General features: G+C 41.3%; 1 protein-coding gene across 1 annotated transcript; it reads right to left on the bottom strand.

Annotated features, from left to right (window-relative positions):
- Nucleotides 1-42,101: 42,101 nt before the first annotated feature.
- On the bottom strand, nt 42,102-169,819 carry adgrb2 (adhesion G protein-coupled receptor B2). Its single transcript, XM_076075353.1, has 35 exons — nt 168,931-169,819; nt 139,379-139,462; nt 137,216-137,404; nt 128,968-129,129; nt 122,687-122,851; nt 122,125-122,289; nt 120,722-120,823; nt 119,250-119,356; nt 118,103-118,297; nt 117,700-117,768; nt 117,063-117,171; nt 116,493-116,639; nt 111,644-111,749; nt 110,592-110,694; nt 105,841-105,884; nt 92,326-92,452; nt 82,377-82,480; nt 81,884-81,986; nt 81,275-81,425; nt 78,406-78,475; nt 77,088-77,154; nt 74,132-74,217; nt 72,305-72,403; nt 69,549-69,648; nt 68,900-68,971; nt 66,521-66,613; nt 65,049-65,315; nt 62,958-62,997; nt 62,544-62,558; nt 60,497-60,663; nt 59,564-60,277; nt 56,746-56,781; nt 54,552-54,665; nt 44,683-44,736; nt 42,102-42,372 (listed from the first exon to the last, which is right to left on the bottom strand). Exons 1-35 carry the CDS (start codon nt 169,817-169,819, stop codon nt 42,196-42,198), a joined length of 5,292 nt encoding a protein of 1,763 aa, XP_075931468.1. The 3' UTR covers nt 42,102-42,195.
- Nucleotides 169,820-234,195: the final 64,376 nt, after the last annotated feature.

The following is a 234,195-nucleotide window of genomic DNA, read 5'->3' as shown; positions in this document are numbered from 1 at the left end:
ACTGGCTAATAAGAAAGAGGGAGAGAGTGGGGAGAAATACAGAGAGACACACACACAGAGACCAGAGACTACAACACTGTGGAGGATGTACAGTAGCTGCAGTAGTTTTCCATTGGAGGCTGGAAAGAGTTGGTGTACTCCTCTCACTTGGAGCCAGGAAGCATGTGTGGTCACGTGATCACCAGGCCACGTTAGTCAGAAGTTTATGGGAGCTCACTGCTTCCAGGACTTCTTGAAAGAAAAAGTTTTCCTTCCTGCCAGGTTTTCCAAACATGCTGCACATGATTAACTTGAGTATCGCAGCATGCCAAATGTATTTTTCCACATAAAACACAGACAACCTTCTTGTTCGGATTATTCCCAGTCTCTTCTCTCCACTTAATCCGAAATACTATTTGGCCACTATCATTTCCTCCATTTATTAAAATGTAATGCTCTACTTCTATACTGCCTGTTTTACCATGTAAAAGACAGATGTGCGTGTGCGGACATATGTCTTTGTTTCATACCCGCCTGAGTCTTTATATTGTGCTGTCCACCACACCCACTTTATAGGACTGAGCAGGCTCATTGGCTCATTCATATTCCACGAGATGTGACAATTACCACTATAGTTAAAAGAATACAAACCGATATTTCCACTTCCATGACGATAACACACTATTTGAATTTGGTAACAACAGCTACATTCAGAGAGAATTACAGATGTTAACTATCCTAGTTTAGTTTTTTTAGCATGCTGACATTTGCCAACAGCTGAAGTTAATTGGAATTGAATTAGTTCAGCTTGTATAAAAAGAAGCTCATAAAAAATATATCTTTGATATTTCTTTTGGCCAATTCTGATTCAACAGAAACGGAATACTTAATTCCAGGATCATAAACGTTAATACCTCTGCTGGTACCTTGTCACAGGGCTAACCAACTTCCTTCTGATATGCTTTGGCTTCCATTAGTGTTTAAAGTTAATCTATTTATTATTTGGGATGTGCAAGGGTGCCAGGCAAAATAAACCAAAACCCTCTTCACTTTGTTGTCTCTGAGGACTCAGGATGTCTCCAGTTCAAGGGCTGGAGACGGCCAAAGGATCCTTAAAACTTGGCCAAGGTCGTCTGTTGACACTTGCCTCCTAATTGCCCACGGCGTGCAATCTGCTTTCAAATGCAAAACTGCACTTTAAGAGATTACAGAGACACACCTGGAATACATATTACCATTTAGCATCACCCAAGACTTTTCTCTCCGTTTATCAACTGAGATAGTATACCCTGGCTACAGTGTGCGCATTCACGTCCCAAACACCCACTTAGTGCATACTTTAGCATGCAAAAGCACACACTGACTTGCACCAGCAGAAGCAAATCTGCATTAAGACTTTAACCAACCAGTCATAAAGCCCATACGAAACACATACCACAGCAAGTGTTCGACTAAATCAATATCAGCATGATTCATGCTGCGCAATGCTCAAGAACAGGGTGTTTATGATCAAATCAATATGCACAATATCAGTGTTGTGTATCTCAGCTGTAACCTTAGTGCCGTCTGTGTCTGTTATAAATTCACCATATAGGACCCCCCAAAATGCTGATGAAGAGTGTATGCATAGAGTCATCCTCAAGGCAGGTAGAGTTAGAACCACAGTTACCTACTGAACACCTCCGATAGGTTTAATCCTGGTCTACAGCCCCAAAAAACAGACAGTGGAAATGTAAATGAGCTCCGAGTTGGAGGCTTTTAAGCGAATCGAACTGTCCGCCAGGTAAACGAAGCACACCAGGAGTTCAGGATACTTCTGACAGCCAATGGTGGCAGGTTTAATGAAAGCGTTGGCTCATTAACATAGTGCTCAGGCGGTGGCCCCGTGCTATCCCTTCCAGGCTCGTTACCTCAACAGCAATCCACAACATCCACGGCTAATTAGCTTCAGCACATAATACAACTTCTCACATTTTGAGAGATCATTAGAACAGGTTTGCTTTTGGAGCTTGCTAGCATGTTATCATGTTATTTCCGCCAAGGTTTATGAAACGTTGTTGGTGTCTACATGGAGGCAAGCCAAACAATTAACCTATTATCCTATTGCTCATGTAAACTCAGTGGTGACAATATTAGTGCCCACTTTTTCTCAAGCCTACTGCATAGGCCTCGTCAAGAAGCAACAAACAATACAAACACTCCTGAACCACAGTATTTTAGAAACTAAATCTGAAAGTCCCTAATGCATCTTTTAGCTTGCGTTTTCACTGCATCTCAAAAACCTTGATGGTTTGGAGAATGAAACCAAAAAATTGAATCATGCCATTACACCAGCAGCAGCACAACAGTAGAAGCTTTAGTCTCGTCTACACTCCTTGAGTTCACATAGTACCTGTGGGCACAGTTTTCCCAATTCAAAGTCAAGTTACACTCACAAGTTGAAACAAAACAAACTTGAAGCCAAACAGATGCTTCAGGTTGTAGCTGTGGTGAGTAAAGCACAAGTCAAATGTGAGATATTACGTGACCGGTGTGTAGAGATGCATTTGTACATTTTCTTTTCAGTTTAAAACACACTACATCATTCTTCATCTTGTTGAAAAACATTGCGTGTTGCAGAATATGGATTAAAAGTATCTATCTTTCATCAAGGCGTGGACAAGTAGTAGCAGCTGCAGGTCAGTGCCTTTCATTTGGCATTTGTCTGCGTGTATTCTATCTCACATCCTCACTCTCCCTCTCCTTCATATGCATCAGTGGTCCTTGCAATTAGTTTAGATTAGCTAGACCTCCGTGGGGAAACAAGCATCAGCCCAAACCATCGGCGAGGTCAACAGATCTGTGGTAAACAGAAGTGTGTCTTTTTGTGTCTTAAGCGCCCACGTGTGTGTGTGTAGCTTGCTCAAGCAGAATCATTCAGGTTAGACCGCCTGACAGAAAGACCTGTTATTCTCCGCCGCCCTTCTTCACTCACATTGTCCTGGTCATTAAGAGTCTCAGAGGGTTTTAGCGTTGACCTCTTCACCCCCACGGAGAAGATATGCTCGCTATCATTGCGCAAGATCAATGATGGTGCGAGACAGTGAACAGAGAGAGGGCAAACAGAGAAAGAGAGTGGTATAGAGAGAAAGAGACTGTTCCACATCAAGTCCTAAACTGATCGATCCCCTCCTAACAGGGCCTAGTAGTATTGATTGTAGTGTAAGTATCTGCCTCGCTGTGGCTCACACTGAAACCCACGCAGCACTGCTGCAACAGTCCACTGGTACACAATAGAAGTGTTTTTTTTAATAGGTATTCCGTTTCACTGAGGCATTGTCACCATTCTCAAATGTTTTGGTTTGGAAAGAGATTTTACGGCCCTGATATAGCATGCTTGCCATCACATGTACAAATTTAGAGTGTAAATCATTCGCCACATGGGAGTCTGGATGACACGGGGGGCTTATTATCATCCTCAGCCACTCACGCTTGTTTGTTGTTTTCATCTGAGAACTGTGTTTGTGTGCGCACGTCAATGTGTATGTCCTTTGAGCTGTGCACTGAAGGGATTTTCTTGGCTATGATCTTAGTATAAAATCCAAACACGCTAAACAGAAGTGAAGACACGAGAGAGCCAGAGAGAGGAAGATCTGGGATGGAAGCGAAACTGAATGCAGGTCAGGCCTCGAAAGATTACTGCATGAAGGTGGTCTAGGCAGCACAGCTAATTGCGCGTGACATTACTGAATAAGCTGTTCCGCTTGCTACATTTTATTAAAGGGGGTAAGAGGCTGCACGCCTTAATTCATTATTCATTGATTTTAATGGATATTTCACAGTGAAAAGACAAGAAAGAGCAGAGAAACTGTCCACCTGGTTCAAAATGTGGCCTTCAAAAATCTTGTGTTTTCAGGTAATCAATTTATTGCATTCTTTTGGGACAATATATTTGGAATTATACTGCACAACGCAAGCCAGGTGAATGATGTTATTGGGACATCGCACTTTGACAAGATGTAAATGTCTATGGGCTTGAGGGAGGTACAACATTTGAGTTGCGGTGTTTACATGCAGGTGAGATCTCAAGGCAGCTTTGCTCCATTTACCAAACCACTGAGGCAATCCGGTTTTACAAATATCTATAAATGTTGAGCAGAAGACAGTCTCCCGTGCGCGAGCTAGTAGGAATTAGTGAAGAGGGTTTTGTTCAGTACAAGGCATTGACTCAGACCTCCAGCTGAGTGAGTTGTGATTCTAATCCGTTCATTTGTTTTCATCCCTCCCTACAAGGATCTTGCCAAATATGTTAATCTACCCAGATATGCCAATTTATTCTACAGCGCAGAGTGTGATCTTCTCAGAGCAAAGACCTCTGACTTTGTCCTGGATAGGTGTGAAAAGCACTTATATAAACTCTTACACACACACACACACACACACAGTCGATATTATTCACACACATTCCTGCTTCATCTTCGTGCACACATTCTCAGAAAATGTTAAGGCATATATAGTACATCCGTGCACACATTAAGTGAAGCCCCCTATGCAAAGGTGAGCTTTGGGAGCAGCTGTTTTTTGTGCATCTCTGGGTTGCCAGTGTGAATTAGAGAGAAGGCTGCTCTGCCTCCTTCTAAATGTTTCATGATGTTTACCAGGCTGTTTGTTGTGAGAGCAGATCAAGGACGGACCACTCCCACTGGCACCCACCAAAAGGGTGCAGAGGGGGTGAGGGAAGGAAACAGAGGTTGAAGACTGCATTTCTATAAGGCTGGATTGATGGTTGGATGGATGGATTCAGTAATGGACCCTTTGATGGATTGTTACAGACATAACACCATCACACCTCATTTGTAATGCACATGTGTTGCTGCTGTTTGCAGCACCGGCAGAGTGCTTCTTAAAAGATATTGTTGCTTGAGTAAAAAGGGAAAATAAAATGCATTAGATGTCGTTATCGATCACAGGTTTTTTTTATTATGCTAAACCTCACTGGCGGCCGGCCACGTATCGGGAAAAACAATATTCAGCATGCATTATCGGTGCATATGTTAAGAAGAATAATCAGAATGTGCAGCAGTCAATCTAGACTCAGTGCAATCTGTGTAAACACAAACCGTTTGAAGGCAATATCAAGGCTGGCAGGCATGCTGAGTGAAAGCGCCTCGTCAAAAGACAAAGAGAAAACCTTGATGTGTAGAATGAAGGTGAATGGATGTAAATGACTGAAAGAATGGAGACAATTATATATAACAAAAAATAAAAAGGATGAAGGGCAAGATTATAAAATTCAGAATACCGGATTTACAGTTAATGACTGGGGTTGTTATGGCTGGGGCATGCTCGCAGAACTGAATAATACAATGTGTCGTCCAACATGAAGGCAAAAGGGTTTGAGGGAGTTTCGAAAGGCCAAACGTGACAGCAAGGTGAAAATCTGGTATTCAAAGACAGAAGCGAGGTAATTGTAAAGATGTGGCGAAAACAACAGACACTTTCAGATGGTCTCTTCTGGAAGCCATTTATAGTGCCACACTCATTTTCACACGGGAAAAGACAACTACAGCAACAGCTGTGTAATGAGTGAGGAAAGGGAGCTTCAGAGGGAAGTTCAAACTCTGCTTATTTTCTCACCGCCTCACACCCAGCTGCGATTGCTGTGATTCGCAGTTTCAGAAAGTAACTGAAATGTTCCGAGGCAGGCTACACATTTAATGTCAGAAAGTAGGTAGAGAAGGGAGTTTCAGACATTGTCCAGCCAAAGTACAGCAACCGTATCGCCAGGCAATAATGTCAATATGGAGCAACTCATCGTTAAATAGGTTCAAAGACAAAGTTTTCTCCACTGGCCACTACAGTTTGAAATATCATGGGTATGGCAACCAAACTATGGTGAAGATATGATTAACAGGATCAACATTACATTTTTAGGAAATATGCTTTCTTGCCCAGAGTTACAGTAAATATGATGCAGCCAGTAGATTATCATAAATACCAGTAAAGAAATAGAAGGAAATAGTCCTTCAGTCCTTTTCCTTCTGCATGAATTTATGTCCCATTAATGCACATTACTGACTTTGCCTCTTCCTCGGAGTCTTTGTGCTTTCTCTCCTCACAGGTTTCCATGGATCCTCCTGGTCTGGCCTCCTGCATATATATGACAACATATAATGACAGGGAGGGAGTAAGGGGAAAAAGATCCAGTGATTCATCTAACATGGAAGTAATTCCGAGAATACTGGCTTACATGCAGACCACAAGTTGCCCCCTCTACCTTGGCCCTAACTCACCATCCGATGTGACATGTTTGAGACAATAGGTTCAAGATGATGGGACATCATGAGGCACAGGGAATACAGTATACCTTGCCCTCATGCCTTCCATCTCATATTAAACGAAGAAGAACCCATTAGTATTCTAGCCTGTAGCCTTATCTTTCATGCTCTTCCTCCTCTTTCTCTTAAGCTGCGACGTCGGGCAAACATTTCCTCCCTAGAGTACTTGCCATTTTTCATCGTTTTCAGCCCCCTCTATTCCCCCTCCTCCTTCCCCTGCTCCCCAGATGGCGTTTAAGACGATAATTGACATTCTCAGACAAGATCAGTGCTGACCTGGAAGCGAGCATGGGGACGTTTAGGCGGTGGCGAAGCTCACAATGCCTCCGCTGTTCAGCCGGTAATTACACCCAGGGCACGGAGATCGGCCGGCTGCTTATTGAATTCATATCAAATAAAACTTCGGAGGAAGTGCCGTCTGACGGTGTGGTGTAGCAATCCCGCCATCCAACCCCCCTTCCCCACCATCACTCGTCTGTCTTTCCTCCAACCCCCCGCAGCGCCTCTCTCTCTCTCTCTCTCTCTCTCTCTCTCTCTCTCTCTCTCATTCCTTTTCCATCCACTTGGTCAAACCTCTGGAGTTGTGTTTCATTATCGGATTCTGCTTTACACTCCCAACATGTGGGTTAGGGTTACGGCATATTCCCTGTTTTCCCAGCCTCAACTGTGTTTCCACCACCCCTCTGCATTTGTCCTCACCTGGCCTCTCGATCTGCCGCTTGCTATTTTCCTCACATGTTATTCTCAACTTCATTTTGTAATCATCAGTCTGCATCTTTGCAGAGTTGAATTATTCCTCTCAAAAGGTCACGATTGGCACCAAGGACAACACAGATTGTATTGCTCTTCCCACAGATTCCAATATTATTTTAAATTAGTTTGCATTTTTGCTTCACTCTAAATCCAGTACCTGAAGAATGCGTGCTGTTATTTTGTCTGTTGCACTGCCGCAGTTTGTTCCTGCTCCAAGAGTTCTGCTGCCTGCCACTTGGGGGCGACATGACCATGTGCTTCCATGTATTAACTGATCTGCAACCGCAGGTCCACAGCCCCGACTGCGCCTTATACACAATCCACAGTCTATGGGTTGCTGCACCATCCCATGGACTTCATCCTCCTCCTCCTCCTCCTCCTCCTCCTCTCCATCCCTCCTTCCTTTCATCCCTCCATTACCCCCTCATGCACCCCCGCACTTCTTAAATCAGCTGCGATAAAAACAGATGCCGGATTGAAATGTCAGAAGTGTATCTCAAACTGCCAGAACATTAACCTGTTCACCCTTAGGTGCCTTGCTTTTCTCAGAGGGAAGAGGGGGGGGGGGGGGGGGGGGGGCTGAAATAGGGTGGGGGCAGGAGCAGAGGAAGAGGACGTGGCAAAAAGGAGAAAGAGAGGGAGGTACTGCCATTTATGAAAAGCCCTACAGATAGCAGGCAGATATACAGGCAAGCTGTGGGGGGGGGGAACAGACGGCGTAAGCAAAGTAGACAGAAAACACTCCAGTGGCTAGGGGAAGGAGGGAGAGAAAGGAGGGAGGTAGCGAGAGCAAAAAAGCAGAGAGACCAGAATAAGCTAGAGAAAAAGAGTGGCAAGAGGGTCGACTGAACAAGAGACATAAAGTCAAAGAGACGAGGAGGAAGAAGGGGGGGGGGGGGGGGGGAGTATTCTAACGGAGATGTAAAAGAGTGAACGGAAAAGGTAAGGTTGGATAAGTCAGGTTAAGTATGGTAGTGGTGGCGGGGGTGAGCATTGATCTGGAAAGAGAACGAGTGGAGATACAGAACAGAGTGGATATGTGCTGAATCTCAGTGGGGGCGATTTGGTTGATAATAGGCTGATAAAACCGCCGCCTGCTCTCAATGCTCGTCATAAATCTTTCATTGTTACGCTCTCCTCCTCCCCCTTTTTGTCATTTTTTTCCCTCTCGTATAGCCATCTCGTTGGCCTTCAGCCGTACAATACAACTGCCATGGTTGAAACAGGTCTGTGATTCATTTTAAAATGAGCTCCACGGGGGCAAAAAAACAATGGGTGAAGCCACGTGTCCCTGCCAGCAATGGCAAAGCCCACTGTCTCCGAGAGTCAAAATGGAAAGGACTCTGAAATAAGCAGTGTGAAGCCTTGTTCTGTATTCTTTGTAAATACATTGAGAGGGCTATAAATGAAAAAGGTACACTGAAAAAAAAAATAAGTGACATTTACTTGAAAAAAGCTAGGTAACAATTTGCACTCAGAAATTCCGAGTAATTTTCACTCAGGAATTCTCAAGTTAAATTTACTTACTAGTAAGAATTGTTTTTTATCCAGAATTTGCAAGTAACTTTTACTTGCAAATGTCTCCCTTAGACATAAAATGTACTTAGCCTTTTATAGTAATCTTTACTCAGGCTACCTTTACATCTAATTACAAAACCCCAGTAAAACTCAATTAGGTGTTTCATGTATATTTAACTAGCTTTTCTTTACTTTTTTAATTGAAAAATATTAAGTAATATTTACACAATATATCTTTTATCTACTACTACTCTACACAACTATTCAAATATGAATGTTGCATTTTTTAAACTGGGCTAGTTATTTAATAAAATTGTCTTAATATAAGGCTTCTACAAAACATGAAACATCTTATTTTAAACTACAGCAGCTTTACTTGTTAACTGGTGAAAGAGGTCACTGCTGACAGACACACAAATACCAACATATATAATCTGGTTGGCATTGCCAGACAAAACATTTCTAAATCAGTGCTGCCAATAAGAAATTTAAGAACACAAACGTTTAGTCATTTAACAAACTTTTAATTTGAAACAATGGGTATTGCTGGACAACACTTGGATACACATAGATATAGCCCATGAGCAGAAGGCAGGCCTTTGCCACACTTTCACAGTCATCAAGAACCTCTTTTCCCTCGATGACGACGAACACGATTGTCAGGAGTGAAGCCTTTCTGTGTTGCATTTCCATGGATGACAAGGATCTTCATGACATGTTGAGCATAGTCCTCTTCAATGACATCTTTGAAATTCAAATTTACTAATGTTCATTTTTACGTCTTCGAGTCTGATGTGTTCTCAAAAAAGGACAATAGTGGGGGAAACTAACAAAAATATTGAAAGTGTTCAAATGCGTCATTATGTATCTATTCTCAGTGTATATGAGCCCAACACAATTTTATATAATATCAATATATGATATCCAAACTTTACCAGGCTGGGTGAATCCAGCATGGGTCTTGGTTCCTGCAACTCCGCCCTTTGTCCCAAGTATCTCCAGAAAGTTGGTAGTGCAATTCTCCAATTTCGACAAAAAGGTTCGCTCCAGATGAACTGTGGTTATTCTTCTGAACTCCTCATTGATCTGAAACAAAAGACAATAAAAAACAACATGATCAAGATGAGGTACCTAAAACAATTAATGCAGTAGTCCTCCCAGTATAATGTACTATTGAGCAGCAACAAACTACGACTTCAAATGTATATGTCAAGTTAATTAAACTATAACAGTACTAAGTTGATTTTACCTTGTGTCAACTTGCTGAGAGTGAACGTCCTTTAATATTCTGTGAAATATATAAAGAAATTATGTTAAAACATGAACACACAACATTAAATCTGAATTTGGCTTAAATCTTCATATTGATAGCATGTTTTATCCCCACACAAAAAAACAGCACATAACCAAGTCACCATAACGTTAATACTGAGATACACAGCAGGTCTGGTCATGTTGATATGCGACACTAACTCAACACAGTACTGGCACCTTGTTTCATGCCCAAAGCCTTCATCATCAAGGACACCACATTGGATCGAGACATAAGAGACCAGTTTAAAACTAATGACAGAAATATAAGTTACTGTAAAAATATGTCAGAATATGATAGTGACAAAATAATTTTAAGTGTATTAGACTCGCTCTAAAGTCACTAATTCCACCACATATGGGATATTTTTTAGCACATTTCCCTCATTCGACCTCGGCTGCACTTGAGGATGTCCGAGAGAAAGCGCGCTGTGTGCGTGACTCAGCACAGCAAAGCACCTGTGTGGCAGAAGTGGGCTTCACTTAACCGAAGTAATTCAGCCCCCCTCCCCCCCACGTCGACGGAGCGCAGCCGGTCGAGCACCGTGTCCCCAGGCCAACAACTTTTCAAGGGAGAACCCTGTAAAGTCGCGACCAAAACCACCAAAAACAGCCACAAAATGTAGCGCCGTGAGCCATGTCTGTAATGCTGCCCCAAGTTAGCTAGCATGATAGCCTAACTAGCTAGCACGCTAAACTGACCAGTTCGCTACTCTTCAGTGTTCACAACTCAAACACAGACTTGACCGAAGGCTCAACAGCAACGTAGAGCATTAATTAAACATATAACCTACCCCAAAGGCTCCCGTCCATGAAGTTCCTCTCCTCAGGTGAAACGCTGCCGTCCTTGTTTAGGTTCTGCTGTTCCGTCGTCTCGTTGACGAAAGGAGCGCGAAATCTCCTCTGACGTCACCCCGAGTACGCGCTATAGGTTGCCAGGTTTTACTCGTATTACCCAAGTACATTTTACTTTGTTGTGTCAGGTAGTGCATTCAATACAGTAGTTTAGTAGATATTACTTAGTGTGAATGATTACAATTTACTTATACAAATGAGGATACATAATTACAAACAAATACCAAGTAACACATTAAGTAAAAGGTGATATTTTAAAGTAAATGCACTGAAATGATAATTTCTTGTAAAATTTACAAAAATAATCGAGGTAATAATTACAAGGCCAAAAACTCATTTTTTTCAGTGTACCAAGAAGAAATCCTTGACTTTGACATGCAGCACTAGTGTTAATATTGTCTAATCTTACGATTTGTTGAGCCACATCACTACTCGGATGTCTCATACTACTCTGTGCCCGCTGTGCTTCACCTGTCCTCAAAGAAAATCCTCTTCTTCATTTCCACCTACTGCACTAGACTCATCTCTAAACCTCCCTCCCTTCTTCTTCTCTCATCCTCCTCCTCATGCCCATCTCTCCCTTGACACGACAATAAATCACAGGGACTGAGAGGGTCTTGTTTGTGTTGGGGGGGGGGGTAATTATATGTACCGTATGTAAGCTCTCAGGCCATGATGAATTAACTGCCCTAAATAGGCCACTCCTGACTGACACAGATGGCACAAGCATCAGCCACCATGAGACTAGCTGCTACTTATCGAAACAGGTAAACAGGTGAGAATGAAAAATGGTAATGCAGAGAGGAGAGGCAGATGTGGATTGTTGTTAGCTTCTCAAATAAGCAACCAGCTATGCAATCAACAACAACTTTTAGAGTCTGAAAGTATTCAGTACCTCTTCTCCTTCCTCCACCTCAGGCCTTCAAACCATTTCGGTGATTTGGTTTGGTCACACTTCGTGCCCAGAGCACCAAACAGTAGAAAGACACAAGCAGCACTAGCTGGTTAACTTAATGGTAATTTCAGCTGTTTGGTGAAAGCTAAAGCACATGCTGAAAGGTAGACGTAAGATAGAGAGAGTAGATACCAGCATCTTATCTACCTTAGATCTTAACACAGGGGCACGGCAGAGTTGTTGCCTCAGTCCCTTACTCTACAGTCTGTTCAGGTATGTCGGTGTTGCAAAATAACATATTAGATACAACAGCATTGAGAAAATCACAGTAAAGACGCCTGTAGGAAGGGGTTGAGGGACATATCCACATGGTGTCAAGACTACAACCTCTCACTAAATGTTGAGAAAACAAAGCAATTGTTGATTTTAGGAAGTCCAAAAATGTTCAGTTTATGTCAAAAAATGTCCCTGTTGAAGTTGTGAATAACATCAGAGTCTTGGTAATCCGAGCTCCTAATTTAGCCTAAAGAATTCCAACAAGAACTCGTAGCTTATAAGTGATTTCGTAAACTTCTCAGATCAGCTATGAGCAAAGAAGGCACCGAATCTTCTACCTTAGTGAGGAGGTGAGGCACACAGTGCTAATTATGGCGCATTCTTTTAAAGAACTGTGATTGGTTGATCCCAAAAAAAAAAAAATGCACACCGTATTGATAACGGGCAAAGAATAGACAGTGAAATCGATGAGCCAAATCATAGAATGTAGTCTCCATTCAGACATGGCTTAGCAATTAATACTATTAATACTAATTAACATCTCTGTTGAATTAATTGAAAGCCATAGGCTTTCTTCAAAAATAGCCTGAGTTGCGCAGTAGCCTATTCACATGCTTATTGTTATTTACCATTTTGGAAATCTTAATCTGTTTGATAGGGAAATGGCATGCTTTGATCCGTTTCTTTCATTCCTGGACAGTATAAGTAGTTGCCTTGGTTGGCATGTAAATCTATAAACAAGCGAACACTGTTGCATTTCTCCAGTTGCCAAATATCTTAGTGTTCTGATCACATATTTTTGGCGTTCTGGCGTTAGGTGGTAAGTGTATATACAGTATCTCTATTGAGACTGACCACAAACATTATCCCTGCACAAGCTGATCTGTAGCATTTAATTAATTTACAGTGATTCAACATTTGGAGAATATTTCTCCTTCCACTTTGTCTTCCCGCCATTTTCAAAATCGATGCTTAACAAACTCTTAAGCCTCTTAAACGTCCCCCTTCCTACTTCTAACAGCTTTTCACCTTTGGAGCCCTCTGAAGGGTTAAGATGCTCTGTGAATAACTATCATCTCGTCTTAACTTTAAGGGGAAATTCTTTAAAAAAAAAAAAGTCAGACTTTTGTCAAAGAGGAGCAATTCTTTGTACTATCATGAAGCTTTATAAATACAGACAGCCCATGGTCTCGAAACATCAGTTGTGTGGTTAAAAGGGCACAACAGAGACTATACTTTCTGTGATATCAACAAAAACCCTGGTCAATATCTATCAGGCTACCATAGTGAGCATCCCTACTGGTAGCATTCTTGTGTGGTGGGCAACCTGACTGGACAAGATGACAAATAAGTGGGGAGATCAGTAGAAACGGCTTCAAAAAGCATAGGAACGTCACTGCCAGAGATTCAGGACATTCACACCTCCTGCAGCAAATGGAAGGCCCTAAGTAGGTTATAGAGGCACCAGCCACATGGTAGTAGTGCAGGTAGTATAGTCTCATTCCTCCCCTCGGAAAAAAACGCTACAGAGCATCAGCGCTCGGGCCACATCCCTCAAAGACAGTATTTACCCCCAGGAGGTTAAATTAGTGAACAGCAAGCACTTTGAATAACTCACATTGATTTATTTATAATTGTAGATTTCTTCTTATTATATAGATTTAAGGGCTAAGAGAGCCAGGGCAGATGCATTTCATTGCATGTAATTGTACAACTGTAATGTACAACAACATGTCACAGTAGGAACAGCCTGGTCCTGGCAATATGCATGCTGGCTCACTTTCACACTTCATGGACACTTGAATAGAACAGACACATTGTTAGTGTTATTAGAAACAACTGTGGTTTGTCTGTAGAGCAGCCCTGCAACTAGAGCAGTTTAAGGTAGCTGTTTTTATTTCTAAATCAAAACTTTACAAAGCATATTGGTGCAGCAGATCTCTCTCTCTCAAATATATATATATATATATATATATAAATAAATAAATAAATAGGGCTACTCTTGGCCTTCATGTCTTTCAGTCATGAAACTATTTTAATAACCAATGTAAGTGCTAAGGCACAATGTGGTCCTCAGTTATTGGAACGAATCTTTAGATATTAATTTGATCCCAGGTTTCCCAAATAAATGGACGAATCCATTGAAAACATTTTATGTTTAATAACATAACTAAACTTGGCACAGTGCACCCGTATTGAACATTACATTACTTTGTTGAGCTGAACCGAATTTCTGAATTGACTTTGGCACCAAGTAGGCTTTTTAAACTGTGCCACTCATCCAACTATAATGTAAAGAGTCTCTGTATATATGTAAATATGGTTGTATGTATGTATGTATGCATGTCTGTCTGTATGTCTGTCCTTTCATTTTATCAACAACCATTCAGCAGATCGACCTAACAGTTGGCAGGTGTTTTGGGAGCTCTTGAGATCTATGGGGCATATTTATCAATAATGCGTTATGTACACAATGCGTAGTGTATTAACTGTTACACCGCCGAACTGCATGTTGGGTACAGCTCGCTAATCGTTGCTCACTACAATAATATACAAATTTAAGAGTAGTGTTACTACTGCATGAAGTAGTTATTGAACTGCATCGACAATATAACCCACTGGAAAGAAAATGTCTCGTCACTGACTGCTTTGCTTGCCAGAAGAAATAATCAATATAAGTGGATTTTCTAAGAGGCTTCTGGGTGTTTTTAGTGCCAAACAACAGTAGATACATTTGATATTTTGTAATAGCTGAGGCTTTAGGGAATTAGCATCCCTGGCCTCTTGCAAAAAAAAAAAAAAAAAAAAAAAGTTTAACACAAAGTGAGACGCTCATTGACTTCCAGCCAATAAAGGAAGACTCCAGTCTGCCTTTAATGGGATTTAAACAAAGACGGAAGTGGGTTAAGGTGGAATGTCCCGCTTTGCCTACATACCCTCTGCTCCATGCCAGCCATTGTCAAGTGATGTTCAGTGTGTTCCAAACACCATGACAGAATGCTCTATCGTTTCGTGTCAGCCAGCCAGACAGCGGCAGGGAGGAAAGGAAGCAGGAATAATGCGGCTGGACCGGGGAATATGAAATGAGGGAGGAGGGAGAGATGGAATAGGGGCTGCACGTGAGGGCAAGGAACGACGCAAGTAGTGAAAATACATTTATCTTCTGGCGTATGAATAATCTTTTTGCCACCCCCACACCCTCCAAGCCCCCCATCCATCCATGCATAATGTTTTTCTTCATCACTGGCAAAGGTGCCTGTGCATATAGCTGTGTGAGAGTGAGATGCAAAGAAAGAAAGAAACAAAGGGTGAGAGGAAATGCCTTGCAGACATAGATGACAGCCTCAATGTTTCTAGGAGATACACAGCACATGTGCACACACAGCTGGACATTCCCCAATGCATGCAGAGTTTTATTTATGGCCGTTCTGATGGCCACTATAACAATATGACACATGGTGGACATTTTTCTCTTTAGAGGCTGTCCACCTACACACACAATTTGTCACACATGCACGCGTACACCCAATCTGACATTGAGGTCAGGATCATTTATTTGTGAGTTTGCCATACGTGTGTTCTCTTGCGGTGTGTTCTCTTGCGGTGTGTTTAAGGGCTCACGTTGGTGACTTTGTCCGTGTCATTTGTAAGGTGTTAAATCCGTTTCATTTTACCTTGAGGATGAATCTCTCTCGTTCTGTCTCCTTGGCTGTGGCACCTCTGTCCCTCATTGTCTTTCGCCTTATCCTCCCCCCCATTCCCTCTCACTTTCTTTTCGTCTCATTGGCACATTCCTACCCTCTCAGTGGAGGTGTGTGCCGATCCAGCTGGTGTGTGTCATGCTCTGCTGCTTGGTACTGCTCAGTAATGGCTGGCTGCAGTGGCCAATAGAGCAGCTGGACACACACACATACACACACACAGGCAAGAGGAAAGTCTTCCAAGAGACTCACTATTCATTCCCTGCATTACCATATTGTCTGTCTCTCAGAGAGAATGGGAGGGGGGTTTGCAGTGTTGTATCACCCTGGAGTACCATCCAAGGGCCTTGGAATAGCTTTCACTGTGATGACCAATGGCTCGTTTCCATTTCCATCAAACCAGAAAATGCCACGGGACTAAAAGGTTCAAGTCTGAACTTACAATTGCTGGATTAAAGCCTAAACTGGCGTTTGTGACAAAACGGTACCAATCACTAGGGTTCTGTATACAAATCCATCTCAGTTACAAGTATCCCAGATTTTTTTTTTTTCCCTTTCACAAGCCCAGGCTCAGTCAGTCGGGGATGCTCAAAGGAAAGGAGCAATGCAAAACCGGACACCTTTAAGTGCGTAGATCAATAGGTAAACTTGGAATTTTGAATCGCCTGTCAGTCATGTAGGGTTTGGCAGAATAGAGGGCCGAGACAGGACATCTGCTGCTGCCCCACGTCATCCTTAAACACTGTTTTACAGCGAGCGGGGCAATCTAACTGCACGTTTACAGAATGTTAATGAACCGCGTACTTCCTAGTTCCCAAGAAGACGGGAGTTGAGACCCATTTTGGATCCGTCCGGAGTTGCCGCCGGGGCCGCTGCATGTGAGCGGCGCCTGCAAAGGTTAGCTAGCCCCTGCTTGGGTTCCAAGAAGCTCAAGCGGCGCTTCATTACAATTCCTTTCTTGGTTTCCACAACCCCTGTTGAAGGAAATGCCGATGGGACGAGTGACCTCCTTTGTCACAGTGTTTAAGGATGCGCCCCAGGACCTGCCTTTGGAGAAGCCTTCTCTCTTCACACCCCTTGTCTTCTCGAGTTGCATTTAAGGAATCTGAAGATCTTCCATGATGGCAGAGTGAGTGGGGGGGGGGGGGGGGGGGGGGGGGCTGGAGTCTCAATAGAATAATTCACCCCCTAATTTATTTGATAGGCACCCGTCAGTCACTGACAGACACTCATCCACTGTGGTTTCTGCGTGCTTGTCAGAGAACCTATGTTAATAATTTAGCTGTCTTTATTTTAAACCTATTGCCTTCTCAAAAATAATCTAATCATCAAACCAAGAAACTGAACATGGAAAAAAAATGGGGAAAAGGAATAGATTAGAAACAACCAAACTACACGAATAAATAATTAGTGTGCAGCGGAAGTGATCCCGAAATTCCTTCTTTGTTTTTAAAAACTTGAAAAACATCTGACTTTGTAAATGATTGACGAACCCCAGATAAAGATCAGATTTTATAGAGGCAATTTATTTTGCAGTCATAGCAACAGGGTTTCAAAGGATCGAAAGATGGGAAAGGAAATGGAAAGTAAGAGAAACAAACCAGTGATCGCATCCCACAAAAAATAGAAAAGACGACAAGAAATATGCAATGAAACAGATCAAAAGTAAGAAAATGGTTGAATAGATGGAGATGATGTGATGAAAACATGCGTGAAAGTAGAAAGACGGAGGGAGGCAGATGGATTAAATAGGGACATAAGAGCATAACCATGGCTAAGCAACTAAAGTGAAAGCAGTATAGTGTTAAAGATAATAGAGGACAATTACACTGGGAGCATTGAAGGAAAAACTAAGCACGAAAAACTAAAACGACTCTTACTGAGGGATTATTTTAGTTTTCCCAGCCTCTCCACCATGCAACTCACTTTGCAGAAGTCTACCATATCCATTTTCTTTTTTAAGTTCATCTTAACCCAATATTCACATCCCATATGTACCTTGATAAATTTATAACCTGCCTTGGATGTCTGAATCTCATTATTGTGATTTCTAAAATCCCTCTTTCTTAGGTTCTTTACCTCCAGGAGTGCAGATTACTTGGCACAAACTCATGTAAATTGTTCAAAATCAAAGGTTGCTTTTTTTCACAATTTTTGCCAACAAGCGAGCTATTCGCTACCTTGCGAGCGCCCACAGCATTTACTAATAATTTTGTCAATATGGTATGTGGCCTGCACACACACCCAAATCATATACAATAATACAGAGTTTTTGCTCCGTCAATATGATATAAAAATTCTGTTTAGCCAATTTTTAAAGGCACGAAATAAAAAAGTTGATGCAGTAACAGCAGAATCTGTATTGGGTCTCATCAATGGGAGCCGCTTCTGTCATCCACAACTGCATCTAGGATATATGAGGTCCCTCGCTTTCAGCTGATTAAATCTCTGTAGCCATTATACAGCAGCAGGAGTGATGTGTTCCGTCTGCAGCCTCTAATTTGAGCGATGTTCTACACATTACTAATGTGCTGCACAATTATACAAACTTTTAGCCGTGTGGATAACTTTATCACAGTAAATCATTTGAAATGGCTTTAAACTTAAGCAAAAGCAACCCATTCCTATAGAACTATATTATACTGTAAATAACGTTTTGAGGGAAACACATTTTACAAGGTAAACATCCAACGAAAAGGCCGTCACACCTCCACCACCTTTTAAATCAATAAACTATGAGAAACTATTAAATTAAATGATTAATTTCTTATTTTCATTGGTATTTGTGTCATATACAGATATGCCAAGATGATTGCATGGCATCATGTATGCCCGTCGTGACTACCTTACGCCGCTGTCTGAAGGAACAGATGCGCTCCTATTTAAATCAATACAGCCTTACACAGGGCTGTGTAACGGCCTGCGGATGCATATTCATGGTGACAGGTGGTTCAAGTGTGCCGTGAAGCAACTCGGGGACATTATCAGCAAGTCAAATGAACGCCTTTATATGTAGAGAAAAGGAGCAGAAAGTTTGACATCTTGAACACGGATATACATGTATGAAGTAAACCGGCAATGACAAGATAATTATAAAACTTTACATCCAAGGGTTTTCTTTTCTACTGGCTCTTGTGAGATCTTTTTGAATTCAGCATAACCATCACCTCTCATGTCAAACTACCAATTTCTTTTGCAAGACCTCATTTGGATACGGACACCTCATCACAGAACTTCACAATGAAGAACCATGGCTGAATAACCCGGTCATATCCAAGTCAATAAGTGAAATATCTCTTTTCATACAGTCCTGATCATTACGGCGATTTGAAATAAGAAAGTCAGTAAAATAGATTGAGGTTCTTATTATATTGGTGAGGGATAAGAGGCCATTAATTCACAGGAATAAGAAAAAAAAGGTCTCAACTGAGTAGATGGAAGTAACTGCAATTTGTTCCAACCGCCAATTATCTCTTGCTTTTCTATTCCCACAAATCCCAACTGGCTCAATGTCCATCTCAACAGCTTTGCATTTACTAAAAAGTCTCAACTGCTGTCTTTCTATTTCTGCTCTACCTCCAACTCTCCACCAAAAAGTTCACTCTTTAATCGTCGACCATGCATGGGAAATAAATTGACTTGTCAGTGTAGAATCGCTCAGGTCTGGTTTGCCATCTCATCTTGTCCCCCCCCTCTGCTCTTCATTTTTCTTTCTTTTCTAAGACCTCTCATCTCTTCTCTTTCCTTTTACCTTCCGCTTATTTCTTTTCTCCTGCTATGATTTTGGTTATCATTTTCTTTCCCGAGTGTGTTGTTTGCTTCTCTATTACCCTCCCTCCCCTTCTTTCTCTCTCTTCCTCTCTCCCTGGCTGTGGGGTGATGTATGGTCCCTGTCAGCGCTGGAATCAATGGGACGCCGGTTGTTTTAATTTAGCCTGGGAGCCCAGCGGATCCAGATCCTCAGCGTCATGGAAGAGCGATGGCAGTGGCCTTTCTCTCTTCTGTTTTTACTTCCCTCCCTCTGTCCTCCCTCGCTGCTGCATTGATCAACACTTAGCTCCCGTTGGACAATGCTCCGTGGAGGCCCACACCAGTCGCAGGCCTTAGTTAATTGACCAACAAATTCTGATCAGTTCATCCTTGAGTCCAAGTGGGTGTTTGAGCCAAATTTGAGGAAATCCCTCCCCTTTTAACGAGAATGGGACAGTTGGATGAATGGACGGACAACCACAAACATAATGCCTCCGGCCAGCACGAAGGCATAAAAACAAACAGTCTCCATTTCATACTCCAGATTAATTCATAACATATTTGCTGACATGACAGTGCAGCTTTGAGGATCTGCCTCAAGCAGGAGAAAATCATCCTGATGGACTGGTAAACAATCGATAATGGACTGAAAGGTAAAAGGTTGGACGAGCTTTATTTGAGCCATGATCTGGGGCTCATCAGTCAAATTTCTCCTGACAGCTCCTCCTCTCCTTCTGTCTTGTATCATTTTCCTCCCTTTCGTCTTCTCCCCTTCATTGCTACCCACCATTAATACAAATCATCTCTCCCCATATTCCCCAACGCCAGGCATGAGCGAAAGCCGTCATGCAAAGCTCACATTGCACGTTGAAGTAATTAAAGTGGCTGCTTTGAAACAAAAGACTGAATAGAGAGGCTTTGGAGAAAATGAAAGAAATGTGCACAGAAAGAAGGGTAAGCAATCAGAGAAGAGGGTTCCACCACAATGGCTCCGTTGATGAGAAATGTGCTGTACAAACGGGTCATGTATTATTGGGTTTTTAACAGATGTATGCATGATGTGACACAAAAGGTCGGAGGGGTTTGGTCTTAATTTGAGCCGCAGCACATTTATATTCAGGAACTATTGAAATAATTGGACGGGTTGTCTAATAGTGCAGATTATTGTGAGGGCTATAAAATAATAAATTTTAGATATGTTCTGCTAAAATATACCTATCTCCCTTTGTAAAAATAAACTATCGGAAAAAGTGGTGTTGGAGAATGATGGAGAGTCATTTGGCCTCGTAGCTAACAGTTTTCAAGCAGGACGAAGTGCTACAACAGACTTGTTGCAGAGAGTTGCAGTTCAAAGCTATGGCATTTTTCCTGGCTGCAGTTAAACACTTTTCTGTCACGGAGAAACAAGAAGAACAGAGAGGGGGCGCTGCCATTAAAGCATTAAATAAAAGTGAGTGCAGTGCGTGTAATTCACATAGCTGTCCTGTGTGCTGTAGCAAAAGAAAAAAGCTATTTAATATCAGTTGAATTTAAAGTTTCATCACTGTAACTAAGGTTGCAGAACAACTTTTCACCCACATTCCACAACCTGAAAGGTCTTTAAAGATACCAATCAAGTTTACCAGGAGACATGAGGGGGAAAAAAAACGAGAAGTCACGGCAGAAAGATGACAGTAGAGAAGGTGGCAGGTGCCATCGGCTGGAAATTAACATGGTGGAACACGACAAAGTGAAAAGAGGATAGGGCCATTGAGGTGAAGTCGGCGTGGTGTCAGGGAGCACCTGTGACGCTCCCAGGTCTGCAGTACACTCCATTTAACATTACAGCGCTGTGAATTTGTCAGAGGGAAGCAGGCAGAGGAACTGTTAACTGTTATTTCAAGCTGTCAGCTTGGATCTGTGTCACACAATGCCTCATAGGGGTCCTCGGTTTATGACAAGAAAAGAAGAGTATGGGTGGCATACAAGGAGGAGAAATACAGAAAGACAGATCCAGCATGATTATGAACAAGAAAGATGCTTTGTGAGAAAACTAAATGATAATGTTCATGTGCAATTAAAACATTTGCGATTTTGAAAAGAACGCAATCATCACAGTGAGCGTCTCCAAACTTAGTACATAATGATGAAAGAACTCGATACCTGTACTTTCTTTATAAATTAGGTAAAACAGACATGAACACACAAACGCACATCAAGACTCAATTCAGATTTTACAGGATCCTGGTTCTTCCGCCTTCCCTCCTCCCATTTGCAAACACGTGTAGCCTCCTCCCTGCGGCCACCATTTGTGACAGAAATGACACAAAATGTCAGGGGCTGCAGGGGCAAGGATTGAGCCTCATCCACAAACAGTACGTATGCACATTATTTGCTTAAACCATGCGTACCAACATTTTACATACAACCTGCATTAATCAATACTTTCTTACCAATGCAACCCATGGGGTCCCCGGGCCAGAAGGGCTGAGCGCAAGGCTTCAGAGGCTGCAATACGCTCGGACCTCTTGTCAGCTGAATTGGCCATGTTAGGCTCAAATCAAAGTCGTCCTCTTTTGGAAAACACTATTTGTTCAGCTCAGTTTATTTCAAATTAGTCCGTCCACTATATTTAAATTGATAAGGACCTTTGCCGAATAATCCAGAATAAAATCAGCTTCACAGTACTGGAGCTATTCCAGAAAACAAGTAAATAAAAATACGTTAAGTCACGGAAATCTGATGGATGACATCTATGAACAAGTCCTAAATCGATAGTGAGCTGAAGTAGCGAACAATTGTTCGTTTCTAGCAGTTCTCTCGTTATGTTTCGGTACGAGGAGAAAATTATTTGACTCATTTCCCTTTTATTATCCCGCACAGTTAACAGAGAAAATACAATCTCCAGAAACACTTGGAATCAAATGTAAAACTTTAGTTTGACACTTCCTTATCAAACCTGGGTTGATAGACATCAACATTGCCTAAACTGATGCACTACACTGTGTTGAAAAGACAAATCAAACACAGGCTTTGACAAGCTGTCACGAGAATAAAAAAAGAAAAGAAAAACAGCAAAAAATTCTAATCCAAGAGAGAGAGAGAGAGCAGAGTACAGCGATGATACTGGATTTCTGCGATGCTGTTACCTTGGAGACAGGACACAGGAGCCGACAGACTCAACGATATGTGTACACATGCGCACCCATACACATAAGAGACGGTGGACCCATAGTGGAAAGAGAGGGCAGAGGAGGGGGTAGCGGGCAGTCTGACATTTCAAGTTGAGTTGCTTCTACAGCGTGGAAATGTCATATTATTCGGCTAGACACATCTATCAAAGTCAGGGAGAGTTTCCAAACAGTGGACGGTATGATAATCATCACTTCATTACATCCCCCCGCGTGTTTGACTATCTCTGCTACAACCTCCTTTCTTCTTTTCCTGCTCACGCATGTAAGATGCCCTCAAATGTGTAAATAGACCTGCATTTGCACGGCATTTTTAGTTTTGAATCTCTTGACTTTGTTACACTTTCACACGCACTTTGTTTTTCTCACATTTTGCCAGTGTATTTGTTGGATGGAATTCCCCTGTGAAAGATATAAAACCCATTTGAGTGCCCCAAAAGACTCACTAGTGCTTTTGTAAAAACATTGCTTTCTGGGTAGGAGAAGTAGAAAAAGATTGAAAAGCAGTGGGTGCTAGATAGTGTTCAGATGCACACACCTGCACAGATGCACACACAAACACACACACATATATTTGCCCTTTGGGTAGTCAGAAATGTCAAGAAACACATCACGCTGTCACTGACTCAAAATGGAAGTATGCAGTAGAAAACAGGAGCCCACTCCCTGCTATATGTGCCACCACAGGACACAGCTTCCAGAGCACAGCAGTGCCCCTAAGGCTAGCAAACAGTCATCACAAACCGGAGCTGCAGGGCTCGAGCGCTCCTCCAACAGACATCCCCCCCACCCAGAGCCATACACCACCCCGACCCAGACATCATTATGTTCGGGTTAGATGCATAAAGTCCATGTGGGCTGTTTGGAAGATAATGAAATGCTTGCTTGGACACAATGCAGAATCATTGCAGAGGAAATGTTGCGCCTGCTGCTTTGCCCAAAGGCATGGACATGTTTGTCTGCAGTGGAGAGCCAGAGCCAAGAGCAGTGATGTTAGTGGAGCAGAGGAAGAGAAACATGATGTGGGGCTAATGACTAAATTCCACATCCCCCAAATCTAGCTTTAAAAAACAAGAAAAAACGAAAATACAATGAAAAGACAACTTTTTTTCCTTTATTAAATGTTGCAGTAAACCCTTATCCAATGAGTCAGCCATGCTTAATGCTATTTTTGTTCTGCTTCAGAAAGGAAGCCATTATTCAAATGGCCAATAGTTAAAACTCCACAGAGCGATTCAATTTATCCCTGTTAACTGTAACAAAAATGTCTACCATAGTGGTAATGCCACATTGTTAATTTTAACAATTTCTAGCGAGGAAAATTGTTCACATCATTTCCTAGTGCGTGCTGCGGGGGCAGCAACAAATACAGCTTACAAATAGTGCCCCATTATATTGCTGTGTATTATTCTTCAAAAATGGAGGTAAAAATGAAGATGATGGAGCACTGTGGTAGCTGAATGGTTACAGCACAGGCCATGCAATTGTAATGTCTCTGGTCCAAATCCAGCTATTGGACCCATGTTGCATATCATATAACTCACTCTCCAGACTACCTCTACTCGTCCCTCTGTCCAATAAAGGAGAAAAAAAAGCCCATTTATTATTATTATGTTATTATTTTTTTACTTTTGAAAATGATGCAAGGCCACATCAAAATTATTTAGGGAGACAGTATGTGCAAACATCTGGCCCAAAATAAAGCATCGTAGACTCACGAGTACATCTTTCCCAGCACACAATCATCAGATTGATGCAACTTTCGTCCTCCTCCAGGCAAACAAGTGAAAACATTTGATTGCGTTCTCAGTTTGTCATCCTTTCTCAAACAAGATGTACAGTAATAGCAGTGCAGTCCTGTCTTATCCAAACACGTAAGCACTAAAATAAACTCTGCTCACAATGAAAGGATTTTGGCATCAAGGAAATGCAGCTGCAACGGGTGTGATTTGTATTAGGATCTGTCCTCTTGTTGAACATAGTTTTAATGACACTCATACTCGCTAGCAGCTGTAGGAATGGCAGTTTTGCTGGTCATTCCTTCGGTCCAAAATATTGGTCCCCAGTAGATGAAACCTAATAACTATCGTTACCTGCGGACTTTTACTCCACGAGGTTGCCATTTTTGTATTTAATAAAATGTTTAACAATTATTGACTGGATTGCCAGATAAATTTGGTGCAGGCATCCATTGTGCCCAGAAGATGAATCCCATTGACCTGTTTAATCCTTTATCTTTTCCTACAGCACCGCCATCATGTAACTGCAACATGTATGAGATACCGCTAAGCCTCAGCTGTATGCTAAATTAACATGGTAAAACATTATGCCAGCTAAACATCAGCATGCCCCACAGAGCTGTGAGCATGGCAAACTGGAGTGATGTGATCCACTTTCCTGGTCTTAGTGAGGACTCGAGCTGCAGCGTTCTGAATCAGCTGCAGCTTTCTGATTGACTTTTTTGCAGAGACCTGTAACCACACCGTCACATGGAGTTCTTTCTTTCGCTTTGCCAGTGTCATCATTACAGCTCCTCATGCACTCATTTGACAAGCGGTTACAGATGACCCTGGCTGAAGTGAAGAACTGTTAACAGAAGAAGTTCTGAGTGTCTTTATGCCAAAGGATTTTGTATCAGCCTGTCAGAATCAAAGAATCTCTACAGCCATCATTTTAAAGTTCAACAAATATCTGGGGAGAGATTCTTTAAAGAAATAGGTGACATTTGCCTCAGTACCGATCCACGGGACACTGTATTTTAAGATGGACAAAGAAAAGCTTTCTTGGTCTTGCTCTTCTCACATATGGATGCAACAGGTTTAAACCTGTTCCCGTGAGATTGCTGAGAGTAAGACAAATACAAAATCATTAGACTTAACAGGATGAAAGAAAGTGGCTTCATAGTTTAATCAACAGTACACACAATGGGCCTCATTCACAAACAGTGAATACGCACAAATCTGTACGTGTGTACCATAAAAAAAGGCTTTAATAGACAATATTTAAAACTATTTGTTTACTAATGCATTGACCAAATGTGTTAAATTACTATAACATTATTACCTTTCATCCACATCAATTATTGTCATAATTAAATGATGTCATATATTTTTAAGCTTCTATTGAGGTTTTCGAATGCAGCTTAAAATGTCTGCACATATATAAGTGAGTGAGGCCCATTGACCCTCAGCATGCAGTGGAAAAGTATCTGAAGGTGGTTCTTTCCTGCAAGGTGTTGATAAAGGACAGGGGCACAGCCCACCTGCATGTACAGCAGGCTGGAGGTCTAAAATCACAGATAAATTCATAACTTGTGTGGAGATGGCCTCGCCAGTGTAATCCTATTGCCAGCAGCGTGGCACTGTGGCTTCAACATGGTTGAGAGGACTCTCCCCAGCTAGCCATAAATCTGTGACGTTAGCCACGCAGAGACCCACAGGAGGCTCTCTCTACCTCGTTATCTTTAGGTCCCCCAATTGTGAGAGCGCTGATTAAAAAAAAAAAGGTATTTTTCCTCGTCATTTTGCACTTGTTCCAATTCTCTCGCTCACTCTTGTCCACTGCGTAGTGCCTCACATCCTTAAGAGCATCCAAACACGGTCACGCACAGCTGAACTACACTCACACACACAGAGACACGCTAACAACATATAGGACAGAGAGAAGAGGGGGCTGCATGATATTTATATTTAGAGAGGTAGTTTTTTGGGGGAATTCATCTGCCAGTTGCTGCTTGAAAAAAAACAACAATGGATGCGAGAATAGAAGAATGACTTTGATGCAAGATATGTGTACAATAATATAAAATTATTTGAATCCAATTCTTTTTCATTCTGTTCAATTCATTGTCAATCATGATTATGAAGCCATATGGTTAATATCTCATTGTTATGATTTAAATATAGAAAACAGGACAGCATTGGTCATTAGCAGCACAGTGTATTTTCGTTAACTCTTGGGGTCGCGTGGACTACGTTGCCTTTTAGGATCTTAAGGTGAACGTGGGAGAAAGACTCTTCATTACACATTTTTTCGATACTTATACATGGATTTTCCATCATATATTTTTGAAGAGCATATACAAATTAGAATGTGCCAGAATATAAAACAATGCAAAACAAACAAAAAAAAAATTTCTGTTTCACTCCTTTCTAACAAATAGTCTCTCATCTAACAAATGCCTTAATTATTTATATTTTCAAAAGAAAACAATTGAAAAAATATAAAAAACAAAACAAAAAGATTTCGAAATGAAATCAAAACAATGTACTACAAATAATATGTGCATGCACTGGCTCTTGCCTTTAACATTTTGTGCAGTACAAGGACTGGCGCACTACACCACTCTCAATGCCAACTACTAAGAGTAGAGTCAATACATTTTATGGCTTTGGCAAATACAATTCCAGTCACAAATCTTATTAACAGTTGGGTTTGATATGATAGAGAACAATGTAATTGTGCATTTTGAAATGGGCTTTTGTGCACAACCCATATGGCTCCCAGCGCTTCTCTTTTTGTACTGCAGTAGAGGACATTTGTTTGCTAGCTCCATCAACAACCCGACTTCCTTTCTGTCTTCTCTCCATCTCTCTCACTCTCTTCCATGAATCCAGCTTGGCTTCGAGACCATCCTGGCTCGCCCGGCCAAAGATAGTTCCTCTCTTTTTCTGTGTCCGACTGGCCGCTCTGGTCTAGACCCCAGGGGAAACTCCAGTGCAACTGGCTGGGCATTGCTCCACGTGACATGTTCATTTGCAAGACGTGCCTTTCCCCTACTCCCAAAAACAACAGCCCCCTAACCACAGAGCGCACTGGCAGACACCACAAAGACAAAGTGTAGACCGTCTTTTTTCTTTTGGCTGGGAGATGGTGAGGAAAGTCATATTGTGATAGCGAAAGGAAAAATGGAGTGTTGACTGGGTGATTAGGGGGGGGGGGGCTCTTCCTCACTTTCCTACCACCTACTTCCGGCTGCCTTCCCCAGGCTACACCCATCTAAATTCCGTCCCTCATTTTGATCTCAAATACACGCCTGTAATGAAGTTGTGTGTCGGCATCTTGGCCGGTTGTTACGCCATCGCATTGACAAAATCTGTCCACAGACAGAGAGACATATAAACTCCTGGCAAAATACTCAGAACTGTTTCTGTGGTAGTTTCTACGAAAGTAGGCGTCAACATATTGCCATGATGACGCACACTCGCACTCACTGCTGGTAAAATGATTGATATGAAATATATTGTTTGCTTTGAAATTGCTCAAATCCATTGGCCTTTATAGCATTTATGGCGCCTCATAACATTCATGAGTGTTTACAGCTCTCTCACCTGAGGGACAACTTAAGCATTAATATGCCACTGGGGAGGCGTGAGATGTATTTGCCACATATTCCCTCCTCTGCTGGCAAGCAGACCATCCACTATCCCAGTACACCGTGCGAGAGCGTCATGGGGAAGGAGAGGGGAGAATGCGTTGTCAAGGTAACTTACTCGAAGCCAGGCCAATTAACAAACGGGGAGGGAGAAGCCAGACAGAAAGAAGTATTGAATGTGTTGTATGCACTTTTACAGCATTGTGGATTTGGCTAAGAGGCGTATGAACTTGCTGTCATAATGTTGTCCAGCGTTTTCAGTCCCGGGTCCACAATGGACAAATCACTGTGTCATTCATCTGTCATTGGACTGGATATGGCCTTTGATTACGTCTTACGACCTAGATCAGGCACCGCAGAAACCCCATACATCACACGGTACATCATGAGGGTCTGGAGGACAAACAGGCTGTGTGCGCCTGGCTCCGTCATAAATCATAATGGGCAGGATGAGAATTTATTTTTGCACATAACTTGATGACATTATGACGCAATGCTTAAAATGCGATACTTGATTGTGTTATTCTCAAAAACCGAATCATTCTGTTGCTAATGTCAGCACTACTACTATTTACCATGTTAACTATCTTTGCTTAGCATGTTAAAATGCTGATATTTGCATAGGACTTAACAACGTACAGCCTAAACTGATGGAAATGTCATCAGTTTTTGCAGATTATAGCCAAATATAAATTTCAAACTGCTAGATGAAAATTCACCATAGTAATTGAATTCTTGCTTCGGGAAAAATGAATGTCTGCATCAAATGTCAGACTAATCCATCAAATGCTGGTTAGGATGGTGGTTAAGTCGGCACCAGGTGGTAGACCAACCCACTGCCCAACAAACCGACATTGCCAGCCCAGAGCGAGGCTGCCATCTTGGCTTAAAGCGTGAGCCTCTCGCTTTATAGAAAAATGGAATCACTTCTCCTAGCCACATGCATGGATATTACTTGTGGAGTCCTGCAAGGAGTAGGCCTTAACTTGTAATTGTGTACATGAATGGTATATGCAAGTCAGAAATACTGAAATATTTTTGCAGCTGCTCTTTGAGGTGATCACAACAGAAATGAGTAAAACGGTTATTTGCCATCGACAAATAATCATTAAATGTCTAATTTGGGTAAATGATGATGGACAATGTTAACAGAGTATATGAGAATACTTTTCAGGGGGTTGATATTAGACCACAAAATCAGCTGGAAACATCACATAAGATGTGAGAGCAAAGTTGACATGGAGCAATGCAATTCTGGGAAAAACGAGAAACATTATGGATCATAAAGCTGTAGTACAGGTTTATCCCCAAAATATCCAAATGGTTGCCATACAGGAAGTAATCACAATGCTACCCTATTACTTTAAAAAAAATGTTTCTGTAAACCAGTTGGAGAAATAGCCCAAAGAGCCGGCTACTCCAATGGTGGAGAAAGAAGGAGAAGCCTCGAGAGCTGCAGTAGAGGAGACTTATCTTAATGGACCAACGAAGGCAGGGATATCCTCTATTGCATCCAAACAGGTCCAAGTTGTAGATGAACAAGATTCCAACTATCCCACCTGCTTCAGGGATCAGCACACTTCCTGCAGAGCTTTGTTTTCCTTTTGCTTACAAAAAAGCAAAGATGACGAGAAAGTGAATTTACCTTCAAATGATCTCCTCTTTTAGCCACTCTCACTTCCTCTCTCTGCTCGCCTCCATGCTTCTTTGGTAATTTGTTTCCCCCCACTAGCTCACAGGTGTGTCTTATTTAACTCCTCACTTTCCCCACTAACTTTTCCTGTCAGGGTGGTAAAAAGGGCTATTCTGTACTTTTTCATTCTTTTTGCTCTAAATTACTGTGTAGAGTAACATGTACAAAAACACATTGCACTCATTATGCACACTACAAAAACAGAACCACGAGGATAGTAAACAATGTCTTGAACACACCAACAAACTGTTTTTAAAGTCACATTCTGTAGAATTTAAGACTGGACAAATTATATGCAAAGCAATAAATTATTAACTTCCTGGCAATATACAAAAAAATGTTGTCAGACAGAGAGGGGAGATAAAAGCCGAGAGTAAAATGTAATCCAAAAAAAAAAAAAACTCTGTACGGCTAGGTTAGAGCATGTGTGGGATGGATTTGTGGAATGGGTTAGAAGTACAAACAAAGCAATTTAAGAAAACAAATAAAGCAAAATGTTTTTGAGAAGTACAGGGATTAAGAAGGGGCATTCTCTCTCTCTCTCTCTCTCTCTCTCTCTCTCTCTCTCTCTCTCTCTCTCTCTCTCTCTCTCTCTCTCTCTCTCTCTCTCTCTCTCTCTCTCTCTCTCTCTCTAGACTGTGAAGCTTGTTTACCTTCTTGTTGTTGTTGTAGTTATTATTTTTTTGTTTGGTCATGTGTAGCAAAACTGCCGCCACCATGAGTTCATTCAGCACGAACACAGACGCCACAGACTGCCGCTAACAATAACACTTTTATTCTTGCGATTGATCACACACACACTTCAACACAAATATACAACCCTAGGAAACCGTGCGCCTCCGGTTGCCTGGCTTCTCTGGCACACGAGGTCCAGTTGCTTTTAATCTCACAGTTCAGCAAAACGACATCTTCGGTCCTCCATTTAACAATTCCAAATTGCCTTTAAAGGGAGAGAATAATTAGACAACGAGCACCAGCTGTGCCAATCAACTTGTCTGGCACTGCTGTCATGAGCCTCCCCTGCACCTCTCCCTCCTGCATTTTAATGCCAACCACGCCCACCTGCACATTTTGCTTTGTTGTGGTTTGTATATTAAGACGATTATGTGTATATGTGATAAACATTGATGTCATTATCTAAGTAATTAAAGTATTTACAACTCTTCTTAACATATCAGATTTATTCATCTATCTTATTTAGAATATCCTCTCAATGTTTACTGTTCATTTCATTGGTGATTCTTGTTTTGGTTTGTTTCTTCTTTGTAAAGAGCAGTGACATCACAATCCAGTTTAAGCCGCAGTCTTGTTACCGTAGCAGGCCACATAGTACTAGTGCTGCTGTAGTGGTGGTGAAGATTACAACTCCCCTGATCCCACGCCACTTTGCAGAGAGAAATGTGTCAAATAATTTAGTACTAATAATATTTCTTAAGTGTCTTTCTACAATATTTTACTTTATAAATAACTTGTGTCTGTTCTAATACTATTATCCTTAAGAAACATAAAATCAGTTTTTACAATTGACCTGCAATTGTACGTTTTTGAATGACCACTGATTTCTGTAATGTTACATTATCATGAAAAAGAAAAAATCTGTAAAATAATGTAAATGTAAAATTACATTTATAATCCATACAATTACAATATGTTGCCATTAAAAACAGAATAATAATGTAATTTCATGGTTATGTTTAATGACCTGGAATTGTAATGGCAGACTTTTAAATCACTGCAAATACACAGTATGTTAATTCACAGACATTTCATTGTTTCATGGAAAAAAGGAAACAATCTGTAGAAAAATACAACACATTTCCTGAAAAATGATAGCTGTTTTTTTAGAGTGTATTTTCTGCTTGGAAATGCACATACCCCACTGAGATAAGTAAAGAGAAGGGAAAACATAAACATATTAGTGAATGGGCCGACCATTAGATAGCTTTAATGCAAACCTGACTATTAGAAAAGCATCCAATTCTGACAAAAAGTTTCACTTTAAAATTTAATTGGCAAAGTTATTTTTTATTATCCTGCGCAACATAAGCAATTATGCAACGCTATTGTATAAGCAATAAAGTGATGGTTTTCATTAATGTACAGCTCAAGGATGACAGTTAAATCAGCTATGGGACAGCACAGGTTCTCTGGTATGAATAATTTGTAGCATTTCATTTCCTAACATCAGGGTTTTGGCTGGTTAAAACAAACTGTGATGTTTTAAGTGGCCTATTCAATGAGCTAATCTGAGTCCTGTAACAGCCTATTGTACACGCAAACACTACGGACCTGCTGGGAGCCCAAATGTTGCATCGACCCGCTGGGCTCGATCTCATAGAGAAGTGCTTAGTTGATGCCTCTAGTGCCATTTCTGTGCTGAAAAAGTGGGACACTCCTCTTTGGTTTTGCCTTTCAAAAGAACCTGATGATTGTCCTGGTGTGGCCGAGGAAGGACGACGTCGCCCCTGCTGACATTGGCAGTGAAAGCAAGAACAGCTGCCTGGTTGGCAATGCTAAGCATATTTAGTATTTGAATACCAAATATGTACATCCTAATGGTACAATACAACAAGAAAAATTGCATATTATTCTCATGAGTTATATTACAATATTGACTTCCTGCTTGCTAACCTTCTTTAAGTAATTATATTGTGACAGCTTCAACACCGGGTGCTGGCTATAAATATCACACATGTTAGGGATTTAATAATGAAAGACCTGATGGCCTAATGTAGTTGCTGACTGTCCAGTTGAGAAGAAGAAAAATGCATTATATTGTTAAGTTTATAGGTTTCTAAGGTCTGATGATTGACAGTATGCAAATAAATAAAGACTTCCATTATGTATCTCGACTCGTTGGTAACAGTAAGTGAAGCCCTTCAGCACAATAACACTGACATTATATTGCTCTGATGCTCATGATGCCCGGAGGCTCCGTAAGACAGCGAGGCAGGTGCAGCAGCATTAGGCCTGCATAAGAGATCGCATTAATGGCAACTGTAGGGCCCTGAGCTTTTACGCTTCTACAATTTCACATTTAGAGTTTAAAGTGGCTGAGCTTACGCTAACCATTTTAGAATGAACACTTCATTTGCCATGTTATATTTTAAACTGTTGAGGGCCTAAATTACATGACTGAAAGAATTAGCGACGTCTTTGAGAATTTCTAACAATAAATTTACAGTTCTGCAGAATCGATACATGATAGCAAAATGATTGGTGTTCCCATGAAACCTTCGCCCTTGACTGGTTTACACACTATGTTATATTGGTTGAAAAAGAAATATGAAAAAAAGAAAGAAACATGCTATATATATATACTATTTATTATTTGTATATGTACAACCTGTACTTACAACCTCTCCTGTTCTATCCTCTCTGCACAGCATCCTGCAGTTCAGTTGAAGTTTCAGAGTTTTTATCATGTGACTGTTGGTCTCAGGAGAGCCAATCGTAGCTTTGAAGTTGCGCTGAGGAGCGAAGAACATTTGTTTTAGGATCTGGTTAAGGGAACCGGTGTATTTGGGGTCGTAATTTAATTAAATGAGACATTTGGAATGAAGTGTTTCTAATGAAATATCACAATTTTAAGCTCCGATTTGGTTGCTATTTCTGAGGAAAGCAATTCGCTTCTGGCTATGATAAATGGTGTAATTTTGGAGATTTTTTAAAGAAAAAATGCTTTTCAATCCCGCCGGCTGGTTATGGTGTTCAGAGGGTAGCTGTACTGGACTTGTACATGACACTTACTACAGTTGTAACTTATCAACCTTTAAGTCGCTGTGAGCAACATCATGGTCATGATGATAATGTTATTGGCATTGCTCCCAGCAGCTATACTGTAGTATTCAGAAGGAAACTTAGCTTAAACATTTTAGTGTCATTTGGAATACCTTAGAAGACTGAAGTGTAAAACTACTGAAATTCATATTCAACTGTAATGAAGTGGTCGTGCCCAATTATGATTTGACAGCAGCAACAACAAGAATGCTCCTGGATTTGTGTGTTGAAGAAAAAGCTGTTTTGAAAATGGTGACTTTTATTATTAAGCAAGACGTTATAGTATATTATTAACTTGCAAAAGCGATTGATAACTACGTGAACGGAAACAAATATGTTACTCATCTGCAATGTTTCATAATTGCAGTACACAGCAGTGAGAGTGACTGCGGAAGGAATGCTTCCTTTCTCTTATTTTCAGCACTATTATTTGAACCTAAACAGGCTTCGCTTTTCTTAACTCTTTAAAGATTAATGAGGTCCTTGGAAAAAGTTTCTCTCGGTGAGGGAGCAGAATCTAATAAGAACAGACCCTGTGCATTAATCACAACTTTAATCACTTCTGTACAAATGAATGTTAGTACAGGTGCTTTGTTGTACATGTGCTGAAGGCGCCACATTTCCATGAGTTCAATCACTATGTGGAAAAATATATTTTTCTGTTCGTGTTCATTTTTAATAACTTTTTATTTCGCATCCTTTATGTGGTTTAGAGTTTTAAGATGACGTTCAGGGTCACTTTTCAAGTAGAGACTCAGGCAGTGCTAATGCATTTTCTTTCTTTGACAACTCGGGGTGATTCATATACTATAAACTATCTGTCTTTACATCATGCCAAAATGAGATGAAAACATATATTAATCAGGTGTTGTTTTTGGAAGTCAAGTGCTTTAATAGATCAAGACACAGTGTATTGTGACACAGCAAATAAATGGCTCAGGGACTCACATCACACACACACACACACACACACACACACACACACACACGCATTCAGGTTTTACAGAATGGACTGTATAAACGTGTTAATATTTCCATCGTATCCGCTGACAGACGGCATACTTACACCATGGTAAGACATGTGTGTGTCTGCATCGCAAATCAAAAACAATTTTCCCAGTTGGGATGATCAGTGAGGGATGGCAGATAGGGAGCCAGGGAAGGAGATGGAGGGACGTATTCCTGTATTGCTGTAGGTTGGCTTGACCTGGCACAGAGAGGCTCTCTGAGTGGGATCAAATTATATTTCCACTCCCTCGGGGGTTAGACAGGGTCCCTGAACGCACCCGGCTTTTATCTCAAGCCACTCTCCAAGGCTCCGAGCCTTATCTACGAGGGTCGAGGGATGAAAGGGACGCGACGTGAGCTCGAGGCATCCGACGTATGTTGTCTGTATGTTGGTGATAGTAGTTTACGAGGGAATTTGCTTCCCAATAGCTTTGTTTGAAGGTTAGGAAGTGGGCCATGTGTTCATTTATCTATGCACATGAATGCAAAGAGAGAGGGAAAGAGATAATCAAAGAAACGCGGGTAGATATCTTGAGGGTGCATGATTGTGTCATGAAATACATGCATACAGTACACACTCCTGGCACACACACACGCACATCTCTACACATACACACACACACACTTCACTTCAATGATTAGCTGCATATTATCTGAGGTCTTGAGCTACAACGGTGAGATGAAGATATTTTCGTTGGGTTTGTGTTGGAAAATAAATACAATTTTGGAAATAATTGCTCACTTGCTTTTGCCTTTCAGTACTAAATTGATATAGATATACATTGAGTAAGAGATTAGAGGCACCAGTAATGAGAAAACATGGCCAGGACTCTTAAATAGCTTAGCTTAGCATATCTGAAATAGCTCCAAAACTTGAATCCCCCTGAAATCACCAATTTGCGTTCCGTAAATGTTTCTCTAGGTTAAGAAAAACAAGAGACACAATCTAAAAAAAGAGGTTCTAGAGGTGTTGATCGGCACAATTTGGAACTTTAGCCAGGGTCAGGGTATTTCCCCATGCCTCTAGTCTTTATTTAAGGCTAGGCCAAACATATCCTGATTACTCTGTTCTTAATGCATTAGCGTGGGACGATCCTTTCATCTCACCCTCGGAAAGAGTGTTAAACTAAAATGTTAAGCTACTCTCCTTAAAGAATCACTCCTTGGCTCTCAGTCCGGTTCAAATGGATCTCAGGATATCGAGCCAGCAGTGCATCAACCTCCAACACACACACACACACACACACACAACTCTGCACACACAGCTGAAAAGAATGACTAGAGTCCATGTGGGAGTCATGGAGGTGGTCGCCCTCATTTGGACTCCTCACTACTGACCGCAATTGGACAGTTGGAGTTCGAGAGGCCATCTTGGCCGTCTCATTACCCTGCAACCAGACATGTGAGGGAGCGTCACGAGTCCTCACCTCCCTGTCTCTGTCAACGTATCTCCTGCACCCTGTCCTCTCACAAATGGCCCGGAGGTTTAAAGCTCCCTGCACAGCCTCTTCCTGTGGTCTTTGTTAAACATCCAGCAAGTCCCAGGCGCTGCATTGCTCTGCATGTGAAAGAGGCTGTGGTAGATTGCATTTGCCTAAGCCTACCACTAAATTATGCCAGTGTTTAAAGAAGCCCTGGGTAGTGTGGAGAGGCAATTCAGTCTGACTAAATGTAGGTTGCCATGATATGTGAAGATGTGCTTTGTGGAGCCGAAAAAAGATTTAATGAGTCCTTTACCTCGGTTCTGAATAAATCACCCTCAAAGTGTCAAAGACCACTTGTGTTTTATCCCAGGCCTGTATGATGGGGACTTAGACACTCTATGGATTTGCAGGGCCAAATTGTGGATGAGGAACAGCAAGGGCATTTCAAATGGAGAGCCATCTAACGCCATTGGTGAAAGCCTCAAAGGAGCAGTCTGGCTGTACCATCAGCCCCAAAGAACTGGGCCAAAACTAAAATGTTGGCATTGCAAAGCATTCAGGGAGCTGATCCATAACAGCCCAGATGAGAATAATCTGGTTAGTCAAACACCGGAAAAGAGATGTCTATAGCTTTGTCCAAAGGGCCTATTAAGGGCTTTAACTTGGTTTTGACATTTTAGATGACTCAGTTTTCAGTGATCTACTCCTTTGCATTAAAGCCTTTGCATTAGAGCCATTCTTTCTATTTTTTTACTTTTCATCTGCACTCCTGTCCACTTTGGCCTTGTCCACACCATCCTCCCTTGTAATCTGCCAGTCTGCTCCATTCTCAGTGTCCTTACTGAGCAGCATGGCACCAGAGCCTGTGGGACAGAACCATCTGTCAGCTACCAAGAGGGGACAGCTAGACACGCTACAACCATTAGAGCAATGGATTTCCACTGTTCCCCGTCTCAGGATTAAAACTTCATCCTTGCATGCCCTGCGCACTTTCACTTTATTGCATTGTTAAACTGAAATATATCATTCCGCTTGCAGGTTGTTGCATGCTCCCAAGGTAACTCACACAGCCTGTCACTTTGCGCTAATTCATTAATGTTCCAAGGGTGTTCTTCATTTTACCTTATTGTGGTATTTGTTGTGCTTGTTTTATGACTTTGCTTGTCAATCCTAGTCCTTTACACTCTCCATCTCCCCGTGCTCTCACTTGAAATGATCTTACTGCAGCGTTAAAACCGCCTGAGGCCTTTTCCACCGGGCACTTTCTTTGTACTTGGCACTGACCAGCAGTTGAACGGCGAAGGACTTATTGTAATTCTTAGTATTAGCATTATTGTTCTGTCTTTGAGCTAAAAAACAACAACAAAAAAACAGGTGCTTGGGCTCATGAAAGTAGGCACAGACTTGGTGAAAAGAGATATCTGATATGGGTCTCATGCTCGCGTGTGACAAAATAACTCAACAGCGCCCCCTTTGTAAAAGCCTCTGCCATAAAATTTCACGTAGATTTATTAAATAAGATAGGCTTTTGTAATGTCTCCAGATGTAATTACAGTATCCCAAATGTTGCCAACAATGTTCAAACCAAGAGAAATCTGTAGTTTTATTCAAGAGAACGGTGCATTTCATTTGGGACTCTAGTTTCTCTAACTTCTGCGGAAACACCAGAAACACCAGAAAAATCTGATGATGTCAGCGAGTGATGAAGTTGGCTAGCCATTCTATTGGTTATTATTGTTTCAATGTTCTCTTGTGATGTGTTCTTTTCTGCCACACAGCATTATTCTTTCATTATTAGCATGCTATTTTGCAACACTGTAATCCAGTAGATTTAATTTATTGATATATTTTAATATCGATCCAGTTCACTGTGATGTGCTACTATGATAAGGGGCTCATGTCAGATGCCAAGGTATCATTAGTTAATGATGCAGGATGCACCTTAGTTGATTTTATATAAATTCGGCGAATTATCTTAAACCAACTGACACAGACTGCAGAGCAGTCCATTTGTTTCAGCGGTGACGTCACAGTACTGGCGATCGTTTCGTGCAGTGATCCCATAAAGGCAAAAGCACCACAACAATTTGCTTGTTACAGAAGATGTAGCCAAAAATCACACAGATAAAAAAAAAAGTATGCATGAAAAGTCTATTGCTTCATGTTCCTGCTGCGTCACTATTGAAAAGTCACAGTGGAGCTATTTGCATTGCTCTTGATTTCGACTCAGCGATATTAAACTTTCAAGACTCGCGGTTCTGAGCACTAGAACACACTTTTCTCCCAGCGTTGTCAGGAACATGCAATCGTGTGTCCCGTCTTTCTTGTAAATATCAAGCAAAAAGACAGCACTGACAAGAGTTTGCTGGTGGACACAGCCTCAGTCGAGTTGAAATTTGTTATCTCTTCCTTCAACTAATGTCCGACCACTCTTCACTTTGTCTGCCTGCATTTGTCAGCAGGGTCTCTCCTTAGGTCACTGGTGACACACCAGTACCACAACTTAATTACCCACGAACCTCAGCGAAAAATAACCAGCAGGCACTCTAATTGCTGTGACTCAACTGCCAGAAGTAATGTGAAAACCCTCTCCTTGCCTTTGCTCTGTCACCATGCATTTCGTCCTTGGGGCATGGCTTCTCTATTTTCTTCCTCCTCTGACCTCTCTCTCTCTCTCTCTCTCATCCCTCTCACTCCCTTGAGAAAGTTCCAGTTGGTGGCCTTTCTCCAGGGTTAGCGATGGCAGCTCCAAAGGCAGACTCATCCACACTTAATTACCCACAAGCCCATTGGAGGGCAAATGTAGAGAGACTGAGGCATGCGCAGGATCATCTCTTGCCTCTTGTTCTTCCATTCTACCACCGCTGACTGGACTATCAAAGCCTGTCCACTGTGACTATTTTCACCATGTTACATAACAAAACCATTTTGTCGAAATCCACTTTGGAAGAGGATTGTTATTAGCATAAATATCGCTCAAAGTTTATACAATTTTAATGAAATAATCACTTTGAATTGACATTTCCCCCTTGGTTATTTCAGTGCAACATGACTTCAAACCCACAGAACTGTTCCTCTTATATTTTCAGACAGACCAGCGGGGCCTCTGATTGGTCACAGTTAGGCTTCAATGCTTCTGAGTAACAGAGTTTGTCACGCCCAACACCCAGAGTGGTATTATGAAAACATGGGATTGCGAGTACACTGCAAATCAAAAAAAGTTGTTCTCATCCACAGATGCCCTTGAAGAAAGTGTGTATGCAACATATGAGACTCTGAGATCAATTTGAAAATTTATTTTCATATAAAAAGACACTATGAAAACATTAGAGGACTACTTTGTACAATCTTATGTATAAAAAGAACAAAATGAGAGAAAAGGAAAAAGGAGGGGTTTTCAGTAATAAATCAAGTGGAATGTTGGATGGTTGTAGCGGTCGGTTAAAAGCTAAGCATCGAAAGGTTGAAGGGTGGAGGTGAAGGTGAGGAAAGTAGGTTTTGGAGCTGGCATCCACCTGAAGTTGGAAAATTGGGGCTTGCATGTATATCATATTTATTTTATGGGCCGTTTAGTTTGGCATTGAAATACACAAAGGAAAACAATTGACACACTAACATGCTCCCGCATGAACTGCATGTGGTGGCATTCACGTCACACCAGTTTAACAGAGAAAAAACATTGTAAACTGATCCTTAGTTGTGGTGATCAGTCAAACATGTCAATCTCCTGAAGATGACAACTTAAAAGCCGAGCCCTCATTGAGGAGAAACCTGTCGCACTGTTCATATCCAATCAGCAAAATATGGAAAAGCTCACCATTGGAAGAGGTAAATAACCACATCTCATACTGCGCTGAAATCAAACATTTCTTTCTTTCTCATTCTTTTTTTTTTTAAAATCCCATTTATAAGTTACCATGGGAACAAGGCTGTGTAGAGAATTCGTATAGAGCTCTCTCTCTCTAATGTTCAGTTTTATATATCAAAAAATTTTTTTTTCTGTGTAAAGGTCAAATCTGTTTCCCCTGAGACTGATGTTTTCTACTGCTATAGATTAACACCCATTGACTGAGACGTTGCACTGTGACAGGCCGCAAGCTTTTTTTTTTTTTTTCCTGTTTATACACACCGTACATTGGATCTGGATCCCCAGCCTCACTGAAGGTCAGGTGAATGTGACCTTAGCTCTGAAACCTGGGGGCCGAACCTATCTGGCTCCTCTGAGAGGGTGCGGGCTGTAGGTTCTATCAGCTGATTAGCTTGAAAGGTTAGGAGGGCTGCACTCTTGTTTCACCATCTGCGCTGTGCTGCACTACTACCACATTAGGGATCTTTAAACAGATGGTTTGAGGGCTGCATTGGAAAATGTCAGGACAAATAGCCATCCCCGGATAATTACTGTTTTGAGCACTCCCCTTCTTAATCTGCATCTCTGCCTGCCTCTAGCTTACTCGTTTTATATTTTGGGATCTTTTTTCCTTGGCTACCATTCTCTCTTGCACTTTCTTCTCCCTAAATTGTCTCTCATCTCTTTCTCCAGACTGTTAGATTAACGGGCGCCGCTTTGAACATAGACAGAAAAGTTATCGAGCCATCTATTGAATTCATCCGGCACTCTGACACTTTCTCTCTGTCAGTGTGAGGAGGACTGATGTGCTAATGTAGCAACAGCAGGAAACTGGTTGTCCTCTTGTAGCGACCAAAGCACGGCTGTAGAATGTCAAGTAGGAAGCAGCACCACCGGATGTTTTTGTCTTTTTTTTTCTGTTTCCTCTTCAGTCTGCCACCTTGTAGCCTCATAACCTCTGCGACTCCATCTCTGTCTTTCTATTTCAGTCTCTCTTTCTGCAGCTTCCATGCTCACAAATGCAGGTTACAATCACACAGACAGGGATACATGTGAAGGAGGAATTATACACCTGGCATCACTGCTAACATTTCGATTTCTTGCCTCCTGGTAGCATGACGATTGGTGGGCAGCAGGAGAAGGAGAAACGAGAAAGAGGTGATAGACGGAAGCAAAGGAAAGCATGTTTATCTTTAAATCCATAATGGGGTTCTTAGGGAAAGAATAGAATTTGGCTCGGGTGGTATCAACTTTCATAAATATTGGCTTGAAAAACCTCCTCAGGTCACAACAAGCAAACATAATCTCAAAAAACTCAAAAAAAGAGCAATTTAGCCCCTAAAACGGCAGAAGCCTTCGTTTTTGCGGAGCACAGAGCACGGATTTCATTTGGGCTGAAAATGACTGAGATATTCTCCTTTTTTGCTGTGATTGGTGATGGATGAAATGGATTCAGATGCTGCAATCTTTAAAGGCTTTTATCTCCAAGCACTGGGGGAAAAGGAGATGCAAGAATCTGCATGACGATCACTATCCTTCTCCTCCCTCGTGGTTGGATAATATGCGGCACACATTACCTCAAAACGTAAGCTCACATTTATGTGCTGTGTGTGTCCTAAATCTTTTTTTTTTTTTTTTTTTCAAAGTTCCACATGTTAATTCTCACAGGAAATTAAAAGAAAGACAAAAATAATGAAAAAGGCAGCAGAAGCAGAAATCTACCAGTCTGAAAATGAATCAATTCTTCTTGAACAGTTGTTTCATTCATATAATTTTTTCATTAAAAGTTTCAAACCATAGAAGATGACTTTTTTTTTTTTTTTTTTTTTTTTTACTAAACCATAGAAAATACACAAAGAGTTGACACAGAGAATGCAAGAGGAATGGGGTTGTTGAACTGGAACCTGAAAAAAGCAAAGAGGATGGCACTTCCGTTGTCCCCCACCCCCTAAAAACAACTTAAATAAAAAAGGAAAAACAGAATAAGAGATAGAATGCTTCCATCATCCATTAGAAGGGAAAAGGAACTAAATGAAAGCAGGGTGCCTAGGGGGGCTACCAGTGTGAGAAACCTCAGTGAGATGTTTTTTCCCCTTGCTATAAAAAGAACTTAACGGTGCAGAAATATTCTTTTTCTTTTTTCCCCCCAAAATCATCAAACAATTGAAGGAGATTTTCTTTTTTTCTCCAGAATAAAATCAAGACATTTTTCTCAGAAATAAGTTTTTCATAGTTTTCTTAAGTTCATTTAAAAATTTTCCTCAGTCCCAGACGTGCCACGCCCCTGTTCTTTCTTCTCAATAGTCTTTGCGAAAATATAGGGTAGAACAGTCTTCTTTCCATGTCTGTCCGCTTCGTCAGTAAACAAACACAGTATGGGATCCGACAGAGCACATTGCAGGAGACGGGGAGCAGTGTGTTGTGAGATATTTGCGAGAAATCATGTACTTATGTATAGCTTTTCAAATGTTTGTCTCTGCATGAGCATGTGTGTATTCAAGTGAGTGCGTGTACGTGTGTGTGTGTGTGTGTGTGAGTGTGTCTTCACACTTCAGTCTGGAAGTCTCCCTCAGACGAGTCAGGCGTGTTAGCGGAGGAGGAGTCCCAGTTCTTATTGTGCAGCTCTATCTGGTCCTTCTGCTCCCCAGGCACGATGGACAGCTCGGGGGTCATGGTCTTGAAGCTGTCCCACGAGCTCTGGTCCTCCGGGGTTGACTTGTCCTGATGGAGGAGGAGGACAAGGAAAAGGACCATGTATGCAAAAAAAAAATAGCCGGCATATGAAGGCATCGCGGAGATATAACAAAGACAGTGTACAAGTTCTGGTTTAATACAACCTGGGTCTTATTCTGATGGTTTTGGACACGATCTTGATCTGTTCTAATAACAGTGGTGACATCGTTGAAGCGATGTCCGCCAGGGCAAGAAACACGAGAAGTTAGATTCGCCAAATTTATTTGGAAGACAAAATGAAGACGAACAGGCCGACTTCAGGCCAGATTACCAACCGAAGAGAGCAACTTTCCAGGGGCCTAATCAGATTCTGCACATCAACCAGAGATCCAAGTGTGTTATGATAGTAACGGCTAATGTAGGGTTGAGCAGCTAGCGGGGCGACGTAGGTCTGGTAACCTCACCTCTTTCTAACTTCTTGCCTCCAGATTTGTTTTTTCTTCAATCCTGCAGTCTTCATCACTTCCCTCGGGATTCACAAAACACTTTACAAATGCAGCACTAATCCCTGGAAACTAAATTTGATGTGTTAATGTCTGAGTTCACCTTTAAATATGTCCAGTTGGTATTATACTTAGTGCATATTGTAAATTAAATTAACTTTCAATCAAATTATGACCACATTACCTTTGGAACCAGGAGGCGGAGAATATCTGGCCCACACTTTTTTTATCCTGGGGCACCCTGGTAGGTGACTATGTCCCTGACTTCCTACCTCAATCTTGACCTACTGTATTTACCGTAGCTGTGTAAACACAGTTTTTCTGTGCAATGATGGATTAATAGAGGAATTTTGCCTGCACTTACTTTTGGTTTAATCTCCAAATAAAGTGGATTCAATGATCCCACTAAACTGTTTGCTTGTTTCCAAAATGACTGCATGTGTTTCTTGGCATGTCGGACTGCAGCAATGCCATTCCCAAATATCAGCAATTGAGTTTGGTGGGGACAGTGTTAGCAATACGGATGCAAATGATGGCCATTGAAAGGAGACCCAAATTGTAATAAACTGGAATTGTCCTTTAAATGAAGTACTTGGAAACCATTTCCTTGGCCAGTACACAGATTTACAGATGGAGTCATTCAAATATGCATTTACAGAAGCTTAATTTGATCCTTAACCTTTGCAAATATCAACAAACACACACACACAGAGACACACAAAGAGGCAAACCACTCAGGGCCATTTCTTAGAAGAGATTCACCCTCACACACATGAGAAAGCAGGACCATACACACCTGTAGTTTCAGGCACATTTCCATCTTTCTATCATCAAAAACTACTTTTGTGTACAGAAACGATACCTGTCCTCCTTTATCTCCCACCTCTCCCAATCAGTGATTTTTCAGACTGATAAAAGCATGAAACCCTCCGAGGCTGGGGTCTGTGATCTCTGCATGTGGTCCGCAGATGTGCCCACCATGCATGTAAAATGCATGTTGGGGGATTAGTTAAAAACGGAATAAGAGGTATGAATCAGATGAGGGCCATTATTCAAATCAGACTCATTATCTCGCGGAGATAATGATTTCACAGATACGAGCTGGGAAAGACGTGAGGGATCGCTGGCCCAGATGACTCTTGGTGGAAACCTGACAAGGCAGACTACCACAACCTTTGGACTACATGGAGCTGAATATTCACATTAAGAAGAGGAATATTCACAGAGCATATCTTACAGTTTGCACATCTGAAATGGGTGCTCTATGTTGGTACATAGCCTACGTAATCCATTCAAGCAACTCGGCTATCCCCGTCTTTCATTTAGTCTTCTTTTTCCACAATCCCACCTTCCCTTCATCACCTTAACTCTCATGTATTTCACTTTGAGCTATTCACCCCCTCAATCCCTGTCTCTCTCTTCAACATATACACAGACACACACACACACACGCATGCACACATGTCTGTGATCTGCAGTAACACAACACTCCCTTCCTCCCTTGCAGTGTGATGATCGTCGCCGGAGCGCTAGGGGGCAATATCTGCCTGATTATCATCCTCCCTGCGTCACAGCCTTGACAGTTGGTAAAATGAATACAAAAGGCATAATCTGGGAGCCAATTTGCATGCTAAATGCTGGCGAAGGAACATTTTGTAATGCAGGAGTGTGGGTAATTTTGCAGTTAAGCCCAACTTTATCCCTGGGAGACTAGGCTAACGCGATTGTGCTGCTACCGCGTGTCTATCCGTTCCCTTTCGCCATCTCTGCCTGCCTCCACTCCCTCGTTGCCCCAAAGCCCCATCTCATCCCACTCCTTCTCCCCCTTCACTCTGCCAGAAACCCCTCTACTTACACTCGACGAGTTCTTTTCACCTCCGGCAGACGAAATGCTCCATCGCTTTTCCCTCTGTGGCGATGAAATGGGAGGGAGAAGACGAGGGGATGACGAGAGAGACAGAGAAAAAAAGAAATAGAGAGAAGAAGAGGGGGGATCACAGTCACTGACAACTCTGCCTTGAAACAATAGCATTGTTCCCACACCTTCAGCAGGTGAGCAGGCAGTTGTTGCTTTGTGCTTACATCTTACCCTTCTTTCTCTCCATCTCTGAATCCCCCTAACCAGCTCTCTCATGACAAAATATATGAACAGAAACAAGTGCTCCAGCACGCATACGTGAGCCTGGTTATGCACACAAAATCGAACTGTGTTGGAACAGGCAAAGGCATTTTTTAACGTCCTCACCATAGACTGTATGGAACAAAGCAGGGGCTACGCATGCACCACTAATAGCAACTACAACTATCGTAAAAAGGGGTAAAAGAAAGGACAGCATGTGAGCGTATGAGTAATCTGATTCTAAAAGCCGTAAGCTGAGCAGTGCTGGAGGCTTTGGAGCTCATGTTTTCTAAATAATGTTGAACGAGGATAACAAATATGGTTATTAGTGCATGGAAAGGCTATCTACACTATCTGCATTATTGATTTTTTTTAATACTGTATGTGTTAACGCTACACATAAAATAGTTAATGCTAGGCTATAAAGTAGACATTGCTGACTCTATATGTTCTGCCTCTGGCTCAAACACAAACATTACTCGCCCTGCTGTACCCATGCAGTGTTATGAGGGTTTTTTTATGTTCCTGTCAGCAAAGTGGCTGTTTTTGTGGTCTGATGTTTTTTTTTGTCCGACGTGTACAGGTGTTCTGAAGTAACAGGTGTTATCTTAGTTGGCTGGCCAGGGTGTGAAGCTTATGATGGGTCCAACAGCACCAGCGTAAAAAAACAGAAAAGTCCTGCAGTGTTTGGTAAAGCCGCTCGCTCTCTCTGGCCTGCTGCTCTAAACAGTTACGTGTGTTTCATGAGATGTTTGCTTTGAGGGAGCAGGGGTGCCAGTCGTGGCATTTGTACTTTCTATGTCTGTCAGAAGTTTGGGCAGAAATGGATTGCCTTCAGTGGCTCCAACAACTTCACTAATATTGACTTTATTGACTTGTGCTTTTGTCCCCCAGCTGCAAGTATTCCAGTTAGTTGTAAAGTCTCTACCTAAATAATAGACGCAATTGCCAATCATTCTATCTCGGAGAGTTGTTTGTGTGCGTGTAAGGGACTGTCTACAGTAAATGGGTAAGACACAAAGACACACTTTTTGGTGTTGGTGTGTTAGATTGAAGATTCACCCACTTTGAGATTAAAGAAGTTTCTAGGCTTCAACACATTGCCTTAGGGTGTTATGATTTACCGCTCTATGTGACATGCTCATTAGCTGGCTTTATCCTACATGTTGAACATGCATAGGAAATTTGGATTTGCAATTGATATACAACATTTTGATTATTTTTGTTGACATATTGTCAGTGGCATCAGTGGTATATTTTAAGTGCAATACTTGAGGAAATGCATTTACTCAACGGTACTTCAAATTTATGGGACTGGCAATTTTTTACTCGGCTAGATTTATCTGGCAGCTTAAGTTTGTTACTTTACAGATTAAACTGTAGATCCTGAAATAAACTAATGTAGTTTATTCACCAATTGTTTCTCTCTCTCTGTTTTCATTGTCATTAATTGTTTCTTTTAGTTTCTCTCTTTCATTTGCTTCCCATTTCTACACCATGTAACAAGCTTCTGAAAAAGCCAAGTTGTGCCTACTGTATGAACATTATCCGCCATCTGTAATAGGCTGAATTTATAGCTGCCAGACTTTTTCCTGGTCAATTTTAATCACCATAATAAGCACCTTATTATTTCTGCTTTATCAGCATTCAACGCATTTAACGTGATTCAAATAATTAACCCCTAAAAGCACTGCTTGTGCATTATCAGTGTTTCGAATGTAAGTGGGAGTATAGGTTTTCATTCACTGATTCTGTATCTAATCAACGTCAGTTGTTTGATTTTGAACAACTCACCAACAGTACTCCACTGAGGATATACGTTGAGAGGTATCATACGGTTACATTAAAATACTTGCCATTATAGTTTTACTGGCACAGCAGAGCAAACGGAGCTAATGTGGCTGTAAGCGCCACAAGACCCCCAAACACAATGTCCATCACTGGTTAAAGGTGTAACAGTCTCAAATTTTGAAATTTTTGCGTGAACGGCCAACATTTGAAGTTTCAGGCAAGCTGCGCGATTTTCGGAGAGAAAATGCGACAAGCTGCAAGCATGAAACAGCTAAGTGAAGGGGAATTTGTAGGGATAGTTCATGCTAGAAGAATATGCTTTTGCACAAACTTCTAAAGCCAGCTCAAGAAGCCTCTGCTACAGTGCTGGTCGACGAGGCCCACTCACTGCCACTCACAGTTCCCCTTATTTGGACCGTGGAATGGAAATTGTGTCTGGATGTGTGTGAGCAATGTGGCGGGCTGTCTTTGGGAGATGATGGGGGAGGACAGGTGGTTGCGGGTAAGTGGGTTAACTTTACCTTTGTTGACTTGGATGCCCATGGCTCTGCTGACTGTCGGGCTACATTCAAACTGGGACATGACAACAAGCATGCAACACAAGGCCCAGTCAGCCAACAAAGGACATAAAACAGGAAACAAAAACAAAAACATAAATCAATAAAATGTGGCAGTAAGGCAAAGAAAAAACATACACTGAGTGGGAGGCTTACATGAAACAAACTTAAAATCACATTTATACACGAAGAAAATGAAAGCAACATCAAACAACGCACGAGTAGACAGAGTGGATACCAGAACATGACTGTGGTTTGTTGACTGTGGGCTTTGGGTCGTTGAACAAGAACTGGACTATTTCAAGGTTTTTATGCGTGTTTATTTTATCATATTGCCAAAATAATGATGCATATAGCCCCAGCATAATTCATTAGGGGGGCACAAAATAGACTAACTGGGCAGAGTGGTCTTTAGGACCATTTATCTGTAATCTTGGAAGGAATCTGTGTCACAAATAATAAGGCCCTTCAAAGGAGCCAAATCTGGAGAATGTAGGGCAAATAAATTCCATTAGTGCAACACATTGCAAACAAACGAGCAATCAGACACACAGGCTTGGTTCGCTGCTATCCCGGCCTGTGCGAGGCCAGTGCTCCTATAGTGAAAACAGTTCCAGCTAGCAATTGGCCATTTTCACCTCCCTTTAATTGGCCCAAGGGCACTAAATGAGCTAAATCAGTATTGTGCCTCTTGGTGCACAAAGCCAGTGTTAGGCTTGTTCCGCCTGGGCTAACCGTCCCCTCATTAGGGGCCACTGATAGAGCCAGTGTGCCGTAGCTACACTCTGCCAGCCCTCAGTTTTCATGGGCAATTTGTGTGGAAGGATGAAAATAGTTGATGAGTTTATACTCGGCAAGGAGAAGGGGGCAAGGAAATAATTAAAAACAAACTAATGAGAGGAATTAATTATTCAATTAATGCCTCAAACGTGCCACCGAGGGCTGAGTTTAGAGGGGGAAATGGGAAAAACGAGGGAGACGGCAATAGAGAAAATGTCAAGCCGTGAGGATAAATAGAGGGGAGAATGAGATATGAAGTGGAGGAAGAGGGGAGGACTTGCTTTATTGCTGGGATGTAAAATTGAAGCCCCTTAGCTCAATGCCAGTAAATTAACTATCAAGACCTACAGGGTTTGCAAATGCACGCAAATTGCCCTCATTGAATCAACAAAAATGGAGCCTTTGTCATTTAAAATTATACATCTTCATTTTACAAGACACATCCCCAAAGCATTACCTTGCAATTCCCTTTAGTGGACTAAAAACATGCTGGAATATCAATACCAGCCACTGATGTCAAGAATTTAGTGCCACTAACCTCAGGTCTCACCTCTCTTTTATGATGCGGGCTAATGGAGAAACCCTCTTAGACCAATCCAAGAATATACTTCCATATGTAGCCTAATAGACTTGGATTTCATCACGGAATTCAAACACACGCCTCAAGCACAAATGAATCTTTCACAATCAAAAATTTGCTCGCTGTCCCCGCTCTGATCTAGCATGAGTGAAATCACAACAAAGTAGAGCACTTGTTTTCTTTGTCTTTTCCTCCATCCCACTGCGTTCCGCACAACTCCTCGCTGTCTATCTGGAGAGGGAAGCCAAAGCACGCTTCATTTAATCAAGAACACAGCAGACGACGGGATGGAAATATATCCCATTTGAGAGCTAAAAAATGCATCAGCCTGGCTATTACGCAGTGCAAAATCCCTCTCTGTCTCTCGCTCTCTCTCTCTCTCTCACACACACACACACACACAAACTCACACCGTCCATCTAACACACAGTGAGGCACAGCACTGCATCACTGGGCACCACATGCAAATTTGTCTTATGACCTCCTGAACCCTGCGGAGAGGATGGAAAACTACAGGCTAACTCCACAGTGACGGAGGCCAAGAAGCTGTTTTGAATCTAAACATTAGCGCAACAAAGTATTACTGATACATAGTGTGTTACATAAACACGGCAAACACTTTATCTCTCAGTAAACCCCACTGACTCCATTTGTCTCCTGTCTCCATTATGAGAGACACAATGAGAATGGACTTTATCCCCCCGCAAGCCACATTGCCCCTGCCTGAGCATCCACTGCACTTAAAAGAGAGTCGGATTTGGATTTGTTTTTATCATTAGCACGTAATGTGAAGCCCACTTTCTATCCACTTCAACAGAGAAGAATAAAAGTGTATATATGTGTATAGTTTTACACACATACACTTGTATTATATTATTGTTATATATATTCTTACTGGGAGAAGAAGCGATAGTTTATCAGAAAGCCATTTTACAGGGTCGATTATAAAGGTCATGCATGTTTTAAAAAAAACAGAATCTATTTTCAGACAACAGGAATAGCTCGGCTAGCCTCAGCAGCCGAATAGAAAAGACAGACAAGGTGATTTTCAACATGGAGGTTAATGCGGAGTCCTGTAATATGGTGTCTACCTCCCCCTCTTTTCTGGTCACGTCTTTCGCCCTCATTTCCATCTATAAAGAGTAACACTTTAGTCATCACTAACAGCTTCCAGCTATCAGTGTGATATAAGGGATTACCAGTTGCCGGGCAGTATGGCGTTAACAAAAGTGTGAGTGGGTGGTATGGAGAGGCAAGACAAGAACAGCAGAAATCAAGAGATTGAAACTTCTGTAATGACACATGTAATGCCCAAGACCACTTTAAGCCCACTGCACTTGAAAAGAAAGAGAAAACAAAAAGTGTGAAGGGGACATTTTCTGATATCCACTCATCTCCTCAACACAGAGATCCTACCTTTCCAGAGAAGTAAAATTGATCAGGTCTCTTCTGACCGCATAAGTATTTGTGATATTTCTTCCAGTGTCTCATTGGCACACATACAAAGTGCATCATGTTTGGCTCGTTTGAGTGCCAATGAGCTAGTTTATGGATAGAGTATCGTGGTTTATGAGGTGATTATGAATCGTTTTGGATGGGTCATTGTCTTTATGAACTGATTTATCACGTGGTTGTGTTGTTTGGGTCATAAGGTTTAATTCAGGCACTGAAATGGGCACGAGGACTGCATGGATTATCACACCACACACAGTGACGCTACAGGAATGGAAACACAACCCCAAACAGCAAAACCACAGCGACAACAAAAAAACGAGTTTATGTTTTTCGTCTTTCATCATTGAAGACGAAGCCAGTCATCAGACCACCTTACAAATCTATCTGATTATAGTGATTCCAGATTATGTATTTCAATTTGTATAGGAGTTGATGGAGGAAGAGGAATTAGCATTCATTAGATGAATGCAGACGCACAGGGGATACAAGCTGTGATGCACCGCACTACCACACCACTAGGGGACCACCTAATATTTAGGCTCATCAAATACAGTCACTTCACTTGGAGACAACGCTGATGGGTCGTGGATGGTAGGCTACATGGAGTAAGCTCATAGTTTGACAATGTCTGTGTGACTCTAACTACACATATTTATCGCCTTGAAAAAGGCTTTTCAGTGTCTAAAATAGGCTACTTGAGCGGGTGATGCTATAAGTATAAAGTACATTCCTCTAATTGACTGTTCGCTTAACTCCTAACATCTTAATCACTGTTAAGTAGCGCCTGTCAAGCTTTTTTTTTTATCTAGCACTACACACACAAACCTTTTACAAAGGGGGCTGATTTACCTGGTTTCACAGTTTGTTTTCACACAGTATTAGACTATTTATTTCGCCTTCATTGACAAAATAATTGACAGATTAATCATCAATGAAAATAATCATTAGGTGCAGCCTTAGATTGATGCAGGAAATGACAGTAGTAAATGTCAGAGTGGGGTGTAACCAGAACCAATGAACGCATTAATTATCCACAAAGTGCTGCTGAAATCTTGAAACAAGACTGCTGAGCACCACAAGCTGATTTCTAACAGCGTAAACAGGGTTGGCTTCTTTTTCCTTAACAATTTCTAGTCATTCATAAATGACTGGAAAATTTGATGCGTTTGTTGTGGGCATCAGGAGTGGCGTTCCCAACCTGTCCTGAGGTGTGGCGTTCACCCTCTAGCACTGAGAGCATGTTCTTTTTTTAATGGCACAATAGTAAAGGCTTAAAGGATGAAGACCTACTGATGTGGTTTCAAACTTGCCTCTAATGTTGGCTTTAATAAGGAGCAGTACTGAACATAAAACTTAAAGCTTAAAGCTTAAACATAAACATAAAGCTTAAACTCTGATATTTCAGGATCAGCTTCCACACAGTGGGAAAACACTACACAGTGGATGTGCTATAGTGAATGGGGCTTTTTTTTTTTATGTAACTTGTAAAGACACAAACTAAGGATGTGCTCCTTGGCCTTAAGTAATGCTCATTTACTTTATGTGTTACGCTAATTTGCCGTACATGCTAATTATAGCAGCTTGGAGCGGATACACACATTGTTTAATCCATTACTTACATTCCTAAAAGCTTGAAAAAAACCCCTGCAAAACCATGCAAACTCTTTAAATGCTGAGTTCGCTCACCAACTGAACATGTAGAAAAATCCAAAGCTTGACAGGCCTGCCTTGCCTACATACGGTTGCTAAGCTTCGATTGGTTATTGGCTGATTGGTTGAGAGGTTTAGCGAACAACCAATCACGCGTGAAATGTACATTTTTACAGCTCAGAAACACAGTTACAGTATGTACAGTGGCAAACTATGACACATACAGCGACATGTAGCGCATCAACTAACGGCCTTAGAGTGAGTTAAAGGGGCTCTACGGCACACGGTTTATGCGGCGTTTAGTAGGTCTTACTTTGACTTTCTTTGTAAACGAGGGAGGCTCTGCGCACTAGTGATGGCTCGGTGTTGTGCCTTGGTGGTGGGGGAGGGGGGACCTGTTGCCGACCAACACCGCCCGCGGTGGTTAGTAGGGGTTAAAAGTCGTTTAGTGTCTGGGTTAAAATACTGTTTAGGCATTTTAAAGGAGAGAGGCCTGCAAACGTTTGGGGGTTAATGAGTTTTTTAAGCCTCATTGCCTAAGGATGACTCATCATTAAGACAGGTAAGGGGTAGTGGAGGTTTTCCTTCTGGTTTTGCCTGGAACTGGCTAGTCTCCCTCATCATTAAAAGGTGAGATGCTCAATAGTGCCAGTCCTTAAGTGACTAAGTCAATTGGCCATATGAAGTTAAGGGTGAGGATCAACTTCCACAGTACTTTGGGTGTCCATCCATGAGAAGGTATCCCAGTAAAATGCAATTATGTTTGCTATTAGATCACAGCACTCAATGTAGTATGTGTGAAAATCACTGTCAGTGTCAGTGTTATATGGCATTTCATATCATTACTCATGCAGTAATTGTCTCCTAAACAGTGTATGTGCTTCAAACCCAGGCAGTGTAACACACTGATCTCCAACATAAAAAAAGATAAACACACAAAGAAAAAGTAACAAGAGGACACAGAGAGAGAGACACACACACACACACACAGGCATGCAGCCACCCACGTACAGTTGGCACTCTGATATGCAAGTGTATGGACAAGCACACCCCCCCACACGCACCCTTCTCATATCCATAATTACTGTATAGTCAGCATGTCCGTGTCTGGGGGTGACTCTCAAAGTGAGATGTTGACAACAGCAGAGCTGAACTCAAGCTGGGTCCTGTCAAAGGCCCGACGCTGATAGCATTATCCGTGCAATTATTCACAGTTAAGTGAACTGCCTACTTACTTTAAACATAATGGATTTGGATGAGTATGACATATCTATGCTGCCCTTTCATTTCAAAACTTATATGACGTCACTAAACCAGCAGAAATATTTGTTCCAACTCGTCTTAATTAGCTTAAATACGGCCAATCTATTATTTGTGGGTGGGCTTTCATTTCTTTCACATTTGGGCATAATCTCAAAGCACACCTGCGCTCCCTCTGAGGCACATTAGCATTCTGTAGTGCAACTGTTAACAACCACACACTTCTAATATGCGGCTCATGCCTTTCCAAGCAGTCATTTTTCTTCTCTTCCATAAAATATTTGCTCGGTATTAATGGATGGGGAGTTGGCCAGCGCTTCTGAAAATCTTGATCAAGATGTGGAGCAAACGAGGAGTGAAGGCAGAGGCCGCCAGGCTGGCATTAGGTAATGGCAGCGTCTCTGCATAAGTGTGTGTGTGTGTGTGTGTGTGTGTGGCTACATGGCATGTGCAATATGAGAGATGTCAGGCTGGCCTTTGTTCCGTTACTGGCAGTGTAAATTAGATGTGAACCAGCATGGCGCCGATGCCACGGGACAGTTACACCTATCAAGGTCGGCTCTCCGCAGATGAGGGGAGTGCGAGCGTGTGCGCGTGTTTTTAAATCTTAATGAAACTGGCTCTCTGAAGGTCAGCGCAGAGCGAGCAGGGACTCTTTTGTCTACTGCTAATAGGTGTATTAATGATTCAAAGATGCTTTTGTGTCTCATGTGCACAGTTGCCCACCCAAGCACCCCCACTGACGCACACATCCACCTCACCACCCACACAGACACATGAAAAAATACACTGTCACATACAGTACATCGACAATGAATCCAGGTAAACACACACAGTAACCAGTGTGACGCAGGCATAAACAAAGCACTTGTGTGTGGTGGGGTGACTTCATAAGAGTGAGAAATAGTGTCACAGGTCTCTCAAATTGCAGAACTAGGATTTCATTAACCGGCTAAGATCGATTATCCCTCAGCTAACTGTTTTGACAGGTATTTAATAAGGCACCAACCACAAGTGAGAATGAATTAGGTTCAGGCCAATTACAGCAGGTATAAAAAGATATTTACAGTGAGGGAGCTGGAGTAAAGTTATATTGATGAGGTAGTTATTGTTCAATTCTCCAGACGTATACCGCAGTGAATTGATCAAGTCGTATGAAAATACATACACTATTCACATTACATTCAAGTTCCCTTGTTAGGGCAAATAATTAATTTCTAAGGCAGCGATTCGGCTGGAAGAAAGGACACCATAATGGATACAACCGCTTTCAAAAGTTCCTTATCTGGTATATTACCAACTTTTTAGGACTGTAATCTGCATCTAAAAGCTGCATTTACAATGAAATGCAATGTCACTATAGTGCTCATGATATTTAGCCAGCTGACCACTTTCTGTGAAGCATCCTAGTGCAGTTTTGAGCCGTGCAGAAGTCAATTCTGTAGGGTCTTAGGGTTGTGACGAAGTGCGGAAGGGGGTGGAGGTGTATGGGTACAGCGGGTTCCCGTCCCGCGTTTGGGCAATGCTCTTACCTTGAATGTGGACATGGCTGGGTCCCTGCTATACCTGTCTATGGTGTGGAACTTGGACGAGTGGTTGAGCTCATGGTACAGCTCAGAATGTCTTTTGCGAGTGTGCATCACTTTCTGGAAGGGAAGAAAGGAAGGGACAGCAAAAATGAACCAAATCGAAACAAAAAAAAAGAAAAAGAGGGCCAATATAGGGGCAGGCAGGGTAATGGGTAAAAGGCTGAGGGACTGCGGTAACACCAGCCATAAGAGGGGTACGCCGACAGATCGATCGATTGCTGGCTCATGCTCATACATCATCCACTTCCTCAGTCTCTAAGAATTTGGCAACTGGGAATGCTGCAGAGGAGTCATTTAAGTGAAAATTTAGTGACAATGACTGACAGGAGTGCCATTGTTCCAGACTGGTGCCTGCTAGCTGGCGGTCCTGTTAACTCAGGATTTTGTCTAACTCATTAAATGTCCAACAGAAGGGCTGAAATTGAACTCTGGCACTTGTGATATTTGACAAAAACTGCCTTCCCTGCGTTCTGAATATGTCTGTTTAGAATACTGCTAAATCCAGATATTGAATTCTCTGACACCAAACTGCATCTGTCAGTGCCACTGCTGTTGTCTCTCTGTGCTAATGGGCAGTGCTGGAGCTGCACAGCAGTAGCTAATCGTCAAAGCAGCTTGCGAGGTTGAAAGTGACACAGGGGCAAGATGCCAGCACTCACACCGCAGACTTACCAGCCAGGACTGGCGCTTAGTACTGGCTCCAATTACTTCAGAGTGGGCACTCTCATCTCTGCTCAGCTAAGGAGGCACTAACTAGTTACTTGCTTTTTGCTGCCTTGCTTTAGTTTTCCTTGACTGAGTCATGTGGTTTACTGTTTTCAATGAAGTCCAATTAAACCGGTGTAAACTATGGAGTCCTGCAAGTGATCTCCACAACCTTCAAAATAAAGCACTTCAAGGATTTTCCAAGTATGGCTCAGTATATCTATTCAAAGGAGTACTGGCCAGTTATACTGTTGCATAATCATTTTGGAGGAGCTTTGCAAAGTTTGAAAATGAACCCTGATAATATCTGGGTTATTTCTGGACCCTTGACCCATATTGAGAACTAAAACTCAGGACATCTGACATCATTTGACAGTGTCTCTTGCAAATTCACCAGCTTTAAGTGCTACTTTAAGTTTTCAGAATACATATTTCCCCTAAAAAAACCTAAATTCTTAATTAACTTTAAAACTATTAATAATGACAAATGTTGCAGTTTATATAGTATGTGTAAAAAAAAAAAGATTGACAGTCTAGAAGGATGGACAAAAAAAAACCATGGATGGAAATGGGTTTACCCTCCATTAAATCATGGAAGTGCACACTTCGCTATATTAATGGTACTTCTACGTCAACCTCTTTCTCAAAGTCAACAGTCAATTGATGAGAAAAGAGTTGATTACCCGGAGAGGCAATCTTCCTTGTTCTAAATTCATGCAGCGGCCACAAATGACTCTCCAGTAAATTTGCCAGATACGGTAAACATAGTCACTGTTAGTAGCTTGTCACCACACGTACCGTCTATATGAAAAATATATCTCCAATATATCTCCATGGTGGAAGGTGAATGTCCAGTCTTTGCAACAGTCTGAATTAAACTGAATTCTCGCGAAAAGCAGCATTGGAGGTTTGTTATTGCTAAGGGATACTCGCTAGAGACTGGAGATTCACAGAACACCCAAGTCATTCTAAACACGAACATACTCACTCAATGTCAAATCATGTTATTCCAAGAGATATAACCAACCAATCAGCTACAGCCACATACGTTTTTGACCCATAACTGGATTATTTGTATTCATTCAGACACAAGAAGCACTCTACTTTGCTGTTTCTTCAACCATGACCCCCACCATGACATGACAGCATTTTTTGATTTGATTGTACATGTCAGTGGGATGTTTTCATTGATACAAATTATTCAATTAAGACAGATGATGGGTAAGGATGGATTTAAGGCCATTGTTGGAGAAACAGCATACTATGTAAGGTAGGTCTGAAACAGTCCATAGTTCTAAATGCAAGGGAGACAGATGTGCGAAGGGAGGGGTTTAGCAATGCGTTTTGCTCCTCTATGCGTTACTCAAGTCCTGGCAGAAGCACACGAAAGCGGGGACAGGCTGATGACGGGGGATGAGGTCCGAGATCTTACCTCAAAGTCCAGCTCAGAGTACCGTACTCTTTTCCTCTGGAAGAGGAGGGGGGCAGGGGGAGAGAAGAAAGCATCAATAACAAACCCCTCCACCACTATTTAACTTAAGACCTAGCTATCTCAATGATCTGTGGATCTCTCAGTGCCATTGTTTAGTAACAAGAGGAAGGCTAATATGCACTGGCTGCCCAACACAGTAAAGATATTCTTACAAATGTCAGGGCAAAAAGCAAATTATCCAGTCTATTTCAACGCAATGAGATTAGTGAAGTGGAATATCCCAGAATTGGAATGAAACAATAATTTCTCAGCTCACATACTCTCAAATACAATCATTGAAACCCCGGCATAAATCATCTCCTTTGCTATTTTTTGTAGAATGTGTAAGACACATTCCGATTAAAAGAGCTACAACAAACATACGAGGAATGGTTTTCATCCTCTAATCTTGTTTGGACCCCACCACTCTCCTCTTAAGTGCCTGTGCAGCTATAGCGAGTGGCACACAAGCCGCCAATTTAACAGCTGCAGACATTTCCAACTCATCTGGTCCTGACATTGCATCGCATTACATTCAATCTCTGACTTCCTTTTTGGCTCTCGCCATCTGCCAAATTTACATTTGGCAGTGAGAGGAGCTGCTCTTTGTTAGTTAAAAGCTGTATTCATTCTTTGAAAGGGCAGAGTTGCTGATCTGATGCTATGGAAAGCCAAGGTTTTAAAAGGTAAAGGAATGCAAACAGATAGAGAGGCAAGTCTCTCTCTCTTGTGACTTTCACTGCTCATGAAACACAATGCGATCACTGTCCTACAGAAAATCCTTACCTTAAACTGAGGAATTCCGTGATTGAGTTTGCTTTGTAATATGATAGACATGCAACATGCATATACATGGACAGTATATTGCATGTTTTTTTGTGGAAACACATAAAACAGTCATTGACTCACTAATACAACATTCATAAGGAATCCTTGCTGTTATGATGGCATGATGGTCCTATAGCCAACCACAGTCACAGACTACTTTATCATCTTTCGTTTGCATGCACTCAATGCAGTGATTCATACGAAACTTCACCTCTACAGCCAACATTTTGTTGTAACGAGATACTGATTATATTCCAATCTTAGACTCTATATAGGAAGTGGACGGAGTCATCGTGACATCACCTACTGGTTTGTGGACTTCCGTTTTGAAGCCTCGAGTTAGGCGATTTCGCCGTCACCATCTTGGCTTTTTGCAACCAGTGAATGGAAGGGACCGTATTTGGAATGCGGAGGAGTTACAGTACATAGAGACGCCGTATACAGCTCTCCCCTGAAGCAAACTCTGCTTTATGGTCTATTTTATTCTAAATGGGACCATCATTTACTAAATAAACATCATGCTATATGCTGGCTCCAGTCGTCAGAACCTAAGGTTGCCGCCTGATTTCCATACAAACTCTACTGGTTTCTATAGTAGGATGATAGAACAATATGCCCTGTGAACCTTTGTCACACCTTGACTAGATCATTTAGAGTTCAAATTTACAAGAATCTCACTAAAAATCCACAGTGAAATGAACACTGCGAGTACATTTACGTGATCCCACCATTATGCCTCACCATATTTAAATTGGGGAGTAAAACACTGCTGTGATTTAATCTTGAGAGGCACGCACTGATATCCATCTCGAAATCAAGCATATTCAAAGAGGGTGAAATTATGGCAGTAAATTACATCCCCCAGGTTTCTTTTTTTTTTGGTATTCATGAGTGCACTCGTAGCTCTTCTGATTTTTTTATGAGTTTTAATGACTCGTCTTTAATGTCCTCAGCACTAAATGAAGCATCTGCACTTTTCGGTGAAAGTGTCGCTTCCATCTCTTAAATCAACCTTGTGAGTCAGCAAGATGCCATTCGGGGAAGATCCAAAGTGTGTGTTGGTGTATGCGTGTGTTTATGTGTCCATGTTATCGTGTGCTTGCTTTTGTGTGTATGTCAATGTGTTGTTTGTGTAAAATTAAGCTGGGCTGAAAGACATTCACTGTAGGACATTTCCTCTGATCCTGTCTGTCTCAGTCCATCTGCTGTGCCACCTTGCACAGTTAGGAGGGGGTATCACACACACACACACACACACACTTTACACACACATCAAACACAGTATACAAAGAAGAAGCTGTCTGTCATTAAGAGAATAACTCATTTTAAAGCTCATTGTCTCAGTGAGCGGCGATGAATAGCTGCAAATAATAGCAGTTGTCAAAGCAGACTTGTGCTGAAGCACACGGCTGTGCTATTATCGCAGTGTGTTGCACATATTGTTACTGTATATCAGAGACAATGTATTAGACATTGCTGTTTGAAGGCCACAATGGCATCTTCCTTCCCTATATTCTAACTTACCCCACAACAATTCATTTAGTGAGTAAGTAAGTTTAAGTATTGAATCATTTTTCTCAAGTTTAAAATAAATGTTGATTGATTAAACTAGTTGTTCCCAATGCAAATATGTTTGTTTATCAATTACTTTCTTGACCTAAGTGACACTACATTAGAAGCAAATGGGGTCATTCACATTTTTCTTGTTAAAATTATTTTAAAAATGTGTTTAAAATCCTTTAATGTCACATTAAATAGGTGGATTCTTTCTGCAGAGAACTCTTCTCCCCCTTAGTTTCTTTCCTCGCCTCTCTTCCATTCCAGCACCACAACTTCACTTATATAACCACGCACATCAAGTGCATTGAGTGTTTGCTCAAGTGAAAGGTGGACATTGTGAATAAGATGCACCACCACCGGGAAACCCTCCTTCCCTCAACCTCTTACCCACCTCCAGGGATCCTGCTGAGAGGCTGCTGTTGGCATTGGTGCTGCCCAGGTTGCGTGGCAGGGTCCTGGTTCTCTCCACTGTGGTTCCCCCTGTTAGAATCTGTCTGACCGACGGCCTCTGGCCCTGCTTCAGCTGGAGCGAATGCCCGTGGGAGTGCATGTGTCCTCCGTGGGAGTGTACAAGACCACCTTGAGCCATCATGTGGCCGTGCCCGTGGGGCATGGTTTTGATCGTCCCATAGGAGCGGTTGAGGTTCATGGCGATGTTCATGTCGCCCACACTCGACGGCACAAAATCAGCCGGGTACGCCTCACTTTCAGCTGGGTGGAGGGTCAAGGGTGAGGGAGGCGGGGGGAAGGGAGGATCCTCCACTGCGATGTTGAGAGGCTTGTCCTCGCACCCCAGTCCCAGGCCTCCTCCTTGAGAGGAGGGCGCTGGAGGTTTGAGACTGACCGTCCTACGAGGTAAGACCATGTAGTCTCCCTCCCCGCCTCCTCCACTTCCTCCTCCCCCTCCGCTCCCCCCACTTCCGGCACTTCCGTCCTGGGAGGTGTTGGAGGAAGTGGGCGGTCGAGCCCAGCCCAGGCCACTCTCGGTGCACAGGTAGATTGGAGCGCCACTGCGTTGCTGCCCCTGTTGTCTCTGCTGATCTACGTTTAGCTCCTTCTTGAGGGGCGTCTCGCTCAGCTCATTGAGGCCGCCGAGGGTTGGAACCTTGTGGGGGAAAAAAAATAAAAACATTTCAGTTTTACAAGTATTTCCTGAAAGCAAGATGATCTTATTTTAGATAATCTCAACAGATAACTTTCTGTCGCAAGATTAAACATTTTCACTTGTTAGCTGCTCAGCTTTTTAGCTTTTGGACAGAAAAGTTGAGCAGAGCACGACACTGATCATCCAATTGGTCAGTCAATGTCAACATCAATTCCTTGCCTGTAGGTTGGGTGGGGGGATGTTCCCGGGGAGGGAGCTGAAGTTGAGCCCAACTCCCCCCTCCTGATGGGCTACCAGCTTGGGATCGTCCTCATCATCCAGGGAGATGCGGGAAAGGGTCCCAGTGATGGTGGCAGGGTTACAGGCGTTCACCTCTTTGAATATAACTAGAGGGAGATGGGAAGGGAAGCCAAGGAAACAGCAAGACAGCGGAGGATAGGCATGAGATATGGGGGTTTGGGTAGTTGATCAAAGTAAGAAAAGAAGAAGTGAAGAGTTTATGAGTGAGGTAAAGGGATAATACAAATAAGTGGATATTGAATAGTAATGTACTGATATAATTTATGCCAAACAAAAGACAGTTGACAGAGAGATAGGCAAAACATAAACATAAATCAGGTTGTGGTACTGACGTTTGTTTTCAGCTTTGTAGTAGCTGTGAGACAGATTGCATCTCCAAAGAAAAGTTTCACTTCTCAATTTGTGCTGATATGGTTGACAGTAACTAAGATGAGTTCGTCTCCGACACTGTGACCTTAAGTCTTGCTCCATCTCGAGATTTGCCGGTGAGCCAGGATTTTTATTAGCTTGGAGATAGAGCCTGAGTGCAAAATGCTGTGTGCTTCAAATGAAATGGAGCAAAATTCCCTCGCTATCGACTCCTGGCCCATATTTTGCTTACCAGCGTATTATACCCTGTGTGTGAGAGTCTGCGTTCATTTATGTTCCCGAATACATGTGAATATATAAATGTGTATTTCTGTATGAGGGCCTGTTTTTTTTATTCACAACAGTGTAAATAAAAACAGAACATAAAACTACTTACATGGCTTTGGGTTAGCATTCATGCATGTTGTTGCGGGTGGAAACTACAAACAGAATACTATACATTTCTAGAATAGCTACTCCAAAAATGAACTGCGACATGCTGATGAGACGCTAAGTTAGTTCACAACTGACATCAATCTATCTTCAGAATGAAACACAACTCCAAACCATTTGGAAATTCATGCTAGATATCATGCTCCTTCTGTCAGCATCAGAGGAGAAAAGATTCACTCTGTGGCCCCGAAAATCCAATTCTAGAGCAAAGCATGCATCACAGTCCATGTTTATGTTAACAGCATTGATGTGACAAAATGTCAAGCGACGCGTTTTATCCAAAATTTAAGCTGGATCCAGTTTACCAGTCTGCATACCAGCAAGGACAACCGGCTGAGTACAGAACCTAGCTATCTCCTGCTTTACAGTCTGTTTGGTGCAAAGCGATTTTAAAGGACTGGACAAGTTTGAACAAATCTGATCCCTTCACATCTGCATTCAACAGTGGAGACCCAGAGAATGATCTATAGACAAATCTGGCAGTTGTTTTATGTTGTTGCGCTTTCAAGCGCCACAGCCATTACTGCAGTGGCATAGTTCAACGGAACATTTTTACACTGACAGTGAAAGCAGAGACGTTTTGGGTTGATCACCATCAGCATCCACCCCCTATAACAAATAAAGCTAGTCATGTTTGAATGTGAAAGTCACATATTATTAATTATTACACAGCCTTTGGGGCAAAACACTTTTGCATTAACGTACTGCTACTGTCCATCCTCCGCAGAGTGGATATCAAAATGCTGTGCGGAATAACTCTAGCTTAGACCCTGAAGGAATTACTTGCTTGCTTCTGATGTAAATCATCACTCCGTGATTTCTTGCATTGTAATCAGAAGCAATTCAGGGGATACTACTACTGTACAAGTGGAATTTCACCCAGAAAAAGTAAGAAAGTACCAATGAGCTATAGATATGCTGGGTTTATATTTTGTACATTTTATTGAAAAGGTTCTCCAGGATACATTTGGCAGATTTGTTTGCAAAATTGCTGGAGAAGTGAAGTTCTTTACAGACAATATAATTGTGTTTACAAGCCAAGTGCCACTGCAGTTATGGCGGCTTCTTTACTTCCACCTGCAACCCAGATTCGTCTATAGGAATTATTTAAGTCCAGGGACGGACCAGGCAGTGTTTAAAAAGGTCAATTGGGTGCAACACTTACATGGGTGTCCTCTCTCTGCAAGGGTGGAGGGGGAAAGTGACTGTGTTAATATTTCAAAGCACAACACGTTGTGGTACACTTGCAACACATCCAAACGCTCACACACAAGACCACTGTCAGCGGTGAGTGAAACGGGCCCGAACACGCTGAGGAATGTGTTATTATCATGCACAATTAAACACAGCCTCATCAAAACTTATGCTGGCTGAACAGTTATTGGGCAGATTCAGAGTGATTGATAAGGCATAATGATTTGTGCACAACTGTGTCGAGGTGTAGAACGTCATCTGTTCATTTTTATCAACATGTAAAGCAGCGAAGGTAAGTTACAACTCTCCACTGCCTCTTCGGCAATGCTACTCTCCTGTGTTGGACGAAGGGAGAAAGGGAAATCAGGTGAAAGGGAGAGCTCACCTGTTTGACACGCCAAATCCACATCCTTTTCAAAATCCGTCTGAGAGAGGGAGGCGGGGGTAGGAAGAGAGGAAAGGCAATGAGTGTCGTTACATTCACCGCATCGATAAAGGCACAGTTCTTACGAGTGACTGGATCCCGAATGGTTATGCTGCATCCAATGACTATGATGCTCTACTGTAATTTGACACTAAAGACAAGGATATGATATGTTGCCATGGTAACACTTTACAACCCAGTCAATTAGTAATGCCCTCCGCGAACGAGACACAGAAATGTTCAGTTTTCATTTCTTCATAGTGAATTTGTCCAAAAGCCTTTTCAAACCGAAAAAGAACAGACACTTCTGTGTGATGGCACACACTGCTACTTTGTTCATGATGTGCATCAGTTCCCGGCAGCAGACCCAAATACAGTTTTAAAAAGAGAGGAGCAGAACGCTGTGGTGTTTTGCCAGGTATGTAATGCTACTGCATGCCTCATCAGTCACCTCGCTATCGTCTGAATGCAAACGGGCAGACATTTTCACTGCAGCAAAACTATTATCTGCTGTGCCAGTTGAAGCAAAACTTTGGTGTATTCCAGCCTAGCTTTTTATGGACTGGAAAACAAATGAAATACGTAACGTAATAATCCAAATGACTGACGACCAAAACACAAACATCCACACAGAGCTTCACCCCGCAATTAATATTCTGATTTAATGTAGATAAGTTATCAAAATATGATGTTTATTGCTGCTTTGAGCTATAATTCACTTGAGGAAAGCAAGGTGGCACTACTCCGTGGGGTTGAGAATCACTCCCAAACCCAAAGGCTGGTGGGTTGAATGAAGAAGTGGTGTTTCCAAAATGGCCACCACTCAAGTCTCCGAAACTTTAGTGAAAGAGAAGCACATTGCTATGCAGTTGTGGTCCTCCCTTCTCTCACCATACAGCATCCTCCTGTCCTCGGCGGGATTCATTTACAAAGCCTTTGTTTGGATAATAAACTACAGATTTTAGACAGTTTGGGCACGCCACACAGGCAAAGAGAGAAGCAAGGGGGGGAAATGAAAAACTGAAAGAGAGAAGGAGAGAATGTGTAAAGGTCTCAGAGGAGCGGAAAAGCTCTTAGTAGGAAAATCCCCCGCAGCACCATAAATGGGTCTCTACTAAATAGCAGGATGAGGATATGAAAAGTCCTCTCTCTTTTTCTCTCAGTCCCTCCCTGCCATCCAAATTGAGAAAAACAAATCATCCTTATCTTAACTATAATACACTCTCTCTGCAACAGCCTCACAGGTTAAGTAAAGTGAGTCATCCACTGTTAGGTAAAAACACCACAAGGGAACACAGTCCTATTGTTGAGTCCCATTGACTGAGTTGAGTAAACACCCTATAATATACAGCATTCTTGACGAGGCTCCTAAATCAATTATAAATGGCCAAAGACAAGGTTTGCTACCTCGCTATAGTAGAATAACTAGTTTCTATTTATACATCACAGCTATTCAAACTAAGATTTAAAGGTGCAATATGTAATCAAAACAAAACTAAATTTGATGCAATCATTTTTTTTTGGTTAAAGGAATAGTTTGACATTTTGGGTTAATAATTCTGTTCGCTTTCTTGCCCCAGATGGTAAGATTGATACCACTCTCATTTTGGAACAACTGGCCTGGCCTGGAGCAGTGACCTTCTGAAGTCGTGGCAACCACACTTTGACAACAACACAAAAAGTCACTGGGCAAATAACAAATAAGTAGTACGGCATATAACCCCCTTTAAACCATAATCTCCTTTGTTCAGATTAAAAAAACAAGATACAACATGTTAATTACCGATCTAAAGAGCCTTTTCCAGTCTTTGTGCCGAACTAAGCTAACCAGCTGCTGGCTGTAGCTCCAGCGTAAAATAATGAAAGTAGTATCCATCTTCTCATTTAACTCTTTGAAATAAAGCAAATAAGTGTGTCTTTCAAAATATCGAAGCATTCCTTTACTAATTGCTCCCATTTGTTGCAAAAATATTGTTTTACAGATTCCACCTTTCTCCATCTATGGGTTTTACTATTACATACTGACGGATTAATTTACGAGAGGTGACATACTGGTTGGCTGCCGATGTGGTTGTGGGCGTGGTTATGGTTATGAGCATGGTTGTGGGTATTGTTCAGGATGTGGTTATGCTCATGTGCGTGGCTGAGGGCGTGGCTGTGCTCTAGCCCGTGGTTGTGGTTGCTGCGAGGAAGACTGTGGTAACAGGCTTGCTGGCATGCCTGGTGGGCCGTCGGTGGGAACTGCTGTGGGTGGCACGGGGAAGTGCCGCAACGCGGAGAGCCACACTGCTGCCCACAGTAGCTCACATTTGGACACTTCTGATGGTGTAAAACAAATTCATGGAAAACATAAATGTTTCAGGCAGAAATATAACCAGTTTTGTAGAGGACAGTCCTGAGTTTTAATCAGAGATTAGCCATTTAAAGATGGCTTTGATTCAAGAAGGTGTGGCTACAGTTCTACATCTTTATACTGTCTGTACATGTTAGGGGTTCAACATTCTAATGAGATTCCCAGTGAATAAAGCAAGAACACCTGAGTGGAATTATGTTGGCGAAACGGCCCGACTGGTGGCAGCTTCACCAAATAATCCATCACAATTAATATTCTCAAGGGTATTGTTTCGTTAATACGCCAGTCCTCCATGCATATGTGCCGTCTGAGAAGATTTCCTCAAAGTCATACACATTTAGAGAGAACTTCAAGCTGTAGAGCAATAGTTGGCATAGTGTGTACGATAATAATACGTTTAACCGAAACTTAAGCGCAGTTACTGTTCCTCTCGGTTATGAAAACAGAGACAGAGAATGTGTCATTATGGCTTCCCTGAGCAGAATGATGGCTCTAAAGTTTAATCTTGATAACCTCACGGGGCGTTCAGGAAGCCATAACCGTTACCGCAAACAGGTCTGAGGGAGAAATAAAGGGAAGAGCGTTGCCATAGTCGCTCATGCTCTGTAACTGTACTGACGTTGGCGGGGCAGATCAAGTCTATATATTATTTATCACACTATTAGCCACATTTTGGAACAACAATAACGTTACGGGAGCTCTGTGCTCTTCAAAATACAGAGGAAGAAGCTTAGGTTAAAAGTCAATAAAAGTGCTGAAGTGTTTGATTTGCTAATACATGAAACACTGTGGGCAGTATAAACATTTTGTCCCAAAGTCCACACACACCGAGAATGTTAAATGCATCGCTATAAATTCAAGCAAGATATTGCTACAGAGATGGTATTTGTTGTTAACTTTTCATTTCCTGTTATGGCACTATAGGAAGTTAGTCTCAGGCTGGGAGAGATATTGCATTTCTACGGGGAATGAAATCAAACATTTTTGGAAAATAAAATTTGAAGATGCATAATACATGGACAATAATGAAGAGAGCCAGGTATGAGTTTGGGCACTAATAGCAATCATGCTTATTGCTATTGGAGCTGAAGCTTCTAGAAAGCTCCAGCCTGGTTAACTTTAGCCCGAGGCTAATGGTTTGCAATGTGGGATGAAATGGAATGCTATTCACCATGATCTGCACCTGTCCATTCTTGCAGGAGTCTGGCGAGTTTTCGCTGTCGTCTTTACATCCCCCCATCCTACAGCGCACCGCATCCTGCACCTGAAGGACAGAATAAGAGAATGGGGGGGGGGGGGGGGGGGAAGGATTATTATTATAGAGAGGAAAAGTAGGAGGGGGAAAAGAATGATGAAGAAAAGGAAGGCAGGATGCAAAGGAAAGAAGTTAGTGGAGGAACTTTTACTTTAGTTAGTTTGGCAAATGGAGCATGGGGAACTCACTCCCTCAGACATTTTATATTCTTCGTCTTTATTTCTGCAATGACATGTTCAGTGAATACTAAATTACGTAAAAATGAAAATAAACGGAAAAGCTATATTCTTCACAACGTAGCTCAGCTTGTAGCTTATGTAACAGTCAGTGGATTTGGTAAAGAAAGCACACAGCAGCTCTTCAAAGTGGCCTGTGAGATCAGTGGCACTCAGTCCAAATTAAAAGCAACAGCGCAGTGTATATATATTCTAACCTGTGGGCCTTTCCACTGTCACTGGTTTCCTTTTTCCTCCTACATGCGGCATCTATGCAAATACACACCAGCCCACCGTCAAAGGTTGAGATCTTATAACGCAGTTGAAATCGAATGGATCCCTGTGCATTATGTTTCACAACCAACTTCGAGATTCTTTTCCCACATCAGGCGTTGTATTATAGATACCCAGGTAACGTGCCGAGGAGCAACACCATTTCTCAATGTTGCTGCTGTCAAATCCCATAAGAATCTTATGGGACGGAAACAAGAGTGCTCGTGTAAGAAGCATTGCAAGAGCGAATGAGAGCATCTTCAATCTCGCTGGGTGGTCTCATCTGTATGTGTGTGTGTGTGCCGCTAAGGATGTAGTGGATTGGGGAAGAATCCATGTCGGATTAATACTGCATGGGCTGGGGTATTGTCTCCATTGTTTCTTTCCATCCGTCTCTTCTCTTTATGTCCACACTCATCCTCGGCGGCATTTGTTCCCCGCTCTCTGTTGGTGTGAGTGTCTGTTGGCAATGTAGCTCATTCTGACTTCAAAGTGAAGAGCCCCTCTGTGTCCATACCTCTCTCTCCACCTTCATCTTTATTTCTTCCTCCCCTACCATCATCCCCCTGCTTCGCTCTTGAATGATGTTTTTTTTTTATTTATTTATTTTTCCCCAGAGATCTCTACATGCAATTTGTGTTCCACACTCCTTCCTCTCCTCACTTAACTAAGTCCCTTCGTCACCCCTTTCTCACAATATACCTTATCTTTCACATCTCTCCTCTGCTGCTGCCTCCAAATCTCCAGCTCCTGTTAAAACTGCAGATGTTCGTTCGTTCACCTTCTCCTCGACTCAGCAGGCCACCTGTGCCACCGCAGCACCTTCACATACAACGAGCGCTATCAAGGAGCACTGCGCGGCACGTTTTCTGTCTGTACTTTACTTCACATAACATCACCCTTTACGCTGCCTTCCCTCTTGTTTTCCCCCGTAATGCTTCCTAATTCTCCGCCTTGTTCCTCTCCTCCCCCCTCCCCCCCTCCCTTCGATGTGCCGCACCACTCTGCCTGTTGTTCAGCAGCTGCGAAGGATTTATGCAGGGGATTTTCATACATTTACAATACATAATTCCTGGATTTACTGTACCCTGATCCCTGCCGCTTTTGTGATATTGATTTGATGCAGCTAAGCATTCCAAGCATTTCAGAATTCACTTACACTATGCAGTGCATTCAATATCATAATCATCTCTTGGAAATAGGGAAGTCTGTGTGTGGTGTACATGCATCAGCAACACATTCATGGAAAACTGATGACATTGTAAATCTATTAATTGTAGCAAGTGCAATCGTTAGACCATGGAAAAACGTGTGTGTGTGTGTGTGTGTGTGTGTGTGTGTGTGTGTGTGTGTAAATGTCTGTCTCAAGGGCATGACTACATGTATGTGGACAATGAGTTTAAAATTCTGCATCCCCGGGGGCACAGCAAAGCCTGCGGCATAAAAGGCACTAGGGGTATTACTTAGGGACTTAGAGTCTTATTCCATACAGCATCTTGGTAAGCTCCTTAAAGCAGCCTTGGATCAGACGGACAATACTGCACTATCATACTGCATTATGGCGAAGAAGTGCTGCAACATAGGACATAAATACCGTGCTAATCCCTCTCATGTCTGATTGGCCTGTGTACTGCCGTGACTTCAGACTGACCCGGAAACTAACGTGACATTTGCGAACACGAATCCCACCTGTCGAAGGCAGTGAATGTCGGGTGAGGTCACTTAGTGGTGCTGATTTTAAAATGTATGAGCTCAATGTGTCTGGGATCCACACGGCGGCTTAGCAGGAGGAGGAAACCGGACTCACCTCTCGGCGCATTGCACAGTGGACAGTGATGATGACAAAACCTTGGACAGAGTCAAAGACGGCAAAGAGCACCTGGAGGGGACAAGAAATATTTGCTTGTGAATTATTGCCGTAGTGGGTCTCAAACCTAAACTACGGCACCCCCCCTTTAAAGTTATTATGACATTTTTACTGTTTTCCCTACATAAAATATATTCTAATATCGAACAGCTAACCGCAAAAAGCTGTAAGCATACGGCTGCTTACATTATGCAGAACAATTTTAGGAAGAAAGTGTATTGTGTTACCTAGACAACCAGCAACCTTGAGCTTTCATTACAATCCTCAGCTGTGGTAAAACTGCAAAGCAATCTACTTCTAGATCTTCCTGGTTTTATACAGTTAGAAATGGAATATACATTTTTTGTGTTAATGTAAATGTTGCCTTTGATGCGGTGAAAAGTCGAGGTGTGAAAAATGCTCAGAAATAAAGAAATAAATATTGTGGCATCTCTAAGGCACTCCAACCACTGTAATATCATACCCTGTGTTAATACTGTAGTGAAATGACTCAATGATCACTAGAGAAACACTGATCAGCCAAGTCATGCATCACAGGTGTATATTTGTTGGTGTGTGAGCGTCCACTAGTGTTACTGAGATACATCACCTGGAAGAGTGTGGAGCGCCGGTCGGTTATGGCCAGCACTGCTGACATCCAGGTTAATGCTAACAGGGGGAGAACCACGCAGGAGCTCCACAGAGACGCCCTGCCAGAGAAAGAGACAGCGATGCAGACACAGAGAGGGGGGGGGGGGGGGGGGGGGGGGCACAGGAGGGGAAAGAAGGAGAAGTAACAAAGGCTTCAGTCTCAAACCAGACCAGCCGGTTTTGGTAAGTCACATAACTCAATTTCTCACCCACACACACAGACACACACACTCACACAGATCATTCTCAGAGTCAATGGTGGGCAATTTGAAGCCGATTGGCACAAAAAGGGTTTGGATCACAGTTAATACCTCAACTGAAAAGTGAAAGATGATGTGCAATCATGTAGATACATGTAGTTACGAGACTGACAATTGCTCACAATTACATGGTTGATGCGCACGCAAGTGTCATGTTGGTGGACTGTGAGACGATAGGGCCAACACGGACGGGGAAGACAGGCCACTGACAAGTACTGACATGCGGGCTTCTGCGGAGTCAGTGTGTGTGTGTGTGTGTGTGTATACGTGTGCATCTGTAACTCTATGGAGTCAGACACCAATTTAAAATGTTCATGCTGTTTGAGCACATATTGCTGGTTTTATAACCGTCAGTCTGACAGACTGACTACGCGGAGAAATATGCACGCCCCTTCAACAGGTGCATGTCCAAGGCAATGAATAAAAGAGGAAATAGAGCAATAAAGCCAAAGCTGTGCTCGTGTTAATGTGTAAACTTTCCAGCTGTTGTTGACTGTGTTTTTTAACCACACAATATGGTTCAGTACAGCCTATATGTGAAAAATACACTCTCTAATACCGCAAGTGTACCTCGTCATACATAATAAGTGTTTTTTTAATGAGCGGCTGTATTTTAAAGTTCTACAAAGGCATTAGGATGGAAGGAAATATGGGGAGAGCATATTTTGTCACACTTTTAAATGGTGGTTTTCGCTTTCTGGAAATTAATTCCCAAGTTATAGTCTTTAAGAGCTTTATCAAGACACTCTGGTATAAATAGACCAGGCTTACTACTATATTATAATGATACAGAGAATAAGGGAGTGTGTAATACCAGCATTATTTAAGCTGAATTCTTGTGTTTGAATGCTATTTCCGTAAACACAGAAATATTACGATTTCACACTAGGATTTCCGTAAGCAGATTATTTGAGGGACTTCCCAAATAAACAATATACTGCAAACAGATGGTAGAAGTGCAGTAATGTGAACATAAATGATCTATTTAATGATAGACCATATGTATTTGGCAAAGATGTAGGTGGATCTGAGATCAGAAAAGCCGTGTGAAAGAAAGTCAATAATGGCCCTGTGTTTTCTCAGGGACGACAGGTAACTGATGCAAACTTGTTACTGCAAATAGGCAATTTCATCCCATTAGCGTTCAATCGTGAAACAACACAACCAAACACAGAGTTCCTACTTTCAACAGAGCGCTCTTCCAAAGTAAACACAAAGCCATAATGAAAGATTTGCACAAGGACATAGTTACCAAGCAGAGCATTGTTTGCAAGAGTAAAACGGAAGGAGGGTCTTTCATTAACAGATATGCTGCTCTGAACAAGAAACCATGACAACAAGGCTTTTATTACGATTGCAAAAATAACACCTGTCTTTTTCTTGTTACACTATAGTAGCACCTTTGAACATGTCCAGACCCAATAGGAGATGCTGGTAGGGAGACTGCAACATTCTTTAAAAGTGCAAGATCTGGGTTTTGGAGCATTTTTGGCTGACTCTCAACGGGTCTCAATGTGTCGACGGTGAGCATGGCGGCTCATACCAAGCAGTACTAACAGAGCTAGTATAATGTGCACTATTAGATATGGATAAAAGAAAACGTGCAAAAACAAGCCAAGATATTAGGACTTTTAGTGGGACTAAAAGTTCCAAAAACATTGGATTATAGCATGTGTCATTCGACCTTTTCAACTCCACAACCCCCGCAAGTCATCCAGAATACATTTTCAGACTACTACACTCAGAACAATTAGACAATGAATTTCATCATTGGTCTCCCTAAGACGTGTTCACTACACATTCTGAAAGATGCTCTAAGCAGAACAATTTAAATGCATGCAACTCCAGTACACAGTATATGTAATACTGTTGGTAGGCTACACTCCTTAAATGCTTTGCCAGTGTTTCTTCATTCCCTTGCTGAACTGATAAATCTGAAATATGATGTGTTCACTGTGAACACCATCTTAAGGTGGTGAAACCGATATGACAGTTCACCACATTACCTAATATAATGAGAGCCACATTTATAATGCAGCACAGTGCAATGCATTATTCCTGACATTTAACTGCCCTGGTGTGTTAAGCCTCTGCAATACTGCACTAAAAACAAGTTAAAACAAACTCTAAAAATGATTCACAAACACTGTGTGACACAGGTCACGTTTGCTCTGCATGACCTGAGGAGAATCCACTTTGGATCAAAACATGCTCTCATTAAATAGTGATGGCTTGCAGTGAAGGCTTTTTCCCATTTCTTTAGTTTTTTTTTTTCATCCAAGTCTCAATTTCATCCTGCATCACTACCGACAGACCGAGATTAAAAGGATGGAGGAGTAAGAGAGGATGATGGAGAGGAAGAGACACAGAGAGAGAGAGAGACAGAGACAGAGAGAGAGACAGAGAGATAAGAATAAGGAGAGAAAGACAAATAGAAAGATGAAGATGGACTAACATGGCGCTGCTGGCAGTCGAGCTGGACAAAGCGGTGCTCGAGATCACGCCACACTTGGAGCATTTCAGGAGCAGTCGGCTACGCGCCTCCGCTGGGACACTTTAGGACATGTGCACACAGACAGACACACACACACACACACACACACATACATGCAGCCATGTGGGGAGGAGAAGAGGGAGTGTGGAATGTGTGGAAACACAAGTTCCAGTTATGGCAACAGGTGAATGTGAAGGTGTCATAGGTGCAAAAAGAACGAGAGAAAAGAAGAAAAAGTGGACACAACACAGAGAGGGTGGGGAAAAGAAAAAGGGGGGAGGGGAGGGAGAAAAGAAAGAAAGGCAAATTAAAAACAGATCTTAATAAAAAGTAGCAGCAATGAATAACAGTCAGAATACAAAGATTGATTCAGAGCAAGTGGAGAGAAAGTGAGAGACGGACAATGCGATGTTACAGCAGAATAGTGTGGATTAACAGAATACAGTGACACAGAGATGCACTAACTATCTTATTCCAACAGGGCTGTGCACAATATATCTTTATCTGGGCGAAAAGGAAGAAAAATACTTTGGTTGTTTACTTACAGTTGACTTCTCAGACAGAGAAACAGTGTGCGTGTTTGTGTGTTAATGTGTATGTGCAGTATTGTCTACCGCAAGTGGAGAATGATGGGGCCATGCACGGGCTATGCTACATTAGCGTCCCATCACAGCTCATTGCCTCAGCGTCAGCCACATCCCCACGGCTTCATAAGGAAATACATTTGGCTAATGGCAGCCTGTCCTGTTAGCAACACGAGCAGCTACTGTGTGCGGGAGCGCTTATTTATGTGTGTGTGCCCACAAACACACACTTCAGAGAATCTGAGGGGGAATGTGCTCAATACTCAGATAACAGCAAGGTCTCAGCCTGTAACAAAGAAGGGTGCATCCGTTTGTGTGTTTGTGTAGGTGTGTTTGCGCACACCAACCGGTTTAATCTCAGCTGAATCAAATGTTAACAAAAGCTTATCAACCCCCCAGAGAGCCAATCGGTAACATTAACCCTTGCAGCTATACACAAGTTGTCAATTCAAATTTGTGCAGGAGACAGACATTGGAGGAAATGTAATGAGATAGAGAGAAAAATAGGAAGAAAAAAAGAAAATCAATAGCAATGGAAATGAAAACATAGATTTGGCCGTGTGAGCTGAGGAAACCTCCACTTATAGAATTAGCAAAGATGATGAACAACCACCAACTGCTTTAATATAAGTAATGTTCTAGGTGGATGCATATGCATGCATGTCCTATATGTATGCACATCAGATTTGTGCACGTGTGAAAGAAAAACAGATTACAATAGATGTCAGCCACATAATCCTGGTATATAATTACGTTTCCATCTGCCATTGATTTTCATATCAACCATATTCACCCATGTCACATAATACTGAGAAAACTAGACGTGGAAGCGATTGTGAAATGCTGATGGATTTCACAGAGCAACAGAACATAACAGATGTCTTGTCATTTTGATGCCAAATTGGACCATATTTTTTTTTTTTTCGGGGGGCATAGGTGCAGAAGTAGGTGTGCGTTCAGAGACCCTTGAAAGCAGTTGGTATTAAAATTGCCATGAAAATGTTGTCTCCCTGAGTTTGTGTCTGCCAGAGAGATTTATTTAATGCAGCAAATTTGTAGTCTGTTCCCACCAAGAATTGTGTTGATGGATGAAAAAGCGGTGTGTGTTGATGTCTTTTGTGCATAGCTGTGTGTGTGTGTGTGTGTGTGTGTGTGTGTGTGTGTGTGTGTGTGTGTGAGAGAGAGAGGAAGGAAGTTAACTTACCCCGCTCGTTGCTTTTTAGACTTGTCTGAAATGCCGTCTCGTGACATGAGCTTGTTAAACACCACAATTCCAATGAGCATATTGACCTAAGAGAGACAGAGAGAACAGTTTGATTGGATTATATTCATGCACTAATCAAGAAAGACAATTCCTTTTTTATTGTCCCACAAGCTTAAGACTGACAGTGACGGTGCCTTTGCTGTCAGGGCTCCCAGTCTGACTTGCTCCTATGCAGGAGTAGCTTTAAGCTTATTTCAATCACATTTTTATTAAAATAGCATACTCTATCCCATATCCTAGCACACAGCTATTACTCACAGTCTTGACCATAATGGCCAAATATAATAACACATAATAAAAATATGAATATAATAAAATTATTATAATAATAATAACCGCATCCAGACTTTGTGTAAGTATTTGTGATGCCATGGTACTAAAACAGAGACAAATTTAAAATATATTTCATGAAGTGAACTCAAATATACCATATTATAACATCATGGTGTATACTTTTTTACAACTGATGCATGCACCTTTACATTTGGCCAGTCACATTGTACATTGCAGATGTACATTACGATAATTGATTCTTGCTGTACAGCTTCCAGCCACTCGTGGCAGTAATGGGAGCAATGTTGCTGAGGAATAAAACTGGCAACTTTAAAGGTACTCTGTGAAGTTTGCTTGCAAAAATAAAAAACGTAAGTTATGTTTACATTCTCACGGTATTGCATTGTGGTCCAAAAGACCAGTTTTTTTGGCTTCTCTTACAAATGAGGAGCCCCTAGCTAAGCCTGCCAAACATCTGGCCATAGTGACCCTGTGACAAAGATTCTATTTGACACACGCTCACAGAGATCTGAGGCTTGCCACACGTAGGCGACCTCTTCCGCTCTGAAATCCTGTCCATCTGGGAGAAAGTCTATGCCAGCGACATATTCCTTCTAATCCTGATTTTATCTGAACTCTTTCTATCTTTATGGGTTTCCCCGTAGAGTTTCTGTTTAGTTATTCATCTGCGAGTGTTCTTTGGGATGTCAGCGGTCCATTAGCAACACATGGCATTCACGCACTGTGTATGCAAAGCATTCCTAGTCTCATCAAGGTCCTAAACCGAGTGTCTGCCTGTCTTACCATTGGCAACTTCTGGCTAGGCATGAGCATGTAATAGATTCAATACACGGTTGCTGGAAATCCTAAAGAAAGAGCTGAGTGGTTGAGCAGTTAAAGTGTTACTTTGATGTGGTCAGTCGAATTTCCACTTTTTTGCAGCCTTTGCAGAAGCCAGATTTTTATTTGAAGCCTATTTCTTTGCTACGTCTGGCAGCTTTTGCAATAGGCTAAAAACTCTCACTCTCACTCTCTCTCTCTCTCTCTCTCTCTCTCTCTCTCTCTCTCTCTCTCTCTCTCTCTCTCTCTCTCTCTCTCTCTCTGATCCCCTTCATGTGTGTGTTGCTGCTGACAACTACCTACGATGTTCCAGATTGCAACAGCACTATTGTCATACCAGTCATGTCCGGCCCCAGCATTGTGAGTCAGCATCATCCTGCTCTGCTATTTGCCCAGGGCCAGGTTGATTAATTAGAGAAAAGTCCTGTGGGAAGGTCTGTGTTTCTCTGCCCGATGCCTCACTCTCATTACAGATGTTTGTTAGAGTGGGGTCCCAGCAACAACACCGGGGGCCCGGGGACCATTACAGGACATAGCAGCTGGCGTGTGGAGTGTAAATCGACATTGTGGAGGTGGTGGGAGGTTGGAATCATTCCAAGGAACACCAGAATCTGATGTACAACGTATGGATAACTGTCCTTTGATTTTACAAGATGTCTTTAACCTTTGAGCTCTTAAACGTAGACACACCAAACGCCTAACCATTCTGATATTATAATGGGTTAGTTTTACTATTATTAATGTATGTACAATGGATTTTCGTCAGATTAAGCACCAACCTTGTGTGTAAAGAGTAGTGAGTGTGAATGTGCAGGTTTTCCTGTGCTTTCTGACTATGTAACCTTTAAATAATAGTAGTATTGGAAGCCACCACATTATCATAATCATGAATATTCAGCACTATATAATCCTGCATTCCCTCGTGTCCCAAACTGTCAAACTGTCGCTCTCTTGTCAGGAATTCACTTCAAGAAAATGAATATCACTCTGCACACCTGTGACGCTGTCTGATCCATGCTTCCGTTCTGACATGTGCTACGCAGTGAGTGTACGAGCAACAAGGAGAACTAATGCATGAGCAGAAAGACAACAACAGCAGCAGCAGCGGCGGCAATAACCAAAATAAAGTTTAGTACCCCATCCAGACTTATTAAGCTTAGTGCTGGAAATATCCACCCAGGGATTCATTTCACAGAAATTAGCCTCCTAGAAGCAGCCGCAAACAGCAGCACACAACAGATGATTAAAACGCCACTGAGATGCAATCAATGCACTCAATTTTGCTGCAGAACAATATAAAGCTATGTGTTATTGTATACTAAATGTCTGTTTTATACCAATTGGCAAAAGCAAACAAATGGCACATTATTGTGATTGTGGTGCACACTGTGAGTCACATATTCATGTCTGAAAAAAATGATTTAGCCTTAAATACATTGGGTAAAATGATTCATACTTTGAAAGTACATGAACGAGGGAGAAATCTGGCCGCTGGGCTAGTGTTGCATAGCCAGGAAGCTCTTGTCTGCTGGAATATATTTCAGTGTTTTTGAGCTGACATTTTTAAACTCAAGGATCAAAGTGCTCATCTCATCATTTTGTCGGGGACACCCCGGGTGCGTCTATATGCTCACAATGCACACGGGGGAGTGAAAGGAGAAGGACACATCCTCACGAGGTCAGCTGCGGCTGCTGTAAAGCTCTTAGCTTGGAGGCTAAATTCAGAAAATATTTGTAGAATTATATTCAGATCTCTTTGAGAGAGTATGTTGGACAGACTCACCAATACAATGACAGCAGCAGGCCCAACGAAGGCATAAAGCAGACCGCCCTCCAAGGACAACCAGCAACTATAGAAAAACAAAAAAAAAGTATTTTGAGCACAAAATTACATTCAGGTCTTAACATTCCACTTGTTGTGAGTGCCAAGCACTTCAGTACAAGTACACAACCAATTAAGGATCTTGAATTTCCTAAGTGAGGGATTTCATTTCTATGGCTGGGTAAGTGCTTGATTAAATATAAATATTGCCCTCAGTGCGAAGAAAACGTATTATGTACATTACCTAAAACATATCCCCAAACTGTAAATGCTCTTGTGGAATTGAATTTGATGCGAGTTTAAATGTGTCCTCCAGTGATGTCATCAGAGCATACTGAAACCCTGCTGTTGTCTTAATTGCAGCTCAATAAAAAGGCCTAAAAGCTAATATGCAGTGCTATTATTAATGAGATGTTGAGTAAAGTAAGAGGGGACAAAGTTGTAAACATCTTTTAGGATGTTTCCATTGAATCAATTACACCATTGACTGGGTATCAGAGCTCTTTGTTGGCATATCTTGTTTAACATTAAGCCTAACAGTAATTGTCAATGATTGTGTTTTTAAATGCTTTAAAGTGGCTCACTTGGAAGAAGGCGATGTCACATATTTCCTTGCACTATCGTAATTTAGCATTATTTGAATAAAAAGTCTAGACAATTCTGGGGTTGTTGTTTTTATTACTAGTTTTGTCTAGTTCTGAAGAGACAGATTAGATTGATGTTGATCAATATTTAAATTTAGACTTATTTAGTCATGATTAAATTAGGGAGATTTTAAATATAGTTTTTGGGGCTTGAATGTGTGTTTCTTCAATATAATCTTGACAATGCATAAACAACACTGTCGTTTTCATATTAAATGAGCAACTAAGATGTGTTGATGCACACTGAGAGAAGTTTCATTCCCCCTGTGACAATAAGCATTTATAGAAATCGGATGGATAGCTGGATGGATTGTTTCATTGATACAAACAGTGTGAAAAATACAGGCAGACTTTGTGCATTCAGCTGCTTATAGCAGAGCCTCCGCTGAATCAATAACCACCTCTGGTGAGTAATTCAAAAAATATAAAAATACTAGTTTACGAAATAAAGCTTAGCTTGATGCCGGCAGGTGGAAAAAGGAGGATACAGTATTTTGAACAGCAAAAAACACTATGCTTGGAATGGTTGGGTGTAAGGGCAACGGATGGCACTGTGCTGATACTGAGTAATTCTATTTAAATCCAGTCATGACTGGTGTGAGGGACCGTGCAGGGGGTCGGAGAGTGGTACTCACTAGCTTGCTGTGCCGTAACCTCTCGCTCTGGTGAAACCCACCGATACTGCTACGACTAGAGCTGGAAGACCTGCAGAAACAGAGAGAGAGGGAAAAATCAAAAGGGTGAGACGAAGGATAAAAGGAAGCCTTAATGGGGACGATGAAGCATGTCGGCCAAATACGATTCTCTACTGTGAACCACTCCATATGGCTCTTCCTATTCAAAAGTTAAGAAGCCATGCAATAGCCTGTAACGTGTGCATATGTGATTGAAACCGACTTGCTGCTCTGTAGGTGAGCCAAAGTGCGCTGCATGTACTCCCTGACACACAGGTCCAGCTGGAGGCATGAAAACTGGGCTTAGATCCCAGGTCACTGCAGGGATGGAAGCTTCGATTTAGCATTTCTTATGTACATTAACGCTGCCATAGGTGAGCCACGCATGCAGCATGTCTGTGAGCGAGTAACACTGTGAATGTGGGCCTTTGAGACTATAAGAGAGTGCATAAAATGTGAGGTATAGCTAGGAGTGGTCAATCATTTGTGCATTAATTAGCTAAATCAAGCAGGGTCGGTGTGTGTGTGTGTGTGTGTGTTGGGAAAGAGAGTGAGACTGAATGTCACAGAGTACGTGCCAGAAAAAGAAGGAAATATGCTGGGCTCCGTAATGAGCTTGGCTCTGAAATGTTCAAGTAATTAACAAAGCTGTGATTATGGCTGCAAATGAAAAGCAATTAGAAAAAGTCACATTAACATTAACAAATAAGATGGTGGTGAGCCAGGCTGGTCCACTAACCAGCAATGCGCAAAGTTTCAATTGGGCAACATCCATCTAGCGTTTGCTGATGTATAATACGGTAAACACGGACCTATACAGTACGCATACATCTCCTGCTAATCTCACACAGCTCCAGGCACACCCCAAATCTCCTGTTTCCATGGCGACTGATTTCAATCACATAATTTGGGGAGAAACGGACGTGAGGAGGATAAGCTGTTTGATCCCCTTCACTCTGCTAGACTGATTCATGCATTTCATGTGCATTTGCAAGTGTGGCAAAGAATGATATAGCTGCCACTTCGTGCCACCACACACACACACACACACTGTCAGTATCTCTCTCTATCTGTGACTGTACAACAATCTATACATTCTCCCTCCTCTGTATCAGGTAAGGGCATCGATGACTTGGCAGATTCGATTGGTGGGATCAATATCAAGAGAAATGAACAGCCTATGTGTGTGTGTGTGTGTGTGGTGGTGGTGTTAGAGGTTGTGCTTGTAATTTCCAAGGCTATATCTCAAAACATCTGGCCAGTGTTATACAGATGTTATCATGTGTTTTGATTATCCTCGAACATCACTGGTGCCTATTACGAGTACAGCATAATAAAGTGACATGGAGGGTGAATGGAACAGAGGAGACGTTAAACTGGAAGGAGTGGGATTACGTTTATTCTGAGTGTATACTGCGACCCTTTGTGCGTGTGTATGCATGTAAAAATTCACTTCTAGCTTTGGCCATGATTAGTACGATTATATTAGAAACTGTCATAAATGTCTTTCAGGAAATTGAGTCCTTGAAGTAGCAAATAACAGCTAAGTGAATGGGAATAGCGCAAATTAAGGTTATTCAGCATAATGCAGCCAACACTTTCATAGAAAAAAAAAGAAAAAAAAAGTCTTCCTGCCTTCCGTCACAAATACCGGTCACACAACAATCAGCATTCAATTCATGAAAGCTTCTTCATTTGCTATGCTGAAAATTCTCTGTCACGCAAAGAGTTCATATTTCCAGTAACAGCAACGGCAGACACTTACAACAGCACCTACTCGTTACAGCGGACGCCACCATCATACTGAATAGTGTCTTTCAAAATGCAGTAACTAAAAAAGTTCAAGCCATTAACCCCAAATGTACTGGCAAGCTGTATATGCTAATACTTAATGAAGGCTGTTGCAAAACAAACTTAAAGGTATAGTGCAGATGTTTTGAAGTAGGGTTGTATGAGGCACGTATTAATAATCGGCGCATTATCTACAGTAGACGGTGGCCGGCACGCTATTAGTTTAGAGAAGTAGACAGGAGTCCCAGCACAGGAGCAAAGTAATGTTCTGTTGTGGAAAAGCATTTTAGCCATCTAGAAGTACGAAGAAGAAGTAGTGTTATTGTACCCTATATTTAGAATAAATTCCGACTTTGAAGAGTGAATGGATCAGAAATGGCTGTCTGAAGGCAAAATAAAGCGGTGAAAATATTCAAAATAAAGCGTACACTTAAACAGATATAGTTTTCTTTTAAATGGGCCTGTCTTTTAGTGGGCTGTCCACAGCAGTATATTGCTTTGCTCTTGTGTCGGCACTCCTGCCCATTTCTCCAAACTGGGGGGGGGGGGGGGGGGGGGGGGGGGGGGTGGTAAAACACAGACTATGGATAATGCTGCATTGGATTTGAACCAGGTGGAAATAATAGTGATATGCTGCTTATTGTCTTACTTGTGTCTCATCAAATAATCAGCCATACATACAACACCATCCAACAATACCACAATACTGCACAATACCGCAATAATGTGTCATTATCAACTAGTATTGGTAATAATAGCTAACCTGGCTGGAGCAAACTCCATTACGTTTTACAACTTGTGAACTGGAACGCACTCAACTTAGGTATGACGTTATTCCCAGTTCTTAATTCAGATTTCCGTTGTAAATGAAAGGCATCATAAGTACCTCAGACAATGAATGTGCGCACTCAACATTCTCAAGGATGCATATAAAAGGTATAGTAATTTTCTCAATATAAAAAAGCCTTGAAACAGGGTAACTACTGTATGATTTCATGAATCACAATTTTCAGCATCAAATGAAGACCAAAGTGCTCACCCCAGCCGAGGCACAGAAAACGCTTGCGAATGAGTCGTGACCTCATTTTGCCAATGACGGCCAGATAGGACTGCCACGCCTCCGTCAGCACCCAGCAGAAGGATGCCAAGAAGAAGAAATGCAGGAAGGCGGCAGTCACAGTACATAGACCCTAAAGAGAAAAAGAAAGTCAGGGAGACAGAGAGGCGTTTTACAAAGAAATAAAAAATGGTAGTTTTGTAAGAGGTGTCATCATGAATCATCTCTTAGGGTTCTATAGCAGAGTAGAAAAAGAAAGAGGATAAAAAGAAAAAAGGAGTCTGATCAATTTTGTTCAGAAGAACAGGAGTTCAACCTGGCTCTGCAGTGTTACTCATAGAGATCGATACTGACCACTACACAGTGCAGTCCTGCTTAGTCAGAGTACTGTGTGCCAAGTCAGTCTGCCACTTTGAGAACTCAGCTGTGTGAACCTTGTCTACACTTTTTGTTTCTAGGCATTGTAAAAGGCTTGGTCAAGAGCACTTTTACTGGGATCATAAATGCGTTGACTATGGTTTCTGGTAGAAGTTGCTATGTCTGGGAATGGATTTTTTTTGTCCCTGTGTTGTTCTGTGCACAGTGCCTTACCTTGCTAAGCGTTTGAGATTGTCCCACCAAAATCAATAAGTTGGAGGCCAAAATGGAGAGGCAAAAATTCACCAAGATGATCGATCTCTCCGAACGTATGTACCTACAGAGCAGAGGGGAGAGAGACAGAGAGAGAGAGAGAGAGAGAGAGAGAGAGAGAGAGAGGGCAGACATACGAGATAGTTATTAATGACAGATTGACAGACTGAACAGTATCCTTTTGGACATTGTACAGAGTCATTAGCTTGATTTTACCATCTGTCATGTGTGCCACCGAACACTAATCACCACCCCCCCCCCTGCTGTAGTTGAACCATTTGTTCCTTATTAGGCCTCATTGGAGTTTTGGCATGGCAGAGGACACACACAAACTGCAATTATTATGTATTGGTGCTGTTGGAGCCGGGATAGTGAGAGAAATCCCTATTGTCTGCACAAGGAATGTGTGAGTATAGTGACACAACACCATCAATACACGTTCGTCCACATGTACCTCCAGAAGGCAGCGTAGATTAGCAGCAGGATGAGAAGAGCACTGCAGGAAACCCCACAGCCCACCATGAGGGGCACAGAGGGCATGCTGGTAGGACCCATTGCCTGAGGAGAGTGAAAGGGAATGGAAAAGGTGGGAAATAGACAAGGAAAATTGATAGTTAATTATTTCTGCAAGATACAGTACTATCCCACACATGTCCCTTGCTTGCTTTTATTATACCAAATAACTACATTGGTCATTTTGAGTCACAGTGAAATGGCAGTTACAGCCTCCTCAGCTTCTGTCATGTGACACATTTACAAGTGAAAAGGAATATGTGTGGGGTTAGTTCCAAGAGAAATCTGTCAGTTTTGCACTCAAAAATGTGTGATATCCAAGCACACACCTCCAACTATAATATTGATCTGCTACTTTAATACACTAGTTGCAGCTTGATGATGGGTAGCTGATGGGTAGGTTTAGCTAGTCCCCCTAAATCACATTTAATTGGATCCATTTATGTATACATCTCCAAGTTCAAAAAATATGTTGATGTAGTCACTGTGATGTCACACATTGGTTTGCTGTGTTGAAGCAAGTTCTGCATTTTCGCAGTGGACATTTTGTTTTTGGGCTTCGCCGTCTTGTTTTTTTGCAACCAGAAGTGACACGAGAGGGTGGAGCTAAGTACATCCGACCGCTGAATAAGACATTTTTAGGCGACCAAAATGTTACAATTAGCTTTTATGAAAGGAAAACACACCGTGAAAGAGTTCAAGTTCTAAGACGATAATCATGTATAACTCCAAGACCAGAAAACACCATGGTAGCGACCTGCCAATCACAACGTAGCCACGCCCCTTAAGCATACCCTGCTTTATCATCTTTTTTACTCTAAATGGAATTCATAATTTACTAAATTAACATCCTGCTTCATTGAAGAAGACTTACAAGTAGTTATTGAGAACATAAACTCATGTTTACAATGATTGCTGAGAGAATAAATCGAATGAGAAATAGGGTCATTTTCTCGTAGACTTCTCATAGATAGACAATCAGACTACTTTTTGCAACCAGAGGAGTCGCCCCCCTGATGGCTCATAGAAAGAATACAAGTTTAAGGCACTTCTGCATTGGCTTCAATTTCAGGCTCACAGCTTGCCGCCTGACAAAAATACTTTGTAACATTTGACAGTTAGAGAAAAGAGAGTGTTTTAATAAAATATTGAAGTTTTTGTTTTAAAGCATATACCATTAGATAACTGAACAAGACCAATTAATATGGGAACACAAGACTAGAACTGTGTCTTTACCCTGGCTGTGCAACCCTGTATCATGGTCCTTTACATGGACGAAACAGTGCTCTGCATTGCTATGATAATACAGGTGTATCTACGGTAACTATATGGTTAATATAGGGTTACTATTGGCTTACAGCAACACCGCTACAGACCTCTAACTAAGACAGTAATTCTGCTCCTCATACTTGCAAAACTGCATGAATACTTACTGTTATATCCAGTATCATACACTGGGTTACAGTGAAAAAGGGTATAAGAGCCATTAGCTAGATAGATAGACAGTTACATGGATTAATGTGTAGGGAGAGTAACAATGAATTGTAATAATTCCTGTTAGATTATTTGTCTTTATAGATTATAGTAATTACTGCTTTGCAGTTACAGTATCAATTAACTGATGTTCTTCCTTAGTTGTAATCCCTTTGCTAGCCCCTTATAATTGCATTGTACCTGACAATTAAATGCAATTACGTGTTAGATGGAGCTGGATAATAACACATAATTACATTAATGTGAAAGTTACTGTTTGTTGGAAGCATCTAGACCACTTTGATTATACCTATGCAACATTTCAAGCATTACCTAAGTAATTATAATTATAGTTTCAAATTACTTTTATTCACTCTTAGACATACGGATTTATTCAGGTGGCCAACCATTTGCCGAGGTAGAGAATGTAGAGTCGACTCCCATGTGGCACCTATTTACATCCGTTGTATAATTTCAGATGCACAAGGCTAAAAGCACTCAACTATAGCGCATAATTGAGAGATTTAGGTCATGATGTACAGCAGACCTCCGCTTTGCCTCTCTCCCAAGGTGTGCCTTTGAAAGGATGAGGAGCAGACAAATGAAGCTGCATGGAGAGCATGCACCCCGCCGTGTCCCAAATGGGCTTAATGTTTGCCCTGCTTTTAAGTTCTCAATTTACCTCAATTTACCTCCTAGGGTGTCTAGCCTTCCCTTTCATCCCAAAGATTTATCACAGTACACAGACACTGCACAAGGTGTCTTTTAAAGCAAATAAAGTACATACTCAAACACAAAGGCACATCTAGGCAGATGTGCCAAGTAATTGAAAGTCAATGTTTGAGCTGCATGAATGTGGTTGTGTGTCTATTCAAGATGAGCCGAAGGCAGAGGAGGAAAGCAAGAGGGAGGACTTTAGAAAGGAATAAAGAATGCATACTGAAAAGGAGGAGAGATATTCAGAGAGAGATGGAGTGGGAAGAGTTGAGAACCACTAAGAGAAAGCAAAGAGTTGTAGGAGGGACAAATAGAGAGAAAAGAAAAATGAGGGAGTCAAAGCGACTCTTTTAGTGGTTTTCCCTGGCTCATCAAAGGAAGCCAATTTCTCCAGAGGAAAGTGAAATAGGATAGAATACCAATATGGCGTGCACACACAAAGACACTAGGAGGAGAATGGAGGTGAAACATAATCAAAACCACCTAATAAGAAAGGAGAGACCCACAAAAAAAGAGAAAGAGGGGTATGATGTTTGATATTATGTCGAGAGGAAGGTCAAAGGATATGCAGGCTTTTTTTGTGTTCTGACAGATCAAACATACAGGATGCATGAGAAATGACAAGCAAGCACGCACGCACGCACACACACGCATACACACGCACACACACACACACACAGACACACATACACACGCACACACAGACACACCCCTATTGAATTTCCTTCCCTTTCTTCAGTCTCCTTTCGTTTGTCTGAAATTAGCCGCTTAGAGGCAAGTAATGGAATAAATTACATTTGTACTTGTAATTTACGCAATATACTTCCACAAATTGTCCCTCAGCTTGTTCAGTGTTCTGAACAAAGTGTTCTTAATTGGTGTGGTAAGGTAACGTGTGTGTGTTGAGATTAAGCGTCTCATTTCATAATGTAGAAGGATGCTACAAACGAGGAAATAAAAAAGAAAAGACGAAACGGACACACAAACAGACACAAAAATACAACACAGCAGGCCTGAGGCTTCAGTGTCACACAAATGCCCTGCTCTAAATATAGTTGTATTATGTTGCAGTTGGAAGGGGTAGTGGATGTGTTTTGTGTGTGTGTGTGTAAGAGAATAGAAAAGCACACAGAGAGAGCACAGATTAGAAAGAGTGTGCTGAGGCTCTGCTGTATACGGCCAGGCTCCCCTGGGCAGCTTGGCTAACATGTGATGGAGAAGATAGCTATTTTCAGCTCAGGAAGTTTAACCTACTTATCTCCTCTCACTGACACTCCTCTACCCTCCACTCCTACCTATCCTGCTACCCACCCGCCTCCTTCCCTTTCTCTCCCTCTCGGTGTCTCCCCTTCTTCCCCCCTATCCTCCCTGCCTTTACCTCTTACTCACACCTGAGCAGTGGGGTGGGTCTCTTCAATTCTCCTCAACACTAATTTTCCATTAACTCTTCCAGGGAGATCATGAAGATTTACAATGCTGAGATTACAGAAAACCACACTTGTTTCCAAGTAGTACTGCAAATGCATCTTTTATGAGGAGTAAGAACACTTGCATTAAGCGTGTATCTTTGTGTACTCATCGGCACTCTATTCATGTGATGTGGTGTATACAGTAGGTACATTTTTCTTAGAAACTCTATTGGGAACTCACCAAAAAGGCACAATAGGGCCTTTCATCAGTGCCTCAGAAAACAGCTAAAATGACCGTTATTAAACCGATTCAAATGGAGGCTAGGTTGGTTAGCTTAAAACTACTTTGTAAAGTAGTGTGTGTTCAGGGGATGGATTGTGGTCATCCTTAAAACAACAGCTAGCTGTTCTGTGAGGCTGTGCTTTGAGCTAAATGGTAATGGCAGCATGCTAACATCCTCACAATGACAATGCTAACAGGCTGATATTAAGCAGGGATAATGCTCATCATGTTCCCCGGCTTAATTTATCTTTTTAGCGTGCACATTTAGCTAATTAGCATTTAACAAGCACTGCTGAGGTTGGTGGGAATGTCATTAGTTTTGCTGATATTTGGTTATAACCAAAGTGGATTTCATATTGACAGTGGCTCAAATGACATTGTCTAAGTGAAGGCATTTCCTCCATACACCCAACAGGTAAATATCACTCTGCCTATAGAGTTCCTGTCAGCTCCATGGAGCATTTCAGCTCATTGTTTTGGTTTTAACTCTCCCCTATCATCAAGCAGCTGTTTGTAGAGAAACCCACTTGGGTCTCGTTGTATGCTACTTATCCAGCACTAAACATCACATAGAAAAGGCCAGCAAGTGGCTAGTGACCTATTTAGCAGCTAAAAGGCCAGATATTTGCATAAGGATTTCGTGGAGAGGATAACAGAGCTAAAAGGAGAATGAATATTGGATTTATTTTGTGGCCAGAAACTGAATGCCAAATGATCGCTAAGATTGCTCCATATTAGCTGGATGTGTACATAAACTGTGCTGACTAAAGACTCATAGGAAGTTGGGAAAACCACTTAGTGAAATTTAGGAAAGGATCACGATTCACGTTAATTTCACTATTTAGGCGACTACTGCACGTGAGTCACGTGACTAACGACTCACATGATTAATGACTTACGTAGGCTGTGAAAATGCTAATTAAATGCTGAGTAATTCTTGAAAAGATTTCAAAATTCAGCAGTCCCACGCAGATTGTGCCACTGCAGAAAACTCCCCATCTTTCTAATCTAGTGATCCTGCTATTCAGTTCCCTGTTTTGCTGTCATGGCACTAGGTAAATAATACCTGCGATATGCTGAATCAATTCAGCAGACATTTAAGGGTTTAACTTGACAGGCTCTGGCTTCAGCGGCCTGAAGACAAACCATACGTCTCCTGTCAGTGTTTGACAACCTGGAGAGCTGACAGAGTGACTTAAAATGCAAAGTCATCATATTAAGTGCTGGCCTTATCCTCAGGTATTTTTTAAACACCATTTGAGTTTGGCACTGCTTGTTGAAGCAAAATCAGCTACAAAACATAGGCCTTATGCAAAGCAAAGTTCTAAATTAAAGCCAGTAGGAAGATACACTATTTAAAACGAAATAATTTCACCTGTATACTCTCTCATCATCTCCCTCGTCACTAACTAACCTTCAATTAATGCGACGAGGGATCCAAAGATTCTAATGCAATTCCACAACGAGCCTCTCATATATTTTAGCAACCCTCATCTTTCAATTACAGTTGACAAGTGCAAGGTATTTGCATACTGTAACCTTGTAGTCTTGCTCCATCTAGGGCAGCGCTTGTTGTCTTTTTAAACACTGTCTGCAGTTAAGCTATATAATAACTTAAAATATGAGCTGCCATCCTATGCCGCTGTCGTCCTTCCACAGTCAAATCAGGCACTTTGACCATCCTTTCGAAATAATAGACTCAGCTGTGTGATATTTTCATTCTGATTAGTTGCTGGTGAGTGCTAATGACAGCGAGGGAACAGACTCGAGTAGACCCAATCATCTCAGCCAAAAGCAGTTAGCCTGGCATGTAAAAGACTCTGTGAGCAATCTTTTACAGCAGAGGCCGAGATCACTTCACATACTGTTCTTGCTTTGATTTGCAGTAATTGGCTTATAAATGAGTTATGGAAATACAGAAGGCACCCCCTCTCCTCCTAGCCAATGTGTGTGCGTATGTGTGTGTTTGTGTACTCATCCACACTGACTGGATCAAGGTCTCAGGTGCTGTTTGACTCACTGACCTTCTCCCTCGCATTTCTGGTTACCTGCTTAGGCAAGCACAAGCCATGAATCCAACTCTAACTATGAAAACAAGTTTCGGAGACGCGTCTGAAAACTTTAGTCCATTTCCATGTCAACACAACACAGGACAGCAGTCATATATGCTGACAAAACTGAACTGAAGAGGTATAACTCACTTGATTAACTTGGGGCACTAAATGTTAAACTGCCTTTTATAAAGCCAATACGTCCTTCTACTCCAAATCCCATGATCCCTATAGTGCTGCTGAGGCAATGAGTCCAGACATATCCGTAGGGTTTGTGTTCCCACTGCAGTCATTTTGGGAATTAAGTGGCTTGGTTTATAGTATGGCCTCGTGACCTCTCTCAATCAACTCCTCTTTCTCCCTCTCTCTCCTCCGTTTCCCCAAAGTAACAACCTCTGTCTTGTGTCTGATAGTGAAGGTCTCTCTACAGACACACAGCAGGATACACACACATAATATGTGTATAGGCTACACACGCGGAAATCTCAGAGGCTACAGAAAGTAAACAGGATTAACTGGCTATCCCTCGCTCCACTGTAAACTGCCTGTAATGGCAGCGCTGCTTCTAAATCCCTCCATCTCTTTCTCTCCCCCTCCCTCCCTCCCTTTTCTATTAAACACGGAGGTTAATCCTCAACCCCCCTTGTCCCTAGCGCCATGGCCCAGGATAAGCTGTCAGAGCTGGGCTGCTGATACTCAGCAGTGCTCCAACAGCCACACAGCCTGGACAAAACATGCGTATAGTGCATAGAGTGTGTGTTTGAGTGTCTACATTTGTGTGCACGCTTGCTGTGTGCGAGGGTGTATAAAAGTGCAAACATCCATACTTGTCCGTGTTTGCATGTGTGGATGTGACTGGGTCGCTCCCTCGTCCTTTATAGAATCCAATGTCCGGTGGATTAAAAAAACTGTGTTGGACCCTGAAGCAACAAAGTGCACTGAGCGCTGGCCACAACAGCTCTTGACTGAAAGCCACAGACACAAACAGACTGACCCATACCTTCCGGTCCTCAGCACATGGGTAATGGGGATCTGAATGGTGAATCACTAATGACTAACATGCTCTTCACAGATATTACAAAAAAGTCAATTTGTTTTCTCTCCTAGCCCTCTTTTACCAAACACGGCCGACCTGCTTGCTGTGGAAACGGCAGAAGTCAATATTGTTCAGTTGAAGGAGGAGTCACAGGAACCATAAATAGCGGCTGAAATGGCCCATACAGAGCATAGGTCACAGCCATCGTGCTTTTCCATATAATGGGAATTAATGTCTCCCCTAGTTCTGTAATAGGTTCCAGACCCCTGTGAAGTAATTCAAGCTTTGAGGGACAAAATAATGAACAACTGCAGTCATTCCCCTGAAGGCCATCACCTTATTCTGACCCTCTTTACACTCAATAAAAAAAGAAAGGCTATGGAATGTCCAGGGGCTGAGGCAAACAAAATAAAATAATAACTCCGACAATATGGTATTGAGATCCCTCGGTTTACAAGCCAACTGAACAGGTTTATATCCAATATAAAAGTATAGTCAACACCTTTAGCATTGGCCTCTACTATTCAAAGGTACAATCAGTGTCAGCCGCTCAGCTGTATTGCTGTTGACACAAGCAAGGTGCAACAAAATGATCTAAGTTTGTATAAAATGACAATCCAAGCAAAAGTTCAAGGAAGCGGTCACTAGGATAACTCCATAAACTGCGACCAGTAATATATCCCTACCGTGGGACCTATTTGACATTGCTTAAGTACTTTCTGTTTCACAGGGATTAATTACAATGCTCCCTTTTAATGAGATTCTTGATCACATTCAGAAAGAGTATAACATTTTGAGTTGTTGCGAGTCCTCGTGAAACATACCATTTGTTTTGGACTCAACACCAGGAAGATGAACGATGAAGAAGATGCATGCATGTTTTGCACACTGACCACTCAAGTATTTGACCGATCAAAATGAATTTAAAGAGAGAGAATGCTGTATGAAAATAACCATATGGAGAAAAAAACGACCCCTATCATCACAAAAAGTTGTGAAGTTGGAGGAGCTACTGTAATTCTGCCGCCCTTGGTTTTGGAAGTAAATGTCCCATTATTTTTTTTCTGGAAATGTTAAGTCAGTTACAGTTAGGTAACTTTCATGGCATGGATGGGCATGAAAGTCTCAGAAAGAGACATTGTTAAAATGTGTTTTTTTGATAAAGCTCTACAAGCAAATACAAATAACACAAGGTGAACTTAACTATGACTCCTATAGTGCATATGTGGTGCAAAACATCCAATTTTAGTTCTTCAAATTATTTGATATGTACCTTAACAGTGAGGAGACACCACTTCATATTTGATGCAGAGTGTATGTTAAGGGCCAAGACAGTCTTAACAGTAAAGTAAGAGCAAAGGGTAAAAGCACTGCACCAGTGAATGCTATATGAATGCAATGAAAAGGTTACGAAGGAATAGATGTTCACATAAGCCATCAGCTTTGTCTCTGGGACACTGGTTGTTAATGCATCACTACTTAGAGCATCTCTGTCTCTCTTCCTCTCTCTCTCTCTCTCTCTTATTTTTCCATGTCACAAGTCTGCCTTTTCTGTTTGGTTGGTTGGTCTCCTGGTTGGTCTCCTTCCCAAAATCCATCATTCTTCACAATCATTTTCCATTTCTCTGACACCTGGAGTAACCCTTCAGTGGTTACTGGGGATCTGCCTAGCTGGCTCCATTTTCATACCTAACCATTAAGTAAGAGCACATCACAAAAAGATCTCCCAGTAGATTAAAGAGTGTGCCAACAAATTTAGATAAACTCCATTACGCTCCCTCATTACCTCCGCCAAGGAGGTCATGTATTTGGTTCAGTTTCGTTGTTCGTCAGCAGTATTACAGAAAGAGTGCTGGTCCGATTTTCATGAAACCTGGTTGAGGAGTGTACCAGCGGCCAAGGACAACAAAATGTAAGTTTGGAGTGGATCTGAATCACGGAGCGGATGCACTGATTATTTTTCACTTTCATTGCAAATGCGAGACACGGCATGGCTCTCCGAGTGCCCTCTAGTTATTTAACACAATCACTATCCTCGTGGGCATTAGGTGCAAGCAAGCCTAGAGACAAATTAACAGCCAAAGCTAAAGGGAACATTTTGTGATCATAGCGGTTCAGGAGCTGTGGCATGAAGTGAGAAAAACAACTGAAAGTGTTAACAAGCAGGGTGAAGGGAGGAGGAGGAGGAGGAGGAAACTGCAAAAAAGTGGGTATAGATAATAAATTGGGTTAGGTGCGTACAGTTATACAATTAATGAAGTAGGGTCTTGTGGAGGAAGAGGGTGGCTGTGATGAAGGTGAACTAAAAGCTGTCAGGTTTTTGGATGTCCATTAGCGCAACTACAGGAGAAGGGTCACTGTATCAGAACAAACATTACCCTGAACTGCTAAAAAGCCTTCTTTAATCATGTCAAACACACACGGCGAGCCACCTGAACTATTTATAGAAGCGCAGGTTTTTTTAGTACTACAGGCACAATCAAACAGACACAATAAAACTGTCTTCCTCTTGATGCCTCCTCTCTCTCTCCCATTGCATAGAAGTAGCTCGCTGAACAACCTGACCTTTACTCAGTTTACGCAAAGAAAAAAGTTGTAAAAATGTGGTGTGATTGCCGATCAACATACAAATTAGATAAGCAAAGGCACACTGATCAAAACAGCTTATTATACTGTGACAGTGTTAAACATTGACGGCTCTGTTCAGCCTGCGCCCATTTTCTTGACCGCGGTGTAAGGAAAGATGCTTGTTATAAAGTAAGACAGCCATATAAAGAGAATAAATGACAGTTTTAGCAGCCTGTTTGTGTCATACAGTAAAGCCATCTCATCATCTTCCTGACCTGGCCCCTGGAAGTAGTTGCCTTGTTAGCCCCCAAGTCCCACAGAGTACTACATCAGGATATGCATAGGTGACTCACCGGGTCTTTAGCTTGCTGCGCTAACACGGCGTAGGTGGAAATCCTGCTGCACAGGCATTTGGTGTGGACAGTGGTTGACGCGAGCGTTTGGCAGCCTTCTGTGCCCCAGTTTTCTGCGCCAGCTTCCCTGGAGGTGGGGAGAAGGGGGGGGGGGGGAGGTGGTTGGGGAGGGAATGGCAGAAGGGACATAAACAGTGACTGTTAGACACAAAACAAATCTGTCACGTGACTTAACACGTTAGTAGGAAGATCTAACTCAAAGAAGGGTGAAAGAGGGACAGCAAGTTTCAAAGGGTAGACCGTCAAGTTCACCGAGTTCACCCATTCACTCTGTAGGTTTAATACGCAGTCCTCACCACTCATGCAAACTGACAGCCTCTTTTCCCCCGCTGGCATAAGAAGGCAATGTCACCATACTTGTTCTTGAGTTATCTCCGTGTTTAGCACCCTAAACACTTTCTTTCCCATCTTTGTTCTTACTTTTCTTCTTTCTGTTCCATCTCCCTTTTCTTGGAGGAATACTCTAAATAACTTGAGGCATTGAGGACGGATGAGAAGGGTTGCATCAGCTAACGGTAAGCAAAGACCAGTGCGGCTTAAGTGGTGGATGGGGATTATTCTGCACTAAATGGTCAATTGCTTTGACACATTACTGGGAAAGAGAGTGCCCGGAATCCCCCCCCCCCTCCCTCTAACTGCCCTCAATGCAAGGTTGAATGTGGCGGGCGATCAATACGATTCCACCTGAACTAATTACCATGGCAGATCACTCTGCACATTAACCTTATGTTTAACCCTGGATATACTTATATTCTAGCTAGCAGAGACAGATGGAAACATTGTGGGAGAGCAGCTGAGGTGTCTTGACGGGGCAAAGAAGGCTAACTCCATAACCGATGGGCAATAAGGCAGGAATAAAATTCTTACAATGAGTAATGAGATCCTACATGAACACACTATTTTCTGCCAAAACCGTTTTGGAATTTTGGCTCAGTTATGAAAAGGTGATGTAAATTACTACCATGTACCAGTTAGGATTTAGCAACATTTGAATGAGAATCTGATGACATTTGGGGTTTGTTTGGCAACTGATTAAGAGTTAACTCTAATGAAAAACACCTAAAGATGTGGGGCTTTTTTCACTTTGATTGTTGAATATGTATGACATGTATTAACTTTCAGGGGCTACATAAATCAGATATACTTACTTAATAACAGTATAAAAAAGGTTATTTTTTTGGGAGGTCCTGATATTTTGGGAAACAAACAATATTTTGTTTTGTTTCATACAGATTATATCATATTGTTTTTCTTAAAATAGAAAGACTTGTACAGCAGAACATATCAAATGGTATGCTATTACAGACAGCACGGTGTACTGTTGTTTCACCACAAATGCTTTAATGGAGAACTTAACTACCTCCTCTCAAGCCAATAGCAATGAGCACCCTCAACAGTAAAATAACAATAAAAATGAGTCTTGCCTATATGGACTTCACCATATTACAAAATACAAGGGCTTTGACTGGCAATATTGTCTGAGCACTGTTTACATCTCGAGGGAAGGCTTTAGTGACAGTTTTACTTCATAAGAAATTATAAACTGGCTTGTTGCTTTTCGTATTTATGGTATCTTAAGGCACATTTTATGTGTTACCCTGCCTTTGGAGTAATAAGAGAAAGACAGATAGTTTAACATTAAAAGATAACAATAAACCACTCTTCTATGTAGCTATAACCTATAAGAATAATAAAACAAATACATCTTGCAATGTTTGTGGTTTTATTTTGAAGGTTAGATGCAAAACCAGAAGCATTATTTTGATATTACTTGCCATCTATTCATCAAAAATTAAGTATCCATCAAATGAACAAAAATGGAATTATTTCTGTGTCTTGACTCTTTTTGTCATATTGTGGTTTCTTCTACAGTCAATCATATTATGCAAACAAATAGTTAACCACCCGCCAAGGACAACATGCTAAACTCAACACAGTACAGTACATCACTCTAATACATTCCTGCTAAGACGGGCCACTCAAATATGATAAGTATGATGCTAAATGACAAGAATGTATCAACATTAATTCATCACCACAACAATCATTCCATAATGTCAGTAATGACTTGTGAGTACAATTCCCTGATGATCATCATCTGCACAGTGACACTTCAAACACCGAAGATTGGAAAAGGAGTCTTCAGCTTGTCATGTAGCAACACGGTGCACGGCTTTGTGCTTCTGTGTGTCTCAGAACGAAAGAGACAGTAGAGTGAATGAGAGAATATGTGCACTTGTTACCTTTTATGAGGAAATCCTCCAAAGTGTGTACATTCTGTGAGGTATTTTTGGGTTACATTTACATTTCCTCTGTAAAACAACACATGTACATGTGGAATCCAGTGAATTTACAATGTTTCATCCGGCGTTAATGCATCCATGGATAGAAAACATGTGAGTTGTGTGAACTCCCAAGAGATGTCAAGTAAAGTATATGCAAATGAGTTCGTTCACACGTGTATGGCATGCATTAATGATTGCGTGTTACGTGGGCAAATGTTGCATACCGAATTATGCATGTCAGTTGATGTATAGTATACTAGATGCACATGTGAAAGCATGCATGGCATTCATTTACTGACACAAACGGTCTAACTACATGCAAGGACACACACATCAAATATTCCATGCAAGTCTGGCGGAAGAGTGTGAACTGTCTGACAGCTCACAAAAGGGGGCCGCTGAAGATAACACTCACACAGGAACACGCATTATCTGTGACCTCTTTGTTTTGGCTGCTGAATTTCAAGCCTAATTGGGCATCAGATTTAATTGTTGGTATTGATGTCTTTCAGCAAAAAGCCAGCTTTGACTTTTACTCAGTTTTATTTCACCCGTAAAGTTGAAGCAAACCGTGATCTTTGTTATGGCATGTCCACTACAGCTATAGATAGACACTTCTGCTGTGGGCCCCGCTGGGTTCATAGAAGTATTACATCATCATATGGGCTGAGCTGGCGAGGAATAATTAAAAGGACACGTCTTTTGTTTTACTTACATCATAGCACTTGAATGACCCTTGAGCCGCTGTCAACTCCTCTTATCAAGGAAAACAGGTACCAGATGTACAAATAGGTATACATATCAGTATAGTTGGTTTATAGGCTACGGATCCCAAAAGTATGCTGCAAAGATATCAACAAACAAAAATGTTAAGATGGGTAAATATAAATAACGCCCCCAGTTTGCTAGCATTGCGATAATCAATGCATCTGTTGTTTGGTCTTGATTCTGACAATGAATGTTAGAGTTGGCTTCATTTTCACAGGTAGTTATCCAACAGTGCACGTGGAGAATACCCAGTGCCATATAGACACAGCAGTGCTGTGAGCTAAATGCTAATAGTAGCATGTTAATATATACACACAATGACATGCTGATGTTTAACAGGTGTAATGTCCAACATCTTAATTTAGCAAATTAACATGCAAAAATGTGCTATTTAGCACCAAACACAATGTACAGTTAGGCCTGAAGGGACATCAGTTTTGCAGGTCTCTGGTATTAAAGTATTAAACCTTTGAACTAACGATGATAAATAGGTAAGGTGTCAAGGATATTACAATTCACATGAATGTATGTGACATTTCGGTCTAAACGAACGTGGTGGGTCATCCCTGCAGCCACACTGTTAGCATATTTTTAAAAAACAATGCCGTGTTTGTGATGAAACCAAGAGCACTGAAACATAATTTCAAAACAGTGCGTTAATACAGGGTTCCACAGTAACATATTACAATGCTTTCCAATTTGTTCCCTTAACTGCTTGCATGATGTTGCAGCTGTTAAAAAAAATAGGAAAAACTTTCTGAACAACAGCATGAATTGACCTTTTATGTCTCCTGAGAATAAATTGGCACCAACACTTGACTGAAAGGGCAACGCTATGAAAACCAATTGCACCCGGTTAAGAAAAAAAAAAAGAAAAGGTTCAACATGCATTGAATTCATGATGCAGAGATTTGAGCTGGACGGCCGTAAAGTCACTGCCTCCATCTGCTTAGTAAACTAAATAGTGACGTGTTGCCAATGCCTCTCATCCAAAGCAGCCTTTTATTCTTAACAGGCAAAGATGACATAAATAATTTAAGGGACAGAGAACACAGACATCATTCCTTATGATACAAGAGATGATGGTGCAAGTTGGCAATGTTCAAGATCTTGTCACGGCTAAGCATTTGAAACAGTTTTACATGAGAAAATGGTGTTCTACACAGCTGTCATCGATGCAATAAGGATTAACATTATCAGCTAATTACAGCTGCTGGCATACACTGTCAAAACTGATTTACAAGATGACCGTAGCCAAAAAAAAATAGTTTAGTCGTTAAATTGCAGGCCCTGTGTCCATTACTCTGTTGTTTATTGCTCATTTCTGGCAAAATGTGCCATCAAACTTGTGTGTATTTGTCATCAGCTGACAAGCTAAGCTATAACAAAGGAGAAAAAAAACTAAAAATGTAGAAATGATAAGGCAAACAGCAACAAATGCAATGAGATGAAGAAAGCATGGATGGATTATAAAAAAAATTAAAATTTAAATTAAAAAATCAACAGCATGTAAATCACACAACTTATCCTCATTATGAAGAAATACTTTTAAGTGAAATTGCTATGAAGTCTTTAGAAGACAGTAGAAACAGGTTTAATATTCAAAGCATGATATTGTGAAGTCATTGAGTAAATTACCATAGATACTGTATAGCCTGATGTTTTGATGTGTTTAGAAAAATAGAAAAATATTTATAACTTAGTCATTGTCTAAAGCAGAGTGAGAGTTGGTGACACACATTGCAAACAGAGAGTTAATGAGTCATGGACAGAAGGACGAGTGGTAGGGAGCGGGCTTGTTGTACCAAAGAGGGAGTCAAAGGATCACGAAGTTAAGTGGCCTCACGTGGACACACGGGGTTGAAACTTGTCACTGTACGTCAGCATTAACGGCAAAAATAGAATGACAACCTGCATGTTCGGTCAAGCATGTGCACGTTTTTTCTCTATTCTTTTCTGTACCGATTAAGCAACAATAGAAATTTAAAATAAACAAATGCTTAAGCATCGTAATATTCCAGCACAGATGCAGTATTTTAAGTCCCTACTGGTACACCCACACAGGTATTTTCACACAATTTGCCTGATCACAATTTCACACATCTCCCTAATATTGGAAAGCATTGTCATTATTAATGGTGTATGAAGTCTGGTTTCTAAATGTAATAAGCCAATTTCATAGAAGACATTTTTGTCATGTCTCAATAAAAGCGCAGGTGTTAATTATCAGATAAATTATGGCTGAATTACATTTAGTTGCTTCAGTTTCAGGCTCCGGTTGTGCATGCGGGCTCTATGGCACACTGTCATGACTTACTGGGAACTCAGACAGAAGAACGGAGCCATAGTTAATGCTTTTAGTGACACCTGTGCTTTTCCTACTGTCAAAAGGTCTGCTGTGAAAAAAGGCCTATTGACATCATCAGCTCAGAAATAAGTGGAAACCCTGAAAAGGTTTACATATTAGACAGCAGCAGGCAGAATGACGACGTGGTATAAAGACCAAAAAAACACACACACACTGTGTGGGAGAGGTCACCGCAACCACAAGACTTTTAACCAGGAGACCAGTGTTCAAAAACATTGAGTTCTTTAGAAGTTACCTTCGTGATGTTTGGGTTTACGTAGGTATTTAAAGCCAACCACTTGTTTACCATAACTGTGCACTGGGCTACCCAGAACATGTTGACCAGATATGTCTAAATTGTACTGAACTTTTTGTTTTTCAAATTTAAAAACAGTGGTATTTCATCTTAATCATTTTTGACAGATTTTGATTGCACTGTTGCTTATCATTTTTTAGCCCTGTGCCTGTGTGAATACATGCCAGGGTTTACTTTCCTGATTGAAGCCACAGAAGGAAATGGAGAAAAAAGTGTGGAAGAAAAACTATTCCGGTTGACGGAATCTGTTCCAGTAGACATTACATCCCCGACCGCCAGGGAGCCAGAATGCACATTCACCAGAGGCAGTGCACATTACCCTTTTACTCTCAATACAGCTAGAAAGCACTGAAGCAAATCGTCACACGACACAAATCATCTGTACTTACTCAACCCTTCATATCACCTATTATGCAGGACTGACCAGCCCACATTCACACAGTATTTCTCACAATAGGCCTGTGTTTAAATTTCAGTTCATGTATGTATGCATGAATATTTTTGACCTAGATATTAACTCTGTCGGAACTAAGCTTTTCTGTATTACTCTAACTGATGTAAAGATGGGTCTATAACCCATAATAAAGAACATGCTGTGAGATTATCTGACGCCCGCTAGTATTTTTATGTGCAAGACCGCACAGCTTACATTTTTAAATCTGTCTGTTGCGGTTACTCAAACATGAAATATTTATTGATGTGAATCCCATGTGTTATGGAATGACTAAGGGGTGAATGTCAGTCAGACATCTCTCATCAGAATACATGCATGACTGTTGTGATAACGAAGGGAGGAGCCATCACAAGGCCAGAGATGTGTACGCTAAGCAATATTTAGATATTCAAGTAGTTCACAACACCACTAAATCTCCACAGTCATTCATTTCTAGCTCCCTTCCTTTAAAATCGGGACTGGAATAGAGTCAAATGCAATGTCGTTGCTTAACTCTACTCGTCTGTTCTGTGGCTCATGTCATTTAGACAGTTAGACTGTCATACAAAACCCTTCTTCACGCTTCTTACGTGATTCTCGTGTGAGGATGATGCTTTGTCATTGACCTACACCACCCCAATCTGCTTTCTGGCATGGCCCTTGGCTAATTTATAAGCTTCTTTTCCGGGATTATCTTTCTTCCTGGTGTGCAAGCTAGTGAGCGAACAGGAAAAGCAAAGATACAGGTTTTTGGCCACAGTTATTAATGGCCTACTGTCCTGACTGCCTGCATTCGCTGTAAACATGGATAGCAGCATGGCTCTAAAAGAAGGGTGAAAATGCTGAAAACTTATTATTTTATTCTGATTCCAAAAACAATATGTTCAATTTTTTTTTGTATTGGCATTGCAACCTGACGTTTTAAAATGTTACATCTCACAGAAAATGTGGTGGGCTTTTCTGAAACTGAGCATTTTGTCAGGGGCTCAAAGAGGACTCTTAAGGCCAAAGAGACAACTCTGAAACCCACAAAGCATTAACAGAGTGCCCTCTCAGACTACTTCCAGCTGCATGAGAGTAAAGAGGATAATGTGCTAGCAAACAAGATAAGCATAAGGCAAATACAGCACTTGACTTTATGTTATAAATAAGCTCTTGTAAGAGTGTATTTTGCCAAGCATAATCAGTTAGAGGACCTTTACACAACACCCTCAAAATGACCTAAAATATATTTTAAGGGGTTATCGATGGAACTTACCCAGTGGTTCTTAAACTGCCATGGTCCAGTAGTGGGCAATGTATTCCAACTGACAGCAGAGAGCAAGTCTTCTTTTTCCTCTACTTTTAATCTAAACTTCAAATACGAATCACTACAAATGCCAACATCATCTTCGCCCAAGGGAAGTTTTAAAGGCTATCCCTGGCTGTACGGTAAGATCCAGTGCACCATCCCACTCCCACTGGTCACATGGTGATGGAATCAATAAAATAATGCATGAAGTAAAAATAAAAATTAAAAAATAACCTAATATTCCTAATCTGCTTTTTATCACCCAAACTAAAAAGGAGAACTTTTTTTAGGAGCACGCCGCCCAAACTCCAGTGGTGGAAAAAAAATCATATCTAAATTTCTGATTTGTAGGTAACACCAGTTAGAACTGATCTCAACAAGAAACAGCTACTTAAAGCTAAAAAAGTACCTTCAATCCAACTGTTCTCAAGAAGAACCCGGGCATTCCGCACTGAGAACCGATGCTACCATGTTAAAGCGCTCTCTAAGGACCGTTGTGATAGCTGGGGAAGTGAGCCGAGAGCCTGTCCACGTCTGTAATGCCCAACGGAGGTAGAGCCCACATAAGCCCTACTGGCCGACTCCCTCTTGCCGAGCTGACTCTCTGTTTGACACAGATTTGATCCCTTCTGCTCTGTCAGATGGGAAAGTGGAGCAAGCCCGATCAGCCCCCCCCCCCCCTTCCTCCTGATGGCTACGCTGTTAAGTGTGTGCTTCTGTACAAGTGTGTGACGACGGGGAGGGATTAGGAAATATGCACAGGTGGATATTGTGTAAGGTGGAAAATTAATACATGTCATTTCAATCTTAGATGGGGAAAAACAATTTTGTTTCCGCAATACTATGACAGAGGTATACGAGGACAACATAAATATTTGAGCACATCAGTTGGTCTTGTATAATGCACTTGTGACAGGCACTGCATTATCTGGTACATGTTGCCTCTTTTTTTAGACTGAACTGTTTGCTGTCTCTTAAGGGATCACACTCTATATAGCATCCATCTATTTTCTATACCCAACTTGAAAAGTGCATTCAGTAGAGTAAAGAGCTCCCCCAGGTGTGTCTGCAATGTCCACTGCTGTAATGTTTGATTGAATGAACACAAACAATTCCCCCTATCTACACTATCATGCATAGCAGATGCATTTTTCGCTCACGCTTCTCACTCATTTTTATCTATGCAGCTGTCTGCGCCAGCTCCCTGCAGCTAAACTGCGGTTCACTGTGTAACACTTCATGTTGACTGTTTATTGCTACCTCTGAACAGAAAGAGTCAGTCCTGCTGTGTGTTTAGTTCTGTTAGCTGTTAGCTCTGTTAGCTGCCAAAAGCTAACTAACTTTACTACCAACAAAACACACTCAGTTGTCATTTGTTAAGCTATAGTTTCGAAACATAAATACATGCATGCATGCAATTGTCTTACCTACGTGTGCAATCAAGAGGAACAATTCCTAATTTGTTTGGAAACAATGGTCAAAACTGCTTATCACTTGCGGCCATTTTGACATTTTGGCCAGATTTGTGTCCAGCTAGTGTTTGGCAGTGTGCAGAATATGCCTTTGACTTTTTACTTCATTAAAAGGTTGAGACCTGCCAGTGCCAAAGCTGATAGCGGTGCCAGATCAATCTGAGCCCAAAGCAAGCCTCAATCTACCGTGTCAGATTGAGGATGTTAGAGCTACTTGTGCTGCTCACAAGGCCATTAATACTCTATGGCAGTGATGGGCAGTGGGGGCAGGGTGGGGTGCCTTGGTCTTTAACCACTGATCCCCGATCAAGCTGAAGACCACTGGGGATTAGAAATAGGATTAGGTGACCCTCAACCCTTCATAATCTTACTGTCATCCATCTAAAGCAGTGATTCTCAACTGGTGTGTCGCGGACCCGTTTTGAGTGGGTCGTGGGATTTTGCAAAACAGTTTTACTCGTTTACGTGAAACATGTGTGGGACGGGGACTTACAGGAACAATTTCTCTGCACAAGAGAGCTCCCTATACTACGACTGCAGAGGACATTTTCAGCTCAGGTTCAAACTGCACCATCTTTTCATTAAATACATTTTAAGAAGTTGAAAATGTTCCTCGATTTGGCTCGCATGTCATTAAGGGATGATGGTGGGTCTCGCACCCAGACCAGTTGAGAACCACTGATCTAAAGTGTATATTGCATTCATCTCGAACTACTGGGTCCTTTTTTTAAAGCACGCTTTAAAATTAAGATTGCTCTTTGGCCCGCCTGTAATTCATTTGAGCTTTGTCATTCGTATGAGAGTATGTTGCTACTCTGCTTATTAGACAGTAAAAATATGATGTATTACCATGTATATTTTAAAGTTGGCAGCAAAAAGGCAATTTGTTCTGACTGAAAAGCAGCAGCTATCGAATCAGTGACACATCTGGAGTGGCACATATACAATCTAATGGAGCCAATCTGTAATGCATTGGGCATAAAATACACAAGTGCTGCACTACGCACTCTAGTGTGTACGTCAGTGGGGCTTTAGCCAGATATCCCACACTGAGGCAGAGTGAGGGTCAAAGCACGGAGAAGCCAGAGGCAAGGTCAGCAACCACATAGAAAAGAGGGGCTGAACATCATCATTTACCATGGAAGAGTTAGTAAAAGAAAGCGGAACAATGAAGGAAAAAGACTTTGGGGAGATAACTCAGTGATGATTCAAGGTAGACAAAAAGGGATTTTCTCCAAACATTATCTGAAATAGTGAACATCTCGCCTCTTTGCTTCATCTAACCTGATCTCCCAGTTTCCAACCTTGTAAAACTTTTATGAGAGCCAAACATAACAGTGTCTATTCGAGTCGTCAAGGCAAATGAATGAGATTAGGTTGAGGAGACGGGCACATGGGGGAAGACAGGAAGGGATGACGAGCGCAGCGATTTGGGTGGGCAGATGGTGCCGACATATGGGACTGTTAGGGGCAAAATAAATAAATAAAGACTCACACATAAATACTGAGATGAACTGTGAGTGCCACAAACTGTTGGCCAACTTAGCCAGCTGAGAGAGACCGCAAATGTTAGAGAGCTACCACTGAAATTGCGTGCAGATTTCTAAATAGACCACGACTGCTGAAAAACATGCACATTGACAATTGTCTAGGATGACAGTAGGCTTTAGAGATTTGAGCCTCTGAGCTCTAAGTACGTATACATTACCCATGTGTGCATTACAACGATTAAGGGGGAAAGATACACATCAGATACACATCATAGTGTATGATCGTTTTGTTGAACGTGGGCGCATGTGTGCACTAAATATAGTCTGCAATTACAGGTTATAGATTGAAAGTTATTTCCGTCTCCGAGCTGAACTTTTCCCCTGCTGTCTGGTTCATCTGCTGCCGTGTTTAGCCCTTCCGCCACATTGCTATCTATACATTCGCCATCTCTTGTCTGCCTCCGGCTCAACCTCAAAGCCCGTGGCTCAGTTTGAGAGACAGCCAGGTTGAGAGAGGTGATATCCTCCAGCAAACAAACGGCTGCTTTGTACAACATGTTCTCTGACCATATCAAGTGCACGCTCCCTGCCTACCACCAGTCAAGATCTGCTTCCCGGCACAGACAGGCGAGTGGAGGATTATCAAAACACTAACACTGTACAGTCGTTGGTGTATACATGCCACATCGATGTCCGTTCCTGTCCTTGTATGTGCTTAGGTACCCATGCTGTACATAAGGTAAATACATAAATGTATAGATGATACATTCCATATGTGACCACCATATTTAATTGACGCGCACCAGCTGGCTTCGCTTCACAGCATCACAGCATCGCAGCCTCTCCGAACAGCATCTGTGCACCAGAACAGCATGTTGTTATGACCTAAGGCTGTTTATAATGAAAACGGTCAAGTCTCTGCATAGCTGAAATGTAAACAACCAATGGACATCATGTATTTCCTTGTCAGTTTGAAAGAGCAGGAATAGCTGACTGACGCTTTAAAAAATAGACAGACTTTCTGCTCAATGATGCTCCTGGCTGGTTAAGACGGAATCAGTTACTATAGACAGAAATAATCAGTTGTTATAACTGGAGCGTTCTTGTTTTGTTGCTTGCGTCACATTAACTATCTTGGTAAGCTTGTGTGTTTGTGTGTCAAAGCCTCTGTGTGCGCTCCCCACTGTGCGTGTCTGCAAACATATTACCTTATCCCCGGCAAACACATTTGGATGTTTTCCACATTCCACCCAGTTTGAGTATATCTTTGCTCGATAGACATCACCGCCATCTTGCCACTTTATATTCTGTTTGGCTGTCTGATTTCGAACGTCTGTGAATTTAATTTGATTGCAGCTGTAATCTGCCGGCTAGTTAATTGACTTTGCCGAGCTTTGTTCCTCTTCTACCCTGACGGAAAGGGGTAGTTTGATTAGTTACAAAATGTCCAACACACTCCTGTGAACCTGCGGTCCCATTGTGTGCTTCGGTCACTGGAGCGTACGCCTCTAGAACGGGATAACCTATAATGTAATCTCGAGGGGGAATCGGAGCTGACCAGAATTTTCTGTCATCCCTCTTGTCGTCACAGTGGACGGGGAGGCCCACTGTGATGACAAATTCAAATCTTATATGAAAGCCATTTGCTCTGTCGAAGATTAATCTGTCAAATCTGGCTCTTAACAATGACGCGAGATTAATCTGAATCAGCGAATACAATCTAGAGGAAATGAATGCCACAGAATCAACCAAACAATGCAACACTTGACAAATCAATCTCCACTTAATGTCAATTTACTCACTTATTTGGAGATGTTAACCATTTCACACGGTCTTCATCCGCATACACTGTTTGCTCACTTATCATGGAGAAGTCTTAAAAGTGCTCAGAATAATAATACAGACAATACTGAGCAAAATGTATCTGCTGATGAAGACCATGTGACAGGCTCAAAAGCTCATGACACACTTTTACGTAAGTACAAAGCGTTCACTGCCTACACAAAGTGTCACCCACCGTCAAGATATTCAATTAATTGTCCCAACGATATCCTGTCCAGGTAACACTTTGTGGTAATATTCAAGCAACTCAAAGCACTTGCTTATAATTACATATTGAAAAAGCAAATGCTGACTTGAAGCATGAGACGAGATGTGTTAGAACTTAATATTCAACCAAAGTCATGATCTTTTCTTCAGTGTGTGAGTGTCCAGAACCTAACAGCATGTGTGGCGCTTCATACAGTATGCCGTAGCTCCAGTGCTGACCTTATCCACCATGGCATCGTCAAAAAAAGAAAACTCACCAATGAAAGCCATCCATTTACTCCAAAGTTAATGATATATTATTGTATTTTTAGGACACCGAGTTGCATTTGTTCAATAATTCTGTCGTGGATAGAAGATATGGGCTATTCAAACATAATGGCCTAGTAGTGAAAGTGCAATGAGACCATGACCTGGTAGAGTACCAAACCCAGGGTTAATGGTCCTGAGCATGTTTGACTTTGTTATTGACAAAAAGAGTAATCACTATGTGGGTTAATGGTTAAAACAGCATGATCAATTGTGCTGGTTTACATTTTGTAGTTCACTACATAATCCACATACATCAATATCAACGAGTCAGTGGCCTATATAGACAAATGAGAGAAAAACCCATTCGGTTAACAAAAAGGCTTCAGGGTCACTGGTGTCACAATAAATTCAGCCTAATGTTTACAGTTCAGAATTGCAAATTAAACATCTAACATATAAGTAAAAGTAAACATCGAAGAGGACCGCAAAACAAGGGATTTCCAGGGAGCAGTTCCAAGTGATGTTACTTGTGAATTCTTAGCAACTCAGAGAGAATGGTGTTTGTTCTCATTGACTAGTTTAATTAACACAAACACAGGGAACTTCATTAGACTGTTTTCAGTTCATTAATGAAATTAATCTGAATGGGCATGAGCACACACAAGATAAACATCAAGGCACACACACTGACAGACATGCTTTACTGCGCTGCACACTCTCACACGCACTCATCAGAATCAATCAGAGTAACTTACGGGTTGCCATAGTCCCAGACAACGCACTGTGGATCTGATGTACCCTGTAAAATACAGAAGAAGAAGAGGGGGGGGGGGGGGGTAAGCTGTTATTGCCAGTCGAGAGGATGAGTGAGAGATGGAGGCAGAGCGAAGACAGAATAGCTCGTTGCCAGAGGAGAAAGAGTGATGCTGCATGGGCGATGGAGAGAGGTAAACAAACAATGAAAGAGACCGATTGAGACGGACGGTGGAGGGGAGGGGGGGGGGGGGGGGGGGGAATAGCTGCTGCTGCAAAAAGAAAGGAGGTTTATGAGCAATGAATTGAAGGAATTGAGAGACAAAAGAAGAGGGCATTTCATGGACAATATTACACAGCAAGTTGGGGTCATAAACATAACATAACGACCAGCAGTGGAAAATCATTTGAATTATTTACTTAAGTACAACCACAGTGAGAAGTAGTAAAGTAAAAGTAAACAACTACGACGCAGTAAAATGTACTTCAGTACAACACATACTTATTGTGAAGAACTGGACCTTTCGGAATGCGTTAACAATCACCTAAGTCAAATAAAGTACTTAATATATTCTGTATTTCTAAACATCCTCGTGTGTATGTATTTTTAAAACACATAAAATAAAGTCGCACAACCCGTCACAGCAGTCTGAACGCTGGTGATTTGCTATCCAGCTCACTCTTAATCCATCTACTCGCTGGAGTCAAAAGTCAATGGTTGGGGGTGTCGAGAGGCAGGTGAATCATCTGGTGATCAAAGCTCAGTCACACGTGGTGGAGAAGGAATACTCCCTATGACTCAATCAGTGAATCAATCACGGGATCAATATCTTTAACTGACTCATCACAACTTGTTCCACTGGCGATCCTCAGTGGTCTCTGCATTGATTGCTTTTAAAGAATCGTCTGTGCCCTTTTAACCTGCACGCCTCATTTGGTAAGGATTGGATTGAAATTGGTTTTAGTTGAACTTTGTTGGTCGCTGGTCTGGATCCAAAATCCTGTTCTTACATTCATTCCTGAATCAAAAGCATTAAAAGTATAGCTACATTTTCTCTACGCTTTACAGTAAGACTGATCTGAGTGATCTGTAACTAGATCAGATACCATTCTTCCACTGATGCAGAGGAAAATGGATCGCTCTCTGTACTAGTCTGTTGGTACTTCCTGAGTCCTACATTAAGCCCTTTGCCTTTGAGCTCCCTCTTATGGTACAGGATATTATAGCAGTAATTCCACAGTCACACTGTTCTGTTCAGAAAAAAAAAGTCCCCTATAAGTAGAGAAAAAATCACCTCTTCTTGAGTGAAGGTTACATTTTTTTCCCCCCCAATATCAACAGCATTTTAAATAACCAAAAAGGGAGAGGAGGAGGTGATGCACATTCAGGTCTACACTACGAGGATTTATTTCTCTAAAGGCAAGGTCACCTCTCCTTCCCTGAATAGTTCATGACTGATCTCCCATGAATCCGTGAATCCTGGGGTCTCTGCATGGCTGAAATTAAGAGGAAGGGATGATGCAAGGTTTATGTACACATGATCAGAGGCTAGGCGACACAGATTGATGGATGACAGAGCTTTGTTCTGCCTCCCGCGCCGACCACCGCCACCGAAAAGATGTCCCTGGGCGTGCATTAGCGTGGCGGGCTCTGTTAGCATTCAACTATCAATCAGCACGCATCATGCCCGACTGTATGCTGCAGCGGGAGTGACACCTGTGTACTCCCACAATGTCTGCCTCCTCTTTAGGGACGATTCGTTGCACAATGACAGCGCCTGCTCTACTGATGCTCCTCAAAGGGAGTTACGTGTGTCTGATTCTAACAGCTGCATTTATGGACAGTAATAATGGCGAAAACCTTAACAGCTCTCCTGCTTTTTTGTAAAGGAAGATCCATTTTCTTCAAGGTATTCAGAAAGTGGTCTACCAATTGGCAGTAAATTGGTTAATGCATATTGGCTGTGAATGTGATCAGCTAATCAGATGAAATTAGATAGTGCAGCAGACCACACTGGTCTTAAAAGCCTTCTACTTTATATCAGGTATTATAGATTCAGAAAATAAAATGGAGTAATGTCGATTATGCTTTTTGACTGATGAAAGTAAACTAGATTAGAGTGAAATTACCCGAAAGGCTTATGGCTGATGTTCTAAAACCAGAGCTGCCTTGCAGAAATGAAACGGCTAACTGAAGGACAGCTAGAGGAGGGGGAGTGGGTCTACTGGTCTACTGTAAGGACATGGAGTTTTCATAGCCTCCTGCATACACACACACACACATGCACACTTTGACAACGGAAATATGTGAGGAGTCTGGAGCAGATGTCCTCTCAGTGAAGACATGACCGTGCAGAGACCCCTACAGAACACCCCCCTTCGAGAGTGAAGCCTGGGGCAGCTGTTGCCCCGGCACTTCTGCAGTAGGTGTTTCTACAACTGCCAAGGTCGACATCTACAGCACTGCAGCTCAAGACCATGACAGGAGACTCTGCTCTCCCTTTCATTCCCTTGCCTTCGCTGGTTCCCATCAGCATTTTCTGCCGAATAAAGTTCAGGCCGGGCTGAGAAATGATTGACTTATGTTAACACTGCCTTTGAATTAAAATATTTGTGTGTGCACTTACAGTAGTTTCACCGACTGTAACATTGCAGTTTAGATGGTTATATCTTGAATGGAGATGTCTATAATGTTTTAAAGGGATAGTTATACATCTTTTTTTGTTATTTTCTGCCCCTCCAAGAGTTAGAAGAAATGACCGATACCTCTAATACCCTTCCATTAAATAAGAAACTATAGCCAGCAGCCTATTGTCTTAGCCTAGCATAAAGACTGAGGAATAACCTTTACCTTTAGAGGTACTGTACACGGATTTTATTACCTGCAGGCAGAGCCAGCTAGCTAGCCGGCTGTTTTACAATGTGTCCAGTTTTTATGCTAAGCTATGCTAACCAGCTGCTAGCTATGGCTTTATACTCAAATAGTATCGATCGACTCAAATAACTCTTGACAAGAACCTTATAAGTGTATTTTCCAAATGATGAAAAGCTGCTTCAATCACACAAGTGCTTCAGTACAATACATAAATACAAACTGTTCTGGTTATAAAAAACATAATTTTCCTGCCATTTATTTTGCTTTTAGGAGTTGCTAAAACCATAATTAACATCCAGCAATCATGTAAATGAGCACTGGTTGCATTTCAAATTAAACCAAATGAATATTGTGCTAACCACTTTTCCTCTGCAATATAATTTCATTTGTTATATGGAAGAGATATATCGCAATTTTCGAATGTAGTATTAATTAGTTTTCTATATCACATCCTCTCTTGAGGTTGGTTATGCTGTAGATTAACTTCTTCCTTGTATTTGAGACATTATTTATAGCCTTTATTATAAAATGGGGATATGGAGTTTAAAAGATGTGATCATTTTCCAGGCTGGACGCCTTTAATGAAACACACTATTCAGGTGCTTTATGGTAAATAATAGGACTGAGCATGTCTGGTACTTGACCCATACAAAGGCACTGAAAGTCAGGATATCTCAGCCTCTGCTGCATCCAATGTCACCATCTTTTTTGTCTCTTGTGAATCTCCAAAATGTTGGGAAGTATAATGCTAAATAGTCGGAATGTCCCTTTAAGCACTTTTCTGAGGTATGCATATGTGCATCCCAGCCCAGTACTGTACTGTGTGAGACAAGTGTCGGTCCTCAGCGGGTGCCTCTGGTTATCAGTCCAGAGCAGCATGCTTGGATCAGCATTAAGACATCATCCTCTAGACAGCGGGTGTGAAACCTGCAGTACCACTGCTTTGCCAAAAGTGTTAAAAAGCTGAATAATAGGGAGATAAAAGATAGAGGCGTATAAAGGAAATGCCATAATTAAGTAATTAATCAGTGGTTTAAAGCAGGGAGTTGGAGTGGCGGGGGATAAAGAATGAATACAAAGTCTTTATAATGAAACACTCGGCAATCATTTTGACCCTCAGGTCCTGGTTGACACAGCAAGAAACTGATTTCATTGGAAGATTTTACTGTGTGTGTTTTCGTCGTCTGGAGAACCATTAAATATTCAACATTATTTTCAAAACTGTGCCCACCTTTGCACAGAAGAATGGCTAATGAATCCTACACCTCATTGAGGTCATGAAGAGTGCCTCTCATTAAACTTGCACTTAGTCCTTTTCACTGACGACACCACACGAGTCGTTTATAAGAACACACTCCACTGTAATATAAACTGAATAGGCACCAGGAGACGCTATGATATAAGGAAGTCAAAAAAGGTCTGCATTTACTCAGGCAATTCAACCAGCACCATGGCACTTTATAGCATGCAGCACTTTCTCTTTATTCTGAACTCAGGAAACATGGGCCAGCTGGGAAGAAAGGAATCCTTTAAGGCCTTGGATAAAAAATGTTTTTTCGGCCAAGGTTGCTTAATAGACAAGTAAAAAAAAATTGCAAACCAATTCTTTAGAAAGTGCCTTATATGGACTAACTTACTATGTTGGCTGCAATACTTTGATGTTAATGAGAAAATAAGTGTAATTTTTCTGGTGGTTGGGGAAGTTTAAAGGATGAAAGTGAAAAATCTGCACTCTCACATACACTTTCTTGAAATGATCTAGATCTTGAAGAGCCATGACCAGCCACCATTTTGTATTGCTTGAAAGCTCCTAAAGCAGTGTGGCTCTTATGGCTGGGGAAAATGAGAGATACATTTAAAAGAGAGGAAAGAACTTACATTCAAAAGTGGTGACAGCTCCACCACCACCATGGGCTTGCTGGGTTCAGGTTCTGGCCGTATTGTCACTGTAAGGATCTTGGAGTTGATCACTGCAGGGGGGCTGCAAAGACACACACAGTCACATACCAAAGAGTGTTATTTTTTTTAAGAACTGTACTGCGCATTCAACTTTGGCTCGAACAGTTGCTCTGAAAGTAAGTGACAAGAAAAGAAAAATACTGCTGAGTTGCTTTCTAATGCTGTTTGCCATACACACAAACACATGCATACATCTGAAGATACTCAGAAACAGACATACCAAGTAACCTGCTATGCTTTTGATGGTTTTTGAGTGCGTTTGCAAAAATATATACATAAATAAAATTAAAATAAGTAAATTAAAAAAACAGAGAAATAAAAGCCTAATGAGAAAGGGAGAAAGCCAGAGCTAGCGCCTAAGTAAAAATGGAACAATGGACCTATTGAAATTCAGCAGAGCTACAGGGAGAAAAGGGTTTTAACAGATCCAGCTCATCCACAACCAAGAGCACTGACCTGAAAAAAAGGGCCCAGGGCCAGCACAAACACCATATAACAGTGGCCTTTTGACAACCTCCTGATCCCTCCTATCTTCTATTTTTACAAGTTCTATACAAGTTGCAGAACCCATTAGGCCAGCACCCATTAGAAGCCCACTGTACACTTCCAAAAATACATTGACAATGCAAAAGAAAGGGAAAAACATCTAGGGAAATGTACTTTTTGGGAGATCCAAGACATATGTCTGAAAACAGACACAAGGAGAGGAGAGAAGCAACAGAGACATCATGAGAGGGAAAACAGATGTAGAATTGGAAGTTGGAATTAGACAGAGAGAAGAAGCGACAGATGAAAGGGCACAGAAATAGAAAGGTACTGAGAAAAAAAATAAGGAGATTGAAAGTTGTTGGAGAAAGTATTGACAAAAAGAGATGCAGAAAGGTAAACGAAAGGACAGGGAAAGGAGTAGAAGGTGGGAAATGTTTGAAAAAAGTAAGAATAATTCGTCAGTTGACATGAAAAGTACTCACTTTGGTGCTGGTAAGATGACACCCAACGTCCTGTACAAGATGGCTCCGATTACATAGTACATTGGAGACTCTGACTCTGACTCCGTCTCCGTCTCCGTCTCCGTCTCTGAAACACAGGACAAATTGCGACCAATCAGCCTAAATAGATGGCATGGTTTACCTAAATCATCTTCAAAAGCAAGTATAAATCTGTCCAGCAGTTAATTTCTTCTTCTTCTACAGCCCTTGTAGAAGGACACAGGGTGCTGAAGACGTCTTTTTTTGAACAAGTACAGCTAGAGATCTGTGGGAGGACTTTCTAAACTCTTGTGGCAGATTAATGGCTCATTGCAGCAAATCAATATTTATAATATCAATAAGAATATAACAAATGTGGTCGTATGTTGACTGGGAAGATATAGGAAATTACATTCAATATCAAAGCTGCGAATCTGACATTTAAATTAGAGGTTGGAGAGTGTTGGTATTTGTGATTGATTTTAATAACCTGCATTGATAAGTATGTCATTTGACGTAAATAAACTAAGTACAAACTCATCTATTAGTTGGTGAAGCAAACAAGCAGAGATTTCATCTGTCTCTTTATCCCACAATTTCATCTTCATTTACATTAACTCTTGAGCTGTCGCTAACAAACGCTTTGTTGACTACATCAAAATAGGAAATGTGAGTTAATTGCAGCCCCTGATATGACAGCTACATATTCCATACTCAAACTTCTGAGTTGAAAATGTTCCACTTTATCAAGTGCAAGATCTTGGTTTCACACTCTGCGTGGGTTGAGGCACAATTTGTGTCAATTTATTTGCTTATTAGCAGCTCAACCATTACTCAGCAGAAGCATCATTTCTAAAACTAACTCCATTATTCGGAAAATTGTCTCAGTAAAGCCAAAAGTGTCCACACCCTCTTTAGACAACATCTTCATCTCTTTTTTCCCTCGTTTCAAATCCCCCTTCTTTCTTTCCTCCTCAGCAGTGCTTGCCCCTCGCATCCTCGCCTGTTGTTGTTGCCATTCTCCAACCCACTCTTCAACTTTTCCACAGCCCTGCTTTACAACCCCTTGCATTCCAAAAGAGAAGGGGCTCCCAAGGAGACGTGGTGTCCCTCTGTAAATGTCACTTTGTCTCAAGTGAGGGAAGCCAAAGGAAGCAGGGAGGAAAAGTAGAAGGGGAAGAGTTCATGTTGAGAGATGCCACTCCCTCCTTTGCCCTTTCAGGCTGAGAGAAGCAACGGAGGAGCATTGGCACAGAGAGCGAGAGAGGAAGAGACAGAGAGGGCTGATGGTATCAGACGAACAGGGTGACTCATCCAAAATCTGTCTGTCTGCTGAAGAGGTAATACTCAAAGAGAGATGGCTATGCAAGACAGACGAGGAGCGAAAAAGGGAGAGACAAAAAGATCTCAACAGTGGGGGGGAAGCAATTGTGAGAATGTGAGAAGGCAAAAAACAGATCAAAGTCAGCATGAGAAAGCCTGTGAGTGTGATGGATCCTAATTGGACAGTGTCTGCAAAGGCATGCAAATGAGAAAGTCAGTGTATTGTGGGTAAATGGTAAATCACTGCATGATGGGGTGGCACTCCCACGCAAGAGGATGATTAATACCACAAAAGCACTCAATCACCAAACCCTAATTTCCCATGAACAGACTTTTTGTCACTCTGCGCCCGCTGAACAACTAAATGATTGGTGGTCAGCTGTAATCCAGCAAAATGGTAAACCACCAGTCACCAGCTGTGAACTTTAATATGCCATTTGTCAGGAAAATATATGTTTGGAGCTGATGCAAAGCCATGATCTATGGTTTTAATCAAAGATCGAAAGCTCCATCCAAACAGTTCCATCTGAGTTACTCTTTTCATTCTTTCCTGGCTTCTTTCCTCTCTATGTTTGCTTTATTTCACTTTTGTACACATCACAGACAATTTCAAGAAATGAGAGTACTGTGGAATATCATTACTTTCACACAGTTGAACAGACTGAGTGGGTAATGTGCGCAAGCTCAGAAAAATGAATTGACTACAATGCTACCTTTTGAGGCTCAGTGATTTCATGAATTGCCATAAAATACCCTATAGAACGTATTACTCAATACCAATACCATGTATTTTACCAAACTGGTCAAGCTGTTGATTCTTAAATAAATAGAAAACACACCTATTTGTTTCGTTGCCGAAAGGTAAATGAGAAGATCAATAGACCTTGCATGTCTGTGTGTAACGTGTGGAGTTGGAACCAGGAGGTCATTAGCTTAGTTAGATAGGAAGCTGGTGTTAATGGTGTCTCCTTACAAAGTTCAAAAACACGCTTACCAACACCTCCATAGCTACACACCGTGTCTACTGTACAAACAGAAGGCGGGAACTTATATGTTTTAAGTATTTCTTGGATACCAGTGATTTCCTGTAGTCTTGTCCTGTCCTTGTGAAGTTGCCAAATTGTCACTCCAAGAATTCTGTTTGTGTATGGATTAATCAAATGAGCTACGTGTTGATTAGTAATTAGTTAGATGTACTGGAGGGTATAGCTTCGATTTAAAGAGAGCCAAGCTAGCTGTTTGGCTAGCTGCCCCAGCCACCAGTGTTTAAGCTGAGCTAAGCTATTTCACCCTTTGGGTGTCACTCCGTGCTTAATAGAGAGAACTGAAAGTGGCATCAATCTTCTCATCTCATCTTGGTCAAAAGAACAAATTGAACCTTACCCTAAAATGTCAAACTATTCCGATCAGATATACGACTTTTACGTCAGCAGCAATCCACAAATTCCATGCTCACTGGTAATATTTTGAAAGTCAACACAGTTACAGTTAAAACTGCAAATAGGTTAGTCAGTCTCTAACACAGTATAGAGAGTAGAGCTCATGTGGTTCGTGCTCGAGTAATACTTCGAAGTTAACGGAGCATAACCGCATGCGTGTACCGGCAATGGTGTATTTGAAATATGAGGTCATTGCCGCCTTGTATGTTTGGATGTATGGGTGTGCATGACTGCAAGACAGTGAGAGTGTGTGAGTAAGAGAGACACAGCGGAGGGAGAGAGGGAGTTTGTCACTTCGAAAATCAGTGAAGAAGAGTCCCGGCCTCTGCCCAGTGAAGCGATTCATGAACCTATCAATTGGCTCTGTGCATGTGCAACTGTGTGCGCACGTGCACACACAAAAGTGCCAAAGGGCCTTTATGAACATAGTTAAGCTGTCCATCGGAGATAGGCTTTCATTATGGGGTAAATGAACCAATCAACCTGATAGCAATCAGCTGAAGATCCCAATGGACTGCCATGGGAAAAGGTATAGTTCCCACAAAGAGAACTAATGCCATAACAACAACAACATGTAGCTTGGATGAAACAATTTACCAAATAGCATATGCTAATATGGCAATGGCATGTGCTGAATAGAATATCATATGAGTAAATAGCAGAGGACATTTGATGCAGCCGGTCACTTGTGTTGAGCTACAAGCACAGCAGGAGACAAAACATTAACCACCACAAACAGGAAAATTAACAAACAAAATGAGATGGAGGAAAAAGCACAACAGTAGTAAAGTAAAACAGAAAGGCAGGATACATGTAGAAGAAGAAAAAAGACTACATTGCAATGCAGCAGCATTAAACACGGTCTAGCTTTTATACACCCCTTTGTCTCCACTTGCAGCCTAACATTCATCCTTTGAGATATCTGAATTTGCTGTTCCATAAAATCTGGAAAAACAACCCACGGCAACGCATAAACCCGTTCCGTTTCATAAAAGCGAGATGAATGGTTAGATGGAAGAGGAGCACAATATAAGCATATTACATCGTGCATTATAAAGAGACAGAGAGAGTAAGTGAGCCGAGGTGAGGTGCCCGGAGGTTAGCTCACAGGATGTCTTGTACGCCAATCAAAGAGAGTCTGCGTCTTCAGAGCAAGTCGGAGGTCAAAGACAGCTCTGCTCTCTCGGCCTGCAGCCTCTCTGAACTTTAATTTGGGCAAGGGGCGGGATGCCAGACAGGATGTCTGCCAGTGTAATTTCCAGTGGGTAGTGACCTTTGCCTTTGTCGGTAGTGGATCGCATCTGCCGCAGCAATTCTCTTATCAAATACAAACCACTTTCTTCCCACTCTTTTAAGTCCACTTGTCTCCCCTGAACAACCCTGCTCTCTGGCTTCATGGTGTCTTCTTTCTCTTTATGCTCATCTCCACCGTCTGGTGGGTGTTTGGACAATCACTTTGCTTGTCTCTTGGCTTTACTTGAAACCACATGGAAAGAAATCCCCAGTAGTGAAGACTAACAGCAGTTAGCTTTGTTGTGTTGCTAAAAGCGAAGCGACATCCTCAAAAACTGTATGAGGACTTGATCCTTTCAAGGGGATGTGACATACTTCCTCACAGATGAAATACCTGCATCTTTTTGAGAAGCCCTCCAGGGCCTCTTTGCAGTCCAAATTCTTCCCAGCATTACCCTTCGACATCCTTGAGAAGCTTTCTATCTGCTTCCATGAGGACACCTCTCTGAGTGTGGAATTCACACTGGGATAACTTTTTGGTCTGACCTTGGCTGGTGAGAGGGTTGAGTGGGGTGACAACGGGTTCTCATATGTTACGATTCAAGACTGAGTGTGAGGATGACAACTAAAACAGATCCAAACCACGGTTACAGGCTGAGTGCTCATACCTGAGTCAAAACAGACTTCTGGAACTCTAAAAATCATCATCAGCTTCATTTTGTTACAGATGGTGAGATGTGTTTGTTGTGCCTTATTCTTCTATCAAACTTTTCTAGAAAAAACAAGAGTTTGTGGTACAGATTGGTACCAAGCAGCTTAAAGTTTGGACAAACTCCGGACAGTCTTATTTCTCTAACCTTCATCCGGGATGGTGAAGACCTCTTTAGGGATGTAGAGCTTGTCCTCTGCTGTTCTGGCCCAGTCCTTCATCCCTCTCCGGCCCTTCATGGGGAAGTTGATATCGCTGGAAACTGCTGACACCGGCTCTCGCTGGACGGTTATCACTGTACAAAAAAAGAGATACCACATAGACTCAGTGCGGTGCAAAGAACACTAATAATGATGAGGTAAGCAAAAAACAATGAAAGCAACAGGCCAAAACATCTTAAAAAGTCCTGAAAGTCATGTTTAGAGTAAAAATTCAAACCGTGGTGAGACATCTTAAGAAATTAGTTTTTTTTGGAAGTGAGACTGCACTATATTATATGACATGTTAAAATGGATCATTTTGAAGTTATTTTAATATGACAGATAACTATCTTGGCTGAGCTTATATGAGGATAAAGAACAGTACAACTTTTAAACAACATTCTGACCATCCTATGAATTATCTGAATATGTGAATGTCTATAAACATTGATACTGGTGTCAATCTTGTATCTGACTTTGTCATGCCTTGCCACGTGGCAGCATTGTGTGACACTTACTGAGGTTGTTGGTAACCACCAGGAAACTCTGGAAAGGCTTTTGGGCTTCTCCAATGAGGTGAATGAAATCTTCTACTATCCTCATTATCAAAGCAGCACCGGGAGCGACCTGTGGAGGGGGGGGGGGGGGGGTTAGCATCGATCACATCATCATAATTATCATCCATCACAAACTTTTTATGAGACATGTTTTACCGACTGAAAAATGCTCATTCATTGCATTATCTAGAATGTGTTCCATGGTGGTAAATTGTAACAAAGTGGGACATAATATGATATTTGGTTACTCTTTTATTGTGTCCAGATGGCAAGTAAACACACCTCGAGGCAAGGGCATCAAGCTGGGTCACACACAAAAACGCACAAATGTGCACACATGCACTCAGTGTAATTAATGGGTAGCCATTGTATTTAGTAAACAGGTGTGTTTTTATGGCTAATGAAAATTTTATGTGGGATGTAGTCACACCCACCTTTACACACAAATTAACATATAAAAAGTACTTGATAACCACACACCCACCCACACACACATTTAGGAAACTTGGTACAGTAGTAGGTGGCCACTGATTGTGGTAAAGAGATATATAGAGGCACACATACAGGGACACACATACACACACATAGAAGGCCTCACCTGGTGGGCGTCCTCCCATTTCTCTAGATTTTCCAAGTCCAACATGAGGCTGAGTACCTGGAAGAATTTCTAGACACGAGATGAAGATGTTGTTAATGCAGCAGAGCCATTCGGCTATTGGAAAACAAAAAATAATATCTGTCAAATGACTGACTGAGACAGGAGCATTTTCCCCTCTTACTGGCAGTGGAAAGAGAAAAACGCTGCTAAAAAAAAAATCCAGTTTGAGGCCATAGCAATTGTGTAGCTGCAGTGGCTCATTGTTATGCAAACCCCATGCAGTAGAAAGTGGAGCTTCCACATTGAAAACAATTTGGAGGTGTTGCAAGTGTACCTGTGTGTGACAGTTGTCTTTGACCACGGTTTCAGTATGATTTGTGACTTGAAGGGGGGCTCAGCTTACCTGCACGTCGTCGGTAGCTGGGATGTAGGTTGCTCTTTTGAAGGTGTCCGTCACATTTCGCAGGATCTCCGTGGAAAAGAGAAGGTCACCACTGTAGTAGCTCCTCCTCTGCAAGAGCTCCAGGAGAGTCCTTACGATCTGAGACATGCCCTCCCCAGCCAGGGTCCTCTGACCCTTCGCGAGATGCTCTCGTAACTACAATGTGCAGAGAGAGACAGACATTGAGAAAACTTGATGGTTTTCACCTCTGCTTGTGGAACTTACTGTATGTAGTACATGTGTTCTTATTCAAAATATGTAGCTGGCAAATGTCATAAACAGAAAGACCAAACAAAGCAAAGATCATGTTGTTATAAGAAATCAAAGGAAGGTTTTGGATGGGAGCTGAAAAGAGTGTTTCAAGACAGGAGTATATACAGAAGGTACATGTTTGGATTTTTGTGCTTGTGCTTAAAATAGGTGAGCAAAAAGAGGCCTAGCCGCACTCTCAGGCAGAAATTGGATCTCATCACTTCAGAGACAGAGATACAGAAAGCAAGACTGTGTGTATGTGAATTTCAGAGAGAGAGCGAGAGAGAGAGAGAGAGACTGAAAGAACTGAAGATAACAGCAATCACAGAAAATTAATTATTGACTCCTGGTGTTAATGAAAGGTGGGAACAGAAGCTAACAGTGCAATCAGCTTCGTCGCGTACAATCCCTGACCCCCATCTCCCTCTGCCATCATCGAGGAGATGAGAGGGGTTGAAGTTCACAGAGCAGGAAAACAGTCTGGCTGATGAACACATTCATTAGCTACGTTCATTAATTGATAAAGTGTGAGCACAAAGCTCTGGAAAAGCTAATTAGAGATACCGGCAAGCCCCGAGTAAAGACACAGCGTTATTTTGAGTAAACCTTTTACAAAAGGAAGTTGAACAGAGGTACATAATGGGTGAAAAAAGGACAATGAAGACAGCACATAACTAACTTTAAAGAAAAAAACCTTCACTTTCTCATAAATTCACTAACGAGACAGACAAGTTTGATGAAGGTGAGTTATGATAGAAGGTGATACTGGCTCAAGTGATGGAAGAATATACACATCTTGTTTTTTCTTCTTGCTGAAGAGTTTCAGAGTATGTATATGTGAAAAAAGGGAACTTACAGTTAAATGTAAATATCTATATTCAAGTGAGACGCATCTGGCGAAGCTCGGAGGACCCCAGAAAGCAACTCCATTATTGTCCAGCATGCAACGACGACTAGCAGATCCTAGACAAAGAGAGAAGCAGAGACAAATACTTTACATGGAATTCAACAAATTTAGAAAGGAAAGCGGCCTGGGAACACATAATCTATTACTGTAATATGTTGTCCAATAGTCACTGACTGTGATCAGGAAAGCCTTTCATTTATGGTCAATAAACCTGTTGTTGTGCCTAAGTACGATGTACATGATGGGGAATGGAGAAAGATTGTTGTACTTATTATAGAAATTCATATTACTGCCAAAAACATATGAACATCTTGCTTGGATTCTATAGACAAGAGTTATTCCCATTCATCACATGTAACATTAAGGTGTTTGGCAGCCCGCAAACTGGAAAAGGCTTCAAAAATACTTCAAAAAGACAAAACCTTTTCCCTGGCCAGGTATTTATGCACTTAGTGAAGTGTGGCTCTGCCTTTTAGTAATGTGACATAATGAAACTGTAGTTTAATGGTTATTCAAATTTAGTTAGTCAATTGATTTACCTTAAATGTAATGTTCGTGAAGCTTAAATGTTTTTCTGGCAAGCTACCAAATTTATGCAGTCGTATTTTGATGTCAGAGCCCACACCATAGTTTAAAAGATGTAGAAAACATGGGGATATTTCAGGTATTCTGAACCACATCTGCTCTTGTCTTGTGTGTAATGGAAATGAAGGTTCTTTTTTTCTGCTTATGGAAGTATGAAAGGAAAGGTTTGGCAGCCAGCTGCTTTAGTAACTCCTTAGTTTAGATTAGCGTTGCTGTGATAACACACAAATAAGGTTTGACTACATTCAAGAAGGACATGTGTGCTACTAATTAAGGATTTGCAGGATATTACATGAGTTGGAAATATTATAATTACCGCCTCTGTACACCAAAGCTCAAAATAGTGATACTGTTTAGGGACAACATGGATGAGCCTTACGCATTTAAATCAATCCGAGTACCTATTTGATCCAGACGCAGAGCACATCTCATTTTTTAAAACACAGAGAGTTGAGTAATTTAGGATATCCTGATTAGAATTGTATCTATTTTACGATGTTTTCTTTGGTACTAAAGATATGATTGCTGGGTTGTCGTTGCACTGCATTTCCCACATGACAGTGAAACATTAGAAGCAGTACATCAAGGCTTTTATTTTCTTGGAGTTTTTGTTGATGAAGTATGAATTTCTTTTAGTTCTTTATTTCTGTCCCTGTAACTACCAAGTGGTAACATCCATTTATGGGGCTAACAAACTTCTGTTTCTCCTTTTGGAGGTTTGTGTATTTTATAAGCCAACACTGTTGTATTGTTTAACATCACCTCTGATTTTTACTAAAGACTTGAAATACGCTAACAGCTACCAGATTTTGGCAAAAGCATATCATGCGACTGACCAGTGGCGTTAGTTGGACACTTGTTGTAGACAGTTTCTCCAGCTGAGGCTCTCTTCCATGACATAGTGAGAAGGTGATCTTCTTTACATATCTCATGAGGAGCTGTAGAGGTAGGTAAGAAATACATCGAAAAAGTGAAATGTAGCACGGTCTAGCAGGCACGAAGAAAATAAGAAAAATCACCACGCACAAACTCCCACAGACATACGTAGCAGGGAAAAAAAAGGGAGTCTGAGAAGCACAAAAAACAAGATTCAAATCAATGTTCTCCTGCAGCAGCTCCCAATCTTATTCCCTTGTACATTGCTCAGTGCTCTCTGTCAGTGTCACTGCCTCAGTACAGTATCTCATTCCCTCTTCATCTTACCCCCTCTCTTTATTCATCTATTTTCCCCCCTCCCTCTCTTTCATAACCCTGATGAAAAAAAATGGGGGAGAGCACTCTGAAGATATTCCGAGGGGGCAGACGAGTGTTGGCAGCGGCGATGCAGAGAGATGAAGAGGGACGGAGAGGGAAGAGAGAGGAAGAAAAAGAGAGAGAGAGAGACGCTGAAAGAGAGAAAATATGATATGATGTTCCCCTGAAATGCCAACAGACAAGATCCTCGTCTTGTGTAAAAGAGGTTTCGGGAGCTACTCAAAACAAAGGGGTCATGGTGGAGGCTGCACTCAGAGGTTTATCATTTGTAGCCTGTCAGAGCTCAAGGCAACCACGTACACATGTGGCAATCAGGCTTGTACAGAACATACACTTGCACATTCACACGCGCACACAATTTCAGTCAAGAGGTATGCTTATTAAACCACACTATTTCCTGCAGCTGCTGACACTCTGACATTAGCCGTCTCTCCCACTAACAGGCAGAGAAACACAGAAATAGTGCAAGCAAGCGCAAGACAGTGAGCGCGATAAAAACATTGTTAAAGAGGAGAGATATAAGGAGAATCGGAGTATCTCTCAGGTAAACTGAGAGGATGCAAGGAGAGCGCGACAAGGCGCGGACATGCAAAATCAATAACGAGGTAAAGACGGATGGGTAGGTGAATTGATGAAAAGACAGACAAGAGGCGCATAAAAATGAGAAGAAGGCAGTTCTAAAATTGCGATAGAAGCCTTTGGCTGTGGTGCGAACCACTGGGAATCACTTCCATTCTGCCTGACAAATACTGTGCATGTGCAGATTGGGCCCACACAGATACACGCACGCTTCTCTCTCCAACTAGGAGACCAACTAGGAGAGGCATGCAGAGAAATCCACCACAAACTAAATGTCGAAGGCAAAATAAGTGTTGGTACAGAGTTTTCAAGCATGAATGATATGTACATCAGCATACATATAATGGGCTTATTTTCTCAGCTCTCACACACACACACTCACACACACATTCACTGAGTCACTGACCAGGGCACTTCTTGTCATTACAGGACCGGACCTCCTCTCCCGAGCCATCGCAGGGGTAGCCCTGTTGTCCGGTGCCGTCACACATCCTGAAGCGACGCTGCCAACCCGAGTCACATGTCTTGCTGCAGAGACTCCAGTGGTTCCAGCTGCCCCAGTTACCTCCACCTAGAACAGGAAGAAAGCACCGCCGGGGAAGTTTGGGGAGCGGGGAAGAAGGGTGAGAGGGAACGAGACCAGCAAGTAAGGTAAAAAAATGAATAATGGGAGTTGTTGATGAATACCAAATGTACGATACAAGGCAGCAATTTCTAAATCTTTTCAATTTTTGAATGGCATGAGACGTAAATAATCTCGCTTATTAATAAAACACAGTATTTTTGTCCTCCGGAGGTTCGCTGTCAAAACAGACTCGCAAGCCAAATCAACCCATAAATTGCTGGAATACACGAATCAGGGAAAAAAATAAATACCGATGCCTTTCGATAATGCATGTTGCATATTTGCATAATGTCGTTCCAGAGCACGTGAGTGTGAATGCTAAGCATTATTTTGTACGACTTACCACTGCAGGAAGGATTGGTGCAATCTCTGCTCTCCTGATGGGGGCCCTTACATTCAGCCCAGCCGTGCACCGATGCACTGCAGCGTCGCTGCCTCTGCTGGGTTCCTGCGTTACAAGTCACACTGCATCTCGACCACAGCCCCCACTCCAACCACTGGCCCTCCACTGGACAGAGGGAGGGGGAGATGGAAGTGGATATGGAGAGACAGGGAAATGGATGAAAGTGGCGGGAAGAAGATGTTGGGGCATACAGGGAAATCGGGATCAATTGATCCAGATTCATGAAGGATAGCAAAGAGGATGTAAGGGGAAAAGAAAGGCGCAAAGGGAGAAAAGACAGGACAGAGAAAGTGAGTAGGCTACAAGTGAACAGAATATAAATAAATTACAGAGGATATTTGCTTTTCCAAAAATAGCAACAAACAAACACGTTTCATGTTCCTCTGGACATTTGAAATATTTCAAACTGTTATGAAAGCTGATTACAATTCCTTTCCTGCTGTGTTTTAAAGAGTTCAAACAGAGTACAGATGTTAGATTTCCATTCAAAGTGTTATTAGAAAGGCACCAGATTTCAGATTTCTCTTGACTGGTGTTTGTGCAGAAACAGACAAAGAAAAAAACACAATATCAATACAATCCAGCACTGCCTGTCAGACGATGCATGAATACCAAATAGCTTAACCAAAGCCTGATGACACGCACAGGTGTAATCAAAGCCCCCAATGTCCCCTTTAATAAGGGAGCATTGCTGGTGTAATTGAGTTGTCGAATGAAATATGCAAACTCCCAAAAAAATGTGATAATCAAAAACAGGGAGATTAATCATTTATATTGAGTGCAGGCAATGCTTTTTGGTATGTTATCAACTTCAAAGCTGGTTATAAGACAATTATGAGGATCTGTGTCACAGAAAGAACACAATGTTCTGCTTTGAAAATGCACGACAGCATATGGAAATCTGTGACAAATAAACTCAGTGAGTTCTTTTAATTCATTCCGCATATTTTGATTTAAGTTCTTTGATACAAAAAACTTGACAGAGAAACCAATTACTGACCTGTGATCATGGCTATTTGTATTTCAGAATCCTGTTGAACAAAGGGACTTAATATATTGTTGCAATTTATAATTGTTGCTACTGGTTTGAAAATACTTAAATCCTGTCCTTTGAGATTCTAGGCAACATGCTAACAAAAGCACCCCTGTATCCTGAATAGCAGCTTGATAATGCCTCAGGGTTACTATTGTTCAACCGCATTATTACTTCAGTTGGTTGTCTTAAGGGGGCGGTATCTAATTGTGTTTTACCTGCTCATATGTCTTTAGACCATTTCGTAAATGCTGTTTTTATTGTAAAGTTTTCAGACCAATCACGCTCTAGGTTATGTAACTTTAATTGCACTGAATAGTCAATTGTTATTCTGAGATAAATTGCTTGTCCTTACTCCTGTGAACCAAACACACATTCCTAGAGGTAATCATTTTGAGTTGAGTAACGGTGCAATGCCTCCTTCTGTTAGCAGCAGTCACTTATGTTTTTAAAAAAAAGAAGAAAAAAAAAATTTAAATCCAACACATGCACACATTTTGCTGCTTAAAGACAAATTGTCTTTTAAACAGCATATCAAGTGTACTGTAATGTAATTTGTAATGAGGTGTCAACTATGGAAACAAGGAAAACTAATATTCAAGTGAGGCGTCATTGATTATGAGGATATTTTTGAAAATGTTAGATTCAGTATCATGCTGCGTTACGATTCACCTTTAATTCGTGTTTCCGCACACATCAGTGCAGTATGTATGAAACAGTTGGTTTGCACTACTTATATAACCGTTGTATGGAACATTGTTACATTTTTGTTGAAGGGCCTATTACACTGCTTTCTTATCCATGTTCTTTACTGACACCAATAACAGTAGCTGCAACCTCAGATCAAATTAGGTGCATCATTACGAAGACCCGCAACATTTTTTTAAGTGCATTTATTTATTATTTATGTTGTAATTAAGTTTTCTATCTGTGTTTTTAGGTGGTGAAACTTTTACGCTGCCATCTTGGTCAAGACCGCCTTGTAAAAGAGATTCTAAATATCACTGGGATGATCATGGCTAAATGGTTAAATAAGATAAAATGAAATAAGTGTTCACCTGCTGGTTGCTACTTTATCTGTTTGCTGTTAAGTGCTGGGGAAGTAGCTTCCAGTGGTTTTATCAGAACAGTTTTGCTTAAAACAGCTGCTCTCTGCTGGAGGTCGGAGGTCGATGAAAATGGGACTGAATAAAAACAGTAAAGCTGTAAAAGCAAAACAGTGAACTAAAATACAGTAAAACACTTTACAGTGCAGAGTTCGGTGAGAAGTATCTGTGGGTATATCACAAGAAGCAACACTTTTCACATCGCACAAAGCCATTAGCTCAATTATTAATAGTGGTGCCTTAAACTCTGATTACAAGTTTTATTCAATTTAATTTAATGTAACCTACAGTCATGCTGACCCGATGTAGACCTGTGTATAGTGACTAATCTATGCTGAATATAAATTAATAATGTATAAATCTTGCTCATAGTTAAAGCTAAGTAGTTTTGAAAATGTGTGGAATGAATGTTAGCTAAGGCAATGCGAACATTTAATGATCATATATAAAAGACGGAACCTGTGATTGCAGCCTTGCAAGCTTTTGTGTACGTTCTGTAGGACTGTAGTAGCCTATTAGTCTATTTATTTGCCTATTTGTTTCCCATATGAACAAGAATATCAATTCAAAGTGAGAACTGTTCTTTTTTGGGGCTAAAAATTATATATTGAAGCACACATTCTAACCTACACACAGGGGCTTTAAGTAAAAGATAAAGTGAAATACAGTGGTGTAAATGTATTTGTCTGGTTCTCCCCGAGTGGGAAAGCATTGCCAACTCTCCTTGGTAATGTGGTCAATCACGCTGTGTGCTGCTGCTACTGTGCTGGGAACAGCACTGTGTTGGGGATGACATTTACAGAATGAGCTGGGTGAGCATGAGTGAGCTCGAATGCAAGTGTGAACGTGACATTTCCCCAAGTCTAATTCTGAGTAACTAAAGTGACAAGTCTGGAACAGCTTCCCAAAGAAGAACAAACCATCTCCTCCTCTTTCCATCATTGTGAAAACACTGTAAAACATGCAAAGATTTTGTAGAAATTAGTGGTGATTGTAAGAAGCTTTTGCAATGTGTGTAGAACAAAAAGTAGCAAAATAACATTTAAAAAGACGTGATATGCTTAGCTATAACTTGACTGTTAATATTGCGAGAAAAAAATAAACATACAGGCATGAAGTCAATTCCCGACCAGCTCCCCTCCTTCACATGAGTGCCTTTCAGTCAGCCTTTCAAAAGATCTGATAAAATCGAATTAATTACTCAGGTATGACATTTCTTTTTACTCTTTGCCTGTTGATTGCCTTTGTTCAATGCAATAGCTGCCATATTAACATTATTAATTAAGCTCTGCCCACGTGTGCAAGTATTTCACAGCGACAAGCCACTGTGAAGCAAGATTGAAAAAAAAATATTGAGAGTAAGAGTAAAATTTGTACATGAATTTAACACACTGTACTATAGACAGTATTAGCCAGTTAAAAGTCTGAGTATATTGTTTGCAGTGAGATCCAATCACTGACACGTACATACACGCACACACACACACACACACACACACACACACACACACACACACACACACACACACACACACACACACACACACACACACACACAAACACACATAAGATCCATCAAAGCTTTATTTTCTATAGATGGCCGTTTCTGCCAAGAGGCCTATGCTGGTATTCCAAAGCCCCACTGCCTTTGAACTCCCAAAAGCACGCTGTATTTGTTGTGATAGATTCAAACCCTCATACATAAACACATAAACCATATGAGGACACACATACAAAGATTTCCTTAAGGCCCTTGAAGGAAGAGCCTCTCCTTGCTCCCAAACCCTCTCTTTCTATCCCTGTTCCCAGAACAGCATGGCAAAACATCCCGGAGGCCATACTTCGGATTACGACGTCTCCCTATTCCTCCCTCTTTGAGACATAACTTTGCAGCCTCTTTGTCTGGCAATGGGGACGTTTTTGTTTTATTTAAATATTAACCGTATAAAACTATTGCTTTGAAAAAACATTAAAACTAAAAAAAAAAAGCTGAATAAATAAATAAATATTAGTCGGAAGCGTGAGAACACAAAAAGGCTTTAGCCCATACAGGCTCCAACATCATTCACATAAATATATATACAGGATACCTTAGCAGCAATAAATAAAAAGCACTTACCCTGTGATAATTGCTCAGCCTGTGAGGGATTACATACTATACAAGCACACACTCTCACTCAACCTGAAATCAATTCAGGAAATAAAAAGGTTGTTGTTCAGAAAGCAGCCACCAATTGTGTTATAAACTGTCTTGTGTTTTAGTGTCTGTGCATCCATTAATGCCATTATCCCAATGCTATGGAGAATCCATTTACATTCTGCCAACGCAGAAACCATGTATCAAATTAAATCACTGAAATAAATACTCCCTTCTAATGTTAATGCTTTCAACGTAAGTGGTTTTCTAAAGGGACACTTGAAATACAAAATTAAAAATGTGCAGTGGCAATGAATATGCCTCAAGTATACTTTAAGTTTAAAAAAGGCTTTTTCGTTTGGGCAAGATTTAAACTCCTCCATGTATCTAATGAGTTGCTCAGAATGAGGTTGGCTAGTATTTACATCTTAGTACATGAGTTGACATCTTCACCCAGAAAGCTGCTCTGTGATAGGCTGATCAATCGCTGGGCTGTCCTTTTCCACTCCGATGCAGCCTGATAAAGATGTTTCGGCTGGACAGTCTGAGCCAGATTGGAATAAAGTCCTCAGGTACAATTGACAAGAGAATTAGATGGGGCTGCTCCAGTGACTTATTGCTGTTCTTGACAAGGTATAGGTATAGGCCTAACAGGTAATCTCAGAGACAATAGTTTAAGAGCTTCACTGCAGGACTGCTCAGCAATCTAAACCAAGCCAACCATGGAGGAAGCCGGAAAGTCCAACCAAAGGGCTTTACCTGGTTACGACCCCTCAGGGTGGCTGAGTGAAAAAATGGCTGAGAATCCCATGGCTTACCAGAGATCAATATGGAAGTGAGAAAAACAGATATGCGTTCCAATATTTAGGATTAGAAGTGTTCATGCATTATTCCAAGTTCGTTACTCCCCTTCTGAACATTGTCACACGTAAGCCAAAATTAGCTATATGTATATGTTTTTATGTGCTACATTTGTCACAGTTTATTAACAACGAAAACAAGGTACAAACAGATAGTGGATAACTCCTTCCTAAAAACATCAGACAAAATAGAAATAAGGAGAAGAAGATAGCAAACTGTAACAAAGACTGATGGTAAACAGCCTGGTTGAGCATTGAGCTAAATGCTAATGTCAGCAGGCTACCATGCTCACAATGTCAATGCTAATATGCTTTAGCAGGCAAATGTTTACCATATTTACTATCTTAGTTTAGAATGCCAACATTCGATAATTTTCACCAAACACAAAGTACATCTGAAGTTGATGGGAAGGTCATTGATTTTTCAGGTATTTGGCCATAAACAAAAGTACTGGACATATTTTAATCTGATGATGAGAAACGGATAACCACAGTTTTTACAACTTATCCTGAGGAAGGAGATGAACATCTTGCCAAAGTTTATGGCAATCTATCCAATATTTTTTTAAATAATCAAAGTCAAAACAACAAATGCTGGAGAAAAAAAATCAGGGTAATCGGTAACATATCTGGGTTTCAGCCTGTGGGAACCATGATAGTCTGTACAACATATTATGGCAATTAACCTAATCATTGTTGAGATATTTCAGCCTAGGCCGCTAACATTGCTAAGTCCAACTAAAAACTATTGAAACACATAAGAAAATGACTGGTGATGAAGTCTTTGTCCATACATTACAGCAGAAAATAAAGTGATTTAGTTTAGCTGAATTTGTATTGGTGTGGATATGGAATTTCATTTTGATGTATTTTCACATCACTGTCTCCCCTGACAAAGCTTTATTGGAAGAACACAAACTATAATTGCATGTGCATGTACATTCAAGAGCTTTAACAGTAACCCAGTTGTATTTGGTTTTGATTCTTGTGGTTTGGAAGAAAACAAAGAAATAGTCATGAATGAGTAGGCGGAGAGGCAAAGAGTGAGAGACTGGGTGTATCATGTAGATGGGGATGGTACTAACCAGGACACACTGCTATGTTGCAGAGTTTGGTCTGAACCTCGGGCTGTCCACAAGCCACGGCCATGCCTTCGTTCACACACTTCCTGGTTCGCGTCCTGGAGCCCCTCCCACAGGTCACGGAGCACAGACTCCACAGCGACCACTCCTCCCACAGCCCATGCACTGCAAATACCCACAAACGCACAACATGGGGATGAGGAATGAGGGAGGGAGGGGTTGGAGCATCCAATCGCAGGCAAGAGGGTTAGAGAATGAGAGAAACATGAGATAATAAATGAGTCTGAGCACATTCCTTGAAAAAACAACAACATGAATGAAGTTACCTTCTGAACTCCACAAAACCATTCCAGTTCCAATGGAAAAGAAACCGTGACAATGATATGTTGCTACATGATGCTATGTTGCTACATGAATTAGGAATGGACATTCGGCATTTGAAGTCATGCAGCCCAGGTCATGAAATGAATGCGTTTACTTTGCCTCTGAAATTATTAGAGCTTTCAGTAATTATATAGAGTGAACCAAAGTATCCAAAGACTCCAATGACATAAAACACCAATTCAAGTATTACAAATATCATCTTTCTTCCTTCCCTGTTGTTTCATCTTTACTGTACATTTCACCAACATATGAAAATAAAATACATGAAAATACAGTAAACGAGCAGTGGAGTTGCACAAACACTTTGCAGATAATGAACATGGCTTTACTCAGAGCAAGTTCTTGGACAAATATGTCTATCCGTGTTTCAGCCATGTGACACTGGCAGATTGTGCCACAAATAATTGCCTGAATAATCTGGACATGTCTGATTTGAGATTAGAGGGAATAATGACAGAAATAATACTAAAGACATTGATTGTTTATTGAATGTCGAAGAGAATAAAAACAGATGGATGTGTGAGATCATAAACAGATTTGAAAGAACACAAACATATGTGGGCTCATAAAGTTTGAAAGACTTTGGAATAAAAAATGCAGAGGCCAAGAAATGGAGCAGGTTATTTGGAAGACAGACATGTTCAGTCAGAGACTAGAGGAGATTAAGCTATGTTGAAAGAGATGGAGGAAAGAGAGAGGAGAGGAGAGGATTTGGAGAGATGCTGGAAGAAAGATAGAAAGCAAGATGTAGAGATGGGGAGGTACAGAGGGAGGGAGGGAGAGAAAGTTAGAGACAGCAGGATGGAGATTGCTGCTCCTGTGTTGAGCAAAGCTAAATAAATCATGGCGATAAATAATTAAGTCTACTCTGTGAAGGAAGGCTCAGAGGAGCAGGAGTAGAAGGCTCAGAGAGAAGAAGAAGACGGTGGTATTAAAAAGTACGGAGATATGAGGAACACATAAACAGTGATATATCCTTAAATTCAGCAAAACATGGTATCAGTGTGTTTTTAGCTTCTGTACAAAGCTGCTATATGTTGCAGAGAAAAACAGCAAAAGCATTTGTGTCGCATTTTGTTGCTTTACTGTTCATTTTAACGAAATTATCTGTCAAGTAAGCTCACTTAGCCTTGCTAAATTGGAGTCAGTTGCACTAGCTGTTCTTAAATTAAAACTCACAGAAGCCGTGTTAAAAGTACTAAGTTGAGATTTACACACCACTAAATTTAAACAGGGTTCCACCACACAAAGAAGTTCTGACTCAGAGATTAGTAGTTGAATATGCATACCTACTAGCTGTCAGGTGTAAGTGTTGCATAGCTAAGTGAACCAACTGCCAAAGCTAACGTTAGCCTGCTAATACCTAATATGGTCAACATACCTCAAATGATATGCTGTTTAACAATCATTTTAAAGTACATTTCCCTAAAAAAAAACACAAGTTACAAAAGTTATGGAAAGAACTAAGACTAAATAACCAAATAGCATCGACTGGGGTAGCATAATTGTATGTCAGTCTCTTGTTGCACCTTAACAATTGAATAAGTAATGGATTAACAACTGGCAACACAGTTCTCAACTTTAAGTATTGTTTGGGTTGAGGTTTAATTTGGTTTAATACTGTAGCCAACAACAAACAACCAGTCCCAATTTCATTTATTTTAAATGGACTATTTCACGGTGCAACAGTCACAGCCACCAAATAAAGATTTGTGAGCTTTGAAATTGCAATTTAGTAACACCGGCTTGGAAAGTTGTGTCAGTGGAACAGTTGTTAGCTATTTGAAATGCTGTATTTTAATGCAGGATCATGGGAAATGTTATGCGCTGAAGCACGTCAGCCAAAATATATTGGTATAAAACTTAAAACAAGACCTATTTCCAAAATATTCAATTTAATAAATCATGATGAAAAATATAACCGGCACCCTCAAAGTGCAAGCGGATTTCTTGGAGGTCTCTTATCCCAAATTGCAAAACCTTCTCAGGAGACAGAGGCAACTTGATACAACAAACTCCAATATTTTTTTATTTTTTTTTTGTTACAATAACACTACAAGATTGCTTGTAGGGCATTACTTATTCATCCAAATTGAATCTTCATCTCTCAGACCCAATATAAGTGTATCCGAAGTCTGACTGCGCAAAGCCAATCAATTAGCCAATAAAATCAAGCTTGAGGGAGCTTTGAGACGAAGACACATTAAAAGGAGAAAATAGCAATTGGTTATGGCAAGAAGGGTAAAAGCAGATAAGCAAATTAAACAGAAAACATGATAAAAATGTCTTCAGATCCTGGGATTAGGATTGTATTACACCACCTTTTGGTGACAAGGTAAATCCGCAGAGTAATATTTCCAGTCATAAACAAAGAAGCACAGAGCAATTGTGTCACTTATATTTTCTCTTGACACAAACAACTACATTAACATATTGCAGCTTGTCTTAGTTCATCTGTGCACATTAAAAGGGAGTTGCTTGCCATCAGGGTTGTAGTCGCAGAGAGAGGTTGAAAAGAGCATGTTTACAGCAGCAAGCACAGAAAAAAGAATTAAACAACAAACTGATCACTGGTGATCAAACCACAAAGTGACATATCTGTGTCTCATAACAACCGGTCACAAAATCAAGTTCATGACCTCCAGAAATTCAGATCTGTGAGAGTTAGATTCAAATTTTGTAGCTGAAAAATGCACAAATAGCACATAGACTCACTTACTCTGACCCGGGTTTCTGATCCGAATGCAAGTAAACTCAGATAAGAGAAGATAAAATGTCCATGCTCGACCTCCTTCATTTAAACAAATGCATACACATTTAGCAGAGCACACATGCACATCACCACTATCAATAAGCATAAGCATAATAAGGATGTATGACTTCCATACACGTCTTTAAAATCTAGATGCAATTATCTGATATACTTGTAATGATGCATTCTGTATGAAGATATTCACTTTTGATGACTTATTTCTAGCTTTTGCGAATGCAGTGTAGAACATGAATCATATTGATCCTAATCATTACCATCATTACCAGCAATTTCATCTGAGGTCATAGCGCAGTATGGTTGCATAATTCAGAATTGTATGTAATAGGCTGTGTGTGTGTGTGTGTGTATATTTGTGTGTTTGCCATCTGCATGATTCTGCCACGATTTCATGACAGCATCCTTGCATGTGCCCTCAGTCTCTTGGTTGAATGATTATTGGAAGTGTGATGTTGCAGCGTTTGACTACGCGCTGACCCAGACATACTGTATTCATAATGCACCATTGTGCCATTCCGTGTTTTAAATGTCACTGAATCTGTGGCAAATGAGCAGTAGCTAAATAGAACAACACTAGGGGTAGTACTTCACTTTGCACAGTTAGGGGCATGAACGCCTTCTACTTCACAGCATATTCTGAAAAAAATAAATAAATAAAAAAGTTAATTTGCCGGACCAATTACTGCCTAGTTTGCTTTGTAAAGTGCCAGGCCATTACTTAAAATTGATTATCTGTTTCACCTTAATTTAAGAGTTTTACCCATGAAAAAAACGAGAAAAAAAAAGAGTCCATTTTCACTTCATTGGTTTTCTGTCCAAGCTACTTTTCTCTGATGTTCCCTAACTCTTGCAGACGAACATACACGCATGCAGATGTGCCTGGAGACATATCCACCCACACGCACAACACACCCGTACTTCTAAGTCCTAATGTGTGCACAAACACAAATAAATGGTAAAAAGCAGAATAGAAATTTCTGGCAAACGAAAATCAAGTATGCCGACAGCACTCTCCCGGCGTCAGGAAACTCCGGGAGAACCTTTGAAACAATATGTGCTGGGTTATGCCCGAGTGCAATTATGATTATGTGTATGTTTGTGATTGCAAGTAAATGCATCAGTATGAAACAGAGGATCTGTGGTAAAAACATTTAATTTGAACATCTTCCGGATAAATCAGTAATTTGTAAACATCAGGGTGGAAAATTCACTGTGCCTGTGTATGTATACTCCAATTTTAACTAATGGAGTTCTTTGATTTTAGAGCAAACCTATTGGCAACATTATTTATATTGAGAGCGTCAATTTAGTTATTGTTGTTTTATTATTTGATGTATAAAATTGTGATTTCAGTGATTGGATTGAAAGTTGAAATTACTTCAGTCCTGATTAGTGTGTGTGTGTGTGTGTGTGTGTGTGTGTGTGTGTGTGTGTATTTTACTATATGTGTTTGTTTAATGGGCTAGAGAGAATACAAAGCTTGAATCCAGTAGCAAAGAGATCAACAAATCAAACAAACATATAGATTCTACCCCAAATTAAGTCAAAGAAGAAATAAAAAAGGAACATTATTTTAAAAAGTCAACCACAAATTCATTAAACACTTTTATGTCTCCTTGCTAACACCCCCACATTCCCAGTCTTTTTGAATTTGGTGTGATCGCATTCAGGCAATCCCAGGAGTGGCCTGACAGTCCTCCAGAACCACGTCAGAAAACATCAGAGGAGTGGGGGGGGGGGGGGGGAAATGAAATAATAAACGGAACATAACACAGCAACCAATATCCCATCAAAGGAGCGGCTGAGGATATTTATATCGACACTGAATGGAAAATGAGGCACTTAGACATACAAATCGTGTTGGCACATTTGCATAAAAACAAGATTAGCATACACACCAACCGGGAAAGGAAAATGTTTCTTTTGCTTCTTGTATCTTTTTTCTTTTCTTTTGCGGGGCGGTTGAGAAACATGAGTAAGCACTAACTGACTCCTTACTTACATGTGAAAGCACACATGTGCTAAAAATGCACACAATGAAGTATACTTCATCATAGAGAAAATGCAAATCGAAGACACCGAATTACATTTTAAGTATACACCCACAACTTATGCCCGGCACACACACAAACAATGAAAACTACATATTCACTCACACACATACATCCTGTGCGAAAAGTAGACAGATACAAACACTCAGGGAACGCACACAATATGTGGTACACATAGAAATTAATTAACATATTTTCTAAGGGGTGAGTCCACAAAAGCACTCACAATGCAACACCACACACAGGAAGCTTTTGTCTAATTTGAATGTATATACCAGTCTTTAGTTACTGATATGTGCACATATGCCTAGTAAATCAGGATTAGCCTATTCAACCCCATAGATGCTGCTTCCCATAAAAAGTTCCTCATCCACTAACTTTCAAGTAACTAATGGACCTAAAGGCCTTGTCCAATGATGGGGCTCTATAAATGTAGCGTCTAAAGCCCAGTCACTACACCCCATGCTGTGACACTGACATTTAGACAGCAGTAGCCCCACTTTCGCTTTGAGTTATCTGTCCCCAGAGAAGTTATGGCCATGACTTTTCATTTTATAGTCTGTCCTCAAAGGTAATACTGTCATTATTAGAATGGCCGTGTATGGAGGACATTCATGCCATCTTCCTGTGATGCACTCTCTTAGGTATCACTGGGATCAGCGAGGTTAGCCTAGAGACTACCCCACTGTCTGCCAACTGGAATAGAGGGCCATGCTTTCATTCCCTCTGGCAGTCAAGGGACAATGCAGGCTTTTTAACAAAAAAATGTCCCTTAGACAGGCCCACGGTCAGTCCCCAATCATTGCCCTAGTCAGACAGCCAGGACATCAGCAATCACTCATTTTGTAATATTATTGTGCAGAAAGCTGGTGGTGTAGACGGATATCATATCAGACTTGATTCCTTTGATTCTACTTAAAAGCCAGGAGGATTCATATTCCAAAACGATCCATTTGTGATTATTTTTGTATAGTGATCAAGCTAAAGCTGTCAGCATAAGCTACTTTTGGCTTGGCACACTTAAGGTAAAGGATGGTAAGTTCACCAGTGATGATGTTGTTCATCTACTTTCCAAAACGCCACCCCAGATGCAATTCCTCAGGTGACAGGGAGGTGTTGCCTTATGCAAACCTTGACAGGGTCACACATGGAAAAACATACATGGCAAGAGAAACATGCAAGTGGACAGGCAATACATTGTGAAGCCAGCAGAATACTGTGCCGTCTCCCTTCTGGTGGAGCCTTAGTCTTAAAAGAGTACTGCATCGATTTGCTGACTTACAATGGAAAGTAAAAAAAAAAATCAAAAATCAAAAAAAATCAAAAATAAAAGGACCGTGAATATTGACTTTTTTATCCCATGCATTCATCCTTGTCAAAACCTTGCACCTACATTAACCATAACGCTACTAAATCTTCAATAGTTCAGTTAGAGATCAATGGGTATTGTGCTAGTATCGGATAATGCAGCCTCAAACTGCTAGCTCCAGGCAAAATGAGGAGCAGACTACAGAGATCTTAACCCCTGGATTTTTTAAAAATCTTTGAACCTGTGTTGCTCATCTAGTGTGGTGATAGAACTAAAAAAACAACTTTGCTACCTTTGCTTGTCTGCAGGTTTAAAGAATGATACAATTGCATGAGGAGCAAGGAGGTTCATTACATCTAGATGATTCATCTACTGCGGTACTACCAAGCAGCTCTGACATTTTGACATCCTCTATAGGGACTGAGCATAAGCAGTGGATTAGAGGAGGGACAGAGGCCAGGCAGGAGAAAGCCAGTGCCATACAGGATTCCAGTTCGATTGCAATCAGGACAACCAATCAAACCAGAGCAGGACAGGCAGTACTTCACAATTCCATCTAGTAAAGGCCTACCCTGGCAATCAAACCAGAGCAGAACTCAACATTATCCAGGATGAGTAGTACACAAGTACACAAGCTTGATTGTGTTGTATATGTTGGAGAGGGAAAAAAGGACGAGGTGCTCTTCATTGTGCTCTTGCCTTTGTGTAGCAAGTAGATATGGTCGAATACACTCACCCTGAATGGCAGAGCATGTATGCAGATGACAATGCAATTGATTGGTTGAATATATTATGGAGCTGCCATTGCATCTAAAAAGAATAACTAAATCCTCAAAGCAAAAGCTGTTGTAGCTATGCTTTCATATATATATATATATATATATATATATATATATATATATATATATATATATATATATATATATATATATAGTATATGTGAAAGAGAAGAGATAAAGATAGCGAATCCAGGAAGTATGAACTTCTGAGCTTAGGTGTCACGTCTGTCTCCCTGTCTCGCTCAGCTGCCCAGTAGTGTGAATTGAAATGACAAAATAGCATTCTCAATCTGAAGGTTATTTTCTGCTACATCAAGGTTAGATTATGTTTTGGATGAGCAGATCCCATGTGATGTGTGTGTGTGCGTGTGTGTGTGTGTGTGTGTGTGAGTGAGTGTACGTGCGCCGCCTACCTTCCTCAAAAGTGGCATTATTTTCATGATGTCGTTAGTCATTGTTTTCTTCAGCTTTCTTATCACATTGTAAATAGATAAGTAAATGCTGAATGGGTGAGTGATTTGCTAAGCAGAGCACGCATGATTTGAAGCTGCATTTAGTCCAATTTTCTAATTACAAAACAAAACCATACAAAACTGAGGTCTACAGCATATTCGTAAATGCACTTGGTCATCATTTTGCAACACTGCTAAACCTCTTTCTTTTATTTTCTCAACTTTTAATCTCTTCCTGCAATCATATAGTCCGGATGCATATCCCGGCATGCCGTGTGGGTCGGAAGGCACAGTAGTCACCAGTCCATTACAGATTTTGAAACAAATCTGTCAAAGTCATGGCATGGTGTGCCCCCATTGCATGTCTACCAATGTAAACTGCAAAAAACACACTCCACATAGAAGATTGAACCCTCGCCATTCTTGCTGTGAGAAAACACAGCTGACCAGTAAGCGCCACTGAATTCAGCGAATGCTGAAAGGCGTTCATTTGAGAGTAAACATACCTGAGCCTGTGCTCCCCGGTTCACCCGGACAGGTAGCGGTGTTGTTGCACATGCGAGTTTCCCGCAGGGCTCCGCTGCACAGCGTCCCATAGGGAGAGGAAACACATGATCGCGTCCTCACTTGCCAGCCTTGCCCACATGTGAGAGAACACACACTCCACTGTGACCACTCCTCTGCCGCAGGGTCACCTGAAGAGCAAGACGGAGGTGGACAGAAACAGGGTAATTCTCAATGATTCCAGTTTCATGACGCTAATGTTTCTATGAGTCAGGTAGAACAGAAAAAGTCCAAGAGAAAGGTGTCATTAGTTGTAACCATATAGGCGCAGTTTGAACTTTAAAGGTTGGGAGTTCACAAAAGATAAATCTTTATTAAAAGAAGGTTAATGTGTGCAACAGAGGCTTCTTTTAAATGAAAATACTGATCAGGGTATCAACAGGTGCATTTTCATATCCCGACTAATCTGCCCAATGATGATAAATTGTGAGAATTAGGCCTACCGTAGAAACCGGGCTCGCTCAAACCACAAAAACACGACAGTAAACTAGATACAGAACAGATACAGAAATTAGCATTTCTCCAGAGATGAACCTTGCAAGCTCGAAGGCAATAGCGATTGTCAGCGTAACCTACAGGCTATAAATGCTGTGTGTAGCCTACATTAGGGACAGTGTTAAGAATATGGACGCCAGCTAAGGGACACACACTAAGGAGGTCCTGTCACTCTCTCATGTCATCATGAGCGGGAATCAAGGCTCGTCTCGAGTTTTGCACAAACAGTTTTGCTCTATTGATTCCTGTTAAAAAGTCCTGCTTTTTCTTTGCTCTTTATCAAACGAAATGAAATAGAAATAATTGTGGATGATTGTGACACCATTGCAATATCACTACAATAAAATGACACAAACAAAATTGTAATCCATACAATTGTCAAGAGAAAAGCCCGGGACTTTCTGAGAGATGATGAGAGGGCTTTGTGGTTACAATAATCATCAAGTCTTTCTGTAGTTTTATGGACTTTTTCCACCCTGGGGTGAAGTTGAGAGTGCACAAGATGATGATTTGTTTAATAGATGGGGGCTTCGCTTATATTGTTCTATGCTAGATTGTTGCAGTGTATCGTTTTGACACGGCCTGGCTTGTGATGCTATATCAATGCCCAATATATGACACCCCTGCATACTATATTAGTATGGGTGATATGTGATTTGATTCAAGCCACTTAATGTGAATACACCTTGATTGAATATTCATAAGGATGATGATCCTGTTAGAGATTCAACAATATTAATATTCATGGGATTATGGTAACACATACTTAAGGGCTGTATGCCAAAAAAGGATGTTAATACAGTGGCAGAGATTGGGTGTTTTTTTTTTTTGTTATCCAGGCAGCTGAGGAGAGAGTCCCATTGTTCCCTCCGAGATATGCCCTTGAAAGCGAAAACCAAGTGTTAAGTCATCTCGCTTCGCTCTTTCTAAATTGTTTATGAGCGCTGTGTCCTTTGATAGAGGCGTCATCACATGGCAAAGGAGTAAATCAAATTAATTGCATGTCCGTTAATCGCATTACATCTTCATTAACATGCCGTGAGTCAGGGCTTAAGCTCATCACACATGCCTGGAGGAATGGAAGAATGGGGAGAAGGGAGGAGGGGGTGAGTGAGGTTGGGGAGGCAGAGGGAAAGGACAAGACAGAGCCAGGGCTTTCCCTCGCGGTAGGGAGTCTCTCCTCCATGCAGTGGTAGTATGGAAACATGTGTGTGTGTGTGTGTGTGTGTGTATGCACAAATGACCTATCCTTGTGTGGTTGTAGCAGCCAACATGTTATGTCATGTATGTATAAGGCCATTCATGTGACATCCTTCCTGTTTCATGTCATGAATAATGCCTTTTCTCTTTTCCAATGGTATTAATTATGTAAAGTTTTAAAGTCACATACACACACACACACACACACTCGTAGGTACACACTTTTAACATGTCCACGCTTGTGTATGGCCAACTAGAGCTGTCCTGGAGTTGAGCCATGCTCCAGAAGGTAAATGTAGAATGATTGTCTGAAGGAACTCTTTATTTTTAGTTACACATACTGCCTGTAAACGTCAGGTTGGTGACTTCTGTTCCAGGCCGTGAACTCATGCACACATCACATTACTCACCAGTTTGTGCCTGAAACACACCTGGCTGGTCAGCTGATCGAGGTCTCTGGGTCTTCACCTTCAGATCGTCATCATCATATTGGTCTGAAATCGACGAAAGACAGAGATTTGTCTTGTTTTCCATACATTTTGAATTGGACAGTTAAATAAATGCATTCCAGTATGAAGCCAAATGTGTAAGATGCCTAGTTTGTTTACTACATGCACTTTTGCCATGGCATACAGAAACTTGGTTTGAAAGCTGTAGTAAATAAGTTCTCATCAGCATCAACACCCACTTTGCACATTCAAGGGAGTTAAAAAAACAGCACGTTTTTTTAAGTACATCCAAAACACGACTCTGGAAAATAAAAATACAAACGCCTCCAATTCCTTGGCTTGCTCCTTGTAGCAGAATATTTAAAGAGCACGCCGATACATTTCAGCACACAACGTGCAGAAACAGATAACAGAATGTGAAGTCTGCAGTATAATCTCAGAAAATCAGGTGGAAGTCTATTCTGCCATTAGCTTATAGTCGAAAAATAAATTGTCAATAAGAATATATCTACTAAAATGCAATGTGAATTACATAAGCCAAGTAAGTAACCAATTTTTTTGCTTGGTTATGAAACTGTACAAATATATATATATATATAACAAGGAGCTACACATGTAAAAGCCTGCATCTGATAAACCAGAGGGTAAATACAAAGTGGAACACCTTGAATAAATGGTGAGCATTAGTTGAAATTGAACAATTGCCTAGAGAGAAAGTACGGAGAAAGCAAAATCATGCAACCTATAAGTCGTTTTTTTAAAATCTCAATTGGTACAAACATATGGAGGCATGAGCGCAGTCTGTTCTGAATCTGTGCAAATGGATTTGTAGGCTTAGTTTCAGCAACACAAGACTTAATCAACTCCCTCGGCAGGAAAACAATCTTTGATTTAGCAGATCCTTTTCACTTGGGTACTTCTTGCCCATGGGAATCTTTGCAGGGGTTGCATTCCCCCAAAGCAGATGAGACAAACAACGTATCTAAGGTACATTATCTACATGGAATGTGCTTGTGTGCTTGTGTGTCTTTATTAGATTACAGAGTGCAATACTGAAATTTCCTCGCATTAGCACCTATCAAGGAGTTGACCTGAGGAAGAACAAAAACATATGCATCCACAGCACATCCTCCCCTGCGTCCCAATACACTAGTATGAATGCCGTGGAATTGTGCTAAAGGTCTGTCATGCTTGCTCAATGGCCATTGAAAACAGTCCTCTAATTTGACCTTCTACATAAACAACTCCTTGTAAGGAAAAATGACGCATTGGTTTCTATTTTTTTATACTAGATACTGACTGCAGCTGGCAACAGCCCTGGGTCAAATAAATGACTATTGTGTGCTTGTGTGTGGCAATCAATTTGAGGGTACAGATGGACATACCAACAGCTCTGGGATTAGACGTTTTTATTAGCCATACTCAGATTAGTGCACAAAACAAATGCCCGATTGCTTGGCTGCCGGTGTTACTGTAACATCTTACACCAAAAAATGTTAAATCTTGTGCCAGGATATAGTGATGCTAGATATTTGTGGCTTAATTAAATTTCCACAGTCTCTGGCTTGATACTTCACTTCATCTTTATTGTCATCTACACCACAATAACAGTACTCATCCTCCTAACCAATAAATATTAATGCAGCAGAAAATGGTAAAAACAAAGCTTGTGTTTAACTTCAACACAAACTGTTCACCCACCCTACTTTTCCTCTCTAGCTTCTTGCAATTGACATAATTGGCCCTTTGCCAAGCCCCAACCCAGCTGCCACTCCGTCAAGCTGCCGGGGCGACCATCAAGCCCGCACTGTCACTACATTCCCTCTGTAAATATTGTCTCTTATTTTGGAAAAGAGAAAAAGCAATTTCAGAAAAAAGCTGAAAAAAGGGTCTACTATATGCGTCCTTTGACAGAATATTGACATCACACCAGCAACATTACTTAGTTTTAGGAAAAGTCACACATGATTGAAAGTTTTTCAAAATGAATATGAACTTTTCTTCAATACTGTCTCGCTTAATATTTGCGAGACAATATTGTGGAAAATGCAGTGACATGTACAGCTCCACAAATTAATAGAGAACCCACTTTTAAAAGTTGATTGTTATTAGTATATACAAATTAGCACGTCTCTTTAAAAAACTTTATGCAGGCAGCAGCAACATTGTCTGTGCGGACACCACACGTGTGAGAGAGGCTACAGTTCAAGGAAGCAGCTGTCGCCTGATGCTCACGCAGGCAGTGTGCCCCTGGCATCATAGTTATCGGACCCTGATCCGAGCTGGCTAATGCTATGCTATTATTAGCCAGTCTGAAGTTTGAGGTATAGAATATTAGTTGACTGCTAAACCCTCCCCCAAACAGCAATTATCCAATCATTGCTTAGCGACCATAACTAGGTACAGAGGTATCCAGATGCTGAAGCTGTGGGCATGGGGCAATAGCATGAGGGCGGTGTGTTTTTTTCTGCTCTTACATACGTTACATGGCGCTTTACTCTCGGTTTTATCACATAGTGTTATATATTGCATTATCATGTTTGTAGCAATCATGTGCATATTTAAGACCCCTTTAAAGAGCTCTGAACAATGAAAAGCCAGCTGGAGAAAGTTTTCAAACAGTTTGAAAGTGCATTAGCATAAATAAACACCAAGATGCTACAGCTGATCAAATCTGCTTGACAGTCATCATTTCAGCAGACAAATGCCACGGTACTGGGCTGCAATGAGAAGCCTGCCGACTTCTCCTCATCCTTTTCAAATTCCTTTTCGCTGTTCTTGTTTTTGGTGCCACAAAGCTAGCAGCCTATGTTCTTAGCAAAACATGAGCTGCTAACCCAACTGATCCACCGAAGTGAGTTTGGTATAGGTTTAAGTTCTGACTGCCTACTGAAAAGATTCGTGACTAACAGTCAGTGGGAAATCATTGGCAAACAAGATGCCACGAACTTCAGCAAGACGACAAAGCGACAGAGGAAGTGGCGGTCCCAATCTGGGAGTTTCTGAATCATTTTCTGGCAGAATTGGGCCTGAATTAAGCCTTGTGAGTGGGTCTATATACTCTTCGCTTCTGTGCTTCTAAGGCACAGAGGTCAGTGAAGCAGGACAGAGTAATGCCTCACATAAAATGACCAGTGAGGATTACATTTCTCTCCTTATCTGTATGTCTTTCTCTCTGTTTGTTTCTCTTTCTCCCTCACTCTACGCCACAACAGAGGATTCAGATGGACACCGGTGCAGAGTCCTTCACAATCGAAGGTAAAGATCAATATGGATAAACCCTTTGAGAGTACTGACCTTTACAAACCCCACTATATTGTTTAATGTTGTGGACCGCACTTTAATGGAAACATCATCGCACACTTCATCAAATCTTCCTGCACTCTCTCATCCCTACTTTTTTTCCACCCATTTCAGCTTTTTCTTCATCTTCAGGAGAATCTATTTTCCATCTATAGCTGGCAATATCACTTCCAATCGTGAGCAGGGTCGATAACGCTACGACCGGTCGGGAGCAGAGGTTTGATATTTTACTTGTAGTAGTGCTGATGCTTTAGTGTCATCTGACAGAAGTGTCAGTGAAGTGAAAACGCCTTTTAGAATCTTGCCCTGACAAATGAAGAGATCACCTTTGCTTTAGTAGCAGTGCAGTGCATGAACACTATGAAATCATAGGTCGTCATCAATATTTGATGTAGGATGCTGAGTCTACACAGTCAAGGGTCTGCTAAAAGCATTTTCTCTGAACCTATTAAGGTTATACACTTAGTGTTATGAGAACAAAAATAAAACTATGGAAAAAAAATAGAGTGCAAAAACCGTTTTTTCAACCCATTTCAGCTCTCTCCTCCTGTCTATGGGAATAAATTAAAGTCAATAATCTTGTGATTGACCGGTGCAAATGTTGAACTTTGATAGTTTCCTTAGTAGTGTACAATGGAACTACTGACTTTCATAGTGAAATGTACAGGAACTTATCAAGGCTATTTTAATCATAAACATTGCAATGGACTTAGTGACATGTTAAGAGTTAACGGTTAGGGGTATTACTGTGTTTAGAGATGTTTGTTCAGTGAAAGAGCAAAGGATGAAACATTCTGTTAGGTGCAACCAGGCCGTTGTCCCTGTTTTTAGTCTTACAACGTTAACTCTTTCACAGTTTTTTTAGTCGGTGAAAGTTAATTTAAACCCATTCGCCTTAAAATGTCCTATTCAGCGTTTGGTTGTGCTTAGCTCCAACCTCGTGTGTCACTTCTGGTTACAAACAAAAGATGAAACAAAAACCAAGATGGCAGAGGCTTTTGTCAGCTTCCTCAACTCGATGCACAAAAGCTGATGAGATGAACACAGCATATTGGACATCTAAATGCACACATCAGCTGTCACACCAAAGCTCAAATGTACCTTGATGTGGCACAGACACACACTGAGACACACGCACACATACACAATAAGTGGTAAATACGGCTGAGAAATAAACGTCATGCAGTAAAGCAGTTTTGAGCCCATTCAAAGCAGCAGGCTGGGGATTGGAGCAGAGCCAGTTAGACCCACGGGCTCCTTTGTCAGACTGAGCCGGGATTTAAGCCTGCTGGGAAGACTGTATGTGTATGCGTGTGTATGTGTGTGTGTGTGTGTGTGTGTGTGTGTTTGACAGAGGATTGCATATGGTAATATGGTAAAACAGCTGTATTAAGTATCTGGCATGCACAAAACAGTGGCGCAGAAATGTTTTTTGTTGACTACTGTCAGCTCTTTCAGTGCAGCGTATATGATTGAATGCACCCTCTTAAAAACGCACACTCACAAACACACACCACACACACAGAGCTATTTCTCAGCCGTATATCAAATCTGAGCTTATAGCTCTCTGGTGCTGTCCATTTACTCCAGGGTCCATCTGGGAGAGCCCAAACTGATAGAAGCGTACCATAATGGACTTTTTATAAGCTACTGGACAGACAGACCACTCCATCTCTCTCTCTCTCTGTGTCTTTCTCTCTCTCCCTTTCTTGCCATTTTCTCGCTCAGCAGCAGATATGAAGAGAGAAGTTGAATCAGGTTAGTGCAGGACAGCGTCTGCCTGACTATGGGGCCTCAAGGTCATTTGTGTGCCTTCAAAATGGATTCAGAATCTAGTTTTCTCAGCCCCACAGGCTGACTGTTTGTTTCACACCTGCACGCACACACACACACAGATCAACACAAGCCCTTGTATACATCCAAACTGCCAAATTGGCTTTGTTTCATTTCACTTTCATTCTCAATCTCAAATTGCCCTTTTTCCCCCATTTTTCTTTCTCTTATTAGATATTTTCCAACCTCCTAAGTCCCACACCGCACAGTCATTCGGCCTATCGTTCTGCCCTCCACCCCCTCACCCTCTGTCTTCTATTTCAGCCCGCCTTTCTCTCAGTTCCATAACGAGATGAGAATTTTGATGGATTTACAGTCCAGCAAAGCTACAATGAAAGAGCAATCAATGCAGGGATGGCCAGAACAATTAAATCAAAGCATGGGCATGCAAGATGATTGCGCAATCAGCCAGTGTAGCCAGTGTAGCAGCGTTTACAACGTAGCTAGAAGCATGTTAAATGGATCGATGTGAGATAAGCTTGAGCCCCTTGTGAACTTGTTGTAAAGCCAATGTTAGTGCACTTCATATCTCTGCCTCAGTCAGACGCACATTGTTCAAAGTTACCCCAGTTTCCTGGCAGAAAACCTTGTGTCCTGATTTAGACATCTTATTTTCTGTCAATCCAACAGAGTAATGTCTTTGGTGTTGACTAATCAAATCATGAAACTCCAGCAGATAAGAAAGTGGCACAGATAGCAGATCATAAGACATAGAGTACACATAGAGAACGGCCATGCTAGCAGCTTTGTGTGGCTGCACGGTGGCGCTTTGAGCTAAATGCTACTGTGAGCATGCTAACATGGTCACAATGACAATGCTAACATGCTGATGTTAGGCAAGTACAATGCTTACCATGTTCACCATCTTAGTTTGGCCTGTTAGTATGGCAGCATGTGTTATTTAACACTCAACACAAGTACAGCGAGTGAAAAGGGATCACGGAAGATTGTACAATTGAACCTGCCCTGTCATGGCAATCAATCCAATAGTTATTGAGATGTTTCAGTCTGGACTAAAGCGGTGAACGAACGAACAGACCAACCGACTGACAAACCAAGCAAGCAACCAACCGACCGACCGACCGAGCCATCCAACATGCTGCTAAAATCTAAGTGTGCTAAGGTTTAGATATGGTGTTTTAGAGGGTGTAAAAACAACAGCAGTGTTGTTTAAAATGCTTTTTTTGTGGCTTTTCAGTGGTTTCTGGAATTCTTGGAAGAATTTGATCACCCAAAGAGAAGCTAATAATCCTTATAAAACACAAATTTACGACAAAAGAGGTCAACTCTGAAAGTGCAGCCTATTATATTTGTCACATCATCAACCTTACCCTGCCTTTATCTTTTTGTTTCACCCCTCTCCCTCTGATACAGATCTGCCAAAAATATCACATCAAAATATCTATCAAACCCAATTTGGCATTTTATCGCGAGGCTTTTCACATGACACAGCCACACGTACAGATGGACGAGTGGCATGCTGTTGCCATAGAAACACCGTCATTCTGACACGGTAAAGGATCGGCGGGGATATGGGTGGGTGGTCTTACAGAGGGACGGATGGAGGTATATTATAAATCAGTGTCCACACATGGTCTCTGGTTCTGCATCTGACGGAGAGGGGAATGGAGTCTGATGGTTGGTCTCAACTGTGGTGAAGGGCAGCTGCTGTGCTTTTGCTATGATTCTAATATTCCTTTGTTCTTTCTGCCTGTGTTGCTTATGTGTTATTACGCTTTCATTTTTAGTTTTATGCTTTATACATTTTTTTTTCTTCCTTTTCTTCTATTTTTTATTTTTTTTTCAAATCAATTTCCTTTCATTTTTATTTCTTTGTCTTCCTTTCTCTGATAATATTTTTGCATGTTCTTTACATTTTTTTAGATTTTTATACACACTGAAATGCATTGGCTTAAATGTTCTTTTACAAGCACAAACACTGCATTTGCATAGGCCAAAGCAACCCAGAGCACACTCTGGCAGATGTTTTTCATGGATCACATAGAGAGTGGCATGAGAAGAGTCCGACCTTGGTTTTCCACTCGGTTAGAAGTGACGGAATAAATGATACTCAGGCGCTGACTGTCGCCCTCAACCTCTCTCATGAGTACGTATATACAAACACTCACACACCACTTACATCTACTCTTGCAACTACATTTTATCAGAGGGAAGGGTCAGCGCAGCAGAACAGAGGGGGCAGTCTTTCGGGCCGTGCATTGCACACGGACGTTCACCCAAACTCTTGTGCTCACACATGCTACATAAGACACAGACATGCTAAATTTGGCTTAGCAGCACTAGCGAGGTATTGCTCCTGTCTACAGCAAGACGGGGAGCTGAATTAAACCCACTTTCTGCTGTTTTATTTTTTCTTTAAGGCGAGATGAATGGATGAATCCATGTGAAATAAAATTATAACAGAGCAGAAAAAAGAGATGAAAACCCCCCAAAAAAGAAAAGAAAAGCTCAACGAGTCGGTGACTTAGCCAGGCACTGACGACCCCGGTGTCCAGATTTCTACATGGTTATTACCCTCTTTTCAGCTGGGAAAACTGGAACATATTTATTGTTGTGAATGTTCTCTTTGTTAATGTTTGTCAGTATTGCATGTAATTGTATGCTTTGGTACAGTCTGACAGCTCCTAATGTAATATGTGCTATGTTTAGTTTTAATATCTGCTCAGGTTTACCTTGGACTATTTATTTACAGTATGTTCTGTTCTGTACCAGATGATTTGTTTGCCTACTTTTAAAAATAGTACCCCCCCACGATAATAATGGTCTTCCATTATATTAATGCTTGAGTCTGTAATGTACTATACATGTGTTACAACATGTTCTAAAAACTAATCAAAATTCTAAAAACTAATCAAAAGCATCAAAATTATCTGAGTGCCCATTAAAACAAATACACAACCATGACCAAGGCATATGCTCGCTCATACAAGCATGCTCCCAGCCACCCACGACACGGACTCCTGCCTCAAGAGTGGCCTTGATGGCTTATGCAGAATAATCAAATAGAGTTGGTGTACAGGAGATGGAGACTTAAGAGGGGATTCATTCTTTGTAATTGGTGCCAAGAACCGGTGGATTCTTTCTACTCCCTCAAAGAGCAGAGTCAAGATTGTCAAGTCTCGCTGTAACCATCTGGTATAAAGGGTTAATTCCTTGACATAGAAATATCTGCATGAATCTCCTTTGGACAGACAGTTGTCTTTGTTCAAGGGATCAGTATTTGGAACTCTTTAATCCAAGGGATTTAAATGAATCACAAGGATCATCTCAAATTTATGTTGAAAGCACTTTTGAATATGTCTGGAAAAGTTACATCCATCATCACTAGGCAGGGGTCTAGACTGAAGACATTGTTCTTCTGAAAACCTTCAGTTCAGTTGTTTTAGAAGAGTGATGGGTGATCAAGTGACTTTTATTAAGAATCTAGGTCTAAATATCTTTCTAATATCAGAACATTCTTCCTTGCTGTAATTCCATACTCTGAAAACGGTTTTCTTGCACGGAGTGCACTTTTGGCCTCTTGCGCATTATAATCTGCGATATGCCTGCCGGGTAAGGTCGAAGTTATACTGTGCTGTGAAGCATTAATCACAGAGGTCCTCATTCTCAATAACTCATTTATTTGGCAGAGAATATTAATATCTGGCATTAACAAATGTAACTCTGCCAACTTTTTTTCCTCCCCTTGGTGTGACAGAAAGAGGGATTTCACAACATGGCTGTCCCTGCAGAGGATTGCATTCTGTAAAACTGCAGTCATAACTTGTGGGCCCATTAAAGCTTTATGGGTGGTAAAGAAGGGATGGCTAGAAATGTAGAGATACCCTGACACTATAAGAGGATCAAGGGATACGTTTGATACTGACCAAAATGTGTTTGCATCATAGGGTATTGGAAACTGTCAAGTACTGAATGATGTTCAGTTAAAAAAAATTCTGGTGTACTTGGCTGTTTGGTCCAGTTTGTTTGCGCTGGTTGTGAAACATGTCATTCAAACTCTGACACAGAGTAAAGAACCCTGGTGCAGACTGAACAACCTTTCCTGGCGCAGGTCTTTCAAGAGAACTCTGGTACGGTTTGTTGTGGCGTGCTTAACTGCCATACTTCACTGATGCCAGGTACGCATCTAAACAACCATACTTATTTCAGCACAAACCACAACCTTTCCCTAAACCTAACAAAACACTTTTGTTGCCTCAACCTAACCAGGTACTTTTGTGGCATAACTTTTGCTAATTGTATTCAAGCAAAGATCATGTATGATTGCAAAAAAAAAAAAGGGTATTGCATGGAAAAAAGTTCTGTAAGTAAAAGTTAAGGGCATATAATGAAAAAACGATTGGCACTAATAATGACAATCCATACTCTCCCATCCTCACCATAATCCCTTTTTCCTCCTCCCTATGTCCTGTAAGCCAGTATCCCCTTATATTAACCTCTCCCTCAATGTGAACAAAAAAGCAGAGAAAGGAATACCTATAGTAAAGTCCTTCTTTACTCCTTCTCAGTGTGCAGTAGTATACATTCAGCAAACACACACACACAGACAAACACACACCTATATATATATGGCCCTCAAATAGAACAATCTTCCCCTTTACAGGGCTCAAGGACTGCCAGTGCCTCATCACTTCTGGAGATGAGGCCTCTCGGCTAGTTCTTACTTTCTCCTGCCCCGCTACGAAATGTTCCAGCCAATTTAATCCGAGGAGAGAAAAGGTGTTGTGCGGAACGAGTGCCTGGATAAATAGCTGAGAGTAATCGGGTCACAAGGCTAATCGAGAGAGCAGTGCAGTCATGCAGCATGAAGGGAGCTCTGCGCTAAAGAGTTAATTTCAGCTATGGAGGTCAGCAGGGGTTGCACATTTTTTTTCCAGGGAGATGTAATATGCTAGGCTATGTAATAAGTACCAGCTACGAGGTTGCAGTGGGCATTTTAACACCTCTAATTGTGAGACCACCATGCTTAGTTAAATGATCCTGTCGTGAATCATCAAAATAAGACTCTGTCCTAGATTTCTGTATGCTCGAGCAGAAGCAAAGTCTGTGGGGGGGGTGCACCCACGTGCATATGTTTTGAGTGTGTATTAATGACAGCGTGCATGCGATTCCGTGTGAAGAAATACAGCATAGCTAGACATAGCAACGAGGCATCTATTCTCTTGAGAAATTTTAGCGAGACGTGAATACATTTAAATAAATGATATAATATATTCTTCAAAAAGTGTGCTCCTCCATGTCCTTTTTTTTGCTTTCTATGGCATTTAAATATGTTTGTTTTCATTTTTTTACTAAACTGAAGAGAACAAACTAGTAACAAAAAAATGTATTTTATTTTTCTCATCCACTTTTTGGATGTTTCACCATCTGCCATTGTGAAAGCCTTGGTTTGTTTTGCTGTGTGATCACTTAACAAAGAACAATTAACATGAAATGATAGTTCGCTGTAATGGGTAAATGTTATTGCCTCTGCCACCAATAATCAATTTCCTCTGCAGCAATAGATATCGGCTCTTTGGCTATTGGGCGACTGCTTAGAGTACACAAGCCCACAGAGCTCTGCGTCTTCTCAGATGTGTGCTATCTGCCAAGTTGAAGAGGAACATTTAGTGCTTGCTGAAAAAAAATCAAAAGTGTAGCAAGACAACCAGACCCAGGAGCTTACAGAACAAACCAAGGCGGGTGTATTGCTGGGGACCCCGTGGAGTGCTTTTTCAAATTTGGTGCATTTTGGGCACACAACGCGTTCAATATTTATACATTTTGAATTAACAAGCAGACAGCACACTCTGTGCAGCAGCAGGGGCGGAGCATCTTGGCTCTACAGTCCAGCATGTTATCCTCAGGTGGCCGACAGCGGCTGGCTCACTGACTGCAGTTCACAATGGATGCTGGATCTAGCTTGCTTATGCTACATGAATGCTGGATAACTTCACATCCAAACTTTTCTTCACTTCCCCGGAGTCAACGAGCACAAGCAGATAAGCTACAGGAACGGTACCACTCAGCCACTGCAACTCAAATTGTGTACGTTTTTTGCGACACTAACTTTGAACTTGACTGCAAGGAAAGTACGTCAACTTATTAAATCCACGGTCTACACTTGATAACTGCTGTGGTCAAGTCAATTTCACTGAATGTCCCTGACCTGGGTGTGTTTTTCCAGGCCGGATTTAGTGTTTTCGGGGCCCCAGGCAAACGCTGTCTTTCTTTACTTTCACTCTTTCTCTAAATGGGAATGTTGGTATTGGCATTTCCTTAATGTATATTCACGGTGGAGCCTTCAATTTAATGCTGGATAGTTTAAGGAATAATAATGCATCGTATTTGAATAGTCATATTTTGTGAGTTCAATCTGAATCTGCAACGTAACCAATAACATTTCTCTGTCAAGTGCATGTACTTCGACATACAGTACTATGTTTTCCTCTGAAGTAGAAGTACACAGAGTTGCAGGCTATAGAGATGAGTTGAATCATTTTAAATTGCTTTGTGGACTTTTTGTCAATTATTTTTGGGGTACAATGAGTAAGAATATTAAGAATATTCAAAAATTGAGAGAAAGCACAGTCTAAAGTGTGAATTGGTTTGTTTGAGCTGTCTCGAAAAAAAGCGTCAAGCAGCAATACCACAGGCCAAACATTTGGCCAGTTGTGAAAAGACTGCTTTGAAAAGGCACGGCAAGAGTGGAATAAAATAATCAAAAGGGCCTTATAAGTTCGTATTATGCTATGTTGCAATTATACAATATTTTATTTATTTTATGAACACATTTATCATTATATAAAAATGAATGGACTCTCCTGTTTCAAGCATAAAGGTCTGCTTTTTTCCACTTCCCCTTTCCCCTCCTTCTTTTAGAAAAACAGAACAAGAATAGACCTTCAGCCATCACACTCCTGTCCCTTTTAGACATAAATGTGCCACCATAATCACAGTATCCCTCTGTCCCTATCAGTCACTCTTGCACCTGCTTGCTACACATCCAGTACTTTTCTTTCCCACTTTCATGACAAGGCCCCTTTGTCCCTCTCCTTGCCGTTTTCACCCCATCACCTGTCTATCACTCTTCTTCTCCTGCCGACTCCTCAGCAAACTCCTCCAAAGTGAAAATACCACTGAGTGGAATTATCACTGCCTCTGCCGTGTCCTCACCTCCTCCTTCATCTCTGCCTCCACTAGCCTTGCTGTGTCCTACTTCCAAAACCTGTAACAATGCACTTTACAAAAGGATTGCCTTGAGTCTATGTATTATACAGGTTTGGCAGAGAAATATGTGTAAAGACAGTCTTGCAAAAAATAGTAGAATTCAGGGAATTTAATGACCAACAAATGGAGAGAAAACCACACAGCAAACCACTCTGACACAATACTCAGCTTTAAAGTACACTCGGGCACACAATCAGCTTTGCCTCACAGCCTGTGTTCTACAGATTCCACTGATGGAGTTCATTTTTAAATACAATGAGGTCAGAAAATGAGGTAAAATAATGCTGCTATCACCCACAGTCCAACAAAAACAAATGCATGAACATGATATACTGCAGTATTTTCATGGCAAACTAGTGATTTCACGATACCAGGAAGAGAATGCACGGTGTGACATTCATTTGTGTATTCTAATGAGTGTGCTTGCTGCTGCCATACATAATAACCTGCTGGGAATTGGACAGACGCAAGCCATTTTAACTTGCCATCAACACATTGCATCATCTCATGGAAATGCTTACTAGAAGCTCCAGGAAATAAGATTCCACCTCTCTTATCACACTGCATTCTGTGGGCCGTTCCTTTCCCCGCTTCAACATCCACCTTTTACTTATGATTGACAGATGAGTGTGTGTAACCTCATGTGAGAGTGAACATGACAGCTTTTGGCCTGAGGAACAGGTTATCTGCTTTTGTGGGGTATTCATATTGATTAGAGCTCCTAGTTTTCTCCTTTGTTTATACTTACTACACACACAATTACCTTTGTGTTGAGTTTATTTGTTGTTCACTGGCTTCCATGTTCACTCTACCACTTTGTTTCTCTCTGTGGTTTTCCTCTCTGTTCCCTCTCTTTCAATATCCACAAGTCTTTTTTCAGAATTTCCTGCGTCAGCTGAATGTCTCGCTGATTAATCACTTGATTACTTCTAGCCAATAGTCCCAATTGATTAACTTTGCCACATGATAGCTTTCTGGTTTACACCCCAGAGAGTAAGGACTCTCTCCTGATGGGGAGCCAAGTCATGACCAGGGGACGTCTGTGCAAAGCTCTGCCACGAAGGTCATTCGTGTCCGTGACATCTTGGAGAGATCACAGCGACGAGGAACACTGAGCTTCCTTTGCCACGAGGAAGATAAAAAGCATTCTGTTCAGACAGCTACAGAATCCCTTCAGGGATGTTGAAGCTATGGAGAATCAAAACATCTTAAAAGTCGCAGACATCTTGAAACTGACAATGATATATTTTGTTGCCCTCCTTGAACCTAAGCTGTTTCAAGTCATCGGTAAAAGCAAATAGAGAATGTGATGCAACATTTTATCAAGCTTGTGTTTGGGGGCATAGAGGGAAGCATTTCAATCACTTGTTTCTTTAGAAAAACTTGTTATGTTGCCACATCCACAAACATTCAAGGACCACTGTTGCCTTACATCATTGCAACAGTGATCGCAACTTCACATGAATGCTTCACACAATGCTCGGTGTCACACGCACCAACAAGCACACACACACACATACAAACAACAAGCCGTCACAGGCAATATCACACTGGGTCTATCTCAAACTCCATAGATGGTATCTGAAGGAGCAGGAGATCCAATGAAAACACTAATACAAGTGAAAAAAAAAGCTTGAAGATGATGCCTTCCATCTCCCCCACAGGAGAGCTGTCTATAAATGTGTGCCTGTGAGTGCACATGGCTTATTTGAGGACCGATTGATTCCACGGAAAACATGATGACTATTGATAGAAAGATGCAAATGGGAGAACAGAGAAAGAAAGAGACGGTGGAGTGCACCCTTAACTGAGCTCACCTAGTGACTGAATGGCAGGCGGAGGATGTACACAGCTCAAATAGCTGTACTTATGTACTTGAAACAGTGAACGTGCTGTAATGATGCTGGCATAGAATAAACACACAAAAGGACTGTCTTGAAATAATCATGTGCAATTAGCATGGCTGACTAAGGGCACTTGAGAGTTTTTGTTCTATTATCAATGTGGTGGGATCAACTTCAAAAGCTTTGTTTTCCGGTGTGTTGGTGTGTCGACCCTTCGGCAGTCCAAGCACCATTACCATGGTAACGACCCCTTAAGCCAAGTGGTTGATAAGGGACGGGACAGCTGTCCGAGCGAAGTACCATGGCGTCCAGCTCTGTTATACTTCATCAAAGCCAACAGCTGTGTAAGAGCTTTTTTTCCCTCTACGAGTGATGCTGCACATTCCCGAGTGTGTGCGCCTGCGTGTGTGTGCGCGAGTGTGCCCAGGGAAAGGGTAATGAGTACCGCTGGGGCTTGTTTAAACAGCCAGAGTTCACTAGCAGAGAAGCGAGCTAGAGCACCGACCCTCCCCGGAGCAGGGGAGGGGCGGGGAGGGGGGGGTTGATGCAGAGCAACTCCAGTTGTTTCCGAGTCGTGTGTTCTCCAGCCCACATTGCATCAGGACCAAGCCCCGGGCTTTAGAATCTACAGCCTGACCCCTCAGCCCCAGAGCTCCCACCACCCGCAGCAGTCCAAAGGAATGGACCTGCGTCCTTTGGGTGTGAGCGGCAGAAAGTCCTATACCTCATACTTTCTTCCCACATTTTGGCATCTCGATCCAAGTTTTCTTTACTAATGAGCATCTACAGTATGCTACTATAAGTGAATTAGAAAGCAAGAGGCTCTTATTTTGTGATGGTTTTTTACTCTGAAACATTGTCCATTTGAAATAAAAATGTTCAACAACATTGATTCATTGTTGACACCTCAGCACCAAGTTTTTCCTGTAGGTTATTTTTCTCAATCTGAATGAAGGTTATGCAGAAAGACACACAAGAGCAGAGGTAAAGACAAGCAAACACACGCACACACACAAAACACAGTAGCCTCATCACCTTACATTGATTTCCCGCTGGCCAACCAACTGCTTAGACATCTTGGTGGTGACAGGTTGACCCATGAGACCTGTTAGATGCTCTTTCTAACACACACACACACACACACACACACATACACACAGGGAGCTATCCTGCAGCATTTAGGGAACTCCCCGAAGCATTTATCGACTACCAAGAGAAAGTGGCTATTAATCTGACAAAGGCTTAAAAGCCTGTCACTGTCCGTTTGTGTGTGCATTTATATGACATGTGAGTACATGTCATATATTTTTACATTTATAGATGAAATGTGCATAATGTGTAATACTATTTGTTTGGAAGCATAAATAATATTTGTTCTCGATATGTGTTACAAGATTAATTGTGGTGTCAAAGGTCTGCCGTTTGGCCCTCATGACACCTTTTAAAAGGCAAAGTGAGCCCGTCTAACCTTCCATTCCAGCAAATTACTGTCATACTGTTACTTCTGCCTGTTCAACACCCCAGAGGCAAACCTACCGGCCTGACAGAGCAACAAGATAATGAGAGGACACAACGACAGAGGCAGAGGAAGAAAAAGAGAGAATGGAGGACGTACAATGACTTGAAAATGTATTTGGGTCCAACTCTGCATGCACTCATGCCTCCATCTATCAATCTTGGTAACAAAGAAAACACTTTTTTGTTGAGCATTAACAATCTATGCTGCGGGAACAAAATGCATGCTGTGAGGTCAGACACGGCAAGAGAGAGAAAAGATCTGTCTTATGTCGCTGTGCTCCTCTGGCAAGAACATCAACTTAGAGGAATTTGTCCCCGGAGCCTTGTTATTGTCAACTCAATGTTAGAGGCCATCGTGCTCTGAAGTGTCAAACATGCGGACAAACCCATGTGCATGGATTCAATCAGCTCAAATAAGCGTATAAGCTTATGTTCTTAGCATTTTTCACGAGCATAAAAAGTGGTTCCTCATGTTGCACGGCTGTTGCACAGGCGCTGAGGTTAGTGCACCCTCTTCCTGTGTGTATGTATGCGTGCATGCTTGTACCTAGTGTGCCTGCCTTTGCCGTGTCCTTTGTGAATGATGGCTTTGCTAAAGTGCTGCGAAGAGAAACATTGGTTTGCTACGCCTTTGATTCATTGCTGGTCCGAGGAAAATTTGCATAGCAGGCAGACTCAGGGCAGATCTGGGCTCTCGTTAGCCGGGTGGCTAGATACTTCATCATTATCATCAGGCATGCGCTTCGGTTCCAGCCACTGTGCCCTTGCTTATAATCTTCAAGCGGGCCTTGCAGAGGAGGAAAAAAAAAAAAGCAGTAAAAGTCTAGAACAAATTAAGGATGCTCTGCCTTGTGGCAATGCAGTGTGGGTGAAGACATTCGCCACGTATCAACGTTTGTTGGCTGATAGGTGGTTGATCACATGCAGTAGATTTCACCCATCAGCCTGTTATTCTGTCTGCACAGGTACACATTTCCCCCCTCTCCCCATTTTTTTTCTGTGTCAATCTCCTGACAGGCTTGCTGCAGCGCTTTCGGGGACAGTGCTTGTTATTGAGGACATGCTGACGAGAGTCGATCGATACCGACGCCCAAACCGCAGCATCTGTCTGGGAGCTGTGCGTTTGTGTGTACATGGGCGTTGTGCGTATGGGCATCTGTGCGTGCATATCGGTTGGCGTATGAGCAAGATGTTTTGGCACTAAGGATGGACACGTGCGGATGCCGCCGTCATTCATTCCATTGTGCCCTTGAGGACGTCAGCCCTCATTCCACGGGTATGTGGGTGTGTTTGTGTGTGCACGTGTGTGTGAGTGTGTGATGGATTTCAATATCAGTTTATGGCGGATTATATGGACAGCTTCCCCAGCTATTTTTCTCTATGAATATTTTACCATCATATAAACAAAATGCAATTTCAAGGCAGCTGTGCACGAGAGACAGAGAGGGCAGAGAGGTGCTGTGGCTCTGTGCCAACAGAAATTAGAGGTGCAGATTAGAGGGGCTGGCACAGCATGTAGATGCTCCCGTTGAAGAACTTTCACAAAATTCGGATTCCAAAATATCTATCCACCTCCACTCGAGGGAGAATTGGCTGCATGGCATAAAAGTACTTGCAGCATGGTGCGAAAGAAAAGGGAATGAGACTGAGATGGAGACTAAGAGTGTTTCTCCTTCCCTGGGTCTTAAATCCGCCATGGGTAACTGCTGTAGTGTGACAGTAGGCTTATAACAGCCAATGTGTCGATGAATCCAAAGCGCGTTTATTTCCTGCAAGACCGAGGAAGCATACCTCGCTTCATGTCCCCTACAGAACAAAAAGGCAAGCTGATATTTGACCTGTTATTTATATATTTATGGGCTCCCATGCATCATAAACTTTAATAACATTCCTAGTCAGTGCCTGGACAAGGTAGGAGCTAAATATATGGATTGTTTATACCCTTCATTCTCTTTATTAGATGAAAGTTATCTCTATTTGCATGATAGGATGCACATCTACTCACTGAAACATGAGGCAAAATAATTGTTGAAGATTAAATTCAATCCTCTAATCATAACATTAGATATGCAGATTACTGTATAATTAAAAAAAGACCATAAGATGCTAATGGTTGAAAAAAGCGTAATGGGATCATTTTTCAAAATTAAGCATAATATGTTTATCTGAAGTCCAAAAAGGACTTTATTTATTTTTATTCACTAACAACTGATACATTAAAATAAATCAGAGGGCTAACATTTGACAATAAGCATGTCTGTCTGCGAGAGATCACTAATACCACTTATCCTAAACCTTGCAGAAACACAAACAATGCCACACGCACACTTTCGATCAAGGACATCAGTGAGGAAAACACGTTTGAGCACTTCTTAAGCCAATCAATCTCCCTCTCTCTCTCACACACACACACACACACAAACACTTGTAGTTGACCATGGTGTCTCCCCACCGGTCCATTCGACTCCCATGCAGATGATATCATCTCTAGTCAGCATGCAGGGAGGGAGGCAGTGATGAAAGGAGGGATGGGAGGTTTCAAAGCACTACTGGAGACTGTCTGAGGGGGAGAGTTATCTTGAAAGCAAAGAGCCATGGATGAGTGGAACAGAATGACAGATGGTGAAGGTAGAAAACACACACAAGCATCCACCAACAGACACACATACGTTTCTATATTCCCAACAGTGGACTATCAGACTACACCAACCACGTGAGGACCTCTGTTTTTTTATCATTTTGAAAAAACAAAAACAAAAACAGAAATAAAATATATACTTTTTCCATTATATTACTGCAAATGTGCTTTTCGTTTTTTCTTATGAACTTGCCAAGTAAGGACTTTCATCCTTGAGCCACGTCTCCCTATCAAAGAGGGGACCTCCATGTACTGCAGTGAAACGGTCTTTACCCTATCTTTCGTACACTCTCACATAGTTTCTAATGTGTTTTTGCTTAACTCGAGGGGCAAGATTTCCTTGTCTTGTAATGATTTCTAAATAGGGCCTCGTTGCCCAGGGATATATTTAATTACCACACACCGGCTGGTGATGCTAATGCACACTGACAAAAAGAGAGTGGGAGGCAGAGGGAGAGAGAAAGAAGCCAGTTCCAATTTTTTTTTTTTAAGTAACTTTGACTGAGCAAGGGCATGAGCGACTGTCACTCAGATGTCATTGTTACACATCTGTTTGCCTATGATGTTTCACGGGGGCATATTTTAAATATGCCAGGCTTTTGTGTTCTTCTTGCACTGTGATGCCAGATTCCACTCGCAGTAACCATTACGTCTCACTCTCTAATTGTGTGTGTGTGTGTGTGTGTGTGTGTGTGTGTGTTTCTGTTTATGTATGATTATCTAGTATTTCATTGGGTGTCATCACTACCCAAGTGAGACCCAGCCTCAGGAGGAGGACCACAATTTTTGGTCACTTTACACAATGGATGATGCACTCTTCACAATAAAATCACAAACACACAGGTGCATACTGTGAGCACAAACACACACACACACACAGGAGGCATATGCACGCACAGGCACACCCGATCATGCTCTGCTGTGGCCTGTGTGTGGGTGTTTGTATTAAGCCGAGCTGCTTTTAAAATGCATATGTGACCTCAACAGTGACCGACTCAGAACAAAACATCTTCATTCTTCATGGCTGGGGGTGAAATACTAATAAACATATCTCTACAATCTGTGAAACACAAAAAAAAAACAATATCTTATGGTGGTGGCTTGCATGAGAGAACAAATCTCTGAACGTGTGTCGATGTGTTAGTGTATGTTGGAATGTGTGTATGCGAGTGTGTGTCTGGGAACCTTTCCTTCCTGTATCAGGATAAATAGCTTTGTCTATCATGTAAGGTGGTGTCTGGCAAACAGATTCTCCTCGCGTCAAGCCACATGAACACAAATGAGTTCCCCAGAGGAGACATTTCAGGGGGAAGAGTGTCCCCGTGACACTTATCGTGAAGGACATCCTACGGGAAAAGAGGAGGCGTGGGTGACAGACAGAAAGTAAGCGTGGCTATATCATGCATTAACCTTGTATTTCAACAGAAAGAGCTCAGGACTACATTAACATAGAGGCCTATACATTGAACTCAAATGCATTGCAGCAACAGCATATAAATTAATCTTGTCTTGATAATATGATGTAAAAAAATGCATTTACATAATGGCAGGCTATCTGTCATATACCTCCGCTGGTAGGTATCAATAACTCCCTTCTGTCTATCTCAGAATACCTCTCCTGGTGACAATACCATCAGCTCACTTCTTGAAATGAATGGAAGCCAGCCTTCAGAATGGCATTAGATAACCACTGGTTGTCAACTGCTACTGGCACTTTCAGTAGCATTCTACCTCCGAGGTGACAGGTCCCACATAAACTAGATCACTGTACCAAGAGGTAATTATACTGCCGCTGCAAATCTTCTCGATGGCTCGGTAAGTTAGATCATCTTGTTCACACGCCTGCATGCGCACATATCGTCAGAGATGCACACACGCTTTATGATGTGCACGCTCACACAGAAGCACTGCAGAGAAACCAGTGTGGGCTCAGGTGGCTAGATGTTGGCCACATGGGTCACAATGCCGCATTTTCCACACACAGTTGCATCTGAAGAGTAGCTTGCATGCTATTCAGCTTGTTCGGAAATGATTTAGAAAAATATCTTTATCTCTAGATTCTCTCTATCACACATATTTTCTACATCATTTAGACCATCACAGTACAGGTCTTTGATATCTTTAAATGAACAGCTCTTTAAACCAGCAAAAAACATTAACATGAGGAGTTATTTACTGAACAGTGACTGTGTTAGCAACCTGACGTAACAGATTGATCAATAGATATAATGGTAAATTAAAAAGGTAAACTAAACACCTTGTCGCATTGGGAGAAAAAAAACACAAACACCCATCAACATCTGGCTTTTGTCATCAGTGGGAAAGGTTACAATCAACATTTTATTCCTAGGACATAATGACTCTGCAGTAGTCACAGGTATTTATCGGCTCCAACTCCGATCAGCAATGATGAAAACATGAGCCCTGGGTGGACAAAAGCTCATTTGTGCCTATTTTTCCGGCGCTTTCTTTGTCTTGTCAGCCACAAATCAAGTCTGCCTTCGTCCATCCGCACTCAAACATTGTTCCAAATTAGTCTGCACCGAGTTTGAAGAGAGACCGAATAAGTAACGGATATAAAAAAGTTACCACCATAACATTTTAACTGGCCTCCGTGATGCTTGCTACTGTTTACTACTGTTTTCCAGCCCTTTCGTAGAAAAGACACACAAAGGAATACACATCTACTGCTAATGGGAAAAGAGTCTATTGCCTATTTTTAGTAAGTTTTCTTCTGTTTAAATAAGTCAAGCCAGCCGCCCCCTTGGCCCCTTGATGCGTGTCTATTCGTGCTGTCATGGAAACGGTGCTTCAAGCGTCCAAAACAGCATGAAGAAAGACTCGCATTACAGCAATAATTTCTGCAATTTAACACACCAAATAAATGTGTTTGCAACGATTTGATCAAACTGTTTCCATAATAGGTTTGCTGAGAAGCTGGTCATGATCAAGAAGAAATGTTCTTGATCATGACCATACACAACTTGAAGTAGCTTCACTGCACATTACTGTACAGGCGTTCACAAACAGCAGGCATGCAGGTATACAATGCATTCACCAGTCTTGTTACACACAGAACATTCAGATAAGAACCACTGAACATAAACATTAGTTTGTTCACAAAAAAAGGTCGACATGGTACCTTCAAATTAAACATCCGCGTGATGTCTCTTCAAAATAAATGCTTTTTGATTCCTCTAATGCTGATAAGGAAGATATACCTGTTTTAGTGTCTTGAGTAATTGTCCATGAATTGACCCGTTGACTCCTAGTTTGTGGCTTGTTTTCCAGTCACAGACTGAAGCAGGGATTACACTGCAGTGCACAGCTGTTTGCCTGCGCAAAGCCATGAAACAAAAAGATCTTTTCAGACAGGTTTCAGACATCACTCACTTCCCATAAATGGTTGCCTCCATCAAAAGCATTGCTCCAAACTGCATGTCAACGCTTTGTTAACACAAAATGACAATGTTGCCAAAACAACAATGCAGGGGTTTGTGTTTTAAAATCAGTGTGCAGTTTTTTTTTTGCTTTTATAAAACCACAGCGACAGATATTCACACAAAAATTGCAAACCTGTCACAGAGATTTGCAGGCTTGGAGTTTGAAATTGCAATATTTTTAAATCATCACACAACCGGAACTTCAGCAAACGCATGCACACAAACACACATGAAAGCCCAAGCCTACTGGGATTCTATCATATGACTGTTGCCGTGGGCACAGGTGCACGATGGGATGCCTGTCTATTTTCTGCAGTTAATCGATGACATGAAGCCACTGGAGCTTGACTAGGAGTCACTGGGCCAGAGAGTGATACAGACAGTGTTAGTGGGTGTGTGTGTAGAGTGGTAATACATCTCTATACGCCATTATCATTGAATTGCTCTACGACCACTCTAGTGCTGCATGAGCCTACTGAGACGCTCTCTAGCTCTGAGGCTTTTTGTCATTCATTCCTTCACACACACACACACACACGCACAAATGAACATAGTCTCCCACGGTGGGTAGTCACAAGGGGACAGGGGTGTTCTCTAGAGGTTAGGTAATTTGGCCCACTGGTGCCTCTACCACATCTCCCTCGCTTCATTTCCTTTTACGTGCTCGGTCAGTCCAAACTTCCGCTCTCCTTCTAAAATATCCTGCTCACAAATCTACTCTGCCTTCACTGCCGCTCGCCTCTTAACATCATACAACTTCCATTAGGTGCAGCCAGAGTGATGGACCTAATTCAGAGCCAACCTTTGGCCCTCATCCTATCCCCTCTACCAGTTAACTCCTCTGAGATCTGAAAAGGGCTTTGGAGACTATGCTCTGCTGTAGAGTAGTGTATGCTTGTTTCTATAGTTCATCCAATATTTCTCTCCTGCTGTCGGTGATTTTGATGTTACCTTAAAGAAACGACTAAATCATTGTACATGCACTAGTTGGGCATCTGAGGTTGTTTCTGGAGTCTCTATATACAGTCCATTAATCACTCATGTGACTTTATTTAGAAGTTTTATGGTAATATTAGGAATTCTAGTTCAATTTGGGATGCGTTTTATTAAGGTAGTAAGGGCAATGCATGCGTATTACAAGTGGAGCATATTTCAGTATACCATTTATGTTTAAACTGTTAGATATTTTGTACTGGAGTTTTAAGCTTGTTTTAATTTTCTGCACTTTTGGCTCTCTAATGTTTTCAAATTGTATTTTAATGTCCTTTTATAGTGTATTCGTCTGAACTTTGTCTCGTTTTTTGATGTGTTATGTAAAGTACTTTGAATTGCTAATGTATGTGCGATATATAAAGACATCGTGACATACTTGTGGATAATTTATTCCTGTGTCTTTCAATAGAATATGAAGACAATATAGTCCAAGACTTTAACTGGAGAATTAATATTATCCTGTCTCAAATTTGAGCAAACGGAGTACATGTTATAAAATTGTAACTTAATCTTAAGCGTCACTTTTGATGGAATCACACTCTGAATCCAATGTTGTTTACAATTCTGTCTTTAAGAAAAAATAAAGGTATACAGCAGCTTGAAATCTCTACTTTGTGTGCAGATCGTAAAGGTAAAATAAGAAATATTGTATATTATATATATACATATACATACATATTAAAACTAATATATGTTGCATCAAACATGTTAAGTAAGAATGCCTGAACTGCAAATGCACATGTATTCACAATCTAAAAAAAAGCTTCAGTGAGGTGTTGCCAGTACATGATGCAACAGGATGAATAAGTCTATTTATTGGTAGGTACACACTATAACTTTCCCTTTATTTTGATTTATGACATTATCAATAGCATCAACAGGAAGTTGGCCTCTGTAGCGTTTCCTCTAAAATACTGCCAAGGCCAGGCAGTGTACTGTGTACCAATCTGATCTGCACAGATCTGCTGAGAAAACAGGAATGGATATAAATGGCAAGGAGTGTATATGTCTATAAGTGTGTGTGTGTGTGTGTGTGTGTGTGTGTGTGTGTGTGTGTGTGTGTGTGTAAGGGCTTTTGCTGGAGCATAAAGGGGCTCAGTGCTCTCAGGGAGAGAGAGAGAGCCATAGCTCATGAGCACAGAATACTAATCCTGTTGCAACCGACACCCTGGGCAGATAGTCCACACATCCACAGTCGCATACTTCATTCATTTCAGGAAGAAAATCACAGCTACTGTATTGCACTGCATGCAATTACTCATTGTCGTCAACAGTGGCATTTGTGCATTTTTCACTGTGTGTGCATGTGTCGTGTGTGTTGGTGGAGTTAAGGGTTATTAAAACACCTGTATGTGCTGTACGCCAGCACAGTGTGAAAATAAACATCTCTCGCCCATGCTGCTAAAGACACACACAATAAAAAACACACACACTTCTCTCTGCTCTAATTACCAGAGAAGCAGATAGTATTCCATGAGGAAGGGATGAGCTGCCTGTGTGTGTGTGTGTGAGTGTTTTTAAGTGACGGACCACTGGCTCCTGCTCAATGCAACGGTGATAGGGTCCCAAGAGTATCAGTCAAATCCCAGTCCTCTCTCTAGGTTTTTCTCTCTCTCGCTATCCCCCCTTTCCATCTTTGTTTCTCACTGTGCCTCCCTTTATTTCACATTAAAAACATAATCCACACCATCTATCTGTGCTAATGAGAATCCCCAGTGATGCCAGGGTAATCCTGGAAGGTACTACTAGGGCTGCACGGTGGTCGCCTCACAGCAAGAGGGCCCGGGGTTTGATTCCCAAGGTTGCATGTTCTCCTCGTGGCAGCGTGGGTTCTCTCATCTGTCCATTTTTTTAAAAGCCAGTGTCACCGTCTCAAGCTAGCAAGAGATAGCTTAGCCTGGTTTGTTATTATTATAATAATTTAAACTTTAAATTCAAACAATGTATGCGTTAGTTACGTACTAAACATGCTGTTACTGTGTAATACAGCAAATCATACCATAATAAGGCAACATTGAAGAGCGTAAACCAACGTAGAGACTTCTTTAGAGGGAAGCTTCCACTTCCAGCCACAACTTAATGTGTCCAAGCCAACTAATTAATTTTACGGACAGCTTGGTGGCTAGAACAGCATGATGGATGAGCCAACGCACAGAGGATGGTATAATTTCATTATGAATGATTGATGAATGATCGAGAACATGGTGTCACTGTTAACGCCATATGTAAAGATATCCCTTCGACTAATGTGACATCCACATATGTCTACAGCCCTTTACAGCTGATAACATGAGGGAACCTACAATAACACAATAAGATAAATCTGATGTCTGAGTGTCATTAGTTAAGCTACTGGCGAATGGAGTGGAAGTGATGAGGTAACACAATAAGGAGGTCCTTATACCATAGGTCTAAACTATTCTGCCCCGTGGATCTCAATCAGCAAGAAATAGAGGGATGGGAAACATCCAACATCCATCATGGTGACATATTCACCGCTGTGCGAGCAATATTGTGGATGCCACACATAGAGGCAGCGGCACATTTATGTCAACACATAGAAGAAGGATCACACATACGGATGGATGGATGAAGAAGAATCAAGCACAAATGCTGGATCCTTCTTCATCCATCCATACTGTATAACTGTAAATTGGAAAACCTGACCTTCTGAAATGTGTCTCAGGTGGTGAGCATTTGTCCCTCTGTAGCTTTTGTAATATACGTAGAATGCTCAAGGGACCAATGTTGGACCCTGTTCTAATGAACCATGAATACGCTTGATGCTTTGGCTCTATACTGTACTGTGTCTCTGCTATGTGGTGATGTAACCTCTATAAGGCTGTAGTAAAGGCTAACAAAGAAAATGTTGTGTAGCAAGTTAATATGTTTACATTTGCTGATGAACACTAAATATGAACAATAGATTAGGCTGATGGGAATGCCATTGTTCCCCTGGCAACACAGAGCTGATTGCCAAGGTTCAGCAATCAACACAGACGTGATGAAGTAAGAATGTGAGGAATAAGGTTAAAATAAGTTGTGTATTGCTTGGAGCTCAGATTAATGTACATGTATATGCACTGGTCAATATGCAAAACAGGCTTGACTGCCAGATTTTCAGTTTCCTGCTTATCCAACCTTCTGAAAGGGGTTTATGAACGCTTTGAGACGGCCTTTCAGGTCTGACGCCCTGATAACATTAACACCTAGAAGCTTCCCTGTACAAACGAGCTGAATTTGATGTTACTGGCCCATTTGGACTGAAACAAAGACAAGGTAGAGGCAGGAACGGGTAGCGCAGAGATCAATGCAATGAAAATGAGGGGAAGAAAATCAGTGAAAATGAGAAGGTGATACACAGCGGTATACTTGTTTTTGTGTCAAACACATTGCATGTCAGTTATGAAGTGTGTCTGTGTTAGGGTTGTTGGAGGGGGCTGATGTTGATTGACAGAACCAGATCTGGAGTTTTTCTTATTCTCTTTCTAGCAGACCTGACATTCAGTCACACAATGTCTCAGGAGCTCAAACACTGAATGTGTGTGTGTGTGTGTGTGTGTGTGTGTGTGTGCAGGATAATATGTGGTTTCTAAGACTTGCATCATGAGCAGGAGAGTGAGCAAAATGTGAAGGAATTGACCATTCGAGTGTAGTGCATGGCCGTTATGCTGATCTATGTCATATTGTTTGCAATATGGAGGGATATCGGCAGCTTGTCCAAGGAGTTTTAATTTAGAGGTTATTTAATGCTGTAGTAAAGACAGATACATGAACACACCTGTGTATGTGATGTCTTCTTTGCCAAATCAAAGCAGAGATAGAGTAAATAAGTAGGAACGAAATAGCTTACTTATTTTACATGGCATAATTCAGTTTGCATTGCCCCTTAATACCCACTTTATATGGTAATGAGACAATATTTGTTTAACTGTGTTTTACATATTTGTGGTTCAAATCTGCTCAGTGTCATATAGTAATGTATTTATAGATTTGATGGACAAAGACCTAGGACCTGTACAATTTGAATATACATATTGATTGAAAATATAATGTCACAGTCCAAACTCTTTAGGGCACATTTTTTAATTAAGAAATGTAAGAAATAATAAAAGTCACCTCATGTGTAATTCAGTCATTGTACCTGCCATACCAATAATAAACATATTCTCAACAAGAACAAAAAAAACTCAGCTCAGGGCAGCGAGAACTGCTGAGGTTTTTGCCGATACAGACATTATACAATGAGCTTAGTGAAGGTCAGTCAGTATAACAGACTATTGTTCATCTCAGCCAGAATAACAATAGGAAGATATAGCGCTTTCATCCAAAGCTCTTTATAATTTGCCTCTCATTCACCCATTCACACGCACACACACACACACACACACGGCAGCGAGCTACCATGCTACCGCCTGAGCCACTGCTGCCCAGATGAATTAAAAAAAACATATTTTCTATGTTTGCTTTTCAGATTTCTTTTGGTTGGGCCTTTATTTTGAAAGTTCATGATTATGCGGCATGTGTCTTACTTATATTTTCCAGCTTTCACGTGCATCAACTCTCCAAGACACTGAAATGTGATCACATTCTGCATGTACAGTATGATGCATCTGGTGTGGGCTCCGGCCGTTAACCACAAGGACCCCCCTTTGATAATGAAATAATCTATTTGGCAGTCTGCTCAATCTGAGTCTGAGAAGTTTAATAATTCTAAAATTGTGGGCACATACATCTCATTCACTTTGTATGTGCCAGTGTGCTTTGTTCTAGAAGCGTGAAAGTAAAGTGTTATTTTTTGTTCTGCTTTGAAAATGAAGAGCTGCAAAGAAGGGTTGCAGAGTCAGAACGTGAGAAACGAAGACAGGGAGAAACAGAGCAAGAATTTAAGTTTTGTTTTCAAGAGTCTGACTCAGAGAGAGCGTTAGTATTTGTCTTTTAGTGGATAGAGAAACAGGACAAGAGGAGGATAGAGGCAAAATGCTGGCTCTCGCTCTGACAGCGCGATGTTGGGTTTACAGCTATTCTGCTATTTCAGGGTAATTAGGACATAGGGGAATTGTTTGGAAGAAAAAAAGTATTCTGCACACAAAGCCTTGCCCATACATCTTCAGGCTATCTTCTCATTAAGGGCTCTCTGCGGTTCACAGTGTTGTCTATGAGTGGTGAGTGATTATAGAGTGACCAGCTGCTAACCAATGTGTATGCAACATCAGTGTCTTTGAGGTGAGACGCAGGAAAGCCAACACACCTCCACGGTAACTGGCAACTGGCTTAAGTTAAGTATCGCCCCAACACTTGGCATCAATTTAACGAGCTCTGCTATCCGTTTGGCTTTTGTCTCAAGCAACAGTGCATCAGTCCTCTTACACCGAGTCTCTTCCTCTGCCCCTCCCGTTCTCCCTCTCTGAGTAATTTAGATGATAAAATCCTCCCCGCTGATGGAATCCAGAGAACGATAACCTCCCCGTCAGCAAGGTAAGACTCCCTAGAGCTCCCAGTATGTGTGCAAGTGTGTTGTAAAAGGCTTGCAATAAGAACAACTGGGCACTAATTAGTGCTTTTCACTCTGCAAACATGCCTATAATGCATGCCTATAATGCACCCAAAGGAACATTATTATATCATTGTGGGAATTTATAAGACAAACTACATCTCTCTGCATATCTACGATCACTTCTACATTAGCCTAAATTAATTACGTTATAGGAATTATTGTGGTGGCAGTGATAACCTAAAATGGATAAGAGAGCTTTAGTACAAGCACTTGTCCATCTCTGTATGGATACAACGCTTCTCTATGTAGCTTTCAGGCACAAGCACAGATGCACACATGCATACATATTCCCATGGGTTATGTGTGCGAAGGGATTGTTTGTTTTGTGCTCAATGCATTGATGTATGAATGACCCTGCATGTGTGTGTGTGTGTGTGCGTGCATGGGTGTCAAATCAGATCTTGTTCTAACATTGTCAACAGATGGTTTCACAGACAGGCACACACACACACACACACACACACTTGTGCAGCATGGTAACTGAAGACCTAGGAGCCACACCTCTTGGCCACATGGGGTAATCTCTAAAATATAGATCAGAAGCATGAATTTCTGTCAGCCATTTACAAATCTTTTGATGGAAGGTTTAAAGGGCTCCTTTGAACTTCTTCGTTTTTTAATTACAGGCCAACAAACAAAATTCAAATAATAAATTCTCTGTCAAGCAGAGGCATGGGACCGCCCTGAGCTGGTATCAAAAGCCAGTATAACAAGGCAAACTTGTCTTGCCCTTTGCTACTGCAAGCTGCGTACACAAGTAAACATTTGTTTATATGCGATTGAATACGCTTATTTACTTTACTACCATGATACTTGGGTGCCAATTTGATATGTCTTACAATTTTTAATGCTGCGATTCTACAAGATTTGTGACTTGATATTTTGATTCATTGCAATTTTTTTTAAAGGTTTTTTTTGACACTAGAGCAGGAGAAAAAGTTGAATCATATCAAGAAAAAAAGTTTGATATTCAGCATGTATCTAGTCAGAAATGTCCTGAAGTCAAATTCATCAGTCATTGAATTATGGAGCAATGCGTTTTTATGGGAACTTCAAAAAATACTTGATTTTGTTTCTGTATGTACTCAGTATGTATGTATAGCATATAATAGGCTCATTGTAAAGAAGTGTGTTTATGCTTAAAATAATCCTACCTTGTCGAACATCTCTGGGTGCTATGGCGATTGCTTCATTGGAATGCAGCTCAGTGACACAGCAGTCATCAGGAATGAAAGAACCATTGCTGGAACTGTGGGGCGTCTCCGGGAGCAATGGAATAGGTGGTGCCATGATATTGTGGTTCGGACAGATACATCCTGTCTGGGTCATCCCACAACCATCTCCATCAGAAACCTCCTGGTCTCCATTGTGACCGGTGCGTAAACACTCCTCAAACCATCGGCAGAGCACGCCGCAGGTGAACTGACTGGAGTTCTCGTTGTTGATGAGTAACACCTCTACCAGTCTCAGCTCCAGCAATTCCTTCGATACCTGAGGCTCATCCTCTGCTGGATGTCTCGTTAAACATATCTGGACAAAGTTCTTATCAAACTGTAGGAAGGAGTATGGTCCCTCTGAGTTGGATTGGCTGCCACAAAGATCAATGACTTCCTGATCCCTTGCAGCAGGTGTCTGTACGTGAAGGGGACAGCTTTGATTGGCCAGGTGGTGGTCAAGAGAGAAGAGCATGGGGGAGTGCGTCCGGCAGATGATAGGCTGGCGGGTGAAGCGGAGGTAGAGGGAGTACTTGGTGGGATCAGGGTTTTCTAGGGACCAGGAACAGCCCGGTGCCCTGGATGGAAAGAGCTCCCTTAGGGAGAAAGAGCCATAGAGCACCCCAGCTACAAGGCTGGAGCATGGTGAGGAGACGGGCGAGGGGGACCCTTCTACCCCGGTGCTGGGGACGCTGTGGGCAGCCCCATAGGCAGCCTCCGCCAGAGCAGAGAGAGAAGCTGGAGCGAGGGCAGACAAGGCAGCCAGGGCCCCAGCCACGGCCAGGAGGGAGGACAGCACAGACAGACACACCCCACCAGCAGTGTTCATCCTATGACATTCGTCCTGTAGGGGAAGAGAGAAGAGAGGAGGATGGGGAGAGAGGGGGCTGTAGATTAGACACATTATAAAATATCTTCAAACGCAACCTGACAAAACCAACATGACATGTACAAAAGCTGAACTTATCAATATTCCTGTTCAGGTCTAGACCAAAGAAGCATGTCTGGTTGGAAATATTTATGGGCAGATTTCTGTCTTGTCTCAGAGTATAAAATAACCAAGTTCATGGCAGCAGTTCTCGTGATGTTGTTCTTCAAACACACACACACTGCCAAAAACAGAAACACATCCCTGCTGGGCTGGATTAAAAGGGTTGATGACTTGGCTTTTGAGACATGCACTGTGGGGCTTGATCTACCCTTTCCTGCTGATACGTGCACACAAACACACTGACAAATGCACGCACAGACACACACACACACACACAAACGCCTGCTGAGCAGCTCCCCCAAGGCTCTGGCAAACTATTACCATCACCGACACAGTAAGGGTCCTCCACCAGCCTGATTTTGTCTCACACAACACACACACACACACACACACACACACTGCTGACAAAAACACTATATACAGCATACAGTGTTTTAGTATTTTGCCTGAAACTACTTCAATACCGACAACATTTTCATATGCCCCGAGTGACTGCTCCATCACTTGAGAGTTTCAAGTGGTTCTGCATAAATGTAGTTTGAGGAGGATGTGTGGGAGATGGGAAATGTTCACACCACTCTACCAAAAACCTTATGGCACAATACCCAGACAACTTCTTTTCTAAAATATCACTGTGCTGAAATCCCAAAAAATACTTTTGACTCAGAGAAACAACTTGAACCGTGATATAAGAAAGATTTAGCAAAACATTTAAAAAAATGACTGCAGACAACCACAAAACAAGAAACTCTTAGTCCCAAACACCTTTTGTCGGAGCAAACTCTTTACATTTCTTTTAGCAGCTCCTTAGCTAGCAAAGTATCTGGACTACTACTTTCAAGCTAACATGCTACCATCTTGGCGTGCCGCATAATTCAAGTCATGTCATACAGATTAAAAGTGCATGCATGTGTTTGGCAAATGGTGTCAGTAAAGTATTACGAATTTCTGACATCCAATATTTTCAACATGTTACACAACACACTGCAAAGCCACCACAGTCAGGTCAAATGAAACGGTGCTTATACAGTTAATTTAACATATTTTATGTGAGCGATTGGTCTTTTTTAAGTTACACAGTGAAGCATAGCTTTTTAGTCTACTTTTTGTATCGTGCAGCAAGTAGCCAGCTGTGGAATAATGTGTGACTGCTCGGTAAGTGCCTTTGTATTCTTCCCATTCTTCTGACATGGCGATAACATAAATGTGGCATTAAATATGAGTTACAATGGAACTAACTGCATGTAAAATAGCATTAGCAGTAATTAGTATGCATTGGTTCCCTTGCTATATTAGTATACCAGCTAGTTAGCTAAAACTGCTATGAACTGAACAAACTAACATACTGCTTTGGTGTAGAGTACAATGCTCAGGTTCAAAACAACTCATTTTTCTGTTACATTCACCAACATTTGGAAGCAAACGACGGACCTTTCCTCAGAATAATACTGAACCCACCTATACCTAGATAGAGCATACCAAATACTCCTGTACTTCTCTGCTTGCATCAAATTTGTCTCCCTACTGCCAACCAAGGTTACTCAACGTGTGACGCAGTCTCTGCACGTGTGGGCCTTTAGAGCAAGCACTCAACTTCACTAAGGCCTAGGTTAATGAAAGCCAGAAGCAGGATGTACTTCACTGGATTTATGTAAGTCGTAAGGCTATCCAACGTTGGACACACAGTCCACAGGGCCTGGGTAAGAGGCCAGGAACTGTGCTTATACCTCACCATGTCAAGAGGTGACCCCACAGAGATTGGACAGTAAGAGGCACTTGGGCTCATAGGACGGTGGGGTTAATGAGAGCTAAAAGCACATGAAAGGCAGACTGCGGATTGAGGGGGATACAAAGCAGGAGAGATGGTGGAGGAGAGGGCATTATTACAATTGTACTGTAATTGTAAACATATGTGCAAAATTATACATCGTGAAAAATAAACAATCTCTTTAAGGTCTTAGGTATTCTACTGATGCTAAGTCAGAGTGATGTGCAATGCTAAAAATGGTTTGCTGTCTTGCTCAAGGACAATTCACCTCCACAGTATTATGTTATGATGGACAGAGATTGTTTTTTTGCAGAGATTGTTTACCTTGAGGTCACATGGAGGTCTCTGTAACCACTAGTACAACATGCTGTACATCAGAAATAGTAGAGTGGATTTGGAAGGAGCTGGAAATAAATACATTTTACAGAAGCACAGTGCTGCTAATTTGGTTGGAATGCAAAGAAAAAGTGCCTCAAAGGGCAATTCGTAGGATTAAAAAAAAATAGATTTTAAAAGTGACTTGTTCCTTTTTTTTTTTTTCAAGCAAAGTGGCTGACAGCCAGTGTTGGGCAATTTATTTTAAGAATTTCATAAAATAGTACTTGCTAATTGTATTTAAAAGTAATAAGCTACTTTACAATAGTACTGCTCTGTAATGCATTTCTGATTACACAACGTCTGAGTTACCTTCACCAAAATAACCACATAAGTAGGCCGAGGCATTATGAAATAGAAAAGGGTAATGTTTTATGGCACAGAAGCTCAAGTTTATTGCAGTCGATTACAGATCCAGTGGTGGACGATATAGTATAAAGCAGCGCTTCATCCCAGTGCTGCATATGGTTTTTCTATCACCACTCTAACTGCTAACTGTCGTGTGATGGGCCGGCATCTTTGCTTTACATTTTCTAGTTGGGCTTCTACCGGTTTGTTTGAAACAGTTCTTTCACTTTGAGCACCAAGCGGAGGATGCTTGCCCCCGTACTTTGTATGGATGAGCTTGTCACCGCTCACTCTGACAGCTGTAGAGCAAGGAGGATGTGGGGGCATGACACGATCCATCGGAGACAACAATACCGTGAATGTCATCGCCTTGTCTAAGAGCTCTGTTAGACGGAGCCCAGTTCCAGGCCAATGCATGCATTCACATGCAGTGGTTAGGCTACCACTTTGTATTAAAATCCAGCGCTAATATTATCAAGAGCCTTTTTTTTTTTCTTGCCGAAGTGGCGCAGTGTGGATGAAGGAAAAAATGAATGTCAAGTAATCAGTATGCGTTATATTACTTTGTTACTGCTACATGCACACATGATATACGTGCACCGGCACACTGAACATACACTGAATGTACATTAGATACACTACATACAAGCTTTGTAGTTCCTTTCACTCATCAGGCAGTGTTTACTTTAGAAGAGGCTGGTAGTGGTGTGACACAATAACCATAGCAACACTGTCAACTCCTGAAAAAGTGTTTTTTTCCTTCTCTGCCTCTCTGTCGCTGTTTGGACTGGGTTTTCCGACACAGGATTCTCATCCGCAGATTGTTCACGAGTAAAATATGACATAAAGGGTTTTTAAACAGCATTGGCTCCGGCTGCTGTGACACTTTGACAAATGCATGGCACGGTTGGGAAGGCTAATGTAGCATGTTGTGAAAAATGCTCAAGGACATAATGCTGTCTGGCATATGATGGGGTTATAGACTATGCCATTTGAACATGCTCAGATTCTTTCAAACAAATATGCAATGATATAACATCCGTACAGGCTGCAGTGACACATTGCCCGCTAACAATGTGTCACTGAACTGTTAAATCCAGGGAGTCTGTGTGAATATAATGCAATATATTCTAAAGCACAGAACAAACAGCATTTCTGGGTTATTTTTATTTTGCAAAGAATAAAAGTTGATATTGTCATAGACCTATCAAAAGTGAAGATAAATAGAATTATAGGCCAAACCATGCATAGGTAAAACCTTACGCATATTTTACGGATGAGAAGAAGTCAGAAGCGTTAAGCAAATTGTTTTTGGGACAATGAACAATGAATATTCATAGACCCACAGTCTGTGCAAGAGTAGGCCCTAAAGTGCTGTCTCCATGAGGCCATTCTGTCCCACTTCACTCTCAAACAGCACTTTACTGTGGGCAACCATAAATATTCATTAGCTTTGATGTCTTCCTTCCACCTTGACATTAATGTTAGCACCAAGGATAGCAAAATATGTATATTCCTCACTCCCTGTCGCTCTTTGCTCAGGGCTCCGTCTTCATTCTTTAATGCAGTGAGGTGACAATATGACTCATCTAATCTTTGTCTTCACTGTAAAACTCAAAGAGAATAGTGCCGGGACACTGCAGTTTTAAACTCATGGCACAGCACTGAAAGTATCACTGTCCCCAAATAAGAGATCATTTCACCAAATATTCATTTTACAATTATGAACGCATCAAGTTTTAATGTCTGCTATAGATGTACCCAGATGCTCAAGAACGTATTTTCAGTGGGGTGGTATGGACATGCAAAACAACAACAACAAAAATTAAGCTTTGAACTATTTGGGACAACCCTAGAAACAAACTTCAACTGTATTACCATGTTTTATACACACAAACTCACTGCAGGATAATAGTGTGCATTAAGCTTTGTTAACATCAATAAAAACAACGTTAGCACTGTTCTTGGTGGGCAACCGTATTTCTTTATATTCTACCCATGATTCTGAAAGAGCTTGATTAATATTGTTCCTTTTAATTTTAAAAGTCTATTTGTTAAGGCTGAGTGAAAGATGCTGCAACCCCCCTTTACCTCAGTGACGGACGTACATATACAGAAACTCAACGCAAACTCACACTCATAAAACATTCCTCTTTTAAATATGCGCTCTCCATGCTCTATGTTTTTTAAGGATTCGAACACACTCTTGGGTAAAGGAATGTTTATATTTGTTCCTCCTACACCCTGTATGTTCTCCTTGATGGTAAAAGCAAATGGGAACTATTACAAATTATATTTTTTTATATATATGCCTTTTTAATGCCACTGTAACATACTGCGAAACCACAAAGAGGCACACTTTAAATGACTGAATTTTAAAATACCCACAGACTGTTGAAGTACTGCTGAACTCAGAATATTGATATGCAGTGTGTGCAGTGTAAAGCCAACATTAACCACCTTACTGCTGCTTCTAGGCACGTGACTGTTACTCCTGTATTGTCTTTTGTTTGTTTAGTTTATATTTTTACTTATATAGATATTTTTACTTGATTTCTAGATATTTTACTTCTCTATTTGTCTGAGCTTATTTCAGTCCCTGTGCTGCTCCACCAACCACATTTTCCGTTTGGGAATCATCTTATCAAAATCATAATTTACTCTGTGTGGATGATTCCTGCTTGCAAAAATAAAAAAAGATGATTCTATGTTTCGTTGGTCTGACAACAAGTTTTTTTTCCTCTATTTAATAAGGCCAGAAGACATGCATTGCAAAAGGGTAAAAAAATGTGAAAATGCAAACTAAGCAATGGCAACACAAAAATTGATGTGAAAGGAAAACGTCACCTCTACTTAAAAAAGCAGAAATCTAATTTGTTAACTGATTCTGCATCCATATGCTGAATCTGGAGGTAAGAGGACAAGATTTTAAGTATTGGAAGCGTTCTGGCTACCGTTTGCAGTCTGAGTAGTATTGACCAATCACGTTTTAGCAGTCTTTGGTTGAACGCAGGTAAGCTGTCCGTGTGACGAACAAAAGACGCCGAATGCATTGGCCCAAATATCTTTAAACACATTCTGACAAAACCAAAATGACATGGACTAAAGAAGAACATATCAATATTCCTGTTCCAAGTCTAGACCAAAGAAGCACGTCTGATTGGATGTATTCATGGACAGATTTCTGCCTTGCCTCAGAGTATAACATAACCAAGTTTATGGCAGCAGTTCTAAGCAGACTAAGGCTTTGTCCAGACCAAAATCAGCAGCCCCCATATTCATTTCATGAGTCAATTATTGCACTGGCGCACAGTTCATTAAACAAATGCATAAAATGCCATCCCAGAAAAACTGAAGAAAATAAAAAAATGTATAAAATTTAAAAAAACTGCCTCCTCAACTCACTCTCACGGCAGTTCATGAAATAGTCACGAAATTGTATCTATTGATTTGTGTACATGAACACAGCTTTTCTACTATTTTTATGTCGCTCGGCAGAGCTTTCAAATGATTAGGTTTAGCCAACAAAGTCACTTTGTCAGGCTTTAGGAAAAACATCACAAACACGTCACTCCACAAAAAAACTTTGGGACAGACGGTCTTGAACATCGTTCCCGTGTTCTAAAGTGCTCTTTTTGTTGGACTCACCCGCCCACCATACAGTAAGTGGCCCTCTCACTGTTTACTACTTCGTCACTAGCGCTGACCGTTGCATAGTCACGTGGATGCCTTGAATTCCTGTGTCCACTACGGAAAAAGGGTCCTGCCTTCCTGATCACATTGCATTATCTCAATGGTACCTGAACTACTAGGCGAGTGGTGTTTTCGGGATACTTGTGCACTGGCAATCTTGCAGACCAATTGTGTATTTCATTCGCATTCGACAAAAGTGTACAAGGTGCTCGTTCAAGAATGGACATCACTGTATGGGGTAAGACTTCCCATGAACTGAACCAAAAGTATCTTCCAGTAAACTTTCTTGTTCTGGCGTAATAGAGTGAAATAGCTTGTGGGCACCAGACTTAAATGTATCCCTGGATAGGGTGCTTCTGTTATGGGAAATGCATTTCGGGTTGGTTGCGATGAAGCATCAAGACACACCGTCTTATCTCCTTTTCCCTCATCCTCTCCGCCTCCGCTCTAATCTATCATTCTTATTGCACACATCTAAGTGCACTGTGGTAGAGAATGGTATTGTCTAGTCGTGTATTGATGTCGAGAATTCCTCTCATTTGCGGCCTTCAGAGGAGATCAGCGTGTGGTCCTTGTATGAGCACACACAAAACATTGCACACTAACTGAACCATGTGGATTTCACACACAGGCACATGCCACCCCATTTTATCAAATATTCAAGACTGTATCCAGACACCAAGGAGTTTCTTTCTACTACTGATTAAGAAGTCATGACATGTTCCTCTCTCTGCCCTCCAGCATAACATCCTCATCTCTGCCCCTTCTCCTTTGGTTTTGCCCTCCTTAGAAATCTTAGCTTTCCTCAAAGCCAAACTTTATATATTTACCCACATCTACACGCATCCATTTATATTCCGTCTTTCATCTCAATAAGAAACAGTATCAACAACCAATGTTGTTCAGCTAATTTAGCCCAATTGACATTTTAGAAGTATTATATTTGTCCTTTTATCAAGCTCAACCCAGCACACCATTACGCCAGTGCTTTTAACTTTGCATATCAGTTATTCACAAAAGGCAAACAAGCTGTGAATAGAGACGGCAAGCCCCTCTTTCACAGCAAAGGCCATTTTGTCTTCTGGCTAGGGCATACGCTACACACACAAACACATCCCATGCACTCATACATATTCATACATTTAGGTTAGCATAACATGTGAGCTGATGGAAGAACAAGGCGTAAATCAAAAGTGTAAATAATTACGATTAAAATAAGTGATGCATTATCAAAAGTGGTCGAGGAGTTCCCTTTAAAACCCATGTTTTAGTTGTTAAATTGTTTAGTTGTGTCATGTTAAAGGGAAAAAAAACTCATTGTCTGACACTTTAACAGTTTTCAAGACATGTGACGGAAGGTTGGGATATCAGTGTGCAGTTTGAATACAGAAAAACACCAATCGGTATTATAATATAGAGAGATTGCAGCTTCAGCAATATTAAAAGCCACAATAGACCAGAATACAATGCAAACACAGTTTATGTCTTTGTTGATTTGCCCTGTAAAGTACACAGCCCTCTGGAACACTTGCCTGATGTATTTGTGCACATATTTTAATAACTTAATCGATAGCTCTGCAAGGTGAAAGTCAAATATGTTGTCAATATGTCATATCTCATCACCTGGAGACATATGCTAGTGGAGTGGAGCACCAAACTCCAGAACAAGGCAGCCAACCAACACACTACTCCACATTAGGAAACGGCATCCTTTCATCTCATCGCCCTGTGCCCATATAGAGTTGTGAATGACGAGGAGTGTCATCGATACTTGCGTCGTAGCAGAGACAGTGTACTCCAGAGCTGGAAACAGATAATGTAGGTGGAATAGTCAGAGAGAGAATATATCAATTTGTTATGGCGTCGATGGAAAAAGACTTCTAATGATAAGTGACTTCATAACTGCAATTTCCATCATTATGAGATCCATAAAATCTGCAATCAGCAGCAAAACAGAAACAGACAGTACACGCAATGAATATGAGCACTGATTAAACAGCACAGAAATGACCACCACTGCTGCCAACACCATTAGGAAGCTATTTTCTGGGAGATTATACAACCCAGTAGCAACCGTTAGCTTGGTGCCATATCAGCTCTGTATTATATACTGTGCAGTTCGTGTCATTACCCATACTAAATAAACAAACAGAAGAAATGAAAATGCCATTAGTAATGCAACACTGTGGTAAAAAAAAAATCATTGACATGATTACACCTCATTTACCAAAGGCTACACTAATATATTTACACTTGGAGCAAAAGCATTTTTCAATATCCCCAATGGGAAAACATTCAAGCTTATTATTAGATGGCCTCGTAGCCTTTAAAACCGATTCACATTATTCAATATGCTCCAAACCTGAGTTTCAATATTAAGCTGTGTTGCATTAACAGGGAGATATTGATAATGGCGTCTATTAAGTTCAGATGAGTGAGTAAATAATTGTTGGAGATGAAGATAAGCAAATGGTAGAAGGCCATGTTGCCTTGCATGGAAGCAGTTCAGTGGGTTCTTTTTCTTTTGTCTTTTTTTTTTTTTTACAAAGTAGAACAAATGACAATTTGCAGTGTGTCCCTCATGAATATGTCCTCCAAGTGCAACATTATTTGTATGAATGCTCACCGAAGACTTATTAAAAGGCTTAAGATGAAGACGTTAAATTTAACCACATTGCTGAAAACCTTGGTGAAGGACTGAGTGATGAAAAACGTTTGAGTTATCTTTATTTCCCCAGAAGATAAGATTTAATAGAAGTAATAAAAAAATAAATGAAAAAAAATCCACTCATCATCCATCTCTTACTTGAATAATATCCTTTTGTGATTTGGCCTCGGGTTTACATTTCGGCACATCAACCTGATGCAAACAGAACCATGGACCAAGACAGTTCACCTGTAAGGTGTTAAGTCTGCTACAGCACAGGAACGTGTATAAAAATATACAATAACATACTGCACAGGCTACTGTCACAACTAAAATTTGTTATGACATATTTGTGTAAAAGAAGTTTGGACAGTAAGTAATGTAACAGGACAGACAGCTAACATGATTCATGCTGCGTCTGCTTCGGTCTTTATTTGTGCTAATTAACTGGTAGAGACTTTTAGCAGAACGTGGATAAACAGATGCAGAAGCATGTGTCAGGCTTGACCCTACAAACCCCAAAACACCTACTCTTCACACTCTCAACCTTGTTGTCACGGTGGGGGGAAAAAATGAAATGTCACCATCTGTTGAGTGCCTGGACAGAATGTGATGCGACACATGCAAACACAGTCTAAATTACTTTGTGTGCAGATCACACTGGCATGTGTGCACATGTATTCATCTGCACAAATCTGCGTCTAAGTCTGTGCGTGTGTGTGATGGAGGTCCAATAAGGAGTTGGATAAAGGCCTTGTCGTATTGTGGTGGGCCTGGTGGGAATTTTGGTTTCATTGTGAAACAGAGAATCACAGACTGAGGAAGAGGGGGATCGGCTTCCCTCCGCAGCATGTCCCTGCCAACAGATCAGCTCACACCAGCTTTTTCTTTTTTTACTCAAGACAACACAGACGCATGGTATGGAGAGGGGAGGGAGGCTGAGACGGAATACTTGGAGGGAAACTTAGTTCCCCTCTAAGTATTCTTCTGTGAATTGTGTTACATGACAGTTGAAAAGCTTAATCTAAAAGGGGAAAAAAATATTTAAGGTCCATAAAATTACGGTTCAGTTGACGAGGAAATAGTCTTTTTTAACACCAATGTTTGCAAGATTCCAGTAAATAACGATATGAAATTACTGGCCCAGAAAATACTTTCATTTTATTGAAAAAAAAAGATATGACCCTTAATTTTTGCCAAGGTTTGCTAACAGAAGAGACCAAAACAAATGAATGGCCAGCAATGTATTTTAAACATGATTAGGATGGGAATTATTTAGACTTTGTAAATGTATGTAAGTATTTATTTTAGTCATTAGTAAACGTGTTTATTACCTTGTCAGATTAATGCAATTAAAGGCATTTTTAGATTTGCATTAACTTCCATTGATAGTTGGATAAGGATATAACTATCAAAAAACAAAAAGAAAATTTAAATCCATACCGATGCTTTTTATTTCCAATGCATTTAACGATGAATCTACAATATTTGTGTCATAAAAAAAACAATAACAAATTGATCAAAGGGCTCCTGCATACAATAAAACCAATCAATGGAGTTTTCCAATTCCTCTGCAACAGCGTTAGAAGGGAATCTTGCAAGCGAATGATTCCTATTCAAGGAAAAATATGTGCCGCTATTGATTCCCGCTAATGTAAAATGGGACAGCTGTGCATTACTGCTCAGATTTCCCTGCTGTAAACCTGATTCTGAATCCTTGATTTGGGACTAAATATTAAAGAATTACCATACACCAATTTATATGAAAAGCCAAGTCTTTAAAGAGGTTTTTAAGTTTCAAAAGTCATTGATTGAGCAGAGAGTGCGCTGCGTGAAAAGACATTCATTAAAAAAAAGACAATATGTCACACAAATGTTGTACTTAATGTAATCGTGGCCGCGGGATGAGGGATAAAAACCAGCCGAAGCTAAATTTATTGTCAGTGTCAACAGAAACGTTTCAGCTGAAGGGAAAATGGAGTGAAAAAGACAAGATGGTGTGTGAGCCTGTGTGTATGCATGTTTGAAAGGTTACGTATACGGTGCAGGACCGCGTCTACTCCTGTGTATGTGTATGTATGAAGGTGTGAGAACTGATGGAGGATCCATCCATCAGGCAGACATTTTTTCTCAAAATGTCTCTGAATGAAGGAAACCTGTTTATGCACAGTGTGTTTGGATGGTGTGTGTGGGTGGGATTGTGTATCTGGATGTAAAGCCTATGTGCATGTTAATCAGACCACGTAGTGAGGCAGCTAATACTCGCATGCCATAACACATACACACACTTACGGTCCTGTGGACATCGAAGAATATTCTAAAAAGTGCACATCCTGCATGCATGTATTACATGAATATATGAATAATAAATGCCATGCGAGCATGATGCTAGAAAAAGCCCATGCTTTGCACCAGAAATAACGTGAATCACACTTTGCTTAACTTTTACAGATTTTTCTTTCACAATGCATGGGTGGGGGAACAACTTGTTAGTACGTCAGGACTAATAAGAAACCAAATATGACTAACTAAGGCTGATCAGTGACTCAAAACAATTAATAACAGGGAATATTATCCTTAACTGTCCTGCTAAGAAGCAGTCAAACTTTATTAACGTGTTTCTGTGAATCTATTTGTGTGCGATTGTGGAGGAGGTGGTTGCTGTTATCTCCCAATCTTTTCTCTTTACGTAACATATCTTCCTTCTCTAGCTGCAGTAGAGCAGATCAAGCTCTCCCTCTCTCTTTGAAGTGTTGCCAGGCAGGGTATTTATTTCATTATCTCCTCTCCCACTCTATTTCCTCTCCTTGTTTTTAGGGCTCACTATCAAGGGGAGGACAGGAGTCAAGGCAAGGAAAAGCTGACGCTGCAGGTACACGCCAACAACTGTGGACTGTGCGTTTGTGTTAGTGTGTTGTTCACATCTTTATGTGGGCGATATGACCTCACAAGGCTGGAAAGATGGGAAATCTTGCAGTGTGTTTTCCTCTACTATAAGCTTTTTTTTGCAGGTTTTATTGTTTATTTGGGCATTGTAGTCAAAGGATGAATGTCATGTTAAAATTGTGTGTGTGTGTGCGTGTATTAATCCCTTGCACATATAAATGTGTCACACGCATACCGGTGGGGCTCAGACACAGTCTAACATGGTGGTAGGTGGGGGTAGATATTGAATTGGCAAACACAAGATCATCTACAGAGTATTCATCATGTCAGCAAGAAATACACCGGAACATGAGTCTACCCAGAACCTGCAGCTGTGTATGTGTGAGCTTTTTCCTCAGCTGGAGGTTCAGGGGTTAAAGTTGGCCGTGTCTACAGTGAAGCTGTGTCGCCTACAGGGTCACCGAGGAGAGCTGACCTTTCACACACAGCTATTGAACAGGTGCAAGATGTGTCTGGATGGTGCAGTATTGCAGTTGTACTTCAGTCTCTGGTAAATGCACCATTTTAGGCCGAATACGATGTACATTCATACATAAGCATTTATTTAAGTTCAATTGATTTTTCTATATGTTTGCGGATGTTGTTGTTTTTTAATTCTCTGGCTGAAGTTTATCTACAGTTTTATCTTTCCTTTTAATTATATTAGATTAAATTAAAAGTCCACACATGCAGACATGTTCAATTACATCTTAACGCTACATTCTTATTAGAGGCATGGAGGCAAAAGTACATGATCTGCATTCCAATGTGGAACATACTGTACATATCTGACCATGAAGTTTACAGGTGATAAATTGGGCTCAGTCTGGATTTCATCATGGAACATGATAAACAACTTGTGCACTTTAATTGAATTAGTTATAAAAAAAAATACACAAGTACAAATGCATTTGGATGTTCTACTGACAAACAATTCAGAGGAAATTGTTCTTCCATGTCCTCACAGATGACATATAAAGCAGAATAAATATAAAAATTGTACAGCATAGTCAACAAGGCGGTTTAGTACAAGATTGGCTATTATAAGCAAAATGTCACGGTAATTGTTCAATCACAGCTATGTTTAACTGGTGTTTGAGTGCTATTGTCGTGGAAAGATGAATTTAAAGTAAAACCAATGAATCACACTTTCAACGTTGAGTGTGTAGGTCGGCTGTTTTGCCTGGAAAATGGAAAAGCTCCACAGTTTTTTTTGGTGCCTTAAGTGCCATTTTACTCAATAAACACATACTCAACAGGACAGCCTCAAAAGATTCAAAACACTCCTCCATGTGGTAATTTAGCAACACACTGACATTAAATCCATAGTCATACAGATAAATGTTAACGCAAGCCATCAACATGGCTATACCAATGTTTCTATGCAAGTTCTAAGCCTATGAAGAAAGCTGCTGCGTTACACTGCTGCAGAATCACAGAGGTATGGTAAAAATAGAAGCACAAGTGGCATTCAGAAACATCAGTAGACTAAAACTTACTAAAAACAAATGCATGTCCAGTATACAACGGTGTTGCCAGCGTACATCTTCAGCTGTCTGCTGAATGCCACAGAAGAAGAAATCTGGGATAAACCTGAGAATGTATTGTATTTGTTATAAAAAGAAATAATCCCATTCCAGATCTGTGTGTGTGCGGGCGTGAGTGAGCACCTCTGTCTCTGTCCACAGATAATCTGGCATTCTGCTGCAGCAAACTGCATACAATTACGGGTGACCTGCTGCTAAGCGGGGAGACAGCTTGGTGAGTTCAATTTTAGTTTTTTTTTAAAGTGTATTATACAACCACTTTGAGCAGATTGCTGCATACATTGCAGCTGTTTTTTGTTTGAATAAAGTGTATTTTACAGCGCTTTTTGTCCATTGATTGTGGACATCACCAGTTGTTGGTTGGCTCACTTTTATTCTTTTGTATAGTGTGTTTGGCTAACCGTTGACCGATCTTCCAGTACACTGCCATACCTCTCCGCCACTCAGGCGCTGCTACGTGTTTTTGACAACATCGTATGACGTTTCCTATATGACAACTTCAAACAGATTGTCTGCATTCCTCGCTGCTGTTTTTTGTTGAATGTTATATACCTCTTATAATAAAATATTGCATTATCTAGAACGTACCATTACTAACAGCCACTTGGCGTTTTCAAATATAGAAACATGACTTTAATGCCAGAATGACTGGATTGCAGAAACCGGCATTTGTAGAAAACATAATTTCTTGTGGGAGCTTAATTTAAAAAAACCTAAGCTGTCATGCTGTTCTAAAAGAGTTACTCAAAAGAAGTCATATCAAGACACACACATACTGGTCCACCAGTACTCCCGTATTTAATTTATATCTTCAAGGTTTCACTTATTTTGTTTTGTTGAACTGAAGAGCCCTGACAATGTGATGTAAATGAGGGTCCATTAAAATATTTCAAATTTGACAAATCATGGCCGTCAGGTGTTATTGCAATTTAGGGTTTCATGTTTTCACATTCAGTGAAGGATTCTGTGCTCCCATGTCGATTGAGTAAATAGCCGGAGGGTTTAAGATACCTTTTCAAAACGAATTAATAAAATGAAAACAGCTCCTGAAAAGCTGACATTTTGGGGTTATGTGGTTTTTACAAGAATGATGTGCAAAATCTCCCATATCGAGGCAAACATCAGGTATTAATGTATATGTCTAAAAACATATATGTAGAAGTTGGGTTGAATTGTCTTGTAAGTGATTCCACTACAACACAAAATCTCCCCTAGAATTTTGATGATTAGACCATATTCAACACAATAACGTCTCAGTCAGTGTAACAACTTTTCACAAAGACGGCACTCAGCATCTCTACTTATGTCGGCACATGTTGCATCCATCCTGGACTCATTTACCACTACTGACTCGGTCCCGACCTCTTTCATTATCACCCATCCAGCCCATATCTCCCCTCCCTGAACACAGCTCACCTCAACTTTTCCTCCTTTTTACCTTATTGCTCCCCTGTTCATCGTCCTCTCAAAATCTGACAGCTGCCTTAAGGAAGAGGGGAAAAAACCCTCCCGTGTCTCCCTCCAGCCGTCCCTCCCGGGTAGGGCTGACTATACCTCTTCTTTATTTATACAGAGCTGTCTTTCACAGGTATATATTTTGTGTCTGCTTCACTTCTTCCTCTCGCCTCGTGCACTGTCAGATATATAGAGAGAGTGATGGTGAATAGACAAGGAAAGTAAAGGAAAAAGAAAGAGTGAAAGGAGAACAGGAAGGGGAAAATAATGTCCCCTTGCTTAAAAGGTGAACACTAGACCAGGGGCACTGACGTCAGACTAAAAAAGTCACATGAAATGACACCTGAATGACCACAGCGGTCATAGCAATGTCTAACTTGTAGGCTATTCAGGAACAGGCAGATACAATAGAAGGTACTTCAGACTGACTGTCACACACTCCTCTCTTCATAAACAACACTCCATCACAAAACCTGAACATACAGTCTGCCTTGGCATTGGCTGCTGGCACCATTTGCATGCCGTCATTGTGGTGTGCAGATAGACGTGCGATGAGGTAAAAAAAAAAAAAGTTCTCTGTTGGGAAACATACATGTGCATGTGGAGAAAGGACAGATGGAACAGCTTCTCTGAATGCTGATGCCGTTTTCTCTGAAGCACAAGTTTGTGAAAGTGTGCATTGGTGTAGAAAGTACATGTTTGTGTGTATGTTTGTGTTAACATTGTCACATTGATATTAAAGGAAGGTGCTGGAATTCTCCAAACAACTTAAACATATAAATGCTGACTATGATGAGCAAACCCCCCTCTGAGGATCTGGGGGTGGCCCCACCAATCCATATTACACATCCATATCTAACGCAGTGCTTTGAGCTAAATGCTAACATCAGTGTGCTAGCATGCTCAAACCGACAATGCAAACGTGTTGATGTTAAGCGGGTACAATTAATTCCGTGTCCAAAACTTAAGTGTTGGACACAAAAAAATGTTGACTGATGTGATACTACTCTAAGTTAAAGGACCACCAAAGTTGTTATGATATATTCTGAAGAGAACATAAATGTCTGTGACAAATTTCCTGACGATCCATCCGATAGCTGGATGTCAAATATCAACCTCACAGAGCCCTTGAGGAAAAGTCAGAGGATCACCAAAGTCAATGTACCAAATTTAGTGCCAATCCATCAGATAGATGAGATATTTTACAGGGTTACTAAGACCATTGACCTGCTGTTGGCGCTCGAGGAAAAGCCAGGTGATCACCAAAGTCATTAGGATTCAACCTCTAGGAACCATGCATGTCTGTACATAATTTCATGGCAATCTATCAAAAAGTTTGTAAGATATTTTAGTTTGGATCAAAGTGGCGAACCGGCCGGCAGAGGGACATTGTAATCTCCAGAGCCAGGTCGTGAGCGTTGTCAATATCAGATACTGTTGTAGTAAAATAAGTCAACTAGATTATTAAAAGATTTGGCATCAATGATATAGAAATCAATGAAATAATAAACATAAAGGAAAGATATGAAAACCACAATATAGATGGAATATACGGACAATGTTTGAGTATTACTTCTGGTGAAGAGAGGCATCAATACGTATGGATATTTGTTTTGAAGAAAAAGGGAAATTGCCCTGCCAAACCACTTATGCTGCGTTTGGTGTTCAATCAAGCGAGGACTATTGAAATGCAAATGCTAATGACGGTGGCAGAGGACGATCATTCTCACGCAGACAGAATCTGTGTCTGGATATTTTAGCACAAAGAAACTAAATAACCCCCATAGATTTGACATCGTATGGCAGTGAGGACGCATTAATCGCCGACATGTTCCAGATCAGCAAGAAACTGCCCAGATAGTGTCTGATCCGCCTCAGTAGCCTATAAGAGAACAGGATGCAACAGCAGGGGAGACCATCCTTGAAGACATACAGTAACTGTTGGAAAACATACACATTTTAAGCAAGGCTAGAGCTGTCATCTGAGGTTCATTCCAACTTTGGAGACTGCCAATAGCCAGAGAGCCGAGTTTGTGGAAAAGTCAGACCGAATTGTTGTCAGTTAAGTAAATAATAAAACGTATGTGCCTAAAGCAAAATCTAAAGTACTTAAAGTTAAATTGCTGCCTTGCAGCAGATTTAAGAACAGTGATTTCATACTGTGGCAGTCTACTAACCACTGCTTTCACAGGTTTTTTTTCCATCTCTCAACTGCAAATTACACATTCTAAACATCGCTATCGACCATGTGGAATGCAGCAATATGTTAATTACCATGAGATTGACTCTAACAATACATTATAATTGAGACACGCTTGAGAAGAATACATCACATTGAACATCGAGTTATTCTTGAGCAGTAAAGAAGTTGTGCCCAAATTCCTCATCTGTGGTGCAATTAAATACGCCTTGACGTCTGAACAATGGCATTGCATTCAAAATATGTGTTTTCAAAAAGTTGAAAAAGAGCAACTATGGACACTTAGAATAGGATAATGTGGCAACTTCTTGCATTAATGGGATGGTTTGACGTGTGCCTCTCAAATCTCAGAGTTTTAGGTTCTTTAACATACCACCGAGGAAAAAGTGACACAGATCTCCCTGCAATAAAGCACAGCTAATGTCATGGATAATCACAGGTCTCTGCAAGGTTATTTTCATATTGGAGTGAATAAACTGTAATGAGAGTCTGAAAGGTAGAAACTCAATCTAAACACGAATAGGATGCTTTAGAAAATGGCGTACTCTTCTTAAGAGGCAAGAGCAGTGCCCATTTTATATTTATCAAGGCAATGAATGCATTTCTAAATGTCTGTGATAGCGGAAACGTTCTTCTGTGACTTTCAAGGTCTTCCAGTGCTTTTAAAATTGTAACACGCTCTCATCAGTCCAGGTGTAAAATAGGCTTGTAGCAAGTAGTACACAAAAAAGTGAATGTCACTTAGTTACCATGTTCCAACTCTGTATGTTCTAGAGTCTGCCATTAAAACTAAGTTTGTCATTAGTAAGGTTGTCAAGAGCACATGAATCACCAGTAAACTAACATCAGTTACTACTTCACCAATGCTGAACCGCTAATGTAGAAAACAAAACACAGATGATGAACCAATGTGAAAGCTTTTCTCTCTCTCTCTCTCTCTCTCTCTCTCTCTCATGAATCCAAACCAAATCAAAGACAGCGATTGGTAAAGGAAATTGCGACCCACTATCGGAGGTGAGAGGCCACTGCAGTAGGTGTAGAACAAGAGGGTGGTATAGAATTGGTTTGGTAGGGAAGATTGGCAGAAAAATAAAAATAAAAAATCTGAGCAGACAGGGCAGAAAAAAAGGAGTAGCAGAAGGAAGGTGGGGAAAAAAATATAAGAGGGAGATATGATGAGAGAGTGTGGTGTATTGAAGGACACAGGTCTGAGAGGCGGTAAGCAAGGGGAGAGATAGTGAGATGGAGAGAAGGAGCAAGGGTGGGGATGAGAGAGAGAGAGAGGGCGGATTAAGCAGAGGGAGGGTGGATGCGGTCTGCCTTCTCTCCTTCAGGCCAGAACTTTATCTCCAGCAGCAGACTGGCAGCAGCGCGCCAGAGAGGCCCGACGACCTGGCGTGATTCAGGAGGCAAGGCAGAGTGTATAAACACAAACACACACGGATCGCTAGGTGCTGATAGCACGAGCACACACGCAAACACACATTCTCACACACATGAGGGAGCATGCTCATTCTGTGTACACACGCACACAGGTGTTTTATATTCATAGTGACTGCAGTCCTAGTGGTGATGCAGTTTTGAAAAAGCAGCACCCAAGGCTACATACAGAAACAATACCAATCAAATAATAAATATATCCCACCATCATCTGTTGACTTAATTATTTCATGATTAGGGTTAAACGGTAAGCATCCCCGCAAGACTTAAAGCAACAGGATGAGGAGAATAAAAACTATTTCTAGTGTTGCCATGGCAATTCACTTGTAAACCTTCACAATAACGCTGACAGTTTACGTAAAGGATTACATTTGTGAACACTTTTCGTACAGCTTTTTGCAGGTACTGTACACATTTCAAGGATATTTTATCGATTATATTATGAAATATAGTCAGGAAGGCAATAGCAAGTAACTTTTCAATGAAATGTAGCAGCTTCTAACACCTAGACATCTTTTCACCTGCAAATCAGTACAAAACATTTGCTAGTTGTAAAAATGTGACAAATCTACTTTACTGCTTTCAGGATACATTAAAAACAAACAATAAGAGATTATGGCAATCAAAAAACCTTAGACTAGTTTATTTCCTTGCACACACCGAATAATTACCACCGTCAGTAGAGTTACTTTAACTCTGTCCACTGTACCTGTGCAAAATTAAGTCATTCTCACCTCAGTCCTTCTCTTCTACTTCCACAGATTTGTATCAAATGCTTTTTAGATTAGTGTTTTGAGGGTTAATAAATAACTACTTTCACATGGACTACCCATCCATCAACTGCCGACTGTGATCCATCCAACCATCCGTGCCGATACAGTGAGACGACCTGCATTCACTTCGACTATGGTATAGTTTGCTAGAGAGCACAACAACCCATAAATTAGCTGGAAGATTAGTCAATTGGACATTAATGCAGTTTGGATTCCCTGACCATTGAAGCGATTGAATTACCCTCATTTCTGAAGGTCACACCGGATGCAGTTGCCAATTGTGAGGGTGTAACACAGCGGTAATATAAAGATCGGTGTGATGAATGCACTCCTCCCGGGAAGTAATAACTTAAACACTATTAATTTTGAAATGAGTAATGAGCGATGTGTCGCAGCCCAACACTGCAGCCGAGACACGCTCGGAGCACCTGATAACAGCCCTGAGAATGACCCCATGTGGTAAAAGCCAAAAGACTCGTCTGAGGTTCACCAGTTGCCAGGTCGGCATCAATACCCCCCCCGTCCTCAGTCCATTGAGTTATATTCATTGGCTTGGAGGGCTCTCTTCACTGTGGCAGGCAGCCCCGTCGATACCACACACTGGTCAAAGCGGGTGGCTAATCCAGCAGCCAATCAATGATGAGATAAAGAGGCGCTGACTGGTGGGCCGGGCTGCATAAAGCAAATGGCTTTTTCTTCCATTTTATTTAATCTTTCAACAACACAGCTAAGACGGATGAAATGCTGCAGGTGAATGACGTGACCACAGCGGTGCAGCAAGGTGTCTTTTCTTGTCGATGATGAATGAAGAGGATAGGCGATGTTAGAATGAGAACTTGGCTTACTTCATGAAGTGTTCATAAGCGCTACGGACGACGAGCTGAACATTTTGTCAACCGATGCAACCCTTTAGCCGCGAGCCAAGTGACCCGGTGTTGTCAGCTCTTTGTCTGTTCTTTTGCTCACCATATATCCTGAGTCAGCATTGGCCAGAGTGCAGGTGTGTGTGTGTGTGTGTGTGTGTGTGTGTGTGTAATAATAAAGAGAATGAGTGGATATTACAGCAATGCTGAGCGGAGCAATCTATGACAGGTCGGCTACAGTCGAGTTTGGGGCCAAGTCTAGACACACACACACACACATAGTTGTGTTCTTATGACTTTTGGTGACATTAATTTGACTTGTATTAATTTCCTGGGTTAGGGTTAGCCTAATCTATACCCTCATCCACAGTGGTTTACATTATGGGGACATGCATTCTGTGCCCATACGGAAGGAGAATCTTCACAATATGACTGTGTAGACGGATTAATGTCCCCACGAGACGAGTAGAATACGCCTAACACCCCACACACACACACACTCAAAAAATACAGACATTTTCAAACAATCTCTCCTGTTATCATCTTGGTCCCCCCCCCCCAACACCTTTAAATACCTCCAGGTGTAGAAAATCTAAGGAAATAGGAAGATTCTCATCAGGCTACAAGTTCTGCATGGCTTTCTTTGTGTGCGTGTGTGTGTGTGTGTTGGCCCGTCATGGTGGCTCGCTCCGTCTCACGGGAGAGAAACTCATTCTTTTCCCCAAAAAACATCTTGAATACATGTGAATCTCCATTTTTCGATCTGCAAAATGAATACCTCTGAGAAAAAAAATGACTTCCATTACTCTCTCATGTCAGCCCTGTTGATCTGAAAGCTGATGATCAACCGAACAGCCACACGTGAATAGAAATGTAATGACAAAAGCTGATAAATGATTCTAGCAACCCTGATATTAAGATGTTACATGTTGAAATATCTTATACCATAATCGAGAAAGTGCATATTTGTTGGCCTGACCTTGAAAACATTGTTGCGCATGTGTAAACCAACATCTTCTGCATCATTTCTGGCATATCATCTGCTACTGTTATTCTTTATGGAACAAACTCCTCTTTACTCCAATAATCTGTAAAAGTGTTTTTCTCTGTCACTTAAATTGTACAATCATCGCTCTATTTCTTGTAACAGCCCTTTACTTGACTCCGTGGCAATTTAGTCCCTATGGCTTCGAGAGAGGCACTCATTTTTATTCATTATTTCGTTCCTTTTCAGACAACATAACCTTTCAGAATTGCAATGAAAATGACCATGTTTATGCCTGAATCTCAAATTGCACCCTGGAGACAAAAATCAATCTCACTTCTGTCACCGACAGTTGTTCGTATAGAGTCAAGGACTTGGGATGGATTCATCTCTTTGGCCTTGCCCCTGCAGCCCACATGGAGCAGTATATAGCAGCAGAGATGGGAGAGCCAAGGACATGACAGTTGTCGGAGGGACCTGAAACCCAATGACAAACTTGTTTTTCTTCACTTTCTGTTGCTCGTTTCTCCAACATGCTCATTTATTTTTTCCATGCATGCATGTGTACACAAACACAGGTGCACAGTACAACGTGACACACTGTTTAAACAGTGAGATTTTTTTGCTCTTGTACAAACCATTTCTCAAGCTCCTGTATAGCACGCTTAACGCTACTGAAATATACAGCAAAGCTCTACAACTCTCACAAATCACCAAAAAGTAATCACCAAAAATATTTAATGCTGTGTTGTATACCGGCGCTAATGAATTCCTAGCTTACCGAAGCACCTTGTCTGATGGTCATTCAGTGCCAGACAGATTACAATATAATGCTAAGGGCGAACCAATGCCAGTCAATTTGTGTGGGAAGCAGTGAGGAGGGCTGTCAGGAGGACAGCAGGGGAAAACAACAAGGCAGGTTTGAAGGCTGAGAAAAAGAGGAGTGGCGCTGCTAACTCAAACTCAGCTCAGGGCTGTATGCGTAGGCTTGGACAATCTTTTGGGGATATTTAGATAAGTCGGAATCAGTGCCCAAATTTGATCTATGACAGTGAAAGCAGTGAGCGGGTGTCACATTAGCTTGAGGCTAAAGCTGCACAGTCAGGAAGGAGGCCACTCAGCAATTGTTGTGAGCCAAGTAGCTTGACTGATTGTGGTTGCTTTAAAATGCTGCAAGCGGTAATGTGCACAATTGACCCATAAATAGTTGTTTGTTTCTCTCAGTTGATGCAACGCCATTCAACTGGAGCTTTAACATGATGTTGCGAACCGTTCAGGTAGCTCTGTCATGGTGAAAACAAATTCAGAGAGATTTTGGGGAATGGATTTGCACATTTTTTGCAGATGAAATCTGGTGTGTAATCATTGAGTCTTATACTTGAATATTTAAGTATTTAGGTAATTTTGCTATATCATTATTTTATCACAGTATGTTTCTAGCTGTTGTTTGGTTGGTCTACGTTTTAGCAAAAATCAAAAAAAAAAAACCTCTTTTTATGTTTTTCCCGCTGGTGGCTTTTTTTCCCTCCATATATAAATACATGTTCGCAGATGGATGCTGTTGCTTCTGTTCCAACAATATTCCAAGTTCAGCACCGGAGAACGCTGTCTTTTGCACTCCATTGCTTTTCAGACATGTCAAATAAGCCAGACATCAACTCTCATTCAGTCAGAAACAAATGTATGGAAATCGGATGAACTGCGGCTCATCTACATATTTAACCTTGGTAAGTATCCAGCTAAATTAAAAAATGCGGTAAATTTGGTACCCCTGCTGTGTGGACGGCTTTATAAAATCCCCTTTGATATACGTTATTTTATGTTTCTGGCAACATCAAAGTAGGTTATTTGGCATGGACAAAGAACAACCCAACAATAGCAGTGAGCCATCGCGGTGAAAGCTTCCAATAATACTCCTCTGAATATATCTTCTTGAGCAGAAAATTGAATATTTGAGAATTCCTTCAACTTGTGACCGTACTGCACTGATCTAACATGATTTTTTGAAGAAAAGTTTTAGACTTCAAGGTGTTGTAATAAATGAGGACAAAAACCTTGTGGGATGTGTCACTATACGACCATTATAATTTGATTTTCTAACATAATAAAAGGAGAAGGTGAAAGCCTTGACTGGAACCCCTTTACCCTACCTTTCTTTCTCACACACACACAGTCCACTTTCAGATGAAATGTGACGCCGTACAAAGATCTTGACCTTCAAAGTACCCTTGGGGTTTTGGGAGAGTCGTTAGTCCCATCTCCCCTCTATCTTTCTCTCCCTCTCTCCCTGCCAGGGGCCGGTCCCAGCGGACTCGACCCCTGCCGCTACAGCTGCCCGTCATCAGTCCATGAGGTCACCAGGCTAATAGACTTCCCCCACTCTTTTCCTGTAAAACAAATGGCCTGACCATGGTTCCCCCTGAGAGGAAGGCCATGTCATAATCGATGCCGCTTCTCGCATATATCACTCCCTCCCCTCCCCTGCCTTAGTGTCGCAGTTGAATTGATACACTCACATGCACACGGGGGGGAAAACACTGGTCTTGAATACAATCACTTAAAGCCTGTATACAACTGCCTCCATACCCATGAGTAGGAGTCAAACTAATTATAAACTGCCAAATACCCATATATGCTAATTAACTTTGCCCACTTTTCCCAAATCACTAATCACCATGCAAGCTCACTTTGGGCTCCATGTCAGTCTTTCCCTCTTTCGGTCTGTCTTGCTTCCCTTTGCGCTATAGGACTATTATTCAGTGGCAAAGTCCCCTAATTGAACATCGGGAAAAAGCGGAGAACGCAAAATCAAATCCAATTACAGGCGTGATGAACCACATGTGTCCCACTGGCAATGAGCCTGGCCAGGTTCCCCAAAAAAACAACAACAGCTTAGCAACCAGCCTGATTGAAATGGCAGGCCTTCAAACAACATCCACTCCCATTGGAGCAGAGCTAAACAAACCTCTCTCCCATTGGGCCCCCAGTAATGGGCAGAGCGTATATTAGAAAGTTGAGGAGAGGGGTGTTTCCCATACTAATGCAGACTCCCTGCTTCACTGTTTGGCCTGAGGTTCATCAATGGTGGATACGTATTACTTGTGCATGTGAACTTTGCTCTTTCTCTAATTAGAAACATTCAGCGGTGGAAAGTACATTGACTCAAGACACATTCGGGTTTTTTTGTGCTACCACAAGAGGGAAATATTAACTTTTCACATCTTAATAAAACGTAAGCTCATTAAATTAGTATAGATTAAAGTGGTTCCCAGCCTTTTAAAGTTATGAACTCTTACAAAAAAAGTATTTTTTTATCATGTTTGAGATGTCTGATACCCTTTTGGAGTAAAGAGGTTTTATCAGGGGAATCTATTGCTTGGAAACACTATCGTTTTTGTCCACAGGGACCCAGGAAATCACACAATGTTTACGTTTCTCGTACCTTTGAATAAGATTTGTAATGCATGACTTGATATTCTGTCTAAGTACTTCCATCACTGTAAAATTTCAGAAAGCATTACTGCATGTATCACCTCAAAATTAACCAAAATGAAAAGAGATTTTTTTCATTTTCATCAAGCAATCAAACCCTTTCACAACATACTCAATAGTCGAGGAAACCAGGCCATGGCTCATGATCAAGAGTTGACTGTGAAAAGGGTGTTTCCCAACAGTAAAGGGGCGGCCGTGACGGAGAAGAATCTGCTCATTCCACATTTAGCTTATCTTAAAACAATTTTGGAACCTTATTACTTCAGGGGTCTGTTCGTCGGAGTATTGAGTGCATGTGTGCAGAGCACTTCAGGAGACACTGTGCAAACTCACCGGGGGGTGTGGGGAAAGCTTGCTTCCTTAATTTAATTGGCAATTATATTAGTGCCTCGGCTCTTCTGAGTACAACACAGCAAACCAAGTCAAAATAATCACAGGCTCAAACTTAATGTGTAAATACTCCCGGAGGGACAGGACACACTTGCATAGACATAGAAACTGAACACAAACACACTGGCACACACACAAACACTAGAAAAAAAGGGGGATCATGGCAAATACTAAAAAGAGAAAAAGGAGAAATGTGAAAAATAGGAATAAAGTGACAGCAGAGTATGCACACTTTATCAAAGAAAGTGTCACCAGTCCAAAGTTATTTACCTCTATGTCATTTTTTGATGTGATGCCAAAGAAAGAGGCAAAAGCATAGAGAGTATGACAAGAGAGAGCATCATAGGAGGGCGATAGAAAAGGAAGACAACAAAGGAAATGGAAATAAGCTATGGAGGAAATGCTGCTATGTACAATATATTAATAACCCATGAGGATCCAGAGTTTGTGTGTGAGTACATGCATATAATGCTCAGCTCCCTCCATGCCCAGGGAAGGATAAAGAGAGTGAAACACTGTATTTATAATTCATAGCCAACGTTGTGAAAAGAGAGGACAAGCGAATGACAGGTGCGCTCAACTCTCGCCTGCCTTTCGGGAATTCAAAAACGGCCCTGTCCAAGTTAAAGGACTGAATAAGTTCTTTTTTTTCTTTTTCTTTTAACAAAACAGGCTGTGAGCATAAAAAACAAAAAAAGTTCAAGGTCAGGACATGTGGATGAAAAAGGAGTGCGATTGTGAAATCTAAACTTTGCGAAAGTCTCTTCAAACTTCGGGTCGCTGTGCAGCAACTCCTTCAAAAGGGGACAGTTAGAGAAGCAGGCAGGTATGGCTGGCAGGCAGACTTATTAAATACATACCAAGTGAGTCAGACATTAAAAAAGAAAGTTCAAACCAAATGTTCCCTTGAGAATGCCAAAAGGAAGACAGGATAAAAGGAAGAAGGAAAATAGGTCTTTTGTGAGAGAGGGCAGGCACACAAGAATGGCACCTGAAGCAAACAGATTAGACGTTATGAAGCATTAAAGGGAGATTTAAAAAAAAAAAAAAAAGTAAAAATAAAAGGAACTTTATGTGCGGGTGACATTTTTTCAGATGGAAAATGACATCAGCCTTTTTGTCATTGTCATTTCATCCCCCGACATGGTTCTTTAAGCAGAGAAAAGAGAAAAGGGGAGGGTAGAGGTCACTAGCTTTCTTGCCAATTTGGCTTTATTAGCAGGGGAAAGGAGAGAGAGGAAGGGGGATATATAGAGAGAGAGAGAAAGGAGGAAGTGGGAGAGTGAGTGAGTTCTCAGAATTAAAAGGAAGCTATTGATGTCTCTTGCTCCCAGGCCCTCTTTTTACCCGACTTCTAATTTAACATTTCACACACAGCACACAGAGAAAATAAATTAGAGGGGCAGAGAGAGGAGAGAGCGCTGGAAAGGGAGAGAGAATAGACTGTATGCGCGGAGAAGAAGGGGAAAAGTGGAGGTGAAGGAATGGTGGGAAGCGAAAAAGAAATTAAGAGATGTTGCAGATAAAGCTGAAGGAAGAAATGTGAGAAGCAACGAGGAAAGAGGGGAATTATCTTTTATCAAGGCGTCCTTATCGGTGAAAAGATTGGGGAGCAGCCCAATTAAATCAGCTTTTTCTCTAAAGAGAATTCATCAACCAGAGGGCTCTTTTAACTAGTGTCTCAGTGAAGGCAAATCCGCACACACACACACACACACACACGCACAAGAATGCTCCCTTAAAAAGATGCAGGAAAGCGAAGACACCCACACTTAATTGTTACTAATGTTGTTTTACTATTGATACGCTGAAGAATGCAGGGCATCTGAGGGCTTGCTTTGGCTTTGGCCAGACGTATCAGTCCCAAACGCGTATGATTTATTTGTGCTCATTCCTCATGCCGCGGATTAATTTCCCGTGAATTTTATTCTGTCCACAAAGACCTTTCATCTTAACAACAAGGAATCTAAACACAACACCCACCTGCGCCCACACACACACACACACACACACACACACACACACACACGTGTTTTCTCATGTCTCGCATGCACACACATATATGCACACATTACACACATTACACACACACAGATTTATGACCATTGCAAATCCCCAGCCCAAGCAGATAGCAGTGACTGCAAGACAGAAGGATAATTTCATCCACTGTAGGATGAGTGAATGCTGATAAGGCCTGGCTCTCTTCTCCTTTTGTCATCTGTCCTCACTTCCCCTCATTCGTCCTCATCTCCTCTCCTTGACTCGACCCCTTTTAATCTCATCCTCTCCCTCCCTCTTGTCTCCCTTCTTTAAATGCTTTAGAAGGTCCTATCTTTCCACCTGCACCATTCGCCTGGACTCTGTGCCACTCAGCCTTTAACGTGCATATACAAGACTTTACAACTTAACAGGTGAGGTAACCAGTAACAGGTGACTCACTCCTCAAACAAAAAGGCAGTATGTTTGTGAAAACTGAGGGTTTTCTTGGGTTGAAGGAAGGTGATGGGGAGAATGAGACATGGGGGAGAAAGAAGGAGCTTATGAGAGCAAAGATGTCAACTGATCCTCTGGCTGTGGATTGAATAAATGTATTATTGTGCGAGAGGATTACACTTCAGTGCTGCAGCACCCCCGTCCCCGCCACCAAATGGAAAACGCATTGTGACGGAGCCGCATGATATCAGTACAAAATGAAAAACCAACAGCTTAGAGTGATACGATCAAGCTGAGTTATTAGTATTTCTATTTTTTTTTTTGGGGGGTGGTGTTTGTTCTTAAGTAAAATGCCAACTTTATTTCACAGTGAGAGATAAAGGTGTACCACACAACATCCCACCAAAGCTTTTATGTCCTCTCGCCCTTTGTCCGCCCCTCTTCATCACTTTCCTATCCCCGATATTCACTCCTTTTTCTCTACTCCTTTTCATCTCAATTCCTGCCTTTGACCCAGGCTAGGCGGGACCTGTCAGCATAAAATGCTCTCTGAACGCCAACTGTCAAGTTCACTCTTCCCTCACTTCTCTCCTCCTCCTCCTCCTCCTCTTGTGCTCGGTTCACCTCTGAGAGGCAGCAGAAGGTTTTTGTACTTCACCTTCATGTCAGCTTGGCTTTTAATAAGACTTCTACGGTCGGGCTGGTCGCTGGGAGAAAGCCTCTGCTAGTGTAATTTGGAGTAATGCTCCCACTTACACTGTGCTTTTATGTTTTTGAAAAACAACTTTAGTGATTTACCCAATCACAGACCAAATCAAAAATTATACAACACATACTTATACATAGATACAGTATATTCTACAAAACTGCAACATAAATACAGCTATTGTGGTCAGATTTATACAGCCAGCCCCTTGTATCCTGTCTGTCTGATGTATAGTGGATACACAGGGGGTTGTGGAGAAGAAGACATGCAGAAGTGAAGCTGTGGCTTTCTGATCTTCTTTAAAATAACTCTCTGATCTAAGCCATTGATGCAAAAACACGTGTTGTACTGACCTTAGAAAGCTGACCAATACCAAACTTTAAACTAACTTCAACTAAGTGCTTGTGCTGTGACTTTTCTCATCCTACGTGTCCACTTGACTTTTCACTTTCTCACACTTGCCAACTTGTAAAAACATTTCTTCTTTTTCTCCACATTGTGACATAACGCTTTGATTATTTGCCTGAAAGCGGATGTACAATGCGATGATCGATCAATCGCTCAATCACATGTTGGTGAATCACATGTTGGTGCGATTTTATCATGTGGTCAATGTTCACAATAAGATTTAAGCCAATATTATGATATGACCCCAGCCCTAATCAACAGCTTTAAGGGACTATTTCTTTGGTATCTTAATGAAGTTATTTAGAGTAATAGACAATGTGGATAAGCACTGTTGTTACAGACAAGGCTCCCATGATTCTGATTAGTTTCAGAGATACAAACAACACAGCACATTTCATCACCCTTATCTTTCTAAGATGGTAATACATCTCGAACTGTCTAACTAACTGTCTTGAACTTGAGCTGAACTGTTAATAATAGCCGCAGAGACCTGTGCTAAGAGCAGGTTCATAACATTAAATATTCCTACAAATGTGGGCAGAAGCCAACACACAAGCTCGCATCGCACACTCACAGACCAATGAACGACCAGATTAAAAGAGAAGACGGGCACATTGGGCTCATTCATTTCAGGTCAGATGAGAGGTAGAGGAGAGTTTGTCTACGGAGGAAACGTAACAGCTGGACCGTGTGTTTATGTGTGAATGTGTGAGCGTGGTTGTGTGTGTGTGCAATCCCCATTCCTCTCATGCATGCTCTTAAGCGGCGGCCTTCACAGAGTGACCTATTTTCTATTAATTTCACTTTCCTCTGACTTATAAACTGTGACCATCATCACACTTGTGCTGTACGTCATCAATCATGGGATGGAAGCTGTGTTTTAGATTCTGCTTTCTGATCCGTCACATATTCCAAGTGTGTACTGCGTACTCTTTGTGTAGGGTGGTCAGTGGTGATGTATCAGTAATGAGACCTTAATGTTTCCAGGTGGAAACGACCAGCTGCCTCAGACTCCCGCCATGAAGGCCAGCCAATATTTCCCACCAGCCTCCACTCTCACCCTTCCACCACCTCATAGCTGATTGAATGCCCAGGAGATATTTTAGGGCATGGAAAAAGGTGCACGTGCCACATCAAAACCTCCTGCCTCCCATAAGGTGGGACGTTTTACAACACCACAACTTGTACACACACAGACACACCCACACACCCACACACACACACACATAAATGCATGCATGCACATGGAAGTATACAAATTATATTTACAACATGAATGCTCCTTCCCAGCTGTGACATTGATAGCTATGTTAACGCCACATTAATGTGCCTGTTCGCCGACACACACACACACACACAAACAGCATACTAACCTACCTTCCTAGTCCCCCTGAAGTCGATTAAAATCTCTCACAGCTGTGTTCCAACCCCAGGATACGTTGTGACATGGACCCACTATAACACACACGCATACACAAACATGTGGAGCCATATGCATATTATGACACAAATTCACCATCAGCAGGCAAACTGCTGGTGTATGCCTGCAAAAGCAAATGATGGTCTTATAAGATTATATGAAGCAGTGGCTCAGAAAATAAATAAAAAAAAAAACACATAGTAAACAAGTAGTACTGCACAGATGTTACACTCCACTGTTTACATTCTCCACCACAGTTCCCAGAAGGCAAATTGGTTGAAGGAATCAGTGGCACTAATCTGATGAATAAGCCCCAGTCGCCTGAACCAAAGCGGAAAACTTTGACTTATTGTATTTGTCACATACTGTATTGGTATTTGGTTAAATTGTATTCACAATGACCAAGTGTTCAGGGCGTGTAAAATATCACAACAACTCAGACACAGAAGCTGTACTAGCCACTGTTTTGGTAACCTGCCACTCAGACATTTTAGAGGCAAGAGGTAGTCAGAACAAATCTGAACTGAATCGCTGCAACTCTTTGCTTTACGCTCAGCTGGCATTGGTAACTAGTGAAAACAATGACTGGTGTTCAGTAAAAGTTACATCGTCTTGGTGAAAAAAAACACAACATTTTGATTTAAAGAAGACAAGATGAGCTGTTTTTGAAAATTTGCGTTTAGGTAAGATTGTGAAGCTGCCAAACTGGACCCAAATAAAGAGTTGGAGACTTTGACGTTGAAATACGTTAAAGTCCTCTTAACAGATGATAGCTTCATATCCTTTTGAGTTAAATGCCTCATCTATGGCCTTGTTTCAGAGACAGAAATAGAAATGTTATATATAACTTTCAAAGATGAATCTAATGAACACCTTGAGAAGCTGGGTAATGAAAAGTAAATATGGTATACCATAGACCAGCCTGATACTACTATCTGCTGCAGTTGAATGTGAGTAAACAAACCGCCTGTGAGTCAATTCATACGGAGCCCGGGGCAGTGAAAGCCCAGCCATATACATTGCGCTGTCACAGGGTTTTCAATGGCAGAAAGCCACCTTTCCACTCAGACTCCCCACTCATAGACAGCAACAATCTGCCAGCGCATAGAGGAAATGAGGTTCCACTACAAAAATACACTCAAAACACCACAGCAGATTTATTGCGTTTTTACATGAAAATGTATACACACAGACGCACACATTCAGTGTTAAGCGGCAATAAACCACTGAGCCGGTTGAAAAGGCAGTTTGGCAAGGCTTCCATGCTATAGCTGAAAAGAGTAGTAAAGGAAATGCCCCGTCTGCCACTTCCTCCATTCATCAATCCACCGCGCCCTGTCCTCACCCAGACTATTGGAGGACGGATGGGACAGAACAGACAGACATGCTGTGATTCATACAGTTGCAATGAATACCCAGCTTTGTAAATTGAATTATATTGAGGATTATGAATGCACAGTCACAACGATGGCAAGGGATAAGAATATTCAGAGGACAGGTAGGGACGGAAGCTAAATCAGTGCCACGGTATAATGAGTAGCTAAGCTTTGGTGCGCTCATCTTCTTGAAAATGTTTTTGACTGAAAGCCTTCAAGTCAAAGTGGGCTGTGATTGGCTTCTCTACTGAGTCCACTGTCAGAGCAAATTAGGCTGATAGGGATTATTCATCGAACAGATGGGGGGAATTATAAATATTCATTTATATTTTTACATAGAGGGGACCTGGTGTGTGTTGTCACGCATTTGTGAACTACAAATGTTCCCAAGGCTTGTTATTCCTGTGGACTCACTGGGCTAATGTAAGCAAATATAAACTAAATATTCCAATCTGGTATGCAATTGGAAAATTGACTACAAATTAAGGGGGAAAGGGTCAAATGAGGACAGCAAGAAGACAAATGGGGGAAAAAAAGTTGACAGGAGGCTGGGATTTCACAGGAAAACACCCTCGACATACTTGGGCTAAATATTTTTTTGGCACAACGCTGTGGGTCTGGGTGCAAATGGCCCAATTGGTTCAAGGAGAATATGAAAAACGGGGAGAATGTGATAAAAGAAGAGGAGGATGTTGAATAAATGAAAGGCCGGGAACCGATGAATAGGATGTGACAGGGCCGATTTGTAAACGCAGAGTCAGGGATAAATGGAAAAATTAGCCGAGCTATTCACAGGATCTGACTCAGAACAAAATACTGCAGTCACGGCTTGCACACACAAATTGCGTACACACTCACACACGGAGAGCCTTTACAAGTCCTTCTGCAATCCAACAACAGCTAATGCAGCACACAAAAAAGACAGAGATAAAATAGCAAGCATTTTTTTGGGGGAAAAAAAAACACCACTCAAATAATATACTTGACCACAGAGACTAAATATCATCATTAGTATGCTTATTGACAGCACTCACAAAAAGGCACAGCTGCAACACCTTCAGGTAAAAGCCAACCTTTGTGGTGATTTACCAAACCCAGAAGCGTGTTTAAGAGTCAGTTACATTGATTTTGAGACAGATAGCCGTGTGTCATGTGCCATCAATGGGACCAGCATGAGCTATTGCTCTCAAAAGCTGGTTACTAGATGACTGATATGCTATATGAATTAATATACTATTTCAGCACAGCAGATAATAGGTAAAAGTGAATAAATTACATGTATCACATAAACCCGTAGTTTAAAACATAAGATCCCCCAACTCCTCAATGACCACTCAACCAATCTGTGTTTCAGTGAAACCATATAGGCAAGTTAGCAAGTGTGCACCTTTGCCCCATCTTCACAGACTAGGAGTCCTGTAGAGGACTTAGGCTTTGGTCAGAGAGAAGACAGAGGTAGGCCAGATCCATACTGATATTCCTTTATTCCTGAGACTGCATGTCTCTTACAGCCCCGTGCTGCTTTTGAGCAGACAGGTAAATGTGCGGAGAGAAACCAAGGCAATCAATGAACAGGGTTTTCATATTAATGCATATCAGGGCTGGAGACTAAAAGTGATGAAAAGAGACAAAAATGTAGGCTGGTGTATGTCTGTCTGTGCAACATGCACACATATCTATGTTTATTCCTATTCACCTAAAACTAAAAAGAGTATTGCCTGTCAAAAAGGGAACACAGTGCAAGCCATTAAAATACCAGCCCTTTCAGAGGGAGAGGACACCTGCTTTGCACAGCAGATACATTTTATCATATAGATTGAGCTGCTATTGTAACGTCAGTATTTTTGTGTCCATAACCGACAAAGAGGAATGCAGACATAGATTATCCAGCACTAAAACTCCCGCTGCATTTGTTTCCCATCATCGCTCACAGCAGTATCTCAACACGAAAAAAGCAAGATTAAAACCCCAAAAAGCACGTGTGGCAAAAACATCCAATGACATCCTGCTGGGGTATGTACAGTAGCTTGCATATTTGCAATGGAAAATATGGTTGGATCACACGTCTCGGTCACATTTTTTGTCTCTCTGCCTTTCAAACCAGGTAAAAAAAAAAAAAAAAAGAGACTCAATTTATAACAAACAGATGATTGATCCACCAGATGCTGAAATCACCAAGAGTGGGAGGAATGGATATGGAGCAATGATGGGTTTGAAAATATGTGAGCGGAGAATGGAGTGTGTTTTTTATGTTAATTCCCTTTCAGGTGAATAGAAAGCTACACAGACAACCAAATCTCATTATGCTATAGGCTGTCATAGACTCTTTCTGTCTCCTCTCTTCCAGATGAGTTGGTTTCATCCTCCCCTTTTCTCTCTCCATCTCTGTTTTTGGATCTTTCTCTCCTCACTCTCCCTTTCCTCGCACTCCATATCCCATTTCTGGCTTTAAATAACTCGTTTCTGCATGGATGGACTGAAATCATATCCAAGGTGACACATCGCAGATTCGCCTTCCGGAATTAATTTCCATGACCGAACATGGAATGCTTTAATGAGTTTTTATAGCATATTGATACCACTGCCGAAGCATTTAGTGTACATTGTGCGCTGGGCCTTCATGACAGCTACTTTCTGCGTGGAAGTTTGCTATAACCAGAGTACTAGAGCATGCTATCTGTAGCCCGGATAACTTTTGGCCAAATTGAATTCAACAGAACAAGATAGGCTCTGACATGTTAGCCTATAATAGGTACAGGCAGCTGAAACTCAGTATTCAGGATAAAGCTACAAGCTGAGGTTTCAAGTTCCCATGGTGCTTAGGGAATAGCAATTAGCTTTAGCTGCCTGTTTATTCAGTCCTTTCACAGAAAGAAAAAAATAGTAATTGTGAGCCCTGAGAATAAGAGATTAACTGGAGAGCAAATGTCTAAAGTGACATAATGATTGTTATATGAATTACTACCCATATTTAATGCCAAAACCATTCATGGTGTGAATTCATACTGTTCTTTTTCTAAAGTACTGTAAAAAAAAAAAGTGTACAGCCACACTAGTGGCTCTGGGAGGCTTTACTTAGGCACAATGGTGCTTTGAGCTAACTGCTAATGTCAGCGCGCAAACGCCCTCATAATTGACCCGTCACTAAGCCCCGTTGACATTCCATCACGTCAGTCTTTGGTCATGTAAGTCGTTTGTGTCCTCAGTCACGTGAGTAGCTTGACTTGACTTGTTTTAACTCGCTAGTCTCTTGAGTTGTATGTCACTGTAGAGACTTGAGCCATTAGTAAGTCAAGTTAACGCCAACCAAGCTCTTTTCCTAAATTATAACTAGGTGTTTTTGGTGTGGCTCTAAACACAAAGTGCAGCTGAGACTGATGGGAATGTCCTTTTGTTTTTGCAAGCTTAGAGTTATGCACAAACTGAAATTTTGACCTGATGATGGCGTTAGGTGAAAAGTCGGGGGAACACCATATACAACAAGTGATCATGAGGGGGAAATAAATGCCTGGACCACAATTTTGAGTCAATCCATAAAGTTGATATTGAGTTCAAACTTTGACCTGTTGATGGCTTTCCAGGAAAACTTAAGAGAATTTCTTCCTCTGGGCAGCATGTAAATCTATACGCATTACATTGGCAATCCATCCAGTCAGTGTCATGACATATCACTAAAAAAACATAAATGTCAACCTCATGGTGACACTGAAGGAAATTTCAGGTGATTACCAAAGTCAGTAGGCTTTAACGAGTTGTTAAGATATGTCAGTCCGACCAGCGTGATGGACCAGCAGACGGAATCACCACCCCTTGAGCCATGTCACTAGCATCGGCCTTGTGATAACAGAATGGTGGTCATGCACTGCAATGTCATTGCCAATACTGTCTACTTTGCACTGAATATGAAACATCAGTTTGCTTGATACTGTAGCACAAATGTGTGCGCTAAAATTAAAGGGATGGACATGTAGAAAGCACTACAGTGTGGCCGCTGGCTCCACACTGAGGACTTGCAACACTTTTCACCCCCAGGCAGTGCGGACTCTCCAAGAGGAGAGGGATTAGTAAAGGGACGGATTAAAGGCACATCCCTCCCTTCAGAGGCTAATCAAACATGTACCCTCTCATCTTTGCTATGCCTCCATCCTTCTCTCTTACTCTGTTTATTCAATCAGGACAAGCTGTTAACCGACATCGACTGACATTGGTTGAAAATGCCTCAGTCGGTTTGTGTTCACTTGCATACTAACTGGCACATTACCACCTCGTTGCTTATTTGCATACAGCCTTCTCTACCAGCTTTAGAAATAAACAAATATGGGCACTGTGGTATACACAAGCAAGGACGTTGGAGTATTAAAACAATGCACTATAATTGAATTAACAGTATAGGAATATGCTTATCCGTGAGGCTGTTAATCTTTCTGCTAAAACTGAACAGCATTTTGCAAAGACCAGTTCCTCTGCAAACCTACTTCAAACATCAAACACATGGGTGTTGACAGAAAGCAAACAAGGAGGTTCAAAAGCATTACACAGGATGTGAACACAATATATTACAGAAAGCCTCTACAGCTCAAAGCTCATTTCAATTCTATGCTGTGCGTGTGTAATAGCTTTTCCTTGCTAAGCAGGAGCTGTCTTACTGTACATTAGTTATGTATGTTTAAAGAGGAACCGAGGACAATTCATTAGTTAACAATTAGCAATAAACAGGGGTGGAAATTGGATGGAACACACCCCTGAGTTTAGAGAGAACAATTTAAGGGGGAACTTTTTTAAATGAGATGCCTTTCTTATTTTGAATGCGGAAAGAAAGCACTGCATACACTCCTTCAGAAAGGGTGCCCCGGGACTATTCTGGTCAAATTCTGGCTACTTGGCAACTTGATGATAGTTTTTACAAGAACTGGTCTTTCACAAGAACAGCCCAAGAATGTACTTTTATGTATTACAAAATATCAATTGGCCAAAAGAAAGTAGTTGAATATCAAAGTAGAAGTTGCAGAATTACTACTTTCAACATTCCACACAGTTGTAACTGCATTCATAAATTTTTGGCCACCTGGGGGAAGACAAAACATCCAAACAAGGAATCGACCCGTAACCGTCATAACTTCAAAATCATATTTCAGGCAAGTCTGTTATCTGAAGTCATGTTTCTGGCCACCAAATACTCCTTTTAGTTCCAGTTTGGTCCCCACCAACTAAAATATCTGATTGTTGTATCTACCCGATGCTCCACGATGTTCACAAAATAAATAACCGTGTCCAGCATTTAGCATTTAGTTGTATTAGAACTTTTTTTTCTGGAAAACATTGCAGCTTTTAAGTCTCAAATAGTAAATATTAACCAGAACAGTTAGAAGAGTTTTAAAGCTATATAGAACTGCAAAGTTGGATGCTACTCTGCTACTACTATTACTGTACTGTAGCTCTACAAGCAGCCCCTCTCCCATTACACAGAGCAATTTCAATCTGATATCAAAAATAGCCATTAATGCCGGCTTAAGGCTTAAGGGTCCCTCCCCAATGAGCCATCCTTTCGAAACAGAATTTCTAAAACATAACATTAAAGTCTAGAGATTACAATAGCTGCTTTTCAGTTATACTACGGTATATTCATTTATGTAATGGGGGCATAAATGGTATATACGCCCTGGTGATAAGCCGGCCCTCATCACTGAGCTATTACACACTCATCTTACACAGGAGACCCTATTTATCTGGGTTCAAGCATGTGTGTCATGAGGCTGAGAGCACATGAATTACAGTGAGAATCACAGACATTCAACTCCTGTCTTATGAACAAAGGTAATTGGATCATATATATATATATATATAAATCTCATGAGAGTCTGGCCTTTAAGAGGGACTGAAATATTGTTTGAGTTAAGAGCCTAATGGTTTTGAATCATGACACGGTCATATCTTCTGCATGGTAAATATCCATCTCTCCATAACCATATTCTCATCCCATTCACATGTGACTGGTCATGCAATTCTATCGGGCAATGAAGATGGAGAGTGTAACTGCAGCACCACACTGAAGGTAGGACAATATATCAGTTGGAGCTGCCTGAAGAGTTCTCATGTGTATCTTGAATATTCTGCATTATGTTCACTGCAGGGAAGTCTTATAGATAGGCGCATATAATACAGAGATTGAGCACTACGGAGCTTAAATAAAAGCTAAGCGGAAATGTTTCTTCTTTAATTTTACTCAAAATCACCAAACAGATTAATCCTCTGGTTAGCCACTAAATCCCAAAACAGGTGTGGCAAAGAGAAGATCCATTTATACTCGGGCCAACGACACGGTAATCAAAGGACTACTGTGCTAATCAAATATGAAAGACATAAATATAAGTAGCTTTAGCCTCCTATGAATACCAATAAGGTGCAGTGTTACAGAATTGCTTCTTTTTCTATTTTTCTGCCCCTACCACAAAACCCTTGACTGTGATCTGCTATGTTGGCACTGACATGAGGTGGTATTATTAGTGCCATGATATTAAGTCATCTCAATTCTGGGAGGAGGCCATGAGCGACAGCTCTAAAACCGTCGCTAATGCTAATTCCTGCGCTGCTCGTAAAAACATTAATCTGTAATAATGACACAAAGGCCTTCTGTTGAGGAGAGGGGTTACTTCCTGTCCCCTCAAAACCCCTGACAGCCTCACTCACTCACAAAAGTCACTATTTTAAATTTGATCTGCATATTGAAAGAAAGAAAGAAGGAAACGTAAAAAGACATTTAGAAAAGTAACAATGTGACACATACGTCAAGGGCTGTATCAGTGTTGTTGTTCTGCATCCGTGTGTGTCCCCGTGGGTAAATATCAATTAAGGGTGTCTTTCTTCCTCTCCTTATAAAAGGCACTGAGCTCAGAAACAAGGAAACATTCAACATTAGCCGAAAGAAAACAAAACAAAAAAGAGCTATCAGGAGGTCATTGGTGGCTAGCATCCACGCTTATAATTAAACAAAAAGAAAATCGCAAAATGGATTTGCAGTGTCTACTTGTGTCTCTGCTTGTGCCTGTGTGCGAACATTTGGCTGAAGATATTTCTCACAGTGCAATTTACTGGTCCAGTGAGACATTTCCATTTTCAACTGAAGGGTTTTGTTATTCAGAGACTCTGGCATATGTGTGTGTGTGTGTGTGTGTGTGTGTGTGTGCGCACACGCGTATGCATGGCACCGAGCGAACAAGAGATTTAAAGAGAGAGCTTCAAACTGCAGTGAAATGAGTCAGAAGGGGGGATTAGCGAGGGGTTATAAGCCTGTTGTAGGAGTTAGGGCCTTTTTAGCTGAAGATCAGACAGAAGGCAGCACTGCAGCCAAATCAGACGCTGTGTTCTTCCCACACTCCGCTTCTCCTTATCATTGTTGCAGTACAATAACTGCTGCACATGCCCTTGGTTAGAGTGCCAGACTCTCAACTCAAAGAGGAATAAAGCTGTGCTTTAATTGTTGAGCAGCAACAATTAAAGCACATTCAAATGGAAAAGGAAAAAAGAAAAATAATTCATGTGGTGACAATATCAATGTGAAAGGTATAATTTTCATTAAACAAAGCACAAATCATAGTAACAAAACCCTGTGGACTGTGCCTATGTGTTGTTTATACACATGACTGACATACAATCATTCACAACCATTAACCGGGACACGTGTCTAGCACGTAATTGACGGGGTAAATGACAGTGTTGTCAGTGTTTATTCATGTTTAAAGCCCTGCGTAGAATATGAGAAATACATAATCAATCTGCCTTGTTCCTCCATTAGCTCACACAAGCAAGATCCAGTTGGTTGCGTCTCATGTACCTACAAACACACACACACACACGGATGCTGTCATGCATGCATTCCCATGTGTAAATATACATAAATGCATACCACATCTCACAACTCCTGTTTCAGTTTGTAAGCGAAATGATGCAGATATGACAGATGAAAGCAGTGCCAATTATAGCCCTCAAACACTGTGCATGTCTTCAGGTCTAGAGCCGAATGACTTAAGTACCCACTGTGAGATTGGCCTTTTCCCTCCAATTAGGCTTAGTTGTTTTAGACATCTGCCAAAAAAAAAAAGCAGTAGCCGAGCACATATTTCACCCTGCATTAGAGCTTGCCTGGTTGCCAAGATGATTTGCTTGTGGAGTGTCTGGGTTTATGGTGGTTATCAGGAATTAAAGTCGGCTAAAACAGTCAGGGCCTCGTCACAAAGTGGACACTAAAATTGGTCTATACACTCGATTATGAATTTGGTCTTCGATTCTAATCTAGAGCAATTTTATTCCCTGTGATCACAAGATGAACCTGGTCAGGTGTGAAAAACCATAGTTATCACATTCTCATCTGTCACTTTGACTTAAACATGGGGACCGTTTAAAGATAAGCCTTAACCTTCTGCGATGGAGAAGGTTACAATTTGGGAAAAGTTATAATCATGGCTGTGCAAATGACAGGAACATGATGGTGCATTTTCTATTGAAATGCACATATGATGGAACATCCTGCTAGGAAGCAAACAGGGATGGTGATGAGAGATCATTACAACGGCAGAAGAAGAGAGAGACACTTACGCACACAGATAGAAAACACACACACACACACACACACACGCCTTTAAAGACTGTATAGAGATGAGATTTGGCTGTCATCCATTGGAAGATATTACAGCCATAATTCATTACTCGCTGGCCCGGGTGGAACTCAGATTTTACTGGCAGGAATGAATAATAAAATAAAAAAATAAAAAAATTGTAACTTTCATACAGCGAAGAAGCTATACAGTAAAAAAAATGGTGGATATATATTGGAAAAAAAGTAAAATGATATGATAGTACGATGGAGAAACTGTTGTGAAAAAACATACAGAAATAATGAGAAATTGATCGGAACAAGCGGATAGTCTCCAGACCTATATGGACATACACACTTGATATATATATCTATATCTAGATATAGATATATACACCTTGTGTCCCCTATGAACGGGGCAAGTGCTGGGTTAGTGCTTTTCAAAATAGCTCAGGAAGACTCGTTTTTTTTCCCCCAGTTCCTTTAATTGCATCTCCCTGAAACAAACACAAACACATACATATACACAAATACAGAAACATTTGTGCTCTTGGGTACTTGAACATCAAGTCCACACAAACGCACACACCTACAAAATGGTTAGGCTAACGGTTAACTGCTGTATGCCTTGATTAGCTAGAGCCTGTGTTTTTACACTTCAGCCTTTAATAAAAAAGGATTAGGCTCTCATTGAACACTGTTTAAGTCCAAAGGTTTACAGTTTTGTTTTTAATGATTACATGTCGGAACTAATTCCAACGGATGGGCTTAGGATAACTGCTACTAATACAAGAAGCACACTCCTTTAACTCTACATACTCTCCTCCCGTTTACAGTAAACAAGGCTCATAATGCCACATTGACACTAGAAACTAAACACATTGTTCACACATGGTTGTCCTTTATCGCCAAAGTGTTATTACTATTTAGTTCTTGACAGTCAAGGGTCCTTAAGAGTTAGTGGCCATATCTATAAAATATATGCATCTCATTAAATTGACATTTTCTGCTTTCAGGGGGGCCATTCCCCTGATGAATCTGATCTCCACCACCCAAGAATGCCAGGAGGAACCCCAAAAATGGGTGCCATTTACTGACAACAGACAAAAAAGGATCCATCACAACAATTTTGATCATAACCATAACTGACGTTTATGAATCATTATGTAACTGACATTTATGAATCATTATGTACTGGGAATAAGAGTAGCAATCTGTTCCCATGAATGGAGGCTACAAATCTGTTTAATGTGTGCTCGCTTTAAACTCAGCTTATGAGAGGGTGTTAATCAAAGTTCCGATCAAGCAAAGGGGATGAGTTTGTCAGCCTATCAGGGCTCAGCCTTGATTGGGTTCATGCTTCAGTCATGTCATGATTTCCCTGAGAAGACCCTCAGACGACTACAAGTCTGAGGAAAATGAGACGGGGAACAGGAATGCCAACAAAGATTTAAAAAAAAAAAAGTGGGATGGAAAAAAATAAATCTCTTAAGCACCACGCCTCCAGAATTGGTGAGCATTTCAGGGCTTCTCATGAATACATGATTGAATCCAAAAAAGCAAGCACTGAGTCACTCGGCAAAATGTAAAGTTAGGAGACACAAGGGGGTGAGGGAGAGGTTTGTGGCAGAGCTGGGAGAAGAGAGGGGGAGAGAAAGTGACAGACATTAGCACAGTTATCTGGAAAAGGACTAATCTAGTCAGCACGTGATTGGTCTCTAATTCAGTAATTCTGTCATGTACTGTATGTTCTCATGAATTATAAATTCAATAGTATTCAGCACTATTAACCACACTCGATATGAAAGTGTTTATTTTCATATTAATGAATTTTAAATGTATAGGTTGATTTGATTAAGTTTGCACATGGTGTGGAAGAAGTGGATGTTTCAACCGTCCACCCATTACTTTCAAATTTGTTAATCCATCACTTTTAGCTAGTTAACTATTCCAACTGTGTTACATTTAGCTAGTTAACCATTTCAGCTGGGTATGTTATCTCTACACAACAATACTAAGTTGTATAAACTATACAACTCTGAACCAATTACTTTTAGCTTCAGAGAGGGAACACAGCCTTTTAAGTGAGTGTAGAGCGTATGGATGAGCTCTAGAAGGGGACTAACATGGGTAAGGGTGATAGGAATGGACAGCTACACACAGAGGTGTGTGAAGACATAGTGCGGGGAGAAGCTCTAGATGTTAATAAAAGAGCAAAAACAAAGGAAGCACACATCTCCACAGCTCAAACAAAGTTGGCCTGCTGGCTTAGTCGTGAATAAATGGCTGAGTTGAGTGTGTGTGCTTATGTGTGTTTGCTCAGTCTACTGTGATGGGACCCACTGTACTAATGAGATACTGTGGCTGCTCACATTTTCCCTAAACTAACAGGACCTGAGCGAGCACAAAGGCATCAAAACACAGAAGAAGAAAGCAGGCAGCAATACGGTCGAAAAAGAGGAAAAACAAAGACATCTGAACAGAGATGCAGCAGACTGACCTCCTTTGGTCACAAAAAAACTAACAGAATCATTCTGTATACATGGAACCTCTGCATCCTGATTATAATAATCCTTCCTCCGCACCGAAAGAGGAAGATGTAATCATTGAGGGGAGTGAGGACAGACTCAATGAACAGAAAAAAAGATTAAGCTCTCATGGGAGACGCAAATAAATGTTGCACACTGGAGCTGTGTGCAACAGTGTGGCAGAGGGAATAATGGAAAGCAAAGAGACAACGCGGGAAGAACAGAGGAGCGAGTATAGACACTTTGGAGAAATATGGGCATCTGACAGACAAAACTGGTGGAGTCAAACAATGGAAAATGTCTGACATGCAGCGGTTTGTTTGTGGTTATTACAAGCCATCTCAATCTGTTCTCTTATTCCCCCCCTCCCCAGGTTTGTTAATGGGGGACGTGAAGGGAAGGCGAGATGAAGGGGTTACATCGCATCATGAGCGAGAAAGCTTGGGTTGGCTTCCACTAAGCGTGCTACACTGATGGATCTGCTAACACCTTATTGCGGTGCAGCACGGCAAAGCCCTCTCACTGATCTTACCGCCCCCCCCCTACTGCTAATCTATCCATCTCGCACAGACAAGACAGACCCGGTGGATGCATCACCTTCCAATCATCCCATCATAGCTATAACCGCAGTAAGAAGCGAGGAGAAAGTGAAGGAAAAGTGTGTAAGAGAGAAATAGCTATCGATTCGATCAGATATACTGTAACACGTGTGGCCGTGCTCAGCAGCTTAACACCCTGAAATGGAGAGCTGGTGTGGCCGGAGTGTCTGTAGGACAAAAACAGGAGCGAAGAGGAGAAGCAACATTCTTGGCTGCTGCAAACAGAGAAAAGATGTTGCAGGAAAAACCTTTTAGAAATGTGTGTGTAAAAGGACATTTACTTCTACATCACAATATTTCAGACAGAAATATAGTATTTTTTAATCTTTTTTCACCAAAGATTTTACATAAAAAAAATGTAAAAAATCGAAATTAAAATTATAAATGTAATGTAATACAATATACTGTGTATACATATGTTTGCAATATGTCTATATTGTCATTCTGTGTCTGAGACAAATTTCTGATGCAACAGTTTAGCCATAAAATACTTGCTTTGGAAGTAACTAAAATGGGTAAAGATGAAATAACTTGCCGTTACTGTGTGTCTTAGTTTTCCCCCCCAAATAAATTGGTTTTAAATCTGTCTAACTGCTCATGTCCATTGCCCCATCTGCCTTCTTTTCAGCAATATCGCTGACTTCCTAGATACTGTATCAGCAATCAATCAAGTCAGCTAATACAATCTTATTGCAGTTAGGTATAATGGCACAAAACTATTTATTATTATCCTTTTAATTAGAGAAAACGATCCGATACTCCTTGTGTGCGCGGATGTCTGTGTGTGTGTGTATGTAAGAGCTGTCTCCCTCTGGCAATGTGACAGCCATACGACTGGTTGTAATTGCCTGCTCCATTCAACCCAGTGAAGGGGTTAATATTGCCAGTAGCCTCTTGTTCCTGCCGCCACCTTCTGCTGTCTATCTCTGACAGTGGCTTTCATTTCAGACGGCCTTCAGCACGTACAGTGTACAGTACACAGACACACACACACACACACAGGTAAATGTAATTTGGTAACTGTGTGAAGCAGCGTCGATATGAGTCCTATAACTGCATTGCAAGGTGCATGCATGCACGCTCACACAGGCAAATCCACAGTGAGAACCGCACACTAAAAAACACATTCTTCACACCTATACGCACTTACACAATGATTAATGTGATCAGACCTGCACTCTCATTCTCTCAATAGTATTTACAGCCATTTAACCTTGCCTTAAGGGAGAACCAAGACCACATATTGAGTGCAATGCAGTGTGGTCAGTCCTCAGCAGTTTCTACGATATATGCCCACAGCATTAGCAGGCAGGGTGTGTCTGTATCCTTCATGCGATGTCTTCCATGTCTTTACACCGTGAGGAAATCATATAGGTTTAGTGCTGAACAGCTTCGTCTTCCAGTAGCAGGCCCTTTATAGCGATTCATATTTTGTAAATTTGCCATGTCATAAATGCCCGGAAAAGCCTTAATGGCAGCACTAATCATTTGGGATGACTTTGGAAATAGATTTAGTGGAGGCACGAATCCCATAAGCTACATTCTCATCATAGCTTAAGCTCCATAGGATTTGAACTACATTTATACAAGGGTCTAACACACTATCAACTACTTTCATTTACTGATAAGCACACCAGCCCTGTTGAGAAAGTACAACATGATTCAATTGGAGCTGAGATACTTCATGATATTATCACTTTAGAGAATATATACTGGACTGTGTGACATTCATTTCATTGTAAAATTGAGATATTTAATGACCCTCCATCTTCAGTATCCCCAACAGATGGACACTTTTCCGTGGAAGCAAATACCGCTGCTTTCCTAATTATAGACAGCCTCGCTGCTTTGTGAGTGTTATGAATTTGTTTTACAAGACGTGCGAGTTTAACAAAACATCATTTCGTAAATGAGATCAGATCCAACAGGGGACATTCATAACAAATGGGCATTTTAACAAGAGACTTTGATGTTTAACACTGGTTTGAGAGTGAGTTCTGCTCTAATTCCAAAAGGATACGTGCATGCAGAAACCATCTCCATTAAGAGACCCACGAGCCAGTTCCCAAGTGATAGCGAGAGATTGGCAGCATCTAATTACATTCCGAGGCGGCCCATTCCTTAAAGGTGCTGGGGTGCTATTCCACCAAAAGCACTGTTCTGAATCTCTTGAGTCTCTAGCGGGCTAGATTTAGCATCACCGGCTAAATTGGGTCCGGGAGAAAGGTGCTGATGGTGTGGTGAGAGGAGATTGGGCTGCTATGATACCGGAACCGCAAGGGGAATTAAAACGCTGTCAGGCTGCAAGCAATAAAACCTATCAAAGCATCACCAGGGATTTTCTGCTTCACTTGAGCACATATAGAGAGAGTCATATGGTACTAATGGCTGATTTTAATGTTCATGTGTAGTGACCGGCTGTGAGTGCACCAAAAAGCTCCATACGTATCCAAGAAGAGATCGTATTTGGGATTGTGCTGGTAAATCAGCTTGATCAGTGCACACGAATACGGTTAAAACACCTTACTGTCAAGTTTAAAGTGGATAATACATTTAATGCAAGAATGCCAAACACTTAAACTAGATGGATCCATCTTGTTTGAACTATATTTTGTCTGTATTTACATTTCCACCCTGTCCTTTTAAGATAACAGTCATCATATTTACTTCTCTATCAAAATCAGAGGGTTAAACTCAGTGCCTGTGCGAGCAAGAAAAATGACATAGCAACAGGGAGCCACTCTGGGGAAAAGCACATCTCAGGATATATTCTTGGATAAGGGCCTCAGCTGAGCTGTAATTGTAATAGGACAAGATTTCATGTGTCACAATGTTTCAAGCTGTGTTTACATAGTATGTGTCGCAGCATGGAGAGGGAAGCATGGCGTGCGTGTGACTATGCACATAGCGCTTAGTCTCAGGAGAAAAGTTCTCGTTCAACAGAGAAATAAAGATGCATGCAGTTATGTTCCTGCGGAGTTAGGGTCCCACTGTGGGATGTTATCTGTTCGCTGTGTCAACCCTGAGCTTTTTCTCTTTTGAATGAACACGGTTAACATCAGTGGGAAGATGCAACGTTAAATCAGAGTGCCAACGTCTGCTGTGATACGCACTCTGGTTAAAAATGTATGTATGAGCAGTCAAAAATATTATAAAAACAGGTGGAGGATCACACACAAGCAACAAAGGAAAACCTCAAAGTACAACTTGATGAAAGAAAAAAAAAAAAAAAAAAAAAGATTAAGCACAGTTACATGTATTCAATTTGTTATTTAGTAAGGGAGCCAATACCATCGTCACGTTTCAGGGCAGAGTTCTTAAACTGAGAGTCTTCCAATCCTCCACACACATGAAAACATGTTACCTCTAATCGTGCTGTTTAAGAAGATGCTTTATGATCCTGCATCGGGGCTTCACTGGAGATAATGCGTTAAAAAAGATCAGAGCTGGGACAATCACCCTGTGCTTTTCTAATTCCCAGAATAGCTAACTCTTTCTGTAAGACCCTGAGGCAACTCATTACAATTTGAGCAGAGGAACGGCAACTGATTAACAACTCAAATTGCACTGTATGGCTGTGTTAGTTTGAAGCGGGCACTGGCAAAATATGGCCAAGCAGTATGTCATAAAGCTTCAGCTTAACACTTGGCCAACAAACAATTCAATTTGGTCTTTTACAGCCTCTATTTACTACAAACCAAACCACTTCCATGTCAGCAGAACACACTCGTGGGAGTGGTTTCAGCAGAAGCTGTATATGATGAAACAAATCAAGGCGCAAACTATCATATCTCACTTTCTATGAACCACATGACCCACAAATGGGGACGTTATGATGGCTTATTTGATCTTTTAGAGCGCTTTGTGAGAACACATGCTTTAATATGGTCACAGAAACCATGCCTTGCCACTCAACGTACATACGCATTTGATTACTGTGTATTTTGTAAATGTATTATGATTATGATTTGTGCTATATCTGCACATTTTGACACTATACTTTCACATATCCAGTGGCATATGTACCCCTGCAGCAACAAAGATGTGCCTATTATGGTTTAGGTTATAAGAAAAGGTTGACAACTAAAATGACGGCTTTTTTTTTGTGATAACCAAATAATTGATCTATTTACACACATCCATCTGAATCCACCTCCTAAAATGGATTTACCTTGAACAGAGCCAGGCTACCCATTGCTCCCTGCCTCTGATCTTAGCTAAATGAGGCTAAGTTTAGCCTAGTGCAAGCTCTGCATCACCCCACAGTCACAAGGTTTGTATTGCTATATCATTCTCAAACATATGGTGCATGTATATGGAGTGTGTGCTTGTTTTAAACTAGTAATGTGCTTTCTGGGGCAGCTGTTCATAATGCAGATTATGATTAGTTGTGGATTTTAAAGATAAAAGCTTTCTCTAATGTAATAATACTTTTGTATATTATGCTGGCCTCTGTCAGTCCAAATCCAAGTTTTTTTCTGCATGTCAACACATGATCTTGCGTATGAGCTTCTTTCTGCAACCGGTGGTACCCACACACAGCACGTACACAGTAGAGACAAACCGTATTGATGGAGAGCACACACTTGGACCATTGTGGCGATGCCTTCACACACACACACACTGTGTGGGTCAGAGGGTTATTACTCCATCGGGGCCCTGTGGCCGCTGACTCCAAGTTTAATTACATCGCTAGCCTCCGCAACAGTCTCATTTCATCTACCTTTCTAATTGCTGGGATGTTAGTAGGAGGGCCAGATGATGACACAGCCTTTGGTCGCAATGTTTAGTCGGGAGACGTAAATTACCCAAGGCATCTGTGAAGAGACCACCGTCCGGCTCCAAAAGCCTCTGTGGTATTTCCATGGAAATAAGAGTCATGTTATTACCTGCAGTAACTCATTTTTAGACCTTTAAAGCTGCAAGGCATAACCTGATTTGCTTTGCAGCTTTGTTTTTTTTTCCAACCTTATTGTTTTCCATGTCCATACATTTGCTCAGTTACCCTTGAGATGGTAAATAATTAACCCTAGAACCACAAAGGACCTAATGAATGATCATTTGGCCACACGGTGCTTTAATTAAAGTTTGAAGTTTTACTTCTTTAAAGTTTTACATACCATACTGTCCACACTCATTTACATAAACCTTGGCAAACACATCCTCTAGAATGCACTTGCTTCAGAATAACCAACAATGTTTTTTGGACATGGGCCTATTATTAGGAAGTCCTGATATTGTTAATAAGGTGACACCAAAGCAGATCAAATTTGACCGATAAGGACAACATAACACCGGGATAAATATATTCTCCATAAAATTCCATTAAATTCGGCACACATAATCCCGTGGGTTTGTGAACAGAATGAAATAGCAGCAATTCCTCCCACCGCTCAAAACATTTTTGTATTTATTCCCTTCCCAGCTGCAGAAAACCTGCTCCTTTCCCGCTCTACAGCAAATGTGATCAATGCTGCCCCTCACTTGTATTATACAGCACAAAGCAGAATTGAAAGGTGGCGTAAAAGCATGCAAAGTATGGAAAGATGGAAACGGAAGCACACAGGTCCAGATTTGCTGCATGTACGCAAAAACTGAGAAAAAGACGTGTCAACTCAAGGGTGAAAACGTTTTAACTCAAGAACACTTTCACAGTTGTGTGTGACTCCACTTGATGAATGAACAGAGACAACAAAAGATGATGGTCCAAAGGGAAATAAGAGAAACAACTGGAGCCCTTTGTGACTTCTGAAATCAGTTCATCTGAACTGTCCCAAACTCAGTCACAGTGGACACATACACGTGGACACATACACGTGCTATTAGTGGCTCAAGGGACACAGCCTGCAAATTCACAAGAGAAATCAAATGCACTTAGAGAGGAGGCAAGAGAGAGAACCAACAACCCCACTTTCAAAAAAAGCTACTCGACATGAAATCACATCTCTCCACTCGCTGCTACTCTGGAACACTTATATACGCTGCCAGGAATGGATATTGAAGTTCTGGTGAAGTAAATGGAAGTTATACTTTGTGCATTAGTTTGCTCCCCTCTGCACTTGAGATGCAGAGTTAGCGCAGCTTTGGCAACAAAGAATGCAATCTAACGCTTAAATGTGCTAGATAGTCCAGTAGATGTTGATACCATTCAATTAATCAAAAAATGTATTTAAAAACAATCTCTGTCTTATCTACTCTATTTCATTTAAACAGTTGATACCAAATGAGCAACATGAAAAAATGATTTCTAAGCCATCTTAGTTTGAAGTAAAAATCTGTACTTTTCTCTACTAAACCTAAAAGTAGCCAAATGTGTTTTGGGATTAAATACTTAGTAACTATTAATCTCCTGTAGCAAACAATGAAATGCTTGTTTTAACCGCCCATCGTGAGTCTGTCACCGTGATGCTAGATTAGTGGAATAGTCTTTTCACAGGATGCAGCCATTTGACCTATACCTTAAGCCTCCTTCGCTCCATAAATGAGTCTGTTTAACAGTTTCAAGAATTACTTCAATAATATATGTAGACTTCTATCCACTGTGGAGAGCCACATTTGCATTCAGTGCAGTCTAAAGCTATTACAGTAGAACCTCTCTCTCACTTGTTCTCTCCCTCTCCCTCACCCTCTCTCCCCCCTCTCACATTCCAAAGAAATCAGGAATTAGACATTGAAGAATGCATAATAGCCTCAGGTTGCAAACAAATCACGAAGACACACAATCAATCTCTATTAATCTCAAGGCCTACATTTCTAAGATATACAGAAAACATGATCATAGGCTGCAGTATCACCATGTCTCTCTGGCAACTCTGCATATGTACACACCTGCCACACTGTGCGACTACCATGCATGCCTCTGGACTGGAATCCCACCTGTCCACTTCCTTTCATTTATGCCGCAGCTTTGACAACACACTGGACCTGGTGAGGTTCTCTAAAACCACACACAGGCATGGATGAGCGCACATGCATCAACGTTCACACATATAGGACACTGACTCACACAGAACTAATGAAACATGAAAACTGGCAGCACATACAAATCACAGCATGCTACCCCTGAATGCTCGGCGGATGTTCATTCAAACAGACAGGGACAGCAGATTCAAAGAAGACATTTGATGTACAGCAGTAGCCTATGGAGTTGACGGAGGCCTTATTCAACTTAATTGCTCTTAACAGTAATGACTTATACCCTTAACCTCCTCTGAATAATGCTACTGTAATACTTTTTTTTTTAATAAACCTTTTTAATATAGGATCCCACTAAATCACTTGGACGCACAAGACATTTTATTTATCAAGTCGACACTTGCAACATTGGGCAAACGCACAAACACACACACGCACCCACACACACACGCACCCATCAGATCCTGTTAGATCCCACCACAAAGGAGTCCAGGCTTTTTCCATCTGCTCCCGCAGAGCACAGTATTCCACTTGTTGGCCTGCGAACACAAAGCATCCTCTGCTATAAGGAGCCGTAATAGAGGCCGATGGGTGTCGCAGGGGGGGGGGGAACTCTGCGGAAGACGAGGCCAGTAGGCTAAGGCAGAGGAGTCTGTGAGCCTCTGAGCGAGGAGTCAAGCAGTGGAACTAGCTGCCTACTTGTGCCGTGAGCTGCAAAGGACAGCAACTGCATGCGTATTTCTGTGGAAATCTTCCATTACATAATAAGGGTAAGCACAAATATATAAGAAGGTGTTTTGCAGTGTGTGCAAAGTAATGTTATGGAATCTGCAAGAATATAGAGATAAACAAGAGCAGAAAGCGACATAGAGATGGGATGGAAAATAAAAAGGTGGGACTACAAGTTCAATAAGTTGCTGAGAAGCAACCAAAGAAGAAGCATTCAATAAACAAGTTGGCTTCTGTGTACCTTGCGGGCCCTCCTGTACTGCACTTAAAAAAAAAAAGCAGATTTAGACCCTCTGAATCAATACAATCTGCCAGCTCTTGCTCGTTCTCCATCCCCAAAGGCCACACATTATGAAAAACATTACATAAAAGGCAAATATTACTTTTGCAACGCAGTCTGTTACCAGACAGGAATATGCTCAAACGCACACAAGCACACAGCTCCACGCACACCAAGTAACAACCTCAAACTGCTCCGTCATTGCCCAGTAAAAACTCCACGTTCATCTTTGCACAAAGAGAGTTATTAACACAGAAACAAATTGAATTAACTGTTCTCTATGGTTGTAATGTGGCAGTTTCTTATCCCTCGCACAATCAATATTAATCAGAGATGTGAATCATCCCTGCAATTCTAGTCATTTAATTTGTTTTGTTTTCCCCCCCTCATCCTCCTGCAACTCCAACCTATTTATTTCCCAAGGAGGCCCATCCTTTCACTGTTCTTGCCAAAAGGCTTAATTAATTGTAGAGAGCGAGTCTATAGGGCCGTGGTTTTTCTTTCCCCTTGTTCTTCCTTTATCCTTAGCCTCGCCCAAGCCCAGTCATGCTTATAGAGCGCCCGGAAAACAAAATGGCACTCAGTGCAAATATTGACACAGTCACCCGGGGCCGCGCCAAATGAATGTCGCCCCAGTGACGGAGGCATCTGTGACTCCAAATGGAGCATGGCAGAGCATAAGAAGTAGGAGGGCACAATATATGACGCTGTGGAGAAGAGAAAAGAAAAGTAGATACTTGCCATTAGAAAATCATTCACCTCTAATCCCTTCCGCTTCTTTTTTCAATTATACTATGCAACTTCAGCTTCTGGATTCATCTCAACACGTACATTTTTGTTTTCCCCTCATTGGCCCTTGCTAAGCTGTAGCCATGGCCAGTGAAGGTTGATGTGCAGAGAGCTGACAGGAACATTTCTTAGATGTCTTCAGCCTTGTTGTTGGTGAATACTACTGGAACAGGTTGACCCGACCACACTGAAAGAAGAAGATAGCCGTACCCTACTTAAAATAAGACATCAACTTGCGCCTTACCAGTTCTGTGTACGACTGGATAATCATATCTGGTGACAGACTATTTTAAAGCAAACAAGAAAAGCTGTTGCCGGGTGCCTATACCATATGCATGCAAGCAAACAGGTGCCACTATCATTTTGCCTACTGTAATTTATCCCTACCGATGTGTGTGTGTGTGTGTGTGTGTGTGTGTGTGTGGTAATGACTGCTTTTGCACATTTGCCCGTCAGACTTGCTTGAGCAGAAGTGTGACGGAGAAATGGAGAGATAGGTGAGAGAGAGGTTTGTGTATGTATGAGGGAGAGAGAGAGAGAGAGAGAGAGAGAGAGAGAGAGAGAGGCATTAGTGCGTGGGCAGATGTTATTAGTATCACATTACAGGCCTTATAAAACTGCCACATAACTGGGTGGTCTTCATCTCCAGCTGATATATGTCACACCGTCACTTGTGTTGCATTTCCAGCACCTGCTCAGGTGATCATTCAATGATGGCGCAATCGTTACATGCAGTCTCATATCTCTATCTCATTTAACCTTCCTGCTGTGCCATGGTCAAAATTGACACATTCACAACTTTATTATTTTTCCTTCATCTAATTGCCACGAGGTTTCCTTCCCACTCAATGTTATGGTTATATAAAACTCCAAGAGAGGAGTTTTCACAACCAGTTACAGCCAAGCATCAATTCTTGCAACATTCATACATCGCACTTCTCCCGTCATGGGACCGAAAAATTACAACCCTTTAGGGCTGAGTGAACAAAACATTGCCTACAACATGACACCTTCCTACACTGATCAGCTCTTGCACTTCAGCTTTGCAGCAACATACGAGGCTTCACCATCTTGCCAACATCTTGTCATTCTGTGGGAGCGCCACAATAAGCAAGCATCTGACTGACACTGTGAATAAGGCACTTGATCTCATTGAGAAAATCTTTGCTGGAACCACGGAGAGCTCCCCGTAAGGAAGCTCTTGGGAGCTAGAGAGATCTCTGGAGATGTCCTCGACCAGGTTGGCGAGGGACATACAGAGCGAGGGTTTTGCTTCTGGAACAACTCCAGCCGAAAAAGAAAACCTAAACATGCCATCACTACTACATTCGGCAAACCATGTCCATGAACTCTCACACACTCACTCTTGTAGCCGTAGGACTGAACTAAATATTCAACAAGCTGAATGAGGATGTTTGTTTTCCACCATAATACTTTACAGATACTGGACAACATTCATACGAAATAAATGTTCATGTGTGATTTTCTTTATCAATGAATCACATTGGTCAGTTTCGACCAGAAAATACAATACACGTACATCAGATGTCAGCCTGATGTATATGATACACTTTGGAATATTCAAGGTTTAATATATAGTCGACCAGTCAGTAACAGTCACTTTAAAATATCTTTGAAATGACAGAATAAGTATATTTCTTAATTATCCCTAGTAATATCATATAGTTTGGATTTTATTTGATTAGGTTTACAGTCATCCGTCTCTGAGATTATGTTGCCACACTATTGATATCATATAAATGATCTTAGCATAGCATAGAGTATATAGCGTTGAATGGAGTTTTGTTTGTGGTACTCATACTAATTAAATATATATTTTAAAAAAGTGCAAGTACTTTTTTCGAGAAAATAGTCCGCCTTACTGTGGATAACCCACAGAGCATGCTGTAAACAATAACCTAGAGATTTTTTTTTTGAAGCATGTTGGAACTGATTTCAAATGTAATTTTCTCACTGCCGCTGTCCAGGGTGCTGAATTCTCTCCTGACATTCACACCGTTGGTCAGGAGTCCCACTGGTGGGGACTGATTTTGACTGGAGCAAAACTTTTCTTATGTCAGAAATAACTTGTGTGGTGTTTTGTTTTTATAAAAAAATTTTTTTTTTTTTAATACTGGCCAAATAAAACCAAAAGATACCACTTGAGGTATTTTTTTTCTATATAAAGATGGGTGAAAAGGATTTGATGCATTTTTTATGATCTAAATTAAAGCAGCAGGAAACATAAATTAGAGCAGTTGTAATGGTTTAAAACTAAATTAAATAACTAAGTTTGTTTTATAAAAAGTAATGAGAGTCTCTTGTGTTTTCTACTGGAACAGAACGGTTAGAAATATGTATCACACACCACAGGGAGGTTAACATGTGATTTGCAATTATTGGGTGGCAAGTTGTGGCACGTACTGTAAACCAAAATGATTCCAAAGACATATTTTTCTTCATTACAACCAAGAGCAGAAAATGCTCAGTTGTCTGGAAGCCGTGCTAATATATATTTTAAAAAGAAAATCACACTAGTGCAGCATTGAGAACTGATATTCTCTGAGCTCATTAGGTCACTGCTTCAAATGTTCTCAGAAAGATCAAACTACAGATGCCCTGAATGGATTCTATGAGCAGGGTTGGAAGTTTTGGTTGCAAATGATGCTATTAGACTCAGAGACTTTGCAACAGCTTCAACCAATGCCCCTGGCCACTATTTGTCCTCAACACAGCAGGGTTTTAAAAAAAAAGGAGCTTTCTCATACATCCAGTTCATCAGCCATCATCCGCGGTTTGCTCATCTCTGCTAAAAGGGGACACGGCCCTGCCGGCTCCATTAGTTCTGACAGCAGCCCGGAGAAATAAAACAAACAAGGTTATTTGCTGCGTTTAAAAAAAGAAGAGGTGATGTTATTATTCACTGCTCACATTCAGGGTGGAGGCAGGCACACAGTACAAAGAGGTCTCCAAAATGAAGTCAGTGTTCCGTTAACTTTGTTCTGTGGTCATAATGAGTAGTTTTCTAATGCTTTTGTTTCCTAAAAGTCAATTTCATGATCACTGGACTTCCAATTCAGAATATGAGTAATGCTGCTGGCTAAATCTGACCTGTTAATCCAAATCCTCAACGGTGCCAAGAACCAAAGAGACAGTCACTGCTCATGAATCAGTGTCCCTGTTAAATAGCCTATACACCAGTTCACCCGCGGGCTGCTGTAGTAACGTCTGGCTCGACTCAGTGGTGGAATAAGTAAAATATTGTAGGAAATTGTTCAACATGCCACAGATGGCTACTTGGGGAATAAAATAATCGAGGTCGCATGCTGCCATGTGTGTAACACTCCATTATTTAAAGAGGGTTTGATAGTGCAGTGGGAGTTTGTTTTGAGATGCGTGCAGGGAGAGTGCACACACACACACACACACACACTGCGTGCTCAACAGATGGGTAGAAACAAGAGACGGAGAGAGGTTGCTCGGAGGCTCCTTTGCACTCCCGTTGTCGCGTCCTGGTTGTCATTCCCGTTCAGCGTCACCGGAGCCACCTGCTCGCTACCAGGGGTTAGACAAGGCCGGCGTCTGAGGAAACCGTTTCCACAGACTCGATAAGAAAACGCATCATTCTACTGAATATAACACTGTGCAGATCTGGGAGGATGTATGCTAAAAAGAAGCGGCACTGCGGCAGACGCACGCCACAGTCAGAGGCGCCCACAAATAAATCGGACCTTCGCTCAGTGCGTGATCAGGTAGCTTTCAAAGGGCTTTCTGTTGAGTGGTGAGATGCCAGTACGGATGCAAGTCAATTCCCCCTCCCCTTTCAATCCCGAGTGCACGCTCACTGGCGTCTTCGGTACATCCTGGCTCTTTAGCATTCAACGGGAGAAGGGACACACTCACCCGGGCGCACAGTTCGCACATGCGGGAAGGAACATCGGGTTTAGCCCTCTAATCTAATGCTAGACATGAACCAGGACACGGGGGAGACATCCTAATGCCCAGAATCATTCCCGGCCATCAGGGGCACTGTAAAGGAAGCGTCGGTGGAGGAGCTGTGATTTAGAAATGGTATTCTAAACTCAAAATGGCATCGTGGAAAGCCCCCATGAGAGGGGAGAACACAACATCATTGTGCGTGCGTGTGCATGTATGCGAGTGTGTGTTGGGAGGGTGGAGAACGTGAGCACGTGAGTGCGTTGAGAGAGGCAAGTCAGTATGGAAGGTGGAAATAAAAGTGTCTGTGCAGGCTGTGCGCGCACAATGTGCCGTGTGTGCGTGGGTGTGTGCGTGTTTCCTTTGGCCACTGCGCAAAGTTACAGGTCTGCCAGCGGCTTCGGAGGCAATCATACAGCTCCCTGTCTCCCAGCGAGGGGTTCAGCATTCAGAAGGCTGCTGCTGTCCACCTGTGCTCAACTAATGGGCTGTAATTCAACTGCTGAGATGTATTTGAGGATTTTTCTATTACCGGTACTTCCGTTTAGGTTCACTAATCACACATCCCCGCGAACTGCCGCCGATACACGTCAGGCGAGAATGAGGGTCCAGTTTCCCCTTTCGGTTTAAAACTATATGCGTCATTAAAACCGGACTACACTTAAACACAGCGATCTTAACACACGGATGGCAAGAATCAAATCAATAAATACGCCGGCAGACTGCAAAGCATTCTGGAGTACAGGGCGCAAACAGTCCAGTTGAGTTTAATAGATAAGATACATTACCTGATCGCTGTCAGCAGTAGTTATTTGATGCGACGGCTATTCCCCGATCGGTTCCGTGGATACAAATTAAGTTTACCATCCATGGCACGTCTCAGATGGAGAGGGAGACTATCATTCATTCACCCTCGCTGCTGCGCGGATTCTTCTCCCCACAAATGTTCTCTGCGAGGCATCCCACTTCTGCGCCTCCGAAACAGACCGAAAATAATAATAAGTGTAAAAAAATAAATAAATGAAAACAAGGAAGGATCGCTAAGGACATGAGATCATAAAGTAGCCACAGATCAAACGAAAGAACGGAAAAGGGCAATTCAAAAACGAAAAGAAGAGTAAACGTCGCTTTTGTATATGTCCAGTTTTGTTCGAAAAATAAATCCACGTCATATAATCTCCATGCTTTTGCGCATATGAGCACGCTGTATATTCCAATGCAATGAGAGGAGAGCTCGCTCACAGGCAGCAGCGCCGCAGCAGCAGGGGCTGAGTGGGATAACGGCTTTTCTTTCTACTGATGCCCGGTACTCCAAGTCCAAGGAAGCTCTTCATTTGAAGTAGAGGTTGAGGGGAAAGGAAAATCAATTTTAAAAAATGAATTCGTACTCCGTCCACTGCCCCTATTCTCTCCACTATCATGTCAGATGGTGAGATGTGTCTGTGGCTCTCGCCTGCTCTGGCATTTGGGATAGGTATCCACAGGCAGCGGCTCACAGTCAGGCATCTGGCTCCCCTGCAGTCGCTTCAAGAGCGGAGAACAGAGATGCGCGATCTCGCTGCCCTCCGCCGGGGATCCGTCGAGCGCGTTCACGACAACAACCTTCCTCCCTCCCGCTCTTCCCACCCCCACGACCATTGCTTGGAGTGACGTCAGCACGCGCAGTTTCCAAATACAGCAAGTGCACATGCAAAGTTGTAATGACATTCGCTTCTACTTATTCCACGTATTTGTAACAGGGGTCACGTTTCCCCGTTTGTTTGGCGTCAGTCTATATTAACAGGCTACCTCCACTTTAGTGGAGGCTCCTTAATAACAAGAGGTTGCTCCTCTTGTTAAGGAGCAAGACTGTTAGTCCAATGAAGCAGAAAACATCTTTACACAGCGATAGTGTTTCCGAGCACCAGAGATCCTTTTGAAAACCTCTCAGCCGGATCTGGGTCTGTTAACAACGGACTGGTCGCTGCCGGAGGCCCCAGTTGAGTCTGGGCTGAAGGAGTTTCTGGTGAACGTGCATGATTTTGTCTGATTTCCTGTTGAATCATTCCTGCGGCACCAATGACAATCAATAGAATTAACTTTATATAAAAAGCCAATCTTCTCGCTCATGGTCTCGCTTACTGATGTAGGTCGTAAAGAGGCATCAATGGTAAATTGAGACCATTTCATAACCAGTTAAAAGTTCCTCTCGGTAACTTTATGTAACCACTTCCATAGTCATTTTAACCTAAGCGTTGACTTATTTGTTATGCAAGTTCCATATTGAGTAACACCACTTGCGAAGTTATTTATCCAAAAAAAAAAATATTTTCCTAAACCAAACCAAGTCGTGTTGTTGCTAATCAACGCAGGGGCTTGTGGAGCACTGATCGCTTGTGTTGCTGGACATTCGTAGGAAAAACAGGACAAATGACAAAATACGTTTTTGCAAGTTATCATACGAACCGTCTCATGAGAATACGTTGCCTTGTTAGCTCTTCTGGCCCTCTGCCAGCATTATTCCAACATGTAGAAGAGGTTTGAACAAACATGCGTTCATCCCACCTAAATGTTTCCACGGCTTCAGATGGCGTAGTTGTATCCCAGGCCTCCTCTATACAGTAGACGATGTGATTAGATTTTGAGGAATGCTTGCAGCATATATTTGCATATGGATGAGTAAAAGTGGTGGGACATTAGTCAGCTGAAGTGCTTCTTTGGAAGGCTTGGAGGTGGAGGAGCTGTAGTGGTGCAGCTCTTCTAGTGTAGACAGATTATCAAACGTCCATATATACATCCATCATCTATTTTGCAGTCTTCTCACAGTTCTGTAACTAATCATCCATTTTTGGGGCAAAATTATATCACTTTTAAACTGCTATACTGAATTTCAAGATTTTACCATCATAACTAGATACACCACAGGGAATGAAAGCGTTTGCATCCAATGAAGTTTCTGTTTAATGAACAGTCAATAATTACACTGGCAGTCGAACACAGAGGAAGACAGACACACAGTGTGTGAAAGTGTAGGCCGCCCTGAATCTTTGAAGACAAAAGTGGACAGTATTACTTTCAAAAGGCGAAATTTGAAAATTGCTCATGGGCTCAGTGAACACATGCAGCGGCAGACGACACAGGGAAAATAGAAGCTATCAGGGGACTGTGTCTGCTAGATTACAGTGTGTCCGAGCCGTGTATGAACTATGAAAGTACTGCAAGTTCAAAATTTGCCTTTAAAGTAGATTTATTTGTCACTATTTTATGTTCGGAAATATGCTACTTACCTGCTGCAGTGGTTAGAGATTTTCATCAGTATATTGAGTCGATACATTGTACATACATAATGTAGTATTCACACTAAATGGCACTGCACTATCTGAAATGTCTGGACAGAATGCATGTGTTTTGGTGTCCGTACTCCGTGTAAGATTATAAAAGAGGAACTAGGGATCTTCCTTCATGTACCATTGTCAAAAGATCTGCCTGATAATGTCCCTCTACAGCTCTTGTAATCGACTTTCTGTGAACATTTTGCTATTCGCCTGAGAGAATTCTGCAGAAAATCAAATTTGTGGCTTCCCAAATTGGACCAAATGAAAGCACAAAGCAGATCAAAAGGGAGACTGTCTGTGACTGTAGTAATCATGCTCATTTATTAGCATTAGAATATGCCATCACAACTAATAATGTGGCTACAGATATTGATGAAAAATTCTCCACTCGCCACCCTTAATTCACTTACTGACTATCTGAAATCCCTCTTCAAAATGTAAAATTCCCAATAAATAATTGGAAAAAAGTAAGTCTGATAAGATGAACTATTCTAGTAGAAGGCACGCTACAGATAATGTTCAGACGTCCGTCTCCTCTCCATACTAAATGTCCAGCATGGTATGCAGACATCACTCAAACATGACATCTTCATACATCAAGTTGGCAAGACAACACCTCAGAATAACAGCATCGCTAGAAAGGGAGATTTTTCATCCACTACAACAGCCTATTTTTGCAACATTTTTGGCAGGGAAAGAACAATCACATTGTCAGGCCTATAAATGTTTCCCCGTGCTGCTACAATGGGGGTGCTTGGCAGGTGCTTCAAGTATGTAGCTCTGCATTGTATGAAGTCCATCCACAGCTGCTGGATGTGTTCTAGTAGGCCTTGCACAAATTAGTTTTTATTTGATACATTCATTCATACGGGAACGTTTTTAAATATAGGACGTATTAAGAGTGCTCCTCGTGGACTTATTTCATTGGACTCATGCTGTTGAATTTACTTATTTAGTATTAAGCCTATTATACCCGTATTATTGCATTATACATCCACTGTCCCTGTCTTCTTAGAGAACTTGGACTGGATTGACGACCATTACTGTTGAGTAAAGCCCACTAAGACATTGGATTATCTGTAATATTGAGCTATGGAAATAAAAGACTATTCTCATCATCCTTGCTGGTTGTACCAGCTACCTCGTGTGACCTTGTTACTCAAAATAAACAGGGAAAAGGTGACACAGAGTGACATCATGGAAGTTGGATGATGGAAAGGAATGCAGAGTATGTCTAGTTTGTTGCAATTTCAGCACCATGGACAGCTCATTGAAGCTTAGAGATCATAGTTTTAGTGACACACACACACACACACTGCAAAACACACAAATAGTAGCACGCGCACACAAAACCATTGGAAGATTTTTAGCACCATGGAGAGCTCTATCAGTAGCTCAGAGGGACATGGAAGGTGATTTGGAGCCTATTTACACACAATTGGGCATACATACAGACAGAACCACAGTCACACACACACACACACACACTCACACTATAACTGATATAGCCAGTTTGAGGACAGCACATAAATTAAGAGCTTCTTTGTGAAATATATTTATGAGATTCTATTTTATTAAACGAAAGGAACTTTCTCTTAACATAAGTTTCTGCACTCTATTTTTTGATAGCATTTGAGACATTAAAGCTCTGTTGCACAAATGTAGCATCTCTTTTCTCAAGGTTAATAAGCAGCTGACTTCCTCTATGTGCAGACATATTTTCATGACTTTGAGAATAAGCCAAACCTTGATTATTGTCAAACATTCATCAGCACTTAAGAAAGAATCAGTTTTGTTCTGAGTTTCAGTAATCATGATTGTAAGGAAACAACCTCATCTGCATTACACTTCATCAACACGAAAAGCAATTCCACAACGATGGACCTGCAGCTCTGGTGGCCATGCTTCAGGAAGCAGCTAGGTCAAGCTCTGTATTGTCCCTGCCGCTGCATAACATATACTGTATGTACCATGTACGTACACATCAGCACAAGTCAATGGGGCCCCTTGACCTGATTAGCAGACATCTGCTGTAGCCAGAGGGAGTGTTCCTGTACAGACACTAAAAGAAGAACTAAAAGAAGAAATCATCAAAGCAGGATTACAGCATCAAGGAGTGAATGATGAGGATAGAGTGTGACTATCATCACTTCACTGTATACTGTATGTACTGTATACCTACATGTTTATGGCTGCTGGATATCCATTTGTCCAAATGAATACATTTTATTACCACTTCCCTCATGTGTTGCAATATGGTTAACCAAAAAGCCTACCTTGTATTTTGCTGTAATCATTCAATAAATTAAGTATTAATATGACAATAAGCATTTTCTTTGGACTTAGTGTGAAGTTATGTGTACAACCTTAGTAGTGACATTAAATAAAAAAGACTAAGAATATGCAGATACCCACAACTCCACTGCTGGGCCCCGAATCAAAACAACTGTAATTTCCTACTCCTCTCTGTAATTTTCAAACGCCTGCCTTGTCGGAAAATTGTATCCCCCCCCCCCCCCCCCGTTTGATTCATTTTGTGGAGGCTAAATGGCTCCTGAACAATGGTGTGTTTGATTTGCTTCCCATGAATGAGAGTAAGGCCAGAGCTTCGGGGTTGAACTCGCATTGTCACTTTTGTTTTTCACTTTCCTTTTTTCCACTTAGCTAGTATCAGGGACCCAAATTAATCACAGATACTTTGTCAACTTCCTTACCCAACAGAAGTATTTTTCAAAGCAGTTTTCTTTACTCGAGTTGCAGTAAACTGTTTAAATGTCCGTACTTGCCTTTAGGATTCATTCTCTCCTTTTCTGATCCCTCTTTTGGGTAATCTCTTTGAAGTTTGCCAATGCATCAAGGTTTGATAAAAAAATAGCACACTACTTGTCTATTCACACTCTTAAAAGATACACATCGGTGATCCTCTCTTCTTTGTGTTAAGGCAGCTCTTGTCTGCCTATATTTCAAATCAAGACAGGTGAGTGCTTTGGGAAGTTATGTTGTGCTAAACACAAGCACACAAACACCTGAAAAAAAAACATCCTTTACATTTTTTATTTTCTCTTTTTGTCTTATTTCTGTAGGTGTGCAGATGTGCATGCTTGTATGAGGAAAGTTACGTGTGCGTTTGCACATGTGTCAGTGCGTGTGCAGCCATATACATGAACGCCAGCATAAAACTGTGCACGTGTGAGCTTGTTTGTGTCTAATGCTCAGCCTACTGCATCCTCTGTAAGGGGAGAGCTTGGTAAAAGCAGTGGCCCATGAAGCTAACTAGAGTTCCTCCCTGATCAAATGTGACAATTATGATAGTGCTCCTTGGTACAAAACCTCCCTCTGACTCCCTCATCCATTCCTTCGTCCTCTCTGCTAATGCCAGCTCTTCTTTCCATCCTTTAGATTCCTGCCCTTTTCTTTAACATGCAACTCTATTTATTCTGTTTGTGTGTTTTTACCTGGCTCACGCAAAAGTCATATACCCTTCTCATCTCTCTTTAACTAATTCAGTCTTAGATTCTACCTGCATTATTCTTCAATCTAAAATACCTTCATCCCAAACATGTATGCTTCAAATTTGCATACACATGCCACATGCTAAAGAGCAAACATCGGGCACTCAGCGTTGGTATAATGTCTACCACGTTCACCGTCATAGTTTTGCCTGTAAGCATGCTAATATGTGCGTGTCATTACTAAACATAAAGTAGAGTTGAGGCTGATGTGAGTCTCATTAGTTATGCTGGTATTTTGTAAGTGAAATTCTGACCTAATAACTGGCAGTAGAAGAGGGCCAGAGAACTGCCAAGGCATTGCAATTCATCCAGAGGGGGAGCATGAATGTGTGTACGAAATTCCATTGCATTCCATAAAATATTTCACTCAAAACCACACATTTGAAACTAATGGTGGCGCTAGAGGAAAAATCAGGGATCGCCAGAGTCATTAAGGACTCATCGTCATATTTCAACGCATGCATGACTGAAATCCAGCTATAGTCTTACTATGCCTCTTAATCTAAGCCTTTTCTTCTTCTCATCTTGAACATTGGAGGGTTGGCTGCAGTCATGATTGTGAACCAACAAAGTCTGGCTCATCAGGAAACACCCAGGTTCCATTCCCTCCATGCTATAAATCACACTCATCCGGGGTAACATGTAGTGAGTGGTGCATTTCCACATACCCACACACAACCGACATCACCTTCAGCTCCGGTGGTCAATTTGAGATTATCTGAGGGAGAGAAGCCTTTTTTTTATCTGACAGAGACAGATCACAGGATGACCACGGCCCCCCTCGGCCCACCCACAGCATAACTTGGCTGTGGTCATCTCAGTCCCTCTATCCCTTTCCTCTCGCTCCTCTTCGTAGACATCCATCACCTCTCCCTGGCCTTCTTCTTATATATCTCCTCTGGTCCCTCCATCTTATCTCGCCGTCTGCTCCGTTCATCCCATCCCTCCAGCCCCCTGCCCATACATTTAAGAGCAGCTGAGGCCCACAGCAGACCACACTTTGTTGCCCCATACATCATGACTGACTGTAGGCCAAAAAAAAGAAGAAGCTATGATTTAAGTCTACCTTGCTTCCGGCCGGGCCGGGACGCTCTGTGGCACCCCAGCTGGTTTTTAGATCTAAAAACCTGTGATATACGTAATTTTGTTCAGCTAACTTCTGATCTATTCTTCAGCATGGCTCAGAGCTGATTGTATAACTTTGATTTTTCCCCAATGAGAAGAACAATCAATCAAGACAAATATTTTTTTGGGAAGAAACATGAACTGAGAGTAATTATGTTTTAGTCAATTTCACCTCTAACAACAGAATGCATGGAGAGAGTAGGGCCAAAACAAACAATCATACAACAGTGACTACAGTAGCTGACTGTACTGTGTTGGATTAAAGGGTACCTGCTGTGCATGCTTTATTCTGAGTAGAGGAATACGTGTTTAATGATTAAATATCTCTCTAACATGGCACGGAACAATCAATTCTGATTTGTTCTGATCAATGTCTTGAATATATAACATATTGTCAAGTAGCTCTCAAATTGGCTCATACCCTTTCACCTACAAAATGATGTTCTCATCCAACCAAACCGCATTCTCCATTACGTTTCCAGCGAAACGTATGTGCCGGATTATGATCACAGTTTTAAACACGTGGTAATTGTTGTAAATTGAAACAAAACAAGGAGCAATTCAAGACCTTGAATAAACAGCTGCTGAATAACCCTTGACACACCTTTGTGTTTGGACCAATTCATTTTCAATAACATGTGAGCAATTCGCTT

This window comes from Anarhichas minor, unplaced genomic scaffold, assembly GCF_050575085.1.
Source record: "Anarhichas minor isolate MPS153535 unplaced genomic scaffold, ASM5057508v1 ptg000051l, whole genome shotgun sequence".
Lineage (NCBI taxonomy): Eukaryota > Metazoa > Chordata > Actinopteri > Perciformes > Anarhichadidae > Anarhichas > Anarhichas minor.
The sequence above is the reverse complement of the archived record's forward strand: the minus strand, read 5'-3'. Positions and strand labels throughout refer to the sequence as shown.

Coding starts and splice junctions, on each gene's coding strand:
- adgrb2 (XM_076075353.1), bottom strand. CDS start 169,819: ATGAACACTGCTGGTGGGGTGTGTCTGTCTGTGCTGTCCTCCCTCCTG. Junction 117,172..117,699: donor AATGGGAGGACGCCCACCAG/GTGAGGCCTTCT, acceptor CCCCCTCCACAG/GTCGCTCCCGGTGCTGCTTT. Junction 44,737..54,551: donor CAGCCATGTCCACATTCAAG/GTAAGAGCATTG, acceptor TCATCGCCACAG/AGGGAAAAGCGATGGAGCAT.